A 288358-nucleotide genomic window follows, 5' to 3' on the forward strand; every position below is an offset into this window, starting at 1 on the left:
AAGGGTCATGTCATTTCCCTTTGCCATAAAACTCAGGCTTGTTTTTTTCCCTCTCCTCCTGCCTTTTTGCACTCCTTTTTTAAATAGTGCGTCTGTTTCCATACGGGGGTCTTCCCAGACTGTCTTAAGACTGCTGTAGTTAAACTCCTGCTGAAGAAAAATAATCTTGACTCCTCTGCTTTTGAAAATTTTAGACCTATCTCTAACTTCCATCCATCCATCCATCCATCCATTTTCCAACCCGCTGAATCCGAACACAGGGTCACGGGGGTCTGCTGGAGCCAATCCCAGCCAACACAGGGCAGGAAACAATCCTGGGCAGGGTGCCAACCCACCGCAGGACACACACAAACACACCCACACACCAAGCACACACTAGGGCCAATTTAGAATCGCCAATCCACCTAACCTGCATGTCTTTGGAATGTGGGAGGAAACCAGAGCGCCCGGAGGAAACCCATGCAGACACGGGGAGAACATGCAAACTCCACGCAGGGAGGACCCGGGAATTGAACCCAGGTCCCCAGATCTCCCAACTGCGAGGCAGCAGCGCTACCCACTGCGCCACCGTGCCGCCCTATCTCTAACTTGCCTTTCTTAAGTAAAATTCTAGAGAAGGTAGTCATTATGCATCTTAATGATCACCTCAATAAGCCTGCTATTCTTGATAAGTTTCAGTCGGGTTTCAGAACAAATCACAACACAGAAACTGCACTCGTTAAAGTAGTAAATGACTTGTGGGTAAATGCAGACAAAGGCCGTTTATCTGTTCTCATCCTCTTAGATCTGAGTGCCGCATTTGATACCATTGATCACAATATTCTTAGAAATCGCCCTAGTCAATGGGTGGGCCTCTTTGGCAGTGTCTTAAACTGGTTTGAATCCTATCTGGCAGGTAGAAAATTCTTTGTAAGTTGTGGTAATTATACTTCAAAGACACATGATATTCAATATGGTGTTCCACAAGGCTCAATCCTGGGTCCACTGCTCTTTTTGATTTACATGCTTCTGTTAGGTCAGATTATCTCGGGGTATAACGTGAGCCACCACCACTATGCCAATAACACACAGCTGTATTTATCAATAGCGCCTGACGACCCCGACACTCTTGATTCACTGACATAATGTCTCACTTGTATTTCCGAATGGATTAGTAGTAATTTTCTCAAACTAAATAAAGAGAAAACAGAAATTTTAGTGATTGGCAATAATGGATATAATGAGGTTATTAGAAATAAACTTGATGCATTAGGATTAAAAGTCAAGACGGAGGTAAAGAATTTAGGGGTAACTATTGACTCTGACCTGAATTTTAAATCACATATTAATCAGATTACTAGGACAGCATTTTTTCACTTACGAAATATAGCAAAAGTTAGACCTCTTATAACATTGCAAGATGCTGAAAATTTAGTTCACGCTTTTGTTTTTACTGTAACGCACTCCTCTCAGGACTACCCAAAAAAGACATCAATCAATTGCAACAAGTGCAGAATGCAGCTGCTAGAATCTTAACTTGGAAACGAAAATCCGAGCGCATCACTCCAGTTTTGATGTCACTACACTGGTTACCTGTGTCTTTTAGAATTGACTTTAAAATACTGCTTATGGTTTACAAAGCCTTCAACAATCTGCACCATCTTATATTTCGAAATGTCTTACACCTTACACTCCAAGTCGTAACCTTAGATCTTCAAATGAGTGTCTACTTAGAATTCCAAGAGCTAAACTGAAAAGAACTGGTGAGGCGGCCTTCTGCTGTTATGCACCTAAAATCTGGAATAGCTTACTGATAGGAATTCACCAGGCTAATATGATGGAGCACTTTAAAACATTGCTGAAAACACATTACTTTAACGTGGCTTTCTCATAGCTTCATCTTAGTTAAATCCTGATGCTCTGTACATTCAAGTAATTATCATTATTATTCATGGTGGCTCCAAAATCCGTACTAACACCTACTTTCTCTTCTGTTCTTTTTCCAGTTTTCGGTGGTGGTGATCTGCGCCACCACCACCTAATCAAAGCACCATGATGTCCTTACATCCATCCATCCATTATCCAACCCGCTATATCCTAACTACAGGGTCACGGGGGTCTGCTGGAGCCAATCCCAGCCAACACAGGGCGCAAGGCAGGAAACAAACCCCAGGCAGGGCGCCAGATAACCACAGATGTCCTTACATTGATGGATTAAAGGCCAGAAGTCCACATGACCGACATTATCAAGTACTTCCATGAGAACCCCGAATATAATAAGGACTGATTGAGGTCATTTATGTTAGGTAGAATGCCTAGAGGGGGCCGGGTGGTCTTGTGGCCTGGAACCCCTGCAGATTTTATTTTTTTCTCCAGCTGGCTGGAGTTTTTTTTTTTTTTTTTTTCTGTCCTCCTTGGCCATCGGACCTTACTTTTATTCTATGTTAATTAGTGTTCCCTAATTTTAATTATTTATTTTGTCTTTTTTCTCTTTCTTCATCATGTAAGGCATTTTGAGCTACATTGTTTGTATGAAAATGTGCTCTAGAAATAAATGTTGTTGTTGTTGTCTGTCTCAATGGCACTCCCGGAAATCGCAACAACAGCCCCATACCTCACAAAGGTCCTCTCTATCCAACCCGCCCATCTTATGCTACAGTATGCTCAGATGGAAACAGGATTTACATAGAGAGACAAAAGACAAGCCAGATACACATTTATGTGGCAATGCTACAACACTCCCTCTTTTGTTAATCTTGCCATGCAAGATGTCAAGGATTATTCTGAGCAAACGGATTAAGAGATGACGTGAGAGACAATGATCATAAACTAAAATGAGAGGCAAGAGTGAAAATACCATGAAGCAAAACAAAAGTGAGTAATCAAAACCCAAAGGGGCAAAGCAAAGATCTCGAGTCAAAGAGCAAATGTACCGACTTGAAAAAGACAGTAAAGAAACAAAAGGAAAGACGACTAGGAGAATTGTAATCAATGAATGAACAAAAGTTCAAAAAAAGGAGTCAACACGACCACATGTCAGAACCAAAATGAGAACCAAACATTTAAAAAAATCAAAAAACAAGAGCAGAGATTTCAGTAAGGGAGAAGAGCCAAACTGAATGTTCTTTATCAGGCAAAACAAGGGTTTGTTTGTCAAACTCAGATACCCCAGCACTGTTGAGGGCAACCTCTATTTTGGGAAACATTGCCAAGAAAATGGTAAATACAGAAGACTCTAAAACTAGCAGCACCCACAGGGAAAACAAGGTGGAAATGTGGCAAAACATAAACAGGAATCTACTTCTAAAATAAGCAAGAAACACCATTTCTATCCAAACATTTGAGATCCTTTGTGATGGATGGCCAGGGATCGTGCCCTACCGGGAGACCTGGAGGAGCAGGGGACAAGGAGAAGGACAATTTATACCCAGGGACATGAGAAGCCATTTGGGGCCACAGGCTTGGGGCTCTGAAACTTAAACCTGTTGGGGTCTGTGGCCACCACAAGAAGGCACCTGGACAGCTCCGGAAATGAGATCTGCAGCACTTCCACCACCACACCCAGAAGTGCTGCCAGAAGAGGAGCTGGGTTCACATGCAGCACTTCCGCCACACGTGGAAGTGCTGCCGGAAGTTAATCAGGAAGCACATCCGGGAGCATTATAAAAGGGGCCGCCTCACTCCATTCAGGGAGCCGGAGTCGGGTGGAAGAGGACGGAGCTTGTGAGGAGAGGAGTAGAGGCGGTAGAAGACTTGAAAGAAAGAGGAGAGTAAAGGACTGAGCAACTATTATGGGTTGGTGCACTGTGTGCTGTGTGAGCAGAAGAAAATAATAAATTGAGTGTGCTTTTTGGACATCTGGCTGTCTCAGTGTTTGTCTGTGTCCGGCTTCTTTTACACCTTGTATATGAAAAGCTCAGATTCCCAATGTACTGCAGATTGCCAGGAATATAATCAGAAAAGACATATCGGTAATAACTTTATGAAAAGTAAACATCACAGCAGCAAGGAGTTGAAAACCAGTATATCAAAACCTAATACTACTACCACTAATGATGAAAAACCTTTTGCATCCACTGAGGAATAACCGGAAGGCATCAGTGCTGCCATTTTTACACATGGTGCCAAATAGTGTCACAAACGCAACAACATGGTCATATGACTCAAATAATGAAAATCACGATCGTAAAATAACAATTTATTGCAATTCAAAACATAAAACTTATATAAAAATCCTACAAAATGCAAAAATATAATCATTGAATTGCATGAATACTACACCCATCACATGACTATTGTCTGATCAATGTTGCTTAGCAGCAAATACTGGCATGAAGGTCAGGGAAGAAAGGCAGCTTAAGGTTTGACAGGCGCCAGGAGTAGAGACCAAACCCATTGCTCTCATTATCTGTCTATCTACTGTTTATTGGCACTGTGGTGTTTTGTGTTTACTTCTTTTTGGGTACCATAATTTTCATGTTCTTTCCCTCACTAAAAGTTTTAACATACAAATCATGCAAATTTAATTGACTCTTACTGGAAAGCTCAAGCCAACATTATCAACTGTAATTCTGGCTTTGTGAGTTTTTCTTTCAGGTAGTTTCCAGAATGCAGTAACTTCAAAGTAGTTTCACTTTCAGATTTTATAATATGAGCTCTGCCCCTGCTTATTTTGTTCACCGGTAGCTTTGTAGGTTCCATAAACTGTAGCACACATTTAACATTTTCTTAAGACACTGTTGGAAAAAAAAATGAAGACAGAGAGAATATTAAGCCTGTTTATAAAGTGGCAGAAAAACAATGAAGATGTATTACACATGTAATGTGGCTGAGAACATAGACCAAGGTTGGGGTAATAGCCAGGTAACCCCTTTTAATATAACAAAAGAAAAAGACAGCCAGCAAACAGCTCAAAACAAAAGCATTTCTTTCAATTGTTTGGCAACAAAAGGGTGGGAGCTCTGTCCAGCTCGGGTGTCCAGTTTCACAGCTGACGCCATTGGGGAAAAAATTACAGAGCAGGTACTAGAAGGGGAGGAGCCTTCTCTGGGCATTGGGGCGGAATTAGACATCTTTTTTGGGTGTCTCTTCCTCTCTGCGGAAGAGGAAGGTGAAGATATTGTTAGCGTCGGTGCCCCCTCTCTTACCACACCAAAGCCAGGAAGATGGTCCCCAGGTGCGCATGTGTGACACCCACAACAAATGAAAATGTCAACTGCTTTAGAACAGCAATTTACTTAGCTCCTAAATTATTCAAACCATTCTACTCCTTGACATGCAGTTACTGCATTGTCTATAAAAAGGATTTGCAACATTGGAAGTTTTCACGTTTTTATTGTGTTGCCACATTGCACCATAGTGTATATAGTTTGACTTTTTTGACATTGACCGATGGAAAAAGACTAATGTCAAAGTAGAAACAGATCTCTGCAAAGTGGTCTAAATAAATTAGAAATATAAAACGCCAAAAGTCTGACTTCCCACTGTACTCTTGAGTTTATTACTTTGGACAAATGGTGTTTTTCCTTTTACAATTTAATTAATCTTGAATAGTCTTTATTACAGATTATATTTATCTGGTTTGTACAATGCTATATACTGTATACGCTGCCGTTCTTTATTATATTCTGTAAGTGCCTTGAGCATGGGAAAGGCGCTATATAAATAAAATGTATTACTGTATTATTATTATTATTATATGGACTATGAGAACTGGACTACATCAGCTCAGTTGTTTAGATCCTGGCATGTTGCTGCCCCATGACACCGCTTTCCTTCATGGCTGCTCTCTCGTAATATAGTGGCGTTGTGTTATTGTGGTTCCTTTTCCTTCTTATCTTCTGGGGACTGATTACCCTGCCATAATCTAGATTGGGTTGTTTGTACCTTTTTGATTGGTTTCACCTTATATTCCATCCATCCATTATCCAACCCGCTATTTGCTAACTACAGGGTCAAGGGGGTCTGCTGGAGCCAATCCCAGCCAACACAGGGCGCAAGGCAGGAAACAAACTCCAGGCAGGGCGCCAGCCCACCGCAGAGCACACACACACACACACCAAGCACACACTAAGGACAATTTAGAATCGCCAATGCACCTAACCTGCATGTCTTTGGACTGTGGGAGGAAACCGGAACTCCCGGAGGAAACACACACAGACACGGGGAGAACATGCAAACTCCACACAGGGAGGACCCGGGAAGCGAACCCGGGTCTCCTAACTGCTTTCACCTTATATTTCCTGTTGTAATTCTTATTTTGTTTAAAAATTGACAATGTTTCTTTTAAATTTAGTATATTGCATTTTTTATACTTAGCACTCTGCTTTTGACATTAAATCACAAATTGCCATATTTGGATAAAGAAATGTATCTATTCTGCTTAACTGCACTCTAAATATATTTAAAGTCTCTACAGACAGAGCATCTGAAAGATTAATCTATTTCTGTTTGAAGTACAAATGGGCAAGCAAGTGGATTGTCTTTATGTAATGGAGATGGCTTCATTCCTGAAGTAGGTGGGATTTTTTTTCTTCTCTTCAGGCCTATTGTGGAAATGTTCAGAAAGCTACATGGATATGCAAATTACAGCTTCGGCTTCTCCTTTTTCATATACTTAACATCACTGAAATTTGATCTGACAGGCAGAAATAATGCCCATGATGTTTTGCTTACTGTCTAGTTAGTCTCCTTACAGTGATGTCCCTACATCTACTGTATACACATTGTTAGCCTTTATCTGTTTTCTGTTATTTTAAAGTGTTCTGCTGTTTAATTTAAACAAGTAAAATCTCAAATGCTTTACTCATTCCACTGTACAATAGATATATTGTCATTTTTTGCCCTTTTTTTAAGTAGTGTTTTATACATCCATCCATCCATCCATTTTCCAACCCGCTGAATCCGAACACAGGGTCACGGGGGTTTGCTGGAGCCAATCCCAGCCAACACAGGGCACAAGGCAGGGAACCAATCCTGGGCAGGGTGCCAACCCACCGCAGGTGTTTTATACATTGCACATCAAATTCACATTTCGTATTCATGCAGTTTGTGATGTGAATTTGGAAACTTTGGAAATAAAAAAGCTTGATGGACTAAAGAGTCCCCTCTTGTTTGTCTTAATTCCGAAGGTCTTATGTTCCTGTGCTTGCATTTGAGGTTAGAATGGATGTTTCACCTCAATTTACATTTCATCCAACAAATGACAAGGATGCTACCATGTCAGTCTGTCTGCAGATTAATTATCCACATAGATAAATTGACTTGAAGTGTGCTTTCTGTTGCAAATGTGACATTAATGTAATTTAGAACTACACCTAAAATACAGTACAAGTCAACTTTTTTTTGTATAGTGCTCTTCAGTGAGTGCAGGGGCAGACAGCACTGTGAATAAATTCTCAGGTAAAATACAAGTATAGATTATACTAATTACTAAATACAGAATTAATACATTTAAAGATACAGATTTGTTAAAACACATGGAAAACAAGATAGAAACTGATTAAACGTAGATGGAAACCAACAACATCTGTCCATTAATTAACTGATGAAATATGGCCAGTTGACAATGGAACAGATGAATATTGTGAAAGACAAAGTCAGACACAGTCCTACTAACCTTGGCCACTGCCCTACACTGCACTGGCCATCTGATCTAATGAGAGAATCTTTCCATCTAATGATTCCAATGCTCCATTATCTGCGATGACTTTTCCATATGCAGATGAGCAACAGCAGTAGAGCAGTGGCACCAACTCTCACTTCAAGATACCGCAAACAGAACCAGAATAGAGAAGGGTTAGTAACGGTTTAAAAAAAACTGCATTACTTATATTTTTGTACAAATGACTAACATACAGAAATGCAGTATGCACAGCTAATCAACAGCTCTAGTCAGGGTATGCTGAAGTATTGAGTCTTAAGCCTGATTTAAAAGCTGAGACTGAAGGGGTATCTGTCCTTCACCTCTGTCTGACATTTGTAAAATGGTTCAGATCTTTTTATAGATAATACTTTATCTGTGCCTTTGTGCATTATTGATATATGTTGAGTCACATATTCTCATGTCTCAGCCAGTGTTCCTTCCCTGGTTGGGGTTCAAATTCTTGTGTGATGTCTGTTTTCATTATTTCTGATTGTTTTTACATGGATTTTGTGGCCACCTAACAATCACCGCCAGGGTCTTCCACAGTTCCTGGTGGTTCATTGTGAATGCACTTCAGAGGGGTGAGTTCTTGTCTTTTGCTTGTGTTTAATGATTTACTGTTTTTTTTTTACTTATTGCTCCTTCTTTCGACTATTCTTGGAGTTTCGTACTGGGACCTTGTTTGATTTTGGATTTGCTTTTAACAGGCATTGTATGCCTTTAGTGTTGTTTGGAGCTTCTTAGTGTTGCAGAGCATTTTTCTTGTGAAGAATAAATATTTTTACATACAGAGATTCTTGTTTGCCTTTGTTACTAGCCAGGTTTGATGGTTTCTCCCTCTAGTAGGCATTTTTGGGACTACATGCTTTGGAACTCTTTAGTACTTGGGACTCCTAGACCACAACACATATCACTTACAACATTTTTTTTTCATTACAATATGACTAAATAAGAAAGGTAAATGCCAGCAATACAGCATCTAGAGCAAGGCAGCATTCACCTCTGGCTACAACTTTAGAACATTACAAAAATTGTGACAAGAACAGGACCATTCAGGGTAACAAAGCTCACTCTTATCTACCAAATTTCTCTAAAATAACATCAAGTTTTTTCTAAAGGCCAATTTTCCACCACACTACTTGGTAACTTAATCCACGTGTCTGTGGTTCTTCGGGTGAAGAAAAACTTTGTAATGTTTGTGCAAAATGTTACCATTTAACAAATTTCCAAGTTTATCTCTATGTTCTTGTTGAGCTCATTTTAAAGTCATGTCATGTCATTTTCTAACCCACACATGCACAGAGGGAACAGCTTAAAGGCCTAACACCACTCAAGGGGTTGGCGCTGTGTCCTAATGCCTTTTCTCTTTCTCCCTCTGCAGACTGAATGATTGACAGCTATAACACGACATTACTGGAGTCTGTCCACCTGGATCCACCTCTTCCTGCTGGAAGGACTAAAAACCAGAAGCTCCACCATCTTTGTTAGTTCAGTTTGAACTCGCATCTGATAAGATATTTGTGCAATTCATTTCGTACTTTTGTTTTGAAAAAACCTTCAATTGTAAGGAGTTACCAGACTGGTGCCCCAACTCTTTATCGTTGTCTTGTCCTTCTCTTACACTAATTTATCCAGACCAGGGTCATTCTGGGTCTGGAACCTATCTCAACTAGCATACGGTACAAGGCAGGAGCAAACCCTGGACAGAGTGCCAGACTATCGCAGGGTGAACACACACACACAATCACACACCACACACCAAATTAGTTTCACCAAATCATAAAACCTCCATATCTTTAGACAGGGGCGGCACGGTGGCGCATTGGGTAGCACTGCTGCCTCTCAGTTAGGAGACCTGGGTTAACTTCCCAGGTCCTCCCTGATTGGAGTTTGCATGTTCTCCCCGTGTTTGTGTGGGTTTCCCCCGGGTGCTCCGGTTTCCTCCTACAGTCCAAAGACATGCAGGTTAGGTGGATTGGAGATTCCAAATTGTCCCTAGTGTGTGCTTGGTGTGTGTGTGTCTGTGTGTATGCACCCTGCGGTTGGGCTGGCGCCCTGCCCTGGGTTTGTTTCCTGCCTTGCGCCCTGTGTTGGCTGGGATTGGCTCCAGCAGACCCCCGTGACCCTGTAGTTAGGATATAGCGGGTTGGATAATGGATGGATGGATCTTTAAACAGTGGGAGAATATGAAAACTCCACATAGCATTTAGATACATACAAAAGTGTTTCATTTGTACTAAAAAAAGCAGACACTATACAAGGTTGATTTTAGGCTGAGAAAGATAGTAAACCAAACTTCTTTTCACATATAAATATCTCAAGGAAAATAATATCTTGGGTCAGGTAAAAAATATATTTTATAACTATTTTTGTTGTCAGACATTACGACTCTTTAATAGGGTGTCTAGTTTAACTACATTGTTTATTGAACTCACTTTTGTAAACATCTAATTGTCAGTGTGCTGAAAACCACAAATGACATGCCCCAAATTGTTCCTGGGGCTAGATTCTCCCTATCACATTACATGATTCTTCTAGAGATTTTTAGTCACAGTCTTCACTGCACAAGATTTTACCACAGTATTATAAATATGCATACCACTCACTAACACCAAAAACCAAATGGGCAGATTTAAATTTACTAAAAAAATACAGGGGTGAATACGCTTATAGAATAAAGTGTTAAAGACAGCTAAAACAAAGATAAACCTCTGCCAGAGAGAAGGCAAAATGAAGGTGCAAGGCAAACAGCAAAATGTAGTGAATTGAGCTATCCAACTTTCATCAGTGAAACATGGTGGAGCAAGTTTTGTAGCCACCTATGGAACTGACATGCTCACGTTTATTCATGACCACAACAGAAACTGAGACCACTCTATTCATTTTGAAGAGTTGTGCACCATTTCAAGGTGTTGAATGGGGTCACAGGGAACAGTGACTTTGAAGAGAAGGCTATGAAACGGCACTGATGAGTTGCATCAACCAAGGATAAGTCCCCCATAATATGAGCTGACATTCCATCATGCAAATAAGCAGCTTCAGAGCCAGCCGCAGGGATACCAATTGTAACGACAAGCCTAAAGTTCTGCAAGCAGAATTCCATCTAGTAAGGCAAAGGTGAACTGTCCTTTTAAGGATGAGAAGCCACCTAAAAGAGCCATATAAAAGTAAAGAGTCCAAATTGGTGCTCTGTGCAAGCGCTACAATATCATAGTCTATTCCAGTATGCAGTCGGGGTGGATCTACAATTAACGTAATAAAGCTTAAGCTTCAGGGCCCGCAATCACAGATGGACCCCAGAAGCAACTTTAGTCCACATTGATGAAAAATTTTGTGTGTGTCTTCTGTATAAGAAGGTTTTCTTAATAACTTAAGTTTTAATAACTTCAATAACCATCATCCCTTTATCAAATCTACCATTCATTTAAAAAATTATTGAAAAAGTAGTTGCAACACAGGTTAATGCTCATCTCATAGAAAACAACCTGTCTGAGATGTTTCAATCTGGCTTCCATATTATGGGAACAGGCTTGATAAATGACCTAATGAAGGCTTCTGATGCTGGGCTTTTACCAATCCTTGTCCTACTCGATCTGAGTGCAGCCTTTGATACTGTATCACATACTATTTTGTTGAATCGATTAGCTGCCATCAGCATTACTGATAACCCCTTATTTGGTTAACTTCATACCTCTCTAATCGTACTCAGTTTATTCCACTAAAAAACTCTCAATCACAATCCCTCCCAGTTACTAGTGCTATTCTCCAGGGATTAGTGTTTGGGCCCTTACTATTTTTAATATATCTACTCCCTTTAGATGGAATTTTTAAGATATTTTTCATTGCTATGCAGACAATTCTCAGATCTATATACAGTATCTACAAAGCCCAACTCTGTCCTTCCTTCTTCCTACCTCAATGGTTGTTTACTTGAAATAAAATCAATGAGGTTCTCCTCGTTAGCGCCATGTCTACTTTATTGAAATCTAATAGTTTCTCAGTTAACATTTATGGTACCTCAGTCTCTTCCTCCCCTCAGGTTAAGAGTTTGGGGGTTATCTTTGATAGTACCCTGTCTTTTGAATGCCATATCAATAATATTATACAGTCATATTTTTGTTTTCATCTCTATAGCATTGCACGCCTGTAACCCTCTCTCTCACTAAATAGCACCACTATCTCTACTCACACATTGGTCACTTCCCACATTAATTATTGTAATTCTCTTCTCTTTGGTCTCCCACATAAGCTTCTCCATAAACTCGAGCTTGTTCAGAACTCAGCTGCCCGTTATATAACTCAGACTTCTTTCATGCAACACATTACTCCATCTCTTAAACAGCTTCATTTGCTTCCAGTAAAATTCCTCATTGATTTTAAAATTCTTTTACTTACCTTCAAAGCACTCATTAACCTTGCTCCATTATACCTCTCTGACCTTGTACATGTTTATACTCCCAATTGCACGCTTAGGTCCTCCATATCTGGTCTTCTCATCATCCCCACTGCAAGCCTGATCACCATAGGTTCCCAGGCATTTAGTTGACTGCTCCTTGTCTCTGGAACTCTCTACCAGAAAACATTCGGGACATACTGTAGGTTCCCTAGCTGATGTCTTCTCTTTATGGTAGACTTGGATATCGATACGCCTACCCCCTGGAGAGTGTTGTTCACTTGTTTGGCTGTTGTGAAGGGGTTTCTCTTCACCATGGAAATGATTCTGCGATCATCCACCACTGTTGTCTCCCATGGACGTCCAGGTCTTTTTGCGTTGCTGAGTTCACCAGTGCTTGCTTTCTTTCTCAGGATGTACCAAACTGTAGATTTTGCCACTCGTAATATTGTAGCAATTTCTCGGATGGGTTTTTTCTGTTTTCGCAGCTTAAGGATGGCTTCTTTCACCTGCATGGAGAACTCCTTTGACCGCATGTTGTCTGTTCACAGCAAAATCTTCCACATGCAAGCACCACACCTCAAATCAACTCCAGGCCTTTTATCTGCTTAATTGTTAAGGACATAACGACGGACTTGCCCACACCTGCCCATGAAATAGCCAAAGAGTCAATTGTCCAAATACTTTTGAGCCCCTGAAATGAAGGGATTGTGTTAAAAATGCTTTAGTTGCCTCACATTTTTATACAATTGTTTTGTTCACCCCACTGAATTAAAGCTGAAAGTCTGCACTTCAACTGCATCGGAGTTGTTTCATTTAAAATTCATTGTGGTAATGTACAGAACCAAAATTAGAAAAAAGTTGTCTCTGTCCAAATATTTATGGACCTAACTGTAAATGCACATGAGGTTGCAGAGGTGACTATGATACTAAATAAGAGACGAATGCCAATGTGCACTTGTAACACAATAACAAATATTTATAGTATAGTATAGTATTTATTAATTGACAGCAAGTCACAACATACAGTACATAGATTAGCAAGGGACCCCTATGCTCATGGGGCCCCTGGGCAACTGCCCAGCATGGCCATGTGTTAAGAGACGGCCCTGGATGCATGAAAGTTGTAGAATATAACAAGAAATGTCCCTCAGCTTAGAAAGAAACCGTGGCTACCTAATACACCAAGAAGTTCTGCAAAAATCCTGTCCATCATTATGCAGACTATCATTAGATAGATAGATAGATAGATAGATAGATAGATAGATAGATAGATAGATAGATAGATAGATAGATAGATAGATAGATACTTTATTAATCCCAAGGGGAAATTCACACATTAAGGAGTTGACACAGCATACTGCACTATCGAATGAATGATTAACTGACCCATATTTTATAACTCACACCTTTCTTGCATTAGCAGGGTGTTTACATTATAATTAATAAAAATATCAAAACACTGTTACCAGCCTCTGTGTCGGCTCTTTACAAACTGACCGAGAGCGGATGTTCACCGGATGCGCGCCACTTTGTGCGCGCGCCCCATGTCACGCGCCTCGCGCGCCCGCCAAAGAGAACCTGAGCGCGCGATTTGTGTGTGTGTTTTTCTTGTTGCGGCGGCGCCATCTTGTGGCTCGCGGGAATGGGACGGTAAGTACAAAACACTCTGTCTTTTTCCGTTTTCGTTTCCAGTAGGGAGTCGTGCATTTCACGGTGCATGGCTTCGCAGATTTAGAGTCGTCTGTAGACGGAAGCTGGACGAATTTTGAATGCAGCAAAAGGTGCACAACAAATGCATAGTATTTTATTTCAGCTACGTTGCGCCGCGGTTGGCTCTGCATCATTGTGGACCGCAGATCAAAAGTCGGATTCGAATTCTGCTTGTGCGGAGTGGAGATTGCACGCTCTGCCCACAATCATTCAGATAGGCAGTGATTATATACTGGGCCCCGTGTGCGCGACGTGAGTGGGCCGTATAATGAACTGGCACCCCGTCCATGACTGACTCCTGTCACGAGTCTGATGCTGCTAAAATAGGCTTTAACGCTGCTGTGTTAAACTGATTCGAGAAAAGTTATGTCTTTAAAAGGATCAGTGACCTTAAATGAACTCGTGCCTTGTTCAGGGTCGACTTGTGTCTTGGGACATGGCAGCACTGGAATCTGTGCAGAGGAGAGCAACCATGTCCATCTCTGAAAGACACAGAGAATGAAACCTGTTTAAGTCCCGGACAGAGGGACACGGTGTGGGGACCTAATTCGTGTCTTCAAAATTCTCAAAAGCATTAATAAAGTAAATCCAGCTGAGTTCTTTTTACTAAACAGTAAATCAGGCATTGGAGGCAGGGCCGTCTTAACAGCATCATAGACTCCCGGGGCAAAGTAGAGCACTGGGGCCCCTGTTTTGATAACCAAACAGAAACATACATAGTCATCATAAAAAACGTGGGTCCCTATACTGGTGAATCCCCTGGGCAACTGCCTAGCGTGCCCATGCGTTTATAAGGGCCCTGATTGGAGGACATCGGTGGAAAGTAAGTAGAAGTGCATTTAGGACAGAAGCCAGGCAGCACTTCTTTAAGTAAAGAATTGTGGGAATCTGAAACAAACTATTTAGACCTGGAGTTGACAGCCTGTACTCTCCTTAGTGTTATGTTTACCCCAGGAAAAACCAGCGAAAAACATTGAATTACAACAAAAAAAATGTATATTGGAAACATGTAAATACCAAAACGCCAACAGAAAAAGAGTAAGAAAGGTATGTCAAGTGCCCATTGCTCTAAAAATGCATATTTAATTCACCTGCTGTGTGTTATTTGTTTTGAAACACTGACCAACACACAAACTGATGCTAAAGGTTTGGACAGTAGAAGCGTGTTCCTTTGCGCACTCTTTTTATAATATTTTTCTGCAACTTGCACATCAGCGTATAGAATGTCAGTGCCTGATCCTAATGTTCTGCCAGCCCTTGTGTTATTGAAGGTTACCACAGCTCAAGGCTTACTGACTTTTCTGAAACAAACATTTTCAGTTGCTACATTGTGAACAGTGTTTACTGTAGGATGAAAATGTGTTTCTTGTCACTTTTGATAGTAAGCTTTTTGTCTTTTTGTTGTGCAATTCTCATACAACTGAATTCACGAGGCATATCACAGCGGTTCGGATGTATAGTGCAGTTTGCATCATTTTCACTATCCGTGTCAACGTCTGATGACCAGCTTACATTATCGTAACTATCTAATGATTCAACAAATGGTACAGTTATCAGTTTGCTCTAAAACTGTCTTTACAGGTTCTTGATTACATGCCATTGTTTTTCGGATGAAGGTTCTGTCCCACTCATGAATATAAATGAGTTACCTTAAGAATGGCAAAGCACATAGCCAGTATTTATGATGTTTTTTACAGTGTGATGTTATTTTATCCACTAGATAGCAGTAGAATACTCTCCCGAGTGTTATTCAGGCTTAACACTATACATTGGACAATAGCAGTTATATCCCAAGAGACATTCGGGGTTAAACATTTTTACATAGAATTCCTGAAAGAGGCTCAAGTTTAATGCCAAAGAGGTTAAGAAATATCTGGATGAGATACTGGAACGGCTTAGCTATTACCTAACCAAAAGAGCCCGATGGACTGAATGGTCCCAGCTCATTTGTCAGATTTCTGATATTCTTAAGTTATTGATCCCAGTGTTACCAGAATAGGCTGTAGTGGTGTTGGATTAAATGGGTTTGAGAATGTTATATCATGTTTTTAGAAAGGTGATTGACAGTGAATGTGTGTGTTTATGAATGTGAATTGGCCCAGTTATGTACTTGCAACTTTCCAAGTGTTGGGTGTTGCCTTAACACTTCCAAAATAGGCTCCAGCATCCCCAAACCATTCACTTCTGAGTTAAGAGGTCTTAATAATGTGTGAAGGACAGCCGGGTCCCATGCCCGGCAGGGACGCCCCTGCTGCATCTGTTCCGGGGGAGCCACCATGGGCAGCTCAATACCTCCCCCGGGACGCTTGGTGGCAGCCTCCCTGGTGGACGATGATTCCCCAACCTGGCGCAGGGCTCCATGGGAGATGGAGTCCTCCACAGCCTGGTTGGGGGCTCGGATGGCCACCAGGGGGAGCAGCATGGAGTCAGCAGCCTGGCTGGTCATATCTTCAGCCCCACCCGGAAGGGCAATTAGGACCAGGTGGCCAAGCACCTGGAATGCTTCCGGGTGGGATATAAAAAGGGCCAGCCACCATCACTCGGGGAGCCAGAGTTGGGAGGAAGGAGGACTAAGCTTGTAGAGGAGTGGTGGGAGAGAAAGAGTGTGTTGCTTTGTGTTGAACTTGTGTTTTGGGACTGTGTATTACCTGTGGGTCACGGGGAAGACGTGCGCCCATGGGTGAGAAGAAAATAAAGTCCATTGAGTTTATACGTGCCTCTGTGTCGTTCTGTGCCGGGTCGGGCGCTATATAGCGCTCCTTATTACAAATGTTATATTATGTAATTAGAAGGACTAGTGACTGTGTGTGTGTGTGTGTGTGTATGGGAGGGTGTGCCCAGTGATGGACTTGAGTCTCATCCTTTTTTTTGGTACATTTCTTTAAAGTTAAATCAAGGATACACTCTGTCATGCTGCTACACTGTAAGCATGATAAAGTGAATAGTTGGATTGGACCTTTTTAATCAGGGAAACACTGTTGTTAAACATCTGCTTCACAGCTCCAAGGTACATATGTCTGATTCTTCTCCCGATCACTTTGTGTGAAGTTTGTCCATTGATCTTTCCCCATAGCACAAAAAAAGTATCCTTCTTTTCATTTTATGAATATTCTTATTTCCAGTTTAATGTTGCAGAATGTAAAACCTGTATTGGATGCAGTTTGCATAAGGAGGTAAAGCAAATGGACAGGAGATCAATCTATTACAAAGCAAACACACATGCACTTTCATTTATTTTTTTCTATCTATTTACTGTGGAGGTGGGAGCATGCACCGATTACAGAGCATTGCCGCACCCACCAAATGGTGAACCACCCGGATTGAGATCCGAGTGCAGCCATGCAACGGGTGATACCTCAGCACCACACTGAACAGTGTGAGTTTTTTTTACAGTGGCTGGAGTGCCAATCTTGCCACCAACTCCCGAGTTTTCCCTGCGTGCATAAAAAAGTTTTTATTGTCACAGGGAGCTGGAGCATAATCTGGGAGCATCAGATTCACAGCAGGAACCTAACTTAGGCAAGGTGTCAGTCCATTACAGGGCACACTCAGGCATGCATTCCGATACTCATCCATTGTTCTTTGATTTATTAAAGCCACTTTATCAAAGTGTATGGCTGTGAAGAGTGAAACTACTGCAACATCAGGCACAAGACAGGAAACAAGTCTGAGCAGAATGCCTCTCCATTGCAGGATACATTCACTCATGGGCACACCATTTAATCTATCCATCTTACTAAATAATACTCTCAGACCTACATGATCCAGTTCATGGTCACAGGTGGCTTGAGTCTATCTTAGCAGCATTACACACAAGAAAGGAAGGAAACGGCCCTCAACAGTGTGCTAGACCATTACAGGGCTGAACCGCCTATAGTAAAATAAGGACCACCTGATGTTTTTGTTGTTGTTTTAATTGTATGTTTGTACATCTCTTTCAGACATTTCCCATTAGAGGTCATGCAGCGTATGCCAGTAAAGAGGTTTAAAAAGTCTCCCTTAAAAGTAGCTACAGTAATCTGAAAAAAAAAGAAAGGAGATCAATATTGAATGCATCACTCACAAGACATTACAGTGCATCGTGATTTTCTCCCACTCCTAAGGAGGTCCATACTAAATTTGAAAAATCCGCCAGTGAAGCCTACATGTGTCCCTTCCACCTTGTGGAAAATAAGCCAGTGGCATGATCCTCTTGATTCAAAGAAGCACAGAATCCTGGTGTGGAAACAACAGACATATATGTAGATAATCATTTTTTCAATTGCTTGCTGGCCTTGTTCTGACCATTAAACTCCTGGCTGCATGGTAGTTAGCACTGCTACAGGGTGTGCAGTCTGCATGTTCTTTCCATGTTATTGTGCCTTGTTCTTTTTCACCTCAAATTTAATTTTAAAGTTGAGGTGTTGCAGTTTCAGTTCAGGCATTTCATAGCTAAGAAATATCCCTGAGTCGCAGGTGCTTGCAAGGCTCTCACTGGACTTAACTTTTAAATCTGTATGGCTGTATTTAGTCAGATAATGACAATGTCAGAGATTATCACAATGGTCTGATACCAGTTGAGACAGACCAGATGCCAGAATCCCATTGTTTTATTCATTTTTGTGACATGAAAAGCACTTGAACTTGCATGTTTTCCTGGTCACTAGCAAAAAGAGTGAAAGATATTATTAGTTAGGTAAGTTAATGTTTACATTGAAGACATCTGGACATATATTAGAAAATGCTGCTTTGGCCCCAACAGAATTTTCATGCAAAAATGTTACTTATCCTGATCAATCAATTGCAAGAATTATGAGAAGTTAGACCCTGTCTTCAGCATTGGGTTCAAGAAAGAGACCAAATGTAGATTAGTTCATTCAGACTTGCTTGATAGAATGGAATGGTCTTTGTTTGCTTCACTCTTACCACAGGGCACATTCAACACATACTACATTTAAGTGCTGACTTATCCATGCATTTTCCATATTCATTTAGTATAGTTATTTAGTAATTTGGGAGCCAGAACCTATCTCTGCAGCAATGGATGGGTTCAAATCACACCTGGGTAGGAAACCATTCTGTCACAGTGCCAGGGCCGTCATAAGAGCATCATAGGCCCCAGGCAAAGTAGTGCACTGGGGGGGTCCTGTTTTGGTAGCAAAACCGAAACATACATAGGCAGCAGAAACATCGTGGGCCCCTGTGCTCCTGGTGCCCCTAGCCAGTGCTCATTGTGATCATACACTAAGATAGCCCTGCACTGTGCATGATGGGACACTGTCCAATATTTACCCATACCAGGCCATTTTAGAGACAACACTTCATCAAATGTGACTAAATACATTAAGCAAAAAGACACACACCTTTTACCTGAAAAACTGTTGGTAACTTACAAACAGCAAAACAAACAAAATAGCTGTGTTTCTTCTCCTACTAAATATATGTTATTGGTACTTAAAACTAGGCATGATTTACTACGTCTGACTGTGTTGTCAAAGTTCATTTGTGCCAAACAGTAATGTTCAGTAGAGGGCAGCAACTCACTTTATATATGTGGTGAGTTTATATATTTATTTATTTGTTTGTGGTGTTTTCCTCCATTTATAATAACTTATTTTAATCTGTAATTTACTTCTTTGGTGTTTTACAGGCAGCAAATGAAATAGTAAGACAAGTGCAGAGAATTTTCATTTAATATTGTTGAACGCCTTAGTTTATCCATTTTTCATGCTTACATTAATGTGCAGGCAATATGAAATATATGTTTTCAACATGCCCCTTTAATCTGAACTTATCTTTAAGCTCATTATATTTTACATATCATTTTTTTGTTTTCTACACTCTTTTTATAACAGCTTTGTACTTTAATTCAGTATTTCATGCAGTATTTTATTCATTAAGTTTTATGCTTGATAATGTGCTCAGCATACTGAAGCATATAATAATGCAAATAGTATAAAATACAGTTTTTGTTGACTCCAAAGCAACAAGGCATTTGGAGAATGAGAGTTTTCAAAAGCCATCCCTGAACTCATAAACAATGCCAAATAAATCGGTATTCGAAGAAAGACAAGAAAAGCAATGCCTCTTCCTATCTGGGGCCTTCCTAAACAAGTCTTTATACCCCGTCTAATATGTGGAAGTCAAGGGCACTCACTCGCCTAAAAATACAACACTGTAATGTTCCCTTTACCTCTTGCTTTTATTACTGATGCCAAGTCTCTCTCTGTCTCCTTTCAGTTGAGTTAATTTCCTTCTACTATTTCACCTTCTTCTCCTGACACCACAATCACTTTTCCTGAGATGAACTTTTAAGCCACATGTCTAACCTGCAGTATTGAAGTCTAGTACCCCAAACCCACAGTTACCCTGACCATTGTTAAAAATGACAGGGTGCCACACACAATGTGATGTGCCTTTTTGTTATGACCTGTCAAGCTGAGTGTCTCCTGCACTACTAACCACTACTGTTGCACTGCCTTTTTATCCATGGATTACCTTTCTAGCTTCCATAATTAAGGGACACAATGTCCCTCAGTGATGACAGCCTGGTTATACTATGTAACACACAAGCGCTTAGGAGGCAGCAACAAGCCCGAGACTGAGTGAAATATCGCGAGACAAGGGGTTGATTTGCAGTACTAGTGCATCTATCTCTCTCTTTCATCAGACCAAAAGAAGAAAAATAATGTCCTTACCTCACTTCCGGATTCCAAGATGGCCGCCAAAACGTCACATCCTTTGATGACATCGCTTCCGGCTCCATCCAATGACGATACTTCCGGTCTCCAGAGATGACATCACTTCCTCCATCACATCACTTCCGGTTACTTTTGATGATGTTGTATCCGTCTGCCCGTTTCAACGTTGTCTCCTGCCAACTCATTTCCGTCCACAATTTTCTCACTGTACAAAACGCCATTTGTTGTAAAACACTTTGATCTGCCGTAATAAGTATTTGATCCATCATTTTTGACTGCTCGTTTTTTTCTTTTGTCCTTTGGACATTATATGGGGATGGTCCCCAACTCTCAGTGTTTTTTGACTCATTACAACTGGCATGACCAAATAGTTTCTCATAGTCAGGGCACTTTCCTCTATGGTACCTTACAGCCCCATCATCCTGTTGCAATGAACTACTGACATCCCTGTTCCCAAATGGGTCCTCTCTCACCAGTTTTATAATCTCATTAGGGAGCCCGGGGAATATTAATAGAATCATAAAAGTCTGCCTCACATCTGTCCAGGTGTCATTTAAAAAAAGTGTGCTTCTAATCTCAGATTAGAAGCAGGAAAAATTTCACTCCTTTCATTCATCTTATCTCAAAGTATACCAGGATCAAAGGGTGCAACTGGAATGAAAATATATAAATAACTTTTTTGTTTGAAACATGTGCTTTGAAAATAAAGCTAATTTTAAAAAGACACGACATGCAGACTAGCAAGGCATATTGTCCAGTGATTGTTTTATTGATATACTTCTGTACTTGAAAAAAGAAATCAACTGCAAGATCAAAGACCCAGGGTGCATGTCAGCAAGCCAGGATTTTCACAGATGGCATACTGGTCTGTTGTTTGATATACAAACACAGCTTTGCTCAGAAGTGTTTGAAACACAACTCAGCTTGTTTTTCTTGACTTAAAGAAGGAAATCGTGCAAGCACAAGAAACAGCCACACAGAAAATATTTCATGCCAGAAGTAAACTTGTAGGAAAATACTTTTTGGTGTCAATGTGGGTTTTGTATCATTGTTATTATAATAAAGTAGAGCTGTTCACAAAAGTTCATGTTAACTGATTTGGTATTGATAGACACATTATTGGATGAGTTAACTAACAAGAGGCTAGGCTTTAAACTACATAACGTGAATTTCAAAGCACGGTACGCTGATGGGTGTAGAACTGGCTTAAACTCAGAAAATAACGTTGTAATAAAAGGTCCTATCTAAGTAATGCAAAAGTGAGGTCATAGGGATAAGGTGAATGATTTCATTTATATTAATGATCTAGATAAAGCACAATTAACATGTTGCTTATGTTTTCCGTTGACAGTAAACTAAGTAGATTGTAAGATACCTTGTTTTGGCAAAACTATGACAGCTGCATGTGGGTATAATTCAGACAGGTAGATACCGTTATGTAGCAGCTGAGCTTTAATGCAAGTGAATTCGTTACACCTCCATCCATCTATGCACCCATGTTCTAATCCACAAGAAAAAAACAAATATTAGATATTTTAACACTGTGTGTGAAACATCATTTCAAACCCACAGCTGGAATACTAATAGGACGCTTGGTTACATACAGTAGCATGTTATGTTGTATACAAGTCAAAGGAAGTTACGCTCAAGTGTACTATGTACTTTATAGGTCTCTATATTTGGAGGTTTTTCATAAATCAAAGTATTTCTTCAAAGCAACATAAATACACATATTAAGATACCAAGTGGTGCAGTTGACAGCAGTATCTAAAGAAACTTTAAATATCAACTTGATATTTTTGCAAAAATTAGTTAAATAGGAATTAGCAAGTTATATTGAGCTAAACTGACAAATTATATTGAGCTAAATAACCTTTTCCCATCAAAGCTTTTTCTTATGTTCTTATCTTCGCCCCTTATGGCATAACATGTGTCACATTTCTATTGAAGTGTAGTTCCAGTGGCAAGTTTCAATTGGTAAGCTTGTGCTTTAGTAATCCACTGCACACTGTAGATCATTATATTGTTCTGCTTTTCCAAAGTATGTTTACATCACCTGCAGTCCCTTCTGCGGCCCTTTAATCACGTGATTGAGACAGGAAGACCTACATAATTCTGTATATTGAGCATAATAGCATTTATTTTTTGCTGACACACTGCTATGGGAAGAACCTGCAAGGTAAAGCGAGTGCTGTCAGAGCTTCTTATTTCAGACTCATTAATTTTGTATTCTGTTTCTGTGAAGGCCAGCTTTTTAGCTCAGGGACTTTCTGACTGCTAAGGGGGATTCCTGCAGCAGTTTCAGTACTGCATCAAGGCAAGTAGTGGGCGTGTGTTTAGAATCTACACCTGGTAATAACATGTTCCATATGGAGGGTTTCATTGTGTTAAAAATAACAAGGGAAGACATATCATGCAGTATGTGAGAAGCGTAGAGAATGCGTTCAAACAGAAATGAGCATGGCTTAATTTTTAAGTTTTATGTAATCTTGTTCGAATTATACTTTTGGTGGAATTGTAGATCACTTGTAATGATGCACTATGAAAATAGTGCTGTAGAAATAGCGAGTGAATAGTTGACTAATTTCTAGAAATATTCCAAATTGTTTAGCTTAAATAAATCTCTGAATAAAATTGAACTATGTTGTATCAGTGTGTATAGTGTTATATTCCAACCTAATTGTTTAACATGTGAACAATGAACAGTGATCAGAGGGTGACTGAAAATAGCTTTTCTTTCTGACACAGTGTTGCCTATAGAGTATTCTCTCCTTTACTGTCAGCAAAACCAAAGAGCTGGTCATACTGTAGACTTCAGGAAGCAGAAGCAAGACCGTGTTTCTGTCTACACTGGCAAGGACACTGTGGAGAGGGTCAGCAACTTTAAATTTATTGGAGTCACCATCACTGATGACCTGAAGTGGACAGAACATATCTTGGTAATCATCAAGAAGACTAACAAAATTTTCCTGAGGGCCACTCACAGCAAAAATACAAAAACCCCAGAAACCTTAAATGCCCTGATTGATCACACCTAAAATGATAAGTAAAAAAAGATAATGCCAAAAAACAAAAAGCAAAATATTGAGATCACTAGAAAAAAAGAGGATGAAAAATCCATAAATAATCCACAATAAAGCACCCAAATCTTGGTGTAAAGTACACAAAAGTAATTTATTGTGGAAAAACTAAACCCTGAAAAGAGAAAATTAGAGCAGGAAATTAAAATGAGGAAAACTAGAACAGAAAACCAAAAACCTAAGGCTGAAAAGTCAGAACTAACCAAAATATAAAGAATACGTTTCAAGAACCAAAACTCTAATTCTCAATATCAAGAAACAAATCCATAATCCAATACTCAAAAACTAATAAGCAAAACCAAAAACTAAGTCCAGAAATACAAAGAGCAAAACCTTAAAGAAGCTTGACACTGGATATTTTGCCAAACTTAATACCTCAGTAAAATCTAGGATGTTTTTATTTGCCCTCATGTGATCACACTAAACTAGCAGTAACACCTGAAATGAGTCAAAATTGGAACCTCTGCCCCAGTTTGTAGGAGGAAAACAGTTAAAAACTAAAAATGACATCATTATGAAATAAAAATGGAAAAAAAGATAAGAAAAGGTGGAGCTGGGGTGGACCTCTAGCAAAACCATGACAAAGGCTCAAAAGCAGTCATCTTTGACAGTCATCTATGGAAAGTCAGAATGCATTCATTTATGGTCCTCGACTTCTAAAGGGGCACAATTTAGTCCATCCTCACTGGCTGCATAACATTCTGACACGGCACCTGCTTAGTTCAAGACTGCAAAGCATTAGATAGACAGTGCATGTGGGTCAGAATATATCTGGCATACGGCTGCCTTTAGTTCAAAACATATATAAGACACAGTTACATAGCCTGCTGAATTGGTCTTACAGAAGCAGTCTACTTTAATCATAGGAATTTCTTCTATTTAACCTTTGGAAGCCCCTGATTAAACATTCTGGTCTTCCCTTTGATTAAAATGACATTCTCTTTTGCAAATTTCTGTTTTAACACATGCTTGCCCAGACATTAAGTCCAGGTTCTGCACTTTGAAATAAGATGTCTGACCTGAGTGTGTTTGATTTCTCTGTTATTAATCCCTGCTTGGTCTGTCACAATTAGCATTTAAGAACTTCACTTATACCACTTGAAAAAAATAGTCATGTAAACGAGAAAGGAGTGTATTAAATGGAAAAATACATACAGTATTATAGTTTCTGTTCCTTTTTTATTCACTTGACTGCTTTGTGATACCCAGTGAACAAACATTTTCACTTATCCCCATTTCAGAGCACCATTGTCTATTATCGCCTGCTCTTTACATTTATCATAAAAGCAGACAATATCATGCACAATTAAAGGGCTAGACATCTTGGTAACTATATACAGTATGTGGACAATTTATCACTTATAGGACCTCACTGTATCCTTGCACTTCTCACAAAGGAAGATTATCTTAAGCAGTCCCTATGTATGTCTGTCCTTATTCCAATTTGCATGTTTAGACAGAGCAACAAGAAAAGTCACCTCCAGTGTCTCAGGCTACTGTATATTTAACTACACAGCTGCCACCTGTAACACCTTATCGTCTGTATTTCTTCCTAGAGACATCTCGGTTGGTGTGGTTCCCTATTAAATATGCACCCTAACAGTGCCTTTTCCACTCTGGGCACCACATGTTTTGTGCCCAGATCAATCAGAATATTAAGAATAATAATATTAAGAAGAAAGAGATCTACCCAAGATAGGATAGTGCTTATTTTCCTCTGTATGATCATATTGTTTTGAGTGTCTCATGTTGCAGTTCTGGCGTGTAATAATCGTTTCTGTTTTCACCTTTATCCCCAGTGTCTGATTAAACAGCTTTACCAAAGAGAAATTTTAAACAGTCCAGTCGGCACCTGAGGTTTTTGGTGGTGATGTGAATGACTTTGGAAATCGCTCCAATATTATAGATTATTGGACTTTCAGGTAACTGGGGGTAAGCTTCAGAATTTGTTTATGATTTGTTTATATCCTTGGCTGTTACTCTTATGACTTGAGACACATAGGTTTGGGAGATGTCAGGTCAACCTGTTTCTCCTTTAAAATCCAGTAAATTACTACAGAGCTGGCAATTCAGAATGGTTAACGGAATACAAGAAATGCAGACAATATAGTAAAAGTTTAATTGATCAAATGTAGATTGCGTAAGTGGGAGCTGTCATTATTCTTGAATGGGGCTATAGTCTTACAGGGGCCATTTTTTCATCCAAGTCAGCTTAAAATCATTATACATATGAGTACAGCACATTTAAGGGATTAGAAAGTACAAAGTTACTAAGAAACGGGACAAAATTTAAAGAATAGCACAATAAGAATAATAGTTCAGTTAGTCCTAACGCTTTTTGAAAACTGCACCCATAATACAAGTACAGTATGACCTTCTCAAACACTTACTCCAGTTCAAAGTCACAGAAGTCCTGAGCCTTGGGGGCAAGTCAGGAACCACCTTGAATGGGGCAACATTGCATTATGGGTTTCATATGCATCCACAAGCCAACAGGACCAATTTATAATTGCCAATAACTTAAAATGTATGTGTTTAAGATGTAGGTAGAAATCAGAATGTCCAACAACCCTCTTTAAGACACATGGAAAACTTGCAGACCACACACAGACATTGACTAGTACACTAGATCTTGGAAGCACCATTTCTAACCACTATGTCACCATGCCACCTACACTCTTAAAAATAATGGTTCTTTAATGGCATTTATGGTTCTTTACTGGTTCCTTGTATTGCCTGACCAAGCACCATTTCATTCTGGGAAGGGTTCTTTGCATATGAAATTGGTTCTTTGAGCTTTGAAAAACTTTGTAATATGTAGGAAAAAAGAAATCTTTAATATTTGCTAGGCTACCTAGTAGGACACTAACAGATTAAGAAAGCCTGAACTTAGCCTGTGTTATTTATTGTATGCAGCAAGAGTCTTCTAAAATGATGACCCATTGTTAGTCAGTCAGTCATTTTCCAACCCACTATAACCTAGCACAGGATCACGGGGGTCTGCTGGAGCCAATCACAGCCAACACAGGGCACAAGGCAGGAACGAATCCCGGGCAGGGTGCTAGCCCACTGTAGGGCACACACACACACACACACACACGCACACCAAGCATACACTAGGGACAATTTAGGATCGCCAATGCACCTTGCCTCCATGTCTTTGGACTGTGGGAGGTAACCGGAGCACCCGGAAGAAACCCACACAGACACAGGGAGAACATGCAAACTCCATGCAGGGAGGACCTGGGAAGTGAACCCAGGTCTCCTTACTGATGACCCATTGATGTTTCACAAATCGGTTATCATCTATTCATGGTTATATACTGTGTGGAGCCTGTTGCAGATCTAGATAGATAGATAGATAGATAGATACTTTATTAATCCCAGGGGGAAATTCACATATTCCAGCAGCAAAAATATTAAATTAAAGAGTAATAAAAAAAAAAAAAAATGCAGATAAAAAAACAGACAATAACTTGAATAATGTTCAACGTTTACCCCCTCTGGTGGAATTGAAGAGTCGCATAGTTTGGGGGAGGAATGATCTTCTCAGTCTGTCAGTGGAGCAGGACAGTGACAGCAGTCTGTCACTGAAACTGCTCCTCTGTCTGGAGATGACACTGTTTAATGGATGTAGTGGATTCTCCATAATTGATAGGAGCCTGCTGATTGCCCGTTGCTCTGCTACGGATGTCAGACCGTCCAGCTCTATGCCAACAATAGAGCCTGCCTTCCTCACCAGTTTGTCCAGGCGTGAGGCATCCTTCTTCTTAATGCTGCCTCCCCAGCACACCACTGCGTAGAAGAGGGCACTCGCCACAACCATCTGATAGAACATCTGCAGCATCTTACTGCAGATGTTGAAGGATGCCAGTCTTCTAAGGAAGTACAGGCGGCTCTGTCCTTTCTTGCACAGAGAATCAGTATTGGCAGTCCAGTCTAATTTATCGTCCAGCTGCACTCCTAGGTATTTATAGGTCTGCACCCTCTGCACACAGTCACCTCTGATGATCACGGGGTCCATGAGGGGCCTGGGTCTCCTAAAATCCACCACCAGTTCCTTGGTTTTGCTGGTGTTCAGTTGTAGGTGGTTTAAGTCGCACCATTTAACAAAGTCTTTGATGAGGTTTCTATACTCCTCCTCCTGCCCACTCCTGATGCAGCCCACGATAGCAGTGTCGTCAGCAAACTTTTGCACGTGGCAGGACTCTGAGTTATATTGGAAGACCGATGTATATAGGCTGAATAGGACCGGAGAAAGTACAGTCCCCTGCGGCGCTCCTGTGTTGCTGACCACAATGTCAGATCTGCAATTCCCGAGACGCACATACTGAGGTCTGTTTGTAAGATAGTCCACGATCCATGCCACCAGGTATGACTCTACTCCCATCTCTGTCAGCTTGTCCCTAAGGAGCAGAGGTTGGATGGTGTTGAAGGCGCTAGAGAAGTCTAGAAACATAATTCTTACAGCACCACTGCCTCTGTCCAAGTGGGAGAGGGATCGATATAGCATATAGATGATGGCATCTTCCGCTCCCACCTTCTCCTGGTATGCGAACTGCAGAGGGTCGAGGGCGTGTTGGACCTGTGGCCTCAGGTGGTGAAGCAGCAGCCGCTCCATGGTCTTCATCACATGTGATGTTAGAGCGACAGGCCGGAAGTCATTCAGCTCACCAGGATGTGATACCTTTGGGACTGGGGTGATGCAAGATGTTTTCCAAAGCCTCGGGACTTTCCCCTGTTCCAGGCTCAGGTTGAAGATGCGCTGTAGAGGACCCCCCAGCTCTGATGCACAGACCTTCAGCAGTCGTGGCGATACTCCATCTGGACCTGCTGCTTTGCTGGCACGAAGTTTCCTCAGCTCTCTGCTCACTTGCGCTGCTGTAATTGTGGGTGGGGATGTCTCTCCTATGTTGGTATCAGCAGAAGGATGTGTAGAGAGTGCAGTAATCCGAGGTGAGAGTGGGTTAGGGTGGTCAAACCTGTTAAAGAAGATGTTCATTTCGTTTGCTCTCTTCACGCCTCTCTCGATGGTGGCACCCTGCTTCGAGCTGCAGCCAGTGATGATCTTCATCCCATCCCACACTTCCTTCATGCTGTTGTTCTGCAACTTCTGCTCCAGCTTTCTCCTGTACTGCTCCTTCGCCGCCCTGAGCTGGACTCGGAGTTCCTTCTGCACGCGCTTGAGCTCATGCTGATCACCGTCTTTAAAGGCCCTTTTCTTCTGGTTCAAAAGGCCCTTGATGTCACTTGTAATCCATGGCTTGTTGTTAGCATAGCAGCGTACTGTTCTTACTGGAACTAAAGTGTCCATACAGAAGTTGATGTAGTCAGTAGTGCAGTCAACAACCTCCTCAATGTTCTCACTATGTGATCCCTGCAGGATATCCCAGTCTGTAGTTCCAAAACATTGTCTCAGAGTATTCTCAGCCTCCGGGGTCCACTTCCTGAATGATCGTTTGGTTACAGGTAGGACTCTCACTTTTGGTTTGTAGTGAGGCTGAAGCAGAACCAGGTTATGATCTCCTTTCCCAAGTGCAGGCAGCGGGGTGGCACTGTATGCGTCTTTAACGTTTGCATACAGTAAATCAATAGTCTAAATACATAGGCTTTTATTATAATGAGTTTATACTTTAAGTCTGTGTGACACTTTTGATGTTGTTCTGTTTTGAGTAATGGTTAGTTATGCTGCTGTTTTTTGGATTGTGGGAAATGCTTTTTTTTTTTTTTTTTTTTTTTACTCGTATTGAATTTATTTAAAGCATGTAACATTCCATACAATCAAGTCAAACTTAACGAAACTGAATTCAATTCACGCCCCACCCATGAGAAAGGCCAACAGCCAGAATAAAACTTTTGAGAGTAGTAAAGAGGGAAAGGAATCTTTCTCCCCAATATAAATGCTTAATCTAAAATATTATTGAATAGATCCTGCCAGGTTTTAAAAAAGTTTTTTCAACAAATCCTCTAAAACAGGGGTTCTTAACCTGAGGTCCGTGGACCCCTAGGGAGTCCGTGGATGGGTTTCAGGGGGTCCGTCAGGGTCAGATAAAAATGAACATTTATATACACTATACAGCCCAGTACTGTTGATTTAGAATAAATGTAGTAGTAAGTAGTAAGTAGTAATGGTAGTAGAAAATGTAGTAGTAGTAGATCTGTTTTAATTTGCACAAGAGGATTGAATTTCATAATTATAATGAGTGGCCATTACTTTTTGCATAAAAAGGAGTGTTTTTTAGATTATCTACTTTAATGTTTAATAATAGTTTGTGTATTTCATATATGTATGGGACAATCAAATCTCGATAAATAAAGTACCTCATATTCATTGCATGCAAAATTGTGTTTATGTGACTATTTCTGGGGAAGGGGGTCCATAGCTTTCATCAGATTTTTAAAGGGGTCTTTGACTCAAAAAAGGTTAAGAATTACTGCTCTAAGAGGGAATTTGATTTTCTTCCAATTTCAAATAGTATATAGCATCAGTTACCTACTGACATAATGGAGGTGGGCTAGGATTCTTCCAGTTGAGCCAGATAACTCTATGTGCTAATAGTGAAATAAAGGCAATTACAGTTTGTCCTTCTTCACTTTAAGCCCATCGGGGAGTCCACCAAACACAGCTGTTAATGAATTAGGAGTGATTGTGACACCAAGGCTGTCTGATAGGCATTAAAATTTTTTGTCCAGAATAATGTTAATGCTATTGTTAATTTCTGTTATTTGTTTAACACTTTTTAAAAGAGAGATACTGTGGCTTAGTTACTAGCAGTCTTTCCTTTAACACATTTTTATTAAATTAGTCCCTCTTACTTCTTTCTTTAGTAGCTTTGCTTTGAATTGTGAGAAAATGCTTTCAATCGTTCATTTCTGCTACTTGTTTAAACAGTTTTGAAAAGAAAGACACTATGGCTTAGTGACTAATGCTGCTGCTTTACATCTCCATAGTCCTTGATTCTATTCCCAGTCTGGTTGTTCAGTCTATGAAGCTCATCCTCCCAATGTTCATGCGATTTTTCTCCAAATACTATTCTTTCCTCTTACATCACAAAGAAATGAAATTTCAAGACATAAAGTTAGGTTGATTGGCGGCCTTTTTTGTCACAATATACATGAACAGTGGTGTAAGAGTAAGTGTGTTCTATAACGAAATGGTGTACCGTTCAGGACAGTTTCTGTCTGATGCTTGAATATGCAGGCATAGGTTCCAGTTCCCCACAACCCTGGAATTGATCTCAAAAATTAGTAAAACTGACTTGGCATTTTTATGGTTAAATGTGCTATATGAACTAAAGTTCTGATCATTCATCCATCCTTCCTTTTTCCAATCCATCGAAGGATCTATAGAAGAGAAGTGAAGTGATTTCAAGCCTACAGCAAAGAATGTAGAAAAGAAACAAAACCTGGACACGACACTAGTACACTGCAAATTAATAACTTTAATCTTTGAATGTAGCATAGTTCAAGAAACAGAAAAACCGATGAATGTAAAACAAAATAAAAATAATAAACTAACATATTTAAAATATACATAATATAGTAAAAGCCGAAGATTTAAATTAATGTTCTAGAAGTATATACATAAGGGTTAAAATAATGCCTTTGGATCAATATTAATGTGATTTTGCTTAATTAGAAATTAATTCTAGTCATGAAACCAACTCATGGCTTGACTCTCAAAATATGAAAGTAAGAAATTAAGCTCAAATTGATACATTTCATATATAGGATTATTAGTAATATGCTTAGTTAAGATGTTGCTCTTTGCTATCTTATTGATTGGCAAGGGCATCTGTTGGCACAGGAAAGTCTTAAAGCCCCTATCACTAGCAGGGAAGAAGAGGGAAACCCATGCTGGGAAGATGACTACATTCTCTACATGTTAGTATAGGACTACACGAGCAGCTGGGGGCAGTAGACCCTATTTACTGAAGTGGTGCCCCAGAAGCACTCAAGACCTCCAGTACAAGTGAGAGAGAGGGAGAGAGGGAGTTGCCATGGGAGGAACCAGAAAAGCCAGAACAGTGAACAGCACCTAAAACTTATCAGGGTTGTCTGATGTTCTCACTATTACGAGAATGATGGAATGGACAGCTAGTTAGGGGCCTGAACATCTCTGTGTGGCTATGTTTATAGGCATATGGAGTCATTATTGTTAAAGGAATATAGAGTGCAGTATGTACAGAGTAAAGTGGAATTCTTGCTTGCATGTGTTAATCAACATGTGCCATGTTGCCAGTCTGCCACAATGGGATTAATGAGTATAACTACCTTACCTTGAAACTTCTGTCTTACTTACATGAACAATATCAGAAATACAGTATTTGCTATATTGAATTTACATATGCTTCAAAAATTATCACACAACTGATCATATAGCTAACTAGTGGAAGACATTTTTATATAATGGTAGATTACCGGAATGACCCTAGACTCACTAATACTGCAAATCCTTTCCATGATGCATTGTCCTGGAGCACCTTTAGACACTGGGTTATTTCAGTATAGTGTGCCAAGAGGTCATCAGTTTGTAATATTCTCACAGCCATCAAGCTGTAAAACCGATCTTTCCATCCTACCCTTCATATCCTTAGCCAGTTTTAACAGACACATTGACATGTGAACAATATTTTTAAGAGCCCTATTAATGCACTCTAGAGGTATATAACTTAACAAACAGCATGTGCTGTTTGGGGTCTTGCACTTACTGTGTGTAGTAGTTTTCTAGGACTATTATAAATGTAAAGCGTACAGTATCCCACATCACATTGTGTAACTGCATTTTAACTTCATATGAGTTCATCTTAATAGCTGTGCAGAGTCAGAAGTTTTTTCCAAAATTTGTTGAAATTTTTAATTTTTGTGGATCAATTAATATACTGACTCTAATGTTTATCATAGATTTAATCAACTTGCTTATTAAAAGTTGTCTGTAGTTATTTATATAAATGTAAGATGGAGAAGCAGCCCATTAAAGGATTTCACTTTACCACCTGATAAAAAGGTCCCCCAACCCCAATGAAATGTACACTTCTACTTGTATATGAAAGTTGTCATTTCATTCTAAAAAGGTTACACATTTGGGTTTCAGCAGCTCCTTGAAGCAGCTATGTGTGTCATTTATGGTACATGTGCAGTGAAAATGAACAAGTCAGCATGAATACAAAAAACATGGAGGTAAGCCAACAACTTTGTCAGCAGGGATGAAGATATGGGTGTGTCCAGGTAAAACTAGGTCCACCCAGAATGAAAGCTAGCACAGGCTGATAGGTGGCTTTGGAGGTTCTCAAAGGTTAAACGGTATTGCCATAATAGCCATTTGGACAGGGAAGACTGTAAGAAGACCAGAATTTTCCATAAACACCATTAGATGGCAGCATAAGGACTATGTCTAGGGAAATGATTTTTCCTTTTTTATCACTTATCTCGGGATCACTATGTCTGCCCGGGATTGGTTCCTGCCTAGCGCATTGTGTTGGCTGGGATTGGCTCCAGCAGACCGCCGTGACCCTGTGTTAGGATATAGCGGGTTGGATGATGGATGAATGAATGGTGTTTAAGTATAAAGCAAAAGTATGCTTTTGATATTTGAAGGAACAGTCACTCCTGCACCAGTAAGTGTTTTTTCTCCTCCTCCTTCTTCTGCTAATGTTTTAGTGTGTTTAGCAGTCCAGCTTTAAGTACATTACTGCAATCTACTGAAATGGAGTTGTTTAGTAATGATCAAAATAGCCTACCTAAATAATCGTTGTTGTGGCTTTTGTCCAAATGGTATTATCAACATCACTTTTCAATGTCTGGCAGATGCCTATAGCTATACATAACAAATTAGCAACAATCCATAAGTCATTTGGAAATGCTACTTCTACTACCACTATACCCATTAAACAACATCATTGTACCAAGACAGTAAATAGCAAAATAAAAGATCAAAATATAGTAAATCTATATATGTATAATGGAAAAGTGACTCACTCACTCACTCACTTACCAGCAAAAAGTGTTATTTCCTGTTTAATTAAAATGGTAAAATTTGGCAGGATTGCATATCTATTCCAGTAGGCATCCACTAAGAAGGGACATCTTGATATATCAATATTTAGGGGTTAAAACTCCCCTACAATAGGACAAACAAAATACTTCAAAATCCATCCATCCATTTTGGGAGATCTGGGGACCTGGGTTCGCTTCCCGGGTCCTCCCTGCGTGGAGTTTGCATGTTCTCCCCGTGTCTGCGTGGGTTTCCTCCGGGCACTCCGGTTTCCTCCCACAGTCCAAAGACATGCAGGTTAGGTGGATTGGCGATTCTAAATTGGCCCTAGTGTGTGCTTGGTGTGTGGGTGTGTTTGTGTGTGTCCTGCGGTGGGTTGGCGCCCTGCCCAGGATTGTTTCCTGACTTGTGCCTTGTGTTGGCTGGGATTGGCTCCAGCAGACTCCCATGACCCTGTGTTCGGATTCAGCGGGTTGGAAAATGGATGGATGGATGGATGTTCACCTTTTCTGTACAGTGCTTACAATGTTCAAATCATTGCATGCGGAGTGAAAATATGCAGCATGTAAATGTCAGTGCTGTATTTAATAAGTTAAAGTAGACCTCGGTTCACTGTATATTGCCCGTCCTGTATAGAAACCCTCCGAAACTATGTAACAGTACAAGATTATAAGTCAAAGCATTATATTCAAATCTGATTGAAGCTACCATTTTTACATAATTTGTTACAGGGTGAAAATTACATTTTTACTCAAAATTCCTATTATTCCTACTAATCCTGTTTCAATTCAAAAGAATACAGTTTCCTGTATTGATCTATGGCAGGAATATTTTACACATGGCCATTCGTATCTAGCATATTCCAGAGAAAGCAGCTCCAGTTAACTAATAGTAGTAGCCCCTGGTAGAAAAACAAATATAATATACAGAAAAGTACTCAATTACTTACATTGTACTTATGATATATCCGATTAACCATTGGCACTATGACCGAAGGCCTTTTGTTTTATGAAATTTTCCAGGTGAACCTGGGTAACACAGCTAGTATGAAATATATGTTAAAAAGAATGCAAACAAATTGAGTGAAAAATCACTTAGTTTCCTCAGATTCCTCTTTCTAACAAAGTTCCAGTTAAGTATTTCTATTATTATTTTTATAGCCACAATCTTTATCTATGGCAACATACAAGATAATAATATATTATTAAACATATATTTGCAGTTGCTCTACAAACAGGTTGAGGGTCTGGAATCTTAATTGAGTGGTTTATGGTCCCCTATTTGTAAAAAGTGGGATCATAAGATATTTGGGGAACGGCCACAGAGAGAAAGAGCAGTTATAGTAGAGAAAGCCAGTCATAATCTTCCAGCACATTCAGAAGCAGTCAGATAGGATTGACTTAGGACCATTTTGCCATTTTAAGGCAAACAGGTCAGCAGCCTGAAGAGTCCTGGCTCTCCTGAAATAGTGCAAGAATACTAGGAGCTGAAAGGAATCCCCAGTCTGTCATACCCACAACCAAAGAAGTGTTGCTGTTGACCTCACAAATGTCTCTAGGATCTGAACAGAAGTGAAGCCATCAGACAGACAGACGGAGAGGTTAAAGCTGCCTCAAAGCAGTCTGTTGACTAGTCTGGTTGCAGGAAGAATCCAGGGCCATGAAAGAGAAAGAGATGGCATTTGAAAAAGGGAGTACTTTATGATATTGGAGAAGCAGGAAAATGGTTGGAGTCCCCAAGTGACACACACGATTTCAGACCTGGGGAAACTAGTCCCAGTAGCAAAGCTAGAATTTTGTTTTCTCCACTTGTCCATAATTTGTTTTCTGTTTATGTCCCTATCATGTTTTTTGTATTGTAAATACACCATTTTTGGTACAGTTTGCTTTCTTGGCATTAATTTGGTCATGAAGCCTGCTCTCTCTCTCTCTCTCTCTCTCTCTCTCTCTCTCTCTCTCTCTCTCTCTCTCTCTCTCTTTCTCTCTCTCTCATGGCAGTTATCTCCAACTCCTAACTGTTTTTCTGTTCTGTAGTGTAGTGCTTCTTTCTTCCATCAATTAATTTACTGAACCTCCTTAATCCGATTCCAAAACTGTTGAGAGTCAGTACAAATTTTAGAACCTTTGGACATATGGCAGTAAATATCCCGATGTGTGTGCCAGTCCATTGCAGGACATGCTCAATCATATACAGTGTATACTGTATATAGAGTCTTGAGTTATTCAATATTTACTCCAGTTTTTAAGGCTCCCTCTTACTTTTCTATCTTAACTTATTTCCATTTGTAAGCTGCTATTCTTCATTATCTACCCTAAACAGGCTTTGCTTTCTTCCTCAGTCACTGTGGTCCCGTTTTTCCTTTTTGTCAGTGGATTCAAGACCTTTTTTATATGTTTGTCTTTCCGCCTCTTGCTTCATCCTCATTTTTCCATTCCATCAGAACTGTCCATCAGCATGTCAGTCTATTTTAGTGAGTAAAACTTTCTGTACTAACTAAAGCTAATCTTCAAAACACAAGGTCACAGTTTCAAAATATTGGTTCTAGATAATAATTTAAAGGTTGTGCTATATTAAAGTATGTTCAAATGGCATTTTTCAAGTAAGAAACTAAAAATCCAAGCCAGCAAACAACAACAATTTCACCAGGTATTTTCAGCATATTCATACATACTGTACTGTAAATACATACTATTATTTTGTTTTCTTTCAACATGGCTATTCTTCATTTAATGTAACATTTTTGATGATGAATGCTACCTGAAAGTACCTTTCTTGAGTGGTACACTAAGTTGGTATAGAGATACACTCATTTGTTGCTCTATTTAAACACTAGCCAGCCTGGACCATAATCAGCACAATTACCAGTTCTGTTTCTAGGACACATTTATTCTCATCTTCACTATTCCACATAAAAAGTTTTCATTATTTTCAAAAAGGTGGCATACTGGAGCAGTGTTTAGAACTGTCTCACAGGTGCACATACACCGATTTGTATCTCAGTTATTGTCCATTAAAGAGCCTAAATGTGGGGTTCTTCATTTCAGCAGGTGTGGGAGCCTGCATAATATGCATTGCTAAAGACATGTGCCTAGTTATGCTAGGATTGGTTGTGATTCCACATGATCCCCTCCAGAAAAAAAGAAATGGAATAATACATTATTTTTAAACAATACCAGTTGCCATTACTAATTAAAACTTCTAGCACTGTATTCCAATTAAAACAAATAAGTAGTTCAGAAAGCTGCAAATATGGCAGCAGGCTTACTTACTGTATATATAAATAATACATTTAGAAATATGAATATTCACATTTTAGATTTAGATCATAAAATAAGTTGAAATGAAACACGACAAAGGGTTAGGGAACCAGCTAAATCCCTACGTGTTTTCAAGCTGTAATTAAAGATTGACTATAATCAGTAATTTTAATTTTTGACCAGTAAGCTATTTGTCGTTCCTGACCTGTTCTTCTTTTATTCTGTATTTCTCTCAAAATATGTTCTTTTATTTCTCTCAGTTCATTAGAGACTGTTAAGTATGTCGGAAAGCCTTGGAATGGTGCCCTGGTGAAGGAGACAATTTAAGGTTCCAGAACAAAGCTCCATTACCCTCCTTGCTCTCTTAAAAACAGGCAGCTGGTGATCTGCGACAATGTATACACATACACTCCAGGTTCCCTTGACCCTGTACTAGACTAGGCAAGCTTAAGAAAGGCATAGTGATATTATATTATGGTTGAGTGAAAAACAGCAAATCCAAAGGAGAAATGTTGGGACACCAACCTGGTTGCCCCACTTTAACCAGATGAAACAAATCAAACAAAAGCAGGCGTTCTGCGGCGCAAAATAGAACAAAGAATGCACTGAAATCAAAAGGGAGCTGTCAGGCTTTGTAAATGCTTTGCAGTCAGTCATCAAGTAGGACCTCAGTTCTGCGGTGTGCTCTTTTCAGAGTGACGCCTCCTTCCAGTGGCCTCAGGATCGATAGGTGTGGGACCTTAAGTGGAAGGGTCAAACTCCCTCACCTGGTGTCTTCTTGGTACTGTGGAGGGAGCAGAAGAGGACATAGTTAGCACCAGTGCCACCTCTTGACCTGTACCTCAGGTGAGCCTGGAGAGTGATCCACTGATCCACATGACAATACTGAATATATTGTACTCTCCTTCATACCTAGAATGATACAAAGGAAGAGAACATAAAATGGCATAAATCAATCTTGAAAAATTGTCTACTTGGAGAAATGGGTGACCCATCTGAAACCCACAGCAAAACATTCCCTTTTTCAGCCCTCATCATGTTCTCTCTCTTTTCCTTGACCTCTTCTTCCTTCCACACTTCACCTACTGGTAGTGACCTGAAGGTGCTTCAGGCTGTGAAGTGATCACCTGCTGTTGTTATTTTGTAGTCAGTGACTGGTTTTCTTTTCCTAAAAGAACATCAGACTAGAACTTCCTGTAGCACTCCCTAGTATCCTTACACCAAAGAGCCTTCAATTACCTTTAAAGGGAAGAATTTCCCACCTCATGATTAGTCCCTTTCTGGTATTATTTGGAATCCCTTGCTGCTCTGGAAGTAAGATCTGCAGCACTTCCGGGTGTGATGAAAGAGGAGCAGGATTTTTATCCAGCACTTCCGCCACACCTGGAAGTGCTGCCGTAAGCTAATCAAGAGGCACCTGGAGCACATCCGGGTGCAGTATAAAAGGGGCCGCCTCACTACATTCGGAGAGCCGGAGTCGGGTGGTAGTGGACAGAGCTTACAAGAGAGGAGTGGAGGCAGCAGAAGGAAAGAGAAGAGAAGAAAAGGAGAGAAAGAAAGAAGGACTGAGTTTATTGGGGTTTGTGCGCTATGTGGGCTTAAATGAAAGAACAATAAATGTATGTACTTTTGAACTTGTGAGTCTGTCTGTCTGTCTGGGTCGGGCTGGTGTTTTACACTGTCCATAAGTGGGGTCCTACTTTAATTGAACATATTGGTATTATGTTGTTTCTTCATTCATTATGTCCATATATGTGGCCATCCATTATGAAACTCACTTAATCCAGCTCACAGGAACAAGAGCTTTTATGTCCACATTGGTTGCAAAGCAGGATTCAAGCGTCGATCAAGCACCAGTCCATCACAGGGCACATTCACTAATACATTAACACAAAGCCAAATCAGAGTCAGCTGTCAGCTTAACCTTGCAATGCTGCTGAATCAGAGAGAACATGCAAATTCCACACAAAACAAATTGAAGTGTTGAATAAAATTACCAGCTGAAACATGGTGAGTCTTACGTTATTATTCAGTAGTATACCTAATGTGAAACATTTTTTCTTGAAAAACATTTTCCTTATCAAATGATCACTGCACCTCTGTTGATGAAGAAACGTTGCAGAGCCAAAATTAAACAAAACAATGTTGCATTTCAATACATGACATTTTATGTGCTAACTGCCCACAAATTGAAATTTAATAGGCATCTAATAATGAACCGACTGAATGAACGCATTAGTCATTATGTGCTGAAGTCCCTCTCTGTTCTCCAGTGGCTGGAAAGACATATTTTGAAGAAAATAACAAGTTAGACTGCTGGGCTATTTTTCTCTGAAAGATCTTCAGTATTAAAGTTCTTTTATGTGGCTCAGTGACATCATAAATCTCCTGGATCAGCAGACCATAAAAAATCCAAACACAATGTTGTGTAACAAAAATCAAATCAAAACTATTTTGCAGGAGTTTTCAATATTTGATCCATTACAAACTGCACAATTGGCTCACATGTTAATATTAAAGTTCATATGTGTGGCCCACACAAGTTCATGGTACTGCTGGAGCAGGTCCTCTCAAAAGTTGATGCCAGCAGAGTCTCCCTCTTAGCAAGGCTAAATGTAGAAGTGAGTCTGTGCCAAATAAAGCAAAAAGGAATGGGTAAAAGGTTTAGAAAGAGCAATCCAGCATTTGAACGGTGTTGTGGCTTCCTATATGGTGCTTAAACAAGGGAATAGTGAATGTCATATTTTTAATCATACTTGTGCTATCCCACCACTCTAATAAGTCCTTTCATTGCACATGTAGGCAGACATTTACTATAATGTTAAAAGAAACATTTTTTGTGGTATTTGGTTTTTATAATTCTGTTTGATCTCCTTTACTGTTGGGGCAGCTGCAGAGATCCCCCATCATCCTGCATGATTACAGTATGCTTACTGTTTCAGCTTTATGTTTACATAGGGTTCTGCAATCTTCATAGGATCTACAGTAGTCATCGTCCTTTATTGGAACCAAATTCTAAATTATAGTGGTTATTAGTATTAATTCCACAATACTGTTTTTATTGTTTTTTTTTTGTTTACTTGTTTTTTAATATTAACATACTTTGCCTCTTAAGCAGCTGTGTTCACAGTTTTCAATTGTACCTTGTTTTCTTTACCAGCTGCTAATTAAAATAAAACACAAACAGCAAGAAATCTAGATTGTATTGCTCCCATTTATACCTGTTATGTGTCCATCATGGATAAACTATACTATTAAAATATTTGTGAAGAAATAATGAGTAAAAAGAGCAAGACAATTAAGTATTAATCAGGTTTGGTCTGTAAACCATTTGAATAATGTTCTCCAAAAAGCACAACCTCCAATATTAAAAATGGCTGACAAGGTAAAGTGAGAGCACTTACAAACCACAAAATTAAATTGCATGTTTCATAAATGGCTAAAGATGGCTTATAACTCAGTAATTGGTTGGAGGTGACATCTGATACCACTATAGCCTTTTAGCACTAAGACTGGGGACCTATGTGTTAACACTTAAACAAGTGAATAAAAGTGTGAAAATCATATCTAGAAGCAGAAAAAGGAGTTGTGTAAATTAGGTGTGTCAGTGTAAAATTCTGGGTATTCTGAATTATATTTGTGCTGTTCTTTTCAGCATCCAGTACTTCCTAATTTCTGACTAAATACACATCTCTGTATTTCTACAGAGGCTTCATTTTACTTGAAAGGCTAGTTTGTATGGTGTCTTCAGTATTATAGAAAAATCAAACTTAAGTCTGAGCCTTGATCCAGAATGAATGTAAGTCTATTACAAGACACACAAATACATGCAGTGTACAAGCATCCTGACACCATGGGGAGAAGCTCACACATAATTTGCTATAATATGTAAATATACTAAAGAGAACACCCAAAACTGCATTTGGTCCTGAAACCCATGATTTTTTCCCTGTTATGTTATTCTTGGTAAAAGATACAGAATGCTGATCAATGGGTCTCTTGCATGGTCATCAATTAAGTCAACACCCTCCTTATATTTTCAAATGAAACGCTGGACAGTCTGCTTGGATAGTCTTGGATTTTTTTGTCAAGTCTATATTTAGGTTACTACAATTGCATCATTGGTGATGTGAGCTGCATAGATCAACTATTGTGCTTTTTAGAAATTAGTAGTGTGCTTCTAGTAAAACTAAAAGTGAAATAAATATAGAACAATAATACAAATAGTAAACAGCACTGTGATTCAATGTTTAGTGCTGCTGCCGCAAAACCCCAAAAAAATAATTTAGTTTCAGGCTCTATGTTGAGTTTGCTCCTTCCTAGAATCTCAACCTGATTGCTTTAATTTTCTTTTAAATGAATGGGTGTACCTTTAATAACAATCATTATTATTGGCATTATTATAATAATATTCATGGCTGGCTTTGTTCTTATTAGCTATAAATATAAAAATCATAACTAGGTGAATATCAGCCTTGGTGGGGCACTCAGATACTTAATCACACTCATTTAAAATGTATAAATTTTGAGTTGCCAGCTAATCTCACATGTGCATGTTTTACTACTGTTATGTTATTACTGAAGGTTTATTATTATTATTTTAATGTTATTATTTGTGTTGTTGTTGCTGTTTATTTGTCATTCAGATACACTACAGATAACTACACCACTGAGGTCAGTGAGTTTTCAAAACATCTCCTCTTCTTTTGAAAAGTCCTTAAAGGTGATCCCGTTTACTGCATGTTATGTCAAGCAGCTGTTAGACAGATACATCAGAACCAAACAGAATGAAAGCATTCTTACCCCAGGCCCTTTATTGTATCATTTGGAAAGAATGATGTAATGCTATATCTTCCTGAATAGTCTTGTTTTAAATGCCTTTTTTTTTTCTCTGGTCAATAACAAGGGTCTATTTCTGCCAACATAACCCATATATGGATGTGCCCGGGAGTAACCCAGGAATAAACCTTAGGAATGCTGATGCAGTGTTCATAAACATGCTTTGTTGGTTCTAGCTTACTACACAGTTTAAATGACAAGGAAGTTTAAGGGAGATGATTAATTTGAGCAGTAAAACATATATTATGTTCAGCTGTTTTTGTACTGCAATACATTTTGATTGTCTAACTGAAGAAGCCAATAAAAGAAGAAGAATAAAAATATCAACCTATATTAAACTTTCATTTTTTCATTTCCATCTATTGTCCGTTTATATTTCAGTGATATATATAAATAACAAGAACAAGTAAAAGACATTGCCAGTTAAAATATCTTGATTTTGTATTTCTGCTTAGTGTGTCTTTTTTCTATACGGTACTGATCAAACTTATGTTTTTTCAGTTTTTATGCAAATGCCCGCAGTTTAATGTCTTAATGTTTCATGAAATCAAGGCATACAGCAAATAAACAATGGCAAATAAAAAAATAAGTAAACAAAATCTTTAAGTATTCAACATTGTATTCAAAGTTTTGAGTAATCAAATATGATTAATGATGTAACAGCTAAACTGTGGTAACTCTCTTGATTCAGTATTCCACTCAAGTCACCAGCTCTGCCTCCAGCAAAAGAACCCCAGACCATCACACTTCCTCCACCATATTTGACAGTTGGTGTCACGCACTGAGGAACAATCCTTTCACCCACTCGACATCATACAAACACCCTGTGTGATGAACTGCAGATTTCCAATTTCGATTTATCTGTCCATAAGACTTTCTTCCAGTCTGCAGTAGTCCACAGACAGTATTTCAAGGTGGTATTTTGTCCTGTAGGGCATGGCTTTCTTTCTGCCACTCACCTTGTCAAACCTGCAGCACAAAGTTTCCTCTTCACAGCAGAAACTGACACTTGCCTTTGTCACCCTGCACTGTCAAGCTGTGCTTGATGCTGTTGTGCTGTGAGGTGCCTGTGATCATGCAAGCTGGTGACCCTCAGAAACTTGCTTTCTGATTGGTTTGTGACTTAGGACGCGATCTGGCAGAGCCAATCAGAGTTTCTTCCAGTTTCCAAGTGCCTTTAGATTGTGTAGGACACCACTGGACTCAATAACACTTTGGTTGTTTTGAAAATTTCTCGAAATGAAAGGCCTACACTTCTAAGGATAATAATGCTCTGTCTCATTTCTTTTGTTAATTGCTGTTTTCTTGCCATTATGACTTATTACAGTGGAATATTGTCCAAGTAGTACTTCAGACGGTGTATTAACACAGTCTGTTCCAACTCTTCTTTAAGACAGACTGAGAGTTTTTTAAGTAATCATCACAAGTTGGGACACCTGTGCAAATTGTTTGATTCAACTTGCAAGGCTTAATTTACTTAAATTGCTGCAGAACATCTGTAGGTTGTAACCTATTAATTGTTCCCTGAAGAAGGCCCATTTGTAATATTCTGATATTTTCTTTTTTTCCATTTTTCCTAACCTAAAGTTTAAATTTTAACCTCTGGCAGTTTACTGCTTACCTTTTCACCATTTTAGGTCATTCAATGTGTTTCAACTGATAAGTTTGAATAAAAACAGGAAAACAGTAGTGTTTTACACTGGTAGTGTAATTTACAATCAAGAGAGTCAAATGCATGAGTTCTAAATGATTACTTCATAAATCTGCACAATCAAATATATTATCTTCATTCATCCATATTTATTGAATGTGTTTAATCCAGTTCAGGGTCACAAGGTCCAAGGCCTGTTCCAGAAACACTAGGAGCAAGTCAGAAATCAATACTGAATAACTGATTAGACAGGAATTAGTCATGATCCAAAGCATTAATCAATCAATGCACTTCAGTTATTAAAGCTTTTATGTAGTGCCTTTCATAAGATGACCTATCATATAATTTTAATTGGATGTGTGCTATCAAAAAGTGGTTTTCAAACAAGAAAGTATTCATTTTATAAGGCAGCTTTCTTGCTGCTATGACAAAACCAATTGTGGAAAATACATAGTGAGGACTAATTACAAAGTTATTTACAAGCAAACTTTATTTAGCAAGACCATTTCTTATTGAAAACTACCACAAAAATCCATTTTCTTCACATTTGGTCTATTTTACAGTAACCAGTGTCACAAATTGCTCTAAGATCTATTTTTATACATTCTCTTTCATAGTACTTTTAACTGATTTGCAAAATATTTCTTTATTTTATTAAGCATTATTCATAAGTTTAATACAACATTCTTTTAAAAGGCAAACAAATTAAACATTTAATTAAAGCAGTGCTGGAACAATGAATAAAGTGCTGGAACTCTGTTTCATGTAACTAGAGTCCTTAAGGTAGCAATGTGAAGACTTATTACTGAAGACATTAAAATGGATGGATAGTGGAAAAGGTGACATTTATTTTTATCAGCTGAAAGTGAGCACCTCTTCTGGGAATAGTGAGATGTTTTCTAGTGTCCACTGATTTCTAATATTTCCCATTATGCAATTTTTGGAAGAAATGCCAAGAGGCTAGCCTAAGGAATTTTGCTGAAATATAATGCAGGAACTGTCCACCCAACCATTTTTTTAGCATTTTACTTCCTTGGATTTCTTACAAAATACTCCTTTATTTAACTACCATGGGGCACTTCCCTTCCCATGGTTGCTTTGTTCTGTTTTTTTTTTTTCCTCACACAGAGTGAGGTCAGTATTCTTATCTATACTTCTGCATTCTTTCCCCATTATTTTATTTTGTTCCGTTTCCGCAGTCGGCTCTCCAGTAATTTTGCTGTGCTTGACAGCTGCTTGGCTGAGTTATCCACATACAGTAGGTTAAAAAAGCACTGATAGCACCAAGCCACTATGGTCGCCCCCTGCTGAATATGTCAAGAAAAACGGAAGCAAAGGCAGTAAAAGAAGAAAAAGGAACCATAAAACAAAAGCAATTTAGCATAGCAAAAGTATCCATCTAATTTTTAACATACTTATTTAATTCAGTGAAGGGATCCAACTGTGAATGAAGGACTTGTCCATTGTAGGGCACACGTTAGACACAACTTGTTTCAACGCTTCATAGCAGAAATAATTTCACAAGATAGACACTAAACTTACTATTCTTTCTTTGTACAGTGTATAGTGTAGTCAACAATTGCAATACACTACAAAATACTAAAAGTGAGCAATATAATAAAAACAACTAATTTCACCAAACCATGTTTAACTAGTGTTCTCCATGTAAAGCAGATTATACGATTCCCAACACTATTATTTTTACAGAAGCCAATGTTTGTTATTCAATGATTGAAAATAGACTTACTCATATATCACATTAAGGTAACTGGCTCCAAAATGCTACTCCTTTAAGACACCCCCAACTCCCTGCTTGCTCTGCCATCAGGTCATCCACTACCCCAATTTTCACACCTTAGTAGTTGAATTTTCTCAGGGATTTGATTGCTGTCATAGCTAACCTGTTTAAAATCTGTGATTTTCACTTATAATGCACCCCATCAAATGTGTCCGGTAGTGGTTTCGTTTGTATGTGTTGTAATAGTAAACACAGTTGATGATGAACTGTGTAAAATAAATGTAATTTATGTATGTAAAATAAATATTAATTGATTAGAAAGACCTATGGCCACTGCTTACTGCGGTCACTTGATGGCCTTGATGACCAAAATAAACATTAAACTCCATTCATATACCCAAGATCCTTTGACATTGGTCTTCTCTCTAATCCATGTGTGCCAAATTAAATTTCTGGAAGGCTGTAGTTTAAGCCTATTCATTTAAGCTATTTCCTCCATTATTAATCAATTTATGATGCTAATTAATCATACCTTGATTTGAATTGACTTGTAGTTTAACAATGATGAGATTCAAAGGAATGGAACAAATAATCAAGTTTGCTGAGATCCAATTTGCATCTGTGTCTTTTCAAAGGATTTCTGCCTCAATAAAACATTTGAAAAGTGAAGGTCAGCACATATTAGTCTGTTTGTTCAGTAATGCATTTGGATGGCGATCTCAGAAAATAAAATTATTTTGGAAGTGACTGATATGGCAGAGTAGGAACACTAGCATGAAATATAATTAAATAATGGAATTCATTAACGGATAAATAGAAGATTATTTGGAGAAAATAAGGTAGCACCTCAGGACAGTTTGAGACCCCTGAAATAACTGGTCAGCTGATGCTTTGTTTTGCATCTCTTTATTGTTTCACTATTTAAGGAAAAAACAAGTCAGTTATAATTAAGACAAAAGAAGTATGTTAAGTTAGCAGCAGAACCTATTTACTAATTAGTAAAGTGGCTGGAACAAAAACATTAAGCCAACACAGCCCTGTAGGATCTGAGTTTGGTACCTCTGCTCTAATTCAACAATTCATTTTGCAACACTGACTGAACTATAGCTTTGTGGATCATACGCTTTGGACCTTTCTAACTAGGTCTGCTTTACATTAGTGCTCACATCTAAATTTAAGACTCTCTTTTTTGATAATGTTAATTAGTTTCATATACCTGTATTATTTAATTATAAATTTCTGTACTGAATGTGCTGGTTCTCATTATACTAAATTATCAACCAGCCACATTACCTGTTGAGGACAAATAAAAAATAAATGTAAATTTTCTTGTGCTATGCGCGTCTTCAGCACCTTTTCTCTGTATCCACATGTATCTGAACCTCTCTTGACCGGTGCTCACACTCTTGACCACATTCTTTTAAAGCCTGCTTCTCAGGCTCTGCTAAGGGTGGAGTGGCGGCTCTGAGGCTAGGGATCAGAAGGTTGCCGGTTCAAATCCTGTAAAAAATGCAGGAAGTGCCTCTACTCTGTTGAACACTTGAGCAAAGCCCTTAACCTGATATTGCTTCGTCCTGGTTATGATGTTAATCTGCGTCCAGCTCTGTAAACCAGTCCTCCAACTTACAGGGAAAACTTGGGTGTTGGTTGCAGGATTGGCACTCCAGCCGCTGTCAAAAACCTCACACTTTTCGAGTGTGGTGCTGAGGTGTGACCCGCTGTACTCAGGTTCCAATCCAAGTGGCTCCTTGTGTGGTGGGTGCAGTAACGCGCTATCATCACATGCTCCCAACCTTTCACCTCTGCTCCTCTGACTCTCATTTTGAAGCACCTTGCTCACCTTCTGTCCGATTTTATATTTTCCGTCTTTGAAGGTGACTGTCAATGTGCCTCATATGCCTTTACACCTCCAGTTGTGTTTCACGTTCACACTTTTGTCTCTCTCTATTGTGTCACCAAAGCCAAACTGATCAATTAGAATTCTCAGAGGAGCTGGACACACAAAACCTTATCATTTTATTATATAGTAGATATCATCATCCTCTCACATATTTACATTTGTAGCATGTAATTTCCTTAAATTGCTGTTTATTTATTGATCTTGTATGTTGTCTTGTTATTTTAAATTGCACTCTTGATTGCTTTGTATTCTCCATAAAGGGTACTGTATATGAAATTCTGGTTGATAAAGGGATTAGACACTGCCAATGTACAATGTACTGCCTGTCCTGACCTTTTCCCAGCTATAGCCTGCCTTTTTCATATTTATAGAAAAGTCAGCAGAACTTGTTTAACCCCTGTGAAGTGTATTTCCCCTCCACCCATACTAAAGTTATAACCAAAGAATAGCGGAACATGCTTCCACCATCATTGTATTTCTCTATATCCCACACAAAGTCAGTACCAGAGCTTCGTGTACATATTTGGGAAACTGAACTACACAATTTTCCATTTCCCAAGGACAGATGTTAGGAATGTATGCCTTTGCTTGGCCCTATGAGGCCTTTCTTGCACTTGTAAACGTTGCCTAGACATGTTCTCTGTTTGCTGTTTTAAGTCCCAGTTCACAGACTAGGCTGTGATGACTGTTCTCAGAGGTGTTGCCTCATTTTTCATAAGGAAGGGGCCATGACAACAAGCTACTCTCATTGTGGAAATAATGATTTCCATTGAGATTTCAAGCCAAACAGGATAGGAGAGGCCTTAATAAAAATAGAATGAAAAAGAATTACAGAAATCCGATTAGCATTTCCTTTGTCCAAAGATAACAGATTTAAATGTATTGTTTCGAACATGGGTAAATGTAGTGAAAAGTTATGTAATGAGATAACAAAAAATATGAACTCCATAAAATATATTAAAAGGTGTATTTGTATTTGTTACACTGTATTAATCCCTGAGGGGAAATTATCCTTTAGAACATATAATAAGCATGCAATAGTTAACAGAAGATGAATGTTTTAGGAGGCAGAAAGGATGGATTTTCCAGAAAATGGTAATCTAATGAAAAGTTCCCATAATAATTGTTAGGTTGTCACAGACAGATTATAACAAGGTGAATACTACATACCATATGCGGAATAAGACCAGTAAAGACCTACAATTCATCAAAATGATGTGGATGTTTTGCTTCACACAGGAGGAAGGAATGCGTGGCAATCACAAATTATCAGAATAAACAGCATAAACAAAGCAATAGTTCCTCTTTGAGTCTTGCTACTTGGGTTTGGAACTTTGTCGTCTAAGTGAGTTGGCTTGCACACTTACCCAACTCTCCAATTACACAGTAACTAAACCTTTCATTCTTCACTTGCTTTCTCTTTCTTGGTTACTCTCTATAAACATGAGTTCTCTTCTTCCTGCAGATGAGCCTTTACCCTATGTTACCCAGGTATTAACTTGGTCCTCTGCTACAGGGAGGCCTTAAGCCCCACAGCAGAATCACATCAACAACTTATTCTAGAATCATTTCTGAGGGTAGGTGGATTTGTAAAATCTTGAGTCTCTCTCTCTCTCTCTCTCTGTGTGAAAGGCTATCCCTTAATGCTGTGCCATCTCTGTACCTACTCATCTCTTGCCAGTCAAGCGACACTTCACATATTATAACTAATCACAGCCCTAGCATGCATAAAGTGTGCTGATTCTAGAGACATATATTAGTGTCAGCTTATTCCAAAGAACTACCCAGGACAGAGGAGGTAGATCCAAAGGAGTGACGCTGTTATTTTAGAAACACTATGCTTCCAAAATTTACTTTTGATTATTACTGACTGACTGTTATAAACTGCCTTAATTTAAATTAATTTTTCCACACTGATGTTCATTACCATGCACACACTTATATAATGCACTCGCATTGTTTAGAGTTTACTCAGGATTCAAAACGGATAATGCACAGCAAGCAGTAGTAAATTACCACGTACAACATACTGTATGTAAAATCTGGCTGATATGGAGGTATCAGAGTCAACATACATACTTAATGATCCATTAAAACTCTTGCATAAAGGAATAGAAATTTTTGTTTTACTTATTTAAGCTTCAATCGGCATAATACGCTCAATAGCACCCTCTAGAGACCACAACTGACATATGGGGTGTTGGACATACTTACCCAGTAACACTGTCATGTAGTGCAGACAGGAAGGGGCACATTTAAGTACAGTCCATTTAATTAAGTAAACTGAAACTGAACAGTGAAGAAACCAGAAAGAGTAGAACATGTTCTGGCAAAATGGAGCCTAATAGCAATCTTGCTAAAACTTCCAAAGCTACTTAAAAACGATGTAAAATGAATGACACTACTACATGCTACTACTGTATGTACTGTAGTTAACTTTGAGCAGTGTCTTGTGATGGTGTACATTGTGAAGTGTGCCATATAAAATAAAGATTAATTGATTGATTAGTATTAAAAAAAAAGGATTTCAGGTTGAGCTAATTTAGAAAGGCAGGCCAAGAAGCGAAGCTCTTCCATCAGTCTATTTGATCTTCGATTCCATCGTCGTTTGTGACCACCTCGTTAAAGGATTACAACATTTTTTGCAGCTGCTCCTTTCATTGCGGATTCCGTAATAAAAACAATGACAGGCAACTATTATTTTGAATTGCACATTGCGGCCTTTAATTTGAAATCTACAAACAAAGTTATTATTTGCCACATGGTTTGAACTTAGTTCAGCAGGCCCTTCAATTAACTTTAAAAGGGTTTGGTTAAGTCAATTTATTGTTTTATTGTGTCATTTGTTTCGTACTGCCATGTTGATAGGTACAAAGCATAAATACTACACTTGGGTTCATCACAGTCAATCAATAAATAAAATGGTCTATACACCAAAGCAACTATGGGTACCTGAAATAAACTAAGAAAGCTCATGCATGAAATAAAAAGATTAACAATAATACACATTATAAAGTACACTGTATCCATATTTTATCAAACTAATTAAAAAAAAAAGCCACCATGGAAGCCTGGATTTGGTGACATGAACAGCTGTTGCTAAGCACTGTGGTTTGCTTCTTTTGAAATATTTTTAGATTTGGATAAAACGATGGGCCCCTCTAAGAAGACAGCATACGGGTAGGACTTCATTTGTCTTCAGATATGATGTCTTTAATCAATCAGAAGGCCACATTTAAAACAACCTGGTAAGCCAATTAGATTTCTTTTTAAGAACAAAACCCAACTTTCTTCTTAAAAACAGACTTTTGATGCCTCTGATCCAGGCTCAAGTGAAACGTTTCCTTATGTGTCATTATTAAGTGTAATATTAATACTTGAATTGCTTTTTAAAGGCCTATGAAAAAGATTCAGTGACAGACTTCCTGTTAATTTGAACAATGTAAAGCTCTGCTTGATGAGACTCATTAAAAACAAATAGTCTGGGCATGGTGGTGCAGTGCATAGCATTTAAAGCTCCTCAAAGCTCAAGGGGAGTGGGTTAAAATTTTGGCCCAATAACTGTCTGTGTGGAGTTTGTATGTTCTGTCCTTGCGTGTGTGTTTGTGTTTCTTCATATACTTAAAGTTTTCCTCTCACATGTCAAAGATTTAATGTTAGGATAGTTGTTGAATTGGGCCAATATGAGTGTAAGTGAAGTGTTGTGTGAATGTGCCCTCTAATGAACCTACTCAGACTTGGCTTCTACCTTTCACTCAAAGATGTCTGGATCAACTTCCTCTCACTCACACAAATACACATCCACCAGTGACGTGCAGTGAGGTTCATGGCTGGTGACTCCTTCAGAGTCAGATTTACAAATATATGACCCCAAAAGAGTAGCTTATTCACTATCCCAAAGATATCACGTCATAGTGAGCTGAACGACTTCCGGCCTGTCGCTTTGACGTCACATGTGATGAAGACCATGGAGCGGCTGCTGCTTCACCACCTAAGGCCACAGGTCCGCCACGCCCTAGACCCTCTGCAGTTCGCATACCAGGAGAAGGTGGGAGCGGAGGATACCATCATCTACATGCTACACCGATCCCTCTCCCACTTGGACAGAGGCAGTGGTGCTGTAAGAATTATGTTTCTAGACTTCTCTAGCGCCTTCAACACCATCCAACCTATGCTCCTTAGGGACAAGCTGACAGAGATGGGAGTAGATTCATACCTGGTGGCATGGATCGTGGACTATCTTAAAGACAGACCTCAGTATGTGCGTCTCGGGAACTGCAGGTCTGACATTGTGGTCAGCAACACAGGAGCACCGCAGGGCACTGTACTTTCTCCGGTCCTGTTCAGCCAACATACATCAGACTTCCAATACAACTCGGTGTCCTGCCACGTGCAAAAGTTCGCTGACGACACTGCTATCGTGGGCTGCATCAGGAATGGGCAGGAAGAGGAGTATAGGAACTTAATCAATGACTTTGTTAAATGGTGCGACTCAAACCACCTACAACTGAACACCAACAAAACCAAGGAGCTGGTGGTGGATTTTAGGAGGCCCAGGCCCCTCATGGACCCCGTGATCATCAGAGGTGACTGTGTGCAGAGGGTGCAAACCTATAAATACCTGAGAGTGCAGCTGGATGATAAATTGGACTGGACTGCCAATACTGATGCTCTGTGTAAGAAAGGACAGAGCCGGCTATACTTCCTTAGAAGGCTGGCGTCCTTCAACATCTGCAATAAAATGCTGCAAATGTTCTATCAGACAGTTGTGGCGAGCGCCCTCTTCTTTGCAGTGGTGTGCTGTGGAAGTAGCATAAAGAAGAGGGACACCTCACACCTGGACAAACTGGTCAGGAAGGCAGGCTCTATTGTAGGCACGGAGCTGGACAGTTTGACTTCTGTGGCAGAGCGACGGGCACTGAGCAGGCTCCTGTCAATCATGGAGAATCCACTGAACAGGATCATCTCCAGACAGAGGAGCAGCTTCAGCGACAGAGTGCTGTTACCATCCTGCTCCACTGACAGACTGAGGAGATTGTTCCTCCCCCACACTATGCGATTCTTCAGTTCCACCCGGGGGGGTAAATGCTAACATTATACAAAGTTATTGTCTGTCGGTATACCTGCATTGTTATCAGTCTTTAATTTAATATTGTTCTTTATCAGTATGCTGCTGCTGGAGTATGTGAATTTCCCCTTGGGATTAATAAAGTATCTATCTATCTATTGATTTGGGAGCATGCACATTGACTACTGGTTATGTTTCATATCTCATCAGCATTCTTTACACACACACAGATAGGTAAGGTACATATTTGGCTAAGAAAGAACGTTACATTTATAGCGGGGAGAGAGAGCACATTTACTCTGCACCCTCCATGCTTTCTAAATTTGCTGTTGCAAATCCACAATTCATACTCATTCAATACAAATGTAAAGAGTGATATACAAAAAAAACGGATTTCAGTTTTGACCTCAATTGAAATATTTAATTTAAAAAAAAAAAAAAAAAAAAGATTTTTATTCTAATGCTTTAAGCAGTTTTAATAGAGACTGTTCAACAAACGGATGACAAGAAAAACAAGAGTATTTTATTTAAGGACAAAGTTTAGTTTTTAAATATTGAGTTTTTTTTTCTTGGTCTGATCCCATTTTTTATAAAATTGAAAAGTGTTTATGGTCTTACCTTTATTTGTAAATGAAGTCCATGCGCCTATCCTTCTCCACGAAAATCTCCGTCACTTTCTTGTAAAAGTTCCTCCTTATTTTCCTTTACTTTTAAAAATCTTAATCTTCTATTTTGGCAGTCAGTCGGAACAAAAAATAAAAATAAACATACTGCTGCAGTGCGCTTGAGTTTCTGATATCGCCAACTTAGAGTGTCTGCACAGCAGCACACACATTCATTAAAGATATTAACTAAACTGTGGAAAGTCAGGGTGTATAATAAATGTGTCTGCAAACATTATATTGGCGACATACAGAGAGAGACCAACAGGCACGCACCAATTGCATGCATCAACCCAGTATGTAAGGAAGAGAGCAGTATGAGGTGAGGTGAGGCTCGTTGCTGCCGCACGTCGCATTTCTCCCCAGTATTTGAACAGGAAATGTGCCAATTCAGTGATTTTGACTATAAGAATGATCACAATTATTGAAATCATACAGAAAACAAATTCATAGCACAGACCAATGGACAATTTATTTTATGTTATCATTATCAGTGTTAGGGCGGCACGGTGGCGCAGTGGTTGCACTGCTGCCTCGCAGTAAGGAGACCTGGGTCCGCTTCCCGGGTCCTCTCTGTGTGGAGTTTGCATGTTCTCCCCGTGTCTGCGTGGGTTTCCTCCGGGCGCTCCGGTTTTCTCTCACAGTCCACAGACATGCAGGTTAGGTGGATTGGTGATTCTAAATTGGCCCTAGTGTGTGCTTGGTGTGTGGGTGTGTTTGTGTGTGTCCTGCGGTGGGTTGGCACCCTGCCCAGGATTGGTTCCTGCCTTGTGCCCTGTGTTGGCTGGGATTGGCTCCAGCAGACCCCTGTGACCCTGTGTTTGGATTCAGCGGGTTGGAAAATGGATGGATGGATGGATTATCAGTGTTTTTACTTTTCATGATGACAGGTGAGGTTCTGCCTCACCTCGCTCCCCTGACCACACGTCCCTGACATCCACACATTGCCAGTTTAAAGACACCAGTTATCCTAATGTCCTAAACACTGTGTCACCACAGCTGCTAAAGACACTATGTAAAAGAAAGTTGTTTTTTTTTGATTGTCAGACTACAGGTCATGTTCACATAAATTAATGCTTAATTCTCATCATGAACCTTCTTGACCAGCATAATTAAGCAGCACACCATTTGCCAAATATATCTTGTTTGTCTGAGATCTGTCTTTGTTGTTTCTTATTCAGTAGTGAGAGTCCCTGGTTCTACTTAGTCATGAACCACATCTTTGAATAGTTGGAAATTTTTACTTATAAATGGAAACAGCAGTCTTATGTTATATATCTGAAGTTAGTAATATTAATGATACATGACAGAAGGTGCATGTACAGTTATGACTACTGACAGTTGGGCTTACTGGATGTGATTACAATGAAAGCACTAACTGGCAATTATGTGGCTGCCAAAAAAATTTTCCTAGCTTTGAAGAAGCAATGGCATTGACTTAGTGGGAGCGGTATGGGTCTCAATAAAGGTGTTCATTTATTAATTTATTTTAACTGATCTGTTTAGTCCAACATCAGGCACAAGGCAGGAAACAGTCCTGATGTACTTGTAGTTACTAATACTGGGCCAATTTAGAATCGCCCATCAATTGAGTCTGTGTGTCATTAGGATGTGGAAGGAAGATGGAGCACTTGGAGAATTGCTTACATAGAGGGAGGTTAGGAACATGCGCTGATACAGCGTGTTGCCGCACCCACCACATGACAAAACACCTCAGAATTCCAGATTAGAACCTGAATGCAGCCATGCGATGGGTGACACCTCAGCACCACACTAGTTCAGATGGAATACAACACTGTGAGGTTTTTTTTAGGGTGGCTAGAGTGCCAATTCTGCCACCAACCACCAGGTTTTTCCCGCCATGGTTGGAGAGACTACATCCAGGGCTGGATGCAGATTAACATCATACCCAGGAGGGAGCAATTGCAAGTTAAGGGCCTTGCTCAAGGGCCCAACAGAATAATACCCACATACCTTTAGATGTGAGAAGTAGCACTAACAACTGTGCTATCTCTATATGCAGTCATCATTCCATCAATTTTCTTAACTTGCTTAATCAGGGTCATGAGGAGAGAGAGAACCTATTTCTGCAATGCTGGGTGCAGTGTACGAACCTCTTCAAATGGGAAACTTGTCATTTGCAGTATGTGAACTAGTACATTGTAATTCTTAACAATGCTACTACTTTAGTAGCAAATAAAAAAAAGTAATACCACAATATAACAAATGACATAAATGTTAGAAAAATGGTGCCAAAAGCAACAATTCATCATCTTCATCATTGCCTTTCTCCTTTTCCTGGTCAGGGTTGCATTGCACAAAATTATGACATCTGCTAGTCTTGATGTTTCTGAGCCTGCTGGTCTGACCTATTAGCACTGGGTGGCCAAGTGCCAGAATACAGTTGTGAGAACATTTCGTGTGTGGAGTGGATGTAGTCCTTTAATATGGCGGAGACCTAATGAGGAATTCAGCTTTTCAGCTGAGCTCTCACACTACAAACCTCAGTGCAAACAGTCTCAAACTAAGGCTACATCCACACTACTATGTTTTTGTTTAAAAATGCAGACATTAATCTCTTTTTTTGTCTTTTGTTCACACGTTCCCTGCTTTTTTAACCCCTCAATAGAGGAGACTTTTGAAAATGCTCTCCTCATGCCATGAAAACACTAGATTGGCACTGCAATGTGGACGTGTGGACACACAGACTTTAATCACACTTTGATTTGCTTGTTCTTATTACATAGCTCTTCCTTGATTGGATCCTGCTCATTACATTTTTTGTAGCTGCTTTGCTTGCCTTATTACTCTGAATAGCAATTCCACCTCATTGTTAGTCCAAACAAAGTAATCTTTTATTTTTCATATTTACCATTGCTGTTCTCTAAGTGTATATGAAAGCCACAAATGAATGTCCATCTTGGGGGACACTTCCTCTTCCTGTTTCTGGCAATGTGTACATGCCCAGTGTTAAGTGAACGGCTATTACATACATGTTTTTAGTCATTTTAGAGTGGACAGAGACACAACGTAACCAATGTAAAAACGTTAGTGTGGACGCAAACCAAAAATGGTGTAGTGTGGACACAGTCTAAGAGGATACAATTATTTTTAATTTTATTTAGTTCTGATAATAGCACACACCATTACAAAGGTGCTTTACAATGTTAATAAGATTAGAAATATACAAATGACAAATGCAATAAAAAACAGTGGAGAAAACAGGAAGAGCATGGAAGTACATTTAACACATTTTAAACAATAAGTACTATAAGCACTATTAAAATCAAACACTGAATCAGAAATCCATCCATCCATCCATTTTCCAACCCGCTGAATCCGAACACAGGGTCACGGGGGTCTGCTGGAGCCAATCCCAGCCAACACAGGGCACAAGGCAGGAACCAATCCTGGGCAGGGTGCCAACCCACCGCAGGACACACACAAACACACCCCACACACCAAGCACACACTAGGGCCAATTTAGAATCACCAATCCACCTAACCTGCATGTCTTTGGACTGTGGGAGGAAACTGGAGCGCCCGGAGGAAACCCACGCAGACACGGGGAGAACATGCAAACTCCACACAGGGAACCCGGGTCCCCAGGTCTCCCAACTGCGAGGCAGCAGCGCTACCCACTGCGCCACCGTGCCGCAAGAATCAGAAATCAGATTTGATAAAGCAATAGAACAGAAATAAATTAGGCGTCCTGTGTTGAATGTTCAGTGCTAGCAGGCCAAGAGTAACAAATGGAGACTCCAGTTAAAGAAGACACTAAAAAAATTACAGGTGGCTATTACAAGTCTCAAACAAAGATAAGCTTTCCAAAGCCACTTGGACAAAAGAAGACTCACCCTCAAAAGAGTTTAAAATCTTTTTGGACACAAAGGGTTAACCGATTTTCCTAGCGGCAACAAAAGGTGAAGGCAAACTGAGAAGGCAGCAGATGCTCACGCTGGTATCTTTGAAGACATACCTCCTGTATCTAGAACAGATGTAACAACATGGGCATGACCATCAATTTAAAACTGAAGCAGCCATTCATTAACTGTGATTTGAAACCTCAGAGGTGGTGTAGATGTGAACCAGACGTTTAAGCGCTCTCCCCTCGTCAAAATGCCATCTGAATTATGCTGTAATTTCACATATTGCCTTTATAAATTACACTGTTCGTGATTCATTTTTAATTAACATATAGTCTACATATGATGATATTTTTACATTACATTTTGATTGTTCTTTTTAAATAACAAAAACTGTCCTTGTGAGCCTTTCTACAGTGCCAAAGATGTGCTGATTAAATTGATTACCATTGTAAACGTTTTTCATGATTGAATCCTACTTTGTACCCTACTCAAGATAGCTGGGATATGCACTTGCTCCTTGAGTCCCCTAGAATTACATTAAACAAGTTCAAAAAATGGTTGGACTGATGGACGAATAGAGACTTTTTCCATTGTAACTAACCTGATTTGCTTCCTAAATCCCAAAGATATGCAGGGTTGGTTAATTTTTAAAGGAAGAATGACTTTGCTTCTGTCTTGGGGTGTTCATTGTATTGTAGTCAGGCAGGTACCAGCCAAGTACAGCTATGGCTCTACAAGAGTATATAAGAATGTCTGATTTAATTTAATTTAATTAAATTTAACTTAACAAAGATGAGCCAGCTAAGTTGCAGTTTACCTCAGTTTTGTAGATAAGAATCACAGGGAGCTGCTTCCTGTTCCCAATGGCAATAGCAATAGGTGATACTGGTCATCAGTCAAACCACAATTTTAAATATGATTGGACTGTGGGAAGGAACCCACAAAAATGGGAGACTGTTTAAACTTCATGTACAAGAAACCCTGTTAAAAGCTGTGCATTTAATGTGAACCCCTTTGTAAAAAAATGTGGTCCACCATTTAATACCCAGCATTGTCAGAGTTGCCTCTTGCTCTCCATTACCCAGTAATGAAAAAACTGGAAAAATGTATGGAAAGATTTAGTAGATGTTCGTTTTTGTTACTTTGACATATTGACTTCAAATAACTAAATTATTTTGTGAATTTTTTTAACCAAGTATGCAAAACATAAAGTGTGCACAACTATGTATGTGTGAGTGCATTTGTCTGCAGGCTTTCAGCTCTTTGCTGCTTTAGTTTGCACTGCTCATGCATTGTGCATTCAGCAGCAGAGCAGCTGTTCTATATTGTCACAGGATGCAGATCAGCTGTGAGTTAGTCGGAATTCTAAGAAATTCAAAAAAGGCAACAGGCTATGGTGTACGAAAGCTAACCTCCATGTAACTTTTGGTTTGTGAATGTGCTTTACCTCTTACTGAGTTAAAGATAGAACCAGTTTAGGTAGGTAGATTCTTGTATCTCTCATAGATAGATAGATGTTTTAGCACTAGAGACCATAAGTGGTAGTCTATAATGGCCTTAAAGGCTGACAAAGTGAAACAGCAGTTCTCAAATTGGATATTGGATTTTTTTCAGGTTGTGTAGGTCCACAGTCAAAGCCGAAAGCAACTTTTTCATTTTCTTTGATCTCCTTCAGTCGTAATTATTATGATACAGAATCTGACATTTAACTTCTCCTTCCCCAGCCCTTACATGCAAAACAGTAACAAAGCAGGGAACTACCTTGCTCACCGGTGAAATCCCAAATGACACAAAACAAACAGTGCAGTTTTAAACGCATCGCCCACAATATCTTCCTCCTGATCCTTCACAAAGACATTGTGTTTTCTGTGGTTCAGTGAGTTGACATTGTTGCATGAAACTTTGGGTATGGATTTTTTGGTGATTTCAGGCAGTGTTTTTCCAAAGTCACATGGGACTCTTTAGGGCTTTTTTAAGGCTGATGTTATTTTGTTCTAAGAAGGTTTCTAACATTTAAATGGTAATCTCAGAAGCATAAAAACATTAATAAGCTGCTTCCAAAGCCATTCTACTCTTCTCAGATGTATGATGCTGAAAGTACCAAGGAAAGAAAACAGAAATACTGTACTATATAGGACAAGATTGTCTATTTTTCATCTTTTGTACATGCAAGGCCAAGTTTGATGCTGATTTTCATCACAACCAAAATTCATAAATGAAATTTTAAAAATCATAAATTAAGAATGTTTTAGTGAGAGCAATTGATACAGAGTGGGTGGTAATTGCTGCTGATTAAGAGCCTTTTGTGTGGAGCACCCACCTTCTCCTGTGTATTGTATAGGTTTCCTTCTGTAGCAAACCCCGACTTCTGGATGTTGGAGTGATGAAGCTGCTATGCTTTTAAAATGAGGTACAGATAGAATCGGCTAACACCCAAGCCCTACAGTATTTCCACCCTGACACCCAAATATTAACAACACACCGAAAAATATGTCCAAGTAGATTTAATATATTCAGCAAAAAAAAATATATATATATATTGCCTTTGATTCTTGTAAGTCTAAGCATTATCCTCTGATGAAGGCCCCTGGTAGGAGCTGAAAGCTCAGGAATAAAAACCACTTTATGATACATGATTCATTTTCTCCCTTTTTGGATCTCCAGCTGCAAATATATATCTTATTTACTATAATAACTAATTACAAACATGACAAAGAAAGGTGGTGACAAAAGTACAAAACAAACCCCCCAGCGATATTTACTGTCCTGGAGAAAGTGTTTCTGGTAGGTGATGAAGGTTGATCTTGAAGTGCAATCAACGTTTAACAAACAGAACACAGTCCTACCACCAGAGTCCAGAAGATAAATGGAGTTCTCAGGCACGCTTCTTCACAAAGAGCATTGGTGGACTGGACTGGAGAAAAAAGAACCCGCCGCCATCCCTAAATCTGGTGGACATGCACGATCCTTCTCTGCTGCGAACTTCCAATTGATAGAGGGGTTTAGGTGCTACTGAAGGTAAAGTCGATGGAAAAATGAACACATCATAAAGTCCTGCCACATCCTTCTCTTCCAGTTTTATGTGTACAGTGCCTACAAACTCCAAACTACAAATCCCACAACCCTTCTGCATTTATGCATACCTGTTTAAAGATGCAGACCTCAAATTTACAAACAGGAATCTATGCAATCATTGTTGTTGTTATTAACATTCAACAAACAGCAAACAGGACATACCTATAATAAAAAGAAACCCTCTATGTGGCACCACTACACTTCCACAATCTAAAGACACATTTTCTTGTCTAAAATTGACCCATATAAACATACACTTATATTTTCATACTAGCCATGGCCAGTTACTGCTTTGTGCCCATTGCTACCATAAAAGATATTGGGTCCCCTTCACCTTATGTGGCTAGGAAAATGGAAGGCTATAATGTACTGTACTGAGTTTCTGGTTAGAATCTCCTTCTCGAAGTATGTCCAGTTCTACCAATAATAAGTTAAGATAGATAGATTGTAAGACCATTCTACAGTTTAAGAGCAGCAACACTGAATGACTGCATTCCAACAGTGCAGAGAACAGACAGAAAAGATCTGTGCTATGTGGACTGTAGGTAGAACTCCAGCTCCCCATGTACCCAACACAGACAAGCACAAGTATAAAATAAACAAGAGAATTTATTGTGGGAAACTCTTCTCAGGCAAGGGTTTCCCACACCACAGCCACAAGTACAAACAGAACACAATAGCACATAGCAATGCTTTGTCCTTTCTCTCTCTCTTCGCTGACTGTCTCTCTGTCACTGGGATCTGCCTCCTCTGCTCCTCTCCACAAGCTTCGTCCTCCTGATTCTTGCCCCCCAATTTGAGGCAGCGGGCTTATTTTATGTAACACCTGGCAGTACCTCCGGTGTCCTGTAAGCAGGGTCTGGAAGCACTTCTGGGTGAGTTGGGAACCAGACAAAGTAGGGATCCACCAGTCCCAGCAGCATCACTCTGGTGGCACCCAACAGGGCTGTGCGAAAGAACTCCATCTCCCATGATGCCCTGTGGGAATCTGGGGCACTGCTAAAATCCATGGGTGCTTCCATCTAGCGATCTGGGAGAGACCGTGTGCACAGGGCATTGTCTCCCCTGGACCTTCCATCTCATGGCTGTCCCCCACAGCTAGAAGACCTGAAGGAATGAGCTGTTTGTATAAGATTGAAGTAGAGCAGAAAGATAACAAGGGGCACAATCATTATGTACTTTGAATGTGTGAGAATTTTAAATTGAATACAAATGAGTACAGGAAGTCAGTGTAACTAGAAATGAACAGGAGTGATATGTGTGAGTTTCCTGGTATGGGTGATCAGCCTGATTGCGAGTTTTGTATATAATACAGTTTATCAAGGGATTTGACAGTGAAAACAGTATATAATGAATTACTGTAGTATAGAAATTATTCTGTAGCTGTTTCAAATAAACTATGCCCTGACAGATAAAAATACTCTTTCTGACTTCATATTTTTACAGTACCATAAAGTTGCAGGAATTTGAATAACAATGCTTATTTTACATGGTGTGCTAGGTTAAGAAGGGAGGTGATGATTAGTGAGCAGCAGTATGGTTTCATGCCAGGAAACAGCACCACAGATGTGATGTTTGCTCTGAGGGTGTTGATGGAGAAGTATAGAGAAGGCCAGAAAGAGCTGCATTGCATCTTTGTGAACTTAGAGAAAGCATGTGAAAGGGTGCCTAGAGAGGAATTGTGGTATCGTATGAGGAAGTTGGGAGTAGCAGAGAAGTATGTAAGAGTGGTACAGGATATGAAAGAGGGAAGTGTGACAGTGGTGAGGTCTGCAGTAGGAGTGACGGATGCAGTCAAGTGGTGATGGGATTACATCACGGATTGGCTCTGAGCCCTTTCTTATTTGCAATGGTGATGGACAGGTTGACATATGAGATTAGAAAGGAGTCCCCTTGGACTATGATGTTTGTGGATGACATTGTGATCTGTAGCGAGAGTAGACAGCAGGTCGAGGAGACTCCGGAGAGTTGGAGATATGCTCTAGAGAGAGGAGAGGAATGAAGATCAGTAGGAACAAGACAGAATACATGTGTGTAAATGAGATAGAGGTCAGTGGAATGGTGAGGATGCAGGGTGTAGAGATGGCGAAGGTGGATGAGTTTAAATACTTGGGATCAACAGTACAGAGTAATGCAGAGTGTGGAAGAATGGTAAAGAAGAGAGTGGAGGCAGGGTGGAATGGGAGGAAAGGAGTGTCAGGAGTTATTTGTGACAGACAGGTATCAGCAAGAGTGAAAGGGAAGGTCTACAAGATGTTAAGGAGACCAGCTATGTTATATGGGTTGGAGACGGTGGCACTGACTTAAAAATAGGAGACCGAGCTGGAAGTGGCAGAGTTAAAGATGTGAAGATTTGCTTTGGGTGTGACAAGGATGGACAAGATTAGTAATGAGTACATTAGAGGATCAGCTCATGCTGGATGGTTGGGAGACAAAAGTCAGAGAGGTGCATGTGCAGAGGAGAGATGCTGGGTATATTAGAAGAAGAATGTTAAAGATGGAGCTGCCAGGCAAGAGGAAATGAGGAAGGCCTGAGAGAAAGTTTATGGATGTTTGAGAGAGGATATGAAGGTGGTGGGTGTAACAGAGCAAGAGGCAGAGGACAGGAAAATATGGAAAAAGATAATCCACTGTGTCGACACCTAATGGGAGCAGCCAAAAAAAGAACAAGAAGATGAGTGTGTGTATAAGTTGTGAACCTGATGAACTGTGCATAGCTGTGACATCACCAACCCACCCTGAAGAGGAGTGATTGTAGTTTCTGGAATGTTCTTTTGCTCCACTGCCTGCCATCCATTATTTCATATACTTGTTATACAGGACACTACCAACAATGAGCTTTATGAAGAAAATAGGAATTAATTTCCAAATAGAAAAAATAAAAGAGATGACCTTTCAATACATCATAAAGTCGAGAGAAATAAACTTAGGTACAAATAACTAAAGCTGAAGTGAATGTTAAAGTGGAGTTGATGAACAGGGTAACAGGCTGACTTTTTCATTTGTCCACTCTGAGGCTGGACTGGTTAGTTCAAGTTTGTAAGTTCGAGTCCAGCAGTGGACCAGTCTGTGTCTGGTGCTGCACAGGTCTGTTATAGTGTTATAGCAAAATGTTCATTTAATGCAGAGGGTGAAAATGGCAGCCTGCAGCAGCTCCACGTTTCAAACAACACCAGCTAGATTTAAAGCCATTACTAGGAATTAGGTGTTGTATCCCTAGATACCATCCTTCTGGAACTGAGACTCGTTTTTCTTATGTCTAGCTTATGGCCTCATCTGTTCTGTGTCCAGCACAGCATATTTGTTTACCCAGTTTTATTCTGGTTTTTAGTCAACATGCAGAAACTGGCCTCCACATAGTGTGTCAGGTGTACAAGCACCACAAATGAGGTTTTGCCCAACACTGCTACAAGCAGGTTTCTAAGCTTAACACATAGCAGTAGGCAGGCAGGAAATCCACAAGTAACTTTGGCCTGTACCACACCCTTTTCTATTTGTGTGACTCTTATTATAGGAATTAATGTAAAATCCATAGGACTAATGGAGTCAGTCTCCATTAGTCATCTGTCTTTATAAGCTGGGGAACAACGACTCTACTGTAACCCTAAGCCACAAATACACCAAACAACAGTGATGAAGCAGAGGACGAAGAAAAGAAGTAGTTCATTCTTGGAAACTCTCTGTATGTGTGCTCTGTGATGGACTGGTATTCTCTCCAAGGTTAGTTTCCAGCTTGCGTCCAGTGCTGCCCAGGACAGACACCACCCCAAAGTAACCCTGCAGAACACATATTGTATCAAAACCGAATGCAAGTGTGAATGATATCAATGGCGAGGAATGATCTGTATATATTGCGTCAACTAATGTGCTCAGGGTGTGGTTTAACAAGAGCTTTAAATGGGACCAAAGTAAAACCTACAAAAATAATCCTTGTTGTGGTAAATCACAGAAAACCTCTCATGACTTCATTCTCCTGGCTACTTCCAAAAACATCTGAAATACAAACAATTTCATCTTTAACTCTATGGATAGTAATTGCCCTTTTAAATCTTGTGACTAATCTTAAATGGCAAGCTAAAAATGATGTCACATATATTACTTGATATGTATGTGGTAACGTGCTATCAGTGCATGCTCTCAACCTGTCTCAAGTAATCGGAGGATTCCTGTTCCTTTTAAATCATTTCTAAATTTATCTCTATAAAGCATTTTACTATGCACAAGCCAGAGCAGTACATAATAAGGTGAGATTTACAAACATAGGCTCACGTCCATGTTCAAATGACGACTAATAGATAGATCTGTGAGCTGGGGCAACAAATTGTAATCACAATAGTAAAAGATTCAGTTAGTGTCAATGTTAGTATTTGTGAACCTCCCTAGCCAATTACAGTCGGCAATTGAACACTTGCTCCTAAAATAGTGAGGCAGAAGTGCTAATGACTACACCAATGACATGTCCAAGAACAGAAAAGGTGTCTTAATTTTAATGCGAGGACTGGCAATGTTTTTGGTGTTGTAGAGATGAAGGAACGTTTGCCAAAACCGACATCAGGACATTGTAAAGACTGGCACTTCTAATTTGGCCCATTGTGATTTTGTGCTCAAGTGTGCCATGTGATAGATTAGTGTTCTGTCCATGGTTAGCTCCCCATTTGTGCCAAAAGCTGTCAGAATAGGCACCAGTGCCAGCAACTCAAAACTGGTTAAGGGGAGTAGAAAATGACTAAATGGATAAAAATTTCAATAATTTAAAAAAACCAAATACTGTATATTAAAAATTCATTTAAACACAGCCACTCATTCGCTTTTGTAGACTTTCACTTCATTCACCAAGATGGACGTTATCTCTTCATCACAAATTTCACAAAATACAAACATATTTTACTTCCTTGATCAACCAATCCTGATTGTTTACTGGGATCTAATAAGTAGGATTTTTTTTTCTCATGCTGAGACTTTAATTTTTTTCCCCACTTTCTAACTATTTAGAATTGTGTTCTGCACTTCTAACAAAGTACCTTAACCTTTCTTAAAAAGCAAATTATAGTTTCATAAAGACATGTACATTTATAGCAGCATGGACATGCTTTTCTTTTTAAAAGTTCAGAAAATATTCATTAATTCTCTGGACCTGCTTAATTCAGTTTTGGTTGGGAAGCAAGGCAGGAACCAAGCTCAGACATGATGCGAGTCTACTATAGGCCATATTCACAAGAGGACAGACAAACCCGAAATCCCCAATTAACCTGCCACATACTTTTAAACAGTGACTTGGGTAAAACTCAAGTCTCGTGTCCTAGGGCGTCATTTATAATGCCTTGCGTAGAATTCACACTAAAACATGGCATACGCACAAAACTAGAAATGTGTGTGTACACACAAAAAAAAAATCAGATACATAAATGTTTGCATCAGCAAAGTTCTACGCACTTTTCCTCAATAAATTCCAATCAATGTGAATTTTAACACACATGCACGCGTTTACAGCCCCACCCCAACTCCTCCCAGAATTATGTCGATTCGAATATGCAAATCAATATAAATAGCCACTTCCGTTCAGGGTTTGGTTAATTGTTAAAAGACAATGGCAAAAGCTTGCAAAAAAAGAATTTCAGCAAATGTGAAACGGAGATCCTGTTCAGTGAAGTGGAGGCAAGGAAAAACATTCTACTTGGTGGCTTAAGCAGTGGTATGAGTAACAAAAGGAAATTTATGGAGTGGTACAGCATAGCAGAGGAACTCAAAAGTTCAAGTTCAGAAAGTCGCACAGTGCCCAAAATAAAAAAAAAAAAAAGAAGTGGTCAAATTATCAAAGTTGCCGTGAACAGGTAAGTCAGAGCCCACCTTTTGAGTGTCAGCACCACTAAAGATGGCAGCAGAATTCTGGAGTTCACACCGTTTGAGCAGCGAGTTTCTGCAATAACTGACAAGACACTTAGAACTGCCATTTTACCAGCGGGTGAGGGGAATTCTGATATCACCACAGGTAAAGGTGACTTTTAATTTCGTTTTCTCTTACCATTATCCATACTCATGTAAATAATTTGCATATTTAATAAGACAAAGAAGCTGGCAGCAAATGCGGTATTACTGTTTATTCTGTTTCACACAGTTGTTACAAAAGCTGACTCCACGTGCCGGGGATGCGACTCCAGTCAGTGATGGTGCTGCTGTGCCCAGCACGTCTTCAGGCTCCGGCTACACACACACCTCTGTCTTGGAAACCACCAGGCAACCATCTGGCTGTGTGCTGATAGACGCTGCTCTGGAGTCACACAATGCAATAGTGGATGCTGTAAGAGATGTGGCCAATGAACTAAGGAAATATAAGGGCTGTACTATTTGATGCTGACCACATGTTAAATGAATTGGTTAAAAAATAAATGCTGCATCTGATTACTGTACTTGTTTTTACATTCTGCTAATTACATTCAAACAAAGTTGTAACGCTGTCCCATTTGCTGGATCAAGGTCAGGCAAGCCACGATTGAGTGTCACATTATGCAACATGTGAAATCCTTGCACCTTGCGATACTTTCTGTGGACAATACAGCAGCACATCAGAGTGGAAAAACTATTTACATAAGCAAATTAATTTTCTGAAGGTGCCTTTATAGCAATGTGAATGCAGTCGACCACTTCATTTACATTGGAAAAAACGGATATTGCTGCGAATTGCACTTTGATGTTTGCCCTTTCAACCACGGTGTGAGAAAATCTGATATATCTGGATGACAAGCGGATAATACTGTCCAGTGCAGCTAGCATGGCACAACTTAGTGATGACTGAGAAATACCTCATCGGTCAGCCAGTTCATGTTGAAAAGCTCCTGTGACTTAAATGCCAAGGTTGGACAGAACTTAAAAAGGAGCGGATAGGCAGACTTTGAGGAATTGTGCTCTCTGTAAAGCCAGCCCCAGTTCAGCACATAACTCCAAGACGATAGCTCTTGGAAATCTAAATGGACTTATAGAAGCCAGTCATCATCACGGGACAAGAAATCAATATGATCTCTGAATATGCACGCTTTTCTAATTCTTCAGTTTGTGACGCTTTCTAACAACGCTAAAGCAGTCATGGTAGATAGATAGATAGATAGATAGATAGATAGATAGATAGATAGATAGATACTTTATTAATCCCAAGGGGAAATTCATGTAGTTGGAATGTTGTAGTTAGAATAGTTTGATCATTCTATGCACCATTGTCACAGAATGATTACAATCAAGTGTCTAAAATTTGTAACATTATGCAATAAATTTTGGTGTATTTGATAAATCCTGCATCATGAATGCAAATATTAAAAAAAAAAGAGGGAAATGACACATATACAGTAGCACTGCCATAACAATTATTCTAAACAAGGCTTTTATTACATCTAAACCACCGGTGTTGAACTCCGGGCCTGGAGGCTACAGGTTTTCATTCTAACAATTGACCAGTTTTCACTGCTAATTATCTCCTTTTCCCTTCATTTTAATAGCTTTGTTCTTAAGGATCCAGTCCTCTCAATTGATTCTTTTCTTCATTAATTGGCAGCCAAACAGAAATGAGACGTGAAATGAGCCAACAGATGACCAGCTAAATTGGGGCTTCAAACTCCAACCAATTTCACTCCAACAAGTTCCTTAACGAGAAGCCAATTCTGGCTGTTAAACTTGTTATTTAATTCCACGGCTTGCTACTGCTGTCATTCTGCCACAGCAGACATTTCCCAAACTGTTGATTTTGTATTTGATTATAGGCCCGAGAGATCAAACTTATCAAGACCATCACATTTCTTTATGTTCAGATAATGTGGTTAGCTGGTCACCTGTTTGTTCGTTTTGTGTCACATTATTGTTTGGCTGCTAATTAAAGAAAAAGAAAAAACTAGGGGATCTGCGCCAAGTTAATTAAAATTAAGACAAAAGAAGTTAATAAGAAGCAAAAACAGGTCACTAATTAAGAAGGTGGTTAGAATGAAAACCTGCAACCACTGCGACCCTCCAGGACCAGAGTTCGATACCCCTGAATTCTAAACAATACTCTGATCTCATTACTTGGCTCAAGAACCTATGAAGGACACGTTTCTGGACTCTTTCAAGTCAAGATTCAAAATGCATCCAATGCTGCTAAGACTTGGACTCCAAAATCCCTCCAACAGTGGATTGGCTTTTCATTGATGGAAACTTCCAAGTCTTTCCATCATTAAACCCATTTTATCCAGTTTTCTCAGGGCTGGAGTTCATCCTGGGAAAACTGGTCACACTAGGGGGTTATGATCACCAAGCATTCTGGGTATAATATCCACCTGCATGAAACATGGCAGAAGTACAACTAACTGCCCAAGTACCAAACATTTGTTTGCTGAATACTGGTGAAAGTCAGGATGGATCTAGGAAAACAACAACCAGCTGCAAATGGAAATTTAGTCTGGTCACAGAGAACACAACATGCTGTATGCAGTCACCAGTAAATGCAACCCACAAGCCTTTGAGATGTAGGAAGAAACCATACGGCCCAGAGAAAACCCACAGACACAGGGAGGATATGTAAACACTAACTGAGCAGACGGCACCCAGACCATGATTTAAGTCTGCTGGAGCATAAGCCGCCCTACATTAGAATTATACATATCTCTCTATTATATAAAAAAAACAAAAATCAAGTCCCGTGAGATGAGACTTTGGCCATGAGATTTTTTTCACGCCCTCCTCTCAACCATATTCAACTGCGCACATGGTAATCTCACCTCTTATTTGTGTGAATGCTTTTGACCGAGTTTCTGCTCTCTCAGCTTTTATAAATTTTAATGTTTTGTATTATGTCCAAATTTTAGTGAAGAATTTCATCATAAAGGGTTCTCGTAGAATAACTACAACCGTTAAACACCGTCCGGTCTACCTCCGCACGAATTACTGTAGAAAGAAGGATGTATAAAGAAAGGTAATGTAGGACATCTTCCACACATATGCCATTTGTGTTAAAACGTTAACAGTTTCCCGTTAGAATAGCTTTTGAAAAGACAATTAAACCTCAAGAGCCAAACAAACATTCTAAAAAGTCGTTTTACTTAATAGTGAGAAAGAAACTAAATTCAATCACGGGCAGTTATAAGTTGCATTGTCACAATGAAAGTCCAAACACAGAATCAATATTCAGTGGGATACTGACGAAAACTTAATTCAAAAATTTTTTACTGAAGTTTTACAGTAAAAGTGTAAGTTTAAAAAGTATGTGTGATAATTTCAAAGCCAAACAGAACAAAATCGTATTACGAAACGAATAACTCCAATGCACCATGAAACATAATTTACTTTCAAATAGTGTGTGCTTAGTGTGTGTGTGTGTCCTGCGGAGGGCTGGCACCCTGCCTGGGATTGGTTCCTGCCTTGCGCCTGGTGTTGTCTGGGATTGGCTCCAGCAGACCCCCCTGTGACCCTGTGTTCGGATTCAGCGCATTGGAAAATTGGATGGATGAATGATTACATTTTACTCTTTTTAATGTGGTTCATTACTCTCTGTAATGTAAAATAGTTCTAATATGCATATGTAACAATTCCTGTGAAAATAAAAATCTCATCCGCATCTCCATACGCGAGTGGCAGAAGCACAAAGAGGCTAGCACGTAGTGCAGGCCTGGGGGTTGGCGAGCAGGGGGTCAAGCCCCCTAGTTTAAAAAAAAAAAAACACTGCATAAACAAAAGCAGTAAAAACCAAACTTAAGACCAACTATGAGAGAAAAAACAAAAAAACAGCAGTAGTCATCTTGCTTGGTTAAAAAATAATTTTATTAAGAAAGAAAAATAACATTTCTGAGAAAAGATAAATAAATATTTTGAAGAGGAATGGGATTTTTTTTCCTGCATCACAAAACTAAAAATAAATACAGTATCAAAAAATTAAAACGCTTTTCCTTTGTAAAAATTCAACAGGTTTGTCCTTCTCTCCTAAAAAGACCACCCACTTTACTACTAAAAACTTATTGTATTGCGTTTGGCGGTAAACATTAACCAGAATAACATTGCAAATCGAGTCCGTCACCTCCCAGTCAGATTTTTTTTTCCCCCAAAAGAGAAAAGATCAACTGTTAGTCTGTTGGATGGGATTGCGGTTTTATTTAAAGTTTTTTGAGTTAAGAAGTACAGTATGATCTGGTCCAAATATCAATTGAGATTATGAATAGCTTTAGGTCGCTGAAGTACATTTTTTTTTTTTAAAGTGCATCTCAGAAATGTCCTTCTACATTATGTTTTCATTACACTTACCATTCATACAACATACCGATAATCCAAAATGCCAACATACAGCTTCAAGGTCTCAAATCATTTGGTGAAATTACAGCACTTTTTTCTGCTCTTTAACTCCAAGCCCTTCTATTGAAATGAGTGTCTTTTTGTTAATTGCCTTATTCGTTGCCAAACACTGTCTTACAGGTTTTAGCAGGAGTTGGGGCAGAAAAGGAAGCAGGGGGGAAAAACAAAAAACACAAACAGGTACAAAATATTTTTTTTATTTTTTTACCTTTAAAATATATGGTCTAAATAGTTATTTTTTTTATGGGAATGTAGAAGTAGTAACTGGTCTATCGCACAAGGAGGATGGCTAGGCCTGCAATTCCAAAGCCAGCTGCTGCAAACAATGCCGTCTTCATGGAAGAATCTGAATGGGAATCCTTGGAGTTTTGGAAATACTTGCTAAATCCATCCTAAAGAAAATGAAAAAAAAAAAAAAACACACAAAAAGATTGTTAAAAAGAATCTTACCTTATAATAAGGGTTTAAAACTCAAAAAACAAGAATAAACACTGTCTGTTTAAAAGCTGCCCATTCCTTCTGTCAAGGAAATGCTTTTCAGATAAGGAACTGAATTCACCTCAAAAGGAAATTGCAAGAACCGTGACGTGTTGAGCAGAATCTTACAGATGTGTTTAAAGGCTGCTGCTCTGTGCAGCAAAAAAGTTCCACTGCTTAAAACGAGAGCAGATCTGCTTTACTGTGTCTACTGTAAGACGCTGCTGCATGTGCAGTCAACATTAGTTGTGTTTGTGCAGCTGAAAAACCGTAGTAAAATAAAGCCACCGATAATACAGAGTATGGCACTTTAAATGTGTTAAAATGTAAGGATAGAGTACATAAAGGAGTAATGTAAAAATGCTTGGTGTCACAAATATTCATGAAACCATTTTCAGCCCCCCCTCCCAACTACACTAACTTATAAAGATCTCTTCAATAACTGACCTTTGTTCACTGCTTAGGATTCACATTCATGTTAAACATGCAGCCATTTAAACAAAGGCAGGATAATAAAATCATGCAGTCATTTCTCCTGCGTGATGCAAAGGATTCAGATTTAAAGAATACTTTCCATCCTGCTAAACAGATAATGCATTTCATGAACTTTGTATTTAGACTGCCAGTTTGTAGTATTTCCACCGTGTATATAAAAATGAATCCTCACTTTCAGTCACAAAGGGGTTCGTTAACCCCTGCAACCACCCTGAACGATCCAAAAATTTCCATTCCGGGCCACGGGGGAACTGCAAGGTGCAGGGCTGTAACAGATAAAAAGGATCTCAAGTGGGATCTTACTAAATTACTAGGCACACATGAGGCCTACCATGTAATCTAACAGGCGGCTGAAGATGCTAGCAATGCCCCAGACACAGATCCGAGTGACTATTACTAGCCACTGTGCCACCTGACAAAGATTTAAAAAAACATACACCCGACATTGGACGTCTCCATTATTATTGTAAACACACAGTATGTGATGGAAGAAGTGCGCAGGTGATCAACTTAACTCCCTGAAAACCTGGCAGCCCTTTCACAACAGTTTATGTGATGTGGTATAAGGCCCAGCTGCAGTTGGCCATCGTTTGCCAGATGTATGTAAATCACTCCCAATCCTTTATTCCTTCCGGAAACAAAAAAAAGGAACTAGTTTAAACAAGCTATGAATAAAAAAACCTTCCGCATTCAGGGTTTTTTTTTGGGTTACACAAGTTTAGCCGATTCATACGGCAGCTGAAAAATACGCCATGTTTCACACACAACATGAATGAACAGAAATCATTAAGTTATTCACGTTGTGATTATTATAAGCAACTCAAAAAAAAAAATGCAATACATATCCAAAGACTCTCTCATAATTTTAACTGCACACGCTGCATTGACTCGAGATGAAGTATTTTTACACTGGAGACTGAGGAACAGAACACCAGTCATTTGATAGTTGGGGCAGAATTGTATCTTAAATCTTTAATAAGAATTAGAATGGCTAACAAAACCATCTGTGACCTTTGTCTAGGCACATCACACATTAACTTTTGGACCAGACTGCCAAGGAAATGCATGTGGTAAAGCAGGCGCGTGAAAGGTTAAAATCTGAACCCTGCACATTCCAGAAGAATGTATTCATTTCACATCCGGGCGTCTCTTGACGGCTAGGGAACGTACCACAAAAATGTAAAATACAGTCTACAGAAGACATTGTTCCTGGCACAGACATGTTTGCATTCCATAAATAAGTGCAGGTTTTTGGATTTGAAGCTCCCCTTCTTTAAAACTGTAAAATGACTAATATTTTCTATAACTCACAAGAAAAAAAATGTATATATACACCCTTTAGTGCTCAGGTTACAAACAGCTAAATGTGTAGCTGAAGAAAACCATTAACTAGCAGACCATTTGTTTAAAATGATTTACTGTTGTCCGATGGTTTGAGACAGGTATGCTGCTGCTTTAGATCTTTCATGGTTTGGTCACGAGAGACAGTAGATAGGAATGACACAAATTTCTCAGTTATATTTAACAGTAGGGCGCCACGGCATTTGAGGAAGGCGTCAGTGGTTCAGGGCCACACTACACTCAATTTAACACTCGAAAAGAGGAAGTCTTCTGGCCTTAGACCACCCTAGCAATGACGGAAAGGAATGTATTTATAAAACAGCAGACCAGATCCTTAGATGAAAACTTCTATAATCCATTTATGGTAACTGGGGCAGATTTATAATGAAAAAAGAAGCTTGAGAGGATTTACAGAAATAAAAAAAGGGGGTTGGAGTAAAGAGATTAGATTCTCTGGTGTGTTTCACCAACACTCAGGATTACAAGGTCTTTCAAACAAAAGAAAACACAAATTTGACCCTTACCCAGCCTCCATTTTGAGCCAGCCACTCTGCCTTTTCAACCCCCAGGTAATCAGCAATCGTATCTGCCAACTTGTTACTGCAGTCCGTTCCAGCTCCTTTTGAATGGAGTTCCTGGGCCAGCAATCCCGTAAAGGTGAAGAGGCTAACAATACGGCCCCAGTTTAATATCCCATCTCCTACCATTTCTTCCATTACTCTCTTGAGCTTCACACCATAATCTGGGGTACAACAGGAAATAAAGTTCTGCAGCAAGGAGTTCAACTTGTGCTGGTAGGTCTTCTCCATTTCTTTAGCAAGGCTGCACATTATTTGGACTGTTTCGCTGGGAGGTGCCCTTTGAACTCCTATGCAGTGGTCAATATAACCCTTTGCAACTTCGTATGTTTCCTTCCTATAACAGGGCATGTTCTCTATTTAATAAAAAAAAAAAGGGAGAAGCACAAATCAGCATGAAAATTAAGAATGAGCAAAAATCACATGACTGTGTTTGAAAGAATTCGTCACAACCACTGGCCTTCCATTCATTTTCTGATCCTACAGTATGAGGAAAGGGGCTGCTGCAAGTAAAGAAATTATCCCAGTTATAAAGGAAATACCAAACTCACACTTTCAAGGTACAGCAACGTGTATCAAAGCACATTTAAATGCGTACTAATGCCCCAAATCACAGGTGTCATACTCGGGTCCTGGTGGGCCACAGTGGCTGCAGGTTTTCATTCTAACCATCTTCTTCATTAGTGACCAGTTTTTGCTGCTAATTAACTTCTTTTGCTTTAGTTTTAATTAACTTGACTCGGGCCCCTTAGTTTTCTCTTTTTCCTTAAACAAAACAGGCCAAACAATAATGAGACACAAAGCAAGCCATTGCCACATGACCATCTCACCTGTGCCCATCACACAATATCTGAAAATAAAGAAAGGTGAAGGTCTCAGTAAGGCTGATCTCTCAGGTCACCAAAACATTTTGACAGTGTTCTTAGAAAAAACAGTTTTGGAAATGCCTGCTGTGGTAGAATAAGAGCAGCAACAAGACGTGGAATTAAATAACGGACATAATTAACAGCAAGAATAGGCATCTCATTAAGAGACTGGTTGGAGTGAAACTGGTTGGAGTTGAAATCCCAGTTTAGCTGGTCATCTGTCGGCTCATTTCACATCTCATTTCTATTTGGCGGTCATTTAATGACGAAAAGAACAAATTCAGAGGACTGAATCCTTAAAAGCAGGGCTATTAAAATCAAAGGAAAAGCAGTTAATTAGCAGTGAAAATGTGTCACTGATTAGGAAAAGGGTTAGAATGAAAACCTGCAGCCACTCCGGCCCTCCAGGCCAGGACTTCGACACCCCTGCCCTAAATGCTGCCCTTCTAAGCTGATGATCAGGGTTCACAACCTGTTGGGAGGAATTGATCGCTCTTTAAACTTGATGTTCTCAAAAAAACATGTCTTTGCAGGTAGTATGGAGTAGTAGTTAAGGCTCTGGACATCAAATACCATGTGGTTGTGGGTTCAAATCCCACTGCTGACACCGTCTGACCATGAGCAAAGTTACTTCACCTGCTTGTCCTCCAATTGAAAAAACAAAACAAAGGTCACCAACTGTATCTCAAATGTTGTCATTCACCTTGGAATAAAGGCAGCATCCAAATACGTAATAAAAATCTAACAGAAAATGATGAGACTCTAAAGAAATGCATACAAACATGGAGTAGAGCAAGCAAAGGAAAATGCCAAATGGGAATCCTCACAGGGCTCCATGTGCGGAGCGAGGAACAGTAACTCTGCTCCACAATACTTAAAACATGCCAGCCTCATCCGTAAAGACACTGGCACTCTCCTGCCTCAAATGATAAATCAATCCCATAACCTGCAAACATTAAAATATCAGACAGCCTGGGTGTGAGACGATGTTTAGCAAAAAATATCAAGAGGTGGGAAACGACACAGAAGAAATGCAGCTCTCTACTACATAATGAACTGAAAACGCAATGCGATTTGGGAACAAGCTTTCATCCATTCATTCCAGGGCAGGACTGTGGGGCAGCTGAAGTCCAACTCTGCAATAGTAGGTCACAAAGCTGGAACTACTATCACTCAAAATTTCAAACTGTTTTATAAAAGCGTATCTTAGAAAGTACCAATAAATACACACAAAAAATGAAGACTTTTAACCCACTGAACAAAAACAGTAAAAACTGCAATCAAAATAAACTCAAACTATACAAGAAGAAAAATCATATTTGAGACTTCATATACATCATACTATATCAGTTACTCATTCCCATCCATGTCTGCCACATAATGAGGAGTGTTTAGAGATTATAAAAAGAAAAGCACTGGGTCATCAAAATTCGGCTCCATGTAACTTGCAGTGCTGCTCTAGAAAGTTAAAGGCCCCAATTTTTAGTGTCACTGTCGGTTTGAACACTTCTTCATCTTTTCACAACACCAACTTAACAAAATGAAGAGTTTGGACAAGGTGGCGCTGTTGAGTTATTAAAGAAAGAAAAAGAAACTACAAACATCCCCTTCTATCGAATTCATTCATGTTAAAAAGTAACACAGGTTGAGATTTAAAGATTCCTAATGTGCGGCCTTGAGCTAAACTGTGAACTAAGCTGCAATTTTTTTTTGAATGAACAAAAAAAGAAAAACACGTTAACAGTGTCTGCCTGTTCTCCCATATGGCTGTCGAAGATTATTTTTAGCCCATTTCCCAACACAGAGCTTGACGGTTTGTAAGTGAGGTCACTTGGGTAGGTTTGCCCCCAAGATGAAGCTGCTGTCAGGACAGGCTCCGTGTCACTAAACTGAACAAAGCAGGTACAGGAGATGGATAAGAGGACACGCTGGCTAAGGCTTTGGACTTTAGACCCTGAGGTCATGGGTTCAAATCCAGCTGCTGACACCGTGTGACCCTGAGCAAGTCACTTCAGCTGCTTGGGCTCCCATTGGAAAGACAAAAAAAATTTAAGTATTTGCTACCTCCGAAATGATGCCAGTTGTCTTGGATAAAGGCGCCATACACCATATCTATTCTGAAATGGTTTTCGGGCAGCAGTGCTGGGATGGCAGTATCAAGGACTGGCTCGTCTTTGAACAGTCCCTTAATGTTCACCATTGTGTATGTTGCAAGACTGGCTTTTTATTAGCAAATGTACTCTTTGCCCAGGTAGAGTAGATTTTTTGAACACCGTAATCCCTGAATAGGAAGAACCAAGTTTTGCCAAAAGATAGCAAATACATCAAAATGTCCACTTGTATATAATTATGAAAAAAAAAAAAAAGCACCAATATGACGACTCGATTTGAACATTTACATAATCTTACGATTTGAGAAGAAAATGTCAAGCACATTTAAGAACTCATCCTGTTAAATGATCACCGAGAGCCTAGCCCCTCACAAATGAACAGAAGCCCACCCTGGTCGGCACCGCGTAGCTGCGGACTTTTAGTTCTATTAATCAGTCCGACAGCCAGTCCTCGGTTAGAGGGAGACTGGAAACTGCACGACCTTGCCCGTTAATCCAATGTTCATATAATAATCAACATTAAGCTCGAATTCACCGGGCAGCCGTCACTGACTCGCGTTCAGCCACGGGAAATTTAAACTCTCCATTTAGGCATGAAGGTGCGACAGCGCGACTTAAAGGTTACACAGACCGCCCCCGCGATAAAGGTTAACCATTCCGAAACTGAACACTTCAGCTTTACAGACTAGAAACTGACAGATGACCAACGGGCTTGAGTCTCTGTAAACCCACACTGACGGCATCCACCTCCGAGTCCGCCTACACAAAGAAGTCTCAACGTCCTCATTGGGGTCTTTTTTCAGGGCACTCCAAACTTGTGAGTCAAGCCTTCCAGCGAAAGCAGAACCGGGAGCCAGAACCTTTTTCATTGTACCAACAAGATGGACCTCCCACTTTTTACACGAAACCATTGTCTAGAGAGGATCCCAAACGGCAAGAGCACCCCAACGTTAGCAAAAAGGCGAGGCCATTCAAACGCACAAAGGAGAGGATCCGTGGCGCCCCCTTCCCGTTTCCTATTCTGGCACCACTTCCTTTTCAACACATTCTTTACATATTAAAATTAACAGAAAAACTTCGGCGATCAGTAGTATTACAAATACGAAATAAAACTGAGTAGTGCCGCGTTGCCTTTCCGAACTGTAAAATAAGAAAGAAAAGTAATAATAATAAAAATAAAAAAAGCCTCACCCTCCCAGCGACAGCAGCAGCCCTCGCTCCCCGAATGGTAAACGCGAAAAGGCCGTCCTTTCGAAAAGCGCGACTTCCTGTTAGCTGTCGGTCTTTATTCTTTTACGTAATAAAAAAAAAACCCAAAACCACGCCCCCTAACCGCCCTCTTTTCGTAGTGGAAAAAAATGCCAGGAGCGTTTAAATCAGACGATCAGAAGATACCCGCAACGGGGGTAGAAAAGAGTAATGCTTATTGATTATTATTTTAATATTATTAAGAAGAAATGCAATTGGTCAAAAGGAAGCCATAGCAACGGTGGCGTTCGAGCCGACCAAGCCAGCTGTCTCTGCATTTTCTTGTTTTAAAAAAACTGAATTCACATCACATTGCCAACCCCGTTTAATCCAATTTGAACCAAATTAATTCATAAGGAGTGAAATAGTTTACGAAAAAATATATAATAGTTTCAAAAACCGAATAATAAAACGAAACTAGCAATCGTGAATAATTCGGATAAAGCACAACAGGGAGTGATAAAGATGACATCAGACATTATGTATGAACGATTTGAAATAAACTTCGCGAATTGGGCAACAGCTTTGTGATTTCAATCGAGAAACTTTTCCCAGCTTTTATACGATCGTCATCTCTTACACTTTTTATACTCAATTTCAAAGGCTAAAAAAGAAAGTTGAACTCGAACTTGAAATGAATGTCCATCTCAAGAGGAAGCCGCCGCCTCGGAGTGCACGTGAAGACTTCAAGTTCTGTCTGCAATGTCCCCTAAAGACGTGAGAGGACCCCCGGCCGGGATTGTTCCTGCCTTGCACCCGATGCTCCAGCCAACCCGCGACCCTGCTCACGACTAAACGGGTTTGGAAAAATGGATGGATAGCTTATGTGGTGCTGTGCATTAGAAAATAATGAGCTCGATCTCTAAGGATTATTCCCTGGATGGCATCCTTAATCCGTCAGTTTTAATGGGCCCTCCAGAATTTAGAATTAATGGAAACATTTTTTGCCTTACGTTCATACTGGCCTCTTCCGTTATACATGGAAAATGCAAATAATACTAATTTGTTTAGGAATTCCTAGTAACAGCAGCTCTGGCGCTCCGCGTTTCTAGGCTCGGAGATGAACAACGCCTGCAGTGCAACGACTTCGTGACGACAGCCTGGGGATTCCTCCTCTCCGGTCCCGAGGTCTGCACACCGCGCTTCGTCTCAGCTACTTCAGCCGGGTGACGCCTGTTTGGAGTTTTATTTAAATTGACGGGTCAGAAATGGGCTTCTCAGCGTTAGTAACACATTCGAGTGAGCAGATTATTAACGTTTTATTGTCTGTACCGACAATTCTCCTCTGGCTTGATGTTAAGCTTGACGAGTCGTTTTCGCGTAATGTGAACGGGGCTGCTGAAGTGGCTCGCTGAGCGTCAGCCGACAACTGGGCAATGCGAAGTAACGGGATAGAAAAGGAGAGAATGATTTATGGAAGGAGATGCGATGGTATGTATAAAGTGCACCATTCAAGGGTATCTTAAGGGTTGTTAGGTCTCAGAACATCAAACCAATCACACGAGACCAGACTCGGGTTCAAATAAGCCTTTTATCTTTATTTTCTTAAAACAAGCCACTGCCTTCCTTTTATTTCTTCTTCTGTCTGCACTTTAGGTTAACTTAATCTCTGCCCATTCCCGACTCTCATTCACTTGGCTGAGGAGGACAGGGCACCCATACAGTTGACCCTGGAAGCACTTACGGGTTGGGAAGGTGCACCCCCAAGAGCTCCCCCCAGAGGTCTCTGACTTGGCAAAATGTTCCAACTGCAGTTCCCATGCAGTGAATCTAAACCAGGGCAGCACCAGAGGGCAGACAGCCACCCACTGTACTGGAAAGCATATTACCTTGGCCAGGCAGTCCTCCTGCTGTCCATCCATTACAGACAGATGTGAAAGGTATGAAAGGAACTATAAGAGAGATAGATAAGTATAGATATGAAAGGCACTATATGATAAATATATAGATATGAAAGGCACTATATAATAGATAAATATAGATGTGAAAGACACTATATGGTAGATAGATTTGAAAGGCACTATATAATAGATAGGAAAGGTGCTATATGACAGATGTGAAGGGGACTATATAATAGAGATATATATGAAAGGCACTTTAAGACAGGTAGAAAAGGTGCTATATGACAAATATGAAAGGTACTATATAATAGATAGATAAATATAGATGTGAAAGACACTATATGATAGATAGGAAAGATGCTATATGACAGAAGTGAAAGGCACTGTATAACAGATACATAAATATAAATATGAAAGGCACTATATAATATAGATATGAAAGGCACTATATGCCAGACAGATAGATAGAAAATGTGCTATATGACAAATATGAAAGGCGCTATAGAATAGACAAGTATAAATATGAAAAACACTATATGATAAATATATAGATAAGAAAGGTGCTATGACAGATATGGAAGGAACTAAATAATAGATAAATATAGATGTGAAAGGCACAATATGATAGATAGATAGATAGATAGATAAGGCACTATATAATAGATAAATATAAATGTGAAAGGCACTATATGATAGACAGACATCACTGTTTTTTACCTAATATGATCAGATGGGAGTAGATTCATACCTGGTGGCATGGATCGTGGACTATCTTACAGACAGACCTCAGTATGTGCGTCTTGGGAACTGCAGGTCTGACATTGTGGTCAGCAGCACAGGAGCGCCGCAGGGCACTGTACTTTCTCCGGTCCTGTTCAGCCTGTATACTGTACATCGGACTTCCAATACATCTCGGAGTCCTGCCATGTGCAAAAGTTCACTGACGACACTGCTATCGTGGGTTGCATCAGGAGTGGGCAGGAGGAGGAGTATAGGAACCTAATCAAGGACTTTGTTAAATGGTGCGACTCAAACCACCTACACCTGAACACCAGCAAAACCAAGGAGCTGGTGGTGGATTTTAGGAGGCCCAGGCCCCTCATGGACCCCGTGATCATCAGAGGTGACTGTGTGCAGATGGTGCAGACCTATAAACACCTGGGAGTGCAGCTGGATGATAAACTGGACTGGACTGCCAATACTGATGCTGTGTGTAAGAAAGGACAGAGCCGACTATACTTTCTTAGAAGGCTGGCATCTTTCAACATCTGCAATAAGATGCTGCAGATGTTCTATCAGACGGTTGTGGCAAGTGCCCTCTTCTACACGGTGGTGTGCTGGGGAGGCAGCATAAAGAAGAGGGACACCTCACACCTGGATAAACTGGTGAGGAAGGCAGGCTCTATTGTTGGCATGGAGCTGGACAGTGACATCTGTGGCAGAGCGACGGGCGCTGAGCAGACTCCTGTCAATCATGGAGAATCCACTGCATCCACTGAACAGGATCATCTCCAGACAGAGGAGCAGCTTCAGCGACAGACTGCTGTCACCGTCCTGCTCCACTGACAGACTGAGGAGATCGTTCCTCCCCCAAACTATGCGACTCTTCAATTCCACCCGGGGGGGGGGGGGGGGGTAAACATTAATAATAATACATTTTATTTATATAGCGCCTTTCCCATGCTCAAGGCAACATTATACAAAGTTACTGTCTGTTATACCTGCCTTGCACTTTTTAACTTGCACTGTGTTTTTATCAATCTTATATTTAATATTGTTTTTTTTTTATCAGTATGCTGCTGCTGGAGTATGTGAATTTCATCTTGGGGATTAATAATCTATCTATCTATCTATCTATCTATCTATCTATCTATCTATCTATCTATCTATCTATCTATCGCCAACTGAGCTTGCCCGCATTGTGAGTCTTAACTTTGGCATGCATCACCCCTTATACCTTCCTCTTCCTCATCAATCGAGTGTCCAGCATTATCTCCCCCTCTTTGTGCTCAGGGATAAACTAAACTCGGACCTCCTGTGAGCCTGAATTAGATTCAGCGACTCTGAGGAGGTGCTGTATTTGTGTCTTTCAGGGTCTAAATTCACAGCCCCCTCTCGGTTGAGATGATCTCCTTTCTTTTTTAAATGATAAAATCGGAGGGCACTATTTTTGTCTGCGTATATCAGGGGGAATTTCACTTTTTGATTGGCGTGAAGTCACCACAGGCAGATGAGTTCTTTCCTGAAAATTTTCATCAGAGCTTGGTGATCGTTAAGACTTCCTTTGGTGTTCCCCAAACTTTCACAGCTGAAGGTCCCTAATTTCGCCTGCCCCCATATTTGTCTGTCACCTGTTCATCAAGGTGCTGCCACTCTGGCCATCTCTTGTATTTACATGAGAAACATCTGAGGTCTCTTGATGAAAAGGAATAGGCGCGCCATGCCAAAGAAATCCCACAACTAACACAACAATACTTCCATTGAATTGCCTCTAAAATCAAACAGAAAAATTCCCCTCCTTCATAAGAGCGCAGCACACACAGGCAAGCAGAAAGCCCCACAGCACGACAGCCAGCAAAACTAACAGAGAGGGCAGGCGACATCTTGTCTCGTTTCTCGATTCACTATCATGCCTGGTCCGAGGGGTGGCATTGGGTGTCCGTCTATCCCACGGTGCAAAAATTGATCAGAGTACGGGACATGGAGATGACGGAGACAGTGACAGGGCTGGGCGGGGAGTTGTAATATTGTGGGGTTACCACGTTGCAGTGGTCCGGTGCCGCTAAGACTCACACTGTCCATAAGACGGCGATTTATGTAATTTTTTTGGTGGGGACTCCAGGTACGTACTCAGTTTTGGCCCAACCCACACACATTCATGGACAGAGACACGAAACCAGCAAATGAATAACTAAATATATTAAATGGAAAACAAAGTACAAACAACAACAATCAGACAAACCTCCTCTTTCCTGTACGGTGATACAATTTTAACACAACAATAAACACTCGCGACGATGTCCTTATACAGTCCAATGTGGCAAAAGTGGATGAAATGGTTTGGTGTGACGATGACAATCTCGGGAATAGCTTGCGTAATAAATGAATGAAACAGTCCTACCGGCAGTCCTGAGCGGCGAGGGGTGGGTTTGGCAGGAGCGCTCCTTTTGAAGACGCACGACGACTAATCCACCACTCTACACACGACAGGCAGGCACGAGACGGTCCATTCGTCCTAACAGGAAACGATCCAGGGGCGTAGTTGACTTTTCAGACGATATGTCAGACAAAATACACAAAAACACCGATGTGTCGTTGCTCCGCCGGGCCTCCTTTTCAACTTTCCCGCTGGGCTTTCTCGTCCCCAGCAGCCCCTGCTCCCACTTCAGTCATCTAATGAGGGTAATCCCCTTTGGGGCTGCTGGGAAATGGAGTTCTTCCCATGGTACTGGTTACTGGTTGGCCAAATGTCACCACCTAAGCTTAAAAAATACAAAAAAAAGACAAATGCTAATCATCATTAGTGATGCCCGCCTGGCCCATCAGTTCTCAGAACTCTACGTACGGACTCACCTGATTTGGCAAGAACAACACACAGCAGAGACGTGCGGTCAGAGGAGGGCAGGTGAGCTGTCATCATGAAAAGTAAAAAAACTAATAATCCATCCATCAATTATCCAACCCGATATTTCCTAACTACAGGGTCACGGGGGTCTGCTGGAGCCAATCCCAGCCAACACAGGGCGCAAGGCAGGAAACAAACCCTGGGCAGGGCGCCAGCCCAACCGCAGAAAACTAATAATGATAACATAAAATAAATGTGTCCACTGGTCTGTGCTATAAACTTGTTTTCTGTGTGATCCCAATTATTGTGATCATTTTTATAGTCAACATCACTGAATTGGCACATTTCCTGTTCAAATACAGAGGAGAAACGTGAGGTGCGGCAGCGACGAGCCTCACCTCACCTCGCACTGCGCTCTACCTCACACACGGGGCTGATGCGTGCGATTGGCGCGTGCCTGTCGCTGTCTCTCTGTATGTCGCCAATATGAGGTTTGCAGACACGTTTATTTATACACCTGGACTTTCTAGTATCTTTAATGAAGGTGTGTGGAATATTTAGTCTTGCTGATCGGACATAAAACTGCAGTGAAAAGGCACAAGGTGAGGCAGACAGTACCGTGATGCCCTGAAGAGGGCGCATGTGAGCCTAACAGGCGCTCGTTGCTGCTGTTCTTTACGCAGACACTCTATAAATTGGCGAGGTCAGAAACTCGAGCGCACTGCAGCGGTTGGTTTATTTTTATTTTTTGTTCCGACTGACTGCCAAGATGGAAGATTAAGATTTTTAAAAGTAAAGGAAAATAAGGAGGAACTTTTAGAAGAAAGTGACGGAGACTATCGTGGAGAAGGATAGGCGCGTGGACTTCATTTACAAATAAAGGTAAGACCATAAACGGTTTTCAATTTTATAAAAAAATGGCATCAGACTAAGAAAAAAAAAAATCCAATATTTAAAAACTAAATTTTGATCTTAAATGAAATTCTTTTCTTGTTATCCTTTTGTTGAACAGTCTCTATTAAAATTTATTAAAGCACCAGAATTAAAAGCTTTTAAAAACAGCTAAATATTTCAATTGAGGTCAAAACTGAAATCCGATTTTGTACACCACTTTATATTTGTTTTGAATGAGTGTGAATTGTGGAATTGCAACTGCAAATTTAGAACACATGGAGAGTGAGGAGTAAATGCTCTCTGTCGCCGCTATAAATGTAACGTCCTTTCTTAGCCAAATATGAAACATAACCAGTAGTCAATGTGCTGGCTCCCAACTGAACAGTGAATAAGCAACTCTTTTGGGTTCACTAATTTGTAAATCTGACTCTGAAGGAGTCACCAGCCATCAACCTCACCGCACGTCACCAACACACAGGTGTCCTCAGATAAAACTGAGACTCTGAAGGCTACCTTGGTGCCCAAGACTTGAGATGAGTTCAGCTGCAGACCTCCGCACTTCAGTAGCCAATTGGATTGCCACCTGGTTTACTTGACTTGAGTCTGATAACCCTAACCTTAACCAGAGTGTAACCGGGTGTTATCATGGACGTATAATACAACACGATGGCCTCCTCAATGGAGTGAAGCTCTGGAGGTCCGCAGCAGCAGCAGCAGTCTATTGCAAGAATAATCAAGACGCATGGAGACCGAGGCACCTTAGCTGATGCCACTTATGGTGCCTATAAAAAAGTATTCACACCTTGGAAGTTTTTACATTTTATTGTTATAGTAGGGCAGCACAGTGGCGCAGTGGTAGCGCTCCTGCCTCACAGTTAGGAGACCCAGGTTCACTTCCTGGGTCCTCCCTTCGTGGAGTTTGAATGTTCTCCCTGTGTCTATGTAGGTTTCCTCCCACAGTCCAAAGACATGCAGGTCAGAGGCAATGCTGATACTAAATTGTCCCTAGTGTGTGTGTCCTGCGGTGGGCTGGCACCCTGCCTGGGATTTGTTCCTGTCTTGCACCCTGTGCTGGCTGGGATTGGCTCCAGCAGACCCCCGTGACCCTGTGTTAGGATATAGCGGGTTGGGAAATGACTGGTATAGTAGATATGTTACCTGTCAAAGACAGCTAATAAAATATGTTTTAAAATAATACTCATTATCTCCTGCCTTACTTGTACCCTCAACGTTCCTCTTATTATGCCTCAACCTGTCTTGCCTGGCCCTTCCTCCCTCGTTCGCTCGCGTTCCCATGAAGCCCGTTTCTCAGGCTCTGTCATTTAAAGGCACCTCGCTTGCCTCCTGTCCACTTTTTGAATATTACTGATGGTAGATGGCACCCCCCTCCATTAGCCACTGTGAAAACATCACTTGTATTCTTGTGAAGACTTCCCGTCTTTGAAGGCGACTCTCAGCGTTCCTCCTACCATACGTCTTCCCTTTCTCAGTGCTTCCTGCCTCGATCATGCTGGACTGAGCTACCACAGTAAACATGGACCAACCAGACCAAAGCCACACGGACCAATCAGACTGCTCTGAGGAACTTGATATTTTAATAGACAGTAGAGCGCAGTGAATGGCAGGGGGTTTAATTTGGCTTTCTCTTTGAATGTCAAAGTGAGAGCAGATCTCTGCAAAGCGGTCCACATTAATTACAAATATAAATCAGTAAACGATTACTTGCATAAGTAGCCACCTCCTTTAAGTCAGTATTTACTACATGGCAGACCAGACAGTCTTGGTGTTTCTCTTTCACCTTTGTCCATCTGCACTCTGCCATTTTCTCTCAATACTTCTTTGCTAAACGGCTCCAGTTCCGTCTGATGGTGATTGTGAATGATCAGCCTTTGTGTAGCTTTGGTTGTTTGCTGCAAAACAAATCTTCCCCCACAGGTTTCTTGTGGACCCCATCAGGTTTTGTGACATTCATTTTCTCCTCAGGGCCTGCTGTAGACAAGCCACTCAGCCCAATGCTGGTACCACCCTACTTCACAGTGGGCATGCTGTGTGTTTGATAATGTGCAGCGTCCAAATGTAGTCTGATGACCAAAAGGCTCAATTTTGGTCTCATCGGACCATCGGACCCCCCCCCCCCCCAGTAGAATTTGGAGAAAATCCCCTGTGCCTTCTGGTAAGCTGTAGCCCAGATGTCTTGTTTGGGCATTGAAGCCTTGGGTCCTGTGTTTTCCAGGATTTTACCAAGGTGGGAATACCAGGCAGGCTAAATGCTGACGGGAACACACAAGTGGCGCTTTCAGTTTCCTTATCACTAAGCGAGTTCATTGAAGGGGTAGCTCGATAGCTCGGGCGTTAGTGCTGCTATGACATTCCTTCCATTGAGCTCAAAATGTTGTGCTGCTAATTTTCATTTGTCGTCAGTGTCTGCTGCTTCGCGTTTTGGTGTCCAACAATAGGCAGCCAAGCACTGATGGATTCCACTTTTTCATCATCACAATGTCCTGGTGCATCCTTTCACAGCAGTGTGAATGCAGAAAGTGAATCTTTAGTGTCTTGTTGCACTTGGAAGCTGTCGTCAACCAGCTGGGTGCAGTTTGGTACTCTGCAGCTCTTAACAACATCCTTGAAAGGCTTCCACGTGATTTCCACCGAACCCACTAACAGATCCTCAAACCGCTGGTCACTGATGATGTGTTTGATTTGTGAACCAACAAAAATGCCACCCTTAATCTTCACAGCAGTTATCTGTGGAAGCATCTGCCCAAAATATCAAAACCCTTCACACTTCCTTGTTCATCATTTTCATCAGCCCAAGTTTTAATATAAAGAGGAGGCAAAATCTCTTTGTGGGGCTGACGAGTGGTTTGTGTGCCACACTTTTGTGCCCTTACAGGGTGGCCAGTTCTTTCTAACGTCATGTCATTCACAGTACTGGGTCTACCTGAAGTGCACTGCCAAGTGGGTCCAGCGGTGCTAGTTGTACTGTTGATGTATACTGACAATACAAGAGGAAATCGCTAAAATATACAGTACTGTGCAAAAGTTTTAGGCAGGTGTGAAAAAATGCTGTAAACAAAGAATGCTTTCAAAAATGGAAGTGTTACTCATTTATTTTCATCAGTCAACAAAATGCAGTGAATGAACAAAAGAGAAATCTAAATCAAATCAATATTTGGTGTGACCTCCCTTTGCCTTCAAAACAGCATCAATTCTTCTAGGTACACTTGCACTCAGTTTTTGAAGGAACTCGGCTGGTAGGTTGTTCCAAACATCTTGGAGAACTAACCACAGGTCTTCTGTGGATGTAGGCTTCCTCACATCCTTCTGTCTCTTCATGTAATCCCAGACACACTCGATGATGTTGAGATCAGGGCTCTGTGGGGCCATACCATCACTTCCAGGACTTCTTGTTCTTCTTTACGCTCAAGATAGTTATTAATGACTTTGGCTGTATGTTTTGTGGTTGTTGTCCTGCTGCAGAATAAATTTGGGGCCAATCATACGCCTCCCTGATGGTATTGCATGATGGATAAGTATCTGCCTATATTTCTCAGCATTGAGAACACCATTAATCCTGACCAAATCTCCAACTCCGTTTGCAGAAATGCAGCCCCAAACGTTCAAGGAACCTCCATCATGCTTCACTGTTGCCTGCAGACACTCATTATTGTATCGCTCTCCAGCCCTTCGACAAACTGCCTTCTGCTACAGCCAAATATTTCAAATTTTGACTCATCAGTCCAGAGCACCTGCTGCCATTTTTCTGCATCCCAGTTCCTATGTTTTCGTGCATACTTGAGTGGCTTGGCCTTGTTTCCACGTTGGAGGTATGGCTTTTTGTCTGCAACTCTTCCATGAAGACCATTTTTGGCCAGACTTCTCCGGACAGGAGATGGGTGTACCTGGGTCCCACTGGTTTCTGCCAGTTCTGAGCTGATGGCACTGCTGGACATCTTCCGATTTCGAAGGGTAATAAGCTTGATGTGTCTTTCATCTGCTGCACTAAGTTTCCTTGGCCGACCACTGCGTCTACGATCCTCAACGTTGCCTGTTTCTTTGTGCTTCTTCAAAAGAGCTTGAACAGCACATCTTGAAACCCCAGTCTGCTTTGAAATCTTGGTCTGGGAGAGACCTTGCTGATGCAGTAGAACTACCTTGTGTCTTGTTGCTGTGCTCAATCTTGCCATGACATGAAACTGTCTTCCACAACCTCACCTTGGTAGCAGAGTTTGGCTGTTCCTCACCCAGTTTTAAGCCTCCTACACAGCTGTTTCTGTTTCAGTTAATGACTGTGTTTCACCCTACGTGTGACATTGATGATCATTAGCACCTGTGTGGTAGAATTGGTTGATCAGACACCTGACTAGAATCCTACAAAATCCCTGACTTTGTGAAAGTGGACCTGTAAGAATTGATGCTGGTTTGAAGGCAAAAGGTGGGAACACCAAATATTGATTTGATTTAGATTTCTTTTTTGTTCGCTCACTTTGCATTTTGTAAATTGATAACTAGAAACAATCATTATTTATATTTCTGAAAGCATTCTTTGTTTACAGCATTTTTTTCCACACCTGCCTAAAACTTTTGCACAGTACTGTATATACAAATAATATATATATATATATATATATACACACATACAAATTCAATAAAAAGGGTGATTGGAAAATTTCAAAGTGATTTTTGTGATCAGCAGGTCAAAATCCATAAGATGCACGCAAAAGTGTTCAGGAAGCAAAATGTGAATTTGTGCCCCAAATTCCCTAAAACTTCAAAAAGATCAGCTGCTGTCTCATCCACGCTATGTAGGCTTGTGGCACTGCAGGCCAGGCCCTGTCCTGTCATTTGGGTATATTAACAAAGTGCAGACGTTATGTTATGATATCTTCACACCCAAAGGTATTTTCCATGAGCAGGCAAGATCATGTATGTTGAATAAAAACAGAGGGGTGTTAAAGGCACACCCATGACCACAGCACAGAGCACTAGGGCGTCCCACATCTGTCTTGATACAACCTCAATATTTTGATGATCAGGGTATGCAGCTAAGGGGATCAGATTACAGGCAGAGGATTTTCTGCTTTCATTGACTGGCAACAAAATGATGTGTGTGTGTATTATGGGATACAGACGAGGCCCATAATCTTTTAAGAAGCCTGGATGGATCAATTCGAGGTTATCCAAATATGTAGATAAACAAGGCGCTTTTAAACAAAGGTTCAGAAGGCTTGGCTTGCGCTTGTGGGGGTGTAGGGGGAAGGCTTTCATGTCTCCTTCTGCCACCTCTCTGGTTTCAAAGCAATGCAAGGAATAAGGAAAGCTGAGCGAGAAAGCTGGATTAGCGCAGAGTGGAGCTGCAGACACCCTGCCGTGTCCGGCTCAGCATGTCTGACACTCCGAGTGAAAGCTGGACTCTTAATTCATGTATGATTCAGGGAGCTTTTGCTGGTACTCAACATACAGCGTACACATGAGCATGATAAAAGTCGGATTGTCTACGTGCCTTTTTTTTTTTTTTTAAGGAGTTTCGAGCGCATGTGCAGCAGAAGCTGGGAGAAAAAAAAGAGATACAAGCGGCTAAATTAAAGCAGAATTGGGACAGCATGTTTGAAAGCTTAAGTGACCACTCAGACCCTGTCCAATATAAATCTGGTGAAGTTTGGTCCTTACCATCAGAATGAAACTGTTAGCACACTGATTCATGTCACACCTAAAAGAAATTTCTGAAACCTTCAAAAAAAAGTTCAGTGTCAGTGTCGAAAGGCTTCTGTATCAGAACTTTAATTAAAGCACACATAACAAGTTGTCTAAACAAAATGCAACGATCAATAAATCATTCAGGTAAATAAAACACACACACACACACACACACACAATCATGTACCTGTATGAAACATTTGTTTTACCTTTTCCCCTAAAAGTTAAACGCTCTGGCAGATTTGGCAAAGAAGTTGTCTTATCCGAAATTCAAGCCCAATTCACAAATCCTGGGGTCGTCTTTATGGATCATCAAGCATAAGAAATGAAGGCTACATGTGAGGAAGGTTTGGGAGCCATTTAAAGATACAGGCTGCTCATTGATCTTACACAATTGTTGTCACTTTCCTCAATTTTCCCACTCTCAGAAAAAGTCGGACAACTTCCAACCCCTTTCTATAGAAAAATCACATTAACTGCTGATGTCGTGTCTGTCCATCTACATGACGCAACTCTGCTCCCAGTGGACTGACTCATTTATACTTCTAGGACATTTGTCACAAAGGTTCAAAATTTGCTGAGAAAGCACAATGAGCACTCTTTTTGAAATCTGGAAAACTTCCATTTGATACGCACTGAGAAATTTTCAAAATCGTTTGTCTTAAAACAGAGAAACATTCCATACAACCTCAATTACTGATTGAATTATTTCACATGGGTATTTCTTTTACACATCTAATGCTGATCCTGTCAGAAAAACAGATCTCAAATGCTACTGCTTGAAGTCATACTTGACAAGTTAAACAATCTCTGTAACCATAAAACTAAACAATGCAAGCAAGGAAAGCAAACTATAACTTAACTTAAGCAGAGAAGAGGGGAGGCGCTCCTGTACATGTGGGTTAGTAAGGCAGAGAACAAATATGAGCTCAGTATTTAAGTTACACTGAAAATCAGCTCATGGTTGCAATTCAAGGAGACAGACCTGATGAAAACCAGTCAATCCCCGAGGGCAATGATACACCCACAACATGCCAGTTTAGACCCTCCAGTCAACTAAATAGCAGAAAGGCTACTGTGGAGGAGGGCATCTTAAGAGGCAGCGCATGTACACGGGCATATGGTGGAACTGAGGGAGACAGCAATGCTCCCTGCCACATTGACCTTTGACAACACTGATACCATTTTATACTTTTACATACACATATATTTAACAATATTTAAAATAATATTTATTGTAATTTGGTGATCATGGATATACATATGTTGATATATAAATAAAACAAAACAGAACAACATTACAATAAATAGAACAATAAGTGCATTACATTTTAACTACAACCATTTTTATGTTATTTATTATCACAGTACTGCACATTGTATACTATGTGAAATATTCAATTAATATTCTATGAATCTATAGCTCAAAAAGCCTACTTGAACCGTATCATCCACACAGGTAAGAGATATGCTTGTACGTGTAAGCAATAATGCAACAGGGACTTGCAGACTTATGGAGAAACTCTTCTTTCTTTTTACAGGGTAACTGGCCATCTGGGAGGTAATGGAAAAGAAAATTCAATTTTTTTTTTTTTATTTAAAAAAATATTTTTAAAGAATGCAATAATATAGAACATTCTGATTAAAAGCCATTGGTATGTTTATTTTACAAACCACAAAGAAATTAGGTAAAAGTTTACAATATTTTAAAAGAAAAATATTTATCTCCTTTATAACTTAAGAAATATTTTCTTATTTATTTAAACTAGTGAGAGCATTCCAGGATTTTGTTTGGGAAGTGTGCCGAGAGTCAAATGTAAGCAGAAAATGCTTTGTGCCAGCACATGAGTCTGTTTTAGGCACCATACCAATGAATCTGTGCATCCACACTGTATTTTCATTTGGTATAATGCAATTTCTAGAATATCAGATGTTTGCCACTCACAAAAGAAACATATGAAACAGTCTTGTTTGCATGAAATTATCATCATATGTTCCTAATGATGCTTTTATTTAGTAAACTGAAGAACAATACCCTGTTAAATGTGATTAGACAGTTCAATGAGTTTGGTCCCTTTAGTTACTTTAGATCAATAATTGCTCAACCTGACTAATATTTACGTATATGACAAATGCTCTATAAAGTTGTAATGCCTATTACTTATCTTGATCCTAATCAATGTTAATATCTTCAGCAGCATCACAGTATTTCTATTTGTAAGCTGGCCCTTTATGCAAATTGGAAATATCACTATTATTTTTAACATTCAACCCTGTGATGCATTTTTAATCAAGTATCTATAACACTATAACTATACCATATAAAATAAATAAGACATAACAAACAAATGTGCCCTGATGATAACAACATATTGCTCATTATTCAGTTTAGTTTATTCTTATATAGCGCTCTGCTCAGTAACACGTGCTTATGATTAACAATCCAGTTCTTCTTTCCTCAATTTACTGCACAAAAAGGTGCAATGAGGTATTCGTGACACAATATGTATGGCAACAATGCCTTTTAGTTTATGTTTATATATATATATATATATATATATATATATATATATATATATATATATATATATATATATATATATAAATTAAAGTTATTTACCAGGCTTGTGCTCTTTTAATTCCCCATTCATACTGATTTTTTGTAAATGAGTATTATAGGACCACAAGCCGAAAGAGGTAATTTCTGTTAAGTAGATTTCTAAATCTTGTACATAGAAAAATAAAATACCAGTTACAGGGAAATGACATTTCATAAGAATGGAACTTCGATCCTGCTCATGCTAACATGGGCTCATGGAGTTATTTATTGAAAAATAAAAAAAGCAAAAATGTACAACAAGTTGTATATTACATTTCAATAAATATTTACTTGACTGAGGCATTTAGGAGTTCACAGTTTCAGAGTTCAATGAATACTGAAGCTGTCCTTAATTTCTGAATAATTTTAAGAAATGATGTGATGCACACTGCTGCATTACTGGTAATGTTTATTTACTAATATTTATCACTATCGTGTACACTTTAATTACTAACATCCGAGATATACTGTAGTAAAGAGAAGCTAGTAATGTCACGAAAACCTAAAATTCAGCAGACATTAATCATAAGCATTTTTCTATATTCTGTCACTTTTTTCCAGATTGCTCAGGATGTACACATTGTTGACTAATCCTAATCTGTTTTGTTCACTGATTTGAGTTACTGTATAGAGATATTAACCTGCCAGTAGATACGTCTAGCATTATTAAAACCAGACATATTTAGTGTATTACACATTAAATTGTGAAAGATAAGAACTCAGAATTTAATATCATAATAAATCCAATGCTTGAAGAATGAAACTTGAATAAAGACTTTAAAAGTGAATCTTTCTGCTTTTAGTTTTCTATGTACTAGTTATCTGTCTTTACAGAACTGAACACTGACCTCTATTTAGAAATAACAAAAAACATAAGTTCATGTGCTTGATTAAATTAACTGTTCACTATCACTAACGACATAAACAAGCAGTTTAATGAAATAAAAAGTAATTAAAAATGAGACTGATGATTTTCAAACCAAATAGAAGATGGACTGTTTAGAAAAGTAGGGAAAGTACAGCTTCATTTGGAGAGTTGTTTGCACTTGGTATTGGATTAAATAAATATCCAAAATAAATAAAACTGCTGATGTCTATTTTCTTTCTTTGTATTTTGTTACCAAAGAGAAAATCAACTGGTGTTATAATAAATAAAATATAAATACAGAAACATGTAGGTTAATAAAACATGTCTGGTTTTCCATTGCATGTACACTTAGGCCCAAATCTGAAAAAGAGAAAAGAAAAAAAAAACATAAATATTGTAATGTGCTTGTTGCAATTACACACAAAAATGCTCATGCCACAGAAAGTTAAAATATTATGATGGACTAAACAGAACAGAACAACATGATTGTTTTACCTTATTTCTATATTTATAACAGGGCATTTTATTTTCTTACTTATGTGATGAATCGAGCAAAGACTAATAAAATGATCTGATATAACTGAATTGCAAGGACTGATAAGTTTGTTACCTGTTTCAATTAATTAATTTAGTGTCACTGCTTTACATATTTGAATTAACCTGGACTAATTTTAAACTAAACTGGTAAGATATACCATACTGTCTCTGGTGGTCTTTTCAATAGTAAAGAATCAGTCCCAGTCTTTGAAGACCTCAATAATGTTAATCTGTCCTCATCAGGACATCTTGATCACATTTCAGTTTTGAGTACATGAGTGAGATGATTGAAACATTTATATGTCTACCATTATTACATGTAATGCAAAATGTTTATATATTCTAAAAATAAATGTGTTTGGGAAATAAATGGCAAGAAAACATACATTCACACTACTTTACAGTACGGCAAAGAAGACAACAGAGAATTTACAGAATGAAAACAATATTACTAAGACTGATATGAAATCCCCTTTAAGCTTTCAATGTTAAGGTTATATAATTCTGCCTAGCAACTCTTTAGCAGATGCTGTGGAAAATCCTTTGGGGAAAAACACAATTTATTATTAAATGAATCAGTTTATCTATACATCAGGCAGGTTTTATTATTAAACTATTACTTTAAAATATCTGAATCATTTCATTTAAGCATATTAAAACCCTATTTCAAAAAAGATGCCTTTATTGTGAGCTTTGAACCTAGTCATGCCAATTACTCATGCAAACAACTGTGTACACATTCAAAAACATGCTATAAACAAGTAGACAAAAAATAGTACCATCTTGTTATTTATATAATACATAAACAAAATTCTTATTTTTTCACACAAGCACAATGGAAAAAAGTTATACTGTACATGATTAAAGCAAAATCACAACAGCTAAACATATTTAAAAGTAAATTATTACTAAAAAGCAAAATCTTTATTGGACAAAAATAATAATTACACTTCAAACAGGTGTATGTGACCTCAAACAACAGACTATACATGAAGTGTAATAAATCTTTTATAATCTAAAGTGATTTCATTCCCATTATGTCTTCAGGATATGTACTGACACTAATACACCTGCACTTACCCTTAATGTATGATCCCATGACCCAGAACAAAAAGCTGTGCCATCAGGTGAAACTCGCAATGTACTAACACGATTCTCGTGGCCAAATAAAATAGAGACTCTTGTCCCCTTCAAAACATCCCAGACATTGATTGTGTAGTCATTATAGCCAGCAAAAAGTAAACGACCTAAAACAGAAAATTGTTTTTCTTTTTAATACATGAAAAAAATTCTAGTGGAAGGTATAATGTCATCTTTTAGGTTATGCCATAACAGAACAATCTGGATCAGCAATACACAAGCTATAAATTGCCAAACAGAAAATACAGATGAATTATTATCTCATAGTCCTGCCAGACTTCTCTTTTGTTTATTAGACATTTGAATGAAATTCAATGCACACATATTGTTAATTTATTCAAAAACCTTAACATGAACTGTAAAAAATAAAACCAGATGTTAAGTGATGTAAATCACCAGTGCCACACCAATATTTAGTATTAAGTAAGGGGTCATCTGCTTTTGTAAAAGCCATCTAGGGAATTGTTAGAAATTAAAAATTTCCAGTTGCAATAGAATCATACAAATAAAAACATCCTGATGCCAAAATTAGAGTGACAGCTTGTTATAGGACAATGGATGGTAAAAGCACAGTCCCTGAGAATACCCAAAAGATCACTGAGTTGAATTACCCTGTGAGCATACAGCTGGTTACATTTTGAACAAATGCAGGCAACAGTATTAATTCTCCTTTACTGTACAAATATGATACAAAAGGGGAAAAGCAAAACATTTACATTATCATTTTAATAAAGGAATGATTTACAACATTACTAATGTACAGTTGATGCCAGTATTTTGCATCTTCTTTGACAGATGCCATCTCTGATCCTTCTGTAATATTGCATTAGTATTGCAGAAGTCAGGGAGCAGTGCCAAATTATTATTTTATTTAAAAGCCAGAAAAGCTTTAAAAGATAAACACCACACATTTAAAGAAAATAAAAAAATGAATGACAGAATAACAGCAGAAATTAGTACATACAAAATGGGTAAGTAAAATAAAGAACCTTTTCAGGATACCATGCATAAGACATATAGGAATAGTCCGATTCCTGGCATTTGCTTGTATGAAGTTTAAATGATTGTGTTGGTTCTTACAAGCATTTGCTTCGTTCCACATTTCAAATACATGTGTTTAGATTGATTGGCTACTTTTGATTGTCTAGTTTAAGTGAGGCCGGGCATACCATCCTGAGCTGGTCTCTGCCTGATGCCCATTTGTGTTAGATATAAATTCCAGCTTTCCATGAATCTTTACAAGGTAATACACATGGTTGGATGAAACATTTTTCATTCAAATAAATTAGGTTAGAGATGTTTCATTACCTTATATATTAGGCAAAGAAGCACACAAGAGTACAACAGTAGATCAACAAAATTCTTAGCTTGTTATTAATACTAAGAGAGGAGCTTTGACATATTTTTCTGCAGCTGCATTGCCTGAAATGGTTTAACAATCTGATCATTCTTCTGTTACTTTACCAGCAATGTTACCAATTAACATTTCACTGCAAACTATTTTCCGTTTTCAGCAACAATTTCATTTGCAGATAAACATCCAAAGTAAATGTTAGAAGTTCAGCCTTTGTGGACTTTAAACCACAAATATGTTATTTCAAAACCTGCTTTCAGCTCACTGTGTAATTCTCCAATAATTAAAAAAATAAAAAAGTAAACAAATATAATGTATCCTGATCTTTTAAGTTCGCTTTAGTAAAGGTATCTGCCATGTAAATAATAATTTCATAAACTGCCTGTGTGGAATAAGGTGACAATTAAGACACCTCTTATTTACACCTTAAATAATACTACTAGTTGCAAACAACATTAATTATCAAATGAATATAAAACTACTGCCCCTTACTCTGTCGTAAGAAATCTTACTGGAAAGGAATGTTTAGATCCTAGCTGTTTATTTTTTCTCTAAGCAGATTGTTTTGAAATCATTCATCCTGTTAGATATGATTTAACATGAAAGGTGTGTGCTTCTTCAGTCTAAACGAACAGACTGAAAAGTAGCTGGAGTGTTGTCAGAACTTGCATCATAGAGTCAAATGTCTAGCATTCAGAAATGTTTTTCTAAGATAAAAATGTGGTAATGTCTGATACTATTCTTTCAAAAGATATCAACTACATTAATATTGTTCTACCAGTTCTGAACTATCTATCATCCCAGATAACTGTGTTGTCTCATTCTAACAGATAACTACAATATCAATGTACCTAAGGAACACCCATCTCATTTGTATTTTTAATTGTAAAATTTCATATAACCCTGGAATAAAAACTTTGTGTATTTTAAAGATTCTGATTTGAAGCAGATACTTTGCTTTTCTGCATGTCTGTGACTTCTTTTTTTAGTCTAAACAGCACTGCATGGGAAATCAGAAGTAGTTTGTCTATTTCAACCACGTTTTCAGTTTTAAGCGTACTTATAATGTTTCTAAACTTTAGTCAGATATTGTAGAAATAATTCTTTCTACAATAGTTCTATCATAAAAGGTGCTGATTAGGCTGTATCTATTTTTTAGCTTAGTTTGTTAGTCGTTTATACGACAATAAAAGCTTGATTATCATTATGAATCTAAACCTCCCCTATTTTGTTTAAATTCTTGGTATCCAGTTGGAGTGGCTTGGTGATAGTGCTACTGTACATTATCAGGCTACTTACTCTTGCCAACTGAAAGTAAAAACAGAGATTTTGAAATGGCTGGGAGTTCATGGATTAAATATGCTTCTCGTTATACTCAAAAGTACACTGAAGATGGTTTTAGCATGTTATGTTATTGTGTAGAATTTCCTGAAGAAACATGGGAGCTAGTTGACCTAAATCATCAAAACTGTGACATTGCCTGTTACAAGTATTCTCCAAAATTATATTGACTGGTGTTTTTGTTTTCTGTATCATAATTTTCAATTATCAGGTTAACAGAACTTTATTTTCCAATGATATGTTTATAATAACTATTAAGGGTTCTTCTTTTTGATTGTGTGTGTTACATAATTTGTGTGTTTATGTGTATAAATGTTGCTTACTGTTAGTGCTTTAAAGCTGTAAATATGAGTAGGTGCTCAGAGACTATTATTCTGCAAAGAGCAGTTTGCAAAAGTAAAATGAACAGAATAACACTTTTACTACAGAATGACAATGAAACCTAAATCCTTTGATTTTTACAGCCATTCACCTTTTTTTGGGAACAGAGCCTATCGAGATTTCAAGATAGAAACCACCACTAGATGGTAGGTCAGTTCATGTCAAGTTACAAACAGCCATAGATTTATTTGGAGTATTTTGTAGTTACCAATTGACCTGACTGTGTGTATTTAGATTACAGGAAGTCATTTATTCTTCTGTTTTTATTAACATACAGTTTAAAGTATACAGTTGCTTATGACATATTGCAATAAAGCAAATGATATAAAAATACAACATTCTTTAAAATTTCACATCAAACTGTTGAGAAAGCCCTTTAACATTTTGTATCACATACTGAATATTCTATAGTGCTTGGCAAAAACATTAACTAAAAATGAAATGCTGCACATATATTTTACAATTTACACTGTTAAGTTCCTACTCTTATTTTCCCAGTACTGTTACAATAATTATTTCAAAATACTTACCACTAAGAGAGAAATCCACACTAGAAGCACCAAAAATTATGCTTTCTTTAGAGTATATTGCAACTTCTCTGTCAGCACGAAGGTCATAAAGCCTGCACTTTAAAAGGATAACGTGTCAGAACTTATAAAAGAATAAAATCCACAAAAATGTGATTTTAGCAAAGAAATTCTATAGATAACACAATTATACATTAGATGCCATATACAGTAAGAAGAGAAAAAAAGTATAATTAAGGATGCTTTTATGCAAATTGTAATTAGTTAAATATCAAGACATAGATCATATTATGTTTTCTTCAACTTTAAATGTTCTAGTATGCTAGCACAAATCTATACCAGTCACCACAAAAGAAGAAATCTACTATCAACATGTTTTTCTATTCCCATATAATATACATAGTCGAACATCTTTATGGATGCCAGAAACAATTTTCAGAAGCAATTCACTATCAAAGTCCATTGTGGCACACAGAATGCAGGGGAATCAGTTCCACCTCAGTAAATAGACAGAAGTACTTTAGATAAAAATCAACAATTGTGTGAATAACACTCAGTTGCATAACATGTCTGAAACATGACACAATCATTGCTTATTTTACCAATGTGCTTTAATGCGTTTAGTCTGTTTTTATACCATTTATATTAGCAATACTTTAATTTTATGTAAACAACATTCCAACATTTACTTATTTGGACACCTACACATTAAACCATGCAAGGTTAATTTTTAAACAAAAATAACAAGAATGCTTAAAGCAAATTAAAATAAAGAAGGTTGTAGTTGCGGAGGAGATCTTAAAGAAAGTTAGAATTCAAAAAGAAAAGAAAAATCAAACTTTTGTTGAATATTACATTTGTACATCTGCTTCTAAGTGTACAAACTTCACCCATGCATTTTGGAATGTTTACCCTATACTATCTTGTGTTTTGCAAAAACTTTGTTACGTTTCAGTCAAACAAATAAAATCGTTCAGCTGAACAGTGGACAAAGTAGAGACAAATAATAATGTTTTGATAAAAGTGCACCTAAAATGATTCAGCATCTTGGGAGAAAATGGTAAAAGCAATGTTTCAGATGTATTTAAAAAATACCAGTTAATGAAAGGTTCAGTTTATTAAGAGCACTTCCATTTGTGTTTCCAAAAAGCTACTCAATAATTACAAATACACAATAGTATTAAAAAAGAAATGTAACATTAAAAAACAATATTGAAATATATATATATATAGATATTGAAATGTGTGTATATATATATATATATATATATATATATATATATATATATATATATATATATATATATATATATATTACTTCAAGTACTTTTGCCTTTTCCAGGTTGTTGTGAAACCCAACAAACTTTTCAGTTCTAGCATAAATTATCTATGGTTTCTGGAAAAATAAAAATATTTACACTGGCATCATCAGAACCAGAAGCAAATGCATCTCCACTTGGGTAATACCTGGACAAATAAAAAAAATAAGGAAAACAGTTAGAAAAACAATGTAATAAATGGAAAATATACATGTATTTAGCCAGATATTTTCTGTAATAGCATTATCTTTTAAAAGCTGGAATGGGCATATTGCAGAAACTCTCTCTATACAGGATATCCAGACAGGCAGAGCACACTCACATACCATACAAGCTCATGCTCATTGACAACAGGACAATTTAGAGTTGCCAAATAACATAACAGATTTCTTAAAGATGTTTAAGAAATGTGCAGTAACAGAAGAAAACTGATTCCTGGAATTAAGTCCACATCCATGCAACTATGAGATGGTGGCCACTGAGTGGGTAGCTCTTTCCGACATTTTCTTAGAACATTAACAGTAGCATCTTTATGCTTTATTTACAAGCTCTTTGCAATTTTTTTGAATGAATAAACAATCTGTTTAAAGAACAAAATACAATATTTCTACATATTTTCTTGACAGGTGGTGACTGAATTCATGTGATATAATTTATTTTTTAAAGACTCTAAAAGATAGGACACGTCATGTACTGGAGCTAAAGAAAAAACACGAAACACACAGGCAATAATCTACTGGCTAAACTTATAGGTGGTAAGTTGTAAAGTTCAGTCTGACTTAGTAGTGATAAAGCTTTTACTTATTATTTTTTTAGTTGATATATACCGCATTAAGTAACAAGCTGTTCCTCACAGGACAAAAAAATTACAAAGCACATATGATGTGGGACACAAAAATTCCTGGAATTGTTTTAAAAAGTCTTTATTATGCAACTTACAGTAATTCCATTTTAGTTACCGTCAAAATATACCTCTTGAGATATAATACCCTTGTCCAAACACTACTTAAATTTCTGTAAGCACTTCCTGTACTCATTTTTATTCATCATGTCTAGGGTCTCTTGCAATTTTTTTCTAGATTTCTAACATAGTAGCAAACTGTCTACCCTTTGGTTTCAGTTTTACTTTTGGGAACAAAAAGGTTACAGGGTGCAAAGCCACAACCAAAAGTTTTTGGTCCAAAACTTTTTGATAATACAGGGTGTGCACTGTTATGGTGCAGTGGTGTGTGCAGCAACACTGTCATGATGCAAAGTGCAGTTTTGGGGTGCACCACAGCTCCAGACATTATTTCCTGATGCTTTCTCACAGAAGCCTCAGCAGTTTAGTGTAATGTTGCTGATTAATAGTCTGTTCACTTTGAAACTCTTTATTACGAAGTGCGTTAGTGCAAAAAAAAAAAATATGATCATCATTCTCTTGATGTTCAATAAGACATGCCATGCACTTTCGCTGAAGTCAGCTGCTCAATTGTAGAATAAATGTCACAAACACACATCTCAATCAACGTAGCACAATGACACTTGGCAGACTGATTAACAAAACTTTAGGTGTGTGATATCAGGCAACATAGTTGATAATTTCTCACCTGTTCCGTGCTATTAACTGATTATAGGAATTTTTGGGTACCCCCTCATATTGTAACAGGGACCTGTTAGTGTTCTAACCAATGTGTTACTGTCTAACTAAATATACGCTTCTCTCTTTCTCTGATATGTGCTTCTATTTACAAAGAAAAAAAAAAATCAAACTGGGTTTAAATAATAGATGGCCCTTAGGATTTTACATTGTTCATTTTTCTAGTTTAAAGGAGGTATCTTTGTTTTTAATGAACTAAAATGTAATATTTAACAAAATGTTCTTTTGAACCCACCTGACACTGTTAATGTCTGATTCATGAGTTTCAAAGGACTGGATACACTGCCCAGATCGCATGTCCCATACCATTGCCTTCTTGTCACATCCCTGAAAAGTTAAAGAGAGTTGATGAGAAAGCTATATATTATAAATCTTATATATTAACGCGTGGAATTGTGTGTGTCTGTCCGGCCCAGAAGTGAAAAGAGGTGTCGGGGTAAGGGCTCCACCTCCAAGGATATGCAAGCGAGGCCAGCACGTCGGAAAAATGAAACATCCGAAGAAAGAGTCACTCGCTTATCTGCTATTACTGAGGCGTGGCGAGCACATCGGCAAGACGGTATGGTATCCCTTTTACTTTTCCTCCCGCCGCTAATACACAAGTGAGGCAAGCACATCTGCAAAATGAAACCTCCGAAGAAAGACAAAGTCGCTTAGTCGCTAATACACAAACGATGAGAGCACGATATTATATATATATATATATATATTATATATATATATAAATAAATAAATAAATAAAATATGTTTTGTTAATGGCAAACTGTTACTATCTTGTGGAGTGATACTGTTAGTAAGATAGTAAAAGCATATGCAAGTACTTCTCAATGAACAACCATTTTGAATGTTATAAATGTTACTGACACTAAAAAATTCCAGCTTAGGGTATAAATATATTTATAAACTATTTATAAGAGGACACATGCAGTTAAAAATGTGATGGAACTTTTAACGGATGATTGCAGTGAACTCTACATTTTATGGGCCAATAATAATTATTATTATTATTGAATATAGAGGATTATTTGTGCTGGGTATAAGCTGGCAATTTGTGATTATTCACACATTACTTTTTCAGTTTATAGAATTTTTCTGCTGGCTCCTTCATTTTATCTGACAATATTTTTTGATTAGGTTGCACATTCTTGTATGTGGTAATTGTTCACTTCATGTTTGCCTTTAATTTTTTACAATTTTGCAAACTCCACACATTACATGAATCACAATGGCTATATGTCAACACCATTAAGCAATGTTCAATAAAATCAGCTATGTAAATGTCACCAAAGAACACCCCATCACAACCAGCTCTACCAAATGACCAATAGATTATAGGAGTATGATTTGAACTGTAATCAGAAAGCAGAAAGGCCAGACGGCTATCATGAAGAGCCGATGTTTAGGCTTCCTTCTAATAAACCTAGTAACAGCATATTAAATTGTTGAGCACTGGCAGAAGTTATTCTTGCTAGAGTCACTGGCAGAATTAAACTTCATGTGTATTTTCTTGTAAGAAATCACACAGTAGTGATAGCAATTGAATGATGTACAGACAAAATAAAGGATACAATGTAATCTTTAAATTCTAAAATATGGATGATCACATTCAGAAGAAATTGCCACACTGGCTGAACCATACACCATGCTACTAAGAATACTTTCCATTGCCTTATAATCACATGTGTTATGAATTGCAGGTGAAGATTATAGTCAGACTTTAAGAAAACAGAAACGGCATCACCAAAAAACTTTGTGGGCAAATCACACCTACACATTATCAAGTAATGTACTATTTAATGAAAATGAGGTGATCTGTTTAATAAAAGACTTGCTGTTAGAAAGCCCAAATACCTTTTAAAGAACTTTTGAGTGATACGACCAAATAAAAACCTTTTCCTGCTCAGTAAATACTTTGGATTTCCTGCAATATACCATAGTCAAACTGAACTCATAAGCAAAAACTGGGAAAAAACAAGGACTTTCCAATTCCCTCAAGTCTCATACAAAGGATTAGAACAACATGGCCTTAAGACGAGGAGTACTGATGTTCTTACTTACTCCAGAGACAAATGTGTTTCCTGTTTCAGAAGGTGCAAGATCAAGACAAAGAACATCAGCAGCATGGCCATGGAAACTTTGGAGGAGCTGTCCACTCTCCACATCCCACAAAGCACATGTACCATCCCCACTGGCAGTCAGAATCTATAATATAATAGATATTAGCAGAACATGAAAGAAATAGTTTCGGAGAGTGATACACTTCTATTATATATTCCCTATACTTTAAGAAAACATCTGCAGCACTGAACTGTAAGTAGTATAAAAATAAAAGCAGTAAATATTACTTTTAAAATGTGATAAATACTGTCAATACAATAATTCAGAAGAAAATTTGACATTTTTGATTATTTGACTTTTCTACACACATTAAATTTTAGGTCGCTAAAAGTGGAATATAGACTATGTATTTCTAAATGTTACTCCAAACATTTATATGGTATGTGCAATTACCTTGTGTCAAATGACATATATGTCTTGTTTCAGTTAAGGTATGCAATTTGTTAGACAACAGTACATTATTTACCTATTTACCAAAATTTGGTGAAGAATGACAAATTTCTTAGCTACATTATCGGCCTATGTAAACTAAACTGTTGTTTGGAAACCATAGTGCAATCTCATTTCCACCAATACCTTAACCAGTAGCCAACATATAAACTGTGTTCATGATGCCATCTTGTGGTGAAATCTAAGTCTTTCTATAAATTTCTATTAGCAGCCAAAGTTGGACTGAATTTTCATTTAAAACTCTCTAGAGAGTAAAATCAACTTAGCTTATTATTACAACGAACAGTTCTTGTTAAAAGGTCTGTACACTACTCCCTATTACAAAACACAGCATTATTAAAAGAAAATGTAACAATACATACAACAGAAAGCCCAACATTCTGCAAAAACAAAACTCATTACACATAGGGAAATAAACATACAGACATCCCTAAATTTGCACATATACATTTTCTAAGAAATAGTTTCTAAATGAAACAGATAACACAGTAACAAACCAATGCTGAACTGAAATAAATGACTAAAGCCAAACCATGTACTGAAAGAAATTTCATTTTTCACACAGAGACTGTCAAAAAGATGGATGTTATTCTATAAAAAGGTCTATAATTCTCCAAAAACCCCAAAATGCTGACTTGTTGCATATGCTAAGCACATTAATGAAAGTTTACAATTCTGAAAAACTACTGACCACTTAATTGTAACATAATATTCCAAAATATGCGTAATTCTGTTCAAAGTCATGGGAAGACAGGGCATTGTACAACCAGAATGGGTTGCAAGGCACACAAATACACACTCAACCTGGGACCAGTTTAGAATCACCAGTCAAATTAACTAGCATGTCATTCAGATGTGGGAAGAAAAGTAAAGTGTTTAAAACCAAAGCAAGCACAGGGAGAACATGGATTTTACTGCCACACAGCAACCAGATATGCATTTGATTTAAAAGCAGGACGCTGTTCTAATCCAAAAATGAGTACCTCTGTTCTTGGTGTTACATTATACATTTTCTATTATAAAATTTCAAATAAAATGATCATATTTGTACAATTTATATCTAATACACAATCACTTGAAAAGTTCACTGATTTTGCACCTTTCTACTGGGAATATCTTATATTTGAAGATTCTAGAAGACAAACAGTGCAGTCTTCAACAATAAATACCTGGGGTATTTCAAAGTAATGGTGGTTAACCCTTTTATAAACTTTAAAATAATTTGACCAATCCCACTTAACTAAAAGTTTTGACTATAGGAACTTAAAACAACATTACTTACTTTTATAAATAAAACGATAAAGAGAATATTTTAAGCAAGTAAAATAATATAATTTCACTAAAAGTGATATATTGCAATTCCTATGGTCTAAATCTTAAATCAAAGAAAAGGGTTGTCCCCCTTAAGTATGTATTCCTATGGCCACACATCGACACAAAAACTACAAATGAAATATGGATTCATAACTATTATATATGGGATCTGGTAACAAAGTTATTTAAAATAAAAAAATTTTTTTCAATGTCAATTTTTACAGTATCTGTAATTGCCTTAATTTTGGACAGGACAGCAAGGTGATGGAGTGGCTAGCCCAGCACCTTCAATTCTAGGTGCCTCCCTATTACAAAATGCAGTCTTCAGACAAGGCATTGCATGAGTTTCCCACTGTGTTTGTCTGAGTGTTTCTCCAGATACTCTGGTTTTTGCACAATTTACCAAAGATATATGTGAATTGTGTGAATGTGCTCTGCACAGGAGTGACAGCCAATCTAAGAAAAATTCCTGCCTTCTACCCAACACAGAACAATTGTATATGCATGTATATTTTTACAAAATGTAAAACCTAATAAGTACATAAAAATATAAGTATTGCTATTGGCGTCTGTAAAATTATAATTTCAATACTATAATTACAAAATGTTTTTTTCACTATCAAACTTTTTTTAAACATTACATGAATTTGGCATATCTTTAAAACTTCATAAAAAGTAAGTTTTATAAATTATCCTATTACACTGTCTGATGGACAGTGAGCATGCACATTTGCCAGCAAATCTTTCTCATGCTCAGAACAACAGGAGAAAGGAGTTCAGTTCAGTGAATTCCATCCTTATCCATAGGTCTGTGGTTGTGACCAGGCCAACCAATTAAGCCACTCCCCTGTGCTGAGTCAGAGTCAACAGAGATTGCCACGTCTGTTACAGATCATTGGGGAAAAAGGAGGTTGGGTTCTGTGCTTGAGGTGGTGGTTGTGCATGACACCATCCACTTTGTTTACTTAAAGTCAGTCACCCAATGCATGGTCAACCCTCATTACTAATGCACAGTCATCTGAAAGCCACTGTTGTGAATGGCAGCTACGGTCATTCAAGTTGTTAATAAACCAGGAAAAGTAAGTGGACAATTTACAGATGTTCTTTAGCCATTATGCCGTTTTAACTCATACACACCATATGGCGAGTATCAACAGTTGAGCAGTTATACTGACAGACAGAGCTAGGCTGATGGATTAAAGGCCAGAAGTCCACATGACTGTCATCATCAAGTTCTTCCATGAGAATCCTGAATACCATGAGGACTGACTGAGGTCATTTATGTTGGGTAGAATGCCTAGAGGGGCCTGGAACCCCTGCAGATTTTTTTTTTGTTTTGTTTTTTCTGTCCTCCCTGGCCATCGGACCTTACTTTTATTCTATGTTAATTAGTGTTCCCTTATTTTAATTCTTATTTATTTTGTCTTTTTTCTCTTTGTTCATCATGTAAAGCACTTTGAGCTACATTATTCGTATGATAATGTGCTATAGAAATAAATGTTGTTGTTGTTGTTATTACATGATAATAACAATTGTACTGTATAGCTTATTTATAAAATTTAACCAGACTTGACCTATCATAAAAAGCTCTTAAGCTTTGGTCAAAGCTCATTCACAAAATTCTTGGAGCATTACAACAGATTGACTTCTTTACAATAACTCACTCGTGTTACTTGTGAATGTGTGCTATATTTGTAGCACTTCTGCCACATTCTTTTTATTAAGCATGTGATTAAGAATATGATGGATGTTCATTTAGCATGATTTAATGGGTTGGCAGTTTGATAGCAAAATGTTCTTTCTCTAATATTTAATAGTTTTTTACTTCAACTCTAATATTTTTGTACACTTTTTAAGGATTTTCTATTAGTTCAGAAAATTAGGAGGGTTGTTTTACATATCAAATAAAAAATATTTTTATTCTAAATTTTACCTGCATATCAGAATTTGTGAAACTGCAGGCTGATAAATAGTTTGTATGCATTGCCACAGATTTCTTCTTTGCAGCCATATTCTCATTCTTATCAAAGGTCAAAGGGTAAACAGAACATTTGTTGTCCAAGCCTCTATATATATAAAAAAAAAGTATGATTATATGTAGATAGATAGATAGATAGATAGATAGATAGATAGATAGATAGATAGATAGATAGATAGATAGATAGATAGATAGATAGATAGATAGATACTTTATTAACCCCAAGGGGATTATTTATTTATAATATGTTGCCTTAAACATTATTACTACACTTAGGCTATTTCTTTAAAGAGATATATCTACCTATGTGACAGGAATACAAACATTTTATCATATTATTTTTGAATAAATGTAAAGACAAACATTCATTAAAGAAATAATATATAATTAAATTACTATGTAGTATAGTATAGTTAAAAAATGTATTTCCCTAAGAAGAAAATAACACAAAAATATTATCAAATTGAGAACGCCAAAAGAACATGTCAAGAAATACAATATTTGGCACCAGATATAAAATTTTAATATGAAGGTTATTATTATTATTATTACTATGAGGAAATCTATCCTCATCTGAAAGCCCTTATGAAATAATTTTACTATAAAACTGAAATGCCATAATTGACATACCCTATGTAGTGGGCTAGATTAGCTTCTTAGTCTGTGAGATTCAGTGAGTCGTTGATAGAGGTGAAGCTGAATTAACATGAAATATTGTTTTACTTAGTGTATGCTGAATTTTCTACACCATGCTAATGTATCCTTATGAAGCTAAAAAGGGAAAACAATAATTGGATACAATGGGTGTTAAATTTGAAGTGCATAGTATTAACAGAGCAATATGGGAAATTCAGTTTTCTCATATTTAGCAAAAGCATGTTACCTCACCTTCCTAACTTATGCATTAGGTTTTGCAAAAAACAAATGTGTGTATGTAATGTATTTTAAATATTGTTATTCAACTTGATATTAACTATGGGGAAAACAGACAAATGACAGAAAAGTTTGTCTTTGGCCCCAAAATAAAAGGTGCAAAGCAAACATATTTCCAGCTTCAGCCTCCATTTAATGTAGGAGTTCAGACATGCCTCCTACTTACAGTAGCTGGAAAGCACAAACATATTAAAATATACACATTCACTGCCTTGCCATTTTATTTTTCATAACCTCTTTGCTGTTCCTCTTCTACCTAACAGCCAATGACATATAGTTTGGTCTGGATTAAGGTGCTGGGGGAAAAATGATGCCACAAAAACACACAGCTGCAGCCAGCAATACATCTTTTCAGTGAACAAACAGTCATCACTTATTAGCTACAAATACAGGCATGAGGTTAAAAACCACAAACAGAAAACACTTACCCACATGCAACCGCACAGCCAGAGGGGGCATAGGCACATGCCATTACCCAAGTGCACGGCATTGTAACAGCATGTTCCTGAAAATAAAACAAATCATGCACAATGAGAATGTAATGCACAAAACAGAAAAAACATGCATTTCAAAACAGAAAACTATAGCTCTGCACAGCATTTTATTATAACATATAAATAAGGTAGAATATTAAAATAATAACAGTACAGCTACATGGTATGCTAAAACAACTTTCTAATTCAGTGCTAGACTGTATAAAGGCAAGTACTACATGTACTTGAATGTCCACAAATACACTTCAAGTCAAAAGTTTTAGAACACTGTATTTTTTCCAGTTTTTCTTCAAATTTAATCAGATTAAATGAAATGAATGACTTAAAATGGTGAAAAGGTAAGCAGTAAACTGACGAAGATTTAACTTTTACAGTTTAGGTTAGCCAAAACTGAAAAAAGGAAATTTCAGAATATTACAAATGAGCCATCTTCAGGGAACAACTAATAAGTTATAACCTACAGATGTTCTACGGCAATTAAAGTAAATTAAGCCTTGCAAGTTGAAGCAAACAATTTGCACAGGTGTCCCAACTTTTGTTGATTACTTAAAAACCCTCGGTCTTAAAGCAGAGTTGGAACATATACAATATGGCTATTTATTTATAATATGTTGCCTTAAACATTATTACTACACTTAGGTAGATATATCTGTTTAAAGAAATAGCCTGCTTCTTCAAGCAGCCAATCATGTGGCTACAACTCCGTATTTATAGACAGACTTATTTCGCAGCAACTAAGAGTTATATATGTTGTTAGAATAGACAAGAAATGTGTTCGAAGTAGCTTTGACTGTAGTATGACTATTTGGTGACAAACTTAGTGGTTCCAACATCTCAGAAAAAACTGCCCTGTTGGGATTTTTAAACAAACATCTAGTTAGCAATATTTCTTTAGGCGGAACCACCATGTTAATAAGAGAAGTTAAAGGAGAATGACCAGGGGCCTCATGTATAAACAGTGCGTATGCACAAAAATGTTGTGTAAGCCCGTTTCCATGCTCAAATCACGATTTATAAAGCCTGAACTTGGCGTAAAGCCACGCACATTTTCACACTAGCTCAAACCCTGGCGTATGCAAGTTCTCCTCTTGATTTTGCAAACTGTTCAAGTGTGGTTTCCCTTTCTTTTTTAGATGGACATCCCTGGCGTGGCTTTATAAATATACTGAAATTAACCGCCTATTATTAGTTTAAGGTATCTAATTGTAGTTAACCTGTAACAATATAATGGTCCATGGAATGGCCAAACTATTCCAAATACAATAGCTGCTTTAGCATTGTTCCTCTCACTGCACCTTCTTCTGCTTCTTCCAGCTGCTCCCGTTAGGGGCTGCCAGAGCGGATCATCTTTTTCCATATTACTCTCACTGCACCACTCGGAGTATTTATATCACTGTATCTGAGTGTAAATCACATCTGTACAGAAGCTGATTGGAAAGAGAATTATTGGTATACAGCATCAAGCACACGCTGCCTCAGCCATGCTGTCTATTGAACTGCTTTCATACGGAAAACGCTTCAGAGCCTTTCCTGTACGGACCTCGCAGTTCTGAAACAGTTTCATCCCAAGAACTATAAACGCACTCAATCAGTCCATCAAGTGCTCCTTGTAGAACTGTTTGTACTTATAAGTACAATCACCTCACTGTAAACTTGCGATAGTTATAATATTGCACAACCGTAGCCACTTTATAAAGCACGTATTTACATATGATTCCAATATCATTTTTAAGATGAAATGCAGCAAAATATGTTTATTACATTATATATAAAATGTTAACATCATTTAAATAATTTATATTGTTAATAATTAAACATGTGAGGACACGGTGGCGCAGCATTAGCTAGTTCAGGGATTGTTCCTGCCTCGTGCTGTATTCTTGCTGGGGCTGGCGCTACACTGGAAAGTTTCCTTAAAAGTTTTGAAGAATTGGCGTTCTAAGCTTACAGATGGCTTAACATCTATTACAGAGCTGATTGTGTGGCGATTGGTTACTTGGAGAAAGAAAAGGAAGGACAGGAATTGGAGGTTAGTACGTTTGAAAGAGACAATACTGCTACAATAAATTATTTCATCGAGGGTCGCACACTGCGCAGCAAGCATCTTGCGGGAGGCACGAACAATCTATGGACAGGGCACCTGCTCGTCACTATCACTGCGCCACCGTGTTCCCATGTTTAATAACATGCTTTAACTCCTATCATCATGAAAATAATATCAAGTATACATCTCAGTATTTTAATTATTCAAGGACTGTAATATCACAAATGTAATGGATTCTGTGTCCTGTTGGAGGAAGAGAAAGCCCGTTTAAGAAGCACATAGTGATTCACACACATAGAGCACATAGAAGAACATATACAAAACAAAGCATTTAACGTGCTACTTTACTTACGATGGTATTTGAGAAACTAGTACATTAAATGATTTAAAGATGAAGTTTATGATGTTCTACTTTAATCTTAATACATAATTCACCTGCCTCCTCACTCATGTCCGTCCGAAGCCGAATGCGCAGTCGCCTTCTGCGCACGTCCGAAGCCGAATGCGCAGATGCCCGAAAAACCTTATGAGACCGACATCCAACCCCAACATTGTGGCAGGCGGCGGATTTACGGCCGCAAGAATTCAAAGAGAAGGGTGACTTCGATTAAAGCTCTAGAGGCCTGAAAGGCGATTTCAACTACAGCTCGAGGCCTAATTACGCATTCTGATTCAATTACACATTCATTCAACACACCTATATCAGGTTTGAGGTGCTTATACTTATTACTATTCCATATTGTACTGGAACATTCATCATTCAATATTATACTATAGGCCTGGAAAATTCATCAACTAACAGTACAAGCCTGTACAGTAATGAGTAAAGTGGACTACAATCATTACAAAACAACGTCTTCGTTACTTATCATTTGTTCTTCATACACTGCTGACACAAAGTCGTGCCCGTTTCATCTTACGTTGTCGAAACAAGCTCTTTGCCTAGTGACAAAATAAACTACGTGATTAAAGTTGACATTTCTAGCTTTTTTTTTTCTCACTGTGTCCCCATTTTTTTTTCTTTTCTCTGTACCCTAATAAGCTTTCATATGACACTCAAACAGTGGGCTACTACTCGCCTATTCACGGCGACTTTGATATCTGACAACTTCTTTTTTATTTCGGGCAATGTGCAACTTTGTGAACTTGAGCTTTCGATTTTCTCTGACACTCTGTTACTTGATCAACTTCCTTTTGTTGTTTATACCACTGTTTAAACCAACAAATAGTATGTTTTCCTTGCCTCCACTTGGTATTCGCTGAAATTCTTCTATTTTCCCCTGTGCTTTTGCCATTGCCTTTTCACAAAAACGCTGAGCTTAAGGGCTGTTTATATTGATTTGCATATTCAAAGAGGTGTAATTCTGGGAGGAGTTTGGGTGGGGCAGCAAGCGCGTGCAAGTGCGCTACTTTTCATGCTGACCGGGATTTATGGAGCAGAAGAATGTGGAAGCTGGCGAACGCACAGATTTATGCAACTGAATTTTTTTTGTTCGTACACGTTTCCGCTTTTGTCCTTACACCATGTTTTAGTGTGAATTCTACGCACAGCGTTATGCATGAGGACCCAGCTCATTTAAACGAAGAGAAAGGCACAAATGCTCACATAACTGCTCTTTACCACAGTGATGTTCTGAAAGATCATCTCTGAACATACATACACATCAGATCTTGAAATATATGGTGAACAGCCAGCCATGGAAAGTACCATGCCTCTCAAGTAAGCACTGGTGAATGAGGCTACAGTGATCACCAAAATTATATTACTGAAGACTGTTGCCTGGGCTGATTTCTGTTGTGACCTGTATCTGGTAAGTTTAGAATTACAATAGGTGTAAATAGCATAAACTCATGCATCCATTCTATCTTGTGTCAACAGTACAGTCTGTAGGCGGTAATGTAAAGGTGCAAGTATTACTTTCTTGGCACACCACACTGTAGACTTCTTAAAACCAAGTGAATGGCATGTGGATGACACAAGAGAATATGCCAAGCTATCAGAATCCCTATATTGGCACAATCAATTCTTTTGCAAATGTAAACTTCTAAGAGAATAATGTGCCGTATCACAAAGAATGCATCACCTCAGGCTAGTTCCTTTAACATGACAGCAACTTCTGTTTATTCCAACAGTAAATGCAGTATTCACATCTCAATATAGTTCACTATCTTTAGAATGACTTGGAACATGATATTCATAACTTGGGGTCATGCTTGGTACTAGATAAATACCCCTAGGAAAATGCTGAATTAACGTATGAGGCTCAGAGAAAGAGTTTAAAAAAACTAATATTTTGGAAAAATGTTGCGTCTGAATATGAAATACAATGTACTTCTAAATTTGACTTTACACAGAATTTGCTTCGTTTAATGTGCTGTTTGTCTGAGAAAATTCCCCCTAACTATACTACTTTCTATTCTTCATATAAAACAGTTTTTGTGGTATTGTCCTGAATGTCACAGTGAAAAGACCAGGACTGACATTTTATTTTTCTATGTAAGCACTTTTCACAGTGAAATTTCAGATATAATCCATTCAGGGACAATTACCAATCTTGCCCTTACAATAGTAAAAAATCTAGCTACTATTAGATTTTAATCATTTATCTGAACGTTTCAAAATGCATTACATCACACCATAAGTTTGTTTTGTAAGCAGAAGCAAAATGCAAATAAATAACAAAGAACAGTCTGTAAGCAGGATTTAAACTAGTCTGATTCCTCAGAATAACAGTGTATGCTCATGAAGGGAAGTAAATGGACATATTGAGCAGGTCCTGTGTTTTATGATAAGTATCGTAATAATCCAGAATAAATTCACCTTGGGAATTTTCCAGTAAACTTTGTTACAGATGCAAATTTCTTATTAAGGCAAAAGAAGTATTTGTAAAACCAATGTAAAAGCTAGAGTAAAAACTTCATAATACTGTAAATTCAACCTAAATAAAAAAAAAAAATCTAAACTACTGTGAATCCTAAACTGGTTATCGCATGGTGGCAAGGTGTTATGTTTAGCTAAGATATAAACTATAAGCAAAACATTCAAGTCCAATTCAAAAGTAAATTATTAAATTAATTATCAAAGAAAATATGGATTATGATTGAGTAATTTTATTAAAGTGTTTTTTTTAGATATACAATGACATTCCATATTAAAACAACCTTTTGCTTTGAAATGCCCAGTTTAGAAGTCCAACTATGAAATGAACACATCTTTCAGTCAAGACAGATAGTTTTTACAGTATAGTCACATTTATACACTTGCCAATTTTATTAGGACAAATAGAAATGTGTATTAAATATGAATTTTACCTAAGTAATAATAAACAAAAAAATGGATGAGCCCTGCATAACAACAACATATTTAATTAACATCTGAAGTATCAAACACTCTGCAATATAGATGCTTAGTATAAGATCAGTTTTACTTGGTTTTGCTTTGCGCCCTCCCCCACCATAAACTATCAACTCTGGGTGAGGAGCAAAAGCTTTACATTCATCAAAAATGTCGATCTCAGGTTTTCAGCGTATCTCAATGTTTTAGGTTCCCCGATACCAAAAACACTGATATCTCGATGATAGGTGTGCGTCTGTATATCACAGTTTCTTCAGGATGGTCTAGAGCTAAAACGGCTGTATGGAAAAATACCAAACTCGAAACTTAAGCGTGCTATGAGATGACAATGTGCTGATTAGTTTTTGAGCCAAATCATGCAAGAGAAAGAGGAACTCTAGAGGAACCCTCAAATACCATAATTCTGCAATTAATTATGAATTCTTCCTATTAATTGCTATCATAATGGCCTATTTTATGATCAGAAAGAACAGCATCAGAGTGGTAAAAATTACTGAAATATTATGGAAGAGTTCGGATAACTTGGTTCCTAGGATGCAAAGCCTACTGACGCTCATGTCCGAATTTTTTATAGCTCATTTTGGAATTGATACAGTAACTCCTTTAATCTTGGAATTATAAGGGTTATTCATTTTCTACATGCAGAGTATTAGATTAATTGAAGTTAAAAACTTATCTTCCTGAGCGCTGCAACTTCAGCTTAAATTGGTGTCGTTTTAATGCTGTTAATCATGTACGCTTTTAAGAAGTGTTGAATTTTTGTATGAAATCACATAATGTGCTCTTTAGCACTTCTGATTGTATATAACTATGTACTGAATATGAATAAGCTGTGACTAATAAGAATAGGGAGGAATGATTTCTAATGGGGCTACACTGCATGTAGCCTACATATATCTGTAACTGAAAACACTCTGTAGACTTTATTTTGATGCTTTATCAAATCAATTAATTAGTTTGCATGAAACACCTACTAGTCATGTTTAAAGTATATACACAACAGGCCCTATTATAAGCAAAGATTTAACAAATATTTTTCAGTTAAGATGGAATGAAAAATATAAATGCACAGCAGAGATATGGAAAACTATATGTATATGTATTACCTTGTTAGTTGTGAAGGCATCCCATACAATAACTTTTCCATCCTATTAAATACAAAAATGAAATATCATACAAAGGAAAACAATTTGTGCATTAAGCTTTTATTGCAAGTCTACTCTAAACTTAGCTTAATTCAATTTCCTGGGTTGCTGTGTTCCATCTGTCCTGAAGACATTAAACCATTCTTTTCACAGCTCCACAGCACAATAACAGCTCTAAGTGCACTGTTCCTTCTCCCACCCACCCATTCTCTCAACCTGCTTAATCTATGCTCTGGATTGCCAGGGCCAGAGCCTATTGTAGCATCTTAAATGACATTGTGAAAATAAAATCTTCCTTTTTTAAAGGCAGCAACTCCGACAGAGTGGAAAAATGAAGAAACAATTTATATTTATATACATAAATATACACACACTGCAGTTTAAGAAATTATTTAATAATGTTTTGCAAAACAGTACTGTTCATAGAAATACTATAGTGTTTTTAAAAAACACTATCAAAATGTAAACATGCACTAAAAGGTTAAAATATTGTTAAAAAAAATAAACAAAAAACTTAAAATATTGTTAAAGTCCTGTAATACAACCATACATTGTATGAGAAAAGTTGCACTTTTCAAATTTAAAAATGCTTCCATTGTGTCTGCAATACATTTATAATTTAAAAGCCTACATACTACTGTGCATCTGCTTGCTTTCTCAGACCATCCTCCATTTATAGGTTGCAGTAAATGCATTTTAAATGCATTTTAAATCGTCAATACATCCTTTGTATTAACCACTTTATGCTTTTGTTGTTGAGTCAGGCATATCTAGGCACAAAACAAGATCCTAACACAAAAGCTTTTCAGCTCTGTTCTCAGTTTGAAATTAAACTGTAAAAATGTTAAATCAAAATTGTTTTAACCACAGGAAAAATACAGCTTTTATGGTACTGGCAACTGTTTATGAAAAACAGAAATAACATGCAACACGCTTTGTGGATGTAATTCTGAGGAAACTTGTTTTGCTACAATACCTTGCTCAAGTAGATTGTCCATTGACTAAGTAAGTATTCAACCCCTGAATTGAGGAAGCTCTAAATTTACACAATAAAAAACAAGTACCTATCAAGGGCACAATTGCCATACAATTTGCCTCTACCAGTGAATCATTCAAATAACGGATACAAATTCTGGATAAAAATCACACAGTTAAGGGATCATTGTTCAGGTTTGTAACTCAACAGGAAAACTGAGAAAATTATGAGTAAAGACTATTTCAAGGAAGAAGAAGTTAGTGCTCAAATAATACAAAATTTACAAATAGTAAAAGGTTAAAAAACAATAGTATACAGAAAGTACCTGGATGTTCTATTAGGCACTGCTAGTTTTATTACAAACAAATGAAAACCCCACCAAATAACCCATATGCTGCCTAGAAAAGGTCATACTTTAAATTTCTATGCAATCAAGATGACCACTTGAGAGAAGCCATACAATTATCATTTTGTAGGTGCTACAATGTTTGGTAAGTTCAGTCAGTCAATCATAGCAAGAGCGCTATAACACACAAGTCTAGATGGAAGAGTGGCACAAAAAAAGCCACTACTAACAAAAGACCATGTGGAATCATGTTCATAGTTTGGTATAAAACATGAATGTGTAAAAATAGCTTACAGTCAGATGAGACCAATATAGGGCTGCACGGCCAAAGATGAACAAAATACCCATGGCATAAAAGTAATATTTCACATAAAACATCAAACCTCAAAAGCAGTATATTCAGAAAAACAAAGCTTCCAATTTGGCCACAGCTTTGTGGATCAAGTAAACCTTGATCGTGAAAGGTGCAAGTGAATCCTCGCTATCCACGGATTCGCTTATCCGGTATTATAACTCTGTAACCTATTTTGTGACAACTGGGGTCTATTCCTGTCAATTCACAGTCATGCAGAACTGAGGAAAAAATTGTGAGAGGCTTATCACGCAGCAGTGAAATATAAGACTGAACAATAACAGGTCTGTGATGCCCTTAAAGTTTCTGGGGCTGCATGCGTGGTGCACTGAAAGGATCAATGTTTGCCAAGACGAGTTGGTAAGCCATCGAACCCCATTAGGAATGTGGACTGGAACTTGATACTCCCTATGAACAAGGCATTTTCCAATAAGTGCAGGTCATAAGCTACATCTGATTAAGTCCCTGCCCTCTGCATACACTGCCCATCGCTATTACTGATTGGATGGTTTAGTGAGGTCCTCTGATCGGCCCCCTGCTGCAAATGATCACCTGCCTCTGGCAGAACACCTAGAAGATGATCAAACTTGACTATTGAAGTAAAATTCATAATAAGGTTTCTGTGGATGAACCTGTGGGTGGAACACTACCGAGCCTGAAAAGGCAAATGAGGAGGGGAGGTGTGTCCAACCGACCCCATCTCCCCAAAACTGCTCTCCCCTTGAACCAACAATCTTGCAAGAGACTATCCCCATTTCTACCATAGGATCAATGCTTCAAGATCTGAAGTTTTCGTACTGTATCTACTGGGTTTTTCAGGTAAGTAATCCCTACGGATCTAAAGAGATTTTACTGTATTTACTACTAAAACACCAAGCAGTTGCAAGTGCCTCAAATGGAAAATTACACACAGTTTGGATTCAGTGCCCTGGACAAATCTCATTTTTGCACTATAGTTTTAGCATAACGGTCTGTTATCTAAAGAAATAGGAGCTTTGCATTACAATCTTGGTAATGACAATATAACTGAATACATAAGCTCTGTAAAATTGTGTGTTTTCTTAATTTTCAAATACACAAATGATAAAAGTAGAGAAAAACTCTAAAACATCTTGCTGTACCTGCGATGAGCTAACAATCCTCCTTTTGTCTTTACACCAATCCATACAGAGGACTTTGTTTCCATGCCCTTTTAGAGTTCTCCTCGTTTTCATTACAAATTGACCTAGAGCTTCCACCCTGTCAGCCACTTGGTGTACTGAAAAACAAATTGGAAAACAGCAGTCACTTTGTGCAACTAATTATCATCCTTTAGGAAAAATTTTAAAAATTATCTGAATACATTTTTAAAATGTAAGTGTTCTTAATTGCACAATATTAGTTCTTAAATATTTATGCACCAAAACAAATTAAAGAACAATAATTTTGATATGCCAAAAAATTATGGCATTTATTTTAGGATCTGTCTCTGCTCTGCAGACACAATGTAAAAATATAAATGTTTAAGTGAACCTTTATTTCAAATACAAAAATGAAGTATCCACACCACATTAAACCACACCAAGATTTCCTGGAAGAACAGAATCATTATTTTAAGGTAAATGAAAACAAAAATTTTCAATAGTCATACACTACCGGTTGAAAGTTTTAGAACACCTCAGTTTTTCTTCAAACTTAATTGTGAATTTCCCCTTGGGATTAATAAAGTATCTATCTACTGTATCTATCTAGTTGAAATGCAATCAATGACCTAAAATGGTGTAAAGGAAAGCGGTCAACTACCAGAGATTTAAATTTAAAGTTTAGTTTAGCACATAGTGAAAAAAAGGAAATGTCATAATGTTACAAATGGGCCTTCTTCAGGGAACAACTAAAATGTTACAACCTACAGATATTCTACAGCTATTAAAGTAAATTCAACATTTCAAGTTAAAGCAAACAATTTGCACAGGTGTCCCAACTTCTGCTGATTACTTAATAACCCTCTGTGTTCTAAAATGTTTGACAGATACTGTAAATATGTTCAGCATATCCAAAATAATGAAAGTTTATCAAAGTATTTTAGAAAAGTGTAATGACAAGCTTAGAAAACAACATTAAAATACATAAGATGGCAGCACAAACATTACTTTTATAAATGAAAGCATATTTTAAAGGAATACTTAACCCAAAAATGATACTTATTTTAAATGTTATTTATCTTATTATTCTAAATACTTCAAGAAAAATCAGTACACATGAACAGGAAACGCAAGTCCCCATGGAATTGCCTTTTTGAACTGAAGATTGTTACTCTGGACCAAAAAATATGGGAAAGAGTTGGATAATCGATTCAAAAAAGCAATCCCAAAGGGACTTGCATCTTTGGTATATGATGTGCAAGTTTTTTTCCAGAAGTATCTGTATTTTCGTAAAAATTGCATGCATTTTGCACATTTTAATCATATGTCTGGATAACTGACTTAAGAATTACATGACACAAGTGAGATTTATTTCTTTTTTCCATAGGTGTTTTTCACATTGTTTGTCATTATACTATATTGGTCACCACTGGCTTGTATTATATCATTAACTTTTTATTTCCTCCATTCTGGGTGAAAACAAAAGATTCTTTTTCTTCTTGGTCATCACTTTAAACTACATGGGGGTAAGTAATTCATAAAAAATAATATTGCTGGATTTAGTATTCCTTTAGCAAATTCCTTTTTATTCTTGCACTAAAACTAATAGTGACAGACATCTTCACATCATATTAAAAAAGTATACCTAGAGGTATAAACAAACAGGTGAAGCCTTACTCATTACTTGCCTAGACTTGCACAATACTGTACTGGCTTCAATAGTCAGCTACAACTTAATCCAGGTGGTACAGAATGAAAAGATGTATTTAAATCTCAGCTGTATTGAGAAGTTGACCCTGTTGCTTATAGCTGGCTGTGCTTCAACATGTGCGTCTTTAGTTATCAAGCATTTTGTCTGCTACATAACTGTAATTTGGCACCATCCCAAAAATCATCTACTCAGTATAATCATACAATTTAATAGATTAGTTAATCAATGGAGACAAAGACTTCAACACAAAACACTTTTAAAATGTGCCATTCTGGGGGGAACATTGTGCAACTAGAACTGGGTAAGCTAGGCTCACATATCTATGGCAGAATTCTAGCAACGGACAGAATGTAATGGTACCTGCGCTATAATACAGGCTCCCTGATGTGACTTAAAAACATCCCACTATAATGCTCACTCGAAGATTACCAGTTACAAATAAAGCAGCTTGATTACATCTACTGGACAATCCAATTGGAGGGCACCAGTTCAGTAAATGATAAGCTAATTGTTCAAGTAAACTTTGTCAGTTCTATAGCGGGGCAAGGCAAGGTCAAACAGTGAAACATTTGCTCATACACGTTATGGGAACGATACAGTGTGCCGATATATCTAAACGCCTCTCACTGCTTGTCCAGTGAATGGAAAAATTCCTACAACGCCTTACCACCTTCTGGACCACTGAACTGCATGTGCCCTTTGCCAGTAAACGACAGCACCTCAGATTTACAGCTGTCTATCCAAACAAATGGGAAATGTCTTTAATATGTCAATGCCATCACCCAGTAAACTGTACACATTCCACAAGCTAGAAGCTCTCGATCCAGTTAAGTAACTGGTTATAAAGCTGGACTGCTGGAAATTCCGAGCCAACTAGAGACACCAATACTACAACATGGAAGTCCCCAGTCCTCTCTCTGATTGTGCACTGGCAAGTATTCTCTGGAGTCCCCTCCCAGGTCCAGCGGCTAGGCGGGTCGGTACAACTTGACAAATCACTGAGCTCCAGAGGTAAGTCAGTCAGCGACGGTTGTCCAGCAAAGCACAGATGTCTTTTTACTACATCCTCTGCTTTTGCGGTTCCACAGGACCTCTCACATTTCTCGGGTCTCTCCCTCCCCAGAGTCCGAAGCCGCACGGGCTGCACAGATTTACGAGGCCCCTCACATCCCCAGCACTCACGTTCTACGTCGTGCAGCTTGGCCCGCTCCTCTTCAAGCTTATTTTTTAGGCTCTCTGACTCATTCTTCAGGGATGCCAACGTTTCGTTCTCCTGCAGACCCTCGGTCGCCATCTTCAAAGGTGGAAAAAGGGAACGTAAGACAGGCAAAGAAGAGGTAAACAAACACAGCAGTGAAGACAAGCAAGCAGCGTCGTGCCGGTGTCGGGGCGGAGCCAGAAGCTTGGTTCGTAGGCTGGGCCTTCTGGCGTCGGACGGCGCGAGGGTGGAGGCGCGCTATGTGGGCGGGAAGAGTACTCAAATTGTGGTGACGTCATGCCGAGCGTGCCCGCCCCGCGCTTCTTCAATTTAGTCGATTAGTCGAATTAAAGTTGCGATGCGCGCTTGGTGACGGTTTGTTCTTTACTATGTCAAGCTGTATTAACACTTACAGATATCTAAATACAGGTTCCTTTACATTTTAAATTATGTGCAATACATTTCAAGATATCTCCAGTGCATTTCAAGATATCTTAAAATAATTCTTAATAATAATTTTTTGCATTTATATAGCACTTTTCTCACTACTCAAAGCGCTCAGCAATTGCAGGTTAAGGGCATTGCTTAAGGGCCCAACAGAGCAGAGTCCCTTTTGGCATTTACAGGATTCGAACCGGCAATCTTCTGATTGCCAGTGCAGATCCCTAGCCTCAGAGCCACCACTCTGCCATAGACAGGTCGTCGATCCTAAAAAGAATTTGAGATAACATAAAATAATCTGGTAGTTACAATGCGATATCTGGAAATGTATTTGAAACATCCATCCATCCATCCATTGTCTCCCGCTTATCCGAGGTCGGGTCGCGGGGGCAGCAGCTTGAGCAGAGATGCCCAGACTTCCCTCTCCCCGGCCACTTCTTCTAGCTCTTCCGGGAGAATCCCAAGGCGTTCCCAGGCCAGTCGAGAGACATAGTCCCTCCAGCGTGTCCTGGGTCTTCCCCGGGGCCTCCTCCCGGTTGGACGTGCCCGGAACACCTCACCAGGGAGGCGTCCAGGAGGCATCCTGATCAGATGCCCGAGCCACCTCATCTGACTTCTCTCGATGCGGAGGAGCAGCGGCTCTACTCTGAGCCCCTCCCGGATGACTGAGCTTCTCACCCTATCTTTAAGGGAGAGCCCAGACACCCTGCGGAGGAAACTCATTTCAGCCGCTTGTATTCGCGATCTCGTTCTTTCGGTCACTACCCATAGCTCATGACCATAGGTGAGGGTAGGAACATAGATCGACTGGTAAATTGAGAGCTTCGCCTTGCGGCTCAGCTCCTTTTTCACCACGACAGACCGATGCAATGCCCGCATTACTGCGGATGCCGCACCGATCCGCCTGTCGATCTCACGCTCCATTCTTCCCTCACTCGTGAACAAGACCCCGAGATACTTGAACTCCTCCACTTGGGGCAGGATCTCGCTACCAACCCTGAGAGGGCACTCCACCCTTTCCCGGCTGAGGACCATGGTCTCGGATTTGGAGGTGCTGATTCTCATCCCAGGCGCTTCACACTCGGCTGCGAACCGATCCAGAGAGAGCTGAAGATCACGGCCTGATGAAGCAAACAGGACAACATCATCTGCAAAAAGCAGTGACCCAATCCTGAGCCCACCAAACTGGACCCCCTCAACACCCTGGCTGCGCCTAGAAATTCTGTCCATAAAAGTTATGAACAGAATCGGTGACAAAGGGCAGCCCTGGCGGAGTCCAATATTTGAAACATCTTGAAATAAAATTTGAGATATCTTGAAGTATATTTTAAGATACCTGAAATAGCCTAGAGAAATATTTTAAGATATGAAATGGATTCGACACATCTATAAATCAATTTTAGATCTCTCAAACAGGGAATTTCAAGATATCTTAATAATATTTCGAGATATTGTAAAATAACTGAAATTCATCTTGAGATATCTTAACATAGATGGGAAATTATATTGGCAGAATTGGAATTTTAAAGTTAGTGATTTCGAGATATCTGGAAGTTTATTTGGGAGAATTTGAAATGCATGTCAGATATCTTGAAATAGATGTACTGTATATTCATATATCTGTAACTCCTTTTGAGATATCTTAAAGGCATTTTTAGATATTTTAAAAAGCATTTTGTGATCTCTCTAAATGTAAATTCGGCTTCACATACTTTACACTGCTGTACATTTTGAATGCATGCTTGATATTTTTATATACTGATTTATTAGGCAGGCTTGCTTTTTGCAGAGATCATTGGAATCTGAGTTCTCTTGGAGTTTTTTTTAGTCTTCCTCATTATTCAGACAGATGTTTCATACTGTGCCTTTTATTTTCAATTTTCATTTCCGTTAGTAAAATAAGTGCTTTTATTGGCACAGTGCACATTATATTTTTTTACATTTTTATATAAGACCTCTTTAGTCATGTGGGCTGATTACCTGAGCTATTTACAGGTGTTTATTACAACCAAATGTTAAACTGGAATCTGATTTACAGTGTACCTTATTTAATTTTGTCTCTTGTATGCATTCAGACTGTAAATGGCAAATGACATTTTCAAAAGAGTGTTCAAGTTTGATGATGATTGAAAATGAAATGGGTGAGAAGCAATGATGTTAAGATTTTGTGTTTTACAATGTGTACAACACTTAACAGTTAGCTTCCTCTCTAGATGTATACAAGAAAACTGAAAATTATTTTCTGTTATATGGATGACAAGTTTTGACTACTGTTAACAAAATGTAATTGTGCAGACATGAAAGTGCTTTACAGTGCTTAGCTGTATATCATTTATGATTTGTTTATATTACTTTAATAACAATAGTGTTCCTAATAGCCATTTGTCCAATTTTTGCAATCAGTATTACTTGGATTAAAATCAAATAATCAAAGCAGCAGAAGTAGTAGTAGTAGTATTGTCACATTGTAGTGAGTACAGGGTAAATCTTACTTGCATGCAATGTGTAGGCATGTTACTGTACAGAGTTTTATTATATACAATATAAGTATTTTTTCTTAAACAACTCAGCTCCCACTGAACTGAATAATTAAGTTAGAAGATTTGATGGATATACCCTACCTAAAGGTAATACACTTAGTTCTGTAGGAGGCATGAGAAGATTCAAATATGCCGTAGTACATGCACTGTAGAAGCTCTGGAATGGCTCCAAAAGGCCAGGGTTATCAGAACGTATTGGATGTTATTATTATTATTATTAATTTGATTATTATTATATTACAAAAATGACATAGAAGCATTAGAGACAGTCCAGAGGAGAGTGGCTAGACTGATTCCAGGACGGACAGATTGAGATAGTTGAACCTTTTCAGTTTAAGGAAACAGATATAAAGACGGGATATGTTTTAAAAAATGAAAATTTAAAATGAATTTAAAATTTAAAATAAATTAATTTAAATTTATGAATAGGATTAGTACAGTAGATCCCAGTTGTTACTTTAAAATAAACTCCATAACAAGAACACAGGAACATGATTGGAAACTTGTTAAGGACTGATTTCGCACAACTGTTAGAAAATTGTTCTTCACACAAAAAAATACAGATATGTGGAATAAGTTAGCAAGTAGTGTGGTGGAGATCAGCATTTTAGATACTTTTAAATCCAGACTTGATATTATTTTTGACAATCTCAATGTATAGGATGGATGACCTTGTTGGGCAGAATACCTTGTTCTTGTCGCAATCTAATGTTCTATTATTAGTGCACTGCTATTTGACTTCTTGTTTTAGGAATTACGAAATAAAAAAGCACTTAAACATCTTATTATTTTCACAGGTTAAGTTAAATGTTTTAAAAATGATCTCGAACATACTGCAGTTTTCAACAGTGTGTACCTAAAGAATATTGACAAATGGAAAATTATTTATCCTGTACTTAGTTTTGAGCATTCATTGTCTAAATAATTTTCTCTTTTTAGCACATATTTTACTTGTTTCTACAGTTATTTCTTTTCAGAAATGGGTAGGATGCTAATGGTTATTTAAGGTTTGCTATGTTTTCTATCTGTTGTACCATTAATAATCATTTCCTGTGGTTCAGTCAACAAACCGCTAGAGAAGACTGGCTAGTGCCTACAGGGAAATATTTCCATGCTTCAGCAGAACTGCCTTCAAATTCTGCATAAGAAAAAGCAATGAATATTGACAAATCCATACAGGGCATGTAATTAATTTAAAGTAACTTGCATTTCATACACTATGTTATCATCTTAAGGAAAATACAAAATAAAATATGGTTCATACTTTTAGAACACCACTTTGGTGTGATACAATTCTTCATAAGAAATAAATTCAAAATAAAATAAATTTCAATACATGACAACCTAATCCACGTTTTCATTGGTATTTTTATATTTGATTGCATAATAAAAGTAAAAATAAGCAAAAATCATATATAATTCTATAGTAATAACAATAATAGTTTAGCTTATGAAACTGTGTTATGAGATTTGATAAAGGCTTGGAATGAACCTTGCAAACCACTTTGAGAACAAAACTGGAATATTTCTACTGTATACATCATATCTTGTACTGTAATGAGTAATGACTAAAGGATGCAGCATTTATCCAGGTGTGCATTGTGGCAGGCGGCCGGGGTCCATGCCTAGTTGGGACGCCCCTGCACACTATATCCAGGAGGAGCAGCCCTGGACAGTGCAAGAACTCCCCCTGGACGCTAGATGGCCACCCCCCTGCATTGGAGCGATGCCTCAGTGTCCATGGGAATTGGAGTTGGGTGCAGCCTCATTGGGTCCCGCAGGCACCGCCAGGGGGTGCTGTGTTTGGGACTCCTAAGCCTGTGTGGGCAGCATGTCCATCACACCCGGAAGTGTAGCCGGAACTCGGTGATCAAGCACTTGGAGCACTTCCGGGCGAACTATGAAAGGAGCCAGCGACCACCACTCAGCGGCCAGAGTCAGGTGGGAGGAGGACAAAGCTTGCTGAGGAGGCGTGGTGGTGCCAAGAAGAAAAAGAGAGTGCTTTTGTGTTGTTATTGTGCTTTGGGACTGCGTATTGCCTGTGGGACACGGGGAAGAAAATAAATAGTTTTATTTGTTTTACACATGCCTCCCGTGTCTAATCTGTGTCGGGTCGGGAGCTATATAGCGTACTTCTTACAGCAAGTAAGATGGAAAAAGTATAATTCATGATATATATTTATCCCAGATCACATTACATTAATCCATACATTATTAAGAGCATTATTCATATTATACACGTAAACATTCATATTTTAATGTTGTCTCTAAAACCATGTATCATTTACTTAGCATTAAAGTTTAAATTATTCCAGTTACAACAGCACCTACTGGCAACACCACTTGTCCATTTAGGTACAAACAATGCTTAATGATAGTATAGTTTTTGTTAAAGTAGCATAACATTGTCAAATCTGCTAAATCCAATTCACAGTCTTGAAGCCTGACGCTAGCTCAAAACAACTAGTCACATGACAGGAACAATCCAGTAAAGTTCAGAACATTTCCCAAATGCATTTAATACTGTCCAGCCTCATCTAATGAATAGAAAACTTTTAAATATTGGAGGAAACTGAATAGAAAACTTTTAAATATTGGAGGAAACTCACAGTGAACTTTTATTTAGGTCTTACTTTTTCAAAAAAGACTTCAGGATAGTTACATCTGAAAAATAATAAACTTCAAAAAGAAATTTGTACTTCATATTTGCATTACACATAACAAGAGTTCCATTTCAGGTATGCTTTTCCTGAACTATAGGGTGGTCCAGATCTAATTATGCAATTTTCATTACACTATAACTTAAGTTTATTATATAGAGAATTCACAGCACCTGCCCTGCACATAGAGATTTCACTTAAAATTCTTTTTGTTGCCGATAGATGGCAGCACCTGCCCTGCATTCCAAAATGGCGGGGAGACGGTTGTCAGTCAAACAGTTGCATAATTAGATCTGGACCCCCCTGTACTCCGATATTTCACATGTTATTGGAAGGTTGATGCTTGAGACTAAGTTCATGTTGGAATGGCTGATTGTAAGTAAAGTTTCAGTTAAGTGTCAGCTTTCATGAAGGTCATTAGGAATGGATAGCATATAATTAGTGGCAGAAGAGCGTTATGCCAGTGATCTTGACGATCATCTATTGATAATCAACTAATTTAGTAAGTGAAGAAAGTATAGCAGTATTTATTGGCCACCATTTATAATAAACTTGGATTTTGATGGGGTTTGTGCTGCTATGTTTTATATTTTATCTGTTTTCCCAAATCTGAAAATGTTGAGCAGAAGCCAGTTTGTTCTGTGGGCTTACTACAGTTATTTTATAGAATGGAGAGTTAAATTTTGTATAACGTTTTAATTTGACTTTCTTTCTGTGATGTAAAAAAAGTGGGTGCCTAGTTGTTTGGTCTTAAATGTCTAACTTATACCCAGGTAATGGTTCTGCAAGACATATAAATACATTTATAAGTTACAAAAATCAACTGAGTTTGATTTAAATGTTTACTCAGAACTTTACTCAAGTATTTTATTTTTATAAAAGTAGTTTGTTTTTTCTTTTAAGGATAAATGTTCCTTTTAAATACATCATTGATTTTTAAACAATAAATCTTTATATTAAATGAGTATCTTACCATTTCCACACATAGCGAACAGTAGTTTATCGGATCTGTTTTTATATAGATGTTCATCAGTGGTTTTGTCTTCCCACATTTGTCACAAGGGCCAAAGCAGATGGCCAAAAAAGTCTGGTCACACATCTTTTTGGGATTACTTTGAAAAGGACACAAACAGCTGCAACAAAAATAAGAAGGGAGATGTTTGTCCTGAAACAAAGATACAATAATGAGATAGCCCATATTTGTTTTTTTTTCTTAAATGACCACCAGGGATTGTTTACTAGCTGGCTGAAGCAAACAAGACAGATGTAGGAAGAATAAGTAGATGCTAATCTCCTGAGCCTGATTCAGGATATTTACACAGCTCCCATTCACTATATTTATAGCAACACTGAAAACATTAACAAAGTGCTCTTTAATGACATGGGCTAATAAATTAATGGTAAAACAATGCATCTTAACTTCCTCCCGTCTGCTAATGTTTAACCCGTCTATTTGTTAGTTAATTTTTTGAACCTTGTTTTCCAGTGCACAGTTGTGGATGCGGAGCAAAAGACACATGCCATGATTTAACCGAGAGCTCACTGAGACACACTCCTACATCAGGCCAAGGTGATGTCATCAATGAAGTGCCCAGGAAGAATTTCATGGTAGGGCACCCCTTGCTAGACTTTTGTCAAACTGTAACCCATTTGACGTGAATGGTAATGCTATCCACATTTTCTTAACCTGCTCTCTCTGTCAAGACTCTGTCTAGCTTTTTTGCTGCCCTAGTCAACGTTGAAAATTTTGCGCCCAAACGACACAGTCTTGAAGACAAATGCTACATACTGTATATATTATTTATTTATTTTATTGGGATTTCCAAAAAAGGAAGTTAGCTTTCTTTGATAGCATGGCTTGTAAGCATTTGTCAGTCTTAAACTAAGAAATACATTTTGCTCTCAGATTTATTCTCGGTCCTCCCTGCGTGGAGTTTACATGTTCTCCCCATGTCTGCATGGGTTTCCTCCCACAGTCCAAAGACATGCAGGTTAGGTGCATTGGCGATTCTAAATTGTCCCTAGTATGTGCTTGGTGTGTGTGCCCTGCGGTGGGATGGCACCCTGCCCGGGGTTTGTTTCCTGCCTTGCGCCCTGTGTTGGCTGGGATTGGCTCCAGCAGACCCCCGTGACCCTGTAGTTAGTATATAGCAGGTTGGATAATGGATGGATGGATTTATTCTCTAGAATAATGTGTTAATATTGCAAGAATTCCAAGTAGATTTTACCATACTAAAAAAATGTCAAAAATAAAATGAATTGATTTCTACATGCTTAATACAGAAACACATATTGCTCAACAAACAAAAAGATTATCTTTTTTCTCTACATGTATGTTTTGTCTCCTTTCGCAGACTCTGACAGAGGAAACAACTGATCAGCAAAGGACCCTGAATTACTAAAGCAGTCATTACAAGTTTTATGAAGTAAAGACATACAAGGTAATTTATCTGAATTGCATACAAACAACAGACTTTGTATTTTCATTAGCAGAGGTCTAGGCCTTATTCTTTCCTTGCAATGTTAATAATCTCTGTCCTGCTTATCTTTCTTTCTACAATCTGTGTACCAGTCAAAGACAAGCAGGATGTTATATGTACAAAATACTTAAAATGAAATAGCAAGTGGTAATACGAACCGTCTTCTGTTGCATGATAACATAATGTTTTGGGCTTAAGTATTTATAATGTGACATACTGGCTGTTTCTTTGGACTATAGACCTCAAAGTTTCTATTTCTTTTCACACCACTGTCTCACTATACGACTGTGAACTACTTATTTAACCTATAAAAGCTGAACATTCCAAAAATAAAGATTTGAATATGGTTGCAATAGACTAGATTAATTTACAGTAAATGCTCTTTACATAACAAGTTTTAGTAAGATACACATTTGTTCATAACCTCTTGTCTTTGTGTAAAAAAAAACACTATAATTTTTGAAAATGTATTTTTCAACAAAAGAACACAATGTTAAAATCAAATATAATTTAGTTGCAAGTGTTACTTAAATACATCTGACACAGATCTGCGTGCTACCATTTATCTCGGAAAATTAGGGAAGTAATCCAGAGACAGAGCATTTGAAAACTGCACTCATTTAAATATCTGGTGGTTTGTTTTTAATTTAAATGATTGTGATTAATCTCCTTCATAGTAATCACAATATTTCTGTATGCTAGTGTAAAAATTACATCAAGGTCATTTTAAATTAGAAACATTTCTAATCTTTTAAAAAGCAACACAATACATAAGTAATCATGTTAAATGGTTTAAGATGCAAGGATTCCTTTCTGTTGATCCTACTACTAAATTGAAAATTCATCTTATAATAATACAGCAGCATAAATTATTTAATATCTATCATTTTCTATACTTGCTTTTTGGATAAATTATAATTTGACAAATCATGACAATGCATTTTAAGTATGATGTAGTTCATACCTTGTTCACGGAAATCTGTGCGGACTGCTTGAAGCAAGAAGCTACAGTCACAGATACACAGCAGTGTTAAAAGGAGTAATGAAGGTGGACACGTCTTGTAATCCTCTTATGTGAGGGCATTAAATGTGCTATAGATGGTAGTAAACCTTGGTGCAGTATTAAACGCCATACTTAAAATAGAGTCTTAGGGTAAAGAACAATTCATTTGGAAGTAAATTACTGTGATTATGCTTTTTCTTTTCCAATAAAGGGGTTTAACTTGAATGATGGAGGATCCATAGCTAGGTCAGAACATTATCATTTTTTCGAGGCAACTCAGGCCCCTTCTTCAGGCAAGATGTAATACAGAAACTGAAGTTTTCTATGTTTATATACACACTCTAGATAGAGGGAAAGAAGTGCAGATTTTAAGAACAGCATTGGTGTGATTGTGAAACATCCTTAGGTCAGGAGGAAAACAGCAGTGACATTTTGGAAAGTTGTGATGAATGGGAAATAACCTGAGTGGTTGAAGCCAAGAGGCAGGCCAAAGGAGGAAGCACTAAAGTAGTGGTAGATGTCACGACTTGTGATGAGGGTGAAGTCAATGAAGAAAAGAGGAACTGGACTAGTTTTTAGTGGCTTAAAATGGTGGAATTGTATTTCAAGTGTCCTTGAGGGCTAGGGAAGTATCTGCCAACTATGTAGGACTGATTATTGTGGTCAACAATGTGATTTGAGCTGTAAGGCAGCAGTGCTAACCACTGCACCACCGTGCCTCAAATAACAAAAGATGCCGACAGAACAATAGCCACAAACAAAAAGCAACAAATGGCCAGAATTCCAATCTTGGGGAACACATTAGTTGTGCAAAGAAGCGAAGATGCGTTCCATTGTTTGAAGTCCCAGCACTGGGTGTTGCTAGAATATCTTTTTTATTTTAGATCTCTATGCAGATGCTTTGCACTTTTCGATTCCATGAAGAAGATATAAACACCTTAGAAACAGTAATAAATCTTTCATTATTATCAGTATTTCATAGGTCACATGTGTTTGATTTCTTTTTAGTGACCATACATTTAGGAGAGAATTTAAAAGTGATAATACCTGAAAATAAGATATTGCTACTAGAAAGTTTCATGTTTTGTTACTGGAGCCTTCCCCAGCCAGCATAGGGCGCAAGGCAGGAACAAACCCTGGACGGGGTGCCAGTACATTGCAGGGTGAACACACAAACACCCACTCACTAGAACCAACTTGGCATCGCCAATAAACCTAACATGTATGTCTTTGATAACAGACAACCCACAAATATTTAAATGGTTACCTGTAACTTTAGAAAGGCCAGTTTCAACCAGATGTGCTACAGCATTAAAGAAGGATACTTCATGGATTTTTAGATTTGGACAACTGAAAAGTGATGGGGTATATTTGAAAGGTCTGTCACATAGTACAGTACAGTTTTATACCAAAAACTAAAAGCAGTAAGAAATGTTACAGATCTCTTTAGTTAGGTTTAGGCAATACATGACAATTTACTATTACTAATAAACAAATACTAAAAGAAAATACATCTAGCAGACACCTTGAAGAAGAATAACACCAAGGCTAGCCATTGATCTTAATTGCACATGAAAGCAACAGTTTAAACAGAAATTAGAAATGCCAAAAGGCAGATGCAGAGGAATTGAACTCTTCATGAAAACGTCAACCGTAAGGCTTTTTTTTTTTTTTAATTTGAGACAACATTTGCTAAATTGCAACTCTAGGAATTTCCTCATTATGTTGTAATTGTGTTAAGACACTTAAGATTTATATATAGTATATAATCATCTGCTTCTTTGAACTCTCTTAGGAAAATGTCGTCCACTCTCAAAAATGGATGTGTTTTTAGTCTTTTAAGGCCGAGTAGAACTTTAGCTTCAATAATTTCCAAATTGTAATTTCTTACTATTCCCTGTAGCTGCTGGCCTCTTGCTGACCTCCAAACAGATGGAAGTGTTAGAACAATATTAAGAGTATTTGTTATCTCCTTGTACTTTACATTTTATCTCTCCCTTACAGTTTTTAATACACTTAATGTCTACCCTGATGGTTCTCTAATTGATAAAAAAAAAAAAAAAAAAGCTTTATAAACTTTCAGCCAGTTAGTTTCATGTTTTCAGAAGCAAATTAATTGGCATGATTATAAGAAAATTAGATGAAACCACCTGTACATCACTGGTATGTTAAAGAACAGCAGACATACTGTTGGTTTAGATTATGTTTCACTAGTGGGCTGTAATTTTACAAGGTGTGATGGACGGCCGGCAGTTCATCCTGGCCGACACATCCAGGATGCTAGATGGTGTCTTCCCTGCAGCATGGAGGTGCCCCTGATTCCCGCAGGGCACCATGGGAGATGGAGTTTGGCTTCACAGCCCTGCTGGGTGCTGTGGGTGCCATCGTGTGATGCTGCAGGGAGATGCAGGGATTTTTATTTTCCCATATAGCTTAGAAGTACTCCCATGTCACGGGGACAGAAGAACAGAAGTACTTCCGGGCTGAAGAAAAATGCAAGTCTTCATCTGACCCAGAAGTGCTATTAAATCACATGGACAGAAGGACAGGTGCATTTCTGGGTCAAGGGCTATATAAAGGACGGTGGGAGACCCAGCAAGCAAGTTGGGAGGGAGTGTAACGGAGCTGCTGGGAGGAGAATTGGAGTGTTGTGATTATTAGTAATTATTGATTTATTGTTCATTGGGGTGATTGTGGTGCACAGTGGCACAAAACCAAAGAAAGAAGAAATGAAAACATTTCTTAGTGCTTTTACTTGGTGTCTTGGACGTTTGTCTGGTGGGTTTAAGGAGCGACAGCGCCCTCTAGTGTCACAAAGCATATAACTAAGCAGGGCAATCACGGTGCCACCACTATCACTCTGAACTAGCAGTCACCATTCAAATCTTGTGGTGGGTCAGTTTCAGCACAAAGTTTACATGCTCTCTCATTGCAGGTTTTCCTCTGGGTAATGTAGATCCTCCTTCCACATGTCAATTAGCCCAAATATTGAATTCAAATTGTCCCTGTGGGTGTTGTGCTAGTGGGCTCTGTGAAGGACTGATGATGTACTGCCTTGCACCAGATGCTGTTGAGATAGGGGCAATGAGATTAGGATTATAGGACAGCATATGATGTTATTCACCTTGACTTTTTAAACACCACAGATAAGATTCCCTACTGAAAGCTAATTGTAAAACTAAAAGACGGGTACATGAATAAGCATCCTGTTATTTTTTAATTGATGCTTTTCTGTAGAGTTTGCTACCATAGTTGTATCCAAATGCTAATGATTAGCAATGAGCAGTGCAGACACAAATGCAAACACCACTCAATCCTAAAAGGGAGCATTACTTTTCATTTGTCTGCTCATTAACCTCCTTAGTGTTACCCACACGCATGATTTGGGCTTGGAATTAAGTGCAATTACGGTTAAGCCCAAATCAGACTCGAGGTGACACGTAATGATCCGCTTTACTGAGCTAAGCCTGACTAACTCTTGGGCTGCCATCCACCTTAATAAAAGGATGTGTCTTCCTGTGTGTCCATCCGGTTGCTATGTCTCTATCTTTCCAAAAGATTGTGCATCACAAACATTTCAGTAATAAAATGCATTGCATTAATCCTTCCAATAGATGGCGCATCACAAACATTAACGCTGCTTTTACGAATCCCATACCAAATAGCATTTAACGAAGATATATGCATTGCAGGGTACACTGTAAATATTAACGTTGAGGTCTATATTGATTATTTACATTTCAATCCATCTTAGATGGGTAGCACAGCTAATCTAGTGGATAAAATAACATGCTGCAGAAAGTCATGAATATTTCTCTGCATTTTGCCACTCTAAGGTAATTGAAGCCTTCGACCAAAACACAATGACGTGTAAATAAGAAGCTGTAAGGCCAACTTAAAAACAAACTGAAACTAATCCATTAGTTTAATAAAGTGATAGTGATGGAAAAGTGAATTGGTCAACAGATGTTGACAAGGATAGTGAAATTGATGCAAGCGGCACTACACAACTGAACTGCCATGACAAGGGTCACATTCATTGTGTGGATCAAGCACGGACATTCTACCCTCTTGGGCTGAAGAAACAAATAAATAAGAAAAGTATACAAGGAAACATTAGGCTGTGTGTTGGTGCCTTTTTCAAAACATGTCACAAGGAAGATGTGTACTAAATCTGCATCAGTACAGCAGTGGACACTAGACAGACTTTTCCTACAGTATTAAAATTGATGTATTGATATTTACACGTTTCTGTTACACATAATACCATTTTTTCCTGTTTAAAAAAATTCAACATTTTTGACTCAGGAGGCCACAAAATATTTCTTACAAAGGACAACACCAGTAACCGTAGCACTGAAGTAGCTGCTCCCCTTTAGCATTCACTGCGGTCAGCCTTTGGTTACAATTACAGGATGTGACAGGCAGCCATGGCCATTACCCTGCCGTGATGCCAACTGGATGTAAGGACTGGGGGAGAGAGCATCCACAAGGCACTACCTTCTCCAGGACACTAGGGGGCAGCCCTCTGGGGCGGTTGTGGCACCATGGATTCCTGCAGAGCACATTGGGAATTGGAGTTTGGTACAGCCCTGCTGGGTTTCGTGGGGGCCACCAGGGGGCGCTGTAAAACCCTACTTTTGGGTTTCCATTACACCAGAGAGTAGTTCCAGTTAATCCTGATGAGCCACCTGGTGCACTCCCAGGTGTAACATAAAAAGAGCTGCCTCACTTCATTAGAAGAACCAGAATCAGGAGGAAGAGGGACGAAGCTTGACCATGGAGGTGGAAAGGAAAGGAAAGGAAAAGAAGACAGAAGGGACTGTGTATTGTATTTGGTGCTCTATTGTACTGTGCTGCTGTGAGGAGTGAAGGAAAAGCGCTTCCCCACTTGTAAATAAACGTGTGCTGTGCTGGAACTCGCGTCTCTGCCTGTCTGTGTCAGGATTGGGGCAGCTGGAGTGCCCCTGGGTTTCCATAAGGAGTAAAGTCTAAAGAAAAGGGATAGTTGGGACAAAATGGCAAAGGAGGCTAAAGCATTTAATGTTTATGCAAAAATACAAATACTGCAGAAGGCAATATTTAACACAAAAACAATGTACACTGTATACACTGAAATATACTGTACAATACAAATGTATAAAAATCAACAGACATTATTATTAAAATAATTGTGAATGTGTCAAATAGTTATTATTAACTTAACAGTATTCATACATAAAGTGAAATCTTGTTTCCAGTGGTCTCCCACAAAGCACAGAGGTGCTGGCAAATTTCAATGACACTGGCAGACTAATGGTGGGTCCATCACACCCTCTCTAAGGTCTCACCGCATTGCCAGTAGCCATAACCTGATCAAAAATAGCAGTAACAATAAGCACCACCCTAGAACAACAAGGGAGAGAAAATGAGAAAGACTGTGGATCAGCTTGCAGTAAAAAATAGATTAACCATAATAAAATATTGATTACTGGTTAAGTTTTAAATATATGTAGATTTAGCTTACATTTATGTAAACATGTAAAATATTTAACATGTACTAGAAACAGTGTTTTAGTTGGAGTCAGAGAGTTAAAAAAGTTAAGAAAAAAAAAGATCTAAGAAAAACATACGTGGTTCTAATGTATTGGGTTAGTTTCTGTTAAAAACATTTAAATAAAGGGATACAAAGAATGGCCAGTACAGTCTGCTGATGCTGCCTTCACAACTCTTTAATATCTGAATGCCATTCAGTCTTTAGACCGTTCCTCCAAACCAAGTCACCCTGGCCAAAGATGAAGAGTAAAGACCTCAGTAATACAAAAGAATCTCTCCCAAGTTCATGTTTTCATGCTTGAACTGAAGATCCTTGTTCTGATTATGGCATCCTAAAAACAAACTTCTATAATGGCAGAAAAATTCAGAAGTTATATTGATACTAGAAGTCACCCTAAATGCTGTCTTCATGTAACTTTGTCCTCATGTCTCCGTTAGATGCATACATCCTTGAATTTGAAAGGATGTATGGAATTCACAATTTAAATTACCTTTTGAGCAGTTCTAACAATAACTATGCTGTGTTAAATTGTTTGCCTTGTGACTGATGAGGTGTCTAACACTAGAAAAAATATAATTAATGATTTGGCAGCACTATAGCCAGCGACTGTATCTTTTACAACAGTTTTGCTTACTCTGAAGTTTTAATAAGATGATTTACATTTTGTGGTCACAATTTCTTCAGAGTATAATCATTTATAACTTCTGACAAAATGTGATTTAGCCTGTAAAGTTAACTTTAAGCCAATGTAGTGACAAGAACTTGAGTTTTATGGTAATATTTCTTGCTTACAGGTGTGATACTCACCGCTATGTCTAGAATTAACTTTGTAGTAGTAAGTGGATTTAGTAGGACTTAAGAATGAATATATGTATAAATACAGTATTTGAATGATTCAAACAGCCTCACAGTAAAGACATGAAGTAGCCAGCATTTCTTGATTAAAAATAAACAAGCTTTTCATCAGTTTTAAATATTACAAAGCCGGGAAAAGCAAATTGTTTATAAATGCGATGACTAAAGCAATGTCAAAATTGACCTCTGCATTATTGATGTATTCAGTCAAAACAGGACTTCACGCTCTTTAAATTTAAAGTCAACAGTATTGCTTTGTAGAATTATTACTTTTTTAATACAGAAAAAACACATTCTTTAAATAATTTTCATTCATTCACTTTATATATCAGGAGAACTATTAATGATATAAATAAATAAATATCCTTTGGTTTGGCCGCGTTTCATCAGCATATAAATTAAAGTTGATGTCTGAATTACACCTCTTGCATATAAATAGAAAAATGAACTGAGCTGTGATGTACACCCTATTTAGATACAGACAGTAATGAACGAATACTGTCATTAGACCAAAGTAAAACAAAAAAAGTGTCAGACTGTAAACCAGAATACAAATGAAGCCCCAGTGAACATATCTGCTAGTGTTATTCAATCAAGGTGTTGTGGTTTTCTAAAGCGTTAAGCTCACTTTAAACATTCCATCTTTCTTCTATACTTATCTTCTTTTGGTTTGGGTCCCAAAACCTAGCTGTGCTGCAACACTTAGCCCCATGTAAGTGTAGGTGTGCTGGGGTGGAAGTTTAGAGCGACCAGTTAGAATGTCTTTGGACTTTGGGAAGAAACAGCATACTCTGGAGGAAAAACACTTGAACACAGCGAGAAAACACAAACTCCACACAAGGCACCTCAACCTGGAATTGAACTTTGGCCTGACTGCCATCAACACTAACGTTAGTCCACACTACTACATTTTTGTTTAAAATGCAGACATCATTCTCCATTTTTGTCTTTTGACCACACTAGCTTCAAAGTTTTTAACTCCTGAAAATGGAAACTTTTGAAAACACAGACTCCAATCACATTTTGATTGGTTTGTACGTATTACGTGGCCTTTCCCTAATTGGATCCTACTCAGTACATTTTACCAGATGCTTTGCTCACATTATACTGTACTCATGTGTTATTCTTAATTGCCTCACTGCCAGTCCAAATAAAACGTTTTTTTTTGTTTTCGTATTCACCATTGATGTTCCCCATGTCTAAATGCAAGCTGCAAATGAATGTTTAGCATGGACATTTCCATTCCCAGTTTCTGCCAAAGTGTGCAAGCCCAGTGTAAGTGAATGGCTATGTCATATGCATTTTCATTTGTCTTAGTGTGGGCAGAGATACCTTCGTACAGGATAAGAAAACACTAGTGTGGACAGAGATCGCTTCATAGTAGTGTGGACACAGCCTGAACAGTACTATCATAAATTGTATTATGTAATGGAAGAATATTAATAACAATAAAAAGATAACAGTAATTTCCATACTTATTTTGTTTGTCATCTAGCCTGTAAGTGGACAGTTTGTGCAAACAGTCATTTAATACTTAATACAAATTACAGTAGGAGTAATTTTTGAAATGACAAATTCCTTTCTTTTGCAATCATAAACAAACACCCACAAACCTGTACATAAACAAGAAACAGTAATTAAAGATTGACTTATTTGTTCAGTTTGTACAGTTTTATATATGTTTTTCCCCAAAACACTTTTGTTTAATTATGTTCATCAACTCAGAAAAGAAGGAAAGTCTTAAATCCATCCCAGCTGCAAAACCTGTTTATGAAGTGTTGAACAAATAATGGAGAAATTCTACAGATGTGGGCCGTACTGTAGTTCAATGCTGGGCTGTTGGTATTTTGGCATTGATAGATAAAGATACACATACTGTAAAAAGAGCAAAACTCCCAGTGTTTTTTGATTTGGATTCAATTAAAAAATGTAACGGTATCTCATTTCAATCCTGTCAAAGTCTTGTAAGGAATCCTAGTTTAAGACTGCTGGGAACTTGGATAGTTTCTAGAGCTTGTGGTGAGGCACTATATGGAAATGTGACTTGATAGAGGTACTTGGCATCTAGCATTAGTTGTGAAGTTCCTTCACGTCCTTGAAGAAATGACTGTAAAAGAAACAAAAATAGAGTACAATAAGATTTAGAACAATGTGTTTTGTACACTAAATCAATATTCAATCATACAGTACATTTGTTAGTTAATATAATACTTTATAACATAGGAGTCAAATCATATTCTTTTCTCCACTCATTTTATCTGAACCTTCTTTCCTTATAACAGGGTCCTGGGGTGGGTGGGACAGCCTGAATCTGACTGAGAACACCCCTGAAATGGATGCCAGACCATTGTGGGACACACATTTATACAAACTGGACCAACTGTTAATCACAAATTGAGCTAATAGCAGTGTCTTTGGTATGTGGGAGAAAATCTAATCCTAGAAGACAACCACGCAAATGCTGAAGGAATAAGCATTTGACACACGGAAGGCATGGTAACTGAGAACCAAATGGTGTCCAAGTGCTGCAAAGCTGCAGTACCATAGCCTGTAACTCCTTACTCCTACATACAGTAAATAAAAAAAAAAACCAAGGTAAACATTACACAGTAGTAAAAAATAAAATAAAACCTAGCTTTATATAGTGAAAGGGTTTTTCATTATTCCAAATCACACAAGCTTTTAAAATATCATTTACTGATAAGAAAGGGGTACTCTTTATTTCTACTTTTAATGTTTTTTCATCAATCTAGATTCCTTAACTGCAAAAAGTGAAGCAGGTCAATAAAGTATTGTAGTGGTAGTGAAAAATCAAGAAAAACAGTGAAGTGTCCATCAACTTGATTTTACCTTGTTAGTGTTTCTTGAGGAACAGCACTTAAAATAAATTTAGCGCCAGGGCCATGTACCAATGGATTCTTGCTCTTTACAGTACTCTTTTAGGTAGCTTGCTTATTTTTAAAAGAACTACTCGCTATTGCTGGACAAGTTGGAAATTTAAATGCAACTTTGCCATGTTTACCATTTATTATAGATTCACCTGCAGCTGGCTCTGAAGCAGCTCATGTGCATGATGGAATGCCAGCTCAATCTGTCAGTGATTCATTCCCAGGCTGGTGCAACTTGTCAGCATGGTTATTATACACCAACTGTGTAGATAATTAATTAGCAATACGCTTATTGATTAGGCGGTCATAGTCATGATATACAGTAACTGGAGTGAGCTGTCACTGGGCATAAGGATGAACATTTAAACAATTGTTTAGTATGATTTGCTTTCTTATTTTACTTACAATGTTAAGACATGTATCTTTGTAGTTATAAAGCCTGTATTTAGAAACACTTGCACAAATCAGAAAAAAATCTTTTCTTGTAACCTTCTATACACCAGAGAAAAAATAAGATCTTATGTGACTGTTCTTCTCAGAGAATGCCAGGTCACTGCCAGTATACACTAAGAACAAGGGGGGCTCTATATGCATATTAATGAAAGGCTGGGAGTCTGCACAGACTAAAAAACAAGTTTGACTTAGTCCAAGGATTATTAGTGAAATGCTGAGTTGGTAGAAGGCTCAAGAAGAGAAGCCATGCCTAGGCAGGAAAGGGCAAAAGACACAAGGCTTGAACAGGAGGGAGTAGTCAGCCCCAACACTACGATGCCCTACTGGCACAAGAGTGCAGCAAGAAAGCACAAGAACTGAATTTGTTCAGAGTCTCTCTCTTTCTCACTCCATCATTTCACCCAGAGACCATGTGGATGTTTACTTGTGAAGTTTGCTTTGGTGGATTTGCCATTTAGGATGTTAACCTGTACCTCATCTACATTATACAAAAGAGGATGAATACTGAATAATGTTCTTGCTGTTGTTGTTCCCCCAAAGACAGTTCAGCAGCATGTATCACAATGTGTGTGTTTGTGTTATGTAAATATATTGTGTATGTTGTAAATATTAGACCTTTTTAACATTTTTCTGAAACCAATTTAATGTTCCTTCTATTGGAGAGTGACTCTGCTAATACTGGAGTTTTATAATACTGTGTACTGTACTGTTTTGGGTTTATAAGAAATTATATTACATAGATGTTTTCATCAAGTTTACCCCCATATGTTGGCACAAATATCAGGAGACAAAACAATTTTCTCACCTGAACTTTGCGAACAAAGGATGGTGCAACTCTTTTCTCAAAGTCATCAATGGGTGTGTATGAGTTAAGAATTTTTACTATCTGAAAGAATTAAAATGAAGTAAGAGTTATTTCTGCAACTTTAGTTATTTTTTATTAACTAGTGTACTGTACCGGTTCAATGATGAAGACAATCTCACCTGAACAGAAGAAAGACTTGAACATCTTTCACAGATTTCCTTGGCATCCTCTTCTGTTGATTTGTTAACCTGTAATAGCCAAGCGGCTTGTGAAAGAGGCTCCATGGTATCAATGGCACTGCTGCTTTGGAGATTTTTCTCTTTCAGCCATTCTTCCAAATAACTAATGTTACATCTACAAAAAGAATATAGACAAGTGGAGAACAATTAGTTTTGTATAATAATGAATATAATTTTAGGAAGCTGTGTTCATTTTTTTTTTTTTAAGATGTTTGTCTAATGAATTGTCTATACTTGGAAAAATGAATGTATTTATGAAAATCTGTTTTTGAGAAGAACTTATAGCACACAAAATTTACGTTAAAAATATCGATAAATTTACAAATACAACAAACTTGTTCTTTAAGTATTTTAAATTTTAGTTGGATTAATTGTCCTGAAATTAGTTTTGAAAAAATGTTTTCTGTATCTTACACACTTTTAATTTTAACAGACTACTCAACATCTAATTTTTATTTTTAAGTATCATTTTCACCTTTTTTTTTATGCGACTCCTTAGATCTTGACAAGTACAGTATATTGTTTTAGAAGATCTAAGTCATTTCAAGTATATTTGAAAACTGGTATTGTTATGCTTAAATAATTCTCAATTAATATTTGCCATTCAAACATTGATTAAGCATACTTAAAACACAATATACAGCAAAGCAACAGATAATAAAGTAATGTACATGTTAATATAATGTTTGTGAATACAGTATATGTATATACTCATATAGGATAGCACTTGCACACATACTCACATGCTGTACACAGCATAATATATTTTTAAACAGGTTGCAGTAAATAACAAACAACAAGACAATTAGAGTAGGGATACACATTGTAAATGGATTCCTCTTTTCATGCTGTACACAGTACACTACAAAACATAATCCTTAAATATGGTAATGTTAGACTTGCTGCACTATTTTGTTAACTATCAAGCTGGACCCATATACTGCAGCATTGGTAGAATTTCAGAACCACCTTGCTTGACTTGGCTTTTTACCTAATCTGCATTCCTTTCCTGCAGGAGCACATGTCCTTGCGGAGGAAGAGGCCATTAAGAGTGACAGCACCTATGAGGAAGAATAGCTGCTTGACAGATTGCTTTATTAACTCGGGGTCCATGCCGTGCTGACACATGGTGCTGTGAAAGTGGCTCAGCTGTTGCAGGATGGAGTTAATGGTCAAAACCTCTGCATCTTCATAGATACTGGAGGAACGCTTGCGGAATCCTGTGGGTTTCATGCTGGAGATACCCTGGAGGCTCTCATATTCCAGCATGCCTGGGACTGTGGGAAACAGAGATAAGAGAGAATAAGGTAAGTAAAATCAATAGGACTAAAAAGTGATTTCTGCTATCAAGCCAGGAAAAAGGGATGATCAGATGCTGAAAATTTGCAATTAGTTTTCTCGATCAACAGATTTAAATATTTATGTTTGTCATTATTATACTTTTTTGACCTAATCTAATTTAGGTTACAGGGAATCAAAGTCTGTTCTGAGAGAAAAAGGAGATAAAATGCAAAAATGAGCCCTGACTGGGAAGCCACTTCCATCAAATGATATGTGGACACAACCAACCAACAACTCTCACACCAGGACAGTTTAGATATGCCAATCCCCCCCCCCCCCCCCCCCCCCCCGAGGTAAAATCAATATTACATTATGCAAGGTATAACTGGCAAGACCAGACTATTATTTTTTTATATTTCTGATCTACAAACTCCTATAAAACTTGCAATGGTTTAGACATTTTTGTTCTTGCCCTTGCAAATTAAATGTCATACTCTGAGTCATACAATGAGCTACGGGTGGATTAAAATGCTGATGGAATTTTGTTTTACTGCTATCTACTGACTAATGCACTTTGCTGAGTATATCCATCCATCCATTATCCAACCCGCTATATCCTAACTACAGGGTCACTGGGGTCTGCTGGAGCCAATCCCAGCCAACACAGAGCGCAAGGCAGGAAACAAACCCCGGGCAGGGTGCCAGCCCACTGCAGGCTAAGTATATTCCTCTTATTTTATCAATTTCTTAATACGTCAGCACTTTAAAAACTTAAAATATTGGGATTTTGTATTCAGAATTGTGATTTGTTGTGTGCATTTTATTCTGACATTTGGTAGTTTACTTTAAGAATATTTGTAAACATGTGCAGCAGTCAAAACCGGTAAATAGAAGTGTGCTATGTAAGAATAATCAAATCAAACACCTTTGTCACAAGGAGTTCATACTGCCTAATATCACATCCCAATATCAAATAAACACTGATTGAATTGTGGCAGAGTAAAGCCTTGTATAACCTCATCACTGTATTTAAGAATAGTCAACCATTTTTTATAGCACCTTACTAAAAAGACTACAATATGCAGGCTTTCAAGGCAACTCAAGCCCCTTCTTCAGGCAAAATTTAATCACATCTTGCCTGAAGATTTTTGGCATTACATCTTGCCTGACAAAGGGCCTGTGTTGCCACGAAAGCTTGCATATTGTAATCTTTTGAGTTAGCCAATTAAAGGGGTCATTTTGCTTGACTTCTCACTACATTCATAATGGCTAACACGGTACAGCACCCTAGTACTAGCACCTTACTATAAGTGAAGCACTCTATGTTTCAGGTTAAGTGAATCACTTGAGGTCAAACAGTAAAGGGCAGTTAGTGAAATGACAGCCTTGTTGTGTAAAGTCCTTAGTCAATTCAAGAGCTTGGGAAAAACTTGTAGTTTATCAAGGCAATGTAATAAAGTGAACAGAAAGTCTTCCAGTTCTAAGCAAGTCTGTTCACTGCAACTTCTTTATATAAGACTTTCCTCACCATTCAATAGGCATACTTTAAAAAGGACTGGCATTTCTAAATTTGGAATATGCATCACTGCATCAAGTGCTATTTTTTATCCTGCTGCATTACAGTAGCACTTGTATATATATACACCAGCTGATTCATCACCTTTCAGTGTCAGCCAAATTAATCTGTAACAGGTCTTTCAGTTTTTAGTAAAGCCCACGACAAGTTCAATACGATTAAGTGATCAATAAGCAGATCCAACAGAGTTCACTACTGATTCCAATTAAAGTGTTTCTTCAACTGAGTTGTACTTTAGACTAATAGACAGTAGTTTAAATGCATGTGTTATGATAGATAGATAGATAGATAGATAGATAGATAGATAGATAGATAGATAGATAGATAGATAGATAGATAGATAGATAGATAGATAGATAGATAGATAGATAGATACTTTATTAATCCCAAGGGGAAATTCACATCTAATTCTAAGTCACATTATCTGCCAACATCTTCCACTGAGCAGTTTATCATGAAGGTATGTGATTTTTTTTTTTTACATTTACTTTTTTTTTTCTTTTTCTTTTTTAAACAACAAATACAACTATCAAATCAGTTGTGCATGAAACTAAAAGTAAAGGCAACACCACAAATTCTATCTAATGCACAATACCACAAATTCTTAATGGCATGTCAGGAAAGAAATATTACATATTAAGTAAAACTAGAAGGAAAAATCAAAGAATTTAAACTCTAAGAAATAATAAATGACAACAAATATAATAGGTGCCTAAAACATCGCTTAGAAAGAAGAAGTTCAGAAATGTGTCAGGTCTAAGGGGTTACAGTCATATGAAAAAGTTTGGGAACCCCTCTCAGCCTCCATAATAATTGACTCTACTTTCAACAAAAAAAGATAACAGTGGTATGTCTTTCATTTCCTAGGAACATCTGAGTACTACGGTGTTTTCCGAACAAAGATGTTTAGTGATGCAGTATTCAGTTGTATGAAATTAAATCAAATGTGAAAAACTGGCGGTGCACAAATGTGGGTCCCCTTGTCATTTTGCTGATTTGAATGCCTGTCACTGCTCAATGCTGATAACTTGCAACACCAAATTGGTTGGATTAGCTCATTAAGCCTTGAACTTCATAGACAATCATGAGAAAAGGTATTTAAGGTGGTCAATTGCAAGTTGTGCTTACCTTTGACTCTCCTCTGAAGAGTGACAGCATGGGATCCTCAAAGAAACTCTCAAAAGATCTGAAAACAAAGATTGTTCAGTCTCCTGGTTTAGGGGAAGGCTACAAAAAGCCATCTCAGAGGTTTAAACTGTCAGTTTCAACTGTAAGGAATGGAATCGGAAAATGGAAGGCCACAAGCACAGTTGCTGTTAAACCCAGCAGGTCTGGCAGGCCAAAAAAAATACAGGAGCGGCATATGCGCAGGATTGTGAGAATGGTTACAGACAACCCATAGATCACCTCCAAAGACCTGCAAGAACATCTTGCTGCATGTGGTGTATCTGTACATCGTTCTACAATTCAGCACAATTTGCACAAAGAACATCTGTATGGCAGGGTGATGAGAAAGAAGCCCTTTCTGCACTCACGCCACAAACAGAGTTGCTTGTTGTATGCCAATGCTCATTTAGAGAAGCCAGATTCATTTTGGAACAAAGTGCTTTGGACTGATGAGACAAAAATTGAGTTATTTGGTCATAACAAAAAGCGCTTTGCATGGCAGAAGAAGAACACCACATTCCAAGAAAAACACCTGCTATCTCCTGTCAAATTTGGTGGAGGTTCCATCATGCTGTGGGGCTGCGTGGCTAGTTCAGGGACTGGGGCCCTTGTTAAAGTCGAGGGTCGGATGAATTCAACCCAATATCAACAAATTCTTCAGGATAATGTTCAAGCATCAGTCACAAAGTTGAAGTTACGCAGGGGTTGGATATTCCAACAAGACAATGACCCAAAACACAGTTGGAAATCTACAAAGGCATTCATGCAGAGGGAGAAGTACAATGTTCTGGAATGGCCGTCACAGTCCCCTGACTTGAATATCATCGAAAATCTATGGGATGATTTGAAGCAGGCTGTCCATGCTCGGCAGCCATCAAATTCAACTGAACTGGAGAGATTTTGTATGGAAGAATGGTCAACAATACCTCCATCCAGAATCAGACACTCATCAAAGGCTATAGGAGGACAGCGTCTAGAGGCTGTTAGATTTGAAAAAGGAGGCTCAACTAAGTATTGATGTCATATCTCTGTTGGGTTGCCCAAATTTATGCACCCGTCTAATTTTGTTATGATGCATATTTTCTGTTAACCCAATAAACTTAATGTCACTGCTGAAATCCTACTGTTTCCATAAGGCATGTCATACATTAATAGGAAGTTGATACTTTGAAAGCTCAGCCAATGATAAACAAAAATTCAAAGAATTAAGAGGGGTTCCCAAACTTTTTCATATGACTGTATATAAAGTTTAAATTAATTTACTAACCTTTATTGACCTCTTCAGATTATGATGATACATGCATTTTTTCCACTGTATTTCTAAGGCTGATAAATAGCTAACATGTTTCCTGCTTATTATCAGGGATATTATTAGACATTTATTACACACTGTAATATCCCTTTGGAATGAATAAACTACCCATTCATATTGTAGAGGACGACTGTACATGCCTGCTTTGTCCATATACTGCAATGATTATCTACAGGTAAACAAAACATCTCATAGAATCCTGGTAAGCAAGTATTAAGATTTAAATTGGATACAAGCTTTGGTATTTGGCCAGTGAAGGAATATCAGGATGGATGTAGCATGTGACAGTGAAAGTTGTAGATAAGGTTGTCTACTATGTTCTTTATAAGTGAACTAAGTGTTGACTGTCTGCATGTCTGGAGACGTAGCCTTCAGCATCATACCAGCCCATCACAAAAGAATCAAACATACATTAGAACGACACATACATTAGAACACTCTAGACGAGAACAGGCCATTCAGCCCAACAAAGCTCACCAGTCCTATCCATTTATTTCTTCCAAAAAAACATCAAGTCGAGTTTTGAAAGTCCCTAAAGTCTTTCTGTCTACCACACTACTTGGTCACTTATTCCAAATGTCTATCGTTCTTTGTGTAAAGAAAAACTTCCTAATGTTTGTACGAAATTTACCCTTAACAAGTTTCCAAAACAGTGTCCCCGTGTTCTTGATGAACTCATTTTAAAATCACCGTCTTGATCCACTGTACTAATTCCATTCATAATTTTAAACACTTCAGTCAGATCTCCTCTTAATCTTCTTTTGCTTAAACTGTATAGGCTCAGCTCTTTTAATCTTTCCTCATAATTCAACCCCTGTAACCCTGGAATCAGCCTAGTCGCTCTTTTCTGGACCTGGAACACATTCAGACTCACACCAGAGACAATTAAGAGACCCACATGGTAATTTTTCATAATACTGGAGAATGCTGAAAGATGATGAATACAGATCAAGTAAAAACTCAAAGTAGAAGGCATTCAGTTACACCTAGGATCAAAGATCTATAAAGCAGTAACTTTGTTCATGGAGTCACCTTGTTTAGCCAGTTAGGAATAAAGGTGCAATGCAAGATAAGGCATGATTGTGTTATAGTGCTATTGGGACTTAAAATACTCACAACTCAACACATCACAGTAACTACACTGTTGTTTTATTAATAAACCGTTTATAGAGGCACTGTGTCCCTCGTCCCCTTGAGCTTACCTATTATTGGTTGTAGATTTTTCTCCATTACCTTGATGAACTGTTGATAAATACGAATGGCCAGATCACTGAGAATCTGCCTGTACTCAGAGATATCAAAATTGTTCAAGCAATTTTTATTCTGGCGTGAAGTATTGTGCTTCATAAATTCCTTAAACAGAGACACAGAGATATTTAATCGTAATTAATTAGTAATAAACATCATGATAGGTTGGCAGATGGAGCCAGCCCTGCAGCATCAGTATACAATCCTTGATGAAAAATCAGTCATCAGTCAAAGTACTGAAATAGTTTTATATTACTCTATATCTACTGCATACATTTGTATCAACATGCACACATTTAAATATCTAGCCTAGAGTGAAATACAGTTTTATCTTTGGACATCTCTTACCTCCTCACCACTGTACTGCTTTAAACAGTTAAGAAAATGCATAGCATTGGAAAGCCAAAAAGAGAGTGTTTCAAAATCCTCGGGGTGATCCTATGAAACAAAAGCAATTCTTTGTTAATCATAGCTGCAGTGCATTTAGCTGAGGCAGCAGAGTTAAAGCCAAAAGAACCATTATGTAGCTAAATCTTACTTCAAATTTTGTAAGGCTCTTAAAATAAAAAGCAAGATCAATCCATCCTCTTCCCTAGAGAAACAGCGATGGCAATAATGTTGGGAGTAGATAATGGCTGAGTCTATTTGTTATGAACATGAGAAAAAAAAATGGGGATGATTTATGTTGTAGGATGAAAATACAGTGAGGATTTTTTTTATGATTCCATCAGCAAGATTATGAAAAAAACCTCAATAATCATATGTAGCATGATGCATTTTAGAAATAATACCTGCTTTCTATGTTTAAGTAATGATTTCTAGTATTCAACTAATTTTGATCCACTATTTTTCTTTCATTTTAATATATTATTTTTAATGATACTACTGTCTTATTTCCTGCGTCTTATGTGATTTTAATTCTGTGTTGGCTACTGCAATACTGCACTTTTCTCCTTGGGTTCAAGTAATCATTTCCTTGTCTATTCAATTAAAATGTGTTTGCTCCAATTTGGATTTTCTAAATGATTGTTAATTTATGACAGTAAATGTAAATTAGCTAAAGATAACGTGAATGACAAGTAAAACCTAATTGGAATGCTTGTATCATATGAAAAGCTTTCATCATATCTCATATCCTGTGACCAGCAATCAAAACCCTCATTCATCCATTCATATGATAATATCTAGGACCAGCTGCCTGAATGTATGTTTAGTACAGTCATTGATAATTTGATGTAGCTGATCCTAATTAAACTGATTGTGCAGCATTCTCATCGTTACTTTGCAACTGTCTACACCAAGGTTCTGGATACATGCCATGCCAGTCATACATACGATATGCAATAAAAGTCTAATGCCTCTCACTATCAAAGTGGATAAAAACACAGTTCTAAATACAGAGTGTTGAAATTAAGCCTAGTGAAACATCTGAAATGTGTAATCACTTCAAAATAACCACTTGGAAAATACCACTGCTCATTTGTTCGATGTAAGAAAACACAATGTTAAAAGTGGATTGATAAGGAAGTCCATAAAGAACTTTACAGATCAGATAAAACCACTAAGAGTGTTAAGCTCAATATTAATACTTCCAATATCACACTCTGTTTTTTAGAAGCTGCCAGTATCTCTACTAAAACTAGCTGACAGAGTAGTTAGATCCAGATTCCCACAACCCTTTGTGTAAACAATTGTTTCCTGGTTTGCATCTTAAAATCATTTCCTCCTCACTTCCAGTGATGTTCTTGAGCCATTTTTTTGAAAGCTGTCTACCAGAGAAAACTTATAAATGTCTTTGAGAATTTTGAAGAGCTGGATTAAGTTCCTAAAAAGCCTGTCTGACCACAGAGTTCCAGATCCCTTAGCCTTCAGAGGTACTTTTGGTTGCCTGTGTTATCCATCATGTATACATACAACATTAACCTGTCATCTGTATATAGAGCTAACTGCTTGCGCTTGCACCATTTTGACAAATTTATTGGTTGTATTTTATTGTTCATTCAGTGTTTTTATTTTCTTTTTCAGTATTTTACACGATGACATTAATATACAGTATCAGTGTGTATGCCATTATTTCAGACAATGGTTTCCACTGTCTTATGTATAAGGATTATTGGACTATGATTTCTGGGATCTCTTGTGTATTGAAGTCATATTTTCACCTTTCTGTCATCAGGTACTTCAGACTTTCCTGCTTTGCATTTTACTACTGGTTTATGAAAATCACCTTTAAATTTCCTTTTGCACTACTGTTTTGATCGATAAATTCAGTTGTAGTTACTGTAGCTAAACCTGGAGAAATCAGATACTGAATTTGCATAGATGATCAAAATTAGGTGTAACTTGTAGCTTTCATTGTTTTTTATTTGTTATGTTTTTGACCAAAAATGTTTTAAGAGTCACTGTTAAAAATAGGGAAAGTTTAGCAAAATCCAATAGGGTTGGATTTGTTTGTCAAAGAAAGCAGTTAAATAATAAACAATACTAAATTATTTAACTTCAGTTTTACCTCAAATCACTCACAATTGTCAGCTCTAATATGATTAAATTCAGAGTGTCATTCCACTCCCACTTTCATGAACTGAGCCAGCATTTTTTGTTGCTTACTGATGTTATGTGTATATTTGGTATCCTTAAGGCCCCATCTGCCATTAAGACGGTCTGTTTAAAACAAACTGTAGCTACCTTCAGCAGAAGTTCTGTTCATCAGTCTTTAGTTTACATTTCTTTTTTAGTATTTATTGTGTCTCTTGTGTTTGGACTCATTGCTTTGCTTCTCTGACTTAGTCTTTGCTTACCCAATGGGCCTATTTATTATTCTAGTTCTTTCTTTAATCCCACACTCTTGTTCAACAACCTTTAATTCTGCCTTTTCTCAGTGTTCTTGTTCGGTTTCATTCATATACTGCACACATGCCTCTACTTTACCCTGAATTGTCTATCATTTTTAAATTGTACAATTAGCAACAAACAAGATCCCTTTGAGCAGCTTAAGTCCAGATACCTGTAAAGCAGTCAGAGACCCAACTGTAGTGGAAATGCCGATTTATTTTTTTTGTGAAGACAAAAACAGTGCATAATGCTTGGATACTACTTAGCACAGGCAATGCAATGCAAGTAGATTACAGTAATAATGAACTATTTTTAAAAGTATACATTAGTCTGTCTAAATCATAAATTAGACTGAATTTAGCATAAAATGACAAATTACAGAAATTCTAAATTGTTAAACAATCAAAAAAAGTATTTTATACTAAATTGAGGAGACGTATAAAAACCTTGTTGTTATAACCTACAAAGACAATTAGAAAAATATGGAAAACAATAACTCTTTTTACCATATCTTATGATATGGGTATCATAATGCTACTGCCTACCTTTATCATATCCTTTAGGCCATTGACAATTGAATTCATTAAGGACTTGAGCTTGGCAGCATCGTTCATATAATCAGCATATCTCACACACATAAACAAGAGGTGTGCTGGCAGACCTGGAATCATGTTCACCACAACACCTCGAGGTTTCAGATCTAAAAATGGGTGAATCAAAACAGTTAATTCAGTGAACCCTGCAAAAGGTAAAATGCTTAGCTATAGAAAGGAGAATGTTACTCTAATAGGCACACAGTGACCAGAATCAGCTGTCAAGTACAGTAGTTTTCAAGGATTGTTGGGAAAGGGAGAGGATGCTGCCTTAGGTCTGTTACAGGATAGACAGTGTAAAAACTTTGTGTTCATAGTTGTGTTCAAACCGGGGTGGGTTATTATAGAGGAAAATATTTTCTGCTAAAGAAAATGTGGCCAAATTGTCAAAAACAATAATAATAATAATAAAAAAATTGCATACACCAGGTGAAGTCATTTTAAGTATACTACCTAGAATAAGGTGCTTGATAAGTTTAGCTTCATCTTCACTTTTGTATTCCAACATTCCAATGTATTCCTTTGGAACAGGAGGTGCTTGGACTTGATTGGCTATATAAAGAAAAAACAAAATCTCCATTGGTTAATACACAGAGAAGAGTTGAGACAAACATAACAGCAATTTGCATATAAAATGAATATTTCACATCAAAGCACAATCAGACATTTAACCACACTGTTATGGGAATACATAGAGTTCATAAGTAATTTTTAATTCATAGTTTCAGGTTCTCAAGAAAAGGACACCAATATTGCCAATTAGATTGATTAGTATGAAATCACTGTATTCCCAGAGGTCCCAATTACATACATACAGAATATTTCCAAGGAGTCAATGACTTGTATTGCCTCTTTAAGCCTCCCTAAAAACAGACTGAAGCCCCTGCCAGGTGGTGTGACTTGCCCACCTGCCAAGTACACACATGGAGTCCCCTTTTCACCTTTTGCCTATCTCTCTTTCTTTGTTTCTCTCTTACACTCATCTAATTCTTGCTTTTCTTTTGCCGTCACCATTTGACACTTTGCCCTACTTAACCTCACATTCTAGATCCAACATGCCTCTGGTCATGAGATGGCTTTAAACCTTGACCTAAATTTGCTTATGGCTAAACGTGGGTCAGGTTTAGTCATATTTTTACACCAGGGACAGACTAAGTGGTGTCCCTGCATTCTTAATTCTTCTGTTTTTCTTAAAAGATTGTGTTTTCTCAGGTAACCTCCATGCTTTCTCCTTAATCCCAGTCCTTCCAGGAATGTACTGCCACAAAACAGACAAGAGCTTTGTAAGTAGACCCCTGCTAGTATTTCCTTTTCAAAAAGCAACATGGTGCCATTTTTTTTTCTGGTTTCCTTACAAGCCAATATGGCCTTGTTATTTCTTCTACAAAATGGATGGGCATAGCAGGTGTTATGCTTAATCCCAGGTTACATTTACCAATGCCCCTGTTTACCACCCTTACACACCCATCATATATCATATGGCCCAACTACTTCCACACTGACATGTGCAGAACTTGTGCCATAGGACACCACTTTACAGTATATGACTATGCACCATGTGGCGGGCGACTGGGACACCCCTTCTACTTATGTTCCGGGGGAGCAGCCATGGGCTCCTCAGTACCTCCCCTGGGACGCTTGGTGGCAGCCTCCCTGGCTGATGTTGGTGCCTCAGTTTCCCGCAGGGCTCCATGGGAGATGGAGTTCTTCACAGCCCTGTTGGGATCTGGTGTGGCCGCCAGGGGGTGCTGCATGGGTCCTTGAGGCGGCCTGGACAACTATACAACCCCGCCCAGAAGTGCAATTAGAAACAGGTGATCAAGCACCTGGAGCACTTCCGGGTGGGCTATAAAAAGGGCCAGCATCCACCACTCAGGAGCCAGAATCGGGAGGAAGAGGACGAGGTTGCCAAGGAGGAGTGGTGGTGCAAAACGGGAGTATTGTGGTGATTTGAAAGTGCTTTTTGGGACTGTGTATTGCCTGTGGGGTTCACAGGGAAGACGTGCCCCACAGGTGAAGAAAATAAAAGTCTGTGTGTGTATTACATGTGCCTCAGAGTCAGTGTGTGCCGGGTCAGGCACTATATAGCACCTTTATCACAACCCATACATACAGTATATACGCATACACATTTGCATTTATGTAGTTGCTTCTTCAATTTCTTTCTTTTTCTAATCAATATGCAGGTCATCATAGTTCATTACCATTCATATAAACTGACCAATACGGCAACATGATGCAAAACAGCTGATTATCTTGTGATACAGAGGAACATACATGTTGTAATACCTAAAAAGCTAGTTCAGAAATATTTTTATACAGGAAACAGAGAAACTGAATTACTGTAAATCACTGTGAGAATCACGCGTATAATTACAATGAGTTAGCACATTGCTATAAATAAACAAGAAGTATTACTGTATGAAAGGGTGTTTAGAAAATGAACATATGACCAATCAGTCACTTTCAGCCCCGTAGGTAAAGTACAACAGAATTAAAAAAAAAAAAAAAAAAAAAAAAAAAAAAAAGGAGATAAATTATAAAAAAAAAAATAAAACAAAAAAACCATCCAGCTCCGTAGCATACCTTTTTCAACTGCACGGAATGCCTGAATCTGGCTTTGAAGTCGCTTGATAAGTCGATCCTTTACATCAATCTGCTCCTCAAAATCCTCAAAGCAATTAAATAAAAATATTTTCAGATTTGAACAGGTACTGTTTTCAAGCACTGCCAACTGCCGGTTGTTTATTTTGGCACAGAATCAATGCAGTCAGTTCTTCTTGTAACATTTGGAAATATTCAACTGCAGAAGCACTGCCTAGACACTGATAATTTTAAATGAATAATGATTCATTTTAACTTGATATGTTACATTAAAGACTAACACAATTGACCATTTCTTTTCTTGACTACGACTCACCATTTTTTCTGCACTTAGTCGGGTCGTCTCTTGCCGTAGTTTGGTTTTTGCTTCATTTTCAGCTTCATATTTTTTCCTCAGGTCCTCATTCTCCTGCTCATTCTTTTTCACCTTTTCCAGCAGGTCCTGCTTTTCCTTATCATAATCCTTCACATGAAGCTCCAGCATTCTTTATCCACACAACCCCAAAAAGACAAACTAATTATCTTGGAAGCATTTCATGATTAAATATCTGAAAACCTTTTAAACTGTAAATTTGAAATTTGGTCATGTAAAAAATGGAAGGGACAAAAATAAAAAAAAAAATCAACGTTTTTAATTAGCCAAGAGAGCCCGAATCATCCTCTCTGTTGTGATATTTTAAAGTGCTCTTGATGCCCAGACATTCAGATAGTTTGTTGCATCATGCTCCGACTAGGACTAGACACTCAGATACTCAGGATACGGCAAATTCTCAACCTTTTTTTTATTGTTTTCAATTCTACTCAGCATTGTTATAATTAAGATATTGTTTTAAACAAACAATGATATGTATACATTTTTGTCTTTAAATTTATAATATGGATGATAGAAAACACTGACAAAACCGAACTAGGCTCATTTTCTGAAAAACTAACTCCTTACCTGCATTGTGACTGTACGTCTTCAAATTCATGATGTAGCTGGTCTATGGTTTCTTCCATTTTGTCTAAAGAATTTATCAGACAAAGTCTAGTTAGAGTTGCAGTCATATTTAAGTCGACTAAAAGAAAAATGGCAGGGTCAGAATGGTTCTGAAATGATCACAAACAAATGAAAAACTAAAATTTCTTCATTGTAAGTAAGCAAATATTGAGAGTTGATATGAGAGAAGGATTCAGACCTATTTACAATTTTTTAATTATTGTTAATTTAACAAATATTTTATTAGAAAACTAAATGATAATTAAGAGGATTGGTTCAATCTTTTTGACAAATGGGATCATTACAGCCCCATTCATAAATGTGATTGAGGTCATTTTCATGTTAACCATCCAAGAAATGTACACATAAGGACACATACTTAGCTGGTCTGGAAATTTGCCAGACCATTAAAAACATAAGAAATTTGACACACAAGATGAAACCACTCATTACATCAAGCTTGTTTGTATGGCTAATAGTTAAGCTGTTCCAGTAGCTCATCCAGATAATTCTAAAATTTTGTCTAGGCCTCTGCTTCAGCTACATGTCTCGGTAGTTTGTTCCCAATTCCTAAATAAAGTAGTGCTACCTGACTTCAGTCCTAGATGCACTTCCCCTTAATTTATTTTTCCACAGGTGTCCTCAAATACAGGATTCACCATTAAGTTGAAAGAATTCTGCTGAATCTACGTTATAAATGCCTTTGAGTACTTTGAAGACCTGGATTAGATCCGCACACAGTCTACTCGAGAATAAACTGGTTTAATTCTCTGAGCCTGTCACAGTTGCACATGTTCTCAAGTCCCATGACACACTGGGTTGCTCTCCTCTGCAGAACTCCAAGAGCTGCTAGGTCTTATTTTATAGCATGGTAACCATAATTGTACACAATACTCCAGATGCAGTTTCAGTAGCGCATTATACAGTCTGAACATAACATGCCTTGATTTGTATTCATCAGTTTTTACAATATAACCTAACATATTATTTGCCTTTTTTATTGCTTCTGCACATTGCTTAGATGATGAAAATAGTGTCAAATTTAAACTAAAAACAACAAGGATGCAATAACTTCAATGTCCACCATACTCCTACCTCAGTCTGTACCCTTTAGAAAGCAATTTACAAGTACACTTCTCTAATATCCTATATTTGAAAAATGGGGCTGCTAGCATAGTAACCCCAGTCATTATATTACATTCCCAGGCCATTATATCTTTTTGCCTGGATTTTTAACAATTTCTTGCTAGGAATGCTAGTTTTCCATCATCATCATCCCAAAGACATGCACGTTACACTAATAGAAGACTCTATATTGTTCTTGCATGGCGGAGTGTGGCTATATGAATGTATATGCCCAACAACAGACTCATTTTGGGGCAGATCTCTAACACAAGAATAGCTAACAGAGAGTTGGATGTGAGGCAGCGACTTGTGCCTGAATGTGCTCTCTATACAAACAGTGGCAGCGACTTGAGAAAATCACTGCCACATAAACTCAATTCTCCTGCTACTTGAAGTTGCGCCAAGTCAGTTAAATTATCTTCATTATTGTAAAAAAGTACAAAATTCAAACAAGAAAAACAGGTGGTCACTTAACTTACAGCATATAGAAATAAATGAAAGAGGAAAAGAGCCCTGTGCACTCAGAGTGACTATACATGTGCTAAGTATTTACGGCACACTTACATCAACCCCATGGCTGCATATATTTTTCTGACACTAAAATTTATTGGCAAGCAACACAATCACCTACGATCTAGAATTGTCCATTGCAGCCAACAGTTTTATCTTAAAACTTCAACATAAATTTTAATTGTCCAATGAGTATTACTTTAAAACATGTTATGCTTAAGAAATATGAATTGCAATAAGCCATAAACTATTCACAATTAACAATGGTATAATAAATACAGTTTTTAAAGCATGTTAAAAGTTTTGCTTTTAACAAAAATGTACTGTATTTTATGTGCTCTACTACAACATGTACTTATATTTTATAACTTATTTTTGAACATGACTCATTGTTATAAAGATATTTAATAAATTACAAATGTAATACCAATACCATTAATGAAGTAAATTAAAAAAATTCTTCAACTTTCAAAAAAGTCAGCCAAGTCCTGGAATGCACCTGAATGTTATGCCATATGTACATTTTCTAATTTGATTTATAATGCTTGCATGCCACTTTAAGTTTGTTGAAGTGAAGGGGAGAAATCTAATCAGATGCTGTCTCAATGATATGGCTCAGATAATAAATGTGAATGCCATTACATAACTAAAAATGCTGACCAACACTCAATGTAGAAGTGATAAAAAAAACCTGATATTTATTACACATTCTGGTATAACAATTATTCTTACATTTGTGGAATTTCTTGCAATATCCCTCCAATTTAGGGTCCTGGAGAGGAAACAACCCTGGGAGGGACACCTTTACTAATATGAAAAGGATTTAAGGATTTATCATTTTTGATGACATGGTCTTTTAGTGTATATTTACATACACACAAAGTCAGTGCATTATAAGGGATAATAACAAGGTATATGCATACAATTTATAGGAGATGGGCACATAATAATAATTCTTTGCATTTATATAGCGCTTTTCTCACTACTCAAAGAGCTCAGCAATTGCAGATTAAGGGCCTTGCTCAAGGGCCCAACAGAGCGGAGTCTCTTTTGGCATTTACGGGATTCGAACCGGCAACCTTCCGATTGCCAGTGCAGATCCCTAGCCTCAGAGCCACCACTCCGCCACATGGGTAAAATACTGTCATCTCTTGTGCTATTCTAAAAAATGAGTACTGAATTTCCTGCCATTTTGGTAACATTTTGCAGACATTGCTATGGAGTCAATGTTTAGCTGTATGTTTATCTGAAATAATATAATAATTCATTACATTTATATAGCGCTTTTCTCAGTACTCAAAGCGCTATCCACACAGGGAGGAACCGGGAAGCGAACCCACAATCTTCCACAGTCTCCTTACTGCAAAGCAGCAGCACTACCACTGCGCCACCTGTATGTAATTAAACAAGTTTAATAAAAATATCCAACTGACAAGAAAATCTATGATCTGTAAGTTGCAGAGGTTAAAGTGTATTGTGTTAATTGGGAGTGACAAATTACTGTATCAACACAAAGGTCTCAAACTACCAGCACAATCATACAATGTCAAGAATGGTTATCAACAGGCCTGAGAAAGTAGATGTGTTAATTTTTGCGATAAATGTGGCCTGTTTAACACGTTAAAATATCTAGCGCCAGCAATGAGGCAAACACCTCAGGCAGTGTTTTGGTCAGGGCAGCTTTTTCATGTAATTTTTTTTTTTTTTTTAACATTATGAAACGATAATACAAAAAACTTAAATGCATACTTAAAGAATTACATAAACATCCACTACCATATTAAATACTACCTTTAAAAATTTTATTTCATAAAATTTTAATTTAAAAATTAAAAATTTCATATTATGCGTTTCACAATGATAAATTGTGAAATTTGGATGATAAATTGGACTGGACTGCCAATACTGATGCTTTGTGTAAGAAAGGACAGAGCTGACTATACTTCCTTAGAAGGCTGGCATCCTTCAACATCTGCAATAAGATGCTGCAGATGTTCTATCAGACGTTTATGGCGAGCGCCCTCTTCTACGTGGTGGTGTGCTGGGGAGGCAGCATAAAGAAGAGAGACGCCTCACGCCTGGACAAACTGGTGAGGAAGGCAGGCTCTATTGTAGGCATGGAGCTGGACAGTTTGACATCTGTGGCAGAGTGACGGGCGCTGAGCAGGCTCCTGTCAATCATGGAGAATCCACTACATCCACTAAACAGGATCATCTCCAGACAGAGGAGCAGCTTCAGCGACAGACTGCTGTCACCGTCCTGCTCCACTGACAGACTGAGGAGATCGTTCCTCCCCCACACTATGCGACTATTCAATCCCACCCGGGGGGTTGTAAACGTTAACATTATACAAAGTTATTGACTGTCTGTATACCTGCATTGTTATCACTCTTTAATTTAAGATTTTTTTATAAAATTTTCTTTGTGAGTTTCCCCTTGGGATTAATAAAGTATCTATCTATCTATCTATCTATCTATGATCTGCCAACATGTCAATATGTAGCACTGGTGTTCATTTTTTTAATTTACACACACTGGTAGGCGCAGGGGAGTGAGGTTTATGGCAGTCCTGGTGCAATACAGAAAAGCTGCAAAGGTAAAAATTGCACTTTTTTTCCCCATTTCATGTTTCTGTAAGAAGATCAAATCAATGTAATAGAACATAAGTGCTAAATAGGTTATCTCTGGGTGGCACTAAAACCAAAATAAGTCTCTGGTACCTCTGTACTTAAGAAGCCGGTCTGCCAGGTAGCTTTCATTGCTGACTAGTCTAATATAATGACACAATTCTACAAAATAGAAATGTAATGATTATCTCTGCCCATATTCAAGTTTGTAGTATCTTCGCTAATTTATGCAAAGAATGCAACATAACCTTCCACGTAATACACCGGGTCAGTTTTCAAGCAAGACAGCAGCTATAGAGATCTTTTTTTAGCATGCCAGGAGCAAAGGTGTAGTTAGAGAGGTGTTTTCCAACCTTTTTTCTGTAGTGGCGCACTTTTGTAACCCACAAAATCCCTAGGCACACCACGATTCTACCAACCACAAAAGTATTAAATTTATGCACGTGCAAACTGTCCAAAGGTGCAGGACAGGAGGCAGCAAGAAAAGCAGCCCAGAGATTGACGTTTGCAGACACAGCACTTGGTCAACACTTTGGACGCATTCTCCAACAGCTTTGTCCCTTCGCCCGCTCATACAGGTGGTCCTGTCTCTTCCTCAATCCACTGACCCAGAATCAGAGGCCATTCTTGTGTGCCCACTGTCCGCTCAGCTCTGCGAGAGTCACTGGTGAACACGCACCCAGGCAAATGGACACCCAACACGTCTCTTGACTGCTAAAGTCCTCTGTAAGTGCCATGTCTACAAAACGGTGATCACAGGGCTGCTTTTATGTCAGCTTCTCCAGGTAGTCCTGTCCTCCTCAGACAGGTCTCAAACATCCTGAGGATTGTGTCTGTCTCAGGTCTGGACCCAGGGGCACTGCACTGTTATTTCCATGGCGCACCAGTGGAAAAACACTTGTGTAGAGTATATAATTGAGTATAGTACTTGCGGAGTTTTAACACAAGTTTTAATGTATGCCCATTTAAGAAGTGCATATTAAATAAGTCTTTAGCAGTTTATTCAAAGTCAACAGTCGTTTCAATCGTTTTTTTTCCACGTTGGCATGTCTGTGTCTCATATGCTATGCCAATTTGATAATTAATACATTGGCCTCGATTTCCTTTTGCCTTCTAGGAAGGCACTTTAATTCAGGTTGTACTTACTCAAATAGTATTTTTGTTAAAAGTTCAGGTTTAAGAAAATTGTTTAAAGTTTAAACTATGCCATTAATTTTTTTTAAATTCCTTTGTGTTGATTCTACATTAATTGTGATTCAGTGTGTATTTACTATCATGATTTACGTATTAATTGTACAATTACATGTTTTAATGTTAGATGCGATTAATCACGATTATTTATGCAATTAATTGGTTAATTTTTTTTATTGATTACCAGCCCTAGATATTACTGAACACCTCACAGCTCCAAAGTCTAGCAGATTCTAAGCATGGCATTGCCTGTACAGAGTTTGCATATTCTGCTTTTGTCTAAAATGTTTTTTCCACCCCATATTGCATCAGTACATGTGTTCTGTGATAAGACAGCTTCCTCTCTTCAAGGCTAGTTCTTATCTTGTGCCTGATACTGCAAGGACGAACTCCCAGAAGTTTATACTGAATTTAGGAATTCATAAAATGAAGAAATGTTAATTAAAAAACCAAAAACAGAAGGTATGGTGCACTGTACACCCTGAATAAATGTATTCAATAGTTGTTTAAGTCTGCTTTGTCTAGAAGGGCAGAATCTATCCTGGCAACATTAAAGATCAAGGCAAGAATTGACACCGATCGGACAGGACGCTAGTTCATCAATCAGACATAGAGACATATTCATACAGGGTCAATTTCAAATGCCCCCTTAACCTAACAAGCAAATCTTTGGAGGTTGTGGCAAGAAAAACAAAGAAAAAAACCACACAGTCACAAAAATAATGTACAAAAGGTTTCACAGACATTAACCAGGCTACGATTTGAACCCAGAACTCAAGAGCTGTAATGTAATGGCGGTATTTGTACCACTGTGCTAACCTACCATGAAAAAAATACATAAATATATATCACAGCAAACATATTAACTTTTTAGGAAGTAAATGGTTTGTGGTTGAAGTTATGTGATAAATTCCGTTTCTTAGAAAACAGAAAAAAATTACCTTTCATTTCAACAGCTTGGTCTTTAATTTGGACTTCCAGCTCTTTCTTTTGTCTCTGTAGCTCAGATATTTGCTGTTTATATTCAGGAATAACCTTTATTTAAAAAATATATATATATATTATACAATGGCATTACAGATTATAAAAATAACCTCTGTGGATGGAGGGATACTTCTTCCACACACATCAAGTACTTTATTTCTTAATGCTTTTTCATTAACAGTTTCTTATTAAGCATGTAAGGAATTAGACTTTCACATTAGCAGTGCCGCAACTCATAAAAGGGGATGAGTTTCAAAATATTCAATTTGCAATACATAAATTGTTATAATTTCCTCTCCAGCAATCTATTACATACACCCACTTTCTCTAGGACAGGGCTGCGAAGAACCAGTCTATCACAACAGCAAGTGTCACCGGGTAGAAAACTCCCTGGACAGGACTGCTGGAGCATCACAGAAACATTTATTACCAGTGAGTCAATTTAATGAGAAGATTTATCCCAATAAAATCTATAAAATGTAGAAGGAAACTGTAGTTGTTGGAGAAAACAAATACAAACATGGCAAACTTTGCAAAATTTATAACGTAGCCACTGCAGCAAGGGTCCAAGGATTGTGAGTGTACAATCTTACCTACTGTGCTACCTAACTAAAAACAGTAGACTAATCATTTTAGACACTTACCTTTATGGGTATAAATCCAAAATGCACTTAAAATCAGAATGAAAATAACAGAAAATACGCTGACACAATAATAATAAATTAATTATAAAGTTATTTTGAGAACTCTACATTTGGATTAGTTCAATTATACATTTTAGTAATTCTCCTGAGAGTAAAAACTAAAAGTACAAAAAAAATACTAAACACGTACCTGACTGGCATGAGTCCCCATGCTGTAAGTCAGTAAAACAGTAAACCAAAAGGATCACATAATAAATAATTGATTTTTTTTTCAAAAATAAATTTTAAGAAACAACTGGATATGGATCAAGGTAAATCTCTCTAGATAGTGTGTATCAACTAGTTCATCCTTTTAAATTAATAATCACAACATGTATTAAATAATTATTTAACCAGTTAAATATTTCCTTAAATATTTATTTACTAAATTACTTATCTAATTTATTAATAAATGAATTTGGTAAAAGGCAAACCATATATAAACTAGTTAGCACAGATCTTTTGCAGGTTAGGAATCCGGGACTGATTTTCGGTCAGCCAATATGTGGAGTTTACATATTCTGTCTGTGCACACCTATGTTATCTTTGGTTACATTATCTTCTAATACACTGATATGAGGATGGTCTTTCAAACAATTGTTTGGTGGGATTTTCTTTTGTGTTCTTCATATTATTTTAAGGTATGTAGTGATAAAGCATATATTTAGGAAAACTTTCACTAGTCAGAAGACTTCTTGCAAACCTGTTCTACTCAGAGAATGTAGAACCAGTATACAGTAAACTAAGAGCTAGGGTTCTCTACATGCAATTTAATCACAAACTGTGAGTCTGCAAAGACCAAAAAAAAAAAAAAGTCTGACCTAGTTGAAAAGCCGAGTTGCTAGAAGGCTGAAGGACACACTTGGTTAAAGGCACAAGGCCTCGACACGAAGGGGTAGTTGCACCCTACATTGTGACATCCCACCGATCCAAGAGGTGTAGTATCAAATGAAAAGGCCATGTCAGATGAGAAACCAATCAACTTACTATAAAGAACCACCTGGCAATCTCTGCACACTGGATACCTACACTCCAAAGAAGAAGAGCTGCTATCCACCCAGGTTGTATTCAGTATGATTTGTTGCACTTATTACTTTGCTTTTATTTTAGGCACATTGGGAACCTTAAGATAATCAGTGATGTGGGAGCAATTCAAAGGAGTGACATTTCATAGGAGTGACATAACAAAGCAGTGAAACCTCAGATATAAATTTCAAAGGAGTGACAACCATCCAAGTGGTAGGTGAGGTGACAACGATTTCTTTGGTGAGCGTACTTTCAGTTGTGTTCCTGCTCTCTGTTGAAGCAAGAAAACAAATTATTTAATAAAATTTTAATCATAATTTGTCACTCCATCGCTATGTCACTCCAATAAAATGTCATTCCTTTAATACGGTATTTACGTCACTCCTTTGTTATGTCACTCCTATGAAGTGTCACTCCTTCGATACAAACCCAATGATGCATAAATAAAAATATTAGCCTTCTCTCTTGCTTGTTTTAGAAATCTATCTTGTCACTTTGAGGCACAGATAAAAAGGAAAGGTTAAGTATTTAGCCATGGTGCCAGTGAACCATGACAGTTACCATAAATTGAGCTACAGACTACAACTTTGTCACATACGAGGACTATAGTAGGAATTTAGGACACTCTTTCACAGGACCAAAACACACATTGAAAGGTTTTCTGTGTTCAGTTACCTATTGAGTTTAAATTGGCCAAGGATCAATTAATGTGGATGTTTGTGTGCATACACTTGGATCAGCTAGGGTTGGTTCCAGCATTTGTGCTCAGTGCCGCAAGATTAAGATCTGGTACCTCAGGACTCAACAATATAAAGTGTAGACTAGAGAAACGGATGGCTGGATGAAACAAACTTTGATTGCTGGATGAATCATTTTTTCTTAATTGAGTAATTTATTACTAGATCATCATTTAATTGATATATAGCTCATTTATAATTATTAATTTATAAGTGGATTAGAAAATGACTGGGCAATACAAAAAACAAAGTCCTAATTAGAAACTGAGACATAAAAAAAAGTTGAATGTCTAACAATATTATAACAATAGCACTGTGATTAGTAATAATAATAATTCATTACATTTATATAGCGCTTTTCTCAGTACTCAAAGCGCTATCCACACAAGGAGGAACTGGGAAGCGAACTCACAATCTTCCACAGTCTCCTTACTGCAAAGCAGCAGCAGCACTACCACTGCACCACCTGTGAGGTGTTTCTAACTCACAAGTACTGGCTTACATCCTGCCCTCACCACTGTCTGTTGAGTTGAAATGTTTATTCAATTAACTAACTGACAACTCTAAAATGTTCCATTGTGAGTAAATGTAGGGTGTGTGCTCTGTGATAAGACTGTCTTTTTCTGGCTTTCTGTGGTGGTGATCTGCGCCACCACCACCTGATCAAAGTACCGTGCTGTCCCTACATTGATGGATCGATGGCCAGAGGTCCACATGACCGTCATCATCAAATTCTTCCATGTGAAGCCTGAAAACCATGAGGACTAATTTAGATCATTTATGTTAGGTAGAATGCCTAGAGGGGCCTGGGTGTCGTGGCCTCAGAGCCCCAGCAGATTTTGTTTTTTTCTCCAGCCGTCTGGAGTTTTTTTTTTTTTTGTTTTTTCTGTCCTCCCTGGCCATTGGGCCTTACTTTTATTCTATGTTAATTAATATTGCCTAATTTTATTTTTATATTTTGTCTTTTTCTTTATCCTGTAAATCACTTTGAGGTACATCTTTTATATGAAAATGTGCTATAGAACTAAATGTTGTTGTTGCTCTGTTCAAAGTTGATCCCTTCCTTGCTACAAATTCTGCCAAGTCCATTATTGTATTTAATTGATGTGACAAGGTGTGGACCTAACAAAGCAGTGCCAGGAATAAAAGGGGCAGGAAATAGGAAAACTGTAAGACAAAGACTTGGTCCAGTCCGTAATTTGCTATAGCAAAGTGGCCACAGTAACAGTAGTACATTTAAGCAGCTACTACAGGCTGGTATGCTTCCAATATTTGACAGGGGGGCCCCATAGTTTAGGTAAGATGGGTCAATAGTCACTAAAAGACTATCTACTCCAAATGAGTAGATCACAACCAGCTTAACATGGTTGGGCATCTGTTGTAGAAACTAATGGGAGGATGGATAGAAGGCCACAAGAATTCCCATAAACTATTGGGCTACAGCAGAAAGCTCCTTTACAGAACTGGTGTAAAGCTACAGTTATAGGGAAAATAGCACCTGTGCCATCATATATAGCTGGCCATTTAACTGTGCTGTGGGACGCAGGGATACAGGCAGATCTGGGGCCACCATACAGAGGTTTCTAGAGAATGACACAGGCCTTAATGGATATGCTTCTGTTCCCAGGTGTAGTTCCTGAGATTGGGTTTGAGGATGCAGTCTCATTACACACCTCGGTGTTCCATGTGTTAGCAATTAATTTTCACCGATTCTTTTTAATGGATGACAAAACATTGGCATGTAAACTTGTAAGATAAACAAAAGTGGTAGTTACCATATTTTCAGAGCTGAGCCTATTCAATTCCTGGCGGATGCTATCTTTGACAGTGTTTTCCTCCTTGAACAAATTTTGCAAGTTGGTCACTTCACCCTGTAGGTGTTGAATCTTGAAGTTAAGTGTCTCGGTTTCTTTTTGATAACCTTCTTTCTGTACCTGAAAATGCTTCTCCATTACACTAAAGAAAAATGAGAAATGTGTTATTTCATAGAGCTGTCTTAAGCACATAGATGCCTTCACACTGGTTACTGTGAGGTGTTTTGTGTTTTTTTTTTAAATAGTTTTTCTTCTCAAGTTTCAAAACACCTTTAATTTTTCAAAGCATAAGTATCACAGCTTTTCTGTGGTTAGATGACTTCACAGAAAATGTGTTAAATTTCGTTTATTGGGTAATGCTGTGGATAGGAATGGCCAGTTGTGCTGCTGAAAAGCCTTGGGTAGTTCTTAGCACGTGCAACCACATGATTAAATCATCTGACAGGACTTCACTGTTAACCTTCCATATCAAAAGCGATTTTTTCCAACAAATGACATAATGATTTAATTCACATATTTCAAGGATGAAGCAAAGCAGGTAAATACACAGATGTTCTTTTGATGTCAAATCACGCCGACATTTATTCTCTAGTTACTTCATAACTCCTGAAAGTAAACAACAACACTCTCTTATGGTCCTAAACCTATAGCAACATGTGTGATATCAAATGCATAACAAAGAAAGTATATATTGTTTTATATTAAATATTTTATGCTACATCAGTTCAAGTGTTTTCTAAGTCACTTATCAAATTTATCAAGTTTAACTGTGCATAAGGCAGAAACCATTTCAGGAAAGAGCATCTATAGGTGTGTGTATTTTAAAACAATTTTAAAATTCTGTGACTGCATTCAAGGAGGCTGTGGGCTGTACAAGTGCAACGTTTTAACAAACTGAGCATTTTTGAAAAATATTGCTGAAGATGAATCATTAGAAGAACAGTGTTATATTATTTAGTTATTTGATAGGATATAACAAGTTTAAAAGAGTGCATCTTAAGACATACAGTAAGAAAAGCAGCACAAATATTCAGTTTATAAATGTATTTGGGCAATGTTGGGCATTAGTTAATAATAAAAATAACAAATCTATCAAAACCTATGGCTAGTAAGCAAGCTATTTTTTAGATTACAGTACTTATTTCTTGAAATGATTACACGCCTCTCTTTTTAAGAAAGCAAAATCATTTATAATCACACAACAACCTAATACCGAACAAGATCATAGGTTCTTTTTGTATTGCTTCACTTTTTTTTATAATTACTGCATTTTATGAAACTGTCACATATACAAAATAAGGTCAGTAGAAATCTAGCATCAATCAAACTGACAAATCAAAAGCTCCTAGGGTTTCAAAAGAGTATAAATTCATTGACACCAAAGTAGACAACAAAGAGACCATTTGCTATCCCGCTAAATTTAACAGTTTTGCAGTCTTATCCACTGCCTACTAACACTGATGCATGCAGGATCTCTTCTAGTTCTGGTGTGGTTCACCGACACTCACCAGTGGATGTCCCATGCAGGGCTTTCAAGCTGCCTTTTGTAATCCTGGTGGTGCACTATTCAGTTATTCTCAAAAGATGATCTGGAGTCTACTCACCTGGCTGCTTTTTTCAAACCGTCATAGACAAAAGTCAGCTCCCCACTATCATTGATATGATTCAGATCTTCTGCTGACAGCCTAAAATGGAACGTATGGTCTTAAAAATATATCAATGTCATAACATGATCTTTGCAAATTGGTAGATAGATAGATAGATAGATAGATAGATAGATAGATAGATAGATAGATAGATAGATAGATAGATAGATAGATAGATAGATAGATAGATAGATAGATAGATAGATAGATAGATAGATAGATAATTTATTATTCTGCAAATTAAGACTCCAAATAGCACTCTGGAGTATCACCTTAAAAACGTTTTGTGTACTATCATTAAGTAGCATATGTAGTTAAAAATATAACCCTATATTTTTATAGACAGCATTTTGAATTCAAGTGATGTAGAATGCCATTGATTGTGGGTTGTAGAGGGTCTATGACTAACTGTAGTTCAAATTAAATATAGCATTTTTGAAATACATAGTCAAAATGTTAACATCTGTCAAAGTCAAAATGCAAAATTGTTGTCTGCTTTGGATCATGATGGAGAGCAGGTCTGGAGTTTTGTCGATAAATTATGGTGTCAGAGAAGTACAGAATCTTAATGTGCAGCATTAATATAGCAGTAAGGTTGTTTGTAGTGTAACTTATTGTAAGCATTGGGTATATGTTAACCTGAGCATTAGGTGTATATTAACCTGAAAGGTGGATCAGGGATGCTGTACTTAATACAGTGTGCCAAATACCAAAATATATTTGTTCACTCTATGCTAGACTGATGCTTACATAAGTACAACGTGACATTTGGTTTACATTTTTTTTTTGCTTTTGCAGTTGACTTACCTCAAGCAGCAGGAGAAGTGAGATGGTGCTCAAGCACCTCTCCTGCCAAATGCCTAACTTGTATTGGGCATCCATTTTACCACTGGACAAGTAAAAGAGGAAAATATACATAATATGCAAGTTTAAGGAGCCTCTCTATCAAGATAGATTTGAAATAGTAAAGCAATCTGTAAATGAAGGTGCAGAGAATGTTTCTCTGCTTTAAAAAAAGATGAGTTGGCAAAATTTCCAGTCCTTTTCAATGAGAAATTGTGACATTTCAAAAATGAGTACAACATGCTGTATATGAGATATCTCGATGACACCTGAACTTTTCCTGACAAATTACCTTGAAAAATAAGTGTACCAAATGTCATCTAAACCATCTACTGGGAGCCAAGTTGTCCCCTGCAAACTGATCCACATTAAATCACAGTAGGTGTTTTATGTATTACTTGCCAACACACCTAAAAAAGATAGAGGTTATTCCCAAACAGAAAAGAAAAGAGAATCATCATTTTGCTTATATAGTCCTCATAAGAGGTGTGTGTGTGTGACTGTAGTATAATAGTAATTTACATACAAAAGTCATTTTACCAGATTATACCTGGAGAGTGTTTGTTCTTCATTTAGGAGGGAAGAAAGCAAGGGAAAATGGATGAAGTGAAAGGTAAGAGTATGAGCAAAGTGCTGCCATTAAGAGAAGAAGAGAGTTTAAAAAGTTACTTTGTTTGACAAGTCTTCTGCCTTTTTGTTATTCACTTGGGTTTGGGATTTATTATTTTATTGTATTACTATTTTGCTTTTCTTTTTCTTTTCAGCATGAAAATAACCTATTCCTTTTCCACAAGCAATACATTCAAAGGATTAAGTCCTTCCACAATATGGCACTATAGCCCCTCAATTAGAGAAGAACAAAAACTACTGGAGAGTAAACATTTTTAAAAGTTCACTTGTGTATGCCTCACCTTCACATCACATTGGTACAATGAATATCAAAAATCACTTTAAATTCATGGAGTCTGCAAGTTCTCCCCGTGTCTGCGTGGGTTTCCTCCCACAGTCCAAAGACATGCAGGTTAGGTGCATTGGCGATCCTAAATTGTCCCTAGTGTGTGCTTGGTGTGTGGGTGCCCTGCCCGGGATTTGTTCCTGCCTTGCGCGCTGTGTTGGCTGGGATTGGCTCCAGCAGACCCCCCGTGACCCTGTGTTAGGATATAGTGGGTTAGATGACGACTGACTGACTTTATATTCATACAGTATATTGTAAGTAATTACAATGGAAGGAATATGGAAATATGATGCAATGGACAAGACCTAAACTTGTTTCAGAAATAGGTTCTTAAAGAAGTAAAGGCTTTGAAAATTTTTCTTTGGATGTTTTAATAGACAGCACAAAAGTTGTTTCACCAAAGTGTACCTGGACAGTGTTTCTTCTTCCTTCAGTCCTCCAAGAAGTTGCTTTGTGACCTCTGCCATTTTTACTACAAATAATATACACGGGCAAAAATAATTGTTATTACTACTTATTATTTGCCAGATGCATTATCCAAGGTACCTTACAACATTTGAAAGATAAAAAAGGAGCTTAACAAATTGTATTTTTCCAATTGGAGCACAGGCGAGTGAAGCGATTTGCTCATGATCACATACTATCAAGTAGCAGGGTTTCAGCCCATGTCTGTAGGGTTTGAAATCAAACGCTTTAACCATTACACCACACATATTCAAGCAGTATTAAGTCACAAAGCCTTGAGTAAAAGAATATGCAAGGTGGTGCAGTCATGGTCATGGGGTGGAGGTGTAAAGACACATAAAGGTTCCATGCTGCCTTCAATAAAATCAAATTTCAACCACCACCCTTACTGATAATACAGGAAAGTATTGTCAATTAGAAGGTGTTGTCACATCGTTTTCCAAAAACTGTTTCCCTCACTTGTTACTAGTCCTGCTAAACATCTGATCTTACTAAAGAGTTTGTGTCACATTTGCTGCTTTGGAAATTGGGAATTTCACGAGTGACCATTACAATGAAACATTTCCATAAACACTAGAATTCAAACTGCTTACTCACCTCTTGTGTGTTCCATTTGCTCTTTGTTCTTTTTTTCCAGATCACTTTTTTGTGTTTCCAAAATGACAACCTCTTGTTTTAGGCCTGGGATAACCTGCACCAAAAAAAAAAAAAAAAAGAAAAATCACAGTGGCATTTTATATTAGGTTTATATATTTCGTAATTACTTATTTCTTACAAAAATAGCACTATAGGTTAGTGCTATTTAAAAAATAAGTTACAACATTTTGGAATAGCTGCACTGTATTTGGAGGATTATTTCACCAGTCATATATTATTTACCCCATAGGCTATGACTAAATCATTGGTACTGCAGAAACTTTCTGGCTGTTCAGCACATGCGATTTGTATCTTGTCGTCAAGAATGTTTTTGTTTGTTGACATATCCATTAAAAAATATTTTCTATTCATCTATTTTTCGTTAAACAGGCTGTTTTTAAAACTCAGCAGCAAACTTGTCTACCTTGTTATTAGTCCCTAATTGCACAATTGTTTATGTCCCTGTGCCAGCGTCTATTCACTGCTGAACAAAAGATGCCTGCAGGGAGACATGGAGGCAAGTAATTTAAATTCAGCTAAATAAGCCCAATGATCACACGATTAAGAAAAAGAAAGTGTTTTCTAATAGTGAGACTTTCACAGCCAAAACCAAGGAGCTAATCATATGCTTAGGATCTCACGTGGCCATTTTTCTAGGATAACAGTACCTCAGCCTCCCTTGCAAGCTGCGCAATCTCCTGCTTGAGCTCATCGTTGAAAATAAACTCTTCCTGGACCTGCTGCTGGAGCTGCATCTTTTCCTCTCGGAGACACTTTATCTCTTCCTTGAGGGATTCAATTTGCTTCTCATAGTCTTCCTTCTGAATTGCAAAGTCATTCTCTAGCATCCTAAAAGATATAACATCAAAGCAAAACTGACTATTCATACAAGACAGGGGTAACAAAGAACAATCAGGTTCTTCTAACGGTATATTCTAGGCAGGATTGTGAGGTTCAACAGAGGAAGGATACTTTAGTTTGTCCGAGGTATATACTTACATAGCACTATTTTTTTTATCTTTTGGCCTCACATCTCCAGAGTCAGGTCCTGGTACAGACACTTTCTCTTCAGAGTTTGCATGTTCTCCTTATGTCATTTTTCTAACATCCGCAGCTTCATCCCACATGCTTAACAGTTACAAGTTATATTGGCTAATGACTGCACATTGTCCTGATCGGAGTGAGTGTGTCAACTAATGGGCCAGTATCCCAAACTAATATTGTTTCCTGCTTTTGACCCGATGCTTATAGGTTACCCCCATCCCAACTGAGGAAACCCACAACCCAATGTGAATTGAGATTCACAAAAAAACAAATTTAATGAATGAAGTAATAAATCTAATCTTACTTTCTTTGTCGCTCCTCCCTGTCCAAGTCTGCCATTAATTTCTTTTGGAAATCATCTACATTATCTAAAAAATAGAAAAGAAACAAACGAATCTGAATGTCTCTAAAACAGTCTTAAGTTTCATTTTAAGAAAAATATAATCTAAATATGACTCCAAATCACAATAAAAATACACATACAAATTAGGTACTGTATATTTAAGTAGTCCTAACATTGAGATTTGATCTTTGAAGCTAGGTAAATGTTTACTCCACCTTTACAAACTACATCATTTCCTGGTCAATACCAGTTATTTACCCTAAAAAACCTAAATAACAACAAAATATGTTCTCTTTAAATATGGACATTTTTGGATTGCAAACTGTATCAAAATGTTGGGCTGACCTTTCATCTCCTGAAGCTCCTCTTGTAACTTTAAGTTCAGTTCTTGCTTCTCTTCATTAAGGGCAGCATTCTGACTTTGGAGCTGAGTGATAATCTGTTAGGAAGAATAAAATAAAATCAATGCTGAAACTAAAGATCACAAGAGAGACTGTAATTGTATTGGGCAAACATTCAAAATCATTACAAAGTCATTTAACATTCATCTCCCTGTATTATGAGGTTTGGATTATTAAAGGCTTTGACATAAAAAATTACACAGTGAGCTAATTATTTAGCAGCACACAATGTTGTATCCTTTAGCAAAGTCTTATAAATTGTCTTGTACAGTTCAACAGTGAGAATCGTTTATTAATTTTACATGTGACTCTGTAACTATTAAACAAATACAGAATCAGGAATTCGCCAAGAACTGTCAAGGACATCCTGATACACATCTAGTGTAAGGGACTCACAACATCTTCATGTGTTTTAGTGTTATTAAGAGACTTGGGCATGCAGATTATATATGAAAACAAGTGATATTTTCAAGTGAGATTCCACTGGGTCACCTAACCACTTTAAAAGCACAGTTGCTTAAATGCTAGAAAGAGACAAAGTGAGAAGCTGGCAATGTTATTAATACTGAGGATTTCTAATATGCTATAACTTGAGACTAAAGACACCATCCCTCTTGTAAAAGGAGGCTGGCATCATGAAGGGCATCTAGATGTAAATATTTCTGCTCCAATAGTGACTTTGATGGGGGTAACTGGCCAACCCTGGTAAACCCAGAAAATGTCTGTTAAACTGTCAGAGAGTGTGAGTGAGTATATTTATGGATAACGGGACTAAAAACTGGAGAACAAAGTAACATGATTCATCTAAATAAAGTATTGGTACTCAAGTAATAAATACACACACACAAGTGGAAGGTGAGGATGCAGTTAAAAGCACAGGTATAAACATGTGTGTCCAAATGAGTTAAACACAAGCAAAAATTGTTAAAGTGGGGTCAAATAGTCTACGGATAATAATAAAAACACACACAGGTATGCAAAAATAGAAACAGACACTGAAATGTTTGAGAAAGGAGACCTGATGACTCAACAGTAAATGTCAAATGGTTTAATTAAAGCAGCAAAATGGCTTTATAATTGATAATTGAGGTTTCCATGTGTGGCATGACCTGATAATACAGTCCTTCCCATGTTTTTGCATTACTTAGCCATGGAGAGCCCATGCCAGTAAAGCTATGCACAAGGTAGGCCATACTCACACACCTCTTAGCCTACCATGTGTGTCTTTGGGATGTGGCAGGAGAGTGGAGTACCTGCAGAAATCCCCTTTGATACACTGAAATTCAGAGGTACATGATGTGATAGACAACCAGTGGTCGCTACATATGGCTTCTTTTCATGTACGTCGGAAGCGGCAACTCCTTTTCCCATTTTTACAATGTATGTTGCAATTATACAAACCTGGCTTGTTTCTTCAGTCACCCTCATCATTTCCTCCTCTACTGCCTTCTTCTGATCCGTAGTTTTTTTCAGGTTTTCCTCAAGCTTGTGTAGCTTTTCCAGATCATGAGAGTGAGCACTGGCAAGTCCTGTCAGTCTTTCGAGCAATACATGGTTCTCCTTTGTCTGCAGAATTTCAAATTGTAAATTAACATTTCACATACAACCACATAACATACAAAAAATGTTCAATAGTATTAGCTGAAGTGCAGTGATCAGCTATAACGTTGCATGGAGTGTAATTCTGTATTATTACATTGTGCCAGTCCACATGCCACCCAGGTGGATAGGCTGATGATGGTTAGATGTCTTTTAGTAGGCTGTGTTGTAGTTTATAAAAAATTGTGGATAGACAAGGTTTAGATGTGCATTCGTCCACTTCATTAAGCAGCTTTCTTCTGTTAAATGATCACAGATAGTCTCATGGTTTATCTGAAAAGCACTGGGTAGAAGGCAGGAACCAGCGCTAAAAGGGATTATGGTGCACTGTTACACATATTACCAGACCTATTTACATAGGACATTTTAGAGTTGTCAATTAACCTAAAGGACAAGTGTATCTGATACTGTGAAAATAATGGAGTCCTTTGTCAGCGGAAAACAACCTTAATATGCAGGTGCTGAAGCTAAACTGAAATTTAATTTTTGTATCTGAAAATACAACACTTTTGCAATGTGGTGTCACACTTTAATGCTAACTACATTGATTATAGCCAATGGCTCTAAATTGTAACTCAGTTTTTTGTTTCTGAAGTGAAAATTTGCCCATGTCCCCCCTTTAAATTAATTGGTTCTAAAAATGTCAAAAAAAATGTTAATAATTTTTGATTAAAAAAGGGTGTTTGTTTTATTTAGGATACAAATGACAGTATCAGAGTCCCGGGTTCGCTTCCCGGGTCCTCCCTGCGTCATGTTTGCATGTTCTCCCCATGTCTGCGTGAGTTTCCTCCCACAGTCCAAAGACATGCAGGTTAGGTGGATTGGCGATTCTAAATTGGCCCTAGTGTGTGCTTGGTGTGTGGGTGTGTTTGTGTGTGTCCTGCGGTGGGTTGGCACTTTGCCCGGGATTGGTTCCTGCCTTGTGCCCTGTGTTGGCTGGGATTGGCTCCAGCAGACCCCCCTGACCCTGTGTTCGGATTCAGCGGGTTGGAAAATGGATGGATGGATGACAGTATCAGTGCTATGCTACCTGCTTTCATAGTAGAAATGGGAGGAAATGTTTTTGATAATTTTGGCCATCTGTAAATATAAAATTGTATTAACAATCACCATTGGAATGGTTTATTAGTTAAATTTCATAAATTATTAAAGTAATATGTAAGAACCATACTCCTCTGGAATGCTACATTAACATAAAAAGATGTTCCTTTTTATGCAAGTTGTTGGGTTTAAGTCAGTAAAATTCATTTTTCTGAGGGTGAATTTTTTGTATGACTTTTGATAAAGCTTATGGCGATAGTAAGATACATATTACTACATATATATAATATATACTGTAACAGAAATATACCAGCATCTCCAATATTAAACCTAGCAGAATAATGTATGGACCTACAGTCGAGAAAATCTGTATCTTCTTCTGTTCACTCTTGGTGTTGTTCATTTATACTTATTGTCAAATTTAACTGTTCCAACATACATGGTAATTATAACTCACCTTTGCCATCTAGTGGGCAACCTTGAATGAATTCTACATATTATTATACAAGACCAAGTGGGGATGAAACATGCATGGGTAAATGTGCCCTTACGTTTTTTTGGCCAGACATAAGCTTGAGGTAATCAGGGAAAAGATTAACTGTACAGTTCTGGACTAACCATCCGAGTGGCATTTGTTCATGCATATTTATATCTATCCATTGAAATCTGTCTTGGGTATGTCCAGACACCTCATGGTACTCACCTGTTCCTCCAGCTTCTTTTGCAGTCTCTGCACTCTGTAAGAGAGCTGCACGTTGAGAACCACCCGACGGATGCTCTGAAATCTACGCCTTGCCAGCCAGGCCCGAGCGTACTTCTGTAGGATGGAAGCTTTATAGTCTTCAAGCATCTGTCCAACGCAAGAAGGGGACATTTGTAAGCAAGGAGACTCCTGCAGTCTAGAACCATTTATTTCTTTTATTCTCCATTTCATGGTACAACTTGTGTCATTTTCATTTTGCACAAAAGCAACCAATAAGGATACACTAAAATATTATACTGTAGCTTTATAGGGGGATATTACAAAGTCCCAGCATGCTGACAGTCTCAAACAAGAAAACATGCAGCAGACCTTGGATTTAAGGTGGCCTTCATATTCAGTATGAGATACTGTATGTAGTATAATTTTTCACAATGTATTTTTCTTTCTAATGTATAATGTTTAATATACTGTAACAATAATTTGTACTCATGCCCATCTGCTTCACTTTGAGAAGACTGAAACAAAAACATTACATCTTTCACAGTAAGATCAAACTAATTATTCTTTGTTTTGGAGTTACAAAAGCATATAGAAATCAATCCAGCACAGCATTCCTTGCTTATTATACTGTGCCTTTGATGGTGAGCACAATAACTAAGTGTTTCACCAAGCAATAAAGTTCAATCTCTGACTTTGTATACAGCTTAATATAACAACTGCCCAAGACAATGTATAAAGCATTTTGTCTGTATATTCTAACACATGGGCGGCACGGTGGTGCGGTGGTAGTGCTGCTGCCTCGCAGTAAGGAGACTTGGGTTTGCTTCCCGTGTCCTCCCTGCGTGGAGTTTGCATGTTCTCCCCGTGTCTGCGTGGGTTTCCTCCCACAGTCCAAAGACATGCAGGTTAGGTGCATTGGTGATTCTAAAATTGTCCCTAGTGTGTGTGCTGGGTGTGTGTGCCCTGTGATGGGCTGGTGCCCTGCCCAGGGATTTGTTCCTGCCTTGCACCCTGAGTTAGCTGGGATTGGCTCCGGCAGACCCCCCGTGACCCTGTGTTAGGACATAGCGGGTTGGATAATGTTTGATAAATAAAGATTGATTCTAGCACATTTTACAGCATTTACTGTCAATTTAAAATTGTATACACCATATAGCACCTTTTATATTGGCTTCATATGAAAAGGACTTTACAAGCAGTTAGATACACCTGTATTTTATACTTGGCACCTTCGTCAACAAGCACTTTCACCAGGCACTTGTCAAGATATCATGGCAATCTTAGACAAAAACTAATTTCAAAATGAATTAGCTCTTTACATTGAGACCTTCTGCAACTGAGTTTAATCACAAGGCACTTTGCAAGAACTATTTTATGTTTGTTTAGCTAATAATTTATAAAAGTAACTTGCAAATTACAAAATATTTTTTGTAGTATTATTTTACAATGTGAGTATACTTATGAGTATACTTAATTTATCACTATTTAATTAATATTGTTTTTTATCAATATGCTGCTGCTGGAGTATGTGAATTTCCCCTTGGGGATTAATAAAGTATCTATCTATCTATCTATCTATCTATCTATCTATCTATCTATCTGTCTATCTATCTATACTGGCATGTGCAGAGTGAGCCATAGATGAGGCTGTATCTGAAACATTGTACATTTATATAGTGTCTATAGTTTTCTCTAGTGAAAAACGATTCCATGGCATTTTACTAAAATAATATAAATGTTTTGATATTTTTTAAATTTAAACCATGGCGGGTGATGTAACTTGCAAATGGTTATAATTATGACAACCTTGCTCTTTTCAATCCAAGGACATATCCTCTAGTTGGCCATACAGTATACTATGGCTCTCACTCTTGACCAATTCCCTCATTATATTAAATCCTACAGAGAAATGATGTTTTCTTTCATAGCACTGAAATTCAGAAAATTTTATGTAATGTCATTTTACATTTGAAAAATTTAGATGAAAAAAGAAATATCCTCTTTGCATTCAGTCCCCACAATAATATTGTGTACAGCAACCGTTTGCAGAAACAACACCTTTAAGACCTTTGACATAAAGTCTTAAAGCTTAAGTGAACACCAGCTTTGCACCTTGTTTTGAGTCATTTTGGCCCATTCTTCCATAATCCAAGATTTGCTCTAGGGTTTTCAGAAACATTGGATGATTCTTGTTCATCACAATTCTCAAATAGTACCAGGAATTGACTGGGCCACTGTGTGTGTATAGTCAAGGGCCCAAAATCAAAAAGGTCTGAGAAAGTTGTTTATCTACTCTATACAGTGCATCCAGAAAGTATTCACAGCGCATCACTTTTTCCACATTTTGTTATGTCACAGCCTTATTCCAAAATGGATTAAATTCATTTTTTTCCTCAGAATTCTACACACAACACCCCATAATGACAACGTGAAAAAAGTTTACCTGAGGTTTTTGCAAATTTATTAAAAATAAAAAAACTGAGAAAGCACATGTCCATAAGTAATCACAGCCTTTGCCATGAAGCTCAAAATTGAGCTCAGGTGCATCCTGCTTCCCCTGATCATCCTTGAGATGTTTCTGCAGCTTCATTGGAGTCCACCTGTGGTAAATTCAGTTGACTGGACATGATTTGGAAAGGCACACACCTGTCTATATAAGGTCCTACAGTTGACAGTTCATGTCAGAGCACAAACCAAGCATGAAGTCAAAGGAATGGTCTGTAGACCTCCGAGACAGGATTGTCTCAAGGCACAAATCTGGGGAACGTTGCAGAAAAATTTCTGCTGCTTTGAAGGTCCCAATGAGCACAGTGGCCTCCATCATCCGTAAGTGGAAGAAGTTCGAAACCACCAGGACTCTTCCTAGAGCTGGCCGGCCATCTAAACTGAGCGATCGGGGGAGAAGGGCCTTAGTCAGGGAGGTGACCAAGAACCCAATGGTCACTCTGTCAGAGCTCCAGAGGTCCTCTGTGGAGAGAGAAAAACCTTCCAGAAGGACAACCATCTCTGCAGCAATCCACCAATCAGGCCTGTATGGTAGAGTGGCCAGACAGAAGCCACTCCTTAGTAAAAGGCACATGGCAGCCCGCCTGGAGTTTGCCAAAAGGCACCTGAAGGACTCTCAGACCATGAGAAACAAAATTCTCTGGTCTGATGAGACAAAGATTGAACTCTTTGGTGTTAATGTCAGGAGTCACGTTTGGAGGAAACCTGGCACCGCTCATCACCAGGCCAATACCATCCCTACAGTGAAGCATGGTGGTGGCAGCATCATGCTGTGGGGATGTTTTTCAGCGGCAGGGACTGGGAGACTAGTCAGGATAAAGGGAAAGATGACTGCAGCAATGTACAGAGACACCCTGGATGAAAACCTGCTCCAGAGCGCTCTTGACCTCAGACTGGGGCGACGGTTCATCTTTCAGCAGGACAACGACCCTAAGCACACAGTCAAGATATCAAAGGAGTGGCTTCAGGACAACTCTGTGAATGTCCTTGAGTGGCCCAGCCAGAGCCCAGACTTGAATCCGATTGAACATCTCTGGAGAATCTTAAAATGGCTGTGCACCGACGCTTCCCATCCAACCTGATGGAACTTGAGAGGTGCTGCAAAGAGGAATGGGCGAAACTGGCCAAGGATAGGTGTGCCAAGCTTGTGGCATCATATTCAAAAAGACTTGAGGTTGGAATTGCTGCCAAAGGTGCATCGACAAAGTATTGAGCAAAGGCTGTGAATACTTATGGACATGGGATTTCTCAGTTTTTTTATTTTTAATAAATTTGCAAAAACCTCAAGTAAACTTTTTTCACGTTGTCATTATGGGGTGTTGTGTGCAGAAGTCTGAGGGAAAAAAATGAATTTAATCCATTTTGGAATAAGGCTGTAACATAACAAAATGTGGAAAAAGTGATGCGCTGTGAATACTTTCTGGATGTACTGACCCTTCAATATCTAATTAAGAAATGTAACTGCTTTTCATAGTAAATACTGTCAACAAGTAATGTACAATAAAAACCATTATTTTATATATTCAGAACTGTCATAAGGAATACTATCACAATGTATTCTGTAAAGTAATGAAACATTTTCAATATTTTTGTACACATATTCATTGTTCTTCAATAGAGGTGAATATTTAAGTTCATACTTCTTATCTTGGGAATGATAAGGAGTTATTACTAAAGCTTACCTTTTTGAAACGTTTCCGTGCAATCCATCCGCGAGTAAATGCTTGTATTGTGATAGTAGCCACCTGAATGAGCTGGTAGACCCTGCGAACCAGGAATCCTCTGCAGTACTTCTGAATTATGATGGCTGCCCATGCCTGCTTTATGGTAGTTGCACTGACAGTTTGCCTAAATGATATCAGAAAAGAAAAATAAAACATAATTGGGAAAAAACACATCAACAGTTTCATTTAACAATATGAAGAGCAGGTATAATAATTCCACCTGCGACATGGCACTCTTTGATGCCCTTCCTCCCTCTCCTCATTTGTTTCCTTGCAAGGCACGAGTTGATACACTTCATCCCAATATAATATGTAATGTGATACAGTCTTCATAATAAATTACAATACAGTACTCCAAAAATACAATACATCCTCTGAACAACAGACAAAGTTATTTTTGGAAAAAAATTGAAACAAATGAAAAGAAGTAGCTTAAAATCAATGAAACCATAAATAGGCATTAAAACAATGCAAATATATACATTTTTTCACTGCATCTGTGTGATCCAATTACATACTTTTATTGAGTTTTATGATGTGCAAAATTGAATGCAAAATTAAACCCAGCTGTTTCGTTCATCCAGTACAGTCCTCTAAACAACTTGGCAGTTTGAAACCCCTGTTTAGAAATTTAAAACGTGCCTTCCCTTTCTAACTATGCACATGTGCTGCAAATTTGAGATATTTAACAGACATTTTACCTGTGACTAACACGTAATATCATTCCAGAAATTAAAAAAAAAAAAAATGAGCAAAACAACAATAAACATATACACAATAGGGCGGAGTGGTGGCTCTGAGGTTAAGGATCTGCGCTGGTATCCAGAAGGTTGCTGGTTCGAATCCCCGTCACTGCCAAAAGAGATCCTACTCTGCTGGGCCCTTGAGCAAGACCCTTAACCTGTAACTAGGGGCGCTGTACAATGGCTGACCCTGCGCTCTGACCCCAAGGGGTATGCGAAAACTAACAAATTCCTAATACAAGAAATTGTATAAGGCAAAATAAAGAACAAAAAAAAAATTCTGAGCAATTCTGAGATATCTGAAAGTTTTTAAATGAAAGTATTTCTTACAAGTTTTAAATACAGTAAATGCATTAGGTATTTCATATGTATGTAACTCTTACAGTTCATACTTAACTTTATTTTCTTGGTATTATTACAATTATTTAGTAATATTAAAAAAAAAAAAAAAAAAAAACTCTATGAAAATGCCATCCTGACCAAAATGCCACCTGAGCTGATCACCTCATCACCAAACTTAACGAACACTGTCCCCTTCCCAAAAATGTGAAATATAACTCGGGTTTAAGCCTTTTGCTTTATTCAGGCACAGCTGTTCCAAGCCACTGACAAGACGAGACTTTGTCCATTATTGTATTAACTTAGTTCTGCATTCAAAGCAATAATAGAGCATTTTGAATGGTACCAATAATTGTCTTACCGGATTGTCCTCTGCCCGCGGACATACTGCTGAATGATGATCGCTGCCGCTCTCATTCGAAGGAATTTCTTGCGCTGAATCCAGCCTCGGAAGTTTTTCTGGATTGTAATACAGGCAGCACGCAGTCTATCAGAACGGAGCTTCTCCAGGTAAGCCACCTGGCCAGCTCGGAAGAAGATCTTTGTGCGCCCAAATTTGTACTGGTTGGAGTCCTGAAGTGACCAAAGCATTTAACAATAAAAGCAAAGAATGGATTGTTAGAAAACTGCTATAGTGTAGGATGGAGCTGTGTCATATCCTATTCAATAGCAACCTGGTTACTACTTTATATATGACCTTTCAAAGCACAGTATAGCACTGTACAATAAACACAAGAATTCAACAGAATTTTTTTCTATGTGTACGATAATTTGATAATTGAAGAGCTCAGTTCCAAAATCAGCAAGTACAAAAGATAAATTTTGGAGATAAATAGGAAAATCTGGGTCCGTAAGCAGATTTTGAAACTGAATCCCTAAAACTATAGCGCTACACTGTTGCAATTAGCAGGTTTTGAAGCTCAAACATATTTTCGGCGCATGACCAACTGCATGAAAAGTCACAATCACGTGTTCACTAAATTTTACCAAAAGGTGTAATTAGCAGATTTTGGAACTCACATCTTCAATTGTATGTAGAACTTAGATAGACAGACCAACAAACAGACAGAGAAGCTCCAAAATTATATTCACTTAGCATTTTCTATCCCATTTAAATAATTTTTAGTTGTGTCGGAGTGGTGCCCAATGTTAGGAACAAGAAAAATAAAATCAATCAATTAATGTGAGTGTCCACTCATGCACCCCCATCCACATATCCAACTCAGAATGATCAGTTAAACTGACTTGAGTCTTTGGGGTTTTGGAGTAAAGCCTGTGTAGACATTAGGAGAATATTCCAGCTCTACAGAAACCGTAACTTGGTGTGGGATTCAGCTGCAGGGTTGGCCGCATCCATCCCTTTAAACCATCTTTTTTATTACAGTAACATGGAGACCTGCAGTGTCAGGTAAAGGTAGGAAAAAAACCTTGATGGGATGGCAGTACATCCCAGGGTACACAAGCATATTAACAATTACAAATTATTTACATTCATTCATGAATGAGTAGATTTATCATTTCACAGTGCTTGGATCGCTGTTCCATTACTGGCTACTAAGTCTTTTACATGTTCTCCTGGTACTTGCTAGTGAATACAGAGTCAATGGACTGGCATGCTTACAAGATGGATTACTACCTTACACCTACTGTTGTCAAGATAGGCTCAGGCTCTAATTAAGCCTGTAACTGGTAAGAGTGGGTTTGGAAATATGAGGAATGGAAAGAGAAGTAGAAAGTCATATTAAAAAGATTTCTCTGGACATGATTTGGAGATACAGTAGATGGCTTAGCTCGATCTGCAGATATTGTGAAATTAATTAAGGTTGCCCATTCATAAGGACATTTTCATTGGAACAAGATATATTAAAATATTGTGTCCAACTGAAAGATGATATAAAACAATATAAAACTACTTTTAGCACTACAAAAATATAGTTTGCCATACCCAACACACTTGTCATTACTTTACATAAATTAAGCAAATAAAAGAAGCAGTGCAATATTTCCATAACAAATGAAAAACCAGAATAACAAGAATAACATCATGCTGACTGTCACTGGGAAAAAAAAAGTACTGCTTGCAATCAAAGAGCCATATGCTAGAAGAACAAAATTGTATGGCATTAATGAAATGGCAGATACTGTGTATACTCACAATTGGGTATTGCTCACTCACTTCACATATATGATTAGCATGAAGAAGGGTAACTCACATGAATTAACCTCTGAAGCACGGTCTTGCAGGTCTGCTTTTTATCGTTTCCTGCTAGTTCCTTCTGTGTCATGAGAATGCTGTAGCGACTGTAAAACTCAATGTACGTCCACCTGCAAATGAAAATGCAAATTTGGAACAGGTTCCCAATCTGCTCAGCCGACATGAAGCTCTAATTCGTTTCTCAGCTAGTAATCTGGTAAATGTGAATTAGCCTAATACATCATTCCCCCTACTTGACACACACACACATCTTCCCTGGCCAGAAGGCTGGGAGTAAAGTTAAATAGAAACATGTGGTGCGTTCCTTTGATTAATCATTAATCCAGTGATCCCATTCATTCTCTGAACTTGCCTTTTCTGTTGTTTCAGTTTTGTGTGTTAGTATATTTTGACAACACTTAAGGAGCAGGAACTAATCCAGGATGGGAGACTAAGCCATGACAGAGGACACTCACACATACATGCACACACACTCACTCTCATTCAGGACAAAATAATTTAGGACAACCAATCACCCTAATATGCATTTCTTTTGGTCATGGGGAGACAATGGAACACCAGAAGAAAATATGTCTATACTGTGAGAATATGCGCACAACACACAGACATGGACCGGGCTAGGAATCAAACCCAGGTTATACATTCCACCAAAATATTCAAATTACTTTATATATTATTTTTCAGTCTACAACATCAGAATGCACTTGACAAAAATGAAACCATATAAGATATTAGAGAGGAGACAGTGTGGTGTAGTAGCTAAGGTACTGGCTTTTAAACCATAAGGGTTCCAGTTAAATTTATTTTTTGATTCTGAGCAAGTCCACTAACCAGCCTAGTTTGTACTCCAATTATAAATAAGGTATTTAAACATTGTACTGTAGCCAGATTATCAAAATTACATGGACAAGGGTTCATCTAAACATATACAGTACATAAAAATAAGGTAAGTTTGATGATTATAGGAACATCCAGGTCACCGCACTGTGATCTTAACTCTTTGACGGCTGAATATTTTTTCCAAAAAACTCAGTTTTCTGAAAAGCACACAAAGTAATCGTTTCACACAGAAAGCAACATAAAACGTCTGCTGCTGCATGCTGTGGTTGCTGTTGGCACATGTTTGGAATCTTTGGAGGGAGTGGCTGCACGGGGGCACCTCGATGGCCAGCAGTAATGCACGGTGGGCTGGCTGCCTTCGCACCGCCAGTGGGCGGTGGTGGCAGTTGCAGTGTGACACAGTATGGTCTTGTCATCATAAGCGGTGGTCCTCCCAGGCGAACGCTACCGTAGGCGCATCAGCTACACAAACGTGTTCAACACCACGATCAGCTGAGGCTGGTACCTCACTTTCGTATCGATGTCCATCTCCTGATCACTTGCATCAAATTCCAAGTCTGACAAGTCAGAGTCTGATTCAGCGATAATACGTAAAACATCTATGACATATTTAGACTCTCGCCCGATCTCAATGCCATTTTCGAGGTTGTTTGCTGTTCGCTACTCACGCAGGGAATCGAGGTTAAATCAACAAAGCTACTTAACTTTCCTTCTAGCAAAGAAAGTCAAACTTAAAATGTAAAGGCGAGTTTTGTCACAGTTTGCAGCTGATTACCATCCTCTACCCCCGAATTTCGACAAAAGTTGACATCAGCCCTGAAAGAGTTAAATTACAGGCTCTGTATAATCCACTGGCTGCTATTGAAAATCCTTCTTAAGGGGTTAGTCAAAAGTCAAAAACTAGTCGAATATAATTAGTCAGGTAAGGTCCGCATCTGACAAGTAATATTTGTTAATCTGGACACTGGATCATAGTGGTAGGACATACAAGGAAGGAATCCATGTATACATAGTACAGTGACAATAAGTAAATTTGAAATAAAAACTGCAGCTAACCCACACAGACCATAGTTCAATGTCAAAATAAAGTCAGCTTTTTCAACAGGGACACCAGTATTAATAATTTTATACGCAGTTCCATAGTTCTCACAGCCTTCAGGTAACGTCCATGATGGGAGTATAAGAAAAACATTAGGGTTACTGCCAAAAAACTGGATATCTCAAAGCATGTTCTGCTTTCTTTTCACAAGAGTACACTAAGTTGCCAAGGAAGCTCCATTCAAGAAGGTCCACAGAAGGAAAATGATAATATGCCCCTTTAGAGTCTAGGAAAAAGGAATGGCACTCTGGTTACATGATCTTGGGATCACGTAAAAGAAAACGAGGCAGGAAAGTCTCGCATTTCACTTCCAGCACTTATTTATGTCTGCTAGAAACTGCTACATGAATCATTTTTCAAAGGGACTTCAGCCATGTCTACTAGAAAGAAAGACTGTCCAAACATTTTAAGTGCAAACCATATTTTCTGAGTGGATTAGCGCTTCTGAATTTTGTTTTTATATAAAGGAAGGAGACCCACTAGGTCAGTGGAACAATAGAATATTTTAAACAATGTCGATAAGTCTATTACTGCCACAAATCTACTAAATAAAACAAATCCTAGGACATATTCTTTTATAATGTCGTGGTTATCTTGGCTCTTTACACCACCACCTCAAGCACATAGGGCAGCCACCCATTCTTTTATTGAACCCACTTAATCTAAATTTATGGTTTCCTCGGATCAAAAACTATAAATATAATATTAGGCTGTGAACATTATTAATCAATTACAAAAGCTGCTTAATCCAGTTCAGGGTCCTAGCAGGTGGAACCTACGCTGTACTACAATATACTCAAATATTCACTCTTTATGTATTAAAGCTATACCTGAAGATAGTACACACTTTATAGACTGAAACGTGACTTATTAATAAAGGCTCTTTCCCCAAAGTCAAGGCTGCACCAGATGAGTTCACCCTGTGTAAATCACACATCTACTGAAGAAATAGACTGGGTAGGATTTTTAATGATGCCTTTAAAATTTGGGTAATTAAAATTCAAATGAGGCGTTTATTTTAGATATTAAAAGATAATCAGGCTGAATTATATAATTGATTTACAGCCGTCTTAGGCCATGCTCCTCATTTATATCTGAATTTAACAACCTTTAAACTGCCCTAGTTATAAGTTATGGTAAATTAGTTTTGATGGGAGATTTAAATACTCATATCAATATGGAAGTAAACACCCTGGAATCTTTATTAATGGTTTCCTTTCGCTGCTTAACTAGGTTGCAGTTTTGCATTCTATGACTGACAAAAGATTCTCTTAGTCATACATTAGGCCTAAATGTGATTATCACGCTTCTAATTAAAATAAAATTAGAACACTGAATTGTTATCAGAAGATCATATTTGTGTGATGTTTAGATTACAATACTACTTTAAAAGTCAAACTTTATTCTTGATTCTAATATAGATGAGCTCAAGCAGTAAACAAAGATGTAGTTGGACCAAAAAAGGAAAATCAGTTTGGTTTAAAAATGGCATACGGCTTTTAAATCAGGATACAAAAGACTAGATATATTTATACAGCTACTCAATTATAGGTTTACCAAAGAGCACAGATCAAGAGTGTTAATAAGTACAATAAAATGCATGGTCTGGCCTGCTTTGAGTATCATATCGAAAGGCCCTAGCCCAATGTTACTCGATTATGTTTACCTCTGTTGTAAGTCACTTTGGATAAAAGCATCTGCCAAGCAAATATATGAAAATGAAAGCTGAAAACAGAAGCAAGCATGAAATGTGGCTTAAAATGGGGTTAATTTTACAAATTTCCCAAAAGAAAATCAGAGATACCATGTTATAGTCCTTATAATATTTGTGGCAAAAGTTTCAACGATTGTTTTTTGTGTTTAACAATAAGCTAGATTTGATTATGTTAAGAACAGAAAAACTCTCCTTGAAAGTTCAATACAGGGGTCCTGCTTTAAGATACCCCAATATACACCCTGAAAATGTCTCACAGCTCACTAAATTTTAATAAAACCATTTTTATAGAACATAAATAAATAAAAAATGTATTATTATGAGAATTACATGTTAATGATAAAAAATTAAAGATGTGTATTGAATCTTAAAATACTGTAGAGTAAAATAATCAAAAGTTAGCAAAGGCAAATTGAACAAACCACACTCCTCCAATGCTGCGTATGTGTGATTCTGAACTACTCCAATTAGCTTTTGATAACGACCCACAAAAAGTGTTTGAAATTTAAAGGAAGAATGGAAATGCTGATAATCCTGTTCATCACTCCTCCTCCTCCTCATCCAATTAAAATATTTCTAAATCCTCCAGCCACAACAAGCAACATTCTTCATCTCCTCAAGGAGAGAACAGCTGTTTTTTGGTCTATTTTTATTATAAATCTACTGGTGCTTTTTAAAGTTTTAGCTTTAATACATTAGAAAATTGTATATGAAAAATTAGCAATACTCTGCCCACCTTATTGTTTTCCATTATTTCTAAATTAAACAACTAGCCTTGTTAAACATCATTTCAGTATAAATCATCCAGATTAGCATTGTATAACAGGAACTCCCTGCAATGCAGGACCAAACTGCATCACTAAATAAATAAATAAGCAAAAACAATGGTAATTTTAATTGATTTTACCACTGATTTAAAAAATGAAACCAAACACCTGTCCCCTTAGCAACAGACACTATCCAATTAAAAAATGTATTCATGTATAATACTTGCAGTTAATAAAATAAATACTTACATGAACAGGCACTGTCTGTTGTCAGAATTTGACCCAAATGTACTCAGTAAGTGTACCATGGTGGCACTGCATTTAAAGATGGACCTGGACGTTGCTGGTGTACAGTATGTACATTCATGTGCATTTTCCTCTGAGTATTAAAGGGTTCTTTACAAATATTCAAAACATACAGGTCACGATGGGTGTTTGGTGACTTGAAGTTGTTCTCATGTGAATGAATGTGTGCAAGAAAGTCCCCTGTAATGCAATGGCACACTAGCTAGGACTTGTTCCTGCCTTGTGCCCAGTGCTACTGGAATAGTAGTGGATGTATGCATGCACTTCATACTTTAAGACCTATTTTTTTTTGTTTCTAAAGTACTTTGGAGGAAAAAAAAAAAGACTTAATTCTCAAATTAAAAGCTACAGTATTTTATAAATGTTATAGTTGAGATTTTGCTTTGGTCACAGCACATGAAACAGCCCTGGGGAATCCTAAAATCCATTATGCTTTTATATCTAAGCATCAATCTAGTGATTGTTGCAGCACATTTCCTGGTTCAGTTACATCTGTTTCGGTTTCATAGCTGGGATTTATTTCTTAAGGGGTGACAACTTTGGCTCCATCTGCCTGCCATCTTTAAGCAACCCAACCTAATCCTCTAGAATCTAGATCACTTCCATATACTGTACATGCAGGCCCGGTCTTAGGTATTATGGGGCCCTAGGCGAAAGGGGGGTCCAGGGTCCTCCTGAGGGGGGTGGAGCCCCCCTGGAAGCTCTGTGAAATGCGTGAAAATTAGACCAAGGTGTCGATCCGGGGCCCTAGGCGGTCGCCTACTTTGCCTATGCCTAAGGCCGGGCCTGATTGAGACAAATAATGCTGTAGTATATTTAAGTATATATGACAATTGCTCACTCAGACAATTTGTTTTGGGGGCCCCCAAGAAGGCGGGGGCCCTAAGCTATAGCTTGTGTAGCTTATACGTAAATCCTGCACTGTTTACATGTTAAGAAGGGCAAAGTTTATTTAGACAGATTCCTAGAATCAGTACCTCTAGGGACAGTACAGTTACTTTTCATAGTTTATGTATTTAATGATTATAATCATTATTTTGCATAGTTGTAGCTGGAAATCCACAAAGGAAGCAAATGAATCAGGCATCTTAAAATACTTTTTTATTCCTAAGCTTTCGATTCCTACCAGGAATCATCATCAGAGGAAAATGATTAGGATAGGTGGATGTGGAAAGGGAAGGGTGATTGCCTGGATTGTAGAAACTACACAGGGGTTAACACTGCTCTCTGTGCCGGGTAAGGTCCTTGCTAGGGTTGTCCTCAATAGGATCCGTGATCACTTGCTCACCTACCAGCGACCAGAACAGTCTGGTTTTACACCTAAGAAGTCTACCATTGACCGCATCCTGGCACTGAGGGTTCTCATGGAGCACAAATGCAAATATCGGCAGATTTTCTTTGCAGCCTTTGTCAGTTTTCGTAAAGCATTCGACTCAGTTGATCGAGCTGCCCTGTGGGACATCCCGAGGGTTCGCGGAATCCCCTCGAGGTTGCTGGATATCATGGCTGGCCTGTACACTGGTACTGTGAGACGCTCTTTTTCCCCAGTTGATTCTGGGGTTTGTCAGGGGTCCGTTTTTGCTCCTACTCTGTTCAATGGGGGTCCAGCAGCTGTGGGGCATCGGTTGGTGAAGAAAGATTTACGGATCTTGACTTTCCGTGAAGACCACAGCATCGTCAGCAGTCAATGGAGGCTCTGATTGGGGAGCTTGAGAGACTGAGCGTGGAGTCTGAGTGTCTGGGCTTGTGAGTGTCCTGATAAAAACCAAAATCAGGCCTTTAATGACCTCTTGGGCACAGCCATCAGCAGTGAGTCTGTGTGCGGAGAAAGTGTCAATCTCGTTGAGAGGTTTGCTTGCCTCAGGAGTGTCATTCATGTCTCTGGTGACTCTTCCTATGAAGTCACTAGACAGATTGGGAGAGCATGGGGGGTCATGAGGTCGCTGGAAAGGGGTGTGTGGTGCTCCTGATATCTGAGCAAAAGGACGAAGGTCCAAGTCTTTACAGTCCTGGTGCTTTCTGTCTTGCTATATGGTTGCGATACATGGACGCTGTCCAGTGACCTGAAACGAAGACTGGACTCCTTTCGTACTGTTGCTCTTTGGAAAATCCTTGGGTACTGCTGGTTTGACTTTGTGTTGCTTATGGAGTCCTGAATGAGGCACATGACCTGCATTGTGAGGGAGCGTCAGTTACGGCACTACAGCCATGTGGCGCGTTTCCAGCTCGTAAGATCCTCATTGTTGGGGACCCGAGTGGCTGGACCAGGCCAAGGGGTCACCCACATAACACCTGGCTGCGGCAGATAGAGGGTCATTTCCGGAGGGTGGGACTGGATCGTGTGTCTGCCTGGGGGGTTGCCAACCAGGATCGGGAGTTGTTTCGTCGTGTAGTGGGTGCGGCAACCAATACCAGTGCATGCACCCCAAGTTGACTTGACGATGTGGGGATGGGGGGAATTGATGAGGTGGGGTTCAGAGGGTGTTGGTCATAAAGTCTTATGTATTATGTGCATGTTCCTCTCTTCAAGCCTGCATATGCCTGGGCTCATGTCAAAATGTCTGTTAATGGCATTTCAACCAGTTCTCTGGCACTTTTAGTATTAGCCTTGAATTTTTCTTGTACTGAGTCCCATTTAAATGTGTGTCCGCTCAAACTTATATGTGTGTAAATCAGTGACTGTGTTATATGTACTGTATGACCCACACCCTCCAAACCCCCACCCCTTATTTCCTATATATTGCCTTGGGTTCCTGTAAGTATAATAATTTTCCTCTGATGATGATTCCTGGTAGGAATCTAAAGCTTATGAATAAAAAAACTATTTTAAGATGCGCGATTCATTTGCTCTCTTTGTGGATTTCCAGCAACAACTATGCAAACCGTATGACAGACCATCGCCTCCATTAATACATATAGCACACGATAGATAATGATTATAATCACTAAATACATATAGTACAAGATAGATAGATAGAGAGAGTACATAGATAGACAGATCTGTAAGGTACTCTCTAATAGATAAATAGATAGACAGGAGTTACTCTATCAATTTGCTGTATGAATGGAAAGCAAGATCTCACCTGGAAGGATAACTCTGTGCACTAATACGGATGGTCTCAAGAACACCACAGGCTCGGAGCTGCTGCACAACTCTCTTCGAATCATACCTGTTACAATGCAAACATGTAAAAGTGCAGTCAGCCAGGAATTAATTAAGGGCAAAAATAAAAAAATATATACACAATGGCAAAAGAAATCCTTTTAGGTAAAATATTCAACTCATAAAGTAACCTAAAGTTCGGATAAAAACTAGTAAATAATGCCTTTAAAAAAGTGGAGTTATCCTAAGAAGTTAAAAGGGAATGTTTACTTGTAGAATGTTCATTAGTACGTTATACCCGTGCATCTGTCCCCTCCATTCATCCATTTTTAATTTTCATGTTTCTAAATATCAATGAAAGAGGTTTCACTCCTCTGCAACAGGTATAAATCAAGAAGCCACACTTCTTGGATTGCCACTATGTACGTATAATTTGTAATTTTTACTATTTTATTAATGGTAACATATTTCAATTTATGAATTTGGTATTAAATGTTATAGATTGGGATATTTTAATGCATAAATACATTAATTCTACTTAAAGGCACTATATAAATAAAATGCATTATTATTGTTAGTAGTAGTAGTAGTAGTAGTAGTAGTAGTAGTAGTAGTATGCCCATTGGGGACTGGGTGGTCTCGTGGCCTGGAACCCCTGCAGATTTTATTTTTTTCTCCAGCCGTCTGGAGTTTTTTTGTTTTTCAGTCCTCCCTGGCCATCGGACCTTACTCATACTCTATGCTAACTGATGTTGTCTTATTTTAATTTCTTACTTTGTCTTTTATTTTTCTTTTCTTTATTATGTAAAGCACTTTGAGCTACTTTTTTGTATGAAAATGTGCTATTGAAATAAATGTTGTTGTTGTAGCAGTTTACAGTAAATTCATTTAAAGCCTTAGTACCAGAAGATACTCTGATTTTGTCTTCTTCTATTCAGCCTCTTGCTGGGAATGTGCAGAAAGCCAAATACATTTCTCGATTCTCTTTATTTACTTTTTAATGAGTGATTTGTCAGTCAACAGTAATGCCCTTGAAGTTTTAGCTTACCAGTCAGTTAGTTTCCTATATCCACAGTACATATGACAGGTTAAGTTTTACTCATTCTTCATCTTTTTATAATAGTAAGTAAAAGCTAGTAAAGGTGACTCTAAGACACCATTTCCAGTACTGTTGATATATTTATTTTTTCATTCTTTCATCCATTTATGAATATATTTTTACCCCATTACAGGGTCACTGGGGTCAGAGACTATCATTGTAAAATCTGGAACTTGACAGACATAACAGTCAGCATGGGGCACTCAATGCTACATTTGGGCACTTACTCCAACAGACCCAGACTGTAACATGAAATCCACACTAATGGAATCAAATCAGGGGTCCAAATGATAGGAGGAGAAAAATGCTACTTAATGTCGATGTTGATTACTTGGATTTCAGCCTGTCTTAGATGGGCAGTACAGCTAGAGCATATAAAGCAGTGATGAGAAATAAGGAACATGCATGTCTTGAAAATCATAAGCAGAAGAGAAGCTCAGATGTCTAATGTTGTGTTTTATGTACCGTACAGTACAGGTATGTTGGGGGGATTGGGTGAGATTGTGGCTGAGCTGCAGGTATTATGTTATGGCACTAGACCACTGAGCTGACTAATACATTTTCAACAAACATCTTTCAAATCTTTGAAATTAATTTTATTAATTACTTCAGAAAAAGTTTATAAATACCAACAGTTTCATTATTAAATAATAGAATTAATAATTTAAAACACTGGAAGGCTTAAGCTGGATAATGTTAAAAAAAAAAAGGTAGCAATCGTAAAAATGAAAATAAAATTGACAACCTACTCAAATGGGAGCTTCTCTTCATTTGGTTTTATACATCGCACATAATGAGGTGTGGTGGCATTTAGGGTATCCATCAGCATGTACAAAGAGCTGCGGAACTGGAAAACAAAATAAGAGGAAGAAGCAAACTGTTGTGAGGTGCTACAGCAGAGTAAATCTTGGGAGCTTCAGGAGTCAACGGTAACTATCACAGATGTTGTATCGTTTATCTTACCACAGCATGGTGCTTTGAAACTATTAAAGGTTTAGATAATGTCTACTTCCAACTTACTGAGTGACACTGACCAAACAACTTAGTGTGCCTTTGTTTGAATTGTAGAACAGTTTTACTGTATCTTGGTCTTATTAGTTGTCCTAGGTAAAGACAGCCAAATATATAATATGTATGAAATTGTAGCATGATCAGGAAAGGAAGAGCAATCGGTTAGCTTAATTCATCAAAACGGTGACTTTGTTGGTCACAAGTAACCAATGACACCCCAAGAAGTCTTGTTTTCTCCTTCATTGTTAACTTGATGTATATCAATTGCTAGTTTAAGGCTACCATCACTCCATGTGCAGTGTACATGTTCTCCCTGTGTCTGAATGGGTTTTCCTTTGGGTTCTTTTGTTTTCCTCATACATTCCCAAAAGATTGTGAGATTCATTTCCTATTTCAAATTGGTCCTCAGCCCAATGTTCCTAGAACATCCCGACTGCTTGTTTAGGCTTCCCTAGTCTATCTAGCTTACACCCCTTTAAATCTAACTCACTGCCAAGTGGTGACAGCCCTGCCACTCCTTTTAACCAAAAGTGTCCAAAACATATAGGCTCAGGCTAGACAATACAACTATAAAGTCTATCATGGACCATTAGCCCAAGGTGCTCTGGTACCAGGTACAGTTATGAGCATCTTTGTTTTTGAATTTTGTGTTTGTTATAGACAATCCATGACAAGCGCAAAAATTCAATAACAACTCATCATTCTGGCTCAGATCTGGCAGGCAGTTCCTCAAAATCACGCCCCTCCAGGTATTTCCTTTATTCCCAACATCAGCATTGAAGTCACCCAAAAAAAGACTGCTAAGTCAGTACACTGCACCGTTTCAAGCACCTCACCAACCTTCTCGTAGAAGGCTAAACACTCAGAACAGCTCTTTTGTGCATATGCACAAACAACAATCAGAGTTTTCTTCTCTGTGACTAATAGCCACACTGAGGCAAATTTGTCCTCCAGTGGAGAAAACTCCAGTTCCACAGACTTCAAGCAGGTGGGGCTTGTGAGTTCTTTCACACATCAGAACCTCAGAAGAGGAGAGTGGCCACCTCCATTCAGTAAGTTTCATAACCCATGCTATGAGTGAAGATGATATCAGCTACATCTAGCTGGTAAATTTCCACCTGTTGCACCACTTCAGGCTATTCCTTATCAGAGGGGTCTAGTCTGTTTAGGTCTTTCCCACCTATGCCTGACACTAAACTGGCATCGCACCAGACTCTAACTCTGTCTTAAATGTGGTAAGCCCACAAGATAGCTGCACACTGTGGGCTGAGCCCAGCCAAATTATGCTGGTTACCTGACCACCGGGCCAGGCTCCAGGGACGTGTCCGGGTAACCCTATTCCACATAGGGTACAATTTTTAATTTTTTTTATTTCATTTCTTAATATTATTACTTCATGTGAACTTGACATTTTTCTTAAAGTTTAGGAATGCTGATGTGGAAAGTCAATTGTTAAGTTTCACATTCTAAATAAACAAAGTGCCATTTCTTACAAGCAATTTCAGTAAGATACAATAGTGATCTATTTCTGCCATCTAGTGGATATGTTACCGGCAATGTATGAAAAGCCGGCATTCTATAGAATACCTAGGCATTGTATATAATGCCCGGCGTTTTTAGGCAATGTATGAAATATGAGAATTATTACACACTTTCCCTAGGCATTGTATATAATACCTAGGCATTCTATAGAATGACAAATGCTATTTAGGCAAAGTATGAAAAAAGGTCCTGATAAGGCTATTATATAAATGACGTGCATTCCTCAAAAATACAAATGTTATTCTGAAAAAATAATGAGAGTGCCATTAAAAAAAAATTATTCAAAATACGTAAAGAAGTTGTACAAAACAAAATTTATGCCTTTCTTATTAAGGGAAACAAAATTTTCATATAAAAAATAAGAAATTAAAATTAACCTACTTGTTGCAACATGGTAGGCTTGAATGACATTTTGAATTACATTTCATTACATTTTTCACACAAAAACATTTCATATTTTGGCACTTTGTTTTACACATACATTTGACGAATCCTTGGCCGCTTCCACTGGACTGAGCAATTGCAACTGACCGGAGAGGAATTTCATGGTCAGGAATATCTTCAATTCTAAGCAAGTTCTTAGGGCATAAAGTGAATTGTGATCTCGCATATACTTGTTTTAAAATTCCTTCAGAAGTTCCAAGTCGGTAGAAACCATCCTCTGTCACACTCATTACAACTGCCAATATATTGAGTGAATCACCTTGCCCCTTGTCGACGTCAGGAATAGAAACTCACACAGTAGTTCCCAAAGAAGCAGTGGGAAACTTTTTTTCCGAATTCATTTTCATTTTTTTGGCTTGTATTTCCAGATTGATTTTAGAATTTATTTTACCTTCAATAGTCTATTTCAATAAAACGTGCCTTGACACGTGATATTCGAAACGAATCTGAGATGTACTTCAAACTTTGCGTGTTTCTCATTTGGCATTCTATAGAATGCCTAGGAAATGTGTGAAATGTGAATCGTTTCATACATTGCCGGCTATTTTTAGGCATTATATACAATGCCTAGGCATTCTATAGAATGCCGGATTTCAAACTTTGCCGGTAACAGATATATATGCTATTAATTTATTAGTATTTTGAGAAGCATCTACTTACAGTGCTGCAGCGCCTTTATGCACATGCAGTTTTAGGGCACGACATAAGCATTGTTTTAGTGCAAATGTTTGCATACTTGATGGAATATTACCACACACGGAGAAAATAATAAACACAGAATAGTGAGGGGATTGCAGAGAACTATGTATGCTGTTTGAAAAAAAATAGAATAATTAAACTGTTGGATACGTATGTGTTGAACTGAACATCTTATGATAGGTGGATGCCGTTCCACCGCTACTCCAGAGGAGCTAGTTTTGAGAGAGGAAGGGCCAAGCAGACAAGAGGAATTCCTCTGCATAGCTGGGAAGAAAATCACATCACCTCAACTTTTTAAAAGAAAAATATTCTGTCATTGGTTGTTTGAAATTATCAGCAAAATTATGTTAAGGTTTCAACTTACAGTAGATATTTTATTTACTATATTACTGCTGAAAAGCACTCTGATGCAATGGTTAGAAATGCTGCTGCCCAGCTTCAAAGTTCCGGGTTTGAAGCACAGTCGGACTATTGTAGGTGTACTGTTTCCACATTCTCTCCACATCCGAGTGGTCTGCTCTTCATATTCAAGTTTTCCACCTACTGTAGATGCTAAAGATATGCACATTAAACTAAATTACTTTCTAAATGGCCCTTCATGAGTGAGTACAGTGGAACCTCGGTTCATGACCATAATTCGTTCCAAAACTCTGGTCGTAACCCGATTTGGTCGTGACCTGAAGTAATTTCCCCCCATAGGATTGTTTGTAAACACAATTAATCCGTTCCAGACCGTACGACCTGTATGTAAATATATTTTCTTTAAAGATTTTTAAGCACAAAAATAGTTAATTATACCATAGAATGCACAATGTAATAGTAAACTAATGTAAAAACATTGAATAACACTGAGGCAAACACCCAGGCTCCCTGCTCAGCTGCACAAGCAGGCGCTCGCTCTCTCTCTCTCCAGCACGTGAGCCTGCGCTCTCTCTCTCTCTCTCAGCTGTACATGAGCCTGCACCTACTTTATTTATTTAGTTATTTATTAAAACTGGCCTTTTTGACGGGAGCTGTGGACCCGCTATATCACAGGAGGAAGTTGGGTTGAGAAGAGGTTATAGTTTTGAGGGAGAGTCCCTCTGCGTGATGCACCGAGAACAATGTACAGTACAGGGAGAGACTGAACATGTGCGGAAAACATCAGTGCGCACAAACCGAAAGGGAAACTGGTTTGTTCATATACCGAGTGTGTGGTCATGAACAGATGCAAAAGTTTGGCAAACTTTTTGGTCGTAACCCGATTTGTACGTGTGCCGAGACGTTCATGAACCGAGGTTCCACTGTATGTGTGCATGTTACTGAATCCTGAGATAGACAATTGCCCCATCCTGCCATGTACCTAATTCTGCTAAAACATGTACCTTTTTCTGCAACAATTTATAGGACAGAACGTGTGGGAAAGAGCACTGATCATAATTATTCACCCTTTTCATTCCATCCATCCAAGTCACAAGTAACTGCACTCTGTCCTGACAATATTTGTGCAAGGCAGAACAATTACTCACTGAAAGGCATATTTAGACACACTCCCAGCTTGGACCAATTCGGAATGTTCAGTCTCCTGGTTGGCCTGTCTTTGACATTTTGGAAACTGTTGGAGAAAGAACCATGCAGGCCATGCATATCGTTGGGGCAGTGACACAAACGTTGTGTCTTGGAGCTGTGAGGCAGCTGTGAAGTCATCCTTTTAATTTTTATTATCATCAATTAATTATTATTCAGCAAGGTTCAACCCCAGCTGGTGACAAATGTAGATTTACTCCCTTGTGAAGAAATTTCCACTAGCAGGTATAAAAATCACACCCTACTAATCCACCATTATCACTATCACCAGTCAAAAATACAAAACACATAATGTCGCCCTTTTGGTGATACGTATGGAACAGAAGATTCAGAAGCAGTTTTTGCAACCCAGTGGCACCATGAAATTCCTAGATTGTATAACTGCTATCCATTAACATCAAGATTGAAGAGCAGGATTATTTTTATACTTTCTTCCTTATATTGTTATACATTTATGCGTGTAGTTTTTTTATATTGCTGTTCACAGTGCATATTTAACTTACTGGTACTGAGAGATTGAGAGAGCAGTTCAAATGGGAATATCAATATACATATAGTGATGATTACATACAGTAAACAAAACCTGAAGGCAACAGGCAACACTGTCTCCAAGTACATCACTGCGCACCCTAACCAGAAACCGTGGATTACTGAGGAAGTGCGTGTGCTACTGAGGACCTGTGACTCTGCCTTCAGGGAAGGTGACGAAATCGCCCTGAGAAAAGCGAGGGCTAAACTATCCTGCACCATCAGAGCAGCAAAGTGCGCACATGCCCAGAGAATCCATGTACTTTTCCTACATCACAAAGACGCACGGAGCATGTGGAAAGGCATCCAGGCTATCACTAATTACAGGACAACACCACTTACCTGTGACAGTGACGCCACCCTTCCAGATGTGCTGAATAACCTCTATGCACAGTTTGAAGCACAGAACAATGTGGTGATGAGGAAGACCACCTCTCCTTCTAGTGACCAGGCATTAAATCTGACTGTGGCCGATGTGAGAAATACTCTACGAAGAGTCAACCCATGGAAGGCTGCAGGACCAGACAATATTCCTGGCAGAGTACTAAGGGAATGAGCAGACCAGCTGGCAGACATTTTTACGGACATCTTCAACATCTCCCTGAGCACCGCCATCGTCCCAACCTGCTTCAAAACCACCACCATAGTTCCCATGCCAAAAAAGTCACAAGTGTGCAACCTCAATGACTATCATCCCATTGCACTCACATCCATCATTATGAAGTGCTTCCAGAAGCTTGTCATGAGGCACATCAAAACCCTGCTGTCCCCCTCACTGGATCCCTTGCAGTTTGCTTACCGCTGGAACCGTTCAACAGATGATGTAATAGCCACCACTCTCCATCTGGCTCTCGCTCATCTGGACAATAAGGACACATACGTTTGAATGCTGTTTATCGACTTCAGCTCAGCATTCAACAGAAAAGCTGAGCTTGCTGGGACTGAACACCTACCTCTGTAACTGGATTCTGGACTTCCTGACTGAGAGACCTCAGTCAGTCAGGATTGGAAACAACATCTCCAGAACCACCATACTGAGCACTGGAGCCCCTCAAGGCTGTGTGCTCAGTCCATTACTGTTCACACTACTGACTCATGACTGTGCAGCAACACAGAGCTCTAATCACATCATAAAATTTGCTGATGACACGACTGTGGTGGGTCTCATCAGCAACAACAATGAGTCAGCATACAGAGAGGAGTTGCAGCGGTTAACGGACTGGTGTAATGCCAATAACCTGTCTCTGAATGTAGACAAAACAAAGGAGATGATTGTTGACTTTAGGAAGACTATTGACGGCTCAACTGTTGAGGTCGTCAATAGCACCAAATTCCTGGGTGTCCACCTGGCAGAGAACCTCACCTGGTCTCACAACACCAGCTCTTTAGCCAAGAAAGTCCAGCAGCAGCTCTACTTCCTGCGTGGGCTGAGGAAAGCCCATCTTCCACCAGCTACTCTAACAACATTCTACAGAGGAACCATAGAGAGCATCCTGAGCAACTGCACCACTGTCTGGTTTGAAAATTGCATGGTCAGGGATCGCAAAGCCCTACAACAGATAATGAAGAAGATCAGCTGAGAAGATCATCGTGTCTATCTTCCCTCCATCATGGACATTTACACCACACGCTGCATCCGCAAAGCCACCAGCATTGTGAATGATCCAACACACCCCTCACATTCACTGTTTACACTCCTACCACTGGGAAAAAGGTACCAAAGCATTCGGGCTCTCACCACCAGAATGTGTAACAGTTTGTTCCCCAAAGCAGTCAGACTCCTGAACACTCATGGACCAGACTGATATCTGATATACGTGTTCTGTTCTGCAGTGTTGCACATGGTTGCACATTTGACTCACATGCACCTTGTTATATATTATGTGTCTTGGATTCTTCGTTGTCCTGTGTTTTATGTTGCACCATGGTCCTGGATGAACGTTATTTCATATCACTGTATGCTGTACTACTATATATGGATGAAATGACAATAAATACTCTTGACTTGACTGGACTTGAGGAGTATTTAGAGGAAGCAGGCTAAAGGGAGAATACAAATTTAATTAGAATAGTTATTATCAATTTAACAATTAAACACAAATCAGTGCATGCATATTGTAAACTACAACACACAAATGGTGTATCAAATACAGCCTAGCAGGTTTCTGTGTACCTTATTTCCAACTGTTGCCTTCAGCTGCTTATTGGAGGGCTTAACTAAAGGTCTGGCAGGCTTAAACGTGATGCTTTTCCTGAAGGGAGATGTTGGCTCATCTTCTTGAAAGAAGCTTGCTAAAAGGTGGAGCTACAGTAGTGTTCAAAAAACAAAAAAATGATTATGTATTAAGAATATGTGATTACTTCATTAAAAACAACAAGGCAGAGAGTTTTGTAGAGTGAAAATTAAAATAGAATACCTCAAATATTTAAAGGAAAGCAGGTCAGTGGATCAAGTATGTTTTAAAGTATGCAGTTTTTCAACAGGCCCCAAGCATTACCCGACTTTCTTTACTTAAAGCATAAATCAATAATTCATCTTTAACTTCTTTATACTTAGCAATGCCTACACAACAATTCAAACAAGTATAAATAAACTTGGGGTTGGCTCACATACTGTAATTGATGCATTAGGCAGCAATGATAACCACTTCAAGTTTCTGCCCTGCTTTACACCAAATGTATACAATTAGGAAAAATATCCTCTTTTATTGTCAAATTAAAAACATTTTAAAAATGGAATACGTACATGACTAGCCTTCAAAACACCAATTAGCTCTTCATACATTGTGTCTCGGTTCTTCTCCAAGAATCCTTGACACTTGTATTCAACCTATGTTCAGTAAAGAAGGAAGTAAGCAATCAAAAGGAAGGACTTTAGTAAACATGTTTGAAGTTAAAACCTTTTTCATAATATACATATATATATTAGGTTATTAAAATATTATTCAAATTATACCAAAACACAGTGTAATAAATGTAACACAGTGTCATATAAATAGATACCCACCAAAGTCTACAGTGAAGGCTGAAATTGTCCTTTGTTTTTTTTTTTACTTGTTATAAAGATCTTGTGATGAGCAACATTTAAGTGAAAAGCAAATTAATAATTTTCAAGAAAAATAATAAAAATGCAGTGACTTGGATCCAGCCAAATTCTTAAAGATCATTTACATGAGGACACCTAATAGTCAGGAAGGAAAAGTACACTCAGGATAGTGATCAGGATGCACTTTTCACTTGAAAGGCCATCAGAATCTGTATGATGCCACTAAAGTGCATGTGTGCAGTAGTTCATAAATGCACATTATACAGTATACAGTGATCCCTCGCTATATCGTGCTTCGCCTTTCGCGGCTTCACTCCATCGCGGATTTTATATGTAAGCATATTTAAATATATATCGCGGATTTTTCGCTGCTTCGCGGGTTTCTGCGGACAATGGGTCTTTTAATTTCTGGTACATGCTTCCTCAGTTGGTTTGCCCAGTTGATTTCATACAAGGGACGCTATTGGCAGATGGCTGAGAAGCTACCCAGCTTACTTTTCTCTGTCTCTCTTGCGCTGACTTTCTCTGATCCTGACGTAGGGGGATTGAGCAGGGGGGCTGTTCGCACACCTAGACGATACGGACGCTCGTCTGAAAATGCTGAAAGATTATCTTCACATTGCTATCTTTTGTGCAGCTGCTTCGTGAAGCGACATGCTGCACGGTGCTTCGCATACTTAAAAGCTCGAAGGGCACGTATTGATTTTTTTATCTCTCTCTCTCTCTCTCTGCTCCTGACGGAGGGGGTGTGAGCTGCTGCCTTCAACAGCTTTGTGCCGGCGGTGCTTCGCATACTTAAAAGCCAAACAGCCCTATTGATTTTTTTTTGACTGCTTGCTTTGTTCTCTCTCTCTCTCCTGACGCGCACTCCTTTGAAAAGGAAGATATGTTTGCATTCTTTTAATTGTGAGACAGAACTGTCGTCTCTGTCTTGTCATGGAGCACAGTTTAAACTTTTGAAAAAGAGACAAATGTTTGTTTGCAGTGTTTGAATAACGTTCCTGTCTCTCTACAACCTCCTGTGTTTCTGCGCAAATCTGTGACCCAAGCATGACAATATAAAAATAACCATATAAACATATGGTTTCTACTTCGCGGATTTTCTTATTTCGCGCGTGGCTCTGGAACGCAACCCCCGCGATGGAGGAGGGATTACTGTACATATAAACACAGATATGAGCAAAGAAAACAATGAATACTGCAAATTAAAGCTTTTACCTTATCAGCAAAGTGTTGAATTATAAATGATTTGTTTGACATTCTTGGCTTTTCAAACAGTGCATTCTTGTCTAGGTAATTGTTGTACAACTTTTGAAGCCAGTTCTCATCTGTCCCTTGAGGAAACTGTGGAAAGTATAAAATGCCAGAAATGATCTTTTTTATTTTTTTGGATAACAGATGAGCATACTGTATTTGCATTATAATGAGTTCTTGTGGCATTTCCTGGACTTGAGCCTAGGATCATGAGTTGATCAGATCAGACAGGAAGAAAAACCAGCAACTTCACTTAATAGGCTAAAGGAATATTCCTGAAGCTACAGCCCCTGTTCTATAGTGTGGGATGGTGATGTCATGATATTGCCAAAAGAAACTAATAAATTCCTCAAATCTCTTGTAGTATTATTCTAAGAGACCAAAACATATTATAGGGAATAAATTCATATGTACCATTGGAATTCTTAAAAATTAATACACAAAAAGGGTTATATTTTACAAAATAAGCCAATGATATATCTAGAAGAGACACTCTTAATTAAATTATTTAATATATAAGTTGTCAATTACATGATATACAAATTTCATCTGGGTGGCACGATTGGTAGTCTCACATTACTTAGACCAGAAATACATTCCCAGCAGGGGTATCTTCTGTGTACAGTTTGCATATTCTTTCCATATTTCAGAGAATTTTCTCTGGAGAGTCTACTGCTTTCATCCCACAGTTGAAGGTGTGGGTGAGTTTATATGTGCCTTAATATATACTGATGCCCCCTGCTGGACAGGGTAATTCATACATTTTTTTCACTCCAGTTATCTATGATTCCAAATGGGATGAGCAGCTTAGGAAGTGGATGCATACAGATTTCCACCACATAAAAATATAGTAGCATTTCAAAAGGTGTTGAATTATATTATAGTGGTACAAAATAGAGAGAGTCTGATTACAGCTGGAAAGCTAAATGGCAGATAAAGGAAACATACAGATATAGAGAACATGGGTCAAGTTAGCTGCTTGAAAAGACAGTAGCAAGAGACAGTCTTTTAAGATAAATGAACACTTAGTGGTACGTGGACAACGTTAGTGTTAGCAGGAGGTTCCCTGTTCCTAAATTAGATATTACACTGGGGCTTGGCCATACTTGACCCCCAGGATGGGGTTAAAAGTTGTCTTAAGTGAAATGAAACACTGAATCTAAAAGTTGGAAGACAAGGTGAGGCAAGATTTCACCAATGGGATGGAAGAGAAGCAAAAGTACTTGGAGAAAGAAAGACAGAAAGGCAGAAAGAAAGAAAGAAAGGTCAGATAAATGAGTTCGACATAGTGCCATTGATTTGAGCAACTGGGTGAGCCAACATAATGATAAAACAGTGCTTCAACAATCACAGAGATAGGCCTAGAGAAAATCTAAGGCTTTGTGTTGTCTTCTGCTTTACTGACAACTCTGTGCTCGTCCCTTCCTTGTTGTTTATTTTTAATCTCTTCATTTAATGTATTTTGACCTCCTTTATGTGATTTTAGTCATCATTATAAAAGTTGTTTCATAATTATTTAGATATACTGAAATTTCTGACTTTTATTTATTTATCTTTTTACAGCATGACCATGAGCATCTGTAATGGTCTTCTTCCCTGGGCTGCCAGGATTAAGGCTGTAGGCCTCCACAACCTAAACTGGATTAAGTAAGTTTGAGAATAGTATGGAATGGACAAAAGACAGTCTTGTGAGGGTCACACTGCTAAAAAATCAGAGGTAAAGGACTGACCCCACAAACTTAAGTTTTAAACCTCAGTAACATACAGTCCATAAAATTAAAATTCCTTTGTACATTTTAGAAATTGCCATTTAATTACAAAATTCAAAAAATGAATGTCTAAGTTTAACATGAATTTCCAGAAATAGATAGATAGATAGATAGATAGATAGATAGATAGATAGATAGATAGATAGATAGATAGATAGATAGATATGAAAGGCACTATATAATACTATTATGATAGATAGATAGATAGATAGATAGATAGATAGATAGATAGATAGATAGATAGATATGAAAGGCACTATATAATACTATTATGATAGATAGATAGATAGATAGATAGATAGATAGATAGATAGATAGATAGATAGATAGATAGATATGAAAGGCACTATATAATACTATTATGATAGATAGATAGATAGATAGATAGATAGATAGATATGAAAGGTGCTATATAATACTATTATGATAGATAGATAGATAGATAGATAGATAGATAGATAGATAGATAGATAGATAGATAGATAGATAGATAGATATGAAAGGTGCTATAAGATTGATAGATAGATATGAAAGGTTCTATAAGATTCTATCTATCTTATAGCACCTTTCATATCTATCTATCTTAGATAGATAGATAGATAGATAGATAGATAGATAGATAGATAGATAGATAGATAGATAGATAGATAGATAGATAGATAGATAGATAGATACTTTATTAATCCCCATGGGGAAATTCACATACTCCAGCAGCAGCCTACTGATAAAAACAAAATTAATGATAAAAATACAGTGCAAGTTAAAAAGTGCAATGTGGAGAGTGTGAGGCAGGTATGTAGCAAGACAATAACTTTGTATAATTTTAACGTTTACCCCCCTGGGTGGAATTGAAGAGTCACATAGTGTGGGGGAGGAACGATCTCCTCAGTCTGTCAGTGGAGCAGGATGGTGACAGCAGTCTGTCGCTGAAGCTGCTCCTCTGTCTGGAGATGATCCTGTTTAGTGGAATGAATGTGGATGCCTGCTGTATTTCAAATTCAAAGAAATCTTGTACAGGCAATCTGATGTGCCATTGTATTTAAACACAATCTCTATGTTTCTTACATAAAACCATAGGGCTTAATCGGAGGGAATGATTCTTACCAAACATTCTTCATCCAGTAAATCCAGAATACCCATTTTAGCCTCAATAAGGTCAATGACTGGTTGGTTATCATAAAAATCAATCAGTGTCCATGGGATATCCTCCTTCATGTACTCTTCTTGTTCCAGTTTAAACACATGCTGTAACACAGAACACAGATGTTCTCTCAGATGAATAAAACAAAACAATGGGGAATTAAAAAAAAACAAACAAAAAAAAAGTTAAGGTGATGGTCAGAACCTACCAAGTTAAATTGCTGCTGCAGCTTTTCATTTGCATAATTTATACAAAATTGTTCAAAGCTGTTTATTTCAAAAGTTTCAAAGCTAAAAGAAAGTAAAGAATAACTTTTAAAAACTGTAATTTTATCCAAACCAGCTTATTCTACCTCATACTTATAAAGGGAAATTCAGCTGTTCAAAGCAGAAGCCATCCTTAAACAAGATGTCCGTCTCTAACACACCAACAATCACTCATACTGGACCAATTTGTTAAAACCCATACACATGCAAGAAGAACATAAAAATTCCACAAAGTTAGTGTCCAACCAAGATCGGATTCCAGCCTTTAAGAGCTGTGAGGCAGTAGTGCATTTTGCCATCATGTTTCCAACGACAATTAGAGAAGGCAATGCATTTCCCTTTTATTTATTGCTAAACTTTTTATGACACAAAGTGTACTGTGGTACATTCCTTTAAACAGTCCTAGAACAGAACATCTTTTTTCCAACACTGGATAACAAAGCGATGATGTATAGATGCAAAAATAATAAAATTCAACTTTTTAATTCATTTAATGACAGGGTTGCAAGGCCTGGCGAAGGTGTACATATAAGTGGGCTCCATGGTGGGCTATCTCCTTGTGAAGGGGTGGCCCATGCCTTCTTGTTATGTTGCCAGGGTATGAATTGGATGAGGTGGGTTTGAGAATGTTATTCCATGCATTAATACTGATATTTGGAAAGTAGACAGAAACAAACTATACAATAATTAAGTTCTCACCTATAAAAAGTACTTCTAACAATTACAATTGGTATTGGTCAGAGTGGGTCACGCTTCTAGTGTCTACATTTTTATACAGATCTGCAGGGCCTGTGTATCAGATTTATAATCATGGTGTGCATTTATTGGCCAAAATGTGCTTTTCAATTGTTTTGGACAAAAGGCGGAGTGGTGGCTCTGAGGCTAGGGATCTGCAATTGCCAGTTCGAATCCAATAAATGCCAATAGGGACTCTGCTCTGTTAGGCCCTTGAGCAAGGCCCTTAACCTGCAATTGCTCAGCGCTTTGAGTAGTGAGAAAAGCGCTATATACAGTAAATGCAAAGAAAGAATTATCATTACAAAACATAGTGTAGAAAGATTAATACCCATAAATGTCCAGAACACCTATAAAAGTGTGCTGTTTGCCAGGAAATTGTAGAGCCTTATTAATTCTGTTGATGATACAGTCAAACAAGTGAGAGTAGATTTGTTTAGCCAGGGCATCCCTGGCATTGACAGCCTGATGTCTTGGCATCGGCTTTACTACGGTCTCAGAGGCAGTGACGATGTTCCGGTTGCATAGCCAACGAGATACTCCTTCAATATTGACATCCAGAAGCTGGCAGAACAGATTCAGGTGCTGGTCACTCACCTGCAGAGAAGGCAAACAGAAACTGGGTGTCAAAGCAGAAAGAAAAATGAATGTACTGTAGGTTTTGACAGGGGTTATTCCTGTAAATACGCAACATAAGTAGAAAGGCATAGAGCTGTTCTTTCAAAATTAAAAAGGAAGTTCAGTTTATTAGCCACAAATTTACATTTATAATACATTAAAGTACAAAAGGTTACTGTATAATTCAGAGTATTTTAAATAATTAAACAAATATATTGTGCAATATGAGGACAGACATACAGACAGATAGAGTCAAGCATGTGCTCCTAGGGATGACCTTCCTTGCCCTGCTGAGGTAAGCAAGACCACTCTGGGATGAGAAAACAATCTAGATAAGAACAGGCCATTCAGCTCAACAACGCTCATCAGTCATATCCACTTAATTCTTCTAAAATAACATCAAATCTAGTTTTGAAAGTCCCTAAAGTCCTTCTGTATACCACACTACTTGGTCACTTAGTCCAATGGTTCAGTGTGTAAAGAAAAACTTGCTAATGTTGTTGTGAGGAATTTACAAATTTCCAACTGTGCCCTTGTTTTCTTGATGAACTCATTTTAAAATTACAGCCTCGATCCACTGAGCTTTTACCCTTCATAATTCTAAACACTTCAATCATGTGTCCTGCGGTGGGCTGGCAACCTGCCCGGGGTTTGTTTCCTGCCTTGCGCCCTATGTTGGCTGGCATTGGCTCCAGCAGAAACCCCCGTGACCCTGTAGTTAGGATATAGCGGGTTGGATAATGGATAGATGGATGGATCATGTCTCCTCTTAATCTTCTTTTGCTTAAACTGAACTTGTTCATTCCTCGTAATCCCATCCCACCAGAATCAGCCTAGTCACTCTTACTGGACTTTTTCCAGTGCTGCTATGTCCTTTTTGTAGCCTGGAGAACAAAACTGCAACTCCTAACTTCTTCTCATAATGTGTACTTTTGATTTTCAGATCTCCCGTTGTGTATTCAAACCAAACTTTTTACTTACTACAAGTAATATTTTACATATACTACATTAAATTTCATGTGCCACAAATCTGTCCTAGCCTCTCTGTAATGATTCAGCAGATTCTAGATTATTTGCCAATCCACGTATCTTGGTATCATCTGCATAGCTAACCAGCTTGTCACTTACTTATGTAAAACACACCTAGCCCTGCCCATGGCGCCCAGAGCAGGCTCCGCCTCTTTCATTCAGACACCATAAAAAGAGGCGGCCCTTGGAAGGTGACATTTCATTTTGAACAGTACCCTCAACACGGATGGAGCTCCCAGTGACCGTTTGTGTCTGTGTACACCCTTTCCGTTGTGTTCTTTGTTTTGTTTTGCAAATTAAATGGGGTTGCCGGGTTGGTGCCCTTAATATCCTTCCTAGCTTACTGTGATCTGTCCACTTGATCACAACCAAGATCACTTTACTTGTCTCAAGGGAAAAAATTTGGCTTTCTGAAAAATTTCAACAAACAAATACTCGTACATAAATATTATAACAAATATACACACAGGAATTGTGTTTAGGTATCTTTTGAAAAATGCAACTTTTCATTAAATATTTTAGATCTGTTTAGCTTCTCCCCTATGGGATAGCTGCTGTTGTACTGACAGAGAGTTTAGGATACTGATTTTTGTCTAGTTGTAGGTATAACTATATAGTAATTCTACTGCCTTGTGCTCACTTTTTGATCTTGTTCTCCGTTGCTTTGATGCTTACAACTTCATTCTGGTATGTTTTATGACTTGCTTTGTAAATCGCTTTGGATAAAGGTGTCTGCTTTATACATAAATAATAATGATAAATATACTGGATGCTAGGGAGCAGCTCTGATCTACAACATTTTACTAACATTGTTTTACTAACGCAGTTCCTACAACCATGAATCAGATTAAACAGGTTGAAGAATGAATAGATGATTTCTAGGGTTTTAAAACTCTGCCTCAGCAGCGACAATCAAAATGTGGCAAACTCTCACCAAATAATGACACATTTACTTTAAAGGAGACAAAAGATGAATAGCCAGCAACAGCTGTAAAGTCCTGGATATTTTATATTCAATATCTCCAACAGGCAGGAAACTTTACTAATCCTGCCATACAGGACTAACTGGAGAAACAGGATGTCAGTCTAGCACTAAAATTAAAAAAAAATTATTCAAAATTGCTAAATGGCCCCAGCAGAACTTCACTAGATAGTAGGAGAAAATTTGAGCAATTGAATAAAATTTTATAGATATTCTGATGACCTGTTAGTCACGTGTACAGAGAAATGCCCATTCGTAGTTCTATAAATATAACTAGCTACACTCAAAAAAAAAAAAAAAACTTTTAAAAAGCATTTTCATCTTCAATATTGAATCCCATGCCACTGCCAACATATGACGTTGTGATTCTGCTTTCAAAGAGTTAATAAGTAAAAAATTGCCTGTGGTTTAATCACTTACACTAACAGCCGACTTCTCATCATTCACAGCTTTAATTTGTACATTGCCTAAATGAAGAATAGCTGCAAGCACCTTGAAGACATCCATCTGGAAATCTTCATTCAAGCCTAAAGTAATGTAACAAAAAACAAGTAAGCACGGAAACCTATGCAGAACATGCAAGCCAAACACAGACTGTGACATGATACAGCTGCAGTGCAAACAGTTAGATAACACATTTACTAATATAATACACCAACAATAAGGCAAACAAGGAACAAATACATACATACAACTATGTATACAGTATATAGTGTACAATTCACATGTGTTTTATACACACACACACTATATATATATATATATATATATATATATATATATATATATATATATATACATACATATATATATATACAGTATATATATATATATATATATATATATATATATATATATATATATATATATAGGGAATCGTGGGACTTGGAGTTTGCCGACTCTACTCTGTTGGGCTCTCACTTTGCCAGGAAGTACTCCCAGGTGCTACATAAAAGATGCCAGCTGCCTCAGCTCTGGGAGCCAGAAGCGGAAGGAGATGGACAGAGCTTGCGAGAAGGAGTGGAGGCAGCAGTGACCAAGTGACAGACAGAAGAACAGTGCTTCATTTTAACTGTGTATTGTATGGTGGTTGCAGTGTGGGAAAGACTTAGTGAGAAGAGTTACCCACAATAAAAACTCTTTCTACTTTTATACTGGTGTGTGAGCCTGTTTGTGTTGGGTGTTTGGGGAGATGGAGTGCCCCCGTCATCAAAAATGCATATTATATACTTTATATACTAATATATATATATATATATATATATATATATATATATATATATATATATATATATATATATATACTATATTATATTATATACACACACACACAATACATACATACATGAGTGTCATATCTCATTGTAATAAAATCTTATTTTAAAGCGATTTACTGACTGATGCAATCTGCTTTTACCCATCTGAGGTGCTTGTCTCTTGAAATGTGTTGTGCAGCCCTCTCCTCTCTTACACCACCTTTGAAATGTTTTAATTTCAGGAAATCACAAATGGACTTGCATTAGAAGGCTGGCGTCCTTCAGCATCTGCAATAAGATGCTACAGATGTTCTATCAGACGGTTGTGGCGAGCGCCCTCTTCTACGCAGTGGTGTGCTGAGGAGGAAGCATAAAGAAGAGGGACGCCTTACGCCTGGACAAACTGGTGAGGAAGGCAGGGTTTATTGTAGGCATGGAGCTGGACAGTTTGACATCCGTGGCAGAGCGACGGGCGCTAAGCAGGCTCCTATCAATTATGGAGAATCCACTGCATCCACTAAACAGGATCATCTCCAGACAGAAGAGCAGCTTCAGCAACAGACTGCTGTCACCGTCCTGCTCCACTGACAGACTGAGGAGATCATTCCTCCCCCACACTATGTGATTCTTCAATTCCACCCGGGGGGGTAAACGTTAACATTATGCAAAGTTATTGTCTGTTGGTATACGTGCATTGTTATCACTCTTTAATATTTTCTTTATTAGTATGCTGCTGCTGGAGTATGTGAATTTACTCTTGGGATTAATAAAGTATCTATCTCTATATATCTCTATCTATCTATCTATCTTAGATATATATATATCTATCTATATACCTATACCTAGGTATATTAGATAGATATATATATATATATCTATATCTATATCTATATATATCTATATCTATATTATATATACACATAAACATACATACATATACACACACGATGGACATTTAGAACGTTTCTGCACTTTTGTTGGAAACTGTTAAGGCAGGAGGAGCAGTAATTGGGCATTAAAAAGTTGGTACAACGCTGGGAAAATTGCATGGTAAAGGAAGGCGACTATATAGAAAAGTGATGTAATTTGTTTTTGAAATTCTTAATTAATACAGTTGAAAAAAATGCAGAAACTTTTTGATCGTTCCTTGTGTATATATATCTCATGGACACCAAGGGGGCGCTGTAGCTCCCCAAACACCCAACACAAAGGCTTGGACACAAATGTAAAAGCACAACTCTTGTTGTCTTCTTCTCCCTCATTCAGTCACTGCCTCTTCCGCTCCTCTCGCAGGCTTTGTCCTACTTCCTCCACAACTCTGGATCCATGATGAGAGGTAGGCAGTCCCTTTTATTTTAGCTCCCGATCCTCCACACACGTGGTTTGTAAGCACTTCTGCGTAAGGCAGAAACCCCCTGACATAGGGACTCCCTTGCCTGTGGGTGCTGACATCAGTCACGGTCTGGAAGATTTAAGACAAATGGCCACCTGCCCCATACCTGGGCATTATGTATTCATATGGTAAGTATATTTTAGTAAGTATATTTTTGTTCTTAAACAGTATAATAGTCAGTTGTTAGAGTATACATGTGGTCTTATTACCTAATAGTGAGAAGGTCCTGCGAGTCTCGGCCATGTCAGATTTGTCATTCACACCTTCTATGTATGTCATTCCACCCATGCTGGTGTACTTAAATTCATCTGCTTTGCCTGTGTGGGGGAAAAATGCAATTTTACCAGCAGCTTCTTTAACATGCACAATGTAACACAGCCAGAAGGTCAGATGACAGTGATCTTCAGTTTAATAACTGAAAGCAAAGTAACTGAAAATTGTCAGATGCACTTCAACATAAGTTCTTCAAACAGTTCTGTACAGGAGTTGTACAGAAAAAAGAAAAAAAGGCAGAGATTGAGGCAGACCATGCCATGCCTGTTAACCGATCGTGCACCACCGACTCAGGTCAGGTAGTACACTACTGATTGTCAGATAAAGAGGCAAGCATGACTGTGCTGGAAAGATGTCACACAGTTGCTAAATTTGACAAGCTCAGTGATTTTCAGTTGAGTAAACTCACGTGGTCTGCAGACAAGATTAACAAATGCAGTGGGCATGTTTGACACACCCCATGCCTAGAAGTCACGTAATGTGATATCAGCTTTAGACATATCTGCTTTATGATGTACAGTACTTTGTATAATGTGCCATAAAAAGATTCATCAATATAAAAATGAATTTAAACATAACTTTTCTTCATTAATAAACTATGTTTATATTATACAGTAATAAAGAATTTAGACTCCTTACCCAGCTTCAGATTCTGGAACTCTGGTTGGTCTGCACAGGCACAGAGCTGATAGAATATGTGGTAATTTCTTTCATTCTCAGACTTTAGAAGATTAGTCATAGATCAGGGGAGATAAAAATAGATAAAGAAATTAGTACTGTGTGGCTGCAAAAAAATAAAGCTGGATAGTGGTTAGATATTCATTATTAGTACATACCTGAAACACCACTCTGGATTTTTCTAGCAAGTAAGTCCTCATGTTTGCACCGATAATCTGGTACCTCCGGTCAAAACTGATTTCTGTATATTTTCCAAAACGGCTACTATTGTCATTTCTTGTTGTTTTAGCATTGCCAATTGCCTGGTTTCAGCAAGACATAAAAACATGATAAAACAACACATTATGAGTACTGTCAAATACTAAATGAAGAATCGACAGACAAAGAGGATGTGTTTCATACAGTATATTTTAATCTTTCACCTTGGAATCAACTTTCACTTATTATTATTATTTTTTTTTTTTTGCTAGCACAGCCCTTCTTATTCTCGTAGTGTTTACTGATGGTGCTAAGCACCGAAAGCCAAAGCAGCGTTCTGTCAGTCAATTAACTAGAGGCTAAAAAGAACAATAGTCTACAATGAAGGATCACATTTTCCATCAAGTTGAATTTTCTTTGAAGTCTGCAAGATCTGTGTTTGTTTTATTACTCCAGTATATTTAGCTAGTGCCTTTATCTAAGGACATTTTTTAAGATCAGGATACATTATTACTACCCATATGCACTTTTTTTTTTCTACAATTACAGTACAAGTAGGTTAAGTGACCAGCTCAGCAAATTGACTAGCAGCTCTGTGGTCGAAAGTGCATCATCTTAACAGTCACACCAGACACGTTAAGGCGAGATGTCCGTCCTGTATAACCTGTAGCTTTGGAAGTAGGTTTGCTAATGAAACAAACTATGCAATTGCCCCAAGCCACTACAGACTCAATACACAAACTTAGATTGCCGAGTTTTTAAGAAATGAGGGTGGTTTGGTGTATTAGGTTCATGCTTTTGGAATATAGCCAAAAAACATTATATCTATGTTAATTATCCACACTATTTTAACAATTTGTATTTTTCCTTTTAAGTTAAGTGACTCAAATCCAGCTGACAATCTCATCAGTTAGTTGCTAGCAGTGTAAGAAGCACAACAAATGTTGGTATTGCATTTCTAAATAATTTAAATAGAAAGCCCCTTTCATTTGCGTGCACAGATCTATCACATCATGTCTAGTCATTTTCTTTCATAACATGCAGGACAAAGCAGTGATTTTTTTCCTCTTTGTTTGAATTATATTGATTTTAATAACAAATAACATTCCACAAAAATAAGTCAAGTTTTACAAGACTTGGTTCAAAACAAATAAGCCCCACCAATGAGAAAGACAGCTAGGCCAGCAGAGTAGAACTTTACGCTTGTAAAAATAAGTAAATAGATAAATTAATAAATGAATAAAAATAAGTAAAAAAAAAAAAAAAAAAATTAAAATGCTTATTCTAAAATGTTATTAATTAGTTCCTGACAGGTTTTGAAAAAGCTTTGTACAGAACCTCCAAGTGAGAATTTGATTTTTCCATCCATCCATTATCCAACTTGCTATATCCGAACTACAGGGTCACGGGGGTCTGCTGGAGCCAATCCCAGCCAGCACAGGGCGCAAGGCAGGAAACAAACCCCGGGCAGGGTGCCAGCCCACTGCAGGGTGCACACACACACACACATACCCACACACCAAGCACACACCAGGGACAATTTAGGATCGCCAATGCACCTAACCTGCATGTCTTTAGACTGTGAGAGGAAACCCACGCAGACACGGGGAGAACATGCAAACTCCACGCAGGGAGGACCCGGGAAGCGAACCCAGGTCTCCTCACTGCGCCACCGTGCCACCCAGAATTAGATTTTTTCCAATTTTAAATAGTATATAACATCAGTTACCCACTGACTTAAAACAGGTTAGGATAAGTCTACATGCCAATAGAGCAGTAAAGGCAATCACAGTTTGTTTGTCCTTCTCCACTTTAAGCCCCTCTGTGAGCCCACCAAACACGACTGTTAATGGATTAGGAGGGATTGTGACACCAAGTCTTTCTGTAAGGCATCTAAAGATTTTGGTCCAAAATTATGTTCATTTGGTGCACACCCAAAACATGTGGCCCAGTGAGGGTGGAGCTTGATTGCAACGTTCGCAGGTTGGCATTTGCCCTGGAAACATTTTGGACAATATTAAACGAGACAGATGTGCCCAATATATAATTTTAAGTTGAATAACTGTATGCTTTGCGCATATGGAGCTCAAGTGAATTCTGTGCATTGCTACCTTCCACTCCTTTTCTGAGATGTTGAGTGAGAGATCCTTTTCCCATTGTCCTCTTGGATCTTTGAAAGGGAGGGAGCGTAAAATGGTTTTATATATTAGAGATGCTGTCTGAGTCCTCAAGACGGATCAATATTTTTTTACGGCATAGAGGGAGGTGGGAGGTGAGGAAAATTGGGCAAGTTTTGTTTAACAAAGTTTCTAATTTGAAGGTAGTGAAGGAAATGTGTTGCTAGAAAATTAAATTTGGAATGTAATTGTTTGTAGGATGCAAAGGCGTTGTCTAGGTACAGATTAGGGAATCCATTCCCAGGAATTCGGGAATCCCACATTTCATTCCTGGGAATCCCGGGCTCCCGGGGATGACACAGTGCACGGGCATCTCACATGTGAACGGTTTTAGAACGACCGACACTTATTTTTAATAAAACTACTGCAATATGTTGACACCAATAAAAGACTAACCTTATCTACAAGCAGTTCTTGCTGTCATATAAGTACATGTATCTAGTTAGTTGCGGTAATAAAAGCGTAGAAAGCACAACGTGTTGAGTGTGCGGTCGTCCAGGCGAGAGCACACCTTCATGCAGAGTACGCCAGCCGCTGAGAAAGCATGCTCTGCCTCCACTGAAGTAGGCGGCACAATCATCAGATACTGATACACTTGTTCTAAACAACACCCGCGCTTGCCGTTGCTCTGAAACACCGCCATTTCAGCTTTTACTGATGCATCCAGTTCCTTATCATTCTGTGATGGCAAGTTTCTTGGCACAGATAATGCGGATGCAACAGACTGACGCATTGCAATTTCAAGTTGCTGTTCAAAGCTGTTGTCTGATGAAGTGCAAGCTGCAGCTATGGCGCTTCCTTAATTATTTTCAACTATAACTCTGTTATTTCTTGATCGATTTTTACACTTTTACATGCTATATATGCAAGCTTGGCCGTTCCCATTTTCCCAGGAATTACAGCAGTTTCATTCCCGGGAATATGGGAATGAAAAATGTCTGGGGAGCCCGGGAATGGATTCCCTAGTACAGATCTCTAAGTGATTTAATCCCGAATGTTTTCCAGACATTAAGAACTGTGTACGTTTGAGAGGATGGAAGAAGGAGGTTCTCGTGCAGAGGTGCCAGAGATAAAAGCTTCTCTTTCTTAAAATACTTCCTGCATTGGTTCCATATTCTGAGAGACTGAAGCACAATTGGGATGTTAGTATATTGGCGATGACTTATATTTATTAGGGTACAAAGCAAGGAATATGAAGAAGTACTGCAGGATTTTATTTCTATTGTGGACCAAGCCTGTGTATGTTCATCTATTTGTGTCCATGTCCAGGTTTCAAAGGAGTGATTTTTACTCTTGTCCATAAGTAGCAGATCAAAAGAATTGAACCTAATAAACTCACTTTTAGGGAGCGCATCCACATTGGAAGTTGCACCTTTACTTTCTATATTTTTAAATGTAAACAACAGAAAATAATTTTATTTTGGGGCTATTGAAATAAATAAGGAAAATAAATTGCACGGAGACTGGACTGCTGCAGTCAAGCATAGAAGCAGGATACATTTATGAGGTGTGCAAATGGATATTTTGCCTTTAAATAGTCCTCTGCCATGTGCCTGGGTGGCACAAGTGGGGTGGTACAGGCAGGTTTAAGTCGGAAATCAAAACAGTTTGGTGCATCAACAAGTCACCCAGGTAATTATTATAATGGACCCAAAGCACGTGGACTTCCTCACTACACAAATAAATAAAAACACTCTGGTAGGTAGCAGTATCAATTTGCTCAAGTTACTGCATCTGAATACTGAAACTGTACTCAAAATTTTATTTAGATATGGTAACCCTTAAACCTAATCATAACCCTAACCATATTTTATGAATCTGGTTAATGAAGCCTTCACAATTTCTCAAAAGCGTTCTGCACTTAACATCAGAATATGGTACAATTGTACAGGAAGTTCAGTGCATCTTCAGCACACACGTCTATATTTATGTTAGGTAGAATGCCCAGAGGGGACTGGGTGGTCTCGTGGCCTGGAACCCCTACAAATTTTATTTTTTTTGTTTTGTTTTGTTTTTTCTGTCCACCCTGGTCATCGGACCTTACTCCTTTTCTATGTTAACTAATGTTGTCTTATTTTAATTTCTTATTTTGTCTTTTATTTTTCTTTTCTTCATTATGTAAAGCACTTTGAGCTACTTTTTTGTATGAAAATGTGCTATATAAATAAATAATGTTGTTGTAGTAGCAGTTTACAGTAAATTCATTTAAAGCCTTAGTACCAGAAGATACTCTGATTTTGTCTTCTTCTATTCAGCCTCTTTCTGGGAATGTTCAGAAAGCCAAATACATTTCTCGATTCTCTTTATTTACTTTTTAATGAGTGATTTGTCAGTCAACAGTAATGCCCTTGAAGTTTTAACTTACCATCAGTTAGTTTCCTATATCCACAGTACATATGACAGGTTAAGTTTTACTCATTCTTCATTTTTTTATAATAGTAAGTAAAAGTTAGTAAAGATGACTCTAAGACACCATTTCCAGTACTGTTGATATATTTATTTTTTCATTCTTTCATCCATCTATAAATATATTTTTCCCCATTACAGTTTTTTTTTTTTTTTCTGTCCACCCTGGCCATCGGACCTTACTCCTTTTCTATGTTAACTAATGTTGTCTTATTTAATTTCTTATTTTGTCTTTTATTTTTCTTTTCTTCATTATGTAAAGCACTTTGAGATACTTTTTGTATGATAATGTGCTATATAAATAAATGTTGTTGTTGTTGTTATATATCTACTTGATGGATTTTACCATCCAAAGTAACCTGTAAATCAAAACTGTGCTTATAGTTCTGCAGTGTTGCTCAGTGAAGGGTAAACACCAACTCAGGGTAGTTTTGGACATTAAAGTCCACAACCTTATAAATAGGCCACACTACTGAACTTGTAACTAAATGACATCTTTATAATTAGGATATGTGTGCATAGATGAAGTTATAACAATATGATTAAAACAGAGATAAAGGAAGACACAGTGATAGCACTTCTTGTGTAATATCCTCTCCATATTATCACTTTACCTCATAAGGAATTCAAGCATTTGGCATAGTTTCCAAATCCCACTGTACCACTGAAGGTTTGTTTTCATACCTCTGTTATTGGGTTGGATGCAAGAACTTTATCTTCCACATGCGTCTTGCTTCCAGATTTGCTAACTGTGGCAAAGTATCTCATTGCATATCTTGCAGATACTGTCTTTCCAGCTCCAGACTCACCGCTAACAATAATAGACTGATTTTTATTGTTCCTATAATTGTAAAGAAGAAAGGAAATATGAGACAAATGATAAACAGAATAGCACTTGAATAATATTGTCTGTAACACTGAAGGGAATCATTTGAATGAAATATCCGATTCCCATTCACATGTTGTGAGCCATGAATGTCTCACACCGTCGTGCAGCAGTGCAAAAAATAAATGCATTATCTTAAGGAGAAAGCAATAAAATTCAATGTAATTTATTATCCATCCATCCATTGTCCAACCTGCAATATCCTAACTACAGGGTCACGGGGGTCTGCTGGAGCCAATCTCAGCCAACACAGGGCGCAAGACAGGGAACAAACCCCGGGCAGGGCACACGCACACACACACACACACACACACCAAGCACACACTAGTGACAATTTAGAATGACCAATGCACTATACAGTACTAAATGGTTTTCCATGGTCTCTGCTATTAATTTACTACACTTACACAAAAGTAACTTTTTTCACTCTCTTATGTAACCAAGGTTTGCTCTTAGTGCCTGCCAGAATGACAAGGATTCAAGACCCATCTAGTTAACCCCAGAATGACGGCAAGGTTTAGTGCACTCCAGACATTTTTTAAGTTGTATCTCTCACACTATGGCTGTTTTGTATATTGAAGTTCTCACATTTTAGTACCTTTTGTCTGATGTGAAATGAAATGAAAGATCATTTCTGAGGTTGACTTCTTTCCAGAATGCCACATAAGCTCTATTGCATGAGGGCACCATTTTTTACCTTACCAAACTGTGATGTAATGCTGACCTCTGCCCTCATTTTAACCTATAAAATTAAAAACCAGCTCAGCCAGAAATGGCATATGGCAATCTTGATATTCAGTGGATTCAGAAAATATTCAGATACCTTCACATTCTACTCACTATATGTGATGTAGAATTAATTTTAAATGGAATTTTTTTTTCATTTTACACTCAATAACCCATAATGACAAAGTGAAGCCATGTTTTTAGCATGCATTGGCAGCAATTTCAGATTCAAGTCTTCTTGCTAAGTTTCTACAAGCTTTGCATAGCAGGGTTTGGGCAGTTTTTTTTTTTTTTGTTCTTTATTTCGCTTAATACAGTTTCTTGTATTGGGAATTTGTTAGTTTTTGCATAGGGGGCGGCACGGTGGCGCAGTGGGTAGCGCTGCTGCCTCGCAGTTGGGAGACCTGTGGACCTGGGTTCGCTTCCCGGGTCCTCCCTGCGTGGAGTTTGCATGTTCTACCTGTGTCTGCGTGGGTTTCCTCCGGGCGCTCCGGTTTCCTCCCACAGTCCAAAGACATGCAGGTTAGGTGGATTGGCGATTCTAAATTGGCCCTAGTGTGTGCTTGGTTTGTGGGTGTGCTTGTGTGTGTCCTGCGGTGGGTTGGCACCCTGCCCGGGATTGGTTCCTGCCTTGTGCCCTGTGTTGGCTGGGATTGGCTCCAGCAGACCCCCGTGACCCTGTGTTCGGATTCAGCGGGTTGGAAAATGGATGGATGGATGGATAGTTTTTGCATACCCCTTGGGGTCAGAGAGTAGGGTCAGCCATTGTACAGCGCCCCTGGAGCAATTACAGGTTAAGGGTCTTGCTCAAGGGCCCAGCAGAGTAGGATCTCCTTTGATAGTGATGAGGATTCGAACTGGCAACCTTCTGGATACCAGCACAGATCCTTAGCCTCAGAGCCACCACTCCATCCCTAAATTTATACCTTCTGGCATGTCTTGAGGACACCTGTACATTTGTTAGTGCCAGAGACAGTGAGTTCCTACTGTATGTGGAGCACTGAGGAGTGACTGGCAGCTACACGTCATTCTTTCATATTTATGCGGATGGGATCATATGTGGAATACCACTGGGTGACTGAGGTTAGGCATCATTCATACATAGTTGTGTGAGTAGGATATGTTTGTGTGTTAATTTTAAGGTGTGTGAAATAGGCAACCTTAGTAACAAACATGTTAAGTGTAACTCATCCCTCAATAATACACCAAGCCAAACCATGATGCAAGATGTAAGGATGTTTTCAATGGTTGTCCCGTAAAGCTGGACAGATACCGATTGGAATCAGTAAATTATAAAAGTTCTAATTTTCCGTTTCTAATATATTTTCAGGATTCAGAGTATGCCAATGTAACACACAGGAACCACAGGGGAAAAAATTAATAATCTGTATGCTGGCATCATATTACTTAAGCAATTAAGCTACAAAAATTTGATAGCATGCTCAAAGTTATTTCCGCAATACTTTTATTTCTAAAAAAACAAAGTCAGGACACCACATTACAACACTCATTCCCAGCTATAAATAATCAATCACATCACCTGGCCATTTGTTTATAAGCTTCTTCTGCAACTGCAAATATATGAGGATCCATGTCTCCCATATTCTGACCACTGTATGCATGGATGATGGCCTCCCCATAGATCGGTAGCTGTTTGTATGGATTGATGGCTACAAGAATAATACCTAAAGAAGGAAACAAATCAGGCATATTTACAAAATATCAACATATTAAAAATACTGTATACTGTCTTTCTACAGTAAACATGATTGAAAATGCTTTATAGCTTCTAACATGAAAGTTCACCTAGGTGTTGTCTCTTCACCACAATGTGTAAAGATTTTGGGTTTATTTAAATACTAGTCATTAAAACCCGTTACAATAGCGGGCGCTAGAACAGTAGTGCATAAACATTAGTAGGTACAGTCTATATTAAATGGCAAGGGACTTTGACCTCATTCTTTTTGTTGGTCGTATTTTTCTTTGTCTTTCAGCCTTTCTTTTGTTGATGTTTACTTGCTGAGCTGACCGTTCTTCGTGGGCTGCCGCCGTGTATTGTGTCTTTAATTTTCTGTGACAGTAATACTGTCTTGTACGTACGTAATATACCTTTAATTTTCTCTGGTGGTAATACAGGCGTGCGTGTCGGTAATATGCCTTTAACTTTCTCTGACAGTAATATCGCGCATTGCACCGTGCCCCGCGCATGTGCACTTCACCAGAAGACACACACACACTGACACCTGGACGCACATAGGGGTTTTATTAAAGAGGATATTAAATACGGGAAGGGGAATAAAAGGAAAAAAAGATAGTAAAATAAAGCATTCATCAGCAAGCCTGTCCAGAGATTAATGATTAATTAGAGATAAATGATCACACATCACTGCACTCATCCATTAACACTTCAACTGCATCCTTGCCTTTTTTTACCACTCATTACTGAGCCATCTGTATTAATTTCGAACACATAAGCGCAATCTTCCTTAACAAGGTTTGATATTTACCACTATAGGTGTAGATGAGCTTAGACTCCATGAAGCGCACTTTGAGGTTGTGCAGGACGGCTGGTTCGTGAAGGTAGCTGAGAGCTGTCAGATCATTTTCGCCCACCAGGATATCAGGATTGCGGAGAGGCGGTAAAGCCTGGGATACTGGATCCAGAGGATATCGAATTTCCTACAAAATACACTTAAGACTTTTTTATTTAGGAAGATAACTTCATTGTAGCACTTACAATACTACTTCATCAGCAATTTATCAATTTTCAAATGTATCGATTGTATCCAAATGCAAGCTGTAAGGCAGTACCCAGTGTTGGACAGGGTGCTCGTCTGTTGCAGTGCCCACTAATGCACAAACATCCACCTGCCAACAGGGCCAACACAGAGTCACCAAATAACTTAACTTGCCCACCTTAGGGGAAGTGGGAAAGAAACTGGAATACCCAGATGCAGGCAATGGCCAAGCTTTAACTGGAACCCAGAATATCAGATGTGAGGCAGCAGTGTTAACCCACTGTTATTGTTCCACACCTTTTTACACAATAAAGATGTTGCTATTGTATCGCTGAGTAGCATTTCCTCTTCTTGATTGGCTGTTGATGTTCCACATCCCTGATTGGCTGTTACCTCTCAGAGACACAACACAATCTACAACTTAAATGATTCCACTTCATTTCAAATATGGCTAATATTGTGAGTGAGTGGGGTGAATTCTTACCGTTCCATCCTCTAGCTGTAGCTCAAGCACATCTTCCCCTGGTTTATAATCCTTGGTGATTTCAGCCGATTTCCAGACATTTTCAGGGTCAGGAATCCATACTCTGTTGTACTGGAAAATATGAATTGCACTTTATACTATTGTTGTGTACTGCTGGCATATTTTTGTGCTCAATTTTTTATTCAAAGAGATGTAAAAGAGGTAGTGAAAGGTATTTATAATGGAAATAACAAATGAAACGTTTCAAAGTACTCCGATGTTAACGTATTTGAGGCAGAGGGGGATTTTGATTGTCAGGACAGAGGACAAAAACAAGATGTCAGCAACCTCGTAAGAGTAAGCACACCAGCTAGACACAGTGCCAGGCCCACTAATGACGGGGTCAGACTGGGGTGTGTGTAGATTTTTGAATAAAATTCCTTCCATCCACTAACAAGCCTACTTAATTCATTTCAGTGTTTCAGGAAGTGGCCCTGGAAAGCATGATGGAGGACCAGCACCAGGAAAACAATCTGTAGAAGGCATCAAAAATTCCACAGGGCTATCGATAATTCCTTGTTTTTTCTTTTAATATTTGTATTGATTTTAATTACAAAAAGATAACAGAATTCCTTTTACGTACAGCTGTTGAAACTATTCAGGTGAAACTTTATTTTCATTATCAGTTTCAATAAATAGTGAAGTGTCCTCACAGGTGGCGTAGTGGTAGTGCTGCTGCTTTGCAGTAAGGAGACTGTGGAAGATTGTGGGTTCGCTTCCTGGTTCCTCCCTGTGTGGATAGTGCTTTGAGTACTGAGAAAAGTGCTATATAAATGTAATGAATTATTATTATTATTAACATAACAACCAATAGTGTACTTAGTGTATTAAAACACCAGGATAAGAAACAAACAAAAAAAAAAACTTAACCCCCTCCAGAAGACAAACAACACAATACTGTTTGCAAAATTCTTCTTCTTCTTCTTTTGGCTGCTCCCGTTAGGGATTGCCACAGCAGATCATCTTCCTGTCCTCAGCATCTTGTTCTGTTACCCCCATCACCTGCATGTCCTCTCTCACCACATCCATAAACCTTCTCTTAGGCCTTCCTCTTCTCCTCTTTCCTGGCAGCTCTATCCTTAGCATCCTTCTCCCAATATACTCATCATCTCTCCTCTGCACATGTCTAAACCAACGCAATCTCGCCTCTCTGACTTTGTCTCCCAACCGTCCAACTTGAGCTGACCCTCTAATGTCCTCATTTCTAATCCTGTCCATCCTCCTGCTTTCTGGTCAGTGCCAACGTCTCCAACCCATATAACATAGCTGGTCTCACTACCGTCCTGTAGACCTTCCCTTTCACTCTTGCTGATACTTGTCTGTCACAAATGACTTCTGACACTGCAAAATGATACTGCAAATATTTAAGTCAAATAATGCCAAAAGTAAGATATTATATTTTGATTAATCATAGAATTACTAACTTAATTTTATGTCAGCAGTCCTACTCGAGACAAACCCAAATAATTAGGTTTTGGGTTCTTTTAGACCTCAGTGTCACAATGGATCATCTCTGAGACTCATTTCACATGTAGAGTATTTTTGAAAAATACATCTTAAATTGAGATAGATTTTATTCACATATAGACATGAATATAAACTGCTAGGCATATATGGCAAAATTGGATACTTCTATGAAGGAGAGATTTCAGTTTTGGATTTTTAATACATTTACAAACTTTTCTAAAAACATGTTTTTTACATTGCCATTATTAGTAGAGATTGATGGACAAAAATTTTTTTTATTCATTCCATTTCAAGAAAGTAACATAGTGTACAATCAAGCAGATAAAGTTTGCCGAACTACAAATTACTTCAAAAATCAATCTAGAAAGAACACCCAGAGATATTAAGAAAAAAAAAAAGAGAGAAAAAACAAAATCTAACAAAACAAGAATTTAAGATAAAATTTGCAACACAATAAAATTATGCAGAAAGAAACCACTCTCTTAACACAGAAGGTGGAAAACAATTTGGACATGAGCGTCAGTAGGCTTTGTGCCCTAGGAACCAAGTCACCTCAGCTATTCTAACACATTTCAGTAATGGACCGCTCTGATGCTGATTTTTCTGATAATAAATTAAGTCATTATGATAGCAATTGATGAGGAGAATTCCTAATTAATTACAGAATTACGGTATTAGAGGGTTCCTCTAGAGTGCCTCTTTATCTTGCATGATTTGGCTCAAAAACTAATCAACACATCATCGTCTGTTTCGAGTTTGGGATTTTTCCATCCAGCCGTTTTAGCTCGAGACCATCCTCAAGAAACTGTGACACACAGACACACACACAGACAGATACACACCCATCATCAAGAGATTGATGTTTTCAGTATTGGGGACCCTAAAATGTTGAGATCCACCAAAAACCGGAGATCGAAATTTTTGACAAATCTAAAGCTTATAGGTTATGGTGGGGTAGGGTGCAAATCAATAATGTCAGCAGGTTTTAGCAAAGGCAATCTGTTTATACTGTAGGAGGATTTCAATTACAACAGTATACAGAACTGTGGACTTCATTGCATAAATAAAGCAAACTTGAAGCAATCAACAAAACAGGAAGAGAAAGAGAAAACGTTAACACCTATTTCCACTCTGGACCAAACTGCCTAGGTCAAGAACCCTGTCTACCTGCAGCAGGGGTTGCAGACACTAACCATCCATCTGCTCGGAATTGTCCCAAATGCAGGCAAGGCTTGAGTAGACTGACAGGAGAAATGACTGTGCAAGAGCTGGAATCCTTTAAGTGACCACAGCAGAACAGGACCAACACATCAGACTGGCCTCACTGAGAGACTGTTTCATATCCAAGACCCATGTTGTTCCTGAACCCACCAACAAACTCAATGACAACATTGGTGGCAGGACAATAAGGTGCTATGCTAGGACTAGAGTAAGGTGAAACGTCAGGGGCCCTCTACTCGCACGTTCTACATGTCTGACCCTACAACAATAACGGGCCACACAGTAACTGCAGTCACAACAGTCTGAAGGAACGGATGCTGATGTGTAGGTGCTTTCATGGACTGCCTTCTCATCCTGCCTTAACCTGGGGTACCTTTAGGATGCCCCGAATCACTACATTCAGAGACATGACCCCGACCTGCCAATGCATTTTCATTTGGTTTTGTTAGATCAGCAATGAAGGGTGGCACAGTGGGTCCTCCCTGCGTGGAGTTTGCATGTTCTCCCCGTGTCTGCGTGGGTTTCCTCCGGGCGCTCCGGTTTCCTCCCACAGTCCAAAGACATGCAGGTTAAGTGGATTGGCAATTCTAAATTGGCCCTAGTGTGTGCTTGGTGTGTGGGTCTGTTTGTGTGTGTCCAGTGGTGGGTTGGCACCCTGCCCGGGATTGGTTCCTGCCTTGTGCCCTGTGTTAGCTGGGATTGGCTCCAGCAGACCCCCGTGACCCTGTGTTCGGATTCAGCGGGTGGGAAAATGGAGGAATGGATGGATGGATGGATAGATCAGCAATGAAGGGTGAAATTTCCGTCCAACGTTGCTTTTTTTTTTTTTTTAATTCCAACTGTATACACTATTGACGTTGCACAGAAAATTGTTAAAAACAAAAGGACCTGGGGCAAAAACTACAATGTAAATAAAAATATAGATTCTGTTGTCTAAAATATTAATATCAAATCTGACAAAACAAATCATATAAGTAGCCTATTATGGAACAGTTTCATATGTTGAGCATTCAGAAAGCACAATGTAAATGGAGAGGCACCTGAATGTGAAAGTAAACATTGAGCTAAATTAAATAACACTGAGGGTCAATAAACCACTCATAAAAAGTTATTATTAGAACTTGATACTTCATTTCTGGTATCCTGTCCAACTCAACTGAAAATGGAGTAAAGTCAGTTGTCTAATGATGGAGCAGCGTGATCAGCTCTTATTAGCTGGGCAGACTCCATCACGCAGTCGTAAAAAGTGCAGCTATCCCGACAAGTTTGCCAGGCTTGACAATTTTATGTGCCCTTACATACCTTACCTTTCATACAGAGCACTAAACAGAAAACCATTTGGTGAGATTATTTTGGCGAGCTGTCGGCCTTTTTAGCTGCCTTGCTTCCCCTTTTCTGAAAAATAACTGCAAACGTCATACATCTGGCCTACTGCTTTCTGTCCCACGTTGATAAAGAAAGTGTTCATTGGTTATAAATACGATATTAAGAGTTTGTCTTTGTTCATTTTACTCAGCTCACTTTTAAAAGCATATTCTGTAAGGAGAGGAACACTCGAAGCCAAGAAGCTAATAATCGACATACATACAGCGCCACTTGTTTTTTTACTTTAGCAGCATTATCATTTGTGCGTCCAATAAAACCAAGGTGCCGAGGCTACAATCATCTAATAAACTTGGCTCACAGACCACATGAAAGTAGACCATAAACCTCCTGTTGTACACTTGACAAAAGAGCAAATCCAAAAGGGCATGTAATTAAGGTCACAACACTGAAGTCTAAACCAAACAGAGCACTAGATACAGTAAAAGGCATTCACAGAGTCAACAATCTCAAGGATAAAAGAAGGACCCCCATTTTATTCTCCTTACCCCCACCTGCCACCTGACTGCCGCAGATTAATGTTGCCTAGCAACACACTTGGGTGGACAGGGCTGGGGTGCACATAAAAGTTGGGACCGGGCCAGAGCTTAGCACATAAGTTAGGATCTCCTTCCTGTCGATCACTCGTCTGCTAACTACCAACCATAATTTATTTGAAAAACTACCCACCTGAAGTGAACAACACTCCAAGGCACTTCTTAGCACAACTGCTGATACATTCATACACATTGTGCTGGATGGCTGGGGAGAGGAGCAATACCTTCCCTGGGCCACAAGAGGGCAGCCGCCCTGGTCTGTGTGGAGGCCACGGGAGCAGAGCTTGGAAGCTCATCTCATTTGGGGCCCAGATAATTATAGAGCCCTGGAAGGCAGCATAAGAATAATTCAGGTATGCCCAGAGTGCTTCCACCACACCAGGAAGTGCTGCTGAGAGAAGATCAGGAAGCACCTGGAGCACATCCGGGGGATGTATAAACGAGAGACCACCTCACTCCATTCAGGAGGCCAGAGTCGGGTGGAAGAGGGCGGAGTTGGAGGCGATACAGAGAAGTCTGTATTTGTGCACTGTATTATTGTGTGGTGCAATAAACGTGTGTGTTTCACTGGTCAGCAAGCATTTTGCTACTGGGATTCTTTCACCTGTACTTTAACAAATTTCACTTGCTGACTCCAAATCTGAAAACCGTTCTCGTCCAGCAAGTCCCGTTTTTTAGTTATGATGTTCCAGGTCTTGGACAACTAGGGTGACTGGACAGTAAAGGAGATGCGTTTCAGCATTTAAGAAATAAGTTTGGTCTCGAGAAAAGTAAAGCCAAAATTAAGGAAGGTGTTTTTGTTGGCCCTGAAATACGAGAACTGATGCCTGACGATGAGTTCAAAAAGAAACTGAAGCCAACTGAATCAGCACCCTCATTTGTGCAGGTTGTCCAGAATTTTCTTGACAAGCACAGAGCGGAGAATTATACTGAGCTTGTGGAAGAGTATCAGCTTACGGGAGCCAGAATGTCACCGAAGATGCATTTTTTACATTCTCATCTCGACTTTTTTCCACCAAATCTAAGCGATGTCAGAGATGAGCAGATTTCATCAAGATATAAAGGTGATGGAAAACCGATATCAGGGAAAATTCACTCCGAGCATGATGGGTGACTACTGTTGGTTCTTGCAAAGAGAGTGTCTCCAACATTTTTGGGCACGCTGACCTCACTTTTATATTGAGGTAAAATTGACATGAATATACTTTAATAACGTGTCTCTGGTATCATCTTCTGGTTTGTTTTCAGAATAAACACATCAAAAAAATTTTGGTGGGACAGAGTTCAAACTTCAGATATCATGTTGATATATTATATTGATATTCAAAGGTGTCAAAACGTCAATGATGTGTATTTCAAAAACCTGACGTGCTAGCTTAATTCCGATTTCATATATGAAATCAGTGTAACAAACTTAATAAAGAGCTGCTCTGAAGTTCCCAGAAGCAAACAAAAAATATTTTTTTGTAGACCAGTGTTCAGACAGCCTGTTTGTGTCCGGGTCCGAAAATTTCCACAACATATAGAATAGACATATTAATGTGTGTGTGTGTGTGTATATGTATATATATTCATATGAAAAGGTGCTCTCACTGGATAATCTACTTATTTGTTTTTTATACTTTGTAGCCCTGGAAGAGATTCAGGAAAAGGAATTATGCCAGCAGCCCTGTTCAGTCAGTGCCTTGTGAACACTTACAGAATTTAAACCAAGTAGCTTGAATGGCATTGGGGCACTTCATTTAGACTGATCAGCAAGATAAAACCTAGAAAAACTCGTCCTTAACATCACACAGAATGGGAAACATCATGCAGGTTTGGAGGAAGGCGGTGGTGTAACAAATTCCATCCCTGTTATGCTACTTCAACTGAAACGAAGCACGAAAGCAGCCACCTGATGCAAAAGCGACATGCAAAATTCACACTTCCCAATTCAAGGCTCTCCAGACTCCCAGGAAAGTTAGTTTTAATTATTTCTTTTACATTAGCAAATTTTAGAAGTAAATATTTCACAGATATCCAAATACTATTGGATATCGGTTTCTCGGCTATTATTAGAATTAACGATTTTAAAGTGACGTGTCCTTTAGTTGTGCTCAATTCTTTCAGTGTGTTCTTGTTCTACATTTTACATCTGTTGTTCTCCTTCTCAACATAATTGTAACAGAAAGATGATAACTGATGTCTTTTTTCTTGCATTGTGGAATAACTTTACACAACCTTGGAGAGGCTGGTCCTGGATTATATCAGCCCACTTGAGAAAGACCACTCGGACCCACTGCAGTTTGCCTATCAGAAAAAGACTGGAGTGGAAAATGCAGCCGTCTGTCTGCTCCACAAGGCAGAACAAAGCTGGCAGGTGTGTCAGGATTATATTCGATTTCTTCAGTGGCTTCAATACTATCCAGCCATCCCCGTTTGGAAGAGCCTATGGTGTTATTAATTATGGACTCTCTGTCCAGCAGATTGCAGTCTGTGAAGCTCAAAGACTTGGGAGCAACACTGGAGCATCACAAGGGACCATCCTGTCCCCTTTCCGGTTAACCCTGAATACCTCAGACATTAAATATAACAGCAGGTCAGGTCACTTGAAGAAATTCTCAGATGATGGAGTGTACTGACAAGGGGTTTGGGGGGGGTTAGACCAACTACTGTTGTCAGGTAGAGAACTTTGAGAAATGCCTGCAACTCAACATCAGCAAATCCAAGCCACCGCTTGCTGATTTTCTTCAAAGAGTCACTACACCTGGAAACTGTTTAGATAGATAGTTGTTTAGAGAGTGGATGTGGAGGTGTTGCACTGCTACAAGTACTTGGGGGTCCGCATCTTTGACAGCCTGGATTGATCTGGTAAAACAAAGGAGAAGAGCGGATCTTTTCTCAGCAGACGACATTCCTTTAATGTGGGTGGTGACATCCTTTACATGTTCTACAGTACAACTCTTTTGATTATCTACGCTGTGGTTTGCTGGTCTGGTAAAATCATTTCAATAGACGCCCACCAAATCAACAAGCCGATTCAGAGGGCAAGCTCTTTCATGGAATGCGCTCTCAACCTACTGGATGTGTGTGAAAGCAAGAAAGTTAATGCAAGAATGAAGACAAAGCTGACGGCCATTATGAACAGAACTGCACATCCTTGCTGTTACACACTAGCATTGAGGACTTTCAGAGAACAAATTACTCAAAAGAAGTGTAACAGGTAATGCCACCTGGACTCCTTCATACCAATGGCAACACGCCTTTATAACGCTTCATTTGAACTGCTCTATTATCTTTAGCAAAGTCAGAAGTTTTCCTCTTTTTACTTATTCTGGTATGTATTTGTTTATTGAGCTTCTATAAAAGCTACATTTCTCAAATCGGGACAAATAAAGTTCAATCTATCTATCTACACATGATATTCAGGAATAATAAAGGGTTAACATATTTGGGGAACGTTTATACTGAAATATCATCTGGTGAAATCATTCATGAACCTCTGCTTTATAAAAGGCACTAGGAAACATTGCCTAAAACAGGAATTTTATTATATAGAAGGCCCTTATTACAATTAAAAATGTTTGGACAACTCTTAAATATTAATTGAATAAAACGCATCTGATGTTTCATACCCTAAGTGGAGTGGCACAGTGGTGCTGTGGTTAGCACTACGGCTGCAGTCAGACCCTCCCAAGTATGTCCGGGTGCGGTGCTCCACCTTCATCTCAAAGCCACAAGGGTTTGATTAATTTGACTCTGTGGTGGCCTGGTTTGAGCCAATAAGGTCTGTGTGAGAATGCACCCTGCAATGGAGTAGCTGAATAAAACAATCTGTTATACGGTGCCAGATAGATATGGAAGGCACTATATAACAGATACTGTAGATAGATAGATAAATAGAAAAGCACTATATATTATATAGATAGATAGATAGATAGATAGATAGATAGATAGATAGATAGATAGATAGATAGATAGATAGATAGATAGATAGATACTATATATTAGATAGATAGATAGGGCACTATATAACAGATACTGTAGATAGATAGATAAATAGAAAAGCACTATATATTATATAGATAGATAGATAGATAGATAGATAGATAGATAGATAGATAGATAGATAGATAGATAGATAGATAGATAGGGCACTATATAACAGATAGATATGGAAGGCACTACAGTAGAACCTCTGGTCATGAATGTTTCCGAACATGTATAAATCAGATTACAATCAAAAAGTTTGGCAAAATTTTGCATCCGTTCATGACCACACGCTCCGGTAGCGAACAAAAACACTGGCGGCCAGTTTCCTTATGCGCGTTTGTATGTGCCAATGATTTCCCATTCTCCGTTTCCCATTTTGTTTTGTTTGCGTATACAGGGCCTAACAAAGCAGCTGATGTTTCAAAAGGAGTTACAATGTTAACCAAGCAGAGGCCTCAAGTGCTGGAAGAGGTGGAAAAACTGTTGCTAGTGTGGTTGAACGAGAAGCAACTTACAGGGGATAGCGTAGGTGAGCCGATCATATGCGAGAAAGCCAGGAAGATTCATGGCGATTTGATGAAAAAAAAAACCTTCTAGTGGCGAAGGTGAAGAATTTAAAGCCAGTAGAGGATGGTGTGAAACGTTTTGCAAGAGAAGTGGCATTTAATTTTTTTTTCCCTGTGCTTAAAACTCATAAAGTCTTTACAGTGAGCGGTTCGTAAGGGTCTAGCGCCAACTCTTACAATGTTAGTTTTCTCTGTTGTTCAAGGTTTTCCCAGTGTTATTCAATGTTTTTACGTTTACATGACACTGTGCATTCTATGGTATAATTAACTATTTTTGTGCTTAAAAAAATATATATATTTACATACAGTTTGTACGGTCTGGAACGGATTAATTGTATTTACATACAGTCTTATGGGGAAATTACGTTCGGGTCGCGTCCAGAGTTTTGGAATGAATTATGGTCGTGACCAGAGGTACCACTGTATATGATAGATAGATTATGTGAAAGGCACTATAAGATAGATAGATAGATCGATAGATAAAGCCATAACATTAAAACCATCTATTGTGTAGGTTCCCCCTCATTCTGTCAAAACAGCTCTCATCCATCCAGGCATGGGCTCCTCAACACCTCTGAATGTGTGCTGTGGTGTCTGGCACCAAGACATTAGTAGCAGATCCTTTAAGTCCAGTAATTTGTGAGGTGAAGTCTCCATGGATCCAACTTGTTTTTCCCAGGATATCCCACAAACACTCAATTGGATTGAGATCTGGGGAGTTTGGAGGCCAAGTCGACAACACCTTGAATTCTTTGTCACATTCCTCAAACTATTCCTGAATAATTTTTATACAGTGGGGCAGGGTGCATTATCCTGCTGAAAGAGGCCACTGCCATCAGGAAATACTGTTGCCATAATGGGGTGTGTGGTCTGCAAAAATGTTTAGGTAGGTGGCATGTGTCAAAGTAACATCCACACGAATGCCAGGACCCAAGGATCTGCAACTGAACATTGCCCAGAGCACCACACAGCCTCCACCAGCTTAGCTTGCCTTCTTTCCACAGTGCCTCTTGCTACCATTTCTGTCCCAGGTACACAATGCACACACATCTGGCAGTCCACAAGATCTAAAAGAAAACGTCATTTATCAAACCAGGCCACATTTCTCCATTGCTGGTGTTTTCGACTGCGTCAGCCTGGGCATTCTGAATGTTCTGCAGCCCCAAACGCAGCCAACTGTGATACACTGTTTGTTCTGCACCTCCCTCTCGTGGCCAGTATTAAGCTTTTCAGCATTTTGTACTGCAGAAGCTCTTCTGACAAGCCTCCAATTCTCCAGGCACATCAATGAGCCTTGGATACCCATGACCCTGTCACCAGTTTACCGGTTGTCCATCCATGGACCACTGTTGGTTGGTACTAACAACTGCATGCCGAGAACAGGCCACAAGACCTGCCATTTTAGAGATGGTCCAACGCCATCATCTGGCAATCACAATTTGGCCTTGTCAAAAATCAATCAGATCCTTATGCTTGCCCACATTTGCTGCTTCCAACAAATCACCTTCAAGAACTGACTGTTCACTTGCTGCCTAATAAATCCCAGCCCTTGACAGGTGCCATTGTAATGAGATGATCAATGCCATTCACCTCACCTGTCAGTTGTTTTAATGTCTTGGGTGATCGGTGTATATGTCAATAAATACAAAAAAATATTAAAGGTTCTATGTAACACAAATATCTGAAGTGCAAAATATGACAGATACCAATAAATAAAAAAAAAATTAAAGCCACTATATAACATGAATAGCCATGAAATACAAAATATGACAGACATCAGTAAATAAAAAATTAAAGGCACTATATAACATGAATAGCCGTGAAATACAAAATATGACAGACATCAGCAAATAAAAAATTAAAGGCACTATATAACATGAATAACCGTGAAATACAAAATATGACAGACATCAGTAAATAAAAAATTAAAGGCACTATATAACATGAATAGCCGTGAAATACAAAATATGACAGACATCAGCAAATAAAAAATTAAAGGCACTATATAACATGAATAACCGTGAAATACAAAATATGACAGACATCAGTAAATAAAAAATTAAAGGCACTATATAACATGAATAGCCGTGAAATACAAAATATGACAGACATCAGCAAATAAAAAAATTAAAGGCACTATATAACATGAATAGCCGTGAAATACAAAATATGACAGACATCAGTAAATAAAAAATTAAAGGCACTATACAACATGAATAGCCGTGAAATGCACAATATGATAGACAGACAGACCGATAGATAGAGACAGGACAGGGCACATGAATAGTCAAATTGTGAATTTCCCATTGGGATTAATAAAGTATCTATCTATCTAAATTCCACAATGCAATCTCTAGACCAGGGGTCGCTAAGTCCGGTCCTGGAGGGCTGCAGTGGCTGCAGGTTTTCATTCTAACCCTTTCTTTAATGAGTATCCTGTTAGTGCTGCTAATTGACTTCTTTTGAATTCATTTTAATTGAAATACTTGTTTAAGATTTGTCCCCCTGAATTTCTTTATTTCCTTCCTTAAATGGCACCCAAACAGAAATGCAATGTGAAGTGAGTGAGCCGACAGAAGACCAACCAAGTCAGGGCCTCAAACTCCAACCAATTTCACTCCAACCAGCTTCTTAATGAGGCACAGAGTCTTGTCGTTAATTAAACTCCTTCTTTAATTCCATGGCTTGTTGCTGCTCTCGTGGTGCATTAGCAGACATTTCCGAAATTGTGGATTTTCTCTTTCTAAGAGCACCGTTAAAATTTTTGTGGACCTGAGCAGATTGACATTCCTGAGACCTTCATCTTTAGATATTGTATGATGGACACCAGTTGTTTTGGCTCATTTTGTATCTCATTATTATTTGGCTGCTAATTAAGGAAAAAGAACAATTAAGGGGTCCGAGTCTTCAAGCGCAAGTCAATTAAAAGTAGTTCAAAAGAAGTTAATTAGCAGCAAAAAACAATTCACTGATTAAGAAAAGGGTTAGAATGAAAAGCTGCAGCCAATGGTGGTCCTCCAGGACTGGAGTTGGTGACCCCTGCTCTAGACGATGTGAGGTGGCAGGAGGACTGTGCTGGCCATTCATATCTTATTTATATAGTGTCATTAATATCGGCATTGAGGATGTATTAAATAGTGTCCCTCATATGAAAGATACATAGATCACCATTTAAAAGCTTGTTAAGAATGTTTTATTTAGTGCCTTTCATATTTATTTATCTGAAGATTTTTTGATTATCTATTGCTTGGAGAGACCTGTTGCTGAATATTGCCTTTATAATATTTCAGGTATGGTGTGCATCCATTTAATCGGTTAATTTTCTTATCCTTTTTTTTTTATTTATTATTATTATTACAGGAGTCGTGAGAAAGTGGGAGCCTATCCCAGCAGTAAAGGGTACAAGGCCTGAATAGGCCCAGGATGAGACACCTGTCAAACACTGTCCTGATACCGTAAGTGTCTATGTAGTTTGCACATGACAGCTAATCCATTTATTGCCAGTATCCACAGCATGTTATAGACAACTGTAAAGAGATGGACATTTACCTACTGTATCTATTAACAGATAGCACTGCAAAGCCATGATAAGCAAGCTTGGGAAAACAGCATCTAGGGAATGGGGTAAGGACTGTTTAAATGGATGTAAATGGTCCAATGAATGGAGGTGTCGGAAATGTTTCAATTACGGCGTGCGAAGGGTTCTGTGCTATTGAAATGCATTTTTTCCGATGGTCATACCAAAGAGCTCTTGCATTTACTTGGAAATTTCCACGAGGCACAAAGTGTCCACTGCGGTGGGTTGGCACCCTGCCCGGGATTGGTTCCTGCCTTGTGCCCTGTGTTGGCTGGGATTGGCTCCAGCAGACCCCCGTGACCCTGTGTTCGGATTCAGCGGGCTGGGAAATGGATGGATGGATGGATAAAGTGTCCAGTTCAGATCAGTCTAGTAGGTGGTCTGCCTGCATTGGGCGTGTGAAAAGGTGAGTAACGCGGGTCAGTCACTTAAAAGCGCAAGGCGGTCACATTCCAGCTGACAACTCCAGGCATATAACACCAGGCAGACGTTTTTGAAATCCTGGGCGTATTTTGCAAAAGTAAACTAATCTGTGATTTGAAAAGTAATTAAATGAGTACAGTAACTAACAATGGGCGTGCTAGGCAATGCCACCTGTCCGGAGGCTCGGATCGGCGCGGCGCGGCTTCCCTCTCAGCGTTCGACTCCATATGGCGTCGCATTCCCCTGCAGCCGGACGAGCGGCGCCTTTGCTGGCCGCATATCTCAGCGCTACAAAAAGTTACAAAAGTTTTTGCACTCGCCAGAGACACGTATGCCCGGCACCTGCACTTCCGCCAGCCATGTTCCACCTTACGCCTAAAAGTACATTTTTTTTGTCACCATACGAAACACCCTACCTTCATGTAAAGCTCCGCCAAAGCCATGCCTGCGGGTTCATCCAGGACTCGGAGAGACAAACACGGGCTTCCGCTCCACCTGCTTCGGGTCGGGTCCTGCTCTGGTCACATTACAAGCCGCTTTCCGCCCCTCGGCACTGCTCGGCGTGATGCTGTATATCCCAGCAGGTGAGTCGGCGTCCCACCTGTATTGTACACAGTGGCGGCCTCCTGGACTTCGGCCCTCCTTCTCTCCGCCCAGATTCCGTCTTGTGACAAGCCGAGGGCGATGATTCATTTTCTCAGGCACTGAGAGGACGGAGGCGCACAACCCAAAAATCCATCCGTCCATCCATTACCCGACGTGAAGATTGTAAATTCATCTGCGCAACGACGGGCGCTAGACTCCCGCATTCACAGCGCGTCAATTTGTTGCTGCCGGGGAGTCGATGGAGCCGTGCTGAAGATGTGGGAGGAAACTGCAGCCGACGGACAAAATGCACGCAGACACAGAGAGAACGTGCGCACACCGCACAGGATCGAGTCTGGATTTGGAATCACCCCACTCAGGATTCACTGGACACTCACCATGGCTTTGGGGTACTGTATTTCCTCAACCAAAAAAAAATGTTTTTTTGGGGTTCCCTTTTGGAATTTAACATATGAAAGTGCAGGTGTAGCAGTTTATCTCCATGATAGACCCCCCTCCCCATCCATCATTGGGGTCGATTGTTTAGGCCTAAATAAGCATGAGATTTTTTTTTTTTTACAATAGCTTCTAGGAAACCAAAAAAACAGTGTGGCAACTCTTTCTACTCCTGCTGGAGAGACCTTTTTCTTTTTGGAAAGGAAATGAACTGTGGCTCTGACATTAGAAGGACAGTGCTTCCAACGTCCCTCCGGGTCCCATGTGCATTCCGGAGAATCTTCCGGTACATGGTCCGTTTTCCCCAAAAAAACCTAACTTGCCCACACCTCCAACTGAAAACATACCTATCCTCTAAAGGACAGCGGACATTAAGGGTAAGTCCGTTTAAAAACGGAAGCCAGGGCCGGATTTATATGAAAAGAGGCCCTAGGCTATTCCACTTATGAGGCCCTTTCACCTTCCATTTTTAAGTTTGTAAACTACATGAGAGATAATAAAATTTTGCTAACAATTTAAATGTAGGCCCCTCTTAATCTTGAGGCCCTAGGCTGAAGCCTAGTTAGCCTATAGGAAAATCCGGCCCTGCAGGAAGCACTTAATTTAAACGTTGACATTATACAAAGTTACTATCTGTTATATCTGCATTGTTATCACTCTTTAATATTGTTTTTTATCAGTATGCTGCTGCTGGAGTATGTGAATTTTCCCTTGGCATTAATAAGGTCTCTCTTGCATGTCTGGCGGTCTTGTATGTATGTTATCATATCCAGTTGACGCTCGGAACCGGCCAACTCTATTTAATTTGAAAAGCAACAGGGGCGCCGTGGTACTCAAACATAAAGAACGCTGCCAGTCATCTCCAGTTCGCCCTCTGGTGGTCGTTCCGAGTGTCAACTGGATGATGATATGCTAACAAGACCTCAAGATCACCCCACACCCTACCCAGAAGGGGGTGGGTTAGGGTTGATTTCACCCAACAGTATCAGTTTCGTCGACCAATGAGAAACGTGTACCAAGTTACATGAAAATCGCTCCAGCAAGTGATGCTGGAACATACGTACACACACACACACACACACACACATTGACTTATACATTGACATATATATCTATATCTATCTAGATAGATAAATATTTTATTTCAAGGCACCTTTCTAAACACCATACAAACAATAAAATCATAAAACCAATAATAAACAAATATGCATGTAAACATACACACATAAATATACATATCTGTGGAAGTGAAAATATACAAAGCAAATAAGAATAGAGCCTAAGGTCCTATAGGGTGCGCTAATCTAAATAAGCGAGTCTTAAGACCAGATCTGAAAATGGCTAGATAACCTACGGTATGTCCCAAATGTTTTGTGTTAGAGACGTGGAGCAGTACGGCTAAATGCCAATGGTGATCAGGCGTGTTGGGGGATGATGAGGAGACCAGATATGGAGGACCTAAGAGTGCAGTTGGCAGCACAGACATGTATGAGGACAGAGGAATATAATGGAGCAGAGTTATGGAGTGTTTTGAAGGTAAGTAAAAGAATTTTAAAATCAATGTGGAATTTTACAGGAAGCCAATGAAGGTGTTTAAGGGATGGGAGTAATGTGTCGTATGGAGGAAGTCCGAGTTATAAAACGGGCAGATGAGTTCTGAACATGTTGGAGGTTATGTGGGAGACCAAAGAGAAGACAATTACAATAATCAATGTGGGAAGTGACCAATGTGTGAGTAGAGATAGTGGTGCTATTTAGTGAGAGAGAGGGTTACAGGCGTGCAATGCTATAGAGATGAAAACAAAAATATGACTGTATAATATTATTGATATGGCATTCAAAAGATAGAGTACTATCAAAGATAACCCCCAAACTCTTAACCTGAGGGGGGAGAGAGAGACTGAGGTACCATCAATGTTAAGTGAGAAACTACTAGATTTTGATAAAGTAGACTTGGAGCTAATGAGGAGAACCTCTGTGTAATGGCTATTGAGTTGGTGGAACTTAGAGGAAAACTAAGATTTTATTTCAAGTAGACAATCCTTGAGACAGGAAGGAGGAAGTACAGAGTTGGGCCCTGTAGACATGCAGAGTTGAGTATCTCTCCATAACAGTGGAAATTGATGCCAAATGTCTTACAAATGCCACCTAAAAGGAGTAGATGTGTCATAAACCGTGAAGGGCCAAGCACCGATCCCTGCGGGGCACCACTAGTGACTGGGAGGGATTGTGATTGAGAGTTTTTTAACTGATCAAACCGAGTACAATTAGGCAGGTATGAAGTAAACCAAATAAGGGGGTATCAGTAATGCCGATAGTAGCCAACAGAGTCAACAAAATACTACGTGATAGAGTATCAAAGGCTGCACTCAGATCAAGTAGGACAAGGATTGTTAAAAGCCCAGCATCAGCAGCCATTTAGCTTCATGTAAATGAAGTTCTTTGATGGCAACATTTTGAAATGGTGTGATCTGGTAGCACAGCGTCCAGTGTTCACTTAGGGGTTCAGAGTGGGGAGATGGAGGTCATTTACTTCTTGAAGGACTAAACATACTTTCTTAAAGTGAGAAGTATTACCGACGCATTTGCACCATTTAGCGTTAAAAGAAGTAAATGTGCTGTTTAGTGTTGGTAATGTCCTATATTTCATGTTTGCGCCTAACCAAAGTCAATTCTGGTATGTTTCACATGCTAGTAATAAAAGTGATTCTGATTCTTTAGGGAACTTCAAATCTCAAATCAATGTTATTTTGGACAATCTAGATGAATAGGTTGTTGGGCTAAATGGCCTGTTTTCATCAGAACTTTTCTAAATGATTTTAAACCAGTGGTTCAATTCACATGGCTAGACACAAAGTCTGCACCAAACATATTAAATTAATAATACAGATATTGAAGGTAACATTATTGTAAAAAGTATTAGCACATGGTGGTCCTTCTGCTCCAGAAGCATTCTGTACATCAATATATTATGGCGCTTTGAGGCTTTCCAGTCAATCTTATTCATTGCTATTAGTCTTGGTATTTTCATGATACACCTCTTATGTATTTATATAATATAATATATATACACACACAGTATATATGCTTATTGGAAATGCCATGGCGGCACGGTGGTGCAGTGGGTAGCGCTGCTGCCTCACAGTTAAGAGACCTGAGTTCACTTCCCGTGTCCTCCCTGCGTGGAGTTTGCATGTTCTCCCCGTGTCTGTGTGGGTTTCCTCCCACAGTCCAAAGACATGCAGGTTAGGTGGATTGGCGATTCTAAATTGGTCCTAGTGGGTGGGTGTGTGTGTGCCCTGCGGTGGGCTGGCGCTCTGCCCACGGTTTGTTTCCTGCCTTGCACCCTGTGTTGGCTGGGATTGGCTCCAGCAGACCCCGTGACCCTGTAGTTAGGATATAGCGGGTTGCATACTGGATAGATGGAAATGCCATTTTCACTTACTGTTCAATTCATCCACCCATTTCTTGAATATGCTTTGTGAAGTTTCTGCCTTCTTTGAGAGCAATAGTCCATCCTGGTAGCAACTGAGATACACCTGGAAAAAAAAAATGGGAATGGGGAATATGAGAATCCATTGCTCCCCTCTCCGCACTTGACTCCATATTGCACCGTGTTCCTGTGCAGCTGGACAAGTGGCGTCTTCACCAACCACATATCTCATTGCTACAAAGTTACAAAAGTTTTTGCACTCGCCAGAGACACATATGCCCAACACCTGCACTTCTGCCATCCTTGTTCCACCTTACGCCTAAAAGTATTTGTCACCATACAAGACACCCTACCTTCATGTAAAGCTCCACTAAAGCCATGCCAGCAGGTTTATCCAGGACTTGGAGAGACACAGATGGGCATCAACTCCAGCAGCTCCGGGTCGGGTCAAGTTGATCACAGTGCACACTTACACATACCAGTACACTTTCAAGTTAAATGGTAACTGGAAGCACCTGGAGGAAAGCCACATGCACACAGGGAGAATATGTTAGCTCAACATGGAAGGTCGTTCAGCCAGGAATGAAACTGGGGCCTGAGTGTCCTGAGAGGGTAACATACGGAGTCAATGTTGTTAAAATTAAGCAATATTCAAATAAAATGTTTTATTATTTTCTCTTATTTATACCATTTGAAATGGAAACATGCTAAATGAGCAGCCAGTTGTCCTAGAAAACAATAAAAAAGGGCATCCTTGTCAGGCATGCCTTGAATCGGCACAGTGCCAGCTGTCATTTTTTTCTTTGACAAATACATTTTTTTTTTTTTTTTATAAATTTGTATTTTACTTTCTAAAAACAGGATTCAATTAAACAAATACCATAACAGGTACCACCATTCACTTCAAAATCAATACAGAGAAAACAAAAGAAAAAAAAACAAAGCTAAGCATTTGTATCTCTAAAGGCTCACCTGAAGGCTGCGGTTACCGACGCTTCTGATTAAGAAAACGGTTAGCATGAAACTCAAAGGCCTCAGCAGCTACACCTTCATGCTGAACTCAAGAGATACTACTGGCAATTTAAACTTTGCCACTTCAGTTCAAACAGCTCTCTGACAATACAGAACACGGCCTCCAAAATAGTAGTAGTGCGTCACAAGAATGAATGGCTACGGAACTGAAGTGGAGCCTGTCTCCAGCAGGGGGCGCTTGCTCCCTGGGATTGTGTTCTTTATTGAAATGCATGACAAGCTTGAATCTGTATACATACCACTTCAGTAGCCATGGTGGAAATAGTCAGATATACACACATACATACATATATACACACATACATATACATATATACACATATATATACATATACATATATACAGTGCATCCGGAAAGTATTCACAGCGCGTCACTTTTTCCACATTTTGTTATGTTACAGCCTTATTCCAAAATTAATTCATTATTTTTTTTCCTCAGAATTCTACACACAACACCCCATAATGACAACGTGAAAAAAGTTTACTTGAGGTTTTTGCAAATTTATTAAAAATAAAAAAATTGAGAAAGCACATGTCCATAAGTATTCACAGCCTTTGCCATGAAGCTCTAAATTAAGCTCAGATGCATCCTGTTTCCCCTGATCATCCTTGAGATGTTTCTGCAGCTTCATTGGAGTCCACCTGTGGTAAATTCAGTTGACTGGACATGATTTGGAAAGGCACACACCTGTCTATATATGGTCCCACAGTTGACAGTTCATGTCAGAGCACAAACCAAGCATGAAGTCAAAGGAATTGTCTGTAGACCTCCGAGACAGGATTGTCTCGAGGCACAAATCTGGGGAAGGTTACAGAAAAATTTCTGCTGCTTTGAAGGTCTCAATGAGCACAGTGGCCTCCATCATCCGTAAGTGGAAGAAGTTCAAAACCACCAGGACTCTTCCTAGAGCTGGCCGGCCATCTAAACTGAGTGATCGGGGGAGAAGGGCCTTAGTCAGGGAGGTGACCAAGAACCCGATGGTCACTGTCAGAGCTCCAGAGGTCCTCTGTGGAGAGAGGAGAACCTTCTAGAAGGACAACCATCTCTGCAGCAATCCACCAATCAGGCCTGTATGGTAGAGTGGCCAGACGGAAGCCACTCCTTAGTAAAAGGCACATGGCAGCCCGCCTGGAGTTTGCCAAAAGGCACCTGAAGGACTCTCAGACCATGAGAAAGAAAATTCTCTGGTCTGATGAGACAAAGATTGAACTCTTTGGTGTGAATGCCAGGCATCACGTTTAGAGGAAACCAGGCACCGCTCAACACCAGGCCAATACCATCCCTACAGTGAAGCATGGTGGTGGCAGCATCATGCTGTGGGGATGTTTTTCAGCGGCAGGGACTGGGAGACTAGTCAGGATAAAGGGAAAGATGACTGCAGCAATGTACAGAGACATCCTGGATGAAAACCTGCTCCAGAGCGCTCCTGACCTCAGACTGGGGCGACGGTTCATCTTTCAGCAGGACAACGACCCTAAGCACACAGCCAAGATATCAAAGGAGTGGCTTCAGGACAACTCTGTGAATGTCCTTGAGTGGCCCAGCCAGAGCCCAGACTTGAATCTGATTGAACATCTCTAGAGAGATCTTAAAATGGCTGTGCACCGACGCTTCCCATCCAACCTGATGGAGCTTGAGAGGTGCTGCAAAGAGGAATGGGCGAAACTGGCCAAGGATAGGTGTGCCAAGCTTGTGGCATCATATTTAAAAAGACTCGAGGCTGTAATTGCTGCCAAAGGTACATCGATAAAGTACTGAGCAAAGGCTGTGAATACTTATGGACATGGGATTTCTCAGTTTTTTTTATTTTTAATAAATTTGCAAAAACCTCAAGTAAACTTTTATCACGTTGTCATTATGGGGTGTTGTGTGTAGAATTCTGAGGAAAAAAAAGAATTTAATCCATTTTGGAATAAGGCTGTAAAATAACAAAATGTGGAAAAAGTGATGCGCTGGGAAATACTTTCCGGATGGACTGTGTATATAATATATATATATATATATATATATACTGTATATATACATATATAAAATATTAATTTATATTGTGGCGGATGGCTGGGGCTCTTGCCCAGCCGGGATGCCTTGAAGATGGAAGGACCAGGAGAGAGACAATACTTCCCCCGGGACATGAGAGGGGAGCTTGGAAGCTCAACCCTACTGGGGCCCGTGGCCACCACCAGGGGGCTCCTGGACAATTGTGGAGCCCTGGACGGCGGCACTTCTGCCAGGAGCCCATGAAGCATTTCCACCACACCCAGGAGTGCTGCTGGAAGCTAATGGAAGTGCAGCTGGAGCACTTCCAGGTACAACATAAAAGGGTCTGCCTCACTCTATTCAGGGAGCCGAAGTCGGGAGGTGGAGGACAGAGCTTGTATTGAGGAGTGAAGGCAGCAGAAGAAAAGAGGTAGAGAAAGGGAGGAAAGAAAGAGGAAAAGCACTGAGCTATTGTTGTAAGCAAAATAAATGTGTGTGTTTGGGACTTGTGTGTCACTGCTTGTCTGTGTCGGGGCTGAACTTCCACTATATATATATATATATATATATATATTGCATAGTTTACTGTCAAATAATGCAAAGAGTATGCAACAAGTGTTTCACCCTTATTTGGGCTCATCAGGCGTACACACTCCACTGCACCCCTCACAGGGATTGAACCTCGGACGTCAGCGTCTAAGGCGAAGCCTCTTTACGTTGCGCCACGGCATGTGGTTAATTTATTTTACAGCCTGGAGATTGGGGTAATTACATTCATAGCATTTCGTAGTCTGAATCACAATCTTTTTGTATGGGTGGTTACCTACCAGGTAACACATGTGGTTGGTCTGCAAGTCGGCAAACATCCACCATGGGGCCCTCTCAGTTGCGAGAAACAGATCATAGAATGTTACATAGTTTACTGTCAAATAATGCAAAGAGTACACGACACGTGTTTCGCCCTTACATATACAGTCATATGAAAAAGTTTGGGAACCCCTCTTAATTCTTTGGATTTTTGTTTATTATTGGCTGAGATTTTAATATATGACATGCCTTATGGATACAGTAGTATTTCAGCAGTGACATTAACTTTATTGGATTAACAGAAAATATGCGATATGCATCATAACAAAATTAGACAGGTGCATAAATGTGGGCACCCCAACAGAGATATGACATCAATACTTAGTTGAGCCTCCTTTTGCAAATCTAACAACTTCTAGACGCTGTCCTCCTATAGCCTTTGACGAGTGTCTGGATTCTGGATGGAGGTATTGTTGACCATTCTTCATACAAAATCTCTCCAGTTCAGTTCAATTTGATAGACAGTCTGCTTCAAATCATCCCATAGATTTTTGATGATATTCAAGTCAGGGGACTGTGACGGCCATTCCAGAACATTGTACTTCTCCCTCTGCATGAATACCTTTGTAGATTTCCAACTGTGTTTTGGGTCATTGTCTTGTTGGAATATCCAACCCCTGCGTAACTTCAACTTTGTGACTGATGCTTGAACATTATCCTGAAGAATTTGTTGATATTGGGTTGAATTCATGCAACCCTCGACTTTAACAAGGGCCCCAGTCCCTGAACTAGCCACACAGCCCCACAGCATGATGGAACCTCCACCAAATTTGACAGGAGGTAACAGGTGTTTTTCTTGGAATGCGGTGTTCTTCTTCTGCCATGCAAAGCGCTTTTTGTTCTGACCAAATAACTCAATTTTCGTCTCATCAGTCCAAAGCACTTTGTTCCAAAATGAATCTGGCTTCTCTAAATGAGCATTGGCATACAACAAGCGACTCTGTTTGTGGCGTGAGTGCAGAAAGGGCTTCTTTCTCATCACCCTGCCATACAGATGTTCTTTGTGCAAATTGTGCTGAATTGTAGAACAATGTACAGATACACCAACTACAGCGAGATGTTCTTGCAGGTCTTTGGAGGTGATCTGTGGGTTGTCTGTCACCATTCTCACAATCCTGTGCATATGCCGCTCCTGTATTTTTCTTGGCCTGCCAGACCTGCTGGCTTTAACAGTAGTTAACTGTAGTTACAGTAACAGTTACAGTTGTAACAGTAGTTAACTCCCAAGTATGTGAATTTTACCTTGGGATTAATAAAGTATCTATCTATCTATCTATCTAAATGTGCCTGTGGCCTTCCATTTCCTGATTCCATTCCTTAGAGTTGAAACTGACAGTTTAAACCTCTGAGATAGCTTTTTGTAGCCTTCCCCTAAACCAGGAGACTCAACAATCTTTGTTTTCAGATCTTTTGAGAGTTGCTTTGAGGATCCCATGCTGTCACTCTTCAGAGGAGAGTCAAAGGGAAGCACAACTTACAATTGACCACCTTAAATACCTTTATATCTCATGACTGGACACACCTGTCTATGAAGTTCAAGGCGTAACGAGCTCATCCAACCAATCTGGTGTTGCAAGTAATCAGCATTGAGCAGTGACAGGCATTCAAATCAGCAAAATGACAAGGGGACCCACATTTGTGCACAGCCAGTTTTTCACATTTGATTTAATTTCATACAACTAAATACTGCGTCACTAAAAATCTTTGTTTGGAAAACACCGCAGTACTCAGATGTTCCTAGGAAAAGACAGACATACCACTGTTCTCTTTTGTGTTGAAAGTAAATTATTATGCAGGCTGAAAGGGGGTCCCACTCTTTTTCATATGACTGTATACGTGTCATGCTGTGGTCACAAAGTTGCACAGATACACTCAGGAATTTCCAGCGACATATACTTTATTCAAACACTGCCAAAACAAAACATAAGTCTCTTTCAGGTGTGATCCAGGCTCAGTAGCAACCCGGATGCCTCAGCTCCGTCTCTCAATCAAAAGTACAGAAAATTTTCTTCAAAGAGACGCGCCTCGATAGTGGGAGCCACAACTGGAGCAGAGGATGTCTTCGGGGAAAGAGAGACAAGGCAGTGAGACTAAAGGACAGCTGCGGTGTGGACTTTTAAATGTTTGAAGCCCCATACGAGAAGCAGATCACACGGCATGGCGGCAGCAGACTTGCAGCTGATCCAGCAAAGAGAAGATAAAAATACATATATATATATATATATATATACATATATATATATATATATATATATATATATATATATATATATGTCATAGATGGCCGGGGCCCCTGCCTGGGGCCGGGATGCCTCTGCCTTGGAAGGACCAGGGGAGCAAGTGTGGACAAAGCATCACCTCCCCCGGAACGCTAGATGGCAAACCCCCTGGATGGCATCAATACCTTGGACTCCCACAGGGCTTCATGGGAATTGGAGTACGTTACAGTCCTGTTGGGATCTGGGGGTGCCACCAGGATGTGCTGCAACGGTCCCCGAACCTGTGTGGGCAGTTCTTCCACACCTTTTCCCTTATCTGTAAAAAACTGTTCACCTGGTCTAATCCCTCATAGCCTCTGCTTATAAAGTGATGGGTCAGGCCTGCTTTAAAATTTTTTGGGACGGATGTTGACTTTGGTCAAAAGAGGTGGTTGATGGCAGTAATCAGTAACAAAACCCACCGTTATGTTTTTTTTGGCCTCTCTTTGATAGAAGGAAAGCTTCATTGGTTTGAATGACATTCCATGTGGTCGTGTGAGTAGCAAGGAACAAGTGATGGCTAAAATGGCATCGACGTCTGGCGAGATGTAATAAGTGAAGGTGCAAAGCAAAATACTCCATGGATGACACTTTGCCTATCAGTGCTGAATTGGACTCTGACTTTTTGGACTCTGATTTCTATACTAGTGATTGAAAACGAATGTGATTGATTGGTCCCCAGCTGATCGTGGCGCTGCACGTTTGTGAAGGTGACACGTCTATGGCAGCGTTCGCCTGGGAGGACCGGCACTTACAAGGACAAGAGATGCAAAGCAGACTGAGATGCACTGTGACCACGACCGCCACTGCCACGTGAAGCCAGCCTGACAACCAGCCTGCCACACATTCCCGGCAAACTGGTGTTGGGCAAGGTCGTGGGGTCCAGCAGCTGTGGGGCATCTGTTGGTGAAGAGATTCACTGATCTTAACTTTGCTGATGAAGCTGTGATCTTCACAGAGTCAATGGAGGCTCTGATCAGGGCTCTCGAGAGACTGAAAGAGGAGTCCGAGTGTCTGGGTTGGCGAGTGTCCTGATAAAAACCAACATCAGGCCTTTAATGAGCTCTTGGGCACGGCCATCAGCAGCGTGTCTGTCTGTGGACAGAGTGTCGACCTTGTTGAGAGGTTTACTTACCTCAGAAGTGACATTCATGACTCTGGTGACTCTTCCTATGAAGTAAGTAGATGGATTGGGAGAGCATGGGAGGTCATGAGGTCACTGGAAAAAGGTGTGTGGTGCTCCCGGCATCTCTGCAGAAGGACGAAGGTCCAAGTCTTGAGTATCCTAGTGCTTCCTGTATTGCTATATGGTTGCGAGACATGGATGCTATCCAGTGACCTGAGATGAAGACTGGACTCCTTTGGTACTGTGTCTCTCCAGAGAATCCTTGTGGATCGGCTGGAGTCCCGAATGAGGCACATGACCTGCATTGCGTGGGAGCGTCAGTTACAGCATTATGGCCATGTGGTGTGTTTCCCCGAGGGTGATCCAGCTCGTAAGATCCTCATTGTTGGGGACCCGAGTGGCTGGACCAGGCCAAGGGGTTGTCCACGTAACACCTGGCTGCAGCAGATAGAGGGTCACTTCTAGAGGGTGGGACTGGACCGCGTGTCTGCCTGGGGGGTTTCCAACGGGGATCGTGTGGTGGGTGCAGCAACACACTTTTACCAGTGCATGCTCCCAAACGTGACTTGACCAAACAGGGCACATCAGCACTTTTAAACAGCCTGCCTAAGTCATCTTCCACTTGTTTCTGTCCATCTCCCTGTCGGGTGATTTGCGTGGTTTCAGCTGTTTTTATTTATAGCCACAATTACCCATAAAATAACGTGTTTGGAATAAACCTCACAGAGCACATTGGCACACTTCAAACCTTTGGCTACCGAGCTCAAAAATCACCTGTCCACTATTTGTTCTGCATCTTCTATTCTGCATATCTACCATTGGTGTTGATGGGTGAAAATATGGCTTAAAGATGTGAGGCAAAAGGATTGTGGTGAGCAGGAACCTTATCACAATTAGGGGATGTTCAGAGTCGTGTGCCTCGGGGGTCAGTGCTCTTTTCAATAAACACAAATGATTTGGGTAGGAATATAAATAACAGGCTGGGTAAGCCATAAGATACCAGCAAGGAGATGGACTGAAGGCATCAAAGAATGGCTGGGAGTAGGAGAACAAACAGCAATAACAGATGGCTAATAAAATAAAATAAGTTTAGAAACAATCTGGAAGTGAATGAAAAGCACCATTGGCCTCCAGGGTCACTAGATGAACTTCAGAGAATCTCTGAATGGACGGATAAGCCTGCAGATGATACTAGACTAGGGTGAATGGCAGGTGATTCACAATTGGCCAAATCATTGCTGAGGTACTTGGGACAGCATGCAGGCTTGGGCAGATGAAACTGAGTGCACAATAGAAAGTCTGAAACTTGAAAGTACCCCTTATGAGAAGGACGTAGGAGTTGTAGTGGATTGGCCACTATCGTCATCCAGACAGTGGACACAAGTGATCAACCAGGCTCCCAGAATGGTTATATAGCACAGTGTGTGGAGGACAAGTCCAGGGAGGTTATGCTTAAGCTTTATAAAACACACTAGTGAGGCCTCCTCTGGAGAACAGTGGTCAGTTTTGGTCTCCATATTACCAAAAAAAGACATAGCAGCACTAGAGAAAGCCCAGAGGAGAGTGAATAGGCCGATTCAGGACTGCCTTCAGATCATTAACAAGCTCCTCTTGTGTAGTTATGGGCTGATCCCTCACTTTTCTCTTGATCATCCTCACCCCATGAGGCAAGATCTTGCATGCAGATCCAGACTGAGGGCAATTGTTGGTCATTTTATATTTCTTCCATTTCTGAATAATTGCACCAACAGTTGTCACCTTCTCACCAAGCTTCTTGCTGATGGTCTTGTAGCCCATTCCAGCCTTGTCCTTGATGTCCTTTGACAGCACTTCGGTCTTGCCCTTGGTGGTGGAGAGGTTTGAATGTAAGAAACTGATTCAGTGGACAGGTGTGCTTTACACACATCACAGGTATCTGGAGTTGATTGTTTGTAATCTGTGGGCCACGTGGGCATACAGCCAATCGGAGGGAGCCAGAATACTCGCTGGGTTGTAGAGGATCAAATCCTTATTTTACTCAATGACATGCAAATCAATTTATAACTTTTATGTAATGTGCAAACTTACAAATTCAGCAGGGGACCAAATAATTATTTCCCCTACTGTATGAGCTATAAGGAGAAACTTAAGGAGTTGGAGCTTTTCAGTTTAAGAAAACTGATTTTGGGCCTGTTCACACTTGAGCATTGTAAATTTCCAGCATACACCATTTTCCAGAAGACAGCAACTAAAATGATTCAGAACTGGCAGGTATGCGCTAATAGGAGAGACTGAAGGATTTCTATGTTAAATGAAATAATCTCCTACCTTGTTGTATCCGAAGTGGTTCCTAAATGGAGTTGTGGAAGAAAATTATTTGAAACAGACAATGGAATGCCCTGATATAAGCAATAAAACACAGGCAGGAGACCACAACAATCATTATTCTTTATCTAAACCTTGCAAGAGGCAAAAACTTGTCATATTAGTGTTTTTGCAAAGAAAAAAGTGTCCTCTTGATTAGGTCACTACTCAAAACAGGAATTCATTACATAATCAGAAAACTTTTAACATGATTGGTTACACCTAGTTGCTAACGGGACATGACAAACATCCATCCATCCATTTTCCAACCCGCTGAATCCGAACACAGGGTCATGGGAATCTGCTGGAGCCAATCCCAGCCAACACAGGGCGCAAGGCAGGAACCAATCCCGGGCAGGGTGCCAACCCACCGCAGGACACACACAAACACACCCACACACCAAGCACACACTAGGGCCAATTTAGAATCGCCAGTCCACCTAACCTGCATGTCTTTGGACTGTGGGAGGAAACCGGAGCACCCGGAGGAAACCCACGCAGACACGGGGAGAACATGCAAACTCCACGCAGGGAGGACCCGGGAAGTGAACTCGGGTCTCCTAACTGTGAGGCAGCAGCGCTACCACTGCGACACCGTGCCACCATGGCATTTCCAATAAGCATATATACTGTGTGTGTATATATATTATATAAATAGATAAGAGGTGTATCATGAAAATACCAAGACTAATAGCAATGAATAAGATTGACTGGAAAGCCCCAAAGCACCATAATATATTGATGTACAGAATGCTTCTGGAGCAGAAGGACCACCATGTGCTAATACTTTTTACAATAATGTTACCTTCAATATCTGTATTATTAATTTAATATGTTTGATGCAGACTTTCAGTGTCTGGCCATGTGAATTGAACCACTGGTTTAAAATCATTTAGAAAAGTTCTAGGTTGATTTATAGTCCTTTTAGCTTGGGATGTGTGTGACGTTTTACATGTATTATTTTTATTCTTATTTTAGGAGATGTGTGATTTTCTGCAGGGTTATCCTGTTTTCCAAAAAAAAACCAAAAAAAAAACAAAACAAAAAACAATGGCCTAAATGTCTATAATCCAGCTGGGTACAAAAATATATATATATAATAAATATAAATTTCCTATTATATAGAGAGAGAGAGAGAGAGATTATAGAGATATAGATATATATTATATAAATAAATAAATAAATATACTGTATATAGTGATGGATGACGGGACCTGGAGGAGCAGGGGACCAGGAGAAGGGCAATTTATACCCCGGGACATGAGAGGGCAGCCCCCCTGGGTTGCATTGGGGCCACGGGCTTAGGGCTCTGAAGCTCCGGAATCAAGATCTGCAGCACTTCCACCGCCACCCCTGGAAGTGCTGCTGGGAGGCCAATCAGGGAAGTACCTGGAGCACGTCCGGGTGCACTATAAAAGGGGCCGCCTTACTCCATTCAAGGAGCCGAAGTCAGGTGGAAGAGGTCAGAGCGTTTGAGGAGTGGAATAAAGGCTGCAATAGAAGAACACTTAAGAAAGGACTGAGTTTATTATTGGGGTTTGTGCCGTGTGTGTGCTGTGCAGAAAGTGAAAATAATAAAACGTGTGTGTTTTGGACATCTGGCTGTGTCAGTGTGTCTGTGTCCAGGCATCTTTCACAATATACATATTTATCTATTAATCTATTATATCTATCTATTATATCTCTATCTATCTATTATATATATATCTATTATAGCGAGAGATATGGCATAAAGATGAGAGGCAAAAGGATTGTGGTGAGCAGGAACCTTATCACAATTAGGGGATGTTCAGAGTTGTGTGCCTCGGGGGTCAGTGCTCTTTTCAATAAACACAAATGATTTGGGTAGGAATATAAATAACAGGTTGGGTAAGCCATAAGATACCAGCAAGGAGATGGACTGATGGCATCAAAGAATGGCTGGGAGTAGGAGAACAAACAGTAATAACAGATGACTAATAAAATAAAATAAGTTTAGAAACAATCTGGAAGCGAATGAAAAGCACCATTGGCCGGTGTGTGCTGTGCAGAAAGTGAAAATAATAAAACGTGTGTGTTTTGGACATCTGGCTGTGTCAGTGTGTCTGTGTCCAGGCATCTTTCACAATATACATATTTATATCTACATATCTATATCTATCTATATATCTCTATCAATTAATCTATTATACAGTAATCCCTCGCTATATCGCGCTTTGCCTTTCGTGGCTTCACTCCATCACGGATTTTATATGTAAGCATATTTAAATATATATCGTGGATTTTTTGCTGGTTCGCGGATTTCTGCGGCCAATGGGTCTTTTAATTTCTGGTACACGCTTCCTCAGTTGGTTTGCCCAGTTGATTTCATACAAGGGACGCTATTGGCAGATGGCTGAGAAGCTACCTAACTTACTTTTCTCTGTCTCTCTTGCGCTGACTTTCTCTGATCCTGACGTAGGGGGATTGAGCAGGGGGGCTGTTCGCACACCTAGATGGTACGGACGCTCGTCTAAAAATGCTGAAAGATTATCTTCACGTTGCTACCTTCTGTGTAGCTGCTTCCTGAAAGGACATGCTGCACGGTGCTTACTTAAAAGCTCAAAGGGCACGTATTGATTTTTGATTGAAAAACAAACTCTGTCTCTCTCTCTCTGCTCCTGACGGAGGGGGTGTGAGCTGCCGCCTTCAACAGCTTTGTGCCGCGGTGCTTCGCATACTTAAAAGCCAAACAGCCCTATTGATTTGTTTGTTTTTCTCTCTCTGACATCATCTGCTCCTGATGCGCACTCCTTTGAAGAGGAAGATATGTTTGCATTCTTTTAATTGTGAGACGGAACTGTCATCTCTGTCTTGTCATGGAGCACAGTTTAAACTTTTGAAAAAGAGACAAATGTTTGTTTGCAGTGTTTGAATAACGTTCCTGTCTCTCTACAACCTCCTGTGTTTCTGCACAAATCTGTGACCCAAGCATGACAATATAAAAATAACCATATAAACATATGGTTTCTACTTCGCGGATTTTCTTATTTCGCGGGTGGCTCTGGAACGCAATCCCCGCGATGGAGGAGGGATTACTGTATCTATCTAATATATCTCTATCTATTATATCTATCTATCTATATCTCTCTCTATATATATATATATATAATTATGCCATAAACAACATTTTCTCTTCAGGGTTATATAAAATAATAAGAAATGCATTTATCATAGTGAATAATAAAATAACAGTATCAGCTCAAAAGCATACGAGACTCGGACACATGCTAGGTGCACAATGGACCAGAATTCAAATTTCAACTCTTACAGAGTCTAACTAATCTACAACAGAGCAGCAATGCAGTTCAGACCTAAATGGACTCACCGTGAATATTTAACGTGAATTCTTCGGTGTTGAAACGTCTAGTAGAGCTTCAGTTCTCTCCTCACTGGTTCTGCTTTTCCATGTCTGTCCTGTAGCTGAATTGTTGTCCTCCTTGAGGCTTTGTGCAGTATGGCGTCATTGTCTCTCACAGGTTACCAGCCATCTCTCCACAACCTCGCAGCTGACATCCATTAACTCGATGTATTTCTTCATTTAAGTAATCACGTTCTACTGTTTTTCATTCACTTTGATAATTATAAAACACCAATGCAAGTACAGTGCTGAATTCCTTTATTATTGTTCATATTTTTTTTTTTTTTTTTTTTTTTTTACAAGATTGACAGTTGGTTGACTTTATTACAATATTTACGGTGCACATACAGTAGTTTTAAATTACAGCTAACAGGAAGTCCACCATTTCAATCTTCACTTGAACGCGTTCCTCTTAATTCATCAAATACTAGAGCAGGCCGCCTCTCTGCTAGCAGGGCGACTCCGTTCTTGGAGCAGCTCCGCTCCTGTCCGTGTCAAGGGCTCTTGGACGGGTCACATGTGTGAACTGTACCTCGGTACACACCCTTATTGACATTCAAATAATGTTGGATTAAGATCAGATAAAATCTCTGCTGTGCTAGTGCGTCCACGGTGGTGTCTGTTCCTACAAGCATTTTAGTTTTTGTTTTGTTTCAACACAGACATGGCTGTCTCATGACGTGCTTCTGCACAACGGTCAGCACTCCAGTGTCGTGCCAAGCATACTTGAATCGCACAAGGTTATCCTGCACTGCAGAATACACACATTAAGGACTACAGAATCGTCAGAAGACGAACATCTCTTAAGACCATAAGTTCAGAATCAATCAGTTTGCGTGCTTTTTACTTCCCCAGAAATTAAACCAAGTTCCTCTACTGTCTTGATAATCAGGCCTTTACAGATAATACAAGTGAAATTGTATGGAATTATGGTAAAAATGAAAGGATTCTTGTAAGCACAGATGTAATCAACACCTCATGCTTCTATAAAGAAGTCCTTGACTATTTATAAATGGTCAGTTTAGGCCCAGTAGACGACATTCATTGTGTCCTTTTGGATTGAAGCTTTGCTCCTCTGCCAGGAAGTCTCTCACTCTTGCTCAGAGTTTCTAAACAAACCATTGCCACATTTCATTATTATTATTGGGGGGAAGTCAACACTCCCGTTTGTTTAAACGTAAAGACACACTGCCTCAAGGAATCAAACAATGTGAATTATGAACTGCAAGGGTGTCAAATCAAGAGATTTAAGAAAGAAAATGGTTGAAGAGGCGCACAACGTACCTTATAACACACACACCAGGTCAGGTGCTTGTAACCGTCTCAAGCATGAAAAAGGCACTTTTAGAAATAAAACTTCACAATAATGAAATGCAAAACCAGACTCCTGCACACACCTCACAATTTCTAAATTTAAAGTAAACAGATTTTATTTTTTTTTCCCACCAATTTGACTAAATACGCCTCTCTGCTCAACAAACTGGCATAACATGAAGAGAACCATTCATTCGTCCATCCATTTTCTAAACTTTGCTTTTTCAGAACATAGTAATGGGAGGGCTAGAAATCTATCGGGGCAGTGATGGCGCCAACTGATGGGGCAAGGAAACTCACAAGAACGTGGGGGGAAAAACAAGAAAGGTCCCCACAGAGCTCAGCTGAACAAGGGTCCAAGTTTTCTAAGGCGGCAAACTTCAAGTACTGTGTGCCCTCTGACATCCGTAAAAGGAAGAAATATACTCACGTTATAGTTTTCATTGATACTTTACATATACAGCATCCACAATGGTTTAGCAGCTTAAGCTTTGGCCTTCAACTTCCATGTTTTCAGGTTCAATCCTAACCTCTTGCTCACCGTGTGACCCTCACTTTATCAGTCTCTTATCCATTGCAAACAATGGATAAACAATTGTAAAGCAAATTGAATGTTCTGTAAAATATGCATTATTTTATATATATGTATGTGTGTCTATATATACTGTATACACACACACACACACACGCACATCTTGTATAAAAGTTTGGTTTGGACCTGTGGAGTAGAGGATGATAGGTGAAGAGGTTCACCAAGGTGAAGGTGGATGAAGATGATGGCTGAGAAAGAAGTCAAATGGTTGGAAGTGTTGTCAGATGATATGAGAAGAATTGGTCAAACCCTGAGGTTGTGGGTTAAAAATCCCACTAATGACACTGTGTGACCAGGAGCATTCACTGCACCTGCCTTTGCTCCAATGCCAACAGAGAGGAGGGAGCAAAAAGATCAAATGGGCAGCTGGCAAACCTGGTTAATCTCCAAAAATGTTAAAGTGGTGACGATTGATGTGTGTGTCTATTTCATATTATATTATATATATATATATATATATATATATATATAATGTTACGGCCAAAACCCAAAGTTCAGCCAGTTCCCGAATTGACCAGCCTTTTCACATTTTGGCCGCGAGGTGTGGCCAAAGTCCGAAGTACTAGAAATGACCGGCATATATGCTACTTTGGCCAGCCATTTCGTGAAGTGGCGAGAACTCCCTGGTCAAAATCCGATGTGCTGATGTAAGACTGTCCGCTCAAGGTGCGGAGATGCTTAAAAATTTTCAGATGCAGATTCAGAAGTGAGTTTTCCATTCTGCACGAGAAACTGCTCAAGGCGGGTCTTGTTCAGCAAAGCGGACGCCACTTGAGAAGGCCTTCCCCTCGCCCAAACACTAACCTTAAGGTCAATAAAATAGGTCCCTGATGTTAAGTCACTATTTTATTGCTAAAATGATAACAGAAATGTGAAATCTACTTATATACTTAATCCCATTGGGATTAATGAAGTATCTATCTATCTATACCTGATCTTAATTATTGCGAAACAACCAAGTGGCGTCCGCTTTCTGAACATGAGCCGCCAAGGCTACACTCAACGCAATTGCACTACTAAGTGCGCAACAAATCGCTGCTCATGCCTTTTTCCTTCCGACTTTGGCCGATCGCCCCATGCCATTTCGGAAACTGGCTGGCCAAATCCCGAAATTGAGGAAAAGATCGGACATTGGCCGGTCAATTTACAGCGACATTGGCCATTTCCCGATTTGGCCGGACATTTCCCGCTTTGGCCAATTTTGGGTTTTGGCCGTAACATATTATATATATATTATATATATATTATATATATATATATATATATATATATATCTACACACACACACACACACACATATATGTGTATTATATATCTATATATATATATAAAATCCTAAGCTTAAAAGTGCAACGATTTTGTGCAACGATTTTATGTGACTTTTTTGCCACGCTTTAAATTGGGCCAATTTTAAAACCTACATATATATACGTTTGGTCTCATTCTTTTTAGAATTTATTGAACTTTAATGTGATAGTTAGATTTTCAGATTCTTATTCCATTTTTAAATTATAACTAAAAAATATCAAGAACTTGCATCCCGCGAGATGAGACGGTGTGCCAAGAGATTTAACCACGCCTGGGGCCGGAAATAAAAGACAAAGAGTAGATGACCAAGTAGAATGTCGAAGAGACAAGGCAGTGAGACAAAAGGACAGCTGCTGTACAGGCTTTTCACTGTTCGAAGCACCATGTGAGATGCAGATTACGCAGCATGGCAGTAGCAGCATATATATATTTTATATGTTTGTGTGTTCAATTATAAACAGGAATTGTCATACTCTGTTCTTATAAATAGTGCAAGGTAAACCTGACTCATTGGACAAATACACGCATATATGAACTCATCGTTAGTAGTGTTAGCTGCTCTTTTCCCCCCTTCCTGTCAGTTGTAATCAACATGTCAGAGCAGGAGGTACACAGTAGTGTTGCGTAGCGCATTATTCAATTTCTGACAAATGAAGGAGTCATTCCATCTCAAATTTATTAAAGACTTAAAAATCAGCTTGAGGATGAGTATCTCTCTCAGTGTAGAGTGTATGATTGGAGCAAGTCATTCAGAGAGGGGCTATCATCTCTTCAGTCGACTTAGAGTTTTTAGGTGGGAAGAAATTCATGCTGAATGAGGAGGTTATTGACGCTGTGCAAGAATGGGTCAACATACAGTCACAGGACTTCTACTCTTCGGGGATTAAGAAGCTTCCTGAGTGGTGGAACAAGGGTATTGCAGTGGCAGGAGACTACATAGAAAAATAACGTGTAAGTTGTTTCATTGTGTTCAATAAATAAAACATAGCTCATAAATTCCTGTTTATATTTGAAAACCCCTTGTGTGTGTATATTTATATATATTATACACACACACGCACACACATTTGTGTACACACACACTGACCCACAGATGCATTTATATAAAAGAACATGTAAGTTTATACAAACAATCAAAGCTAGCATTCTGTATCCATAACATACAGCTTGTTTAAAGGCAAACTTTATTTCAAAATGCTGCCCTTTGCTACCCCCATAACAGAAAAAAAAAATTGACATTATGCACTGGACATGCTTAATTTTAAAACAATTTTAACAAACCAACCAAAGTGCAGAAAAAAATACTGCTAACGGTATCACAGTAGCAATATGCAGTGCTAAGACGATTGCACCGTAACCATAATTTTTTTTTTTTTTTTTGATCGTCATGACATGCTGTCCAAAATTCCAAGACACAACATAAAATACTGCATCTAAATAATAAATGAAGAAAAAAAAAAAATAAAACAGCAGTACAATTCAGTCTGCCAAATGACCGCCTGCTAAACCAGTATCAAGTAAGGCTTTACGATGAGAACAAACGGTTTTAAAAAGAAAAAAACAAAACAAAAAACACACACAAAACATAAAAATGACACCACACGCATTTACAGAAAATAAACAATGGTGTGCCAAAAATAAGACATTTAGTACTTTTAAAACCTAACAGCATATTCCAGTTGGGAAGCTTTGTATCAGAACATTCTTAATGCACTAAGCTGTACGTCAGTCGTACCAAAGCACACATCCAAATGATTCAAATATGGCCGTGAACTGCGGTCCGTCCACAGAGGCTGTTGGCTCGCTCTGGTCCCAGTGATCTTGATATGCATCTTAAAACCATCGGTGGGCGCACATCCAAGGAAAACAAAACAAAAGCAAAATACAAAAAGTATAAAATGATATTTCCATCAGTAAAATGCAGCCGGCTACGTTTCCTAGTAGCCCTTTGCAAGTTCACAATTATGGAATTAAAATAATTCTAGTGAGATCAGCCATATTCCTTTTAAGGTCTGGCATTAGCCATGATCGTCGAACAAAAAGAGAAAGAGAGAGACAGAGAAGGGAGAAAGAGGGAGAGCGAGATCTCAAGTGTGCGGTTTTTACATGCCCTAAAATGCCAGATTCGACATACATAGAAAGTGTGCCATTCTTCTCATGGAGGCTCTCAGATCGATTCAACGCCAAACAGCCGTATTCAGTAAGCTCAGCGGTGCCATAACAAAATGTATTTTCTTTAGATGTAATGCTGAGCCTTCACTGTAATGACTGCTATAGAAAGGAAATTCTTAACGCCACTGTTCCATTGTACTAGTATGTTCAATAAAAATAACAATATGTGTTGAAGGTTTGTGCTTAAGAGAAGCTTAAGTAGTTTTATAAAAGCACCAAACAACTGAGGAGTGCTTTAAACAGTATACAACACATGAGCTCAAACGAACTGCTCCGTCAGTAAAACTCAACAGACTGCTCACCCTTGCTGAAGACAATCTGAGAATATCAAAGTGTCGTGTTGTGCTGTAAGCTTTCCAAGATTTTCACGATGACCTTTCCATGGTAGTGTTACAGTGACAACCGAAATTAAGCACAATAATCTCATACTTGTTCACCATATCGGTATTTTAGGAAACTATTGGATTAGCACAATACACCGCAGTGCACTTTATCGATATATATGATATTTATGTACTACGTACCTTGTAGTGGATATGCAAGTTACACGAGACACAGTATCTACCTACAGGGTGCTATATAAGCCCACGATACTAATAAATATGCATCTATATTAAATAGTAGGCGATCAGTTGCATTTTGTTATTCTACATATTTTATTTTCACATAAATAAGAAAACATATTTGACAAATAATTCTATATAGTGCTAAAGTTATCTGTATTTAGCTGTGTGAACCATTTAAAAAGAAGTTACCCCTACCACATTGGATCTTTTTTCTCTTTTTTATTTTTACAAGTTTACTAATCTTATTGTTTTTGGGATATAAATAATCTCACCCTCCAATTAAAAACAAAACAAATCCAGTTTTAAAATTTCACGGCCACTCAGTCACATTCATTCCCTCGAGGAATTTGTCAAAAGACAGCCAAATGTGAAGCTCTGAAGGCCTCAGGGTCCAATCGGCTCGACCCAAACGGCTCAAAACGCTTTCCTAGACTGAGTTGTTAAGCTGTGGTGGGAGTGTGGCACTTTGATCATTTTACCTTGGGTGGTTTTCAAATTTTTTTCACAAACTGTAACAATCTATCTCGGACGAGGGTGACTTGCTGCGTTGCCTTAGACTCGAGTGAGGAATCCCAGGTTGAGACTGGTTGGGATTTGAATGGTTTCTAGAGAAAGACTGGAGGGGTTGAATGGGAAGGTAACAGGGAAGATTTGTTTGGAGTCCATGAGTAACTGAGGTGACTCTTTCCGGTCTCGTAAACGTATCTGGGGAAAAAAAAAAAACAACAACAAGAAAACACTGGAGTTTTCAAACTCTGATCATGGTTGTGAGTAAAAAGAAATTTCAAGATCTATCAAGGCTTAAATATACAGTGGTCAGAAAACACAATGCAACTCATGTAAAACTTTGGACCATATTCATGGGGGTTACCAGGGCTACCATACCCATGACGGTTCTTTAAGGTGAAGACAACCTAAACCACTTGCTGACCATTGCCTTCTTTAAGAAATATTTAGACTTCTAATAGGAAGTGAAGATCTGTTCTAGTGTGGAAAGAGAGGAGCTCAGCCTTTATATGAAGTTGCAAGGGTGGAGATGCGGCCTGAAAAGCGTGGTTGTACCAAGAGAGCTTCACAACCCTAGTAAGGAAGGCCCTGGCATAGTGTGATTGATGTTTTTAGCTACCTTTGGCTACCTGTATCACGGCTTGTTGCGCCCCACCCCATCAATCACAACATATGCAATTTTCTGTTCTGTAGTGTGCTGGGCCAGTAAACAGCACTTCAAGGGAAGCCCACCAAATCAACATTAGATTAACAAGGCAGGCTCAGTTATGGTACTCTCTCTGGACTAGCTGGAGGTAGTATAGGAGAGAATGAAGACACAAGTGATGGCTGTTATGAACAAGGCTGCACATACTGCCTATGACACACCAGCATGGAGGACTTTTAGCATAAATTCAGCATAAGTGTGTCAAGCCAGTCCAGGATGAGAAGGAATACCTTTATTGACACGTATGTGGAGCCACTCAGTACAAGGAAAGAGACAACTGACTTACAGATGGTGTGGACACTTCTTAAATACACTTGTCAATTACATAAATGTGTGATTAGTTTTATTTCTTATGTCCTTGCTAGTTACTGATAAACAAGCCCCTTGGAGACAGGATTCCGCTACACTCGATTATGCCGGTTCTTTTAACACTTGTTCTTGTGTTAAAGTAGCAGCGGCACCGAGTCACAGATCAAGAATCTTTCACTAAACTGCTTTCTAAAAGTGCTAAGGGCAAAAACTAACAATTAACATGGACAGAAGTCATTCAATATCATCAATACATAATCAATTTTAGATAATCGTATTTATCAGTAAAAATCAACTCTTACAAATGAAACAGGGTCTCTTAACACGCTGCGACTGTTTTCATCTTCAGCCAGTTAGAAGTTTTCTCTTTTCAATGATTCTTGTGTGTATTTCTTTGTTATAATGTTGAAGTATTTATGTTTTTATTTACTTATTTATTGAGTTGGGACAAATAAATTCTATCTATAGATACATATATAAACAAACAAGAAAGCCTTACCTGAATGGTACGTATAAATGTTACAGACACCCTTTCTTCAAATTCGTTAACTGGCGTGTATAAATTCAACACCTTGACAATCTGTTAAGAACAAATGATAGAAATGCCAAGTCAGCGCAACTGTAACAGAAAACAGGATCAATTTTCATAGTGGAAAAGACAAAACCGCAGCACTACAATAAGCTATGCAAACGTCAAGCTGAATGTACAACTGAACTTACAATTCTTGTAATTTATTTAATTTTTTAAATTATTTTATTATTTAATTTTATTTCAAGAAAGTAACAGTGTACAATCAAGTAGATACGTTTTGCAGAACATATACAACTAATAAATTCAAAATCAATCTTGAGAAAGAACTTCAGAAATTTAAATAATTAAATAAAGTATAAACTAAATATCACAATATAGCATTTTCCAGACATACATTTTGAAGCAAGTGCTTTTAACGTATTTTCAGGATTTCTGTTCTATGTAGTTCACTATCCCTCTTTAACTCTGTCAATATTCACAGTCGTCATTGCAAGCTAACCGCATACCTGAGCTGTGCTTAGTGCATTGCACATTGAACATATGGCCTCTGCATCCTCATCAGTCTTCTTCTTCACTTGTAGAAGCTGAGCCGCCTGGATCAACGGTTCAAGGGTCTCCTTGGCACCGCTAGTCATCAGGTTTTTGTCCCTTAACCACTCTTCCAGCTGACTTACATTGTACCTGTGGAAAAAAAAAGGTGGACATATTCAGTGCATCTTGCTCAACATTTATTTCCTTTATGTGTGCTTTCCATCTGAATGCTTACGATAGCTGGAAATGACTCACTGAACCCAGTTAATGCAATTTTAAGGACTGCAGAGTCACAAATAACTAGAAGAACAGTAAATAAGAGACTCAAGAACACAGCAAGGGCATAAAAACGAGCTTTGGAAAAAACAAGAGAACTACATGCATAAAGTTACATGTATAAAGAATGCACTGGGCCCGATTTTGTTTTCACTTCTGTTTACAGCGATTGGTTCGTAGTGTGCATTGTTGCAATGTTACTTTTCTTGGTGGTTTATTAAATTACGGATTTTTTCAAATGTTCATTTTTTCCCCTGTGCTTAAAACTCATTAAAAAAAAAAAGGTGTTCAGCCAGCAGTTGGTAGCGCTATAGTGCGAACTATTGCAGTGTTAAGTTTTCTCTGTTGTTCAAGGTTTTCTCAGTATTATTCAATGTTTTTATATTTAGTTTACTATTATGCTGTGCATTCTATTGTTTAATTAACTATATTTGTGCTTAAAAACGTAAAAAAAAATATATTTACATACAGTTTGTATGGTCTGGAATGGATTAACTGTATTTACATACAATCCTATGGGGGGGGAATTGCTTCGGTTCACGACCAAATCGGTTTACGACCAGAGTTTTGGAACGAATTATGGTCGTGAACCGAGGTTCCACTGTACTTTCGTTGAACGCCACAACCATCTAAAGTCGGTTTCCAGTGCAATTTGGAAGCATGTCGGAACAGAGTGTATTCGGCAACATACATTGAACTCCACAACTGGCTATAGTCGTGTCACAGAGCAATTTGCCAGCACGTCGGAGCTGATCAGTCAGTGCTGTACATTCGCTGAGCAGCCAGCTCATGATCACTGCCGCCCCCTGCAGAACTGCAGCACCACTGTACCTGGGATTCAGCCGCTGCACTAGACGAGCCTGCAAGCATCAACACTTACCTCTGTGTGCTTACGTGAAGCCATTTCAAGCGCAGTTGGCTCTGATTTACTGAATTTCATCAATGGCGTCAATTGCACCTTGTACATATAATAATTGATTGTTGCAGTAGTTTTTTTTTTTTTTTTTATAGTTCACTGCCAGTGTGTAAGATGATCAGTGTTGCAGTAATTGTGGTGCTCTTTCCATGAAAAAAAATGTGTTCCATTAAAATTTCACATTTTCTTTGTGAATTGTGACGTTTGCATAAAAAGGGCAGCAAAAAAGTATTTTGCGTCCAGGAGTGCATTAACCCCCAAGTATGTGGCAGTTTAAGGGTTAACCTTCTATGTAAAAACGGTTAACCCCAAATGTCTATATACTGAAGAACATGTGGAAGTATTCTGCTGCCACCTACTGGGTAAAATAACATTATTCTGCATGGTATGGTAACTCATCAGTATTTATACGGTGGGCAGAGCCTTCAACCCAAAAACATAATCTATAATAATAAAAGGCAAAGCCCTCACTGACTGACTCACTCACTGACTGACTGACTGACTGACTCATCACTAATTCTCCAACTTCCCGTGTAGGTGGAAGGCTGAAATTTGGCAGGCTCATTCCTTACAGCTTACTTACAAAAGTTAGGCAGGTTTCATTTCGAAATTCAAAGCATAATGGTCATAACTGGAACATATTTTTTGTCCATACACTGTAATGGAGGAGGTGGAGTCACGTATCGCGTCATCACGCCTCCTACGTAATCACGTGAACTAAAAACAAGGAAGAGATTTACAGCACGAGTCACACGCGGGAACGAAGGTAAATGACGTTAATTTTTGACTGTCTTTTAATACTGTGTAAGCATACATATTAACACATGTGCAATTAAACGTGTGCATTTACGGGGTGATTTCTCAGGCTTAAAAGCTCACCTTTTATCAAACGCGGGAAGAAAGGTAACTGACGTTGTTCACTGTCTTTTAATACTGTGTAACCATACATATTAACACATGTGCAATTAAACGTGTGCATTTACGGGGTGATTTCTCAGGCTTAAAAGCTCGCCTTTTACTAAAAAGGTAAATGCAAAACTATTTTCAATCAGTTTATTGAAACGCTCCCGTTAAGGATTGCAATAACATATTCGCGAGATAAAAGAACGAAGTAGGGGGAAATGGAGGAAGAGCCGGAAACAGCGAAGAGCAAAAAATTAATTAAACAATTGAGAACGGAGCGAGTGAAGCATACAAGCATGTTCATAAGGGAAACAAAGCACGGTGTAAAACGTAAGTTTAAATTAAGTTTATAGAAACGCTCCCGCTGCGGATTGCAATAACATATTCGCGAGATAAAAGTTTAATGAGAAGACACGAGGTATAAACGAACCACACGCCGTGGCGCAACGTTAGGGGCAACAGTTTCAACCATTCTATGATCTGCTTCTCGCAACTGAAAGACGGCACATGGCGGATGTTAGCCGACTTGCTGACCGCAACGTTAGGGGCTTCAACTATGGCGCTGACGCCACATCTCAGTGCCAACACTTTGCACACTCTACTTAAAAGACACGCCCTCCTCACTGGACAGTTAAAAAGACCAATCAAACTAACGATGACATCAAGTATTACCCAATCAAAAGTAGGAAAGGAGGCATCTTCATAAAATGCGTGTGGGATGATTTGCATGATACGCTGCTTTAAAAAAATAATTATAAAAAAAATACGGGATAAATCCCGTCCAGTATTGATTCAAAACGGGACGCGCAATTTCATTCTCAATCGCGGCACGATTCCGTATTTTAAAGGACGGGTGGCAACCCTACAGTGCCAGGTAACCACCCATACAATCAGATTGTGATTCAGATTAGGAATGCAATGAATGTAATTACCCCGATCTACATACAAGGCGAAAGTCTTGCAACATTCAAAGATGATGGTTTGGGATAATTAGTACTTATTAAGTACACCATGGCACATAAAAGAGCTTATTAAGCCTTGAACCGAAAAAAGCAAGATCTCAGAGATCGTAAAAAAAAAAAGGAGGTAATGTCGTTTTACTCGCTGTACATTTTAGTCAAACATTACCAGTTATTCCACGAGGGAGACCAGCAGATGAACTCAACGCGTGTTTAAAATCCATGCTTCTCCCACGCTCGGTTATATGTCGCGTGTTCTCGGGTAGGTACACCAAAAAATGTATACATTTAAGCATGTAATGGGCAAACAAAAAATGAGGTATACCTGAAGGCACTGCAGTAGTACTCAATGTAACTTTACTTCTTAAATGTTAATGTTTTACTGTTTAATAATTTATACGCTTCTTATATATTGTTCAAATTCTTTTATCAAAATACCAGTGACAGCGCAATGCACGATAACATGGAGTGAATACACCATACGCATCTGCCCACGGCCGCCCTGGTGTGCGCAGATAGAAGTTGATTCTAAAATAAAATAAACATAAAAAGAGTAATACAATCATCACCCATAAAGCGGATAGCAGACGTGACGTATTATATGTGTAGCAGATTTCAAGTCAATAGGTGAAATGGTTTGCAAGCTACAGGTGATTTAAAATCCTGGACAGACCAACGAAAAGCCACGGTAGCAAATTATAGAAGAAGATTTTACTGTTTAATAATTTATATTTATATGAAATGTGCTTCTTATATATTACTTCATATTCTCATATGATAATGATGTTAATGTTGTTTATATTGATTTCTATGTTATTGTAAGTGCATCTATGTGTGTATATGTATGTATGTATGTATGTATGTATGTGTATATATATATATATATATATATATATATATATATATATATATATATATATATATATATATAAAAAATATATATATCAAAAATATATGTGTATATGTATATATAATATATCTGTATATGTGTGTATATGTGTGTGTATATGTGTATATGTATATATATATGACAGCAACACTCATAACAATGACAACACAATTACATTGACAATCATGTTACGTTATTTTTAAAATGTTTCCTTTACTTTTTCATAACCTCTTTAACACACTACTTCTCCGCTGCGAAGCGCGGGTATTTTGCTAGTGGCTTATAAATGAGAAGCTATAAAAGCAGTTTTAGAACAAACTGGAACCAAACCATTAACTGAATCAAGTGATAGTTATGACAATGTGAACTGGTCATCAGACATTGACATGGACAGTGAAACTGATGCATATGGCACGGTACGGCGGATCCACTGGGATATGTGCATGAAGGTTCACCACAGTGCAAGTGGGATGTGGTAAAAAGGCAAAATGATTGTGATCAAATGGAAGAACAAGAAAGACGTTCTCTACCTAAGCACGGTTCACAATGCAGCAACCGTCAATGTTCATATCAGGTGAATGGGAAAGTGAATAAGCCTGGCTCTGTGGTAGCCTACAATAACACAACAGGCACTGACATTCGATTCTATCATGTGCAAGAAACAGAAAAAGTATTAAAAATGAGCAAAGAAGCTCGCTTCTACTTTCCCGATTGCAACATCGGGCTTTGCATTGGTAATTGTTTCAAAACACCACATGAAGGATGTGTACTAAATTTGCATCAGTATAGTAGTGGTCACTAGATATACCTTTCCTACGGTATTGATGTTGATGTTTTGGTATTTGCACTGTCAAACACGTGCGCACATCGAAGGCAGTCTATGGGCCTGACTAAATGTGTCATTATGCCAGATCTGGCACTTCTCCTTCCTCTACAGGTCCTCTGAAGGAAAACCTACTTAGCACCGCTTCCTGTTCCTTTGCAGATTCCTCTCACAACCCCAAACCCCAAACTTGATGCCTCTTCCCATCTCTCCCCTATAATGCTGCCATACTGTCTCTACTGCTTCAGTTCTATTCTGGACTCGGTCTCTTACGATTACTCATTGCCCTTTTTTTTTTGTATTTACTATTCAACTCTTGTTCTTGTCTTGTCATTACAACATTTCTGTATTGTATATTTTTCTTGTTGAAAAAAATTAACATTTTGTCTCGTTTTTGCAGGTGTAAACATAACACTAGGACAGTGGAACAGATACACATCAAATCTAGTGAATGTTATTCAATACAAGTGGAGACCCCACCTGATATTCATGCCTTTGCTCCAGGAGCACATGTCCTTGCGCAGGAGCAGGTTGTTGAGGGTGACAGCTCCGATGATGTAGAACATCTGCTTGACCACCTGTTTGATAAGCTCTGGGTCCATGCCATGCTGGCACATTGTAGAGTGGAAGGCGCTGAGCTGGCGCAGGATTGAGTCGAGCGTGTAGGTGCCTTCATCGGCAATACTCGATGTCCGTTTGCGTAAACCTGTGGGCTTCACTCCAGAGACCCCCTGAATGGTCTCGTGTTCTAGCATTCCAGAAACTGTGGAATTAAACATAAACAGTCTTTAAAAATGGGTAACATATGTCACAGTTACAGATAAGCCTGTGCTTCACATGCCTTTGGGAGAATGCGGAAGGAACATTAATACTATTATTGTTCAACCAAACAGATAAACTAAACGGCATGCTTAGTAAGAAAAGTTATGATGTAAATGAAATTGATATGACCATCTACTCCACTTTTATCGGTTTTTCTTCTACACAGAAGGTCACTAGGACCTTCTATCCATCCTTTTTCTCTATCTGCTTATTTATATTCAGTACTATTGGGAGTTACAGCTAATTCTGTCATCAACGACCTGCATTAGAGAAATCGGTCCCATCCGAGGCTCCACCTGCTCCCACTTACACTCCAAATCAGAGCCTCCATTCTAGTGGTACTTGGGCAAGGGTTTTCTAAATACACATCACAATACGTTTGCAGGGACGCCAGCTAATGCTACAAGACCCCACGCAGCACTGTCATGCGCACTTTGTGATTTGCAGTGGCACCGCAAGTAAAAAAAAAGTAAAAAAAATATTACGCTGCTCAAAAAAATTAAAGAAACACTTTGAAAAGACATCAGATCTCAATGGGAAAAAAATCCTGCTGGATATCTCTACTGATATGGACTGGGTAATGTGTTAGGAACAAAAGGATGGCACATGGTTTGATGGAAATGAAAATGATCAACCTACAGAGGGCTGAATTCAAAGACACCTCAAAAACCAAAGAGAAAGAATGATGCGGCAGGCTTGACCATTTTGCCAAAATTTCATTGCAGCAACTCCAAATCGTACTCAGTAGTTTGTATGGCCCCCACGTGCTTGTATGCATGCCTGACAACGTCCTAATGAGATGACGGATGGTGTCCTGGGGGATATCTTCAAAATACGACATCTTTGTACAGCATGTCTGTGATAATAGGATGACAAAATTAGTGCGGGTAAAACAAACAAGCAACCGTACTTTCGCAAGCGAATGTCAGCTTATGACTTTGAGTGAGACCCTTTTTAAGTAAATTAGAATTTTATTCGAATAGATAGATAGATAGATAGATAGATAGATAGATAGATAGATAGATAGATAGATAGATAGATAGATAGATAGATAGTAGCAGCGTTCACTCTGACCGCCCTACTAAACAGGCAGTCAGTCGCCCAGATCGAGGCAAGGTGAAGATTACAAAATAGATGGCGCTGCCCTGGAGTGTGTTTAAAAACAAAATGCTGCACTCTCACCCCACTCTTAAGGTTTTTGGCTTTTATGATGTTACTGGTTTTTCATCCACATTACAAAGTTACATGGAGCGGTTCTTCTTCCTCTTCATCTTTTCTCACTTCTATGTGGGGTTGATGTAGAATGTGGTCCTGCATCTCCTCCCGAGTCAGACCCTTTTCCTTTAGATCTTTCACTTTACCCATCCACCTCTGCTTTGGCCTCCCTTTCTCTCCCTTTAGCCTGGACTTCTACTCCCATCACTCTTTTGCCCACATATTCGTTGTCTCTCCTCATCACATATCCCCACTACTTCAGCCTACTTCCCTGTACTTTCTTCGCTATCTCTCCCACTTGTGTTGTACCTCCAATGGTCTCATTTCTTATTCTGTCCCTTTTTGTAACTCCACACATCCATCTCAACATTTTAATTCCTGCCACATCCAACTTCTCTTGTGCTCCCTTAACTGCCACGTCTCAGTCCCATACATCATTGCACGTCTTAAGAACCTCACCTTTAATCCTAACCTTAATTCTTCGATCACACAATACTCCTGATCCATTCTTCTAATTTTTCCATGCACACTGTACTCCAATGGTAATCTCTGCGTCTAATATTCCATCTTGGGCTACCACTGATCCTACTTATTTAAACTTCTCCGCTAGTAGCTCTCCCGGCAAGCTGACTTCTGAATTCTGATTATCATTAAACGTTTTCTGGAGCTATGGGGGCTGCAATCTAGCTTTTTCATTTCTCTATCAAATTCCAGTTTGAGACAAACATCATCAATATCCTGAATCCACAGAATCTGGCTGAGTCACATTATTGGGACATAAGTGGCAAAATTATTCAATCCCTGGTGGTCACTTTAGGACAAAACAAAGATATTATGACACTTTTATGGGTGTCATTAGTGTCTAAAAAAGTTTACTTCACAGGAAAGATTTGCAAGTAACTAATAAGATAATATTAACTCTTTCAGGGCGGATGTCGACTTTTGTTGAAATTCAGGGGTAGAGGATGGTAATCCGCTGTAAATGGTGACAAAACTTGCCGTTACGTTGTAGTTCGACTATCTTCTGCTAGAAGGAAAGTTAGCTTCATTGATTTGACTTTGATTTTCTGTGTGTATGAATGGTGAAGAGTAAACAACCTCAAACATGGCACCGACATCTGGCGAGAGGCCAAAGCAAATGCATAAAGTAAAACACTCCATGGACGACATTTTGAGTATTATCGCTGAATCAGATGTGGCACTCCCAGGAAGACAGGAGGAGGGCTCATTCCTCCTCCAGACCTCGAGGGGGCGACTGCGGGTACAGAGCTGGGACCCCAATACCTGGAGGACCCTGGACCGCAGCACTTCCGCCACACCAGGAAGTGCTGGGGGGAAGAGGAACAGGGACACCCGGAGTGCTTCCGGGGAGACAGCTGGCACTTCCGCCACACTGGGGCGTGTCGGTGGGAGATTGCTGGGAACACACCTGGAGCACATCCGGGTGCTTATTTAAAGGGGCCGCCTCCCTTCAGAGAGGGACTTGAGTCGGGTGGAAGAAGGACAAGGTTCTGGAGGAGAGAAGGAGGCGTTCTGAAGAGATAGAGACAGAGAAGGCATTGTGATAAGGCCTGGACTGAGGGGTATTGGGGGCTTGTGTGAGTAGTGATGCATTGTATAATGGAGACCCTAAATAAACATGTGTGGGGTAATTTAAACGTGTCTGCCTGTCTGCGTCCGGGTCATATTCCACACAGACTATGATTTGTCAGACTCCAAACGAAATGCAAGTGATCTGGACACAGAGATTGAAAACGACTGTGAGTACCAACATCTGCTGATCGGTCCCCAGCTAATCATGATGCTGAACGCGTTTGTGTATCTAATGCACCTATGACAACGTTCATTTTGGAGGACCACCACTTACAATGATAATAGTTACAAACCACTTTGTGTCACACTGCAACTGCCACTGCCACCCACTTGCCATGTGAAGACAGACACCCAGGAAGCCGGCCCGCCTCACATTCCAGCTGGGCATTGAGCCATCCCTGCGCGGCCTCCAGAGATGGCGATCAGGTGCCGACTGCAGTTACAGCACACAGCAACAGATGTTTTATGTTGATTTATGGGTGAAACCATTGCTTTGTATGCTTTTCAGAAAATTGAGTTTTTTGGAAAAAATATTCAGCCCTCAAAGAGTTAACAATGCAATGTATATGCAATTATGAAGAGCAAAATGCATCATCAGTCTACTCAACTAAACTAAAACCAAATCTAACCTTAAATTACATGCGTATCTGAGTGTTAGTCACTGGACTGATAGAACTTGTGTGTACAGAAACCAAAAGTGCAAATAAGAACAAAGGTTAAATATTTGCCAACAAAGAAACACTTCATTTAGTGAGTTGAGAGAGAAAAAAGAAAAAGAAAAAAGATGTCTCAGAACAACACAATATTTACTTTGGAACACAATAAATTAAAGCAAGAATATATATATATATATATATATATATTACACTAATAAAAGGCAAAGCCCTCACTGACTAACTGACTGACTCATCACTCATTCTCCAACTTCCCGTGTAGGTGGAAGGCTGAAATTTGGCAGGCTCATTCCTTACAGCTTACTTACAAAAGTTAGGCAGGTTTCATTTCGAAATTCAAAGCGTAACGGTCATAACTGGAACCTCTTTTTTGTCTATATACTGGAATGGACTGCAGCTCGCTGGCCGTGAGAGGCGGAGTTGCGTATCGCATCATCATGCCACCCACGTAATCACGTGAACTGACTGTGAACAAAATACGTACAAAACAAGGAACAGCTCCAAAGAGCGCTGAAGAAAACATTCATTACACAATTGAGAAGGCAGCAAAACAATAAGAAGTGAGCGAGTGACGCATACAAGCATATTCATAAGTGCAGCTACTGAGGAAACAAAGCACGGTGTAAACCGTAAGTTTAAATTAAGTTTATAGAAATGCTCCCGCTACCGTTTACAATACCGTATTCGCGACATACAAGTTTAATGAGAAGACACGAGGTTTAAACGAGACTTTGGATCACTTTGTAATGGACTTAAAATTGCTGTAGCGAGAATCTTTTAAGTGCCGTGTCTTAGCTAACATTAAATTAAGCCGTGGACATTGCAGCATCACACAAGAGAGCGGCTCACGTGAACTGACTGAACTTTGAGGCAAGATTGCTTTTCTCCTGTACAACTATACGTTGCATTCTCAACAGTAAGCTTGCACGGCTTGGTCATATTACAACCGGAATGCTGAACTGACAACGTGGTATACAAACAGAACTATAACAATTGTAATAAACAAACAAAAAAAACAGCGGAGAACCCGTGGATTTGAGCGACTGACGCATACAGACATATTCATGAGTGCAGGTACTTTGGAAACAAAGCACCGTGTAAACCTAAAGTTTAAATTAAGTTCATAGACCTACAAAATGTTGTAGATATGTATATATATATGTAGATATGTAAATATATATACAGTATGTATATTTATATGTGTCTGTATGTGTGTGTGTGTATGTATGTGTATATGTATGTGTATATTTATATGTATATATATGTGGATGTGTATTTGTATATATATATATATGTATATGTAGATATGTGTATATGTAGATATGTATATATATGTTTACATAACCTCTTTAACACACTACTTCTCCACTGCGAAGCGTGGGTATTTTGCTAGTGTATATATATATATATATATATATATATATATATATATATATATATATATAAAAAACGTTCTATAAGTTGTGACCATCTGACCTCATGAGCCACTGCGTATAGAAGCTTAATCTTCGTCATTATCGAAAGCTTTTCACAATATATGCTGGTGAAGTAAAACATGTACAGTAGCTAGCAGCAACCTCCATGATATTATCAGGGTTTGTATCTTTCTTACAGCAAACTGCTCAAGACGGTGACATGGCAGAAAGGAAATGAGCAGCGGCGACATCGGATGATTAGGAAGCACATGGCTGAGGCCACTCACAGGAAGAACATCAACATCAGTGCCATCTGCCGAGTGTCAAGTACGGAATGCATGCGTGACAAAGACGGACAAATGGCTGTGCAAACTGACTTGTGCGCCTGTCCTCACATGAAAGTTATGATTGAAACATACAGTGTTACGCACCAGGGCCGCACAAAAGTGGACTCTAGCAGCAACACCTCCCGAGTGTCAAGTCAAACACAGGAGGCTCTTCAGTGATGAAAAATGACAAGAGGTGAGCCTGAATACAGAGCCATTGAGCAGCTGGGTAATACTGTGGCTTCTCGACATGCCCAGCATTCTGTACGATACAGGACTACAAGAATGACAGTGACAGAGAAATGTACGCCAACAAATAAGGAGATCATCAAATGCTCACAACTTATGGCCAGTGAGAAAAAGGAAAGTATTACAGGATGTACATGCAAATCAAGGTTAATTTATTAAGGTGTCCACCAATATAAAAAGAACCTTATAGGTTAAAGTGCCTTTTGTGAACAATTTTTCACAAAACTTATCTATAAATTGAACTATTTTATTTCCTAAAACGATTGGGCATCAATTACATTGATAAGTCTAAAGGCCAGAGACTTCCACCTATAACAAAAAATAATCAGGTGAATAAAGTAGGAGCCTTACCAAATTGTTTAATTAATTACCAACATTGCAGAAGGCAAGACAAATAATTAGTTAACCAAATTTGCATTTCTTCCCATTCTTATATCTGTGAAACATTACTGCATAACTACAGGTTTCATGTATGAACACTTCTGATTAAAATGAGAACATCTGCAGATAATATCTAGATGAAAAATTAAGGATGGGTGGTGGCTCTGAGGCTAAGGCAGTGGTTCTCAAACTGTGGGGCGGAGACCCCCCTAGGGGGGTGCAAAGTAACAAAAAGGGGGGCGTGAAGACATGATAAAAAGAAAACAAGAATCGAAAATATGAAAAATACATCTATTGAAACCAAAACAAATGAACTTAAACTACATTCTGATACTAGAAAAATAAATATTGAGTTAGATAAAAGATGATAAAAGTTAAGTAGGTATAATAAAATATGCATCTATGATATATCATTAATTAAAAAAAAAAAAACAAATTGGTACTAGTGGGCACAATTTCAAAAAAACGTTAGAGGGGGCGCGATTAAAACGGTTATGAAAACTCGGGTCGCAAATACTTAAAGGTTGAGAAACGCTGGGCTAAGGTGTGGTACCATGAGGACTGATTTAGATCTTTTATGTTAAGTAAAATGCCTAGTGGGGGCTGGGTGGTCTCGTGGCATCAGAACCCTTGTAGATTTTTTTTTTCCCCTGTCCTCCCTGGCCATAGGACCTTACTTTGTTCTTTGTTAATTAGTATTGCCTAATTTTATTTTATATTTTTTCTTTCTTTCTTCATCTTGTAATGCACTTTGAGCTACATCATTTGTATGAAAACGTGCTCTAGAAATAAATGTTGTTGTTGGTTGCCGGTTCAAATCCAAATACTGCCAGAAGGGATCCTACTCTGTTGGGCCCTCCACCTGAAAATTGCTCCACGGACACTGTACGATGGCTAACCCTGCGTTCTGACCTCCAAACGTCATGCAAAAAGACCATTTCCGCTCAGGGATTAATAAAGTATATCAAATCAAATAAAAAAAAATAAATAAAAAGAGTGTTTAGTTACTGTATATACTCGCGCTTAAGTTTTCCTGCAGATAAGTTGGGACTTGATTTTATCGTATAATTTCTGGTATTTTATAATATCAGTCGTATAAGTCGAATGCGGAAAACTCACACTGTTGGTCCAAGAGATTGTGATATGGTGATGCCCACCTGTGAGAGCAACCACAGAGCACACGGCCCTTTATTTCTATGTATTGTGCCTACGTGACCACACGGTGATACCTGAACTATTCCGAAGCGATGTTTGCACTGTTTTGTGTTTTTTGTATCTCACACCCTCATACACCTTTACCGTAAGAGCATCCCTTATCTACGATGGAGCGTTCGATCAAAAGAAAATATGAAGCTGGTTTTAAATTAAACGTCGTTGAAGTAGCGAAAGAAAATGGTAACTGTGCTGCTGCAACAAAATTCGATGTGTTTGAGAACCTGATACGAGATTGGAGGAGGCAAGATGTTAAAAAAAAATAATTGTCACATTTTTGAATGGGCATACAGTTGTGCTTGAAAGTTTGTGAACCCTTTAGAAGTTTCTATATTTCTGCATAAATATGACCTAAAACATCATCAGATTTTCACTCAAGTCCTAAAAGTAGATAAAGAGAAACCAGTTAAACAAATGAGACAAAAATATTATACTTGGTCATTTATTTATTAAGGAAAATGATCGAATATTACATATTTGTGAGTGGCAAAAGTATGTGAACCTTTGCTTTCAGTATCTGGTGTGACCCCCCTAAACGTTTCCGGTAACTGTTGATCAGTCCTGCACACCGGCTTGGAGGAATTTTCGCCCATTCCTCCGTACAGAACAGCTTCAACTCTGGGATGTTGGTGGGTTTCCTCACATGAACTGCTCACTTCAGGTCCTTCCACAACATTTCGATTGGATTAAGGTCAGGACTTTGACTTGGCCATTCCAAAACATTAACTTTATTCTTCTTTAGCCATTCTTTGGTAGAACGATTTGTGTGCTTAGGGTCATTGTCTTGCTGCATGACCCATCTTCTCTTGAGAGTCAGTTCATGGACAGATGTCCTGACATTTTCCTTTAGAATTCTCTGATATAATTCAGAATTCATTGTTCCATCAATGAAGGCAAGCCGTCCTGGCCCAGACACATCAAAACAGGCCCAAACCATGATACTACCACCACCATGTTTCACAGATGGGATAAGGTTCTTATGCTGGAATCCAGTGTTTTCCTTTCTCCAAACAAAGCTTTTCATTTAAACCAAAAAGTTCTATTTTGGTCTCATCCGTCCACAAAACATTCTTCCAATAGCCTTCTGGTTTGTCCACGTGATCTTTAGCAAACTACAGACGAGCAGCAATGTGTTTTTTTGGAGAGCAGTGGCTTTCTCCTTGCAACCCTGCCATGCACACCATTGTTGTTCAGTGTTCTCCTGATGGTGGACTCATGAACATTAGCCAATGTGAGAGAGGCCTTCAGTTGCTTAGAAGTCACCCTGGGGTCCTTTGTGACCTCGCCGACTATTACACGCCTTGCTCTTGGAGTGGTCTTTGTTGGTCGACCTCTCCTGGGAGGGTAACAATGGTCTTGAATTTCCTCCATTTGTACACAGTCTGTCTGACTGTGGATTGGTGGAGTCCAAACTCTTTAGAGATGGTTTTCTAACCTTTTCCAGCCTGATGAACATCAACAACTCTTTTTCGGAGGTCCTCAGAAATCTCCTTTGTTCATGCCATGATACACTTCCACAAACATGTGTTGTGAAGAGCAGACTTTGATAGATCCTGTTCTTTAAATAACACAGGGTGTCCACTCACACCTGATTGACATCCCATTGATTGAAAACACCTGACTTGAATTTCACCTTCAAACTAACTCCTAATCCTAGAGGATCACATATTTTTGCCACTCACAAATATGTAATATTCGATCATTTTCCTCAATAAATAAATGACCAAGTATATTATTTTTGTCTCATTTGTTTAACTGGTTTCTCTTTATCTACTTTTAGGACTTGAATGAAAATCTGATGGATGTTTTAGGTCATACTTATGCAGAAATATAGAAAATTCTAAAGGGTTCACCAACTTTCAAGCACAACTGTATAAGTCGGGGTCTGATTTTATGATCGATTTTTCCGGTTTCAAGACCCGACTTATATGCGAGTATATACAGTAGTCGCCTTGCTGCTGAGGTACCGGCCACAAACAGACTTTAAGCAACTTCTACAAATTCAGAGTACTTCATCTTACAATACAGTCCACTTTATTTAGCATATAAATGATAAAATCCGGTTGATTCCTACCTATCATTGGCTGAAGTATGCTGTCCATCACCTTCACAAGCTGCTGGTAAATCTGAATGGCTAAATCACTCAGGACCTGCCTATACTCTGCCAAATCAAAGTTTGTAAGACAGTGTTCATTCTGCCGGGTTGTGTTGTGCTTCATGAACCCCTAAGCCAGAGAAAGTCAATGTTAGATAATGCACCAGTCGTCGTTTAATGTAACAACTTTCAAACTATACACACTATGACAAAGTAATTCTGTGTCTTGTACAGGGGTCAAGTAAGAGTTCATGATTTAAATGTTAAACAGAGTAGAAGGGTCTACATTTTAATGTACCTCTTCACCGCTGTACTGCTTCAAACAGTGGAGGAACCGACAAGTATTAGACAACCAGAAAGAGACTGTTTCAAAGTCATCTCCTCTTTTCTAGAAAGAAGAAAAAGACGATTAAGATAAAAAAAAAAAAAAGCACGCCAGGAACACTTATTCATGCGTTCTTAACCAAAAGCCACAAGAGTGGGCGTGTGTGCATGTATTTGAGACATACCTTCAGGATCTTCTTGATTCCATTGATAGTTGAGGTTAACAAACTTCGCACCTTCTGGTCATCGTTTAAATAGTCGGCATGCCTGAGACACATGAAGAGGATGTAGGCCGGTAAGCCTGGTATCAGGTTAACAGCCACGCCCCTTGGCTTCAGCTCTGCAGAGGAAATGAAGGGTGGAAGTCAGTCTCATTTCTTAGCTGGGTGTGGCACCACCAGCAGATCAAAGCTAACCTTTCAAACACACCAACTGAAATAAAGTCACGGGCCAGACTGCAATGTACAAGCCATATCTTAGAATGCAGGACAGACTATTAAATGGGTTCAAAGGTCAGACACAAAGCAAATCATCATCACTGATCTCCCCAAGTCAGGGCCTGTATGTTTTTTTTTGGATGCCCCAGTTTTCCTCCTGCATCTCAAAGATGCGTCTTAAGTAAATGGTTCACAGGGCTCAAGTTTTTGAGACACCAACTTGACACCACATTTGTTCATTCCGAGCTGGGACCAGTGGGCTGTCCTCTGTGAAGTGCCACAAAGCTAGATGGACAATTGATGACCAGGGTTGTGGTCCCCTGTAAAGCATGGAGCACAGCAAAGCACCATCACTCGATCGACTATGGGGTCTCCAGTGAAGCACCGTGACACTGGATTGAAGCTGTGTGGCAATTTCAATATGCTGTGCTGTACTTTTGCGGGTGAAATAATAACACCTGCACTAGACATTAATGGAATTTGACTGCTAATAGTTAACAAAAGCAGCTTCATTCTCACTAAGTGCCCTTATTGCAAAATGAATGCAGAAAAAAGTGCACCGATTATGTTAAAAGCACACACCGCGGCAAATTGCCTTTTATGCTGGCATTTTATTTAATGTTTGCATAAGCAATGGTATGTTATATGTACTGCGGTGGGTTGGCACCCTGCCCGGGATTGGTTCCTGCCTTGTGCCCTATGTTGGCTGGGATTGGCTCCAGCAGACCCCCGTGACCCTGTGTTCGGATTCAGCGGTTTGGAAAATGGATGGATGGATGGATGTTATATGTATATGGGGTAGAGTGGTGGCTCTGAGGCTAAGGTATCTGAGGTATCCCGAAGGTTGCCGGTTCGACCCCCCGTCACTGCCAAAAGAGATCCTACTCTGCTGGGCCCTTGAGCAAGACCCTTAACCTGTAATTGCTCCAGGGGCGCTGTACAATGGCTGACCCTGCGCTCTGACCCCAAGGGGTATGCGAAAACTAACAAATTCCTAATACGAGAAATCGTATAAGACGAAATAAAGAACAAAAAAAAAATAAAGTATGTACTCCTGAATGTAACATTTTATTGGTCAACTAATAGCTTCCAACACAGCATCCATATTGGAGTGAAGCTTGGCTGAGATACTCCTGACCTGTCAGCCACTCCCTTGAGAAGTGACAACAGGTAACCGATATAAAACGTATGAAAAACCAAATAGGTTCTTCAGTTGAAATACACAAAATTTGCCCTATTAAACAGGAACTAAAATACAATCTGCGCATAATATTCATCACTTTTGAGGTGAAATACGTTTGTCACATCAATGCACATTCTAGCAATGGCTCAGCGATATGAATTATTAAATGTGTGAGTCGTAGTTTAATGGTTTGGTTGCATTTCCCTGCTTGATCAAGGGTGTCCCCAACATACAGCATATCTCATTGTATGCATGCAAATAATCCAAAATCTGAAAATATCTGAAATGCTTCACATTAGGGATACTCAACCCGTAGTGTGATAGTCTGAGGCAGCAAGATTTCCTGTTGGATTTATAATGTTGGCACTAATAACAAACTGATGAGCTACTGAAATTTTTCACCATAACAGATATTGAGAAAAGTTATATGAAACTACCTATGCTATTAGAAATCATTAATTCCTATTAAAATTCTAAATAGAATTAGAATGATACGTTAAAAGTTAAAATGGCTTGCCATATGTGGTTCTAAGCTTATTACTTATTACTCACCGGATTGAAGAAATCGATCCACATTTTACCAGAGGCTTGCCTTGTTCATTCTTGCGATTTTTGTTCATCTGATTAATTGTCAGATGTATGTTACAGAAAGTTACACTAACCTTGCTAGTTTCACCCTACCAGTTCCCAGGTTATTAAAAATATTGGGTTAAATTTTAGCTGTGTTTTAAAATGTGCCTGTGTGAATGCAAGTGTCCATCCTGCATTGCCCAGACACAGACTGGCATCTCATCCTGCATTCGTTCCGGTCTAGTGCTCAATGCCTCCATGATAGGTGTATTTGAAAATATGTTAAAAAGGTTAGAAAATTAAAAGGAGGAGAAAAATCGAGAAATGTATGATTCCAGAGCAAGATGCAGAGGACATGAAGATATGGAAAACGATGATCTGCTGTGGCAATCCCTAATAGGAGCAGCCAAAAGAAGATGATTTTAGCCCAGGCTGACCAGATGGCTCTTTTTTTCCCCCTGGGACATTGCTGTTTTTATGCATTGGTTAATTGCATCCCGGAATTAATCAAAAATGTTCAGTTGGCCCCATAATGTCCTGTTCTTAGCCAGCCGAAATGCAAGGTGGGATAACCCACAACCCGTTGCCTCCGATCCCACTCAATCTTTGATATCATGCAAATTTTAGTAAGGCATACAAAACTCCATGGGTTTAGCTCTTAGATTTAAACTGGGTCTCGCACACTCTCTGGATGAATCAGCTGTGCCCCATTTTGGAAGCTTGAAAATCTAGTCTGCCTATTCAAGCATTACTGGCCCTCCGCTTCAGTGTCTGGTGTCACATACACTGTGCGGTCACATTGATTTTGCGGTTCTGTTTGCCCCGTAGCCTCAGCCCATCTGTATCATGTAATTTCTGCATTATGACTGACTCTATTATATGTGCCATACTGTTACGGACTACACTGCAGTATTATTTTTTAATAATCAAGTTTTGTGCATTCATTGTTTCATACGACTTTATGCCATGGCATAACTAGGCTCCAGGCATTTTTCTAAATTTACATTTTATTGATTGTCCTGACTGATCATCAGACTTTTTTTTTAAATGAAATTTTCTGGACACAGGTAATTTGTGTAATGTGAAGCACTTACATTTAAACTCCATCAAGTTTGTTTGTCCTATCAGATGTGGAGGACAAAATGGCATTTCACAGAGTGTGACCTAAAGCTTCTAGTTGGTTGGGATGTCAAAACTTTTGTAACAGCAACATCTTGTTGGACATCTAGGAGTTGCAGAGGATGATACATTACATGATTTTTCCAGCCCAGTTTCACATTTTCAAAGCATCACAAGCCTGCCCCTGTTTCTGAATGCTAATAATATGGTGCCTGGCAGCACCGATGCTATACAAACGCTTTCCAGGAATCATCTTCTTCTTTCGGCTGTTCCTGTTAAGGGTTGCCACAGCAGATCATCTTTCTGTTCTCTGCATCTTGTTCTGCTGCACCCATCACCTGCATGTCCTCTCTCACCACATCCATAAACCTTCTCTTCTCCTCTTTCCTGGCATCTCTATCCTTAGCACCCTTCTCCCAATATACCCAGCATCTCTCTTCAGCACATGTCCAAACCAACGCAATCTTGCCCCTCTGACTTTGTCTGCAAACCATCCAACTTGAGCTGACCCTCTAATGTCCTCATTTCTAATCCTATCCATCCTTGTCACACCCAGTGCAAATCTTAGCATCTTTAACTCTGCCACCTCCAGCTAGGTCTCCTGCTTTCTGCTTTCCAGGAATATCAGGTTCAAATCACAATATCTACTTATTTGTGTTTTCTTTTTTCTATTCCGTTATGGTGCATAAAACACGAGACATCACACATCTCTTGTGTTTGAAAGGCCCAAAACTCATACTTCCCCTGTTTCTTTGCAGCTGCAGTGCAGGCATTGTGTTTGTGGGCACTTGCTTCTTGGTTGTCAGCGCTCACAATCACATAGTCCACCCCACAAAATCTAACCTGTCTGATTTTAACCAGAGGAGTCACAGAGTGGATGGACCGAGATTCTGGGGATGTCAAACTGCACGACTGGTTTCACTAGAGAGCTTGCCGCAACTATACACGACTTGCCGAAATTAAAAAAAAATCACCAGAAAAATCATATCATGTGATAGGGATGTATTAAAATGGCATCATGGCAGGCAAGTTTATGTTTTGTAAGTGGAGGTTTAAAGGACACCAAAACAGCAGTGTTTTTCAACTTGGTGTTCAAATGACACCAACAGATGGGTCAAGTGCAGTACGCTGGGTGAAAAGTCACTTGCCTAGAATCAGATTCTTCACCAGTTTAACTTCATCGTCCTTCTTGTACTCAAACATTCCTTGGAAGTCCTTCTCCTTTCTGGGGATGTTCACTGGGCGGATTGGCTCGTCCACAATTTGGCCAGGAGACACGTTCTCCATTTGATTGAACACTGCGGAGACAGTCAAAAGAAAAACAAACAACACATTAAGGTAATTATAAGAAACTGGAATTACTTGTTAATCTTAGTAAATAACCCTAACCCCTCTTTCATTTGCTTAGTTTTATTTAGAACTAGACAAAGAGCCCATTTCGACAACGTAAGATGAAGCGGGCACAAGTGAATAATGTTAGTGCTCATATACCTCTCACTGTTTATGACCCCTTAGCTGTTCTCCCCTGCTCTGCTGTTTTTTATCAGTTTGAGCCGGTGACTCTATCTTGTTTACATGAGATTGTTGGTCAATCGAAGCCCTCAGGTTCTCCTTTTGATGTTGTCCCACCTTCTCTTTTTAAAGAGATTATTTCTGTTTTAGGGCCATCTGTTCTTGCTCTTATCAATAGCAGCCTTTCCTCAGGCGTAGTTCCTAATTTGTTTAAACATGTCATAGTGCAACCATTGATCAAAAAACCAAGCCTAGATCCCACTGTGCTATTCAATTTTAGACCGATTTCCAAGCTTCCTTTTCTGTCCAAAATTTTGGAGAGACGTGTGTATATTCAATTGAAAGCCTTTTTAGATGAAAGTGATGTCCTCGAAGTGTTTCGATCTGGTTTTAAGCCGCTTCACAGTACTGAAACCGCATTACTGAAGGTTTTTAATGACATCCTTTTGGCAACAGACTCGGGATTACGTGATTTTAGTTCTGCTCGATTTAACAGCTGCTTTTGATACTATAGATCATAGTATTTTATTATCTCGTCTGGAGCACTGTGTGGGCATTTGTGGGTACTGCCTTGGCGTGGTTTAAATCGTATTTGACTCAAAGAACTTTTTCAGTGAGGCTAGATGAATTTAGATCCTCCTCTGCTTCACTGTCATGTAGGGTTCCACAAGGCTCCATACTTGGTCCTCTGCTATTTTCTTTGTGTCTCCTGCCTCTTGGCTCTATTCTTAGAAAGCATAAAATTGCTTTCCATTGTTATGCAGACGATACTCAGGTTTATGTACCCCTCAAACGCAAGGATGCTTACTCCATACAAACTTTGGTTATGTGCCTAGAAGAGGTGAAAGCTTGGATGGCAGTGAACTTCTTAAATTTTAATGAAAATAAGACAGAGGTTATAGTTTTTGGTCCTGGGGGCAACAGTGGGTCTATTTCTACTTCTGCTCCTATGGATTTGGGTCCCCTAGCACAATATGGTATGCCTGTTATTACAAATTTGGGTTTTATGATAGATGAGGATTTTAGACTGGATGGTCAGATCAGTGCGGTGGTGAAATCTTGTTTTTTTCAGCTAAGACGTTTGGCGAAGATAAAAAGCATTCTTTCCAAAGATCAATTTACAACAGTAATCCATGCCTTCATTACAACCTGGTTGGACTATTGTAATTAATTGTATGTTGTTGTTAGCCAGTCCACCCTGTCTCGGCTCCAGCTGGTGCAAAATGCTGCTGCACGCCTTTTAACTGGCACACGAAAGAATGAGCACATTACCCCTGTGTTATCCTCACTGCACTGGCTGCCTGTTCAGCTCAGAGTTCATTTTAAGATTCTTTTATTTGTTTTTAAGTCCTTAAATGGACTTGTTCCGCCCTACCTCGCTGAGCTGCTGCATATGCACTCTCCTTCCCGCTCACTCAGATCAGCTGGTCAGCTGCTTCTGGATGTGCCTAGGACTCAGCGAAAGCTCAGGGGGGACAGGGCTTTTACCGTTGTGGCTCCAAGGCTCTGGAATTCACTGCCGATCCACATTAGACAGGCCTCCTCACTGCCCATTTTTAAGTCTGCTGTTAAGACTTACCTCTTTAGTTTGGCGTTTGATCCTGTGTGAGCAGTTGATTTTACTCTGTTTTAACTCTGTTTAGTTGTGTTTACTATGTTTTAATTAGTTTTATTTATTGTATTTTATTTACTTATTTATTATTTTGTTTTTGTTTAAAATTTATTTTAGCCTATGTTCAGAACTCTGGTCAGCGGCTGTTGTATGTAAAGTGCTTTATAAATAAAGTTGACTTGACTTGACGAGTGCAATAGTAATAAGTATAAGCACCACAAACCTTATATAGGTGTACTGAATGAATGCGTAATTAGGCCTGGAGCTGTAGTCGAAATCGCCTTTCAGGCCTCTAGAGCTTTAATCGAAGTCGCCTTTCTCTTTGAATTTTCGCGGCCGTACATCCGCCGCCTGCCGCGATGTCGGTCTCGTAAGGTTTTTTGGGCAGCTGCGCAGAAGGCGACTGCGCATTCGGCTTCGGACAGACGTGAGTGAGTGAGTGAGTGAGGAGACTGGCGAATTATATATAAGATTTATATTATTCTAAATGTCAGAGTAGCACTCACTCCACACCCAAGCACAGAACATCACTTCTCTTATGAAGCTCTTCTTACATCTCTAGAGGTCAAAACATGGGGCACCACTGAAGCGACTACACGTTCGGCAGTACTGTTGAATAAGACTCAGATGTGAACAGTAAGAAAAACAAAATGCAGCTCCCTACCTCCCATTTCACCGATCTTCTTGGCGAACAGCTTCAACTGCTTCTTAAGTTTACGGACAGTCTTGTCCTGCTTTTCCAGCTGCTCCATGAGATCCTATGGATCAGATACTCCGTGTCAGTGCCAGAACCACACAAAAGCATCACTGGTGTGTCAGAATAACATTTGTACGTAAGGTAAGCCAGTGTGAAGACAGGACGGGACAGGACAAGGGGACTATTAGAAAAATCACAGGGACACATTATGACAAGGCAGTAGGGTGTGGCCTTCTGGTTAGGCTATGCAAACCTTAATAGAAATTTCTAACATAAAAACAACAAAAAAAACTCCTAAAAATTTAAAACTGGAAGTGTAATGAGTTAATATTGAATGCAAATATGCATTATGTAGTATTTAATAATGCTGGTGTGTATGCCTCATCCAGGCAAATAAGACAAAATTTGCTTCTGCAAATTATAAGTGCCATTTAAATTGCATATTTAATGCATTGCTTTGTTGTTATAGTCATCTTATTATTTGATTAAAATAAAAATGGAGTATATAATCCACAAATGAATAAATTAAAACAGAAACCAGAAGAAGAGAGCCCACTGTGCTCCCATCACCCTGTGAAAGTGGATTAGTAAAAAGTTGGTGCGTCAGATCAGTGCTGAGAGAGGCTACAGAGACAGCAGTTACAACATCGAATCACGGTGGTGTCATTTGGATCAAGGGAGAGCTCTTCGACAGGCCATTGTTGGGTTAGTGTCTTCTAGGTGCAGAAGAAAAGGAGGAAAGCGACACTGAAAGAGAGGACACAGAGTGCCGGCCAGATCTACATACAATAATCCGTTGATAAAGTGAAATCCGGTAAAACTGATACTTCCTAGGGTCCTCTGCATATAACTCCTCAAAGTACTGCAAAAAAGGGGAAGATGTCTGCTGTCTGTTGTGATTCATACACACATAAACAGGGGGAGGGAAACCGCCGCTACTGGATTTACAAATTCAAATGACAACACAGGTGCTAAAAACGTATTATTTAGTCAGGAATTAAGAACATGTTTAAGTATTAACCTGTTACAACAAATGGAGATTACCAAGTGCTTACCATTTCTCTACAATTTTTGGTTTTTACATATTTAGAAAAGCAATGAAACAATGCGGCAGACATCTAGAGCCCAATACTTGTTAAAAAATATACATACATAAACCAATTCCATTTCTTAAGGACATTTTAAATGTATTTATAAGGAATTAGAAAATGAAAAATAACTCAATTCAACACCATATCCCTGGGGGTGCACATCATGGATGACCTGACATGGAATACAAACACCACCTCCCTGGTCAAGAAATCACAGCAGCGCCTGCACTGTCTGTGGCAGATGAGGGGAGTAAACCACCGCCCCCCTGCCCTGAAAACGTTCCACAGAGGCGCTATATGAGTGTCTTGATCACCAGCCTCACATTCTGGTATGGCAGCTCCAGAAAGGGGTGAAGACAACAAAAGAATAGACAGGGTGGGTGGTTCTGATGATTTCATGATCCATACTTGTCAAGGAGAGCTACTAAGATAGTCAGAGACCCCATCCACACAGCCCATGGACAGGTCAAACTTTTGTTGTCTGGCTAACGCTACCACAGTATGTGGTGCAAGACTTCAGAGTCAGTAGAAGTTTCTTCCCACAGGACTACTGAACTCCCATCAACAACAAAGAACATCCTGACCTATCCATCCATCCATTATCCAACCCGCTATATCCTGACTACAGGGTCACGGGGGTCCGCCAGAATCAATCCCAGCCAACACAGGGCACAAGGCAGGAACAAGTCCCTGGGCAGGGCATCAGCCCACTACAGATCCTGACCAATTAAATTCATGAACACACACACACACACACACACACACACAGTGTTTGAACACATATATTTAGAATCTCATACCTTCTAAAATGAAGTCACACTTTACAACTATTCACCAATGTGTCTATTAGATTTTACATATATTCTGTCTGCTATGCTACTTACTATGTCTGTCTCTTGTAGTATAACGTGCACTTGTCTTTATGTTTGTGTTCGTGAGAAGTCAAGCAAAATGACCCCTTTTATTGGCTAACTAAAAAGATTACAATATGTAAGCTTTCGAAGGCAACTCAGGCCCCTTCTTCAGGCAAGATGGAATACAGAAACTGGAGTTCTCTGCGTTTATATACACACTCTAGGACAAATTTGTACATTCAGCCTGGAGAAACACAATTTTGTTCAACTGTGCACTTCTTGTTGTATGGTTTGAATGACAATAAAGTAAATCCAATCTAATATCATAAAAAAAGGAAAAATAATTTAATACCATATAACAAAGAAAAGGAGAAATAACTTAATTCAATGCCATATCATAAAAACAACTAAACACACACATTGCCTTAATAAATTACTGCAGAAATGAGTTACTTTATTTTCATCCTCTGTGCATTTCATATCTCCCTCTCTATACATATCTATGCAGTGTATACAGGGTGAGTCAACACTAATGGTACTGCTATGTATATACTTATATATAATTTTTGTGGACAATTTATGTGCCGCATATGGTACATGTGTTGAACATGATGGCAAACAGGTTGAGACATTCCTGTAAACTCATCTTGCACATATGAAGTAAGTTTTGTGAATAAATGGTTTCCGCCATTTAAACGTTAACAGAATTTTGACTCACCCTGTATGTGTAATACAAGTCAGAAGATGTAGAACAACCCCATGTTTGCAGTTTTATTGAAATTTATACAGTTTAGTTATAGTGAATAACCAGTAAGTAGTCGGTTATAAAAACTGAAAAATAATGCAATTTTTTGTGTTATGCAAAATTGCCCATTTCAGGGAACAAACTACGGATTAACAACTTACAGCTTTTCTGCAGTAATGGAAGTTAAGTATCCCTTGAAAGCTGATGCAAACGATTCCTACAGGTGTCCCGAGGTTTGTTGATTACTCACAAACCCTCAGATGAATAAAGCAGTGTTGGAACAAGCTGGGCTAATACACCCACTGATGCATTATTTGGACAACACTGCACTGTATATTGCTCTTGTAATGGTGAGAAAAAGGCAATTCTCCTTTGGAGAAACTGCAAAGAAAGTCAAGTTGTCAGCGAGTACAGCTTCCTACACCATCAAAAGGAATATGGAAACTTGAGAAATCTCTGAGAGGAACAGATCTAGCCGACTCACAGACACAAGAGAATCAGAAGATAAGCACTTCACAGGACAGCAGCTTCACTGACACTTTGCAATTTCTTTACTTTTAATAGTTTGAATGCTCTATCTTTGTTAACAGCCATTTTTCTCACCATCGTGAAAGCAATATGCAGTGCCATACTGTCTAACGAATGCTTTGGAGTGTGCAGCAACACAGCTTCTTCCAACACTGCTTTTACACAGACTGAGGGTTTGTAAGTAATCAACAGAAGTGAGGACACCTGTAGGAATTGTGTGCATCAACTTTCAAGACTTACTTAACTTTCATTGCTGCAGAAAAGCCAAAGTTGTTAACCCATTACTTGCACTCTGAAAAAGGCTTCTTTGTATTAATACAAAAAATAACTACATTATTTTTCAGTTTATGGTAACCTAAACTCTTTTAAATAACCTCTGGCAGTTTACTCCACACCTTTGTACCATGTTAGATTATTCTGGAGTTGAAGTGCTTAAATTTAAAAAAATGCAAAAAAAACTAGAAAAATGGGGATGTTCAAAAAAGTTTTGACTCGTAGTATATATATTTTACAGTATATATATTAGACAAGCGGCACGGTGGCACAGTGGTAGCGCTGCTGCCTCGCAGTTAGGAGACCCGAGTACGCTTCCCGGGTCCTCCCTGCGTGGAGTTTGCATGTTCTCCCCGTGTCTGCGTGGGTTTCCTCCGGGCGCTCCGGTTTCCTCCCACAGTCCAAAGACATGCAGGTTAGGTGGATTGGTGATTCTAAATTGGCCCTAGTGTGTGCTTGGTGTGTGGGTGTGTTTGTGTGTGTCCTGCGGTGGGTTGGCACCCTGCCCGGGATTGGTTCCTGCCTTGTGCCCTGTGTTGGCTGGGATTGGCTCCAGCAGACCCCCGTGACCCTGTGTTCGGATTCAGCGGGTTGGAAAATGGATGGATGGATATATTAGACACATACTGTATAGACAGGCAGATACCATGCAAATAGAATTTCTTTTGCTGTTTGCACAACTTTATCCAACATGTCTTGTTACTATTTTTTTTTTTTATCACATTCATACTGAAAACATTTTGCAAATATACAGTAATGTTGATACTGTGGCTCAAAATAGAAGGGCTAGGAGGATAAAATAGTTAGGGTCCAGGAGGTGAAAAGCTAAAGGTAATAGAAAAAGAACTGTTAACAACTAGCAAGTTCTAGACCAAAAAGTCCAAAAAATAGCAGGAAAGCAAACTCAAATTATTAATCAAAAACAAGAAGTCATAAAAGTCGAAGAGCATCGAACTGCAACTTCATAGTTTTTTCCTTAACTCACTGGAATGGTACGATGACAGCACAGGATCAGAAAACCAAGTGAGTAGCAACAGTCATTGCTAGAAACAACATGGCAGCACCCACAAAACACCACCAAACATGGCGGCAACCACAAGAAAAACCTGACCACAGAATGGTGCTACGATGACATCACAATCATGAAACTGAAATAAATAAAACAACACAATGATATATATATATATATATATATATATATATATATAAAACATTCCGCAAATGTAAAGATCCATAATGGATCTTAAACACCGATTCATGACAACACACTGTTGGCACAGTGAATCAATGAGATTTTTTGCACATTTTAGGCCATTCCAAAAATGTGGATTTTGGAGGAAAAATACAAGTCGTTAAAAACTGAACTAACTGGCAGTCTGGGGTATCGACACAGGGACTGATGTTACAGTAATCCCTCCTCCATCGCGGGGGTTGCGTTCCAGAGCCACCCGCGAAGTAGGAAAATCCGCGAAGTAGAAACCATATGTTTATATGGTTATTTTTAGAATGTCATGCTTGGGTCACAGATTTGCGCAGAAACACAGGAGGTTGTAGAGAGACAGGAACGTTATTCAAACACTGCAAACAAACATTTGTCTCTTTTTCAAAAGTTTAAACTGTGCTCCATGACAAGACAGAGATGACAGTTCTGTCTCACAATTAAAAGAATGCAAACATATCTTCCTTTTCAAAGGAGTGCAAAGCAAGCAGTCAAAAAAAAAATCAATACGGCTTTTTGGCTTTTAAGTATGCGAAGCACCGCCGGTACAAAGCTGTTGAAGGCGGCAGCTCGCACCCCCTCTGTCAGGAGCAGGAAGACAGAGAGAGAGATAGAGAGAGATAGCGAGAGACAGATAAAAAAAATCAATACGTGCCCTTTGAGCTTTTAAGTATGCGAAGCTCCGTGCAGCATGTCCGTCAGGAAGCAGCTGCACACAGCCCCCCTGCTCACACCCCCCTACGTCAGCGCAAGAGAGAGAGAGAGAGAGAGAGAAAGTAAGCTGGATAGCTTCTCAGCCATCTGCCAATAGCGTCCCTTGTATGAAATCAACTGGGCAAACCAACTGAGGAAGCATGTACCAGAAATTAAAAGACCTATTGTCCGCAGAAACCCGCGAAGCAGCGAAAAATCCGCGATATATATTTAAATATGCTTACATATAAAATCCGCGATGGAGTGAAGCCGCGAAAGGCGAAGCGCGATATAGCGAGGGATCACTGTACATTGAAAAGGAGTCTTTTCTTCTGCTAGTGAAGAACTGGAGATAAATGTACATTGTGAGGGGCAAATGACATCTTCCATGATGGCCATTTGTTCTCCAGCAGCTTGTTGCTCAAATAAGGAACGTAATAAACAATCGGAAGTGGGTCCTTTAAAGAGACCCTGACAAGAAGTGGTGCAATTTGGGAGAAAGAACATCATCTTTTATGTTCAGGAGATATAGAGATCTGCTCTTCTCCTAAAAAATTTCCAATTTATTAATACAAACATTTTACTTTTTTGTTTTGTCTTCACCTTCCTGTGCCAGTAGTACTTCTAAAAGAACAGACAATGAAGAGTAATAAAAGGCCAAATGAGCGCTGAGGACTTTAAAATGTACCCTCCAACATTAGGATTTTGGATAAGTGGATATTAAAAGGTAGAAAGATGCCATTTTGTTAAATGAGATGAATGTGGACAGGCAACTCATAATAAGCTGATTCACATTTATTCTTTCATCACAGATATCAGTATTGGGCTGTGGACGACCCACTGGGGCTTCCTACGCTTCCACCTCCCTTAGCCGCCTCGCTGCCAAGCCCTCACACTCACCAGGTTCTCATTGGTCAGTCGGGTGATTTCATGCTGGAGGCTCGCCTCGATACGGGCTTCGGGGGGCAACTGTAAGTTTTGTGCCAAAAGCTGCTGCTGCCGGTTGTTCTCCTCCTTCAGGCTCTGCAGCTCCCCACGAAGAACTTCCACCTCGTTTTCGTAACCCTTTCTTTGGGACTGGAGCTGAGATTCTAGGAGCCTGCAAACCACCAATAAGGAGTAGAAAGGGAGTGAAGGACAAGGATTGGGACAGGGAACAGAAAACAGATAAAATTGGGAAAACACAAATTAGATCCTTCATTCCCAAGGCAT

General features: G+C 38.8%; 4 protein-coding genes and 1 long non-coding RNA gene across 11 annotated transcripts in view; 1 reads left to right on the top strand and 4 right to left on the bottom strand.

The window, feature by feature from the left end:
- Positions 1–13594: 13594 nt before the first annotated feature.
- On the top strand, positions 13595–20678 carry LOC127526171 (uncharacterized). The gene is made up of 2 exons (XR_007933795.1): positions 13595–13670; positions 20380–20678. It is a non-coding gene; the product is annotated as an uncharacterized LOC127526171 (long non-coding RNA).
- Positions 20679–69302: 48624 nt separating this feature from the next.
- On the bottom strand, positions 69303–77022 carry bcl2l10 (BCL2 like 10). The gene is made up of 3 exons (XM_028822809.2): positions 76905–77022; positions 72683–73092; positions 69303–70237 (listed from the first exon to the last, which is right to left on the bottom strand). Exons 2-3 carry the CDS (start codon positions 73085–73087, stop codon positions 70115–70117), a joined length of 528 nt encoding a protein of 175 aa, XP_028678642.1. The 5' UTR covers positions 73088–73092; positions 76905–77022; the 3' UTR covers positions 69303–70114.
- A 13145-nt stretch (positions 77023–90167) lies between these two features.
- gnb5b (guanine nucleotide binding protein (G protein), beta 5b) lies at positions 90168–129367 on the bottom strand. The gene is made up of 13 exons (XM_028822943.2): positions 129284–129367; positions 126813–126972; positions 120183–120294; positions 117290–117426; positions 114456–114497; positions 107885–107961; positions 106479–106611; positions 102722–102865; positions 100899–100990; positions 99124–99172; positions 97709–97805; positions 94043–94209; positions 90168–92785 (listed from the first exon to the last, which is right to left on the bottom strand). Exons 2-13 carry the CDS (start codon positions 126936–126938, stop codon positions 92774–92776), a joined length of 1188 nt encoding a protein of 395 aa, XP_028678776.2. The 5' UTR covers positions 126939–126972; positions 129284–129367; the 3' UTR covers positions 90168–92773.
- A 5088-nt stretch (positions 129368–134455) lies between these two features.
- Positions 134456–234345, bottom strand: myo5c (myosin VC). The gene is made up of 41 exons (XM_028822443.2): positions 233964–234345; positions 220364–220474; positions 219649–219820; positions 218682–218826; positions 216214–216370; positions 210907–211050; positions 210710–210791; positions 210007–210114; positions 207569–207675; positions 204851–205116; positions 203727–203808; positions 203482–203622; positions 200573–200698; positions 199055–199138; positions 198482–198613; positions 191268–191365; positions 189400–189486; positions 181589–181700; positions 179737–179948; positions 178252–178417; positions 174065–174211; positions 172123–172287; positions 170666–170759; positions 170282–170345; positions 169602–169782; positions 168895–168988; positions 168241–168304; positions 165993–166073; positions 164350–164530; positions 160086–160179; positions 153652–153715; positions 153028–153196; positions 152694–152778; positions 150561–150659; positions 150060–150214; positions 147031–147120; positions 146637–146787; positions 141090–141375; positions 140039–140213; positions 139860–139940; positions 134456–137820 (listed from the first exon to the last, which is right to left on the bottom strand). The coding sequence occupies exons 1-41, from the start codon at positions 233988–233990 to the stop codon at positions 137668–137670; spliced, it is 5232 nt and encodes a 1743-aa protein (XP_028678276.2). The 5' UTR covers positions 233991–234345; the 3' UTR covers positions 134456–137667.
- A 21038-nt stretch (positions 234346–255383) lies between these two features.
- myo5aa (myosin VAa) overlaps positions 255384–288358 on the bottom strand; it is a 299077-nt gene continuing 266102 nt past the window's right edge. For 4 of the 7 annotated variants that reach the window (XM_051920655.1, XM_051920651.1, XM_051920653.1 and 1 more), the window contains 11 exons: positions 288047–288245; positions 282531–282605; positions 281711–281804; positions 279071–279220; positions 274799–274953; positions 274588–274677; positions 274269–274419; positions 264788–265070; positions 259517–259691; positions 258978–259058; positions 255384–257661 (listed from right to left, as the gene is read on the bottom strand). In XM_051920655.1, coding sequence (XP_051776615.1) covers positions 257509–257661; positions 258978–259058; positions 259517–259691; positions 264788–265070; positions 274269–274419; positions 274588–274677; positions 274799–274953; positions 279071–279220; positions 281711–281804; positions 282531–282605; positions 288047–288245 — 1606 coding nt within the window. In that variant the 3' untranslated portion in view covers positions 255384–257508. The remainder of the gene's footprint in view (positions 257662–258977; positions 259059–259516; positions 259692–264787; positions 265071–274268; positions 274420–274587; positions 274678–274798; positions 274954–279070; positions 279221–281710; positions 281805–282530; positions 282606–288046; positions 288246–288358) is intronic. The other 3 variants (XM_051920654.1, XM_051920652.1, XM_051920656.1) reach the window with 1 other exon arrangement.

This window comes from Erpetoichthys calabaricus, chromosome 17 (assembly GCF_900747795.2).
Source record: "Erpetoichthys calabaricus chromosome 17, fErpCal1.3, whole genome shotgun sequence".
Taxonomy (NCBI): Eukaryota; Metazoa; Chordata; class Cladistia; order Polypteriformes; family Polypteridae; genus Erpetoichthys; species Erpetoichthys calabaricus.

Excerpts from the sequence above, each read along its gene's own strand:
- bcl2l10 (XM_028822809.2), bottom strand. The coding sequence starts at position 73,087 with ATGCCCTGTTATAGGAAGGAAACATACGAAGTTGCAAAGGGTTATATT. Across the intron at positions 70,238-72,682 it reads TGGCTCAAAATGGAGGCTGG|GATGGATTTAGCAAGTATTT; the intron begins GTAAGGGTCAAA and ends CATTTTCTTTAG.
- gnb5b (XM_028822943.2), bottom strand. The coding sequence starts at position 126,938 with ATGTGTGACCAGACTTTTTTGGCCATCTGCTTTGGCCCTTGTGACAAA. Across the intron at positions 102,866-106,478 it reads TCACAAATTCTGATATGCAG|ATTCTGACTGCCAGTGGGGA; the intron begins GTAAAATTTAGA and ends ATTATATTATAG. Across the intron at positions 97,806-99,123 it reads CTGGTTCTGATGATGCCAGT|TGCAGGCTTTATGACCTTCG; the intron begins GTAAATATTTTT and ends ATCCTTTTAAAG.
- myo5c (XM_028822443.2), bottom strand. The coding sequence starts at position 233,990 with ATGGCTTTGGCGGAGCTTTACATGAAG. Across the intron at positions 211,051-216,213 it reads CATCCAACCCAATAACAGAG|GCAATTGGCAATGCTAAAAC; the intron begins GTATGAAAACAA and ends TGCTGAAACCAG. Across the intron at positions 207,676-210,006 it reads CAGGACCTTCTCACTATTAG|GCTTGAATGAAGATTTCCAG; the intron begins GTAATAAGACCA and ends ACATTACTTTAG.